Below are 288358 nucleotides of genomic sequence, written 5' to 3' on the forward strand. Positions count from 1 at the left end.
TGCCACATTGCACACTTCTAAGCGCTATCACATGCGTTTACACAACCATACATTATTTACCACCAACTATTAGTTGGTGGTAAATACCGACTCAAAACATCACCCACACACTCCCCCTACATCTCATTTTTGTATTCGGAATTTACCGAATCGGTAAAATTACCGATTCGGTAATTTTACCGATTCGGTAAATTACCGAATACAAAAATGATCCCCCTACATACCAAAAGCCAAAATACCGGTCGGTAACGGTATAATTACCGAAAATCGGCCATTACCGACCGGTATTTGGCGACCTACATGAGGCCCTTAGTCCATAGACACAGAGCAGCTACAAGTGGACAGAACAATAAAGAAATGTTCCCTTAGGCAATAAAATTGCCTGCCTTCTTTCAGTCACACCCACATGCATACACTACAGCAAAACGTTTTGCATAGGAACACTGTGAAATGAACACATGAATATTACAAAACATATATTATGTGTTTATTAAAAAACCATTTGTTCAGTTAAGTTATACAAATCACATTCATCAGGGAAAAAACCCAACATCAACATAAGTCACATCAAACAGGCAAAGATCCACCAAAAATGGTTACTGAACAATCATGAATCTATTTTTCCTATAAAATCTTTCAGTGCTGGTGAACTATGTAATTTATTTTTTGCTGACGTGTTTCGGGCGAAAGGGTGTTATTTAATCCACCTTCTTCAAGACTTTCATACATATATTCTTTCCATGCATTTTGAATCGTAAAATGTATGAGTAAAAAACAAGCAATGTATTTCCTCTCCATCAAATCCTGAGGAAGAAAATTCTCAGCCCTCTTAATCGTCAGTGTGTAAAGTGCTCCCCTCGTTGTACTCACTTTGACCAATTAAATGTGCCACACAGGAAATTTTAACCTTCTAATTTTTTCATTCATTTGACCAATTTTTGACTTAGTATTCTCCTGAAACGTCATTGAGTGGGATTTTACAGTCTTCCACTGGATTTTACTGAGAGGCAATATATTGAATGATTTTTATTGTTAAATTTTATGACTCAAAAATCCTCAGAAAAATATTTGTCTGAAAATATTTGTTATTCTTAAAATAACCAATAATCTAAAAACAAAAAAAATATTCAAGTATTGTATAATGTCCGTAGTTCGTACATTAACGAGTGTGGGTGTTTCTGTTCAGGTGCTGGAAAGTGAACCTCTGAGAAAATGTTGGCCTATACCGGCTGTGTACATGGCCAGAGATATATCTTTCTTCGCTGTAGAAAACAAAGGCACAGATTTGCTAAAAATCAAGCTGTATTGTGCAACGTGAAAATGCACAGTGCTGCAGGTGTACAAACAGTAAAGGCTTGTGCAGCACAGTATTTACTAAAAGCTAAGGGGGCAGATTTATGTTCCCTGGCGCATCCTTGCAAATCAGCATGGATGCGCCAGGGAAGATGCGTCACGCAAGTTTGCCCTTGCGCCACCGCAGATGCGCCGCATTTACAATGCGGTGCATCGTGGCGCAAGGACAAGCAGATACGTGACGCATCTGCCGGCGTAAGGTTGGCGCAGGGCTGAAGTTGCAAGCGCGACGCAACTCCAGCACTGTTCCAACCTACCCTATCCCTAACATGGTGCGTCAAGCCTTACGCCTGCTTCAAGCAGGCGCAGGGTTTTGACGCATCAGCTTTGGGAAAGTGACTCAGTGAAATCTTATAGATTTCACTGAGTCACTTTTCAGGGGCGTTCCTGCGACGGAACGCCCCCCCTGTGTAGAAACGCCCACATGAAAACTGACGCAGGTTTCATGTGGCGCAGGGCTTTACACCGTGACGCATCTCCATAGATGCGTCAAGATGTAAATGGGGCGCAACATGGCGCAGGGTTTACGCCGCCGCTGCGTCACAAAAGTGACGCAACGGCGGCGTAAAAGGGGCGCAAGTCCCTCATAAATCTGCCCCTAAGTGCTGAAGATGTCATCTTCCAAGCTTGCAAAAACTGCCATCATGTAGGGCAGTAAAGTGTCTTCCAGATGAGCCAATGGTAACTTGCACGAGAATTACACTTGATTTGCACCCTCTAGTATAAATTTCTAAGCTTAGTCATGCATGCAATATGTAATTTTGCATAATGTACACTTGCTACACGTGTACATGTTATGCAATGTTCAGCCTGCCCATTGTTTGTGGCAGTTAGGCCAGTTCACACCACTTTAGTTGATCCTGCTTTGCATGGAATCCTGGTGCTATTTACATTGTTCATGTCAGTTTAGGCCCACTTTGCTTCGATTATCACTGGCTGCGCTCACGTGATCTGTCGGCGCACAAGTCCCTTTTTCACACAGATGTTGGTTGATGCTGCTGTTTGTGTTGCCCTGGGTTGTAAAGGTCAAGGGTTGGACTGGGAGAAAATAAAGACCCGGGCAACAAAATAAACGTGGCCCCCTAAGTAAACCAGATAGGTAAAAAAGTGGCCCTTATTTGCAAATAATACCGAATTTTACTGTGTAAAGACACCCTGCATGTTTTTTTTGCAAGGTATCGGAGACTGCTGCAGGCACAGCCGATACAAGTAATACCGGTGTGGCAGGGGCAGGGCAGTGAAGGGGAAAGTCGACAGACGACGGTATAGGTAAAATTAAATACAAAAATTAATACAACCTCGCTTAGGCAATGCGTCGAGCGAAAGGTAAGTGGTCTTATTAATTTTTTTATTTAATTGTACCTATCCTGTCTTCTATCGACTCCCCCCACCGATCTTACCTGTGCCAGCCTTGCCTGAAATCAACAGAAAACCTGGCCCACCAGACCATAAAACAACACAACTGCTAAAAAAAAAAAAAAAACATGCCCACACACTGATCTGTCAGACCAACTCCTCGGGCACTGCCAGATTGATGTGTAGTCTAGTCCGATCGTGCGAAAGCCCACATTTTAGTACATGACCACCTAATTTAAAGTTCCATATGATGAAGTCTCATGAACAGCATTTTCGTTCACCACTGCCAATAACATTTGCTTTGTAATAGAAATAATATTTCCAAAATGTTGGGGACTTAGCCCTATTTTGGCTTTCTATTCAGTTTAATTAATTCGGTGGTTTGCAGAAATTCTTCACTTCCAAATTCATTTCTTTTGCTTTTCGAAAGACTAATGTGTTTATAAGTGTATCCTGTTAATTTTTTAGATGTTAAATTATTCTAGTTAATTTGAAGAAAAAAAGATTAATTTTGCAGCTCTTCCTTTCTGCCTTAGCTATTCTCTAGTTGAACTTTCTGCATCCTTCTCTGCTCACCCAAAAACTGAAAGCAGAAGCTATGCGAACCAAAGCCAAGAACAGATTCCCGTGACAAGATGATAAACTTACATTGTAATCCGAGTAAAGAGGTCAGTTACAGACATGGGAAACAAAGTCTAAAGTCCCCTGCTTCTTGGATTGCCAAGTTTAGAGTTGTTTATTTCTGAGCGTGGGCCAGTCTGTATATCAACAGAACTCTGCACATCTGCAGTCCCTGACATTCGCACAGAGCTGGTTGGACTGAAGGCAGCGTGCTGAAAATGTTGTCCTTTTAAAGATCAGTGTGAGGCAGGAGCTCATAAGTACAGCTCCAGCTGAGGGATTGGTCTTCAGTGTGGCTGGCAGCTGTTCAGGATGTTTGCACTGTGGTGAATGGGCATCAGATGGCTGGCTCACATTAAATGGTAAGTGTAAGTCGCAATGTTATTTACTCTTTTTTGGGGGAATGTTTTACATAGTGTGAACTAGACCCGAAGGTATCAGAGTGCTTTACATGAGCATCAGTTGCGTTACAGACAGACACATTCATTTTTTTGTTAGGCACAGGGAGATTTACTGATTTGCCCAGAATCACAGGATGTTGAGCGTCCCTGCCGAGACTCGAAACCGATGACCCAGCTCTGAGGTCCACTCCTCTAGAAGTTAGACCACATCCTCTCCCCTAAAAGTTATCAAGTATGAATATAAGAAATCGTAGAAACTCTAATAAGCTTTCATGCTTAAATTATTTGCTCAGTCCTGAACTGATATTTGTTGGCAGTGATAGAAGTATGCTGATCATTGACTAGAGTAATACTCATCTAAGTGTAAGTGACAATCGCTGATAAGAAGGAGTATGCCTTTGTGAAAACTCGCTTCAATATTTCCATGTACTATATATACTATGAGGATAGTTCAGCAAATTTGAGCAAATTGTATGTCATTTGTTAAGTAACATTGATAGTCAGTAAGACAGGTTGGTGGATCATGCATCTTTGCACACACGAGAAGCTGATTCACAAATGAGTACTTTCAATTTTTAAATAAATTTACTACTTTTGGCTTTTTACAAAATCCGAGTGTAAGCCATCTTTTCTGGTAAATATGCACTCAGAGGACCTGAGTCACAAAGGGAAACTCGCACTTTTGTGAACATTTACTATTTTTTTGGTATTCACAAACTACCAGTTTAATTTTACTAGTAGTAATTTCTCTGGTAGCAGTTTTATAACTGTGGAGAACCCTCACATACAAAGATAGGCCTGTCCTATTTTTTTATGAGTGGAGTTCTCCGCCCAGGATGCTGAGTCACCGCATCATAAAATGACTATTGGTAATTTTAAACAAGTTGTTTGACTAAAGTAGCCAAAAAGTAGTAAACTTGCACAAAAAGTGTATATTGCTCAAAAGTGTAAGTTACCTTTGCGAATCAGGTCCAAGTGTGCGCAACCTGCGATCACAAGTTTGTATCTTTGTAGCTCTGCTCAGCTGTTCAGGCTTCCAAATTCGATAAAATGAGTGCTATTCACTTGGGTGATAATTAACACCAGGCGCCAGCATTTAGAAAAAAAATCGACTTGCAAAGTGAGCTAAGTGGATGTTTAATAAATGTGTAGATCTTATGGTGGAACATCATTTTATATTAAAATGAATAGCACAAACTCATCAGTAAAGGGTTGACACCATAACATTGTATATTCCTAGTCATCAGTGCAGTTTAACAGTGTGTACTATAAACTACCATTTAAAAATTGGGCAATTTAGCAGCCATAAGGTTTTCTGCATAGTTATGGATTTGCCTAAGGTGCCACATAATCCACCAAATGCTGCATAAACTGCATATTTAAAAAAAAAAAAAATGTTTTTAACTCAGAACAATAAAATGTTTCTAAAGAAACAGTGGCACGTCTGACTGCTCAGTGAAGTCCCTTCACAAAGGTTGACTGGTCACCTTTACATCGCTTATTGCTATATTTGTGTGAGCGCTTCGACACCTCGTCAGGGGTAGTAAGCGCTATACAAATGCAATTACAATACAATACAATAAAATGGTACTAATGAGGTGAAAGCTATGCCGAGACAGTATTAACAAGTGCATAAAATGATAAAATGACAAAATAATTGTTTAAAAAAATGTGTTGCATTACTCCACATAATTTGCCTTTTCTTGCTGCATAATCTGGTCAACCCTTGCATCATAATTTGGTCCTCCCCTGTCGCATAATTCCAGAGGCCCTGCAAGAAAGTTTCATATTGGTGTGCAGTTAGTCAGGGGGTTAAGATCTCACACTTCTTCATGGATGGAATGTAAGAGTTCCCAGTATTTTAAGACTGAATCTCCATTTCCTGTGCTTTCCTTAGCCTTAAAGTCAACATTGGCAGGGTCTGAAAATGTCCAGAAGTGCATTAAACATTATCGCAGCACCTTATTAGGTATGGAATCTTTCTTGGATGTTGTACCCTCCATAACATGCTATTCACAACTATTCATGAAAAGCAAAAATTGCTATGTTGTCTCCTTTTTTAATCCAAATAACAAACTCACATGTCCACTGCTCAAATTAATTTCATATTTCCCTATACTAATTCACTACTAATCCTTTTTGGGTTCCATATTAGAGTGCTTCTTGACAAAAAGTGCTTTAATGCCTGGTCTGGGGTAGTAAGAGCTATATGAATGCAAATACAATTACAATTTTTACATGTGCACCAAAAGCTGGTGCTGCGCAGAACTGGCTTATTTCACAGACCAGCAACTTCGCAGCAGTTGTTCTGTGGTCAAAGTCTGGCAGAATTTGTTTTTGGTAGAGATTGCAAAATAGTCATCAGTTATCCACACACTTTCTTTGTTTTCAAGTTATTGCATAAAGTTTTTATGAATTTAATAGTGATAAACTTGCCTCCAAGTGTATGTTTTTCGGTATTAAGGGCAGATTTACCACTTACTCATGCAGCACAGTGCACCAGTCGCAAATGCTCTGCTACGTGCCAGCGCTGAAATCAGCTGCTGTGCACCACGGAGACACCTTTGGGCCATAGTACAAGGGTGTGTCTGTGAGTCTAGCATAGGTTTTGTACTGGAAGGGTACCCTCCCAGTACAAAATACTGTGAATAGACTGACTTTAACCCTTTTCCATCTTTGTATGTTTGCTGTACAGTGCAGCACACGTACAAAGTCGGAAAAGGAAGGAGAAATGAACTCATTTCTCCTTAGTTGTGCCTACTTCAAAAGTGCACAGTTTTCTTCTGATGCTGATCCCTGTCTACTTTATTTAGTAAATGTGATTTAGCATCAGAAACCTTGGCTGGTTGCATGGGAATGCCCAGGCTCCACCCACTGTACGCCCCTTGCCGCTAAGTAATGTAAAGCAGCGGTATGCGCTGCTTTGCATTACTTCCACGTTATTTCCAGCACTAAACAAGTTTAGCGCTGGTAAGTAAATTGGAAAAAAAGTTTTTGCGCCAATTTACGCCACTGCTGTGACTCAAATGTGGTGTAAAGTCTTAGTAATCCTCCCCCCTAAATTCGGCAAAAAGTTTACACTTCAGCTAGAATGAAGGAAATGTTAAAATGCAACCATTTAATTAACTGCAAATGGAGGCGCTTGGACGTTGGCTAAAAGGCAAGTTCTACAGTGCTTAGTATCTAAACATATAGTTGTGTGACAGATATCAATATTACTGTGTGCAAGTAATATCACTCATCGTTGTATAAGCCACTGGAGTGTGTTTATCTCGCTGTAAAGTTCTGTGAAAAATCCTCCAGAAGAAATGCTACCTCTAGGTTCGTTGGTTTGCAGTAAGGATTCTTGGGATTTACACTTGTACCTTACAGGCGTGAGGATTAGCGCATAATCATTGTTGTGCCAGTGTGAAAATATACTAATCAAGGTAATGCTACTTCATGCTGGACAACTTGCTTTTAAAAAAGAAAAAAATCTCTTTTAAATGCATTTGATACATTAATTTACTTATTTATCTTATACCTGAACAGTGTTTAACTATTTCAAATATCTTAGTCGTAATTATACATCTATTATATAAATCAGTTTCACCCTTATAGTACATACAGGTTCTCTCTTGCCAAACTTTAAATTCACACAGTACAAAGAACACCCTTCGTCTATGCTCCAAGACGATTGAATGAACTTCACCCAAAACTTCCCTCTTCCATAAAGCAATTCAATCTCAGGTCTCACCTCTGTTAGTTCTACCTGCCACCCATGAAGTGATTCACATTACCTCCTTTCTATAGCTCCCTCCTTCATAATTTAACAAGCTCTCTCCATGGTTTGTAATCACCAGGTCAGGTCCACGCTATCTACATGCCTCTAATAAAATGCTAAATAAATAATTGGAGATATGGTTTCCTCAAATAATCTTTTTTCCTGCTCCTGATGCTATTGTTGTTCTCCATTCTTGAATTTGTCCCTCCCCTGAAGCAGCAGGTGTCAGGATGCTTCACGGTTGGCTGAGTACCTCTTTCAACTGCTGACATCAGGGAATTATTTTTGTTTGCCACTTGAACTTAAGCACTCAAGGGAAGTTCATGTTCCGCTCCTCTCTCTCTCACTCTCTCTCTCTCTCTCTCTCTCTCTCTCTCTCTCTCTCGCTCGCTCTCTGTCTCTCTCTCTTTCTCTTTCTCTCTCTCTCTCTCTCTCTCTTTCTCTCTCTCTCTATCTCTTGAGGTTCTTCTCTTTCCCTGAAATGTCTCTCTCTTCCTCACCTCCATAATTACATTCAGTTCTCCCAGCCTCTACTGCCTCCTTATTGTTCTCTCCCTCTTCTTGTGCTACCGACACCAAGCATGCCTTAATCTATTGGTCCCTCTTGGACCTGGCCCTTTTTGCAGGGTCATCCCAGAACTTTTTGCCTTCCTTCTGTATTTGTATTGACCTGTTGTTGGTGGTTTTAGGACTCTGTGTACTTTATCACTGCCGGTCAGTACTAAAGTGCACGTGCTCTCTATGGTAAACTTGGTAAGATTGGTCTACACCTGTTTGGCACATTTAATTTACCTATTAGACCCTTGTAAAGTGGTATCTCATATATCCAGGACTAGTAAAATGAACGCTAGTGGTAGGCTTGCAGCACTGCTTGCGCCACCCACCAAAGTAGCCTTTCAAACCTGTCTCAGGCCTCTGCCACTGCAGGGCCTGTGCGGGCAGTTTACTAATGCTGTACCGTGGCACATAAAGTGGTTGCCACGTCTGTGACTCCCCTTTCACTACATATCAATCACCTCTAAGGTAAGCCCTAGCTAGCCCTATGGGCAGGGTGTGGTGTAGGTAAAAGGTGGACATGTGCCTTAACTGTGTGGCATGTCCTGGTAGTGACAAACAGCCTATTTGGTTTCTCACTGCTGTGAGGCTGCCCTCTCATAGGAATGCATTAGGGATTCCCCTATATGTGCTTCAGTGATAATTTATGACATGACAGGGGTTGTGTGATCAAGTTTGGTATGTTTGGAATAGTGGTGATAAATGATGCGCACTGATGTTTGCGGATTTATTATCACTATTTTAGAAAAGCCACTATTAGAAGTAGGCATTTCTGTGTACAATGTGTCTGTGTGCCTGTCTGTTGTGTATTGACTGTCTGGCCTTGGAAGTGACAGGGCCTGGGGAGGTGCAGTGGCTCTAGAGAGTCTGGATGAGTCAGCACTAGGCTGAATAGGCTGCATTTGGAGTGGTGGGAGGAGTAGCACCTGCACCTGAATAGGGCTGTGCCTGCCTTCCACAATGATGGCTCTGCCCCCCACAGGTGTGTCTAGGGCCAGGGCTTACACTAACAATGGAGCTGGTTGTATACTTGAAAAGGTATTTTTAAGTACCCCCCAGAACTGGTTTGGACTAGGCTCAGAGCCCTGTGCCAGGGGGGAAGAACATAGACTTTTTGTATTATAAGTACTGAGGCTGTGACCCCATGTCTGTTGAACGTACTGAACTTCTGGAACTTGGGAGAGCACACTGTGTGGACTGCAGCCTGCCAGGAGGAATCACCATGAGACCCAGCTGCTGCCTGAGGGGAGTTGGAGGGGCTGGCCTCTGCTGGGAGACCCTGTGTGCTGGCCTGCCTGTGCCCAGCTCTGCCCTTGTGGATCTCTAGGAAAGAGCACTGCTTGCTCCCTGGTTGTGCCTGGAAGGAGGAGACAGGTTTAGTGCTTCATTTTCTCCTCCTTATCCTGTAGCCCTGGGCTTGCTGTGCTCAGGATTCCTGTGTCCTGTATGATTGGGCCCTGGTGGTGGCTCGTAGATCAGTGCAGTGTGTGGAGCACTTCTGCTGCACTGCGCCCTTCCATGCTGTGTCTGCCCACCAGGAGGGTATGTGGGCACCTTTGATTTCATTAACCGGAGCTTGAGAAGGGGGCTCCTGCTTTAAACCCGGCAAGAGCAGCTGTGCCGAGAACCGGAAGTTAGGCAAAGAAAGCCTGACTGTGGACGGAGCGCCCTGGGAAGGAGGAAGCTGACAGGCGCTTAACAGGAGGGAGCAGTGTCTCCCGGCCCCCGAGACAGCGAGGAGGGCCCCGTGTGTTTTCCTGATTGGTTAGCCCAGGAGAGTGGGGACGTTCCTCTGTGTCTGCCAGGCCTGGCAAGGCCCAACCAACGTCCTCCCGTGGCATGCCTGTCATTCTGCTGCACCAAGGTGAGGCCGCCTACGGACACATTCACTACAGCCGTCGCAGGGCCTAGGAGGGCTCCGGATGGGCTGCCACACCTGCAGTTGGGCCCGTGTCTGTGGGCCGAGGTCCCGTTGTGGACCTACCAGGGGCCATTATTAGTCTTTCATTTTGCACTCTGTGCAGCCAGGAGGTGCCGGGTTTCCACCCCATCACGTTTCGGGAGGGCTGGCCCAGAGTCTGCGGCACTCCCGGTTGCATTTACGGGCTAGTTGGAAGCCTTGTGTTGGTGGAGGGGTGGTCAAAGGGATCCCCACCACCCCTAAGGGGGGAGTACCTGCGCAGCTAGGAGGATTCTTGGTACTTTGGGAAACTACAGGATTGTGGCATCCATTTGCCCTTACACATTGCAGATCAAGCTCCGTGAACCTGCCAATGCCTAAGGGTTCTCTGATGTTTGATAACAGCTGCTACAATTGTATTTACTGCTTTGCCCTACCCAGGATGTTCTAACCATTGCCTATGGGTAAAGGGGCTGATATGATTTGTGGCACATTGTGGTTTATATGTATACTATGACCAGTGTTTACTGTGGTGCACTTTGGAAGACGTTTATGCCTAATTTGGTGTGTTCGGCACAACCTTACCAGTAGTTACTGGTTGTCTTCACTAGCAGTGAGTTGTGATGTTATGACTGTGGCCCAAATGGCCTAATGATTTATGCAAATACCTGTAAATACATGACAAGTGCCTGGAGGCACAGTGTATATATGTGATATGTTATAATGTGTTTTATGGATAATACAAAGGCTATTTTTTTATAACCTTGTGTGGAGTTTCTTTTGTGGTGTGCTTAAGGTGTCGCTGCTGAGTGAGTGTGTTACGCAATCGCTTTACACATTGCCTCTGGGATAAGCCTGACTGCTATGCCAAGCTACCAAGGGGGTGAGCAGGAGTTATCTTCAGTGTGTAACTCCCTTACCCTGACTAGAGTGGTGGTTTCTGCCTGGCTTAGGCGCATGCCCCAGCCAACCAGAAATCCCATTTCTAACAGTCTCTCTCTCCCAGCCCATGAAACTCTTCCCCATGCCCTGGGTCTACTGCCCTCAGCCCAATGGCATTGGCTTTACAAGCAACTATAGAACTGTGCTTGCTTTCTAGGAATGTTTTTGTCTTTACTTACAAGATGGCCATCACATTTCTGCTAGATGAATTGTGGTGAACACAACAAGATGATGGACGGATGAAACTTTTTAACCACTCACCCCCAGTCAAGAGTTCTGGGTTTAATCCATCCTTCTTTTGTTCACTATGCCACCACAGTTTGGACCCAGTCATATGCAAATCAGTCTTGACCCTGCTCCTCTAGGGAACAGTCCAGCCCAAACTGCCAGACCAGGTCCTCCCTGAACCATAAACAAGCATCCTGCGACCGGTTTCTGGGTATCACCCCTCATCAGCCAGGCTAGATTGAAACCAGTGGCACAGCGAGCGAGGGACCGATGTCTGGGTATACCCTTGGACACTTAGAGAAGATGAATTGTGGTGGTCAACGTGAGAGGATACAAAATTACATTCTACAATTCCGAAATGTTTTTTTCTATTCTTCAAATATGTCAGCCATGTTTTCTCCACACAGAAACTAGCAGCCACCTTGGAAGTGTAGAGTACCACAGTACAATGGGCACCTTCCACTATCGACTTTGGTTGCCTATGTACTGCTGTGGGAAAGCTAATGCTGGCAACCAACAAGCAGTGGCAAAATAAGACTGATAGGCTTTGCTAATGCTTGGAATCAGCTGACATGGATAAATGTGTAAACAGTAATCCTGAAGCATCAACATAATTTATTTTAAAATTGGGCTGTGCAATTCTCTCTGTTAGAGTCATTTGAGGAGGGTTTGATGGTTCACAGTGCTAAAAAGCATTCACAAGTCCACTTTGAATGGCAGGATTCACTGAGTAAGTATCCATTAAGAATATGCCCCAGTTATTGCCTCCCAATGAGAGGTAATGAACAGGGATTCGATTATTTTCACAATCTGATCTCAAATTGGGTGTTCTAGATCACTGGTTCTTAACCTGTGTTCCAGAGACCCCTAGGGTCTGTGACACCCACAGAGGGGGGTCCACGACTGCTTGGAAAATTAAATATTATTAACAGGTTAATAAAGTGTATATAAATAAAGAATCAAAATTAAGATTGAAAACTTTAAAAGGTTCTGTAGATGTGAAGCAAATGGAAGCTAAAAAATTGAGTTGGTATCCTCAGATTGATTTATGGGAGCATTGCAAGTGCATCAAACAGAATATAGAATGGGCAATGGGTGGCCTAAACTGGGCTTAGGAAAGCTTCAACTTTCCCATTAAAATGTAAATTTGGTTTTACATTTAATTGCAAATGAAATAAAATATTTCATCATGTGTGCATTTGTTTAATGAATGCTTGTTTCTGTAACTTTGTGTATTGTTTTGCAATTCAAATCATTGAAATTCCTTAGGCCGGTGTCCAAGGCTTCCATTAATGATTCAGTGAGGGTCCATAGAAGTCAAAAGGTTAAGAACCACTGCTCTAGATATTTCTAAAACAGCAGGGGATTGGCAACTGGCAGTTCCGAATTACCAAATAACCAAAGTAGGCACCAGCCTACGGGCCCCACTCCTTTTCGGGAACCTGTGACAACGGATCAAAATACAACTTCAAGTACATAAACCAGAGGCATCTATTCACATAATAGTTTGTCTATTAAAAGCTCATGTTCTGGCAGCTGTCAGTTTGAAAAAAAATTCTGATGCATTGGGTATTAGGAGATAATTTGTGAGGGGGGCCTTGAAATTTCAACTGCCTAGGGGCCTCCACAGGGTTTAATCCGGCACTAGCAACTGGACCTAACAGTTCAACATATATGTTTCTATTAGATTTTTGCCAATATGATCTAATCCCATTTTAAACAATCCCACTCGAATCTTCAGAGCCCAATACAATGGAATTTCAGACAGAGGATTTCCCAAAATCTATGGCACTTCCTGCCCTAAGATACTGATAAGTGAAATTAGATAGGGGGAAAAGTGGGCTGACACTGCAGGTGCAGTCAAATGATGAGCATGCTTTAGAAAAGGAATACTGAGCTTCTGCCTCAAGATCAGCCCCCTAAGGTCAGACATGAGCTGTTAATAGTCATAGACAGACTTAAAGGAGATATTGTTCTCTGGTGAACAAGCAGTGCAACACTATCACCAAAAGGTGGCTCTTTTCTCTGATTGGCACCTGTAACCTTTTTTCTAAGGGCCTGATTCACAAAGATAACCTACACTTTTGAGTAATTTGCCCTTTTGGGGAAATGTATTACTTTTTGATTATTCATAAAATCTGAGAATAAATTTACTCCAAAAGTGTAACTCACATGTATCCACCGAATTGAAGGGCCTAGCGACTATGCACTTTTGAGTAATATACAGTTTTGAGTAAGTCTACTGCTTGTCGGCAATTCACAAAATAAGAGAGTAAATTTGCTCCAAAAGTGTAATTTACACTCATAATGTGTTAATAGCCAAAAAAGTAGTAAAGTTACTCAAAAGTGTAAATTACTTTAAAGTGTATAGCCCTCAGGCTCTTCAATTTAATGGAGATGTATATTTCACTTTTGGAGTGAATTTGCACAAGTATTTTGGGAATCGGCAAAAAGTAGTAAACTTACTCATAAGTAAAAATTACCCAAAATTCTAAGGGGCTGATTATAAGTTTGGCGGTCTGTGGGCCACCATGGTAGCGGTGGCGGTACTGCATGTGCAACTCAAAATACGTCGGACGGTCGCCCGCCGGCACAGCAGTGTCTCAGCGGTGGTGCAGTCGGCTCTGTGCCAGTCAAACCGGCAAACGCGTAATCAGCCCCTTAGTTACCTTTGGAAATTAGACCCGGAACCCTTATGTTATTATTAGGCGGAGTCACATTTACAGAAGAGTTTGGAAGTGTCGGACCGGCCCGCACGATCAAAAACGCTTAGAGGTCTGCTGGACTGTAAAAACTTGCATATACCTATGAGTGTTTCGAACTGGTTACACAATCCTACATTGTACAACTTCAATAAGTCCTTTGACATTTTGTAAAGCACAACACAAATAATTAAATAGAATAGATGGAGAAACACATGCACTATTGATGCCAGTCACCTACATGCCACACAAACTATATTTCTCTCTCAGATACTTGGGGACATGATAAGGAGAGCACGGGGCACAGCAGCAATTACACCAAGTAGACCAATAGATATTTAGGAACTCATGACTGTGTAAATTATGTGGCCCTAATAAGTTACTATGAATCACTGTTCTCAAATTAGATCTGACTAAATTATGAATTGACAATAGGGACAATTATGGCCTGACATCTGGGCCAGTTATTTGATAGCCTACAAATAGACCACTGGGTTGATTATTAGATAACATTGCGGCCATGTATTAGCATACCTGGAGGTCAGCTGTTGGACAACATCTGGGTCACATCTCTGGGGAACAGTTCCATGTAATATCAGGAAACTATATTTTGAAAGGTGTGCTGGGTATGTGCTAAATGTATATGTCATTGTGATGTTGTTCTAAGGAGAACATATGCTGTGGTGCTAGGAAATAGGTGTATGCACAGGACACCTATAGAGATGTACCAGTGTGGATGAAGGTGTGTATTTTCTATGTGTGACACTCCGTGTTCACTAAAAAGGTTTGTGTGAGCTGATAAGAAAGAACGCTTTGTAGCTTTAAGATCTGCTCTCTTGAACTAAAAACGTGTAATATTTAATTATCTAATCTGGTTTTAAATCACAAGTATAGCTGTATCAATGTTGTTAATATCTAAACAAGGCTTGTCCAAAACACAAGTCGGAAACTTGACACAACTCTCAATTCTATTGAACGATAACATGCACATGTTGTAGATTAGTAGATGGTCCTATGGACAACATATATCCATCAGAAATTGTACAATTTCTATGCAGATAACTGTTTTTGATGAGTACCATATGTTAAACAAGAAAGTGGACAAACATTCTCTGTCAGGAAATGTCTTCAGTCTTGGAAACCGGACAAATCTTTCCCACGGATGTGCAGCCGTATATGAGCTGTACATCAATTGAAAGTGACCAATGACGGCCATGTTTATGCTGCGAGGTCGAGTGAACGATGTACAGAGAGTGAGATTGTGCATGTGGGCAATGCACTACTTCTAGAATATGTCCATGCAGGACTAACATATGTGGGAGCGTTGACTACATTAAGCAAAAAAAAAGACAATTTATGCAGCGTTGTGCTAAATGTTCTGTTAAGTATTATTTTACTATTTGGTCATTACAACCCACATTAAACCGGTCAGGGGAAAACTTTCATCTCACTGGCACCACTTTAAACATTCAAGATGCAACAATCAGCAAGTGCTGCTCGGCCCCACATGCAGCAATTTGTTGAATATTTTGTGATCCTTTGAGCTAGAAGCAGGGCTGGCTTTAGCGCTGGTGGCGCCCTGTGCGACAGTGTCTGTTGGCGCCCCCCCCATGACCACCTCTCCACGGATTCCCTCAGTAGCACCCTCTAACAGTGCCTCTCAAGTCTCCATAAACAGTCTCTCGGGTTCATTTAGGGGCATATCAACAACAACCGGCGATAATTACCGCAAAGCGCACTTAGCGCTTGGATAATTATCGCCGCCTAGCGTGAATTTTTATCGCTGAGATAGCGTGCTATTAGCAACGCTTATCTCAATAGCGATAAAAATCTACACGCTAACAGGCTAACGTGAGATTATCGCTGGAAACCCAGCGATAATCACACGTTACCATGTTGATAGGGACAGGCAAACTTAGCCATGATATCCTCCTTCCATAGGATATCATGGCTAAGTCTGAAAATTAGCAGACGTAAAAAAGCAGCGTTAACCGCGGTTAGCGCTGCTTTTTTTGTCTCTAACAGGGTTAGCGACATTCTTGATAATAGGAGAAATGTCGCTTAGCGACATTTCTCCTATTATTTTACTAAGGAACGCCCCCTTTGCATCTCATTAGAGATGCAAGGGGAAGCATAGAGTAAAAGGGTGCTAACATGCAAATTTGCGTGTTAGCACCCTGTTGTTGATAGGGCGCTAGTTTTATCTCTGCTTTTTTGGCTTTTAAAGCCAAAAAAGCAGAGATAAAGCCCTTGTTGATATGCCCTTTAGTTTTATAGCACCGCTCATACCAGTGTAAGGTGTCAGAGCGCTTTACATCACACACATTGCACAGGGACAATACATCATGTGTGTGTAAATCAGTGTATAGGAAATGTTACATCAGACAGGACTACAAGGTGTATTGTAGGAGTGACATGTCATCGATACTGGTAGGCAATATAGTTTGAGTCCTTAGTCTGGAAAAGCACATTCAGAACTTAAAAAGTAACACCATTGTTAGAGGTAGAGAATTGTTTTCTACCCAAATGAACCCTTTTCACAAGATTAGGATGATGAAAGACTGGGAAAAAAAACCAGGGGGCATATTTACAAGGGCCATATCTCTGCTTTTTTGTCTTTTAAAGCCAAAAAAGCGGAGATATAAATATCGCCCTATTTACAAGAGGGTGATAATATGCATTAGCGCATGTTAGCACCCTTTTACCCTACGCCTCCTTTTGCATCTCTAAAGAGATGCAAAGTGGGCGTCACTGGGCAGTACAACCTTGTAAATATCGCTGTTGTACACATCGCGATATTTCCAAGGCTGCCCACGCATTTTAGCAGACGTTAGTTTTTGGAGAAAACAGCAATTTTCTCCAAAAACTGACGTCTGCTAAAATGCAGACTTAGCTATACTCACCATTGGGGGTGGATTATGCTGATACGACCACAGAGTCGTATCAGCAAGGTTATCGCCATTTTCCATGGAACATCGTTGGAAAACCAGCGATGTTCCATGGAAAACATCGCTATCGCTGGGAAATTATCGCCATTGCGCTATGCGTTGTTAATACAATGATAGCATGGCGATAATTTCCTGCGATAGCCAGCGATAACATTTTTCTCGCTAAGAGCGCCCAGCGATAATTATCTCTGCCACTTGTTAATATGCCCCCAGATCGCTCTGACATATTCCTTGCAGTTTGCATGCAGCTTTGGGATGGCAGTTAATAGCTCAATGTTCTATAGTAGGATTTTGACTTATAAACGAAAAGTAACAAAAGGAGCTGTTTTACAGAAGCAGTAACCCACTGACCAATTTACATTATATGCATTTCGTTATCGCAAGGTACACATTCTTAGCTGCAGGCATTTTAACCCTCTGCGCTACCTTAGGGTGAGTCAAAACTTCCACTAGACAAAGATCTGGTCTCTTTCCAGGAAAATGATTAATCACCAGAGTTATCTTGACATTTTAATTGTTGTCTGAAAATTACTGGAGGCCAGGAAGGCGGCAGCAGGTGCTTTTAAAATGATTAGATACTTGCAAAAAAGACGCCCCCACCCCAAGTCAACGGCAGTTGCGGTCGCACCGATCGCACCGCCCTAGAGCCGGCCCAGGCTAGAAGCGAACACTTTTGCTGAAATCTGCAAATTAAGCAGGACGGATAGTGTGGCTAGTGTGGTAAATCCATAATTATGCACAATGCACCACAGCAACCGAATCGTACATTCCACTCTATGGGCTTATGGCAGATGCAAAATGTAAATGGGGAACTGAAGAGGGGTGGGATGAGGGGACAACCATGTGATGTCATCAGTGGTCAAAGGATGCACTACGTCACTTCCTCTCTTCCTGGCATTTTGCTGAATCGACGTCCATCTTCTCACGAAATGAAACTACTAAGGCTTCAATTATGAGTGGGCTGGATGGGGATGAGGTATGTACCGAAATAAAGCAGTAGTGACACTCTGGGATGAAGCTTTTACCAGGTGTGGTTAATACTCCTATCCTGAGATTTCATTTTGAAAACAGGGACTAAGATGCAGAATTCAGGGTTTACCATAAGGAATTTCACATGTATTGAAATTTACCAGACAAAATTGTGAGTAAGCGCGTGCAGTAATGCCCAGGATAGTTTGAATGCTTAAATGTGCTGTAGCAAGAGTTACTGCACATATTGGCATTCGAAGCCCTGGCCGTTATCAGACTTTACAATAGAATAGCCACTTATTATCTTAAGTGCTTTTTGGTAAAAATAGACCAGGATTTTATTATGGCCAATATCAGAGGTCAAACATAGTCTCTGAGCTTTCTGATTTCCACAGTATTTTTCTTTGCAGTTTTTTAATGGATATAGCTAAAAAAAAAAAAAGACGTCTCAATGTCTAATTTAAACATCTGCCACCTATATGAAGCCATATTTTGAGCTAATTGCACTTTAATCCCTTTGTGATTTGTTTTTTATATTGATTTCTAATGCACATACCACAGAACCAATGACTTCTAGATTTGACTGGGACAAAAGGCCCTTATTACAAGCTGATTACTTCTTAATGTTTTATGAAGTATGTTTCTTCACTTTGAATCCCTTCCATTTAGTGACATTAAAGTTAATTATCTGGAATGTCTGTGGGAGAAATAATCCCCTGAAGGCACATTTTCACTGCTTGTACTGTGCCAGGCATGAGACTCACTTTGCACACTCCTCGATGAGCAGTTTCAGTGGCATATGGAGCTTGTACAGGTATTTTTCATAATACTCAAACTATGCTAGAGGGCTTGTGATATTGACTAAAACAGGCACCCGGTTCAGCACCTGCAGTCGAATGCAGGAAATCAAGGTAGCTATTTTAGGATACAGGGTAGGTAGAAGATACAGACATTACCTTACTAAACACTTATGGACCAAATGTAGACGACCCTGAATTCTTTTTAGACATAGATGCCGACCTAACTCGGGTGCTCCCCACACAGTTGTATGAGGTGGAGACTTCAACATACCTCTACACCTGGGATCGGACCACATTGGCACCATGCCGGTCAGACATAATCAGGCACCTGCTACATTACTCGACAAAATGGCACAGTTTGAACTTCCGGATCAATGCTACTCACAAAGTCCCACCATCACAGACATTTCTCACTACTCATCGGTCCAAGGATCCCACTCCAGATGTGGTGACTGGCTGGGCTCAAGGGGTGTAATGGGATAGGTGACTTCAATTGCATACATACCCAGAGCACTATCAAACCACTCACCAGTCATGCTGACATCACAAATACCTTTGGTCCCCAACAGCTCATAGACTGTGGTGATTGCAACCGATGGAGGTAGTAGATCTGGTCTTTAACCCGTTCCCCGCTCATGACGGAACCACTCCGTCATGAGCCACGCGGCGCTAATTCCCCGCCTGTGCGGGCGATTAGCGCAGTGGGTGGAGTCATGACGGAACCACGCCGTCATGAGCACAGCTCACCCGTGACTCATGACGGCGTGGTTCCGTCATGAGCACAGCGGCGCCGTCAACCCCCCCAAACCCCCCCAGCGCTGCGGCAGAATTCGCGCCGCAGCGAAGGGGTTAAGACAGACATACAGCAGACTATCCCAATATATCTTGAGCATAACAATAAATCTGTTGCAACAACTGTATTTCTGTGGGAAGCATGTAAGGCGATCTACAGATATCCTTGCTCAGAGTAAGCATTAACATACTGAGCTATGCACATCTAAATGCAATCAGCCTGCACAAAATATTTGCAATTATTTTTTTTAATAAGGCAACTGTGGCATGGCTAGATCTACAGCAGCGAGAAACCCTTTTGTCAACCAATCACTGTACAGGAACTCAGCAGCTGAATGCCCAAAAAATGAAAAACTATCTTGTGTTTTTATTAACATATGTGTCGCTTTGGTAAGTCAACTGCAAATGTGTGCAAAGGTTTGATGAGGTTGTCAAAGATCAAGGGGCATATTATCGAGAACGGCGATAATGGGCTTGATGATATGCCCTTGAGAATTCCAATAGACGCCCATGTTCTGACGGCGATAATTTTAACGCTGTTCTTGATAATATGCCCCCAAACCTCTTATTGCTATTTATCTAATAGTAGATTGTTTTGCTTTTGTGAGAGCTCTTCCACAATAACAATGCATGCTCTCTAACCCATTGCCTAGTAATACACTTTTTCGTAAGCCACTGTTGGAGCCAAAATAAGCATCTTGATGAATCACAGTATGTGAGTTCATACTCGAGATCTCTCCTCAGATTATTCCGGCATTATTTTTACTTCCTTACAAAGTTTATTTTGTGACTCAAAAGCACTTGAAAATAGGATTCAGACTAAGAGAGCGAAGGGCATGAAAGCACTATTCTTAGTTTCTTGTCCTGTAGCTATGATTCAGGCAAGTACTTCACCAGCTTTAGAAAATATCCACAAATCCTCTAAAGTTAACCATTTTGTTTAATTCAATTCAATCTTAGCATTGCTTTGAGCTTTATTTCATGTTTATGGTTTTGAATGAGTGGCAGGTGTGGTTCAACAGATCATAAAGTGTTTGTTTTAACAAATATACAGGTAAAATAGATATTGCTGGACATAGATTTATCAAGTTCTACCTGTATATAATGTTTCAGTGCTACCTTAGGTGCACTGAGTGAATTATACCAGTGCCTCAAATTGTTCTTATACATTTGTTTGTGGGGCAATTGCTGTGAAGCACAGTGGCAATCCTAAATCTTCAATTGATAACGCTGTTCTCATTGATATTATTTGGTTGCCAAAATGTTGCTCAATAATATTTGCCCTATTCACTAAGCATTAATTGCACATCCCACGGTACATAATAAAATGGACCGAAATTTCACCTCATACATTTCTTGATGATGTCCAGCCTCAGCTTGCCCTTACTGACGACTAGACAAAAAATGCCCTTGGCAACACAAGCACGTGGGACGGTAACTAGGGGAAGCTGGGTGGAGTAGAGATGACTGTTGGGTACGTGGAATGTGAGGCAGTGATTTAGGTATGCAGGTCCGGCATTGTAAAGGGCCTTGTATGCGTGGGTGAGGAGTTTGATTGTTATTCTTCTATTGAGTGGGAGCCAGTGGAGGCCGTGGAGGTGTTGAGTGATGTGGCTGCGCCGGGGAATGTTGAGGATTAGTCTTGCTGCTGCGTTCTGGAGTCTTCAGAAAAGTTTCTGGGTAACGCTGTCGAAGAGTGCGTTGCCTTGTCTGAGTCTGCTGCTGATGAGGGCATGTGTGACTGTCTTTCTGGATAACATACCATAACATGTGTATTTTTAAAGCGCTCGTTCACCCATAGGTATCTAGGAGCTGAATAACAGATGTTTATTGTTACCCAACTCAATGGTACTCATTTTATCGACCTCAAATGGATGAAAGTCTGAGTGGACCCGCCGGGATTTGAACCTGTGACCGTGAGGTCAAACACAGGTCCCTACAGTGGATGCATAAGTCCACTGAGACACCAGACCCGGCTGGATTCAGTGGTGATCCATCTGAAGGCCTTTTGAAGCAGGTGGAGTGTGTTGAAGCAGGCTGAGGAGATTGTTTTTACCTAGTGGTCCATTGTGTATGAGGAGTCATGTACGATGCTGAGGTTTTGTGCGTGGTTTGTGGGGGTAAGGGGACGTCCTAGAGCAGAGGGACACCAGGAGTCGTTACAAACGGAGGGGGAGGCTACCAGGATGAGACTGCTGTCTTGTCTGAGATGAGCTTCAGGCAGTTGTCCTTCATCCAAGCGGGGACGGCTTTCATTCCTTTATGGAAGTTGTTACTGGTGACAGTGGATTCTTTTGTGAGGGAGCTTATCAGCTGGGAGTTTTAAAAAGATCAGGCCCAAGATCAATAATACATATCTATACAGATCTAGAAAATTTCTTTAACATTTACCCTTCAAAGATATGAGGCAAGGAATTGTAGGAATAGCCAGAAGTTGGTGGTACTTTTCACAGAAATCAATGATTTCACACTCATTTCTAGGCTTTTATTTACAAACATATGACTTAGGTTTTATCTGGCAAAATATGTTCTGGGAAATCCCAGAAAGTGCAGAATTACTGTACATCTCAGAATCCTAATTCAGATGTTTAGTGTGAATGTCCTCTAAATTAAAAAATAATAAATATCTATGAGAGTGGCCAAAGTCCATCAAATGATACAGAGCAGAAGTTTAAGAAGATAGGAAGGAGGCATTTCAATTGTAGACTTTTTAATATGCAGTAATTAAATTACATGCATATGTATTCTGAGCAACAATGGTTAATGTACAATCATTAGTTAATGGCTTTTGGTTGACTAGATTGAAAGATGGTGCCAGGAGCAACTTCTCTTTTTTGTGTTCACATCTAACACTGCTGTCAAACTCCTAGTGGAGATACATAAAAAGTGAGAGTGATGTGGCCCAATTTCTTCAGTCCTTAATTAGGATTACTGCAACATCTCCAATAACTTTAATGGGTGCAATTGTGGGATATAGGAGGCCATGGAGCAGAACGTTGCCACCAACATTGTGTTGGTAAATCTATCCACTCTCTTTGACATGATTAATCATGGCAGCCTTCCTGCAATGCTGGAAGATTTCTTGGAGTTTCTTTGAAAGTTGTTGAGATAGTTTCTATCACTGTTTGAAAAAAAGCACACATTTTGGTAAAAATGGGCATTCACATTTTGTCAATAGACCAAAAGAGGTGTGTGGTCCCTCATGGTGTAATTTTATCTCCCACACTATTTAATATGTGTATAGAACCCACCAGTTTGATTCTGGAAAATCAGGCTTCATCATGCATTATTATGCTGAGGCCGCTGAACTGTACTAAAACATTTATTTCTTTAATAAAATACATTTCCGCTCTAAGAAATTGCCTCAAACCACCAACCACAAGTCTGGTTGATGGTGAATATGTTTCTGCTCAGCCCAGAGAAAACTGGATTCCTCTTCATTTCAATGTAACTTCAGAAAAAAATTGACTCCTCAATTCTTGACTCACTGAATCTGGAAGCTTTCTATTTATCACTCATCCCGTCCCACAGGCTATGTGTTTGTGTTAATAGCATATGCTGGATATGCACAATCTTTCACACTTATGGTGAGGAGATACCCACCAACTGAACAGTAACTTTTTGTGATCGAAATTCACAAGGAATGCCAGGATACTTCAGAATTCTAATGAGTAAAGGGGAATAAGTCTATGATGTGGAAATGTGAATTTACACGTGTCTGGTCATTTGTTTTCCTCCAAGAGAAAATATTTTCTTTACTTGCTAAGAGTGAATTTGTTTGAAATGTGTTTGTTTGTTGTAAAACTTTTGCTAGACCATATCCATGGAACATCTTCTTTTCTGTTAGTAACCCTAAAACCACAAGGGTGGAAAATATGCCATATTGTTGGATAGTCCACCCTCTCAAAATGCCGTTAATTTTGAGACTCTTTATTACTGTGTGTTATTTGTTATTGCAAAAGGTTTCTTGTGCACTTCAGTAAAAGTGTGCAAACCCATGTGAAAACTGGACCACCATGTGACAGCGAAACAGAATGTAGTTGTACACAGTGATGTTTCAATTATAAATCAGCGGATTGTAAACATTTACATTTATTTCAACTGCAAACTAGATATGTATACGTAATCAACAAAGAATGCGCACTCTCGATTCCTTCCTGGAATATTGTAAACATACTTGAATAGATATAGTGAAAAGAAAAGAAATGAAACTCCCAGTCCAGACCCCTGGCAAAGTATATCACCACCCCTCTCATTGCCAACCCTCCAGGGGCAAAGAACACTTTATAGAAAGCTTTTGGAACTAACAATTTCGGTGAATTCACTTTTAGATGCGTCTCCAGGAGAAAAAGGACCTGTGGTGCAGATGAGGCCAGCCATCTTATTAACCCTATGATTTTACCCAACAAATCATAATACTTAATTCAAAACCCTGTTTTACATCAACCTCGACATTGTGCTTCTGCTTTTTTTTTATGCAATAACCCCCCCTACAACCTCCCTGAGACCCAACCTCCCCCTTCCTCAGAGATGTGGCAGAGCCCTCGTACTACACCATAGGTGACCTGCCCACCCCCCGTATTAGTTAACCTGCGTGGTAATCTAACCTTATAGTCTATTCTATCTTCCTGAGGAGATTTCAGTCAGCAAATCCTGTGCTTCCTCTGTGCTAGTAAACAAATGAAATTTGCCTTTGACTAGTACTCGTAGCTTCAATTGCTGAGCTATTGAGGCCTACGCACACTGAGCCTTAAAAATATCAATCATTTTAACAAACTCTTTGCGCCTGCGTGTGACTGCTACCGACATATCAGCAAAAAAACGGCAGCTAGAGAGTTTGTTAATTACAAATTGCCTCTGCTGAATTGCCTTGGGTAGGATCCTTTCTTTGATCCGGTAATCTGCTAAAGTTAATAAAAATAGTGCGTGCAAACATTGAATTTGGTAGCGGGTGAGTGGGTTATCGGTGAGCCCTTGTAATGGTGAGGTCTCCGGTAAATTCAGGTAAAACATTTTACTTAATGAAAGTCTCGACCCACTGAAGTGTTTGGGACCCTTCATTCCTCTCTGGCACCCCAACTATATGTAGATTTGCACGCCGGGAATGATTTTTGAGTTCCTTCAGCCTATTCTCTAGAGTAACTTTTTCCTTTTTCGCTTCACTCACTCTCTGATGCATCGTGGTCATTTGATCCTCCAACTGTGCAATCCTAGACTCCGCTTCTTGCATTCTAGCTGGAAACCTGGCCACTGCTTCCTCTATTTTTTCAAGGCGCTGGTGAAGGGAGGCTATTTAATTTAATTTTTTCGAGATATCTTCATCTCCCTTATTTCGTCTAAGATAAGGTTCAACATGTCTTTTACATCTATTTGACTTGTACTCTCTTTTTCTGACGCTTGAACCTGTGAGTTAAGTTGAGTTCTCTCATTTTTCTCTCGTTTGTCGATTTGGGGTCCTAGGATTTCTAATCCTTTCCTGACTGGTGACTGAGGCTAGACCTGTAGCTGACTCAGACACTGTGTTGCTAGTTGTGGCCAACTTGGGTCTTGAAATACAAACTGGAGCTGGGCCTGGGGCTGAGACTGGGACAGAGAATCCATCAGGGTGGTCTTAACCTTCAGAAGGGGATCCTTTGATGCCTTTTCTTTCATAATAATTGGATGGCATGGAGGAAATTGCGCATCTGGGATAACTAATACCTCCTCCGTGGACGGCTCCAGTATTTCTTGCGGCTTGACTGATGCTTTTCCCATTGTAAACAGCGATGTTTTTCCTTTTAAGAATAATGGGAAGTCTTTATAATGTTTTTTTACCCTTCCTCAATTCCCTCGGGGGTTGTATTCAAAGCCTGCTCAGCCTCTGAACTTAATTACTCTTCCCGGCCTCCCTCCTTTGCCTTCTCTACACCTAGATCATTCACTCTCAAATCATGCTGGAGTTCTGGCAGATCTTCATCCGAGCTTTCAAGAGTTGAGTTTATGCCGGATCGTTTTAGATTATACTCAGATTTAGCTGCGGATGGTTGACCCATTGATCTGGCCAATCGTGTTTTGGTCTTAAGTCCTGCCGCAGTGTCCACTTTGGCTGTTAGATTTAAATGTTTCAAGTGTTTTCCCATTTTTAGTTTTTCTTTTTCCTCCTCTGTATCTGAGAGTCTCTCTCCAGTTGTCATGCTTCTCGCAGCCTTTCACGCCCTTCCTTATATTCAAATTGCTTACACAGGCTTAATTTCCTCTCTTCTTTCTCCCTTTTGGCCTCTCTCAGCCTGGTCCATTTCTGTATAAGCAAAAAAATCCCACAAACAGAGAGAAAAAAACAGTCCTCAGGACACCAACACAGTCTAGCCGCAGAGTCATAGTCAACCAGTTATCGGTCTTTATCAGCTGCGCCTTCCCTGCCTTTGTAATAACAGGAATTAGGTTGGCTCACCTCTACAGTGAAACAAACTTGACTGACAAATGCAGGCGTAAGAGTTACCATAAACTGCTAGTCCGTAACCTCCGCTCCTTGCCTCTCCGGCTCATTAGTCCCTCAGGCTCAGAAAAGGCTCCTTTGGCCTCAACCTTCATCAGGCTGCAATCACACGCGTCAGCATAGACGGCAGAGACGAACTCCAGCAAACCGGCAAGAAGCAATTACCGCTGGATGAACTCCATTACAGGGTGGGAGGGGCAGGCGTACACCTGAGGCTACGCGTCAGCAGGAGTCGCCGTAGCCCATCCCTTGATGCAAATCAATTCTTCAAGTCCAGAAGGATCCTCATGGACGATGGTTATGGGTCATGGTTAATTTGAATGGGGTCACTTTAAACTTTGTTATTATGGCCAAATAATGGAGGATCCCTTATCCGTGATAAAGATCAATGAATTACTGAGAGGGTCGTCAGGGCAGATTATCTTTGGAGGGGATTTTAACCATATTCAAGATTTGATAAAGGATAATTCCAACAAAAATAAGAAACAATTAAAACCAATGACAAATTTCTTTTTAGATACAATAATTCAAAGTTGTCAGTTAATTGATTCGTGGCAAAAAGTTAATCAGGAAGTTCTTGAATATACTTTTTATTCCCGTCAATTTTGAACAGCCTCACAAATTGATTTCTTTCTAATTTCTCGTTCCCTAAAACTCATTAGCTCAGATGGATTGACTCCTTCTTTCAAATCAACAATGGGTTGCAGATACAAGGGAATGGATACAGGAAATTTTTATAGTCAATGAGGGGACTGCAGGGGTTTTTGTAGTCTGGGGAGGCTTTAAGGCTGCAGTCCGGGGGCAAATGATTGCGTATATGGCCAATCAATCTAGGAAATTAAGAAATCATATAGCCGATCTCCAACGGGCAGTCGACACTGCCCTTATACAGAAGAATGCCTCTTTGCAGGGTGAGGGCCCAGAGGTAAGTCTGCTTGAAAAAGCTAAAAAAGATTTGGGAGACTTCTTTTTGCTGGAAGAAATTAATAGTTACAGGACTTTTTTCCAACTAACGTACGAAGAAAGTCAAATGGTTGGCAACAGCAAGAAGAGCGATGCATCAATTTCTGTAGTTCTTTGAGTTTCTTCTCTCTTCCAGCTCCCAAACAGCAGCAACAACCTCCAGAGGCCCAAACCTGGCACAGGCACCTCAAGGCAGGTCAGAACGCACAACAGCAGAGTTAAGGGGAGCTGGGGGTGAAGTATTTGTGTCCCTGAGACTTTTGAACAGAAGACCAGCTCACTTCAGCCCCTTGGAGATCTCATTCTAATTTCCCCCAACCACAATGTGTGGCCAAGTTCTTTTTTTCAAGTTTCCACCCCCCTGATTGCAAGCGCAAAACTCATGCACAGGAGTGGGTGCACCACAATTGTGTGCTCAACAGTATGCAAACTCCCAGTAAAGCAACAGGTTAAGTGGCCATCGAAACAGCTAGGGAGAGGGACACGTAAATAATGGGTATGCATTATTTGCCTGTTGAACTGCAACAAATGCCTTCCTTTATTTTATAATCAGGCAGAAGGGACTTCTTTTATGCACTGCTTGTGAGAAGTTGGTCTGGTATATGATGTCCACTAATTAAAGTGGGCACCTTGCACCAGTCCAAACAACCCTTATGGTGATTTAAGCAGTCAAAGATAACCTTATGAAAGCAATCCAAGTGGTAGCGTGGAGAGCAGCCTTCAGGCTTAGTCTTGAAGGAATGTTAAGCAGCTTGTTTTACCAGAATGCAATCTTATTGTATAGGCTAAATGAAAGGAGACCCACGCAGTAGTTATAAGAATATACATTTATTATTATAACACCTTAAATACCTCACAGTATCTGCTACACACAGATAAACACTAAGCACATTAAACTGTAGCACAGAAACAATCGTAAGTAGCACTAATACACAGTGGGCTCCCGGGGGAGACCAAACCATATACTAAAATAGTGGTATAAGAACCACAACTCGAGTAAAGACAATGTCTAGAATGTGTTGAATCGCTGGAACCCCAAGGAATCACCCAAGGTGGGTAAATAGGGACCCCACGGAGGACGGGTGCAGTGTTGGAACACGACCATGTGCTATGTACAATTCAATTGGAGAGTCGCTGTTGCAATTTTAAAGGTAAAGGACCCTTCCCAGTGGATTACGAGGAAACCTTTTGAAACATAGAAGGTTGGAGAGCCACCTCACCTGTGGATACCAAAGTACCAGAGTTATCTATCCCAGGGAAGCAGGGTGCATAGGTCTGAAGTGGCGTCGGAAACCAATGTCGTTCTCAATGGGAGTCTTCAAGGAAATGCCACTGCTGGAAAGAAGAAAAGTGTCCAGTGGAATCCGCTAATGGATTCTTGATAGAAGGAACCTGAAAGCAGAGGGGACAGAGTCTGGGTCACTCAGGAGTGACCAGGGGCCCGGTAGACAAATGCCCACCGATGTCAGGTGCTTCAGGTGCGAAGAAGGAGACCTTGACTCTACAGCTGCAGGGAACAGGAGATGTTGACCAGGAGCCGTATACGAGCTGTCCCACAAAGGAAGTCGAGCACTGAGGGGTTGGTGTCTGGCGAGAGCCCCAACAAACCTTCGCCATAGCAACCCACGAAGAAGGTCCGGAAAGGTTACGGTCTGGCCCAGCAAGGACCAGAGGACTCACCACAGCAAGGGGTGTCAGGGCAGGCCGGGAGCACCCAGGGAAGCCCAAAAAAATGAGGATTGTCCCTCAAGTGGACCCACAGGCCGAAGGCACGGGAGTCGTGAGGGAACCTCTAGCAGTTTCACCAAACAACAGCTTGCAGGGCACAGAGTGGAAGGAGGCAAAATTCCTTGGTACGAAATGTGTGCACAGGTTGGGGCTATCGACAGCCCAATGTACAAAGTTGGGGGACACCAACAAGCATACGCAATTGCAAAAGTAGGCGGTGCACAGGTGTTCAGGTTATGCGTTCCCCAAGAGGGATACTGGCCTCAAACTCAGAGAGAGGGCAGCTCAACCTCAAGGAACATAGGAACCCACCTCCTGTGTTGCTGGAGCCTTCGGAGTCCGCAGGAGCTTAGGATCATCAGACTGGTCAGTTGTGTTACGGTGCCTGCAAATGCAGAGGAGTAACTCCTTCACCACAAGGGAGATACTTCAGTTGTCCTTGATGCTCCACAGGTCCTACATGGAGTCTGTAGGGTGCATGGGCACAGACCATGCTTTGGACATAGAAGGAGACGAAGTCGGGCCTAGTCGAAGTGCAGCAAAGTCCAGAGTTTCCAGACGGTTGAAGGTCAGTGGCTTCTTGTTTAGAATCTTGTACACATCGAATCTAAGGTCCTACAGCCAGGTAAGCCCTTTTGTACCCACAGGAGAGGGTTGGATAGATTAAGGGGACCCTTCCAGGGTCAGGACAGGGGGGTGGTTACACCCATGTCCTATGTTCAGTTTCGCGCCAGAGCAGGAGCAACGGCTCCCAGGACTAGTTTGAGCTGGACTATGCACAGGGACACCAAATGTGCCCCTCGTGCAGACTTCCAAGCACTTTGGAAGTGCACCCACCCAGCTCCAATACACTAAATACTGTCTGGGAGGTGGTCACACTTCTCTGTGACAGGATGCCTATTGTGCTACCTTCCTCTGCTCGAGCTTGGCTCAGCAGCAGGAGAGCAGAAATGTGTCTCTGGTCAGCAGCATCCATTTTGTGCTGTCCGGGTCGAGAAGGCTGGTACCGGGAAGAGCAGGTACCCACAAAGCTTGCTTCTGAGGGATGAAATCATACCTCCACACCGGTTACGGGTGTGGAGGCATGATTCCAAGGTGTTTGATACCAAACAAGACATGTTTTGTTTCAGCCGTTTTCGAGATAGCATTTACCGCGAGGTTATAATGCATCTCTACCTATATGTCTGGCTGTGTAACAGACAACCCAGAAAAATGGTCTCCGAAGGCTGCAGAGGGGCTCTGCTCATGCAGGGGCACCCTCTCACATAAAACCCAGCACCCGGCCTTCAGGATTGTTAAGGCCTGCTAAAGGAATGACTTATAGGTTTTAAGTGTAGTGACTTATAGATAAAGTAAACCTATATTTATTGTAAGTGGTGCATGCACCAGCTTACACAGGCTGCAATGGCAGACCTATAGTTCCATTTTGCATGGCCTCTCATGGGTGGCATAATACATGCTTCAGTCCATGGGAGGCCTCTGGAGTACCTATGTCTGGGTACATGTGTACCATATACTAGGGACTGTCAAGCGTACCGCAGTATCCAATCTGTAGTTTACCAAAGTACATGCATAACATTTTAAGGGAGAAAGCAGATAGACTGGGGTCCTGATTAGCAGGATCCCAGTCAGACTAGTCAAAAACAGTGTAACATCAAGCAAAAAGTTGCGGTAACCATAAGAAGCAGAACCTACTTTCCGACAGTGCTGCTTCTATTTTACACTACTGTATGCATTAGGCACTGCCAATTTCTTAAAAATGGTTCTTTATTCACCTCACACCCAGGTGGCCATAAGAGAACAAAGTCACTTTAATGCTAGCAGCAGTACACTAAGGCAGTCCATGCCACAACCATGCCCATTCAGTTTGTTGCATGTGGAAGTACAATAGCTTTGAGGGACCAACAGGCAGCACTGCTTGAAAACAGATGTATTTCTACATTATTCCCCATTGCCACAACAATCCTGTGAGGCACAGCGGGGGAAGAGCAACAACATCAGAAAATGCTGTGGCAAAATCCCTGCAGTTCAGATGAAGCACTGTGGTACTCTCCCACCCTCCTCATTGTAGTTCAAATTGTAGCATAGACTGTAAAACAACTTGAAACTGAGGTGTAGCCAGTAGTAGAAGAGCAATGTATGGGTGAGTGATTTGGGCTTTTTTGTCTTTAAGCGCACTTTCTTTGGATTTGAAATTATTTAAAAAATATTACAGACGGTGGAAGCAAAGAAACCATAAGTCACAGGGAGACATAATATTACTATATAAGTAACTTTTACACTACTGTATGCATTAGGCACTGCCAATTTCTTAAAAATGGTTCTTTATTCACCTCACACCCAGGTGGCCATAAGAGAACAAAGTCACTTTAATGCTAGCAGCAGTACACTAAGGCAGTCCATGCCACAACCATGCCCATTCAGTTTGTTGCATGTGGAAGTACAATAGCTTTGAGGGACCAACAGGCAGCACTGCTTGAAAACAGATGTATTTCTACATTATTCCCCATTGCCACAACAATCCTGTGAGGCACAGCGGGGGAAGAGCAACAACATCAGAAAATGCTGTGGCAAAATCCCTGCAGTTCAGATGAAGCACTGTGGTACTCTCCCACCCTCCTCATTGTAGTTCAAATTGTAGCATAGACTGTAAAACAACTTGAAACTGAGGTGTAGCCAGTAGTAGAAGAGCAATGTATGGGTGAGTGATTTGGGCTTTTTTGTCTTTAAGCGCACTTTCTTTGGATTTGAAATTATTTAAAAAATATTACAGACGGTGGAAGCAAAGAAACCATAAGTCACAGGGAGACATAATATTACTATATAAGTAACTTTTGGCAATTAAACAGTTTGTACAGTTAGTTTTCTCAAATTTAGTAAAGGCAAAGTGCTTTTAGAATGAGAATAAGGTAAGATTTAAGTGAACAAACAGCATACCATACAATACCAGTGTCTTGTTGTCGAGGAAGGAATGTTTAGTCTCCAACCTTGTGTTCATGATACCCAGAGTCAAGGTAACTCCAGAGGTGCAGAATTAGCTTGGATTATGGGTTAAACTCTTGCTGTCCTATTCACAACTGTACTCTGTCGTACTTGAACAGTACTACTAACATACTGCAAAATGTTATTGATATACTTGTGTGCAGAGGTTCCACCTCCGCCTCATATCTTTTTCTGTGCAGAAATATCTGTTCAGCAGTGGCTCCTCTGCTATGGCAGAGGAGCGTCGCCTCCCATGTCAGCAGCCTCATAAAGGTGGAAAACAAAAAGATAATAAAACATGTTTATTATTGTTTTATTCTTGCTCTCAAAGCCGAGGCTTGTGGGCAAAGCCATTGGGGGGACAGTCACAGGGGGGGTAGTGGGCACTGTTATCAGTGTGCATGACAGTTTGGCCGGTCGCCTCAGGCCAGCCAAACCGCTATGTGCACTAAAGCTGCCTCCAAGCTGAGCTGCGTTGCTGGGTTGGAGGCAGCAGTCATACGCTCTCTGTCTACCCGGGAGTGCAAATCGAGGGGACTCGCGCCTATCCTAATGCTGCTCTCATGACATGAGAGCAGCGTCAGGATTGGCCGCAGGGGAGTCTGGGAGCCTGTGCTGCCTGCAGTGGAGCCTGAAGATCACAAGAGTGGCAATGCAGCAGGTAAGGTCTTATTTGCATTTTTTTTATCCTCTGTTGTCTGTCCTCATCCCGCGCCGTCTCTCTACCATGGCACCAGCCTGCCACTGTATCTGTTCCAACTATGAAGTCTCTGCACATGTAAGTTTATGTTTTGTTAGTAAATGTGGGCGGGGACAGATGGGAGTGGCTGAAAAATGGCTAATACTCAAGTCTACTTGTGTGGGGATTGGGGAGTACTAAGACGGGGTTTAGGGAGGGGTTTTAGAGGGGGACATGCACCCACCCACAAAAGAGTAAGTTGCACCCACTCTGCTACTATACATAGATGGCCTGATTTAGGTTTTGGCAGACAGGGTGAAGGCAGGCAGGGTGGTAGAGGATTTGACCACCGCATTCAGTCCTCCCACCAAATTTAAAGCTATCCACCTGCCAGACTGACATCTCTACACATTGGCATAAACAGCCTGCCAATGTTTCTGCCAATGCAGGAAAACTTTGAAGGAAAACTCTGTCAAACATAATGGTATCCTGCCAACCTTATCCAAAGTTTTTTATTTTCCAATAAGAAACTCCCAAAGCAGGAGTTTGTTTTGGAAAAATAGAAACACAAATTACCCTCCTCCCATTAGGATATACCTGTAGGGGATGGGCAGTAAAAAAAAAAAACACCTGACCAACCACTGTAAATAGGATGGATGGTTGGATCGCTTAGTTCTGACGGCACTTACTCCTTTGGGCTGCAGGGGAAGTTTTCCATTCCATTCATTAGTCTTTATTATCGATGTATTACATCATAAAAGACAGTTACAATACATAAAAAAATACATAATTATAAAAATACATAATTAAAAAGAGAAACATGAACAGAATACTTAAAAATAATCCAATACCCTAATGCCTCTTGTTTCTAATAAACCAAACCCAAGCCAAAAATGTAGCAACAGCAATAACAACATATTCACTAGGCTCAAATCTCAACATTTCAAGTGCTTCTGACCCTTGTCTAGTGCCCAGAGTTCGGCATAATGGTTTGAGCCATTTAGCTCGGGGTGCAGCATAGACAGGACAAACAAAAAAGATATGGCCAACAGAATCTATACAGTCAAGACAACTTTTACAAGAGTCGCTAGACGTACCCTTCCATTTTTTGGTGAAAGAGTTAGTCGGAAGTGTGCCTACCCTAAATTGATGATAAAGTTTCCTGTCACAAGGTCTGGTGATGGTGTCCCAGTAAGCTTCGAGGAGTGGAATTCTTTTTTGGGCTAGGAACCTTCCTGTCAAGGACTCTGCAGTGGCTGAGTTAATATGTTTCTGCTGCACCATTGACCAATAAAGGCTCTTAAAGTCTTTCTTAGAGGGAAAGGGGTTGTTGGCTGGATCGGTCCATAGATTGCCCAACCCCATAGATTCCAGGAGTTGTTTAGTCTGTTTGAACCAGGGAATATTGCCAGCCCCCAGGATAGATCGCACATCAAGAAAGGCCTTTGCATAGAGGTCCAGCTCAGGGACTGTCCATAAACGCCTCCAAAAGGCCAATGGCTTGAACCTTGCAATGTCTTCAAACGAGTGACAGCCGAGGTCCAACAGGAGGGGTTTGACAGGGGTAGAGCATGGAAGGCCCGTGAGCAATCTGAGAAATTTGTATTGTGCCTTAACCAGAAGAGAAAGATCAGCGAAGCCCCATAGTTCAGCGCCATAAAGGATCGCCGAGTTGATCCTCACATTAAAGATTTTGATAGGGGGGCCTATCATTCTCGACTGGGATTGCTTATGTTCTTTAACTAGGCAACCAGAAAGCTGAGCAAATTTTAAAGATAGAACATCAATTTGCGGCCTCCAATCCAACTTGTTTTCAAAAACTACCCCTAGATAGGTCATAACATTTGTACGTTCAAGCAAGGCTTTGTCCATGAAGACATGGCCCTTTATACCTCTCCCTTTGTTAAAAACCATATATTTGGTTTTGGACACATTGACAGACAAGTCAAAATCAGAGCAGAAATTAGTGAAGACATTGAGTGCCGCCTGTAGTCCAGATAGGGTCTGGGAGAGAAGTAGGGTGTCATCGGCGAACATAAGGAGTGGAATTTTAGTACCTCCCAACGTTGGGGCGTCCGTCGATGTGTTGGAGTAATACATAACAACACTGTTAATAAACAATAAAAACAAGGTGGGAGCAAGGACGCACCCCTGCCTGACACCCCGATTGACCCTGAACCGATCAGTGACCTGGCCCTGTTTCCCCCAGCGAACTTGTGCATAGTTATTGTCATGGATCCTAATGATGATGTTCAGGAGATCGGGAGGAAGCCCTAGCTCAGCCAATACGCTCCAAAGTTTCGTCCTATTGACTAGGTCAAATGCTGACCGAAGATCTACAAAGGCAGCGTATAAAGTACCGCCGCACAAATAGACCGTTTTCCAGACAATCAGTTGAAATTTGAATGCCTGGTCGATGGTACTGGTACACGGTCTGAAACCGGCTTGGAGAGGAGAGATGATATCCTCCTGCTCAATCCAAGCCTGAATTCGTGCCAAGATCATTCTAGCGATAATTTTCTGGACCGAGTCAATAAGACTAATTGGGCGGTAGTTCCCCGGGCATGAGCGATCACCTTTTTTAAAAATGGGGAGAATCTCGGCCCCCCCCCAAGAATCGGGAATATCGGCCCCTCTGGCTACGGCGTTGGCAAGGTGTGCGATGTAAGGCACCCAATTCACTGGGTCAGATTTAAGGAGATCCGTAGGAACACAGTCCATGCCTGGCGCCTTGCCACTTGGAACCTTACTTAAGGCCTTTTCAACCTCAGCACAGTCAAAAGTTAGAGTCGAGGAGAGGGAAAGGTCCCTGGTTATAGCTGGGGCAGGCCCCTCAGCCTGTGGGGAAACCGAGAACTGGGATTCAAAGTGAATCACCCAGGCGTCCGGAGGGACATGATTGGTAGGGACCTGGCTGTTCTGGGAGTTACCCCACTTGACAATGTGCCAGAAGAGGGTTAGATTCCGGTGCTTGCTGGCAGCCAAAAGGTTGTTCCAGTGGTCGTTGTCCCACTCTTGTTTGGCCTTGGCTTTAGCCTTGTTATAGATTTTCCTAGCCAGTCTAACATTATCTGTATCTTTGTTAGCAATAGCAGATTTTAACTTGCTAAATGATTCTCGGCAAGCTTTGTTGTACCAAGTAGATGGTTTTAGAGTGACAGATTTCTTAGCCTTACAAGGTTTTGAGAAAAGAGATTTAAGGCCAGTGAAAAGATGATCATGTATGCGTGTAGCTTTACCAACAACATCCTCAGTGTTCTGAAGAGACTGTAAGTCAACCAGAGCACCGGATACCTTGGAGCTAATCACGGACAATAATTCAACATCAATTGCAACCTTGTCCCAGCGTACACGCCGTTGATCATTGGTTAAAACGGCTTCCGCGGTCACTATTTCAGAGGGTTTGGATCTATGAGCTGGGCAAAGTAAAAGGCTTAAAACCAACGGGTTGTGGTCACTCTCCGGGCGGTCTAATACCGCCATATCACTTAATGTGGACCAGAACTCGATTTTAACAAGGGCATAATCAATTCTGCTGTTACAACGTCGGCCATCTGAGAAAGTCATCTTTCCACCCTTATCAGAGGCGGTCCTCCCATTGGCGGCCCTGAATCCCCGCTCCATACATAATCCCATCCACTGTGTCGCAAACTCTGTCCACCTCTTAATAGGAGGGGGATCAAGAGGGGGAATATTTAAAATCGCATCTACTTCCCAGGTTAATGAGTCAAGAGTAGAGAGCAGAGGTTCAAAACAGCAATTTAGATCGCCCACAATATAGACATTGGTGTATATGTCAATAGTGTCCAGAAACCCATCTAATAATAAAAAGGTATTAGTACCACGTCCACCAGGGAGGCCTCTGTTGTAAACATTTATAATTAAAACTACGGGATCGTTGTTGTGTTGCAAGGAGATAATTAGTAAGTCAGGGCTGTCAATAGCTAATTCCTTGAGTGAATACCCAAGGGATTGCTTAACCCATATGCAGAGCCCGCCAGACGGGCGGCCCCTGGTGCCACGGGTGGCCCCCTTGAAAAAGTTTACAAACCCGGAAAGATAGATCGGGTCCACAGCCCAGGTTTCCTGGAAAACCAGGATATCATGGGTGTTAACCCAGCCTACCCATTCTTCAGAGGATACCCTGCTACTAAGTCCCGCAACATTCCACGAAACCAGGGTCAGGGGCGTAGAGCTGGATGGGATGGCGCATGGTGCTGCAGGGGCGGGACCCTTAGTAGTTGGGGTAATTGCAATATTAATGGGGCCCCTAGTCACACTTTCGGTTGAGCAAGGATCAATGAGGGGGGGAGATGGACTAATTAGTTGAAGAAACGGGGTACTAGGAGACATAGTAACCAAGCCAACTTGGGCCCCCCGTAAACCACCACTCCCTGTTTGCACTGAGTTAACTAAACCAAGACAGACTTCCCACAAATTACTCGAGTTTTCCCGATAAGGTAGCTGTCAGTCAACCCCATCTAATGAGTTCAAGGGTGTATAAAAATTTGACAGTGGAAGATAAAAATCCGGCCTTGTCTGACGGTGGGAAGTCCTATTAACCCTTTCCCAAGCAAAGGACATGTCACGTATTGTGGCAGGGGGTTTTTGTGGATAAAAGTATGACAAATCCACTGTAGATATGCCGGTCCCTCTCAAGGTATTGGAAAAAGAACAGATATGCCTAACAGCCCTGGGGTCACGGAAATTTTTGATCACACAATCTCCCTCCACCTGTTTGACTCTATTGCCCAACCAACATACCCTACGAACGGTCATTATTTCAGCCCGTAGTCCAGCAGGTAAAGGCCTGTTGGTATTTAACCAGTGTGAGACTTTGTTCCTCAGCTCATTATGACACTCGGGCTTTGTCTGAAGGAGCCGAGGAACACCCACCATTATAATAGTATAAGGCTGGGACTCGGGTGGAAGATTGATGGATGGGAAATTTTGAAGAGAGTCAACATCCTCTAAGCTGGACTTGCTGGTAGAGATGTTGTTAGTATTAATGGCAGTGTTGATATTGCAATCTGTTTCTCTCGGGACCTCAATATTGACCTGGAGGCGAGGAACATCCACCGCCTGGACATTGTGAGCCGGGATATTGGGTAATGCTCCATCCAAGGGTGTGAGAGCCGTGGAAGCAAGCCTGGATTTATCGGCAATGTCTATGTTAGAGGAAGTTGCATGATCAGTGGAAGACACTGCAATCTTTTCCAGCAGGGACGTATTGGCAGATACCATACCCTCTAACTTCTCAAGTGAGGTGGCGAGACGAGTAACTCGCTCTAATAGTGGGAGGAGTAATGATTTAAATAACTTCTCTATAGGCTTGAGAAAATCGGAGGTAGAAGGGTCTGCGTTAGATTGAACGGAGGGAGGGAGCGGGGACTTCAAACTACCAGATGCCAAATGGGAACTAGCAGACGTAATAGAGTTGGGAGCTTCACAGGTAGGTGCAGATTTATGAGGGTTAGACACTTTAGAGGTTTTTGCTCTTTTCCCCTTTGGAGGGGCTCCCGTACGTTTCCTTTTACTCGGGATGTGCCTAGGCTTAAGGGCCTGGGTCGTTGCTCCAGTGGATTGCTGGTCGAAGGTGGACGGTGGGATATAAGTGCTATCAATGGTTTGATCACCGCTAGTATCAGGGGTACTAATTATCTCGTGAATATCCACCAACGGGCAATGATCAAAAGTGTCCGGCGGTGCATTTAAGGTATTACCAGACATATTGGAAGGAGGTTGTGGCTGGCTGTTTTCAGGAGAAACAGCTGACATAATATTGCCAAGGGAAGATCTTTTAGCGGATAGTTCTAGGGACAATCTTTTTTCCGTTAATAAAATCTCGTGTTCAAGAACACGAGCAGCTCTAGTAATAAAATTATCAAGGGTCCCTGTGATTTGACCCCCTAGGCTGCCCCTAGCCACCTTCCTGCCAGACCTTAAAGAGGTCATGGTTTAGGGAGAGAGCAGACAAACAAACAAACTCAAAAAGGTGGTAAACAGATAAACCTCCGATAATAACAAGAAGATAAAATTCACTAGATATGTCCAGAACACACTACAATGTTTAAGCGCAAGATGTGGGCAACCAATGCTGTATAAACAGTTCACCAGTCGGCAATGGCGCGTGTACTCACAGTACCAGCAAATTATGTGACTCGTTTAAGGCGGCCCGTTTTGGGGAAGTGGCCCGCCCCGACCACAAACGGCCACAAACGGCCCGCTCTTTGCCCGGTCTTCGCCCCGGTCCGCGCGCGTTCCGCTGGCGCGTAACAAGTTAGTGACGTTATTGGCAGTGGGCGTCAAGAAGGGGGCGGTACCGGGAAGAGCAACCAGGTGAGGCTGATGTAGTTGGCGCTGGGCCCCTTGGTCCTCGCAGTCCCAGAGTGAAAGAAGCAGCAGCCTTCCCCCGTGAATCACCTTAGCGTCTGTAGAGGTCTGTAAGCTCCGAGGCACACAGCACGAATGGGGGCTTAGCCAAGCTTTTATCCTGAATGGAACAACGAGCGGCTCCCGCGAAGCGGGGGCCGCGAGGCGTAGACTAGTGCAGGGAGGCGGCTCCGGGAAGAGCAACCAGGTGAGGCTGATGTAGTTGGCGCTGGGCCCCTTGGTCCTCGCAGTCCCAGAGTGAAAGAAGCAGCAGCCTTCCCCCGTGAATCACCTTAGCGTCTGTAGAGGTCTGTAAGCTCCGAGGCACACAGCACGAATGGGGGCTTAGCCAAGTTTTATCCTGAATGGAACAACGAGCGGCTCCCGTGAAGCGGGGGCCGCGAGGCGTAGACTAGTGCAGGGAGGCGGCTCCGGGAAGAGCAACCAGGTGAGGCTGATGTAGTTGGCGCTGGGCCCCTTGGTCCTCGCAGTCCCAGAGTGAAAGAAGCAGCAGCCTTCCCCCGTGAATCACCTTAGCGTCTGTAGAGGTCTGTAAGCTCCGAGGCACACAGTTTTCAATCAATCAATCAATCAGGGTGATTGTAAGCGTGCTACTCACCCGTGAGGGTCTCAAGGTGCTGAGGGGAGTCCGCAGGTGTGTTCAGCCAAAGAGCCAGGTCTTGAGCACCTTCCTGAAGGTGTTCAGGGAGGGGGCACATCTGATGTCGATGGAGCTTGTTCCAGGTCTTGGCTGCCATGTAGGAGAAGGCTCTTGCCCCTGCTTTGGCTCTCCAGGTGTGTGGGGTCTAGGCAAAGACGAGGTTGGCGGATCTGAGGTCTCTTTTGGGTACGTGGAAGGTGATTTTATTATTGATGTATTGGGGTCCAGTGTTGTGGAGGCATTTTTAGGCGTGGGTGAGTATCTTGAAGGTAACTTTCTTCTTGATGGGAAGCCAGTGGAGATCCCAAAGTTGTTGGCTAACGTGTTCGTGTCGAGGGATGTCGAGGACAAGTCTGGCGGTGGTGTTCTGTATCGTTTGAAGCTTTCAGAGTAGAGAGTTGTTTATGCCAGCATAGAGGGCATTTCCATAGTCTAGTCTGCTGGTTATGAATGTGTGAGTGACTGTTTTCCTTGATTCGGGGGGGATCCATTTGAACGACTTATGGAGCATGTGGAGGGTGTTGAAGCATCTGGAGGCGATGCCGTTGACCTATCGGTTCATGGAGTGGGAAAAGTCGGGTACGATGCCGAGGTTTCTGCATGGTCTGTGGGTGTCGGGGGGCTGCTGAGGGCGGTGGACCACCAGGTGTCTCTCCTTGCGGATGGGGTGGTTCCAGGAACGAGGACTTCTGTCTTCTCTGAGTTGAGATTCAGGCAGCTGTTGCTCATCCAGGGTGTGATGTTCTGCATTCCTTCCTGGAAGTTGAGTCTGGTGGTGGGGGGGTCTTTGGTAAGGGAGAGGATGAGCTGGGTGTCGTTGGCGAAGGATACTATGCTGAGGTCGTGCTGTCTGACGATGGCGGTGAGGTGGTACATGTATACATTAAAGAGGGTTGGGCTGCGAGATGATCCCTGTGTCACTCTGCAGTTGATTTCTCTGGGTTCGGAGAGAAAAGGTGGCAGTCTGATCCTTTGGCTTCTGCCGTTGAGGAACCAGCAGATCCAGTTGAGGGTGGTTCCTTGTATGCCGGCGTTGTGTATTCTGGAGATGAGTGTACGGTGAGAGACGGTGTCAAACGCTGTTGACAGGTCGAGTAGGCTCATGGCCTCGTTGTGGCCTTGGTCAAGGAGGGTGCAGATATCCTCTGTGGCGACGAGTAGGGCGCTCTTGCTGCTGTGGTTGCTGCAGAATCTTGATTGAGAAGTGTCGAGGATGGCGCTGTCTTGGATGAACCTTGTTAATTCTGCATTGATGGTCTTCTCTGTGACTTTTGCCCTGAAGGTGAGGAGCGAGATGGGCCAGTAGTTCTTGAGGTCCATGGCGTCTGCTGCGGGCTTCTTGAGCAGGGGTCTGACTTCTGCGCATTTCCAATCATGGGGACAGTGTCAGTCTCAAAGGTGGTGTTGATGGTGCATTGTACTTCTGGCGCGATGGAGGTGGTGGCTCTGTGGTGGATATGCATTGGGCAGGGGTCTGTGGGGGCCCCCGAGTGGATGCCTTTCATGGTTGCGGCGGTCTCTTCGGTCTTGATTGGTGTGGCAGGAAGAGATGTTGGGCTGGCCGGCGTTGCCGGAGGTCGGGTTAGTTGCGGAGTCAGGTGTTTGGTCGTTGAAGTTGTCGTAGATGTTTTTGATCTTCAGGTGGAAGTAGGATCCGAGCTTGTCGCAGAGGTCCTGGGAAGGGATGATGTCCATGGCTTCACCAGGGGTCTGGTGAATTCCTGGATGACGATGAAGAGTCCCTTGGAGTTGCTGGGGTTGGCGAGGATTTTGCTGTGGATGAAGGTCCTTTTGGTGGTTCTGATGCGTTGGTGGTATTCTGTCATGGCATTCTTGTAGATGGTGTGGTTTTCAGGTGTCTTGTTGTTTCTCCAGTTCTTCTCGAGGCATCTGCAGATGCGTCTGGCTTCTTGTAGTTCGGTAAGGAACCAGGAGGCTGTCCTGGGGCGCTGTCTGTCAGAGTTCTGTAGCGGGCGAGCCTGTCTGTGCAGTTTGAGATCCATGAGTGAAGTTCCCTGGCTGCGAGGTTGGTGTCAGTTGCCTCAGTCGGGGTGTCGTGGGTTAGGGTGGAGTTAAGCTGCTCCTCAGTGACTCTGCTCCATTTCCTTTGTGGGGGGCACGGGCGGGTTTGGGCAGTTTGGGTTTCAATGAGGAAGTGTACGCAGTGGTGGTCGGTCCATGGGGGTTGCGTGGTGTGGCTGAAGTGGACGCTGTTTCATCCTGAAAAGATGGGGTCAAGGGTGTGTCCTGCCTTGTGGGTTGGCGCTTCGATGAGTTGTTTCAGTCCGATGTTGGTGAAGTTGTCTTGGAGTGTGGTGGAGTTGGGGTCGCTGGGGTTGTCGAGCTGGAAGTCTAGGTCTCCGATGAGTATGTAGTCCATGGAAGCAATGGCGTGGGGTGTGATGAGATTGGTGATGGTGTTGACAAAGAGGGGCTGGGGGGCCTGTAGAGGAGGGTGCCCCGAAGTGTGGCTTTGGGGCTGGTGTGGATCTGCAAGTGCAGGTGGTCGGCAGCGTGGAAGGTGTCGCTTGAGGTGGAGAGGCAGAGGGAGCTTTTGTGCGCGATGGCGAGTCCTCCTCCTGGGCGTTTGGGGCAGTTCTTTCTCTGGATCTTGTATCCGTCCGGGATGGCGATGGCGATGTCAGGAGCAGAGGAGGCATTGGTCTAGGTTTCTGTAAAGAACGTCAGGGTGTCCAGAAGGGTCCAGATCTCTACGGCCTGTCTGTGCATGGAATGCACGTTGAGGAGCATGCCTCCTAGGGCATTGGCAGAGTTGGCAGCGGGGGCGTTGGTGAAGGTCTGGCGGCAGTGGCGGCAGGAGAACTGGCCGTGGGTTGTGTTTGGGGTGGACTGCTGGCAGTTGTTTTGTCTTCCGGGGTTGAGTGCGAGGAGGGCAGCTGCCTCGTAGTTATGGATGGTATGAGATCCAGGGTCCCTGGCGCTGGTTGCGGTTGAGTCACAGATGGGCGCGGATGGGCTTGCCTTTGGCGCACCAGCAGCACGCCCACTGCATGCGTCCGTTGCACGGCCGCCATTAAACAGGGAAGAGGGAGGGACGTGCAGCTGGGAGGCGGGAGCGGGTACTGTCAGGGAGGAGGGGCCGCAGGGGCAGCAGCGGCAGGAAGGGGACCAAAAGCATAACAGAGACATGGCACAACAATCGGTAGAAAAGTAAACAGAATTAAAATAAAACAGAACAAATTAACCGAAAGGCAAAAGTACAAGTTTTATACTAATGATGTAAATTAGACTCCTTAGTGTAAAACATGTGTTCCTTCTGACTCAAAATCGGGCGCGTGGACCTACAGTTGGGAGGACTTAGTACTCTGTCACTGTTGCAATGGATTCCCTGTCTACCAAACTCTAAATCAGCCACCGAGGACCACTTAATGCAGATCAGCACTGACACTGCTCCTCATGGGAACCCTGGTCATCTCACATATTCACCTTGCCGCCCACTGCTTTTTAAGTTAGAAAATCTGAGATTCACACCCCACAAATCTCAATGACTAAATTATTCCCCTGCCCCCTTTCTATTCACAAACTGCACTTCTAAAGTTACTACAGCTAAAAAGGACTCAAAACAGTAATACATTTAATCCAGGTCAGAGCTGAATTAAGTCCAGCACCACACTTGGCAAACCACTGGTAGGTACTTCAACACCCATCTTTTGAAAATTTAGGCGGCAGAGACTTAAACAAATGCCATAGGAAATTATGTTAAATTATTTAGACTATTTGAAAATATAAATAAACATAATTGAATGTTAAAAAATATCTAAAAAGAAATATATTTACTATTTTATTTTAAAATATTGTAATCATCTTTGTGGGACACCCCCGCGCCGCACGGCCACCAGCTGCTGCGTGTGCCCCTTGCCTGCCCCTTGCCTGCCCTCTGCCTCGCTGCTGCCTCGTTTTGCCGATCGCCGGCGGGCGCCGCTGCGGTTGTTTTTGCCCTTGTTTTGTCCAACATTTGTGCCTGTTTGATATAACTTTGGGTTTTTTTCCTTGTTTTTCCTTGTTTTGCTGAGAATTTGTGCCCGTTCTGTATAATTTTTATTTCCCCCGTGTTGTGGTTTCCTTCCTTGTTGTCCGCCCTCCGCCCTCCCTTCCCGCCACCGCCGCTTTTCCCCGCCCCTTTTCTATTCTGTACCCTCCCCGCTCCCGCCTCCCAGCTGCTCCGCCCACCCGCGCACTTGGCCTTAAATGGCGACCGTGCGACGCAGGTGAGTGTGACCCACTTGTGGGACACCCCCGCGCCGCACGGCCACCAGCTGCTGCGTGTGCCCCTTGCCTGCCCCTTGCCTGCCCTCTGCCTCGCTGCTGCCTCGTTTTGCCGATCGCCGGCGGGCGCCGCTGCGGTTGTTTTTGCCCTTGTTTTGTCCAACATTTGTGCCTGTTTGATATAACTTTGGTTTTTTTTCCTTGTTTTTCCTTGTTTTGCTGAGAATTTGTGCCCGTTCTGTATAATTTTTATTTCCCCCGTGTTGTGGTTTCCTTCCTTGTTGTCCGCCCTCCGCCCTCCCTTCCCGCCACCGCCGCTTTTCCCCGCCCCTTTTCTATTCTGTACCCTCCCCGCTCCCGCCTCCCAGCTGCTCCGCCCACCCGCGCACTTGGCCTTAAATGGCGACCGTGCGACGCAGGTGAGTGTGACCCACTTGTGGGACACCCCCGCGCCGCACGGCCACCAGCTGCTGCGTGTGCCCCTTGCCTGCCCCTTGCCTGCCCTCTGCCTCGCTGCTGCCTCGTTTTGCCGATCGCCGGCGGGCGCCGCTGCGGTTGTTTTTGCCCTTGTTTTGTCCAACATTTGTGCCTGTTTGATATAACTTTGGTTTTTTTTCCTTGTTTTTCCTTGTTTTGCTGAGAATTTGTGCCCGTTCTGTATAATTTTTATTTCCCCCGTGTTGTGGTTTCCTTCCTTGTTGTCCGCCCTCCGCCCTCCCTTCCCGCCACCGCCGCTTTTCCCCGCCCCTTTTCTATTCTGTACCCTCCCCGCTCCCGCCTCCCAGCTGCTCCGCCCACCCGCGCACTTGGCCTTAAATGGCGACCGTGCGACGCAGGTGAGTGTGACCCACTTGTGGGACACCCCCGCGCCGCACGGCCACCAGCTGCTGCGTGTGCCCCTTGCCTGCCCCTTGCCTGCCCTCTGCCTCGCTGCTGCCTCGTTTTGCCGATCGCCGGCGGGCGCCGCTGCGGTTGTTTTTGCCCTTGTTTTGTCCAACATTTGTGCCTGTTTGATATAACTTTGGTTTTTTTTCCTTGTTTTTCCTTGTTTTGCTGAGAATTTGTGCCCGTTCTGTATAATTTTTATTTCCCCCGTGTTGTGGTTTCCTTCCTTGTTGTCCGCCCTCCGCCCTCCCTTCCCGCCACCGCCGCTTTTCCCCGCCCCTTTTCTATTCTGTACCCTCCCCGCTCCCGCCTCCCAGCTGCTCCGCCCACCCGCGCACTTGGCCTTAAATGGCGACCGTGCGAACGCGCAGCGGTCACGCGCAGCGGTCACGCGCAGCGGGCGCGCCGATTGTGCGCCGAAGGCGCGCCAAAGGTAAGCCCGTCTACGCCCGTCCGCGCCTGGACCGCGCCCAGTGCCAGGACCCCTGGACCTCGAAGACCCCGACCGACCCGCCTGACGTACTCCGCCGCCACCCTCACCGCTCTCAACACCGGCCGACTCCCAGAATGCCATCAAGCCTCTCCACGACGTACCCACGGACCCTTCAGCTGCCACGCCTGCAAGTTCACCTGCATCCGGACCTGCCTCGCACCAGCACCCACCAAGCCGAACACCAGCAGCACCCACCTCAAGTGCATCCTGATCAACACACGCTCCGTCCACAGACATGCCATCGAACTCTGGAACCTCCTCGACACCACAGCTCCAGACGTTGCCTTCCTCACGGAGACCTGGATGAACGCCTCCTCAGCTCCCGACATCGCCATCGCCATCCCAGAGGGCTACAAGATCGTCCGGAGGGACCGAAACGCCAACCAGATGGGAGGAGGCATCGCCATCATCCACAGGAGCACCATCCGTCTCACGACCAGCACCGACAACTCCCTGACCACCGCCGAACACCTGCATTTCCAGATCCACACCAACCCGAACACCACCCTCAGAGGCACCCTGATCTACCGACCCCCTGGACCACGCACACAATTCAGCGAGGACATCGCCGACTTCGTCAGCCCGCATGCCCTCCCCTCCGCTGACTACATCCTCCTGGGAGACCTCAACTTCCATCTGGAGAACAACAACGACCGCAACACCAGCACCCTGCTCGACAACCTCGCCAACCTGGGACTCAAGCAACTGGTGTCCACCCCCACCCACCTCGCCGGACACACACTCGACGCTGTCTTCTCATCCAGCAAGGACATCGACTTCAGCCACGCCACAGAGCTTCAATGGACGGACCACAGCTGCGTCCACTTCACCTTCAAGAAAACAACGACCCACCACCACCAGCAACAGGCCGCCCGCAGAAGCTGGAACAAGATCACAGCAGACCAGCTCGCCACCTCCCTGAGCCAGCACCCTCCTGCCAGCTCAGCGAACCCCAGCCAGGCCGCCGACAACCTCACGAAGTGGATCAGCAACTGCGCGGACGAACTCGCCCCACTGAGGACCCCGCCCAGCAGACCCGGCAGCAAGAAAGCCCCATGGTTCACCAACGAACTCAAGAGCTCCAAGAAGAACTGCCGAGCCCTCGAGAAAGTCTGGAGAAGGGAACCGACACCGGACAACAGGACCTCCTTCAAACTTGCCACCCGGAAACACCACCAGCTGATCCGCACCGCCAAGAAAACAGCATTCAAGGACCGGTTGGACAACAACGCACACAACTGCAAGGAACTCTTCAACATCGTCAAAGAGCTTTCCAACCCCAGCGCAGGGAACAACGACATCACCCCATCGCAAGACCTCTGCAACTCCCTGGCTTCATACTTCCACAACAAGATCACGGACATACACAACAGCTTCAACAACCAACCAACGCACACCATGACCGAACAACCACCCCCCACCACCACCCTCCACGCCTGGACCCCGATCAGCACCGAAGACACCATCCGCACGATGAACTCCATCCACTCCGGATCACCGACCGACCCCTGCCCTCACCACGTCTTCAACAAGGCCGACGCTGTCATCGCACCCCACCTGCGTGACATCATCAACACATCCTTCGACACCACCATCTTCCCCGAGAGCTGGAAACACGCCGAACTCAGCGCTCTACTCAAGAAACCAACAGCGGACCCCACCGACCTCAAGAATTACCGCCCCATCTCGCTCCTCCCGTTTCCAGCCAAAGTCATCGAGAAGACCGTCAACAAGCAGATGGCCGCTTTCCTCGAGACGAACGGATCCCTCGACCCCTCACAGTCCGGCTTCCGAGCCAACCACAGCACCGAGACCGCCCTCATCGCCGCCACCGATGACATCCGAGCCCTGATGGACAACGGAGAAACAGCGGCCCTCATCCTCCTGGACCTCTCCGCGGCATTCGACACGGTCTGCCACCGCACCCTAGTACGGCGCCTCAGCAACGTCGGAATCCAGGACAAGGCGCTGGAATGGATCATCTCCTTCCTCGACGGGAGAACACAGAGAGTCCGCCTACCACCGTACAAGTCAGAGGCCACCGAAGTCATCTGCGGCGTCCCCCAAGGATCATCTCTGAGCCCCACCCTCTTCAACGTCTACATGAGCCCCCTCGCGGCCATCGTACGCAAACACAACCTCAGCATAATCTCCTACGCCGACGACACCCAGCTGATCCTCTCCCTGACCAACGACCCCGCCGCCGCCAGAGCCAACCTGCACGAAGGGATGAAAGAGGTAGCCGAGTGGATGACGACCAGCCGCCTGAAACTGAACTCGGACAAGACGGAGGTCCTCATCCTGGGCTCCTCTCCCTCCGCCTGGGACGACTCCTGGTGGCCTCCCGCCCTGGGCACCGCACCCAAACCGACAGACCATGCACGCAACCTGGGCTTCATCCTGGACTCCTCCCTCTCCATGACCAGGCAAGTCAACAACGTCTCCTCGGCATGCTTCAACATCCTACGCATGCTACGGAAGATCTTCTGGTGGATCCCCACCGAGACTAGGAAGACCGTCACCCAGGCCCTCGTCACCAGCCGACTGGACTACGGCAACGCCCTCTACGCCGGTACCACCGCCAAACTCCAGAAGAGACTCCAGCGGATCCAGAACGCCTCAGCCAGACTCATCCTCGACATCCCACGAACCAGCCACATCTCCGGACATCTGAGAGACCTTCACTGGCTCCCCGTCAACAAAAGAATCACCTTCTGCCTCCTCACCCACGCACACAAAGCCCTACACGACCAAGGCCCGAGCTACCTCAACAGCCGGATCAACTTCTACGCTCCCAAACGCCACCTCCGATCAGCCAACCACGCCCTCGCCGCCGTCCCCCGCATCCGAAGAGCGACTACAGGAGGAAGGTCCTTCTCCTACCTGGCCGCCAAGACCTGGAACTCCCTCCCGACCGACCTGCGCCTGACCCAAGACCACCTCTCCTTCAGGAAGAAGCTGAAGACCTGGCTGTTCGAGCAGTAGCGGCTCCCCCCCCCCAGCGCCTTGAGACCCTACGGGTATGTAGCGCGCTTTATAAGTGTCACTGATTGATTGATTGATTGATCTTTTTGTATGTGAAAATTAATGTAACACTCATCTGTAATAAAATATAATGACATTATTTTAATTAATTCCATAAAATTACTTTTAATAATTGTTAATACTTACTTAAACTATAATTTGTACTTTATGTGGGATTTTTGAAAATGTAAACTTAAGAAAAATCATCTAAATTTTATTTGTAATTATAATTACATCTTAAATATAAATTAATTTATTAATGCTCCAAGTTTTTTGTAATTTTGTTGTACATCTAAAATAAATATATTAAATTAGTTATCATTAATCCTTAATGTAGAAATTTTGGGCTACATGCATCAAAACATCATTTTGCGATTACCAAACAGTGATTTTTACTGAATTGGTATTTGGTAATCGCAAAATGCAATGTTTGTAAGAAATCACTAAAGATTTAGCGGTTCCTTAAGATTACCAAATACCGATTTGGTAAATAGGTAATCATTATTAGGTAATACTACTCAATGCATTCCTGTGGGCCTGGGCCGGCCCATATGTGCGAATGGTTTCCCATTACCTAATTTTGGTTTACCTAATTGTTAATTGCAAATTAGGTAATGCAAAACCAAGGGTGCCCGGGAACCTAAGGACCCCTGAATTCCCCCCCAAAATAATGTGCACATGTAAAGTGCACACATGCACTAGGGGCATGTGTGCGCTACATGGCACTTTGAAAAATGCATTTTTGTGCATTTTCAAAAATTTCACTTGGAGACGATGGTTATTACATTTCTGAAATGCAAAGTTGGCTGTTAGAAAATGCTTGGTACATGTGCCTAGAGAATCCCAAATTCTGATTCCCTACTTGTAGTTGCAATTTTAGGTAATTGCAAAAATTTGCAATTAACAAAAATGTACTGCCAAAGCATTTCATACATCTTGAAAAGCTATTTTGCATGTGAAAACAGCCACATTTAGCAATTCACAAACGCAAAGTAGAATGATCCATGTAGTTCAAAATTCCTTTTTTTTTTTTTTAAGTTTAATAAACATTTTTACTTTTTCCTATACTTCACCAAAGAGAGCTCTTACTCGCTCCTTTGCCACCATTATTTTTTATGTGAGACTGTTCTAGGACCAATGGTTGGCTATGTGAGGCACTGGACTCATTACTGGTCCATCTTGAGTGTAGTAACTTGCACATGTAAATTAGGCTCTACACCTCAGGTGAGAAGGTGGAGACACAAAAGTCCACACTTTTGAGGAACATTACACCTGTAAATGGTGAATAGCTAAAAGTATTACAGCTACCCAAGAATAAAGTTATGAGTGTAACTTACTCACAGGTGTAACTTACCGTTGTACATAGCCCCGTGAGAATACCATGAAAAATAAGGAAGTGAAGAGAACACATAAACAGAGCCCAGAGCCCATCAGCTCGCGTTAATACTGTAGGGATCACGCTGTTTAAAAAAACAGAAATCCCTTTTTGCAAACTCCCTGCCCACAAAGATGAGGTTTAGTTTCATTCCTGGACAGCTGACTCTGTGTCATTCCTAAGCCCGCTGGTACAACTCCCACTGTCCGCGGGTACATGTCGTAATGCCATCATGTGCAGAGCCGACACTTCCCTTTGCACCAGTTGTTTCCTGTCTAGTTAACACTTTCATCCAGCAGACGACAAGGTAAGGACGGGAACATTCTTTTCTAATATTTGTATATTAAATGTGACTTGTGCTCAATATTATTTATTTTAATTTGCGCCGCACAGAGAAACGCCAAAAATACAATTGCAAATGAACTATAAAAACAGATTATGTTTGCAAAACGTTTCCTTAAGCACGAGACAGCAGAGTGTTGGCGTAAACGTCCTTTACACCAAGGGCGATCGGCTAGTACTAAAAAGTGTGTGCTTTCTTACAGGTTACTTGCCAGAGATCCTAAAATCATAAATTTGCACGCTTATTTATATAGGCTTATGGTCAAGGAGAAAGTTGCCCTGACAATTGCACTTAATTATTCACTATTGTTGCACCTTTTCGTTGCCTGTGAGAAACATACACGTGTTCGACGAACTAACACGTCAGTGATTTCAAACCTTAAGCCTCACTATCTTCTTAAACGATTGTTTCACTCCAAATATGCACATTATATAAGTTTGCATTTACACCGAGAATAGACGCCAATAACAGTGCTTTCATTGGGACAGTGGAGCTTTGTATTTCTGACATATCCTGCTTAGGGCAGAGTGTGAAAGTAAACAACATCTTTGTGATTGTATTAATTTTTCCAATACCACACAGTAAATATTAAGGGGTAGATTTACAAGCCCCTTGCGCCATTCTTGCGTCACTTTTAACCTTGAAAAAGTCACGCAAAAGTGGCGCAAGTGGATTGTAAATCTACCCCGAAATGTTTATTATTTTTTAAGTTATAGGGGGGGGGGGGTTTCTAAGCCCCACTTCCGTATGAACTTTACATCACTTAATGTCAAGGGGATGAGTGCGCCTATTTAGAGACACGTCATCTGGTTATATTAAAGCACCTTAAAGCCAGATGCAGGAAACGCTCATAAAAAGAAGGGACTGGAGCAGAATGAGAAATATACGGTACCCTACGGCATACTGTGATTCGGAGCATTCTAAATGCAATGGTGAGGCACTTCTGATGAAGAAGGGGCTGCCCTTTATCTGTGAAGATAAGAAACTAGACAAGGATGGCAGCTATTTGTTATTTAGGGGTTATTTAAATACTATTAATCTCAGGGAATATTCTTGGACAGTAGTAATTTTTGCAAGAGGAGAAATGATTCTCATGGGAGATTTTAAGGCTGAGTGGGATCCGGAAAAGGTCTGAACACATAAGGGCAGGGGGCGGCTAGTGCTGGGTGATTTGTGGAGGGAACTCCATGTGACAGACAACGTATACACGTTTCAATCACACGAACATCAATGACAATGTGTATTGGCTACGTCTTGCCCAATAATGCCCTAGCGTTTGAGATGACTCTAGCAGAGATAGGCGCTATGTCTGTCTCAGGCAAGGCTGCCATTCATATTGACTTACAAATCTATAGAGAGACCCCTTGTCCTATTTGGAGGTTACCCCCCCCCCCTCCATGCTCTGAGATGGACCATTTAGAGAAAAACTCACACAATGCATTGAGGACAATTTTCCAGATAATCATTTAGATAAGGTCACATATTCTACGATTTGGGTTGCCTTTAAGGCAGGCATAATAGGGAAATGCATCTCCTCTACAGTTTACCAAAAGAGAACTTGCGACAACCTAGGATTCCCACCTCCCATAGGAGATCACTGTTCCACTGCAGATTTTCCCTTGTCAGCATTTCCATCCCAATTTAACCAACTCAGTGTCCAGTCCCAGACAACTGTCAGGGTATAAGGTGGAGGTGAATATCCAACTCCTGCGCTTATATAATGCGGCCTGAAATACCCTGGAGCCCATCGCATGTATGTCCACTCTTACTGAGGACTCATCTAAGAGAGTGAAGGCTCATTCATTGATTGTTATTAGCTGAGAGGCCCAGTAATATGGTCATAATTCTTGCAATTCCTCCTCATAAGTCCCCTGACCAATTTCCCAAGGGCGGTCCTAGCCAGGTTTTCAAGAAGACTGGAAAAAAACAAGAATATAAAAAAGAAGAAGTGTATGGAATATGGAACTTTATTTGGATATTGTTTCTATTACTACCTGTGGTGCACCTTTACTGTGTTTCAATCTAAAATGTCCTTGTGCTAGGACTGCATCTAGGCAGCAGGTGCTGATATTGTGTTCACACATAGAATATAATTCTTTCACTAGCTGTTTAGGGACACTGGATAGGTGCAGGGATGTGGGGTCCGCTGTCGCTGAAGCGTTTTGTGATATCATTACAGAATTTTTCGAGAAATGTATAGAAGTTCAGTGAAAGAACTCTATTGATGTATTATCTAGATATTTATTTCCCTATTTGTCAATAGTAATGGGATGCTGTAGAGTTCTCAGCGAAAGTCGACCTGACAATAGATACAGTACTGATTTCTCCCAATTAGAAGCCAGCGTAGTCTCCAAATATATACACCATTTGCAACAAGCGATCTATAAACAACTCAATGTCCACTAAATAGAGTAAGACATCATCCGCATACAGAGAGGTGTGCTCTTCCCATGTGTTCTCCCAACCAAGCCCACGAGATAGGGTGTCTCCTTGTACCCACCAGGCAAAGTGTTCAAGCAGTAGCACAAATGGCAACCCCTTTCTTGTTGCTCTTTCCAGGTCAAAAAGCTTCAAACTCTGCTGGACTGGCCGTAGAGGGCACCGGGAGTTTACCCGGTGGGCTGCCAGGGTGAGGCCAGTTTTAGGCCCTGGGGGGCGTTTTTGTTACCGGGGGCCAGCAAAATTGGCACCCTGTAACAAAACCGGCTGAAACCGGCTGTAGCAAACAGCTTGGCCACCTAACCCTCCTCCCCTCCCAGTGGGGCTGGCTAAGCAGTTTGCCAGGGCCAGTTTCGGTTCCCAGTTCGGCCCTGGCTTCAAATATGTACCATTCACCCTTACTCTCACCAGTGGTCCATTACAGAGCAGACCCACCCAGGCCATAAAGTGAAGGCCAAAGCCCATACATCTCAGAACCTCAAACATAAATGCCCATTCCATTGTATCAAAGGCCTTATCCCCATTTAGGGATAAAACCAGTGGCATAACGAAACTTGAGGGGGCCCCCGGCAAAGTACATAGATGGGGCCCTCAACGCTCTGGACCCAGTCAGGAGCTCAAACTCCTGTGCACAGTACCAGAGGGGACTCCCTGGTGTTTACCCCAGGGGCTGCGGGGGATGGTGTTACGCCAGTGGATAGAACCACTGCAATGTTGGGGTGACTTTAGTATATTACATACAGCCAAAGAGCTGTCTAAGACAGAGACGGGTGCTCCGGTCCGGCATAAAGACAGATTGATCTGGGTGTGTTAACATTGAGATGACTCATCTGAAGTGTAAGGCTTATAGTTTTGCTAAGGTTTTTGTTTCGTTATTAAGAAGCCAGATTGGTCTGTATGTGTTACACTCATCCCTATTACAGACTTTTGTGGGTATGAGCACTTCTGTAGCCATGCGGAGGTAATGGACAGCATCCCCGACCCTCAGCATAATGAATGATACTTGAACTGACTTCACCTCTTTAGATGGATAGTTTAAAAAGACCAATGTAAATTGGCTATAGAGTTCTATGCCAGAAAATGGAATGCAAAAATATTAAAATATAAAAATATTGTGACCAGAACATTGACTACCAAAATAATGTGAAGCAAGTATGTGTAGGTAAGTAAAGATTTACTATTCTTAACCTCACATCTACTTACATTGGAGATGTGTACACACACACACACGCGCACACACACACACACACACACACACACGCATACACACACACACACACACACACACACACACACACACACACACACACACACACACACACACACACACACACACACAATATGATACACATGTGGAGCTATAGTAAACCTGTACTTACCTTTATATGCTTTATCATGACATTATTTTGGAAGTTGATATTCTGGTCGCAATAATTTTGTAATTTGCTATTTAAAACTCAACATTCTGGTAGAAAACACAAAACTGTTTTTTTTTTTTAAATGAAGACATTATTGGAAAGTATAGTAACCTAAAACTGTTGTATCATTGTGGCATTTTTAATAAATGTTTGTTTTGCACTAATCAGCCCATTGTCCCAGTGTGGTGATGCACATGTATGCTAAGTTTCTCTAACACCTTAAAAATACAACTAAGCAAATACAACCACCAGGCACTGCTTTCCCCTCTCCTCAACCAAGTAAACTCAATAAAGGGTGAAACTGGGTTGTTGGTTGAGTGGGGTGTTAACGCTGCTCAGGCAACAGCAACAATACCTTTTCTTTAACCTTCTAGCAGCCTGGCACAAAATAAGTCAGGATTAACTCAGGCAATGTGTGAAGTATTTATACAACACATAAACAGTAATAAAGTGAAAACTCAACACCAGAAAAATCAAACATCAATTTCGAAAAATAGAGTAAATTATAAATAGAGTTTAAGGTAAAAACTAGCACCTAAACGATCAAAGCACCAACCACGGACATCTAGTCTTGCAAGACAAGGACAAAGTTGAAAAATGTGGTTGACCGCGAAAGAGTGTGACTCAGATACAATGAGTGAATTGGGACCCGTCCCTGCTTACCATCAGACTTAAAAATACATTTCAGTAAAAATGCTCTGAGAAGGTAATGTTCAGCAGTGCTGGACTGCAGCCAGTGTCTGAGGAAGAGGCATTGTCGTCGGGGTGTCACAAGACGAAGTCGTGCTGAAGATTTCTACATTCGGAACAAAAGCTTGATTTAGATCTTGGCGCGACTACTGCCGCCCCACCGTAATGGTGGTCCCAAGTACTCCGTCAAGTTGACAGTGGTCTGCCCCCCATATTTAGATGTTGCAGCAATAGACAGGAGACAGCCGCATGAGTGGTATTCTCTGCTGGAAAACAGTACTTTCTTTGTTATCATGCTGGCAGGTATATGCAGAGCCGATTTAGATGTTCCCATTGAGCTGGCAGTGGAGATCTGGCGGAGTGAGGCCTTGGTGGAGTGGAAACAGGTAAGTGCTCCTTATTTTCATCTCATTTCAAGTATATGTTGTGTATCTATCAAAATGTACATGTAGGTAATGTGTACTTCCCATTTATGTGACATATAGCATTGCACACCAACAACTTATACACACTATTGAATGTACACCCACACCCAACACAAGAGCCTACCTTAGAGTCCGGCTAGAATGGGGTGGCGGAGCGTTGTGGTCAAGTAGCAGCACCACAGGAAAGACCTGCACAATGGCTTTCAAGACAGATTCGGTGAAGGGACCCCAAAAATGGTGAGTTTTCACATCTTTGTCATCGATTCCGCCAAGTTATGCTCTTAGATGTCCCTGCCACAATTGCCTCAAAGGAAAGGTACATCGTAATCTGGACCTAAGGAGTCTTGGCAGACTCCATCTAACAGTAGCTTCTGCCTCTGACGCTGTCAAAGCTGGAGAAAGATTCTGGCAGAGATGGTGAGACTGCGGCAGTCTTTCGTCCACTGAGCAGCCAACATCTAAATCAAGTGGGCTGCCCGCCAAGCGGGCTAGCTGAAAGACCGCTGAAAAAGTGACTGCGGGACCAATACTGTCAAGATCTAAATCAGAGCCGTAGTCGCATTTTTGGAAGTCGAAAATCTCCAGGCGGAGGAAGCTGGAGGCTATAGCTGATGTGAGTTCCCTAAGGCCGAAACCCCTCTGGCGAAGGACAGCTGTTCTGCAAAGTAAGGCGGACCAGTGATGTACCTTGGGCTATAGATGAGCAAATTGTCTCCAGCCTCCTTTAGTTTCTCTGAGCAGTTTTATGCCAAAATTATTTTAAGTACCAAGTTTTGGATTTGGCAATCTGGGCACCTTTAACTGCACCATCAAGGGTCCAGGACTGAAGGTCCACCACTTGGGGGGGGGGGGTGTAGGACTCACTTAGGCTGGGTCCAGGTGCAGGTTCAGAATGGTTGAAGCCTTTTCTGTTCTTGAGGCTCTAATCAGAAGGCCGGACAACTACCCCTTATAGTCACTCTAATAATCCTGGGTTCAAGAGGTAGAAAAGAGCTCAAGCTGCAGGGCAGACCTATGAGGGTGTAGAAGTGGACCTCAGCTTGGCCTACCAGTGCAAGGGGTTCACCCTTCTCTGCACAGAGTCCTCAGACCAATAGGAAGAAGTTGGCATAGAAACTGGAATAGAAAATACAAAATGTAATAAACCTCATGAGGTGGAACTACATTCACACAGCACCCTTCGGTATTGAGTGAAGTAGCACACTGAACAGAAAGAGCATGGTCCTTTTATACCCACACAGGGGCTGAAAAAAGAAGTACAAGTACACATGAGAAGAGTTATGCACATAGATGGTCATACAGAAACTGCACAGTCGACAAGTAGGAGGAGTTAACAGTTTGCGAATGCTAGTAAACACATCCTGACAGTTACATACTTCTAACAGCTGCAAACTCAACTGGGCATGTGCGAAGGTAGAAGATACTAAATATAGTTTGTTTCTAGGCAGATTACAAGATCAGTTAACACTAAGGGAGGACAAAGCACATGGTGAGCACATGGCAATCAAAATGGCTGCCAGAAATACAAAATGGATTCCAGAAAATGGACAAGATAGCCTCTAAATACCAGATGGATTCCGCTAATGCTAATCCAATCGCAGCCAATGTACAACAGATGACCCTTTTAGCATTAGCTGAAGACATCTGTTCCTCTGGGGTAATCTAAATATGCATCCCGTACATCTATTAGCATTATTTCGGCCACTTCTTTTTTCAACATTTGTTGGGCCTTTGTCTCTGCAATATTCTTTTTGACAGGTATACAGACAGAAATGCAAATGGAGCAAAGCATTGGACCACATTGGATACATACACAGCATGTAAAAAGTATCGTAATAATTATACACAGGATAGTTAGTAACTTCCAGCCCCAAGCAGAAACGAGAGTCCAAAACCATCCAGCCAAAGTCCCAGTCTCTGGATGAATTTCTGCAGCAATCTTATGCAGCTTTGATATTGCGTCATATACTGAAGGTGAGTGATCCGGTATGAATACGCAAAAGCTGCTACCGATGATGCGACATGCACCACCTCGATCAGCCAGAACCACATCTAGGACCGTTCGGTTCTGGAGAGCTACAATTCTTGCAATTTGCAGCTCCTCCGTAATGTTCCCAAGTGCCATAGCTGTCTGATTGGTAACAGCTTCCACAACTCTAGTTAATCGTCTTACTTTCCTACTGTTTAATGCAGCACCCACAAAGGAGAACAAACCTAAATTAAAATCGACATATTGTTGCAGAGTGGTATCAGGTTGGTCTACTTCGTCAGTACTTATTGTCCTCTTGTATCTATTTCTAGAGATATCGTTAAATAATGTAAGGTCCTGGTGATATGATGCAGGTGCCAGAAACACAGGGGGCAATAGAAAGGACACATAGCACACGCCTGACCACCCAGCAGGTAGTTGACAATATCCGTGGCTACCACAGATAAAATAAGTATTGTGTGAGGCTATGAAAGTGCTATTGTTTATACCTTCAATAGACAGAATTACAGTACATTCGCTTTTCCCCATTGGAATTCTTCCAATACTGCTTACACAAAAATCTGCTTTAGCTCTGGTAACAGAAATCACAAATTGTTTATTACTGGTAAAAGTTCTCATATTCGTGAAGATATATGGCGTTGAAATATTGTCCGGTTGATACTCTTCCCATTCCCATTTGGTCCCTTTGGCTTGAGGATAACCATCTTTATCTTGGTAGCATACTTTATTAAGGCGAAAAAGAAGCCCGCCTACTGTGTGTCTTCCAGATGCAAACAAAAGCGCATACCAAGCTTGACAAGAACCATTATGAGAAAAGGGAAGAGGAATAAAAGGTGTTCCTCCTTTCTTTTGATGTGCAGGTATCATCCCACACACCCAACAGTTGGTAGTATTTGTGGCATTATGAGTATGATGCAACATCTGGTTAAAGGTATTATTTAAGTAGGATTGTCGATGCTTCTGCTCATGGTATGGAAGCGTAAAGTAGTGGTGTTCAACTGATACTGGAGTAGTGGCGATCAAAAGTTCTCGAGCAGGAGCCACTTTCTCAACGAACCAGGTAATTACTGCTACAGCCACCATAGCAACAACAAACCCTATATCACAAATGATCTATCTCTTAGCAACAGTTGATCTCATTGTGGACATGATCAGCTTATTGTTGAAAACAATCGTTGGAGCTCTTATCCCTGGGCAGCCGTTGATTTCTTCACCGAGGGTCAAGACGGGTGTCGCTACACTATACAAGACTGATCCTCCCCCCTTGCCACATCGGCATTCCGTTTCACTAACCAAGGGAGGTTGCTCAACCATTCTATTTCAGCAATGCAGGCTCTTTCTGTTGTCTCAGTTGGTATCGGGATGCTCCAGGAATTGTGTGGTCCGGGAAGACTTCCTCAGGTTCGTCAGTTGATATGGCTTGGCCTTTCTCTGTATCCAGGATGTCTCGATGGTCGATTAAAGCAACAGGACCCACCAAGGTAGACAGCACTTTCTTGCAGTGGGTGGAGTGCACCCAGTTCCTTCTGTTCATCACTCGGACCGCAGTTCTCGTTGAAAGGAGCACCTGCTCCGGGCCGCGCCACCTTGGTTCCAAGCTGCTTGACCTCTGGAATGATCGGATCATCACCTGGTCTCCAGGTCGAAGTCCATGGCCTTCACCTGCAGACCTATCAGGAAGAGCTTCTCGAACCTGTTGATGAATAGAAACCAAACTGTCAGTCAATTGTGATAGGTAGTCACTCAACACACATGGTACATCATGTATGGGGCGTGGTTTAGGAATTCCCCAAATGTTCATAGGCCTTCCAAACACCACCTCATATGGTGTAAGACCAGATCGCGAATGTGGTACTGATCTAATGGACAACAGTGCCAAAGGTAATGCGTCTGGCCAATTCAAGGATGTGGAAGCCAGTATTTTCGCCAGTTTTAATTTAAGTGTGGCGTTATACCTTTCCACTAACCCTGCTGATTGTGGATGGAAAGCAGCGTGGAACTTCTGCTTTATCCCCAACCCCTTCAGGACATATTCGACAACTTGCCCAATAAAATGGGGTCCGTTATCACTCCATAAAAGTTTACAAACACCAAATCTAGGGAAAAATTCCTTCAAAAGCACCTCTGCTGTAGTGAGAGCTGTATTGTCCTTCGTAGGGTATGCCTCTATCCATTTACTAAAGGCACATACCACTACCAAAACATACTTTAAGTTATTACAGCGCTCAAGCTGGATGTAATCCATTTGCAAAACTTCAAAAGGTGCGGTTGGCATAGCAAACCCTCCTGTAGGAGTTCGTGTCCCTTTACCAGGATTATGCTGAAGACAAATCAGACAAGACTGCACCATCTTTTTAGCTGTGCCGGCAATTTCTGGATGCTCCCAAACTTGCGTGAGCAATTTCGTTATCGAGGAGGCTCCAACATGTGCCGGCCCATGTGCCATATGAATCAAAGGTTGTAAATAGGCTGTCGGCAATCTCCACTTGCCCATCTCTTTATTCCTCCAACAGCCCTCATCATCCAATGTTCCCTCCTTAGACCATTGCTCAATTTCTTCTGCAGAAGCAGATCTCTGCATATCTAGCACTTCCTGTCTGGTATCATGCCAACGTTCAGCCTGTGACTTCACTACGTACATAGACGTGGTGCTTTGCTGCATGGCAGTTTCACGGGCTGTTTGGTCTGCAAAAGCATTGCCTTGTCATATCTTATCAATTACTTTCTTATTTGCGCTACATTTAACAATTGCTATTCTCATCGGGTATGTTAAAGCAGTCAAGAGATTATGTACTAATTCTCCATGCATTATTTGCACCCAGTGGGATGTAAGAAAGCCCCTCTCCTTCCAGAGTAGCCCAAAATCATGAGCGACTCCGAACGCATAGCGGCTATCTGTATAAATGTTCACAGATAAGTCAATACTAAGTTCACACGCTCGTGTCAAAGCTATTAGATCAGCTGCTTGAGCTGACTTCTGTGGAATACGAGCTGTCTCAACTACCGTCTGAAGTGTTGTAATTGCATATGCAGCTGACGTTGTACCATCTGGTAACTTCAAACAGGACCCATCAACCCATAGTTCCCCATCAACACTTGAAAGGGGCGTGTCTTGCAAATCGACACGACCCTTTGTCTGTTCCTCAGTAATGAATATACAATCATGAGACTCCTGTGACTGAGACTAAGTCACCGGGTATGGCAACAAAGTGGCTGGGTTTAGTATCGCACATCTCTTTAGTGTAATGTGAGGGGCCAACAATGTCAATTTGTATCCTGTCAGACGAGCACTAGTTAAATGCTGCGTCTTCATCTGATTTAAAAGGGCATCAACCGCATGGGGTACTAGCACCAACAGCTTATGTGACAAAACTATCCCTTCACTCTGACGTATTGACACAGCTGTTGCTGCAACTGAACGGAAGCCTCCAGGTAACGCACGAGCAACAGGATCAAGTACTGCTGAAAAATATGCACAGGGACGCTGTTTGTCACCGTGTGTCTGCCCTAAGACTGACAATGCGCATCCATCTTTCTCATGTACATATAGTGTAAAAGGCTTCGTATAATCTGGAGTACCTAACACTGGTGCTGAACAAAGGGCTTGTCGTAACTGTCGGAAAGCAGTCTCACATTCATCTGTCCATGGGAGGGGCATTGGAGTATCTTTAGTCAAAAGTACTAGCAAGGGTTTAACAATATGCGAAAATCGTAATATCCATTGCCTACAAAAAGAAGTAAGAACAATGAATGCACGGACATCTTTCTGAGTACGGGGCACTGGTGTGTCTAAAATAGCTTGAATGCGATCTGGTGTGAGTGCACGGCCCTCCTTAGACAGAAGGTGACCTAAGTAGGTTACCTTCGGTCTACAATATTGCAATTTCTTTCGTGACACTTTGTGATGATGGGAAGCAAGAAAAGATAGCAAGGACAAAGTACATTTTTCACACTGTTCAGGGGTATTGGCTGCCAACAAGATGTCATCGACATATTGTATGAGAGCCACACCTTCAGGCAAAACAAAAGAATCAAGTTGTCTTTTTAATGCTTGACTGTAAATACTAGGACTCTCAGTGTAGCCTTGAGGAACTCTACAAAATCTATACGATCGATTATTCAAAGTGAAACCAAACAAATATCGGCTATCAGGATGAATAGGGATCGAAAAGAAAGCATTCTTCAAGTCTATCACAGAGAATGTAGTTGCTGTCGGAGGAACCAAAGTAAGAAGTGTCGTTATGTCAGAAACCATGGGGTATTGTGGTACTACAATCTTATTAACTTCTGGCAAATCAATAATGAATCGGTAAATCCTAGTGTCAATATCCTTTTTCAGAATAGGAAGAATCGGACTGTTACAAACATTGTAAGGAACTTCCTCAACAACCCCCACTTCAATGAGATCATGGACAATACGTATGAGTGCTTCTTCACCTTCCTGTGAAATTTTGTATTGAGGCAAACGTGGCAGCACAGCGCCCTCCTTGACAATAATGTGTACCGGTGGAATAACCATTTGCCCTACATCGGTGTCTGAAGTAGCCCACAAAGTACTAGGGAGTGAAGCTAATGCAATATCCTCTTTAACAAGACAAGCTCTCTCCATCACAGGATGGTTGTCATTCAAGATAACACGTACACCTTCTGGAGAACATCGTATCGTAGCCCTGAAATACTTGAGCATATCAAGACCTACAATATTGTCTGGTGTATTTGGGGAAAGCAAAAATGGACACGGAGCAGTAAATTTATCCACATGGAATGCAAGTGGTTGTGACAATGGGCTAAGGGAAGGGGTTCCATCGAAACCTATCGATGTAATGGTTAAGCCAGACAGGGGACCCCTTGGAACCAATTGTTTAGACAAGGCGCTACGAGTAGCTCCTGTATCAACAAGAAACTGATCAGTAGAACCCAAAACATTCGCTGTGACATAGGGACCCCTCTGATCTACTGGAACTTCAACTGATTCCTTACCCCATCCTAGGCAATCCTATGCATAAGCAGAATCTTGAGAATCAGACGGCACATAGTCGGACATTTGATATTGGTTCCTTCTATCAAAAGTGTTAAACCCATTCTGCCCACGTATATTAGCATCAAACCTAGCACGATCACCTGTGCTTCCTCTAGGCCCTGAATATCCTGAACGATTTCTCATTTGTCCCCGACCACGTGGACACTGCTGAGCACACAGTGCTAGACAATCGGAAGCTCAATGCTCAAATTTCTTACAGTACGCGCACTGGTCAGCAGACAAATTCGAACGAGTGGAAGAAGGGAAAGATGAACCATAAGATCCAGGTCCACCTCTATCACTACCTCTAAAAGGAGGACCATAAGCCTGAGCCAACATAACCTTCGTTTTTAATTCTTTAGTCTTCTTATCCTCATTACCCTTTGCTTCTAATTCCTGGCGTTCATAATACTGAGCCATAGTCAAAAGAGAAACCGGGGAAGAGGTAGTCCATGAACTCTCACTGGCTTTTAGGCGACTAGCTATTCCTGGCAACAGGTTTGCGACATATTTATCGACAAACAGATGTCTGCCTGTGTCATCTGTCAATGACTGACCACTAAAATCGTGGAATGCTTCTTCAAAGCGTGTAAAGAAATCAGAGACCGATTCATCTGCCTTTTGCTTACAAGATGCTAAAACAGTCCAATCTATCTTTTTAGGGGGAATAATCGTTTTTAACTTAACTAATATAGCTGCGGGAAGATCTAGAATTAACTGACATGGATTCTGTGCGGGTTCCCTTTCTACATCCATTTGTTCTAAGTCTTTCCATAACGCCCCAAAAGCTGCACGATCATCAATTTTACGAACAGTTCTCCACATATCAGGCGGTAATATCAATCCGAAAAATAAATCAATATCAGGCAAAGTCATAGTACAAGAGCTAATAGCACCCTCAACTTCCTCATAAAAAGCGGCTGGATTTTTCCGCGGATCAGGCAATGCAGTTTTAAGTACCATGACATCCGTCCTATTCTAAGGAGTGTAAACCCAATTATAAATAAAATAACCCTTTGCATCGATAGAGGCCTTATCATCACTTGTACCCTGTCCTTTAGGAGGAACATACAAAGACACGGCCTCCCGCATAGGTTTCGCATGAACTATCATAGTCTTATCTGTTCCGGAGATAGAAGCTTGTGCCATGCCGGTCTGAGATGTCTGTGCAGCTGCGTCTGCATTTTTTCTTATCCTCTCGTAAACGGACTGCATCAACACGCAGTTTAACCAAACGCCTGATTGTATCATTCACCTGGGGGAAAACAAAAAGACCATCACGCATTTGTTTACAATTAACTGCTACATTGTCGGGCTCTAACTCCTCAGAATATTTCCTAAACAGCTCAAGGACCTCTGCGGCAAACACCTCAGTAAAATACAGCTGCTCCCTTTCCTGCCACCCTTTCATACTATCTAGAAGTTCAGAGGCGGGGGCAATGCTACGAACTGCTTTACGAGCAGCAGATCTAAGCTGGGTCAAACGCGCAGCGGTCAACATAGAACGAGTTTCGCGTGTCTTGTGTTCCTCCAAACTAGAGTCCTCATCTGACTCATGAGGGGCAGAAGGAACAGTATACGGAGGTGGAGGACGATCTAATAATAAGGAATCATCTTGTGGTTTATTAAGTATAGGATAAAGGGGCCGCCGAACAGCATATTGGCCAGTTACCTGTAAATTGAGCTCCCTATCTTCTCTCTCTTTTAACTCTTTTATTTCTTTGTTCTTCAGCTCTAATGCTTTCACATAAATGTTCTTTCGCTGTTCTTTTTCAATCAAGGCTTGCTCACGCTTCATTCGTTCACGCACTTCTTTCTCCCACATTCGTACACAATCAAACATATCTTGCCTAGTCTTTCGCTTACACAGACATTGTTCCACATACTCAATCTTTCGTAAATCAAATGACCCATAAATAGGCCAACGCAACTCAGGATCCTTACGAGTGTATTTATTCCATAATGTGCTGTACATTATAGAAGAAAGACCATGCTTAATATACATATCCCTATTAGGCGTCCCCTCCGGGGGGGCCGGTTGTGCTTCATCGAGTCTCAAATTGGTACCACTTCAAAAGCAACAGATCCTACGAAGTGTGCTAAAAACAGGCATGCCAAAAATAGTGCAGAATATGCAGTATTATAATCAAAGTAGCACTTAAGGTACCTTTAGTACGATGTGCCGTTCAAATCAATTCAAATAGAGAAAATTCTACTCATTACCTGCCTATATAGATTGCAATCCATATGTAAATCTCATAACAAACCAAGTTGGCCAACACAAATTCTGAAATCCAAAAGCCACAGTAAGTGTTACTAAACTACCTTACCAATCCCAGGCATCAAAACCAACAGCAAGCGCCGCAGAAGGACACTTACCAATCACTTGGTGTCCAGGTTCCAACTGCCAAGTTCTAAAATCGACCAAATGGTCACTGCACGGCGAAGCAACAGAAGAGATCTCAGTCGAGGACCGGCACCACCTGCATGGTCAAATCAGAAAGAAAGGAAAAACGCCGTGGTTGCCAAGACTCGGGTCTCATCATACTACATATAGTTTGTTTCTAGGCAGATTACAAGAGCAGTTAACACTAAGGGAGGACAAAGCACATGGTGAGCACATGGCAAACAAAATGGCTGCCAGAAATACAAAATAGATTCCAGAAAATGGACAAGATAGCCTCTAAATACCAGATGGATTCCGCTAATGCTAATCCAATCGCAGCCAATTTACAGCAAGGGTTCAAGACAGGCCTCAGTCAGCATATCAGTCCTTCCAGGTGCAGAAAAGCAGTCTTCTGAGGTACTCGGCAGGCCACAGTAGCAAGCAACCCTCTGAGAGCCATTCCACATGATCCAGAAAGTGAACTGAGTAGAGTTGAGAGTCCACATTTTATACCTGGTGCCTTCTTTGAAGTAGGAGAGGTTTCCAGAGAATTAACTTTGAAGTGTTTCAGGTTTGCCACCTCCCTTGCCCTGTTTCCAAGTTGGCCGCATGAACAATGCAGTGGTGATAAGTCCTTTGTGCGAAGGCAGGGCACAGCCTATTCAGTTGTAAGTGGGGCAAGATGGGAGGGTGGAAGTGGGACCTGCCATTCCAGCCAGTGATTGCCCATCAAGGCACACCCAATCCCTCTATTGTGTGGAGGAATAAACAAAGTCCAACTGCCAACTACATCCAGGAATAGGCTGTAGGTGCCAGAAAACTAGGGCAGGTTATGCCAACTTTCTAAAAATTGTAACTTCAAATCCAACTTTACCATTAAAGAGGGTTCGAAATTACAATTCGCAGACACCAAACATGAAAAGTTTAACTGTTCCCAATCAAAAGTTAGTACTTATTAAATATAATAAGGCAACCCGATGTTATCCTTTAGGGGAAGTAGTTGCCACATTAGTAAAAAACTAGTTTACTTGTGACCAGGAAATGGCAATGGCAAGCCACTCAAAGTTAGATGCAAACAAAAATGAACATGAGGGTGATTGTTCTTTCCAACAGGCACCTCTCAGCTCACCTCCAGTTGGTAGCTATTTGGCAGCCCTCTTCCAGTCTCTTGAGATGGAATGGCAGGGCTGTTTGGTGCCGTGTGTTCACATCTCTGAACTCCTTGGGCTTCCAGGGGCTTCTCTGCCAGCAAGATCAGATATCAGACAGTCCAACAGACATAAAGCAGGGTACCCTAAAAGAAAAAGAAATGGGCACCATGAAGATCCATGTTCAAAAAGCACTACAATAGTGTATGTGAACTTATGTGCCAATGTTGACATTCTCAGAGTTAAAATGTGGATCCAGCCTACAGTGTTTCTCCTTTCAACCCATTAGGAGATAGTCTTGGTTTGCTGGGAAGAAGCCTGTTACAGTCAGTTTAATTGGATTTGAATAATTCAAATTTGTTCACTGGGCTGATTCAGATGTAGTCTTTGAGTTTGTTCTTCTCATCTACAGCACTTCCATTAACTCCAGAAACCTCTACGTTAGGACAGATCAGAAACACGGAGAGGCAATTACTGCCCTTTGTTTTCAAGCTGTGTTGTCTGCTGTCCATGCACTGACTTTTAAACTTATGGGCTAATGTAAGCCCTGTAGACAGGAAAATGAAATGCACAGATTACGACTCTGCTGGCACAGGTCAGCACCACTTGTTTCTCTGTGGGCATCAACCATCGTCCATTTTGCAATCAGCTTTCATCAGTGCTGAAATTGAGCCGATGATTTCCGGTGCTCGGCATGCCACATAATTGTCAACTTAAGCGTTTGTGATAGTCTGCCACATGGTGCTGTCTGTCTAATTTAGTGATGAGCACAGCAACAATTATTTATTAATTTAATATACATTGAAAATGTCTATTACCTTTCGCCCCAGCCATTCTTATAGATTTGGGGGCCTTCAATACTCAAAATTGTCACACTTGTAAGAGTGTGATGGTTAGTAGTTGTGCTGGTACTATCATTGACAGCGCTGGCAGGGGCAATGTGTGGTGGAAATTGCCATGACGTTCATACAGTAAGATGTGTGTGACCATCCAAGAGTGCAGAGAAAGTGATTAGATCTCTCTTTCTTTCTTAATTGATTTAGTGTTTGAGATAATTCCTGCAAAGGCAATCCAGATAATGTTTTGAAACATTGACTTTCATTGACAAATTAAATGCAAACAGGTCCCTGTCACAAGAGGTCCCTGTACTTAATATACATGCTGTCCAATATGCATCACCCCTGGTTGCAATAACACCACCTCAAAATTATAGATAGGCTGACACTGAACAGGATCTTTCCTGGCCGGTGTCATGACTGTGAAGTAATGGCTATGGAGGTTATGTTCTCAAGACAAAGGGGTGGCAAGACCTGTTTAGTGCCATTTGTGCCTTAGGGTAAAACTATTGAGGTCACTGAGAACTAGATCTGTAGCTAGCATACCCTCCATCCCTCACGCACCCCCACCCCCCACCGGTACAGGAACCCCTTCAACCTGAGCTAAAAAGGGAAAAACCTAAAGTCATATTTAGGAAATAGGAGATGAAGGACAGCTGATGAAGTCAGTTGGGAACTTTCATCCTACAACTACCTGAAAAAATTATTGGCGTTTCTGATAACTCATAATCTTACAATGTGTCCAGGTGTAAATACTGAACTACTGCAACATCATACTTTGCTTAGAAGATTCTGAAAACAAACAGCTGAATAGTCACCTGCATTATTTAATGCCTTTCATTTTCCAGGGAATATTGGGTTACATGTACCTGTAGTCTTACACCACTAAGACCCTTATTATGAGTACCCCGGTTTAGAATGTGATATTTTCTGCTATAAAACGTTAAACTCTTTAACCAGTGCTTAATTTGTGCCGGTGCTTTCCGGTGCTCAGCACCGGCACCTATTTGACAGGGCCAGGTCTACATAACACCACCACGCAACTCTGAGACTGCACGTCATATACTTAGTCATATGGTAGGTAATGTGTGTCGGTATATAAAACTAGACGATCTCCGGCTCAGACGCGGCGCGCATCACATATCATTTATATATGACTCCACAGACCTCGTATTCCAATGATGCCGCGTGATGACGCATTTCAAATTTGCTTTGAGCGGCGCGAAGCCGCAGCGGATAGCCAGCGGCCCTTCAGTGTAGCTGCCAATGGGCAGGCTGTGGCCCCAGGACACTGATTGGGCAGGGGGATGAGTTTTGTGTTCTGCAGGGGTTGGGTTGGGCTGTGCTCTGTGGCAGGCAGCGTGTGCGTGTACTTTTTTTTCTTCTTTTTAGTAAGCCACGCCTCAGCACACCTACGCGCACGCCTGTCCTCGCCATTACCAGGGTTCACAGGCAGAGGGTTAGCCTGACGTCGAGTGTAGGCTGCAGCAGGCCTAGGCCGCCTATTAAATAAAGGCAGGCAGGTCAGTGCCCGGCCGCCCACCACCACCAGCAACGCTACTTTTTAAAAATATTTTGTAGCGTGGTGGTTGGAGTGACACTGTCTGCGACCGACGGTCACGGGCCTGTTAGGCGTAGGGTAGCTCCTGCTCCCGGTCGGTGATGAAATCTTTAGAGGCCTTGCAGGCTGCACCAGCCCTGCTGCCCTTCATCACCCTGCGTGTTTCCCTCACCTCTAAGTGTTCAATCTGTAGTGACCCAGGCTCTTCTCTCCTTGCCTTCTCTTTCAGGGGACAGGATTGAAGATCAAGAACCTCAGAGAGCGTGCCTACTTGGTCTTTACTATGAGTGGCCTAGTCATTGTTATGCTATTTGTCGCACCTGATATCTGTCTCTGCTAAGTTGGAATTCATCGTGTCTTTTAAATACAACCCAAGTATGAGTTTTTGGAGAATATCATGCAGAGGTTGGTGCTAACTGCATGTTCCGTTAAGCACCGTGCATTTTCCACGTTACACAGTGGCAGGTTTGACCTGCAAGCATTTATTGCAAAACTCCTAATTGTGTTATGTGCCGTAACAGTGGTTATTGCACATCTCCCAATTAACCGGGCTGCTGGTAACGAAGTTCTTCGAGATCGGGACAGGAGGAAAGTATGTATGCTGCAGTTCCACACATTTATTTATAGCTATTTTGTTAAGCACTGACATGTCACCTTATTAACTCTTCATTGCTCTAATTTTTTTTTCAAAATCCTTCATGTATTTGCTCTACTCTAGAGCTTTAAGTTTAAGTCAAGAAAGCCGAGCAGCAACCAGTTGCTTAGCTGGCTCATCACGCGCTTAAGTTGACACTTTAAAAGCACCGGACAAAGGAGGGAATGAGCAATACCTGCTCTCATCAATAAAAACAAACATGGTGCAGAACCAAAACCCAATAGAAACATTGCTCGTGCAAAATAAAAATAGTGTTAGCTGACCATTCAAAAAACAGAAAACAAAAAAATGTAAGGGCTGTGAATAAGTAATGTTTGATTCTTACGTTCCCTCCTCCCCCATCAGACAAGATATTAAAGGCAGGGCATGAGTTAATATTTTACAATTTATTTCATGAAAGGCTGGTGATAGATGGGAAAGGGCAGCAGAAACCCAAGTATTGTTTTATATTTTTTTGGGCATTGCGGAGGCAGGCATGAGTCGGGTGGGGGGGTTGCCTAAAACAATAGCAGCTGAACATCCCCATGCAATATGAAGCATTTTCACTAAGCCTTGGCTGTTAGCCTAAAAGCATATTGAGACCTATTGGTCAATAACTTCAAAGATAAGGGGAAACAAACTGAATGCAAAGTGGTATTGGCTAAATAGGCCGGCTGAATAGCCAGGATTGGCAGAAGGTGGCTTATGTGGCTTTGGCCTACTTGACTTTTTCCCAGGAAATACTATAACTATCCCTAGATGAGTGTAAGTCAGTTCAGTAGTTTTTGAGATATGTAGTCTAAACAATTGCTGTGTAGATTTTAGAGGGTTAATTTTATGTATAGCTTGGCTGCCAATTCTAAACTTACTAACAGGTAGAAAAAAAAATGGGACAAATATTAAAACTCGATTGGTCTAAGAAGCTTTGTTTCTTGTAGTCCATGTCGGTATCAGACGTCGGTCCTTTCTCCTGAACTCAGCTGAAGGAAATCTGGGCCAGTGGGCTCCCAGGCACCTTTGGGTCATGGCTGCGAGGCTGGGGCCCCTCCTCCTAGGCTTGCAGCGGTACCGTAAATCATGGCTGCGTGGCCTACTCAGGACCCCTACCATGGCATTGTACTTGTACACGGACAGTGCAGACTGCGGAGGCATGATTGCTCAGGGCAGACCTTGGACAGTGGACTTAACAGTTCACTTCATGTGAGTCCAAGCCGGCATGCCCTGAGCAATCATGCCTCCGGCACCGGCCCTGTGCAAGTACAATGCCAAGGTCTACTGTTGCGGGACCCGTGCTAGTAGGGGCCAGGGCCCCCAATAGGCCTTGCAGTCACAACCATATTTTATCTCAGCTGCTCAGTGTATACTATCGAACCATTATGCAAACTGCAATAGTGCACCTTTCAGTGTCATTCTGAAAAATATGCAACGCGTGTATTAATTATGCGTTGCCAAAACGTGCAGTCAGTATTTTACGGGTACTGTACATCACTGACAAACTTTTAAAACTTGCAGTGCGTTTTTGTTACAGAATTTTGATAACCCTAGACAATGTGTGTTCACTAGGGCACCGTGAAAACTGGGGAAAGTAGATTATATTTAGAGGTGAAACCGGTATGTTATTATGAAAACCTGCATAGTGCTTAGAGGCTCTATGCAACCTAGAACTCATATGAGAGGAGAGGAATTACAATTCCAACCATGCCTGTAAAATATTGCCCACACGAGCACAACAACTGTGTTTAATAAGTCAAAATACATTAAAACAAAGTCTGAATTGTATCACTTTTAGGACTGAGGTGGTATGTAGTTGTGTTGGTACTGTCACTGGCAGGGGCAATGGGTGGTGCAGGCTGTCGTGATATCCCGAAAAGGTCCCTGGCACATTTTATTTTACAAATTAAGCACGGGTAGAACAAATAGTCAGTGGGTGGGGCCACTGGTGAAAGTGGGTGTGGCCTCCTAAAAAAATGAGAGCACCTGCACTTCATATTTTACAAATTAAGCACTGTCTTTAACATGGGGCATAACGTGGATTTTGGTGATTTTCACATGAAAATCCAACATAACATTTTTTGCTGAAAACATTTTCTTCCTGTAAAATTTGACAGGCGTGATCTACTGAAATGTACTGGTGGAAAATCGTGAGGAATGTGGGAATTACCCAAAAACGTGTGATTCTCGTCCCTGGTCAAACAGTTGTTGGTGCAGGGATTGAAAAAAAACAGGTGATTTATAATGAGGGCGTAAGGGTTGGGTCTAAAGTGGCAAACGTTATTAGAGTTTTGCGAAGTTAGCAAAACATGTTTTGCACCATTCATGAAGGTGTAAAGAAAATGTTGCAACTTCGAAACTTATGTTACATTAATCTTTCTGGAGTACTACACTAAGGGTTCTTTGTTAGACAGGCTTCTCAAAAAACAGTGTGGCCCTTATTCCAAAGGGCATGCAAATCCTTATGTGTGCAAACTGCAGTTCATGCTCAAAGAAGGATTCCAGCTAGGGTGCAAATTGTCCACCTGATATTTGCAGGGTAAAACCTTACATAAATCATGACGTCAAATAACGCACATTCCATGTTTATGCACCTTGTGTTTGGGAACAAATGCACAATTGTAACTTTATCACTCATTCAACTGTACAAACCTTGGAACGGTGCAGTAACAACGTAGCTGCCAACTGCCTCACCCCGGGGTATCGTAAATCACACCAGAAGCTTTTCCTCTTTTAAATTAGCGCAAGAAGTACAATGAGGGCCTACTTGTTATTCAATTATACAATACACAATTGTGCATTAAAAACTCTGCAAAAGATAAAGCTGCAGATAGAAAATCTCCATATATTTTCCCGCTTGACTGGATTCCATTACAAACAAAAGTCAAGCAATACTGGAAAAATTATCTTACAAAATGTACAAAAAAATTCTGCTTGGGCACAGTCGATATTGTCAACATCAGCACTAGAGAGGGGCTCAGTGTCAGTATGCCATGTTGTGATATGTTGTGTTCTGCGGTGTTATGTTGGTATGTTCTTTTAAGTTATTTTTTTGGTTGTGTTATGTTATGATGCTATGATCACAAAACAATGTCTAGCACTGCTGTATGTCCTTGGTGTTTTAAAAAAAAATATATTTATAGAGCACACTCTCACCATACGGTTTCATGGCGCTTTGTCAAGAGAGGTAGCCAGCTGCTCGTTAGATCATTCATATGCCTGAGAAAACAACTGAGGGGCAGATTTACAAGAAAGTGACTCATTGCATTCCACAAGCTATTTGGCTGCGCCGCACTGAGTCACTTTCAGAGCACAGGAATGCGACAAATCAACAATGATATGTCGCATTCCTGTGCCCACCTCTGCGCTGGCGCACAAACAGCTGCCGTGCACCAGCGCAGACACCCTTGCACCATGGTGCAAGGATACCTGCGTCATAGGGAGATTGTTTTCGTGCAGGAAGGTGCCCCTTCCTGCACGAAAACAATCACTACAGGCATTTTCCTCTTTCAATGTGTGCTGTAGAATGCAGCACGCATTGAAAGAGGAATAAACGAGGAGAAATGAATACATTTCTTCTCGTTGCGCCTCCGAGGGGTAGCATTCACACGCATTTCCAGATTTACGATTCCTCGTAAATCTGTAAATGTGTCTGGTTCCATAGGTGTTGCGTGTGAACACCCACAGCAACACCCATGGAACACCCCTTTCACGCAAAGTGCTGCGTGTAAAGGGGCCGTATTCACAAGGACAGGAAAAGCCACACAATTTAGCTTTTCCTGTCCTTGTAAATATGGAGCAGGAAAATACGCCACCAGTACGTCACAAAAAGTGACGTACTGGTGGCGCAGGGGGCTTGTAAATCTGCCCCCAAGTTTTTAATTGTCTCCTGAAATGAGAGTAGCATGTAGACGATCTGATTTAAAGAGGAGTGAATTCCAGAAATGACGGGCCAATACCGCAAGACGGGATCCGCCAAGTCATGTAAACAAACACCTTTTACCACCATTTCATGACAGCAAATTTTCTGTAGGTGATATGTGACAAAGAAGATATTTGTGCATCTTTGTTCTGTTTCATTTTAATGTGGCAGTGATGCTTTGTGTTTTTTATGGTTTTATGTTTATGCACATTAGTATTGTATTGTGTTGTGCTGCGCTTGTTCTGTTAACCCCTTCGCCGCGGCACGAATTTTGCCGCAGCGCTGGGGGGGTTTGGGGGCAGTGCGGCGCCGCCATGCTCGTGACGGAACCACTCCGTCATGAGCCACGGGCGCGCTGTGCTCATGACGGAGTGGTTCCGTCACGACTCCGCCCACTCACGCTATTCGCCCGCACAGGCGGGGAATCAGCACCGCGTGGGCGGAGCGGCCGCCAACGGCCGCAGCATGACGGAACCACTCCGTCATGAGCACACGGCGCCCGTGGCTCATGACGGAGTGGTTCCGTCATGAGCAGCGATGCGGTTAAGTTCAGTTTTGAATGTTTTGGTATGTTATGCCCCATTATGTTATGTTTTCTGGTATAGTGCTGTGTTCTACAATTTTCTTTCAAGATGTCAACAAATGGTGCTTCTTCTCCAATCAAAAGCAGCAGGTTCTTTTGAGTCCCTGTGAAAATCGTCTAAAACGGTAATATAAAGCTGCTGCAGCTGTTCAAATTTTTAAAACACCTTAGAGCCCAAAACTGTGTCAGAGTCTCTGCCTTAAACCTTTCACTGCCAGCGTTTTTACGCACCTCTATATATTAGCTTTTTATAAAACAAAAGTCCCTTTAGGCTGCAGATTTACTCATTTGTAAAATTTCACTTGCACTTTGGTGTAATTATGCACTTTTTTTTTATTATTTACCATCTGTGGACCTGAATCACAAAGGTAAACTTGCGCTTTTGCGTGAGTTTACAATTTGCTATTCATAATCGAGGTGTTCACTTTTACTAATAGAAATTTTACGACTGTGGAGACTCTGCAGTCGGAGCGGAGAATGCCGCCATGAGTGTGGAATCTCTGAAGTCGTTAAATTACTATTAGTAAAATTAAACTTGTGGTATGTGAATACCAAAGAAATAGTAAATAGTTAATTTACACAAAAGTGTAAGTTTGCCTTTGTGAGTCAGGCCCCATGAGCCTAGATTTTCATGTTTTACCCTGAAATTTGGAGACATCGAAGAGTAAATTTACAAATATAAAGTTGCCACTAGTAACTTTGCACACATAGATTGAGGTCCAGTGGCGGCTTCTCCACTATGACAGAGGGCAAAGCCCCACTGCTTTAAAGCAGTGTGGGAAGACGAAACATAACATGATAATAACTTTTAGTTATTATCATGTTATGTTTCTTTTGCAAGCGGGAGGGTGGGCGGGCCTGCTCTGGTCATGGGGCAGGCAGGGGCAGAGTGGTTTGCCCACTCAAGTGCACAATGACTGTTTGGTCGGCCCTCTCATGCCCACCCCTACAGCCCCTGCGTGAGCGCCATATCACGGCGTTCAGACCAATCACAACGCTGCACTGCACAGCTCCCCCTTTTAACTTATATGTATGGCCCTGGGGAATGGGGTCCGCACAAACTAATGAGGCTCGAGCGGGGGGTGGTCGTATGGCCAACCATCCCTTTAAAAACAAGCTTTTGCAAGCAACCGGTCTCAAAATTTTAAAAGTTAGAACTAATGGCGTTGTAAATGACAATGCTTTTTACTTATGTTATTTTGTTTGAAGTGGAGTAATCATTTAGAAAATGAGAGTTAGAGCTATTGGTTTTTGTAAATGTAAGTATTTCTCACTTATGTGTTATGGAGTGGAGTGGATGTATGCGTTGTGCAGTGGAATTATGTGGTTCCCATCCAGATAATGTGAGCATTTAAGAAGCAGAGGTGTAGTTTAGGATGGATGAGTTGGTGGAATGATAGATGTTTGTATAAATGCTTGAATGGATGGATTTGTGTATGAGTACATGTATGGATGTCTGGATGATTAGATGAATGAAAAGATTAGAGGTGATGTGTGGGTAGGATAGTTATAGATGGAAACATAACGTCAGCACTGATGAGTATTTTTAAAGAGATTTTTCATGATGATTCAGAAAAACATCCGAAAACTTGGGTGTGAAACAAGGGATTGAGCAATGAAGAGAATGGAAACCATTAGATGTGATTAAAAATAAAATCACAAGTCGAGCCGTATTTTGTATACTGAGAAAATCTTTGTCAGTCACTTAAGGAGTAGTGTGCCTATGTGCAAGGCCTTATAGTTGTTGGTTCTCTGGGTTATGTATAAAGCATTGTGGCCAGCTGAACGCCTTTATTGGAATATTTCATCTAGTGTAAGAGGCTTCCATTTGAGGACTGAATTCAGTTCTAGAAGCCTCACATAATTTTTTTTCCAGTTCTATAAGACTTACTTGGAGCATTAAATGCTGTTCCTGAGTCAACATTTGGAGTAGTGTGCTTACTTCTGGAGGTAGTGTGAAGTACTGTTACTAGTTCCCGAGGCATTGGGTGTGTTCTTCCCAGTTCTAGAATATATATTTTGTATAGCACAGATCCAGCAGTAGACTGGTCTGGAATATATTGTGCACTTGTAAAGGCCTCCTTTGAAGTTTTTTTTCGTGTCCTCATTTGAGCAAAAGTTGAGATATAGAAAGACAACTATATCTCTTATCGGGTCCTTGCCAGCTAGGGATTTTTTCTCGCCTCGTCTGGTAGAAGGGAACATCTTCTCATCTTAAGGTAAGATTGTGTCTTGAGATCTCCAAAGTCACCAGTAGAGCCACTTATGGTTCCAACGTGGTGACAGTCCCAAAATGTGTTTTGTTGCATTATGTAAAATCATTGGACATCCCTTCCTACCCTATGACTACTCTCCGTCTTCGGGTTTATTACTGTCCCACAGATCCCCGAATTTTGGCAGGTTACTTTTCTCTCTAGATTGGTCTAGGCTTTTAACTTTACACACAGAATTCAGCCAGTCTTTTAATGTTGGTGGGCATGCAAGTATCCACTTATACATATCTCTCATCTAGCAAGAAAAATTAGTACTAACAGTATGTGTTTTTGTTTATTGTTTAGATAAGAAGGAGAACCATTACTGTCCACCGTGCCAACAATAGGTATGTCTATGCTTACCTCAATGTCTTGTCCTAAAGCTGAACTTATAGTCTTACCCACATTGGCCCAAACAAGCGTAGTTGGGGGCACTGCCGAAACATGTGGATGTTGTTCGTTTTTGTTTCAGCACATTTTGGACAATTTCTCACCACTTGCTTGTTCATCTTTGTTAATCTTTCTGGAGACCAGTATGCCCTGTGTAGAGTAAAGAGATGGTTCTTCCTGAGAGGTGCAGATTTTATTACACGCCATAATATAGAAAAGGATACTTGCCATACATGTTGCAAATCCTGTGTTGGCAGGTATTTTTTCCATAACTCTAATGGTAGTGCAAGGTCTTTTTCGCCAGCTTTGATCATGAGCCACTACCATTTAGATATTTGTTTTCTCGCTGGGTCACTCTGTAACTCTTCCTCTACCTCCATGTTGTCATCTTGAACCTTCGCTAGGCCTCTTGCCCAGCTTATGAGTTGGTAGTATTTAAATCTAGACAGTTGCCCATCTGGTTTTATTAGTAGGGAGACGCAGCTTATCAAAGTTCCTGCTTGTATCAACTGTCCCCACTTTGTAATACCTACATTCTTTATAAGGGCTGCCAGTACATCTTTCAAGCATTCTGGAGTCCCTGGTAATTCCCAAATGGGTGCTAGGTTGCTGTAGTATGGAATATTTGGTGTTTTCCTAATCTGATGCCAGAGTTTGCAAGTTGAACATGGAAGCCTCCTTTGAAGTATTGAATCAAATTCAAGCAGATACATTAGAAGCACTGCAGGTCCTATGGGAGGCCACATAGACTAAATAGTCTTATTTTCTCATGTGGACTATAGTGGTCAGATCTGTAAAACCTATCTTGAATACTGAGTATTGTGTGCAGTGTGGGAGGCCACATATGAAGCATGAATCACCGAGTGCAGTTTTGAAAGTCTTTTGTGCACTTTTGTTAGCAGTTCTGGAAATCTCACGGTAAGTATTGCATCAGTTCTGGATCTCACAAATCCAGAAAGTGAAGAAAAAACGTGAAACAATCCAGAGACTCTTGTTTGGACTATATAACAGACAAGGGATAAATATAGCCCAGAAGTCAGAATTTTTTGTGAGATACATTGTGGTCTTCATCTAGACCTATAACAAGTGCAATCCAGACTGTCTCAGAAGCGACATTAGAAAATATCAAACAACAGTAAGGGTAGGAAATTCACAAAAAGCTCCCAAGCAAAAGTAATGAAATACAAAACTGCAAATAAATTCAGAAGTGTCAAAAACAGGAACAGGGGAATTACATTACTGAGACAGCAAACTTAAATATGGAGATCATGTTGGACAGTATAGACTGTGGCAAGACATCTGATGCCACTAAATTGCAATTTTTCATTTAGGGCATTCAATATCAGTTGTTTGAGAACAGTCAAATATATTGTGTTTGCCTATTTCATAGTGACATTTTTTCAATTAAAATTGACTCTTTTAGGTGTTTTTTATGCTCGCTTTGGAGACAATAAAAACAATCTGTTTGGGTACTTGAAGTGGGTATCAAAAGGATTTTCAAAATATGTTTCATGGGGCATCGATGTTTGGAGATATTATATATATGACAAGTACAAATTGAAACTTGTATTGAGATAACCTCATGCATGACCATGTTGTTAGTAAATTACTGGGTCATACGTATTTACGGAATGCACCCTTATAGTTTTATAGATTATTATTTCCTTCTGTGAGGGGCAAGAGAGAAAGGGACATTGCAATTCTTTGAGTGTGTATAAGCATGGAGGAAGAAGGATCTTGCATTCTAGAAAAAAGACCTTCGTATCATGGAACAAATGAGGTTGATGTCAAGAGCAGAATTTCTAAAAAAATGGTTGCTACAAAAGCAACAGAACTAGTCAGTCTGATTTCCCCATCGGCTTCCCAGAGAGGAGCGCTGCACATAGAATACAGTCTTAATAACTTACAATATGTTTGCCTTTATGCAGATGTTTGGTTTCATTTGATGTAACGATAGCATGTGTTCCCACAAAAGATCCTTTGATGGCACTCTTGCATTTCCGTCGGTTGAAAAAAAAAAACACACCTTGCTGTTTTCGGGCATAATAAGACGCGTTTAACAAGGGGAAAATATTTTTACGGTGCTTTTATATCAGACGTTCAGAAAGAAACATTCTAATATATATGTTTAACTCAAGCTGGTTTCAGACTAGCAAGTGTTGTATTCATCTAAGTACACAGGGTTCAAGTCCTAAACAAGGCAGGCCAACAAAACAACAACGAAGAGTACTTAGAAGCCCAATGCAGCTGGAAGCAGCGAGGTGGGAAGGAACCAAGCTGTGTAAAGGCTGCAATGCCCATACAGGAGTAGGATGGAGGGGCCATCACATGCTGTCCAGTGTGATGGCCAAACAGAATGTTCTGTGAGTAAAATCGCTGGAAAGAGAACTAAACACGTAAAGGAGGCGCATTTACAGAAATGCACCAATAACAAGCCACCATTTCTAAATGCCACATGACACAACCAATGGCAATTGGTGGGTGTGCCAGAGCCCATAGAAGAAGATGCAACAGGTAGAGGCTCAACTTAAAAAGGCCCCGGGGATGGGGTCGGCAGGGCTACACCAAGTCGCCAACTGCCCACTGTGCATGGCCCAAGGCCATGTGCAGTGTGGGGTTGGCTGCCTTTGGGGTGTTGGCCACAGAGCATGACCCTAGGCCAGGCCCTGTTGCCAACCCCCAACCAGGCACGGCCGATGGCCGTGTGCAGCGTGGGCTTGGTTGTATGCTGGAGGTTAGCGGCAGGGCCCGGTTGCAAGTCAGGACCTGAGGTCAATCCACTGCCAGGCATGACCCAAGGTAATGAACAGTGTAGGATTGGCTGCCTTTATGGGGGTTGGCCAAAAGTCCCCCCACTGAGCACGGCCAAAGGTCATGAACAGCGTGGGTTTGGCTGCATGTCAGGGTTGGCTGCAGGCGAATCACCTACTGCGATGAAGGGGGTGCATTTATGTATAGTAATTAAATATTACTTTACGTTAAAAAAACACTAGAAATTCACTGAAAAAAGGAAAAGGTTAAAATAACGTTATAGTTAAGTGTGATAAAAAGATAATTTTTCTTTAAAAACAAAATAGAAATTCACTGAAAAAAACAAAGGTTAAAGTAACATTATAATTAGGTGACTTTGTCAGTGACAACATTAATGTTTTGAACTAAAAAAACACAGAAATTCCCCATTTGTAGGTAACAAAACGAACTATACCTTACCACCCTATGCACTGCTTATGACCTTACATATGACATCACTCATAACATGTTCTATGATATAATTTATGACATCGCTGACGACATCTCAAATCACATCACTGATGACATCACAGATGACATCATCCAAGACTCTAATGTACGCATTGCTTTTTAAATGGGTATTCCATTAGAGCTATGAAAGTAAGTACATAAAAGCTCAGAATAATATGAATCATCTTTACTGCTTTCATACATACAACCCCCGTAGGTAAAGCAAGCTTGTGTTATTTGCAACATTGACCCTATACCATACACTTCATTGGTAGCTGAGTTCATGTTGACTATGACCCACAGACGAAAGAGTAACCTATCCTGCACACAATGTTCAGTCTGCATACATCTGTTCAGGGAAAATCAAGTTCCTCGAGATACTCAAGTCCTGTAATATAACTAATGCCCTAATGCAGACACACTTTATCTATAACAAACTCCTGACAGTCACTGAACCTAGATTCAGAAATGAAGTAGATATTGTAGCGTCTTCCTCAGCATGGAAGCATGCAAATGAACATACATGGAAGTCTGTAGCAGACATCTTTGTTCTTCAACATACGATCGTGCTCTGCACGCATTGCATCATAATTTCCTAACCACACCTTAACACCTCCCAACAGATTACGCAATTCCTGTTTAGAGTCCTCATAGAACAGCAAGGGCTCAAACTCACATAATATCAAACACACTACATAATTAAAACATACAAACAACATTAGCATCATATTACCTCAATGAGTGGCAAGGGCACTCGCAATGGTCTGCCAGATTGGGCAGTATGAGGTAGTGTAGAAGCACCTTGATTATGCACCGATGACACAGGCTCGGATGTGTGATCTGGACATTCCGGTGGGGTCAGCTTGCTCGTTATCTCTGGAGCTGACGAACATTGAGGTAGATGTTAAAAGTATGAAGAGTCCTGTGTGATAAACTTTCCGGGATGATGCGCCCATGTGTCCTTTGAACGTTACAACCCTCAAATGGTCGACAGCAAATGGAGTGTCTGTTTTCCAGTTCCATTTCTGTTTGACCTATGCCTAGTCTCCTTTATCGAAGGCTGTTTCCTTGGCACGTCGCTTCTGATCAGCATAAGTTTTATTTTCCACTTTTGAGAAGTGTTTGTGGCAAAAATCTTATCTACATTAATTGATCGGTCCAATGTCCATTGTGGTAGTTTGGTTCCGATGGCTCTCCCAAATAGCAAAGTGGCAGGGCTCTCAGTTGTGGTTTGAGGATTTGATCGAAGGGCTTGACACATGGCTTGATTTAGATTGATTCCCTTCATCAATGCTTACTGAATTACCCTCTTGATTGTGCCCATAATTGTTCAACAACACCATTGGCTTGGGGCCAGAGATTTGTACTCTTTTGATGCTTGACATTGAGTCTTAAGATGAACTCCTTGAATTCTTTGCTATTGAAAGGCAGGCCAATATCAGATTTGAGAATAGCGAGATTGCCCCATGTTGCACAGATGTCATCGAGCCACTAGATTACTTTGACATGGGTTGCCGACGAAAAGTCTTCCACCAAAGGAAAATGTGAGTATTCATCGATCACTACCATGAGAGAATATCCATTTCCTAGAGGCCCAAAGAAATCAACCACAACTCTCTCCGAGGCATGCACAAAGAGGTCAGAGAATGCAAATGAATGCTGTGTCACCTTGGGGGATAAACATTTACAAAGATGGCCCGCCTTCAGTTCTTTCTCAACTCATTCATTTAGGCAAGGGAACCACACTCGGTCTCTTAGGGCTCTTTACGTGGCTACAATGCCACATTGACTTTCATGGGCTAGCTCAATGAGCTCATGCTCTTAGTTATGACAATTGTCGAGCCTCTCAATATGAGACAGATAGCTCATCCTGAACGTTTTAGAATTTTTGGAATTCAACATCATCAGCAAAGGTTTGAATACTTTTCTTCCAAGATTGCATTGTAATGAGGTCTTTGAGGGTGAACATGTATTTATCTGCATTGGTAGCAGCAATAATCTGTTCGATGGACCGAGTTGCTGGCATGCTGGACCTCATAAGGAAGTTGAGAACCTCTTCAGCCAATTTGGATGTCACACTGTGGCAATGTAGCAGCAATCTTGAAAAGTAATCTGCTGGCTTTTTAATCTTTCCCTGGCTTGTGTACAATCACCTAGTCAGACTCTTGCAGTCACACCCCCCACCTCTCGATGCAAGGGAGCATCTTAGCTTTCGGGTTACCAAAGATAGTGAGAAACGCATGGTGGTCTGTGATGATAGTGAAACGTTTCCCATATAAAACCCGATGAAAATGTTTACAGGCCCATACTACAGCCAGACTTTCCTTTTCAGGCTGAGAATAGCCATGTTCTGTTACATACAGTCTTCTACTGGCATAAGCCACAATGTGTCTCTGGGCATTCGAATGGTCTCAGTATGTAACTAGGGGTCAAATTAGACCATTTCAGTTGCATTCTAAATCATGTATTTATTTTTTTTGACACTTTGGTCGCATTCAGGACAGAACTAGAATGGGACATTCTGCTTTGCTAAGTCTCTCAATGGGGCACTCACTGAAGCAAAGTCATGGAAGTACCTTGAGCAATAATTGGCCATGCCGAAGAAGGATCGCAGCGTTGTTACATCTTGTGGGGGGCAAGTAGATGACAGTGCTTGCAACATACCTGGGTCAGGAGTCATTCCCTCATCAGAGAATATGTGCCCAAAGAATTTAAGTTTGGTTTTGTGAAACTCACAATTTGCTGCATGCAGAGTGAGACCTACATTAGCAAGTAATTGGCCCACTTGTGTAAGAGCCTTTTCATGCTCCTTTTGTATTGTCCCAAATACCAGTATGTCATCACTGTAATTGAAAGCATGTGTAAAAGGTTGAATTACTCGGCAAATAACATCTTGAAATATCTCCACAGTCAAAGATTCTCCAAAACTCAGTCTTTTGTATCCGAACAAACCATCATAAGTCCAAAAAGTAGTAATGTACCTACAGTTCTCTTTCAGCTCGAGTTGATGGTATCTTTTGTTTAGGTCAAGATGAGAGAAGACTTTGGCTCCGTTCAGCTGCATGATCATGTCTGCTATGGATAGACCAGGATGTCTTTCTCTCTCAATACTCAATGTGTTGGACTGGCGCATATCAGCAAAATGCCCATTTCTGCTCCACTATCCTTTTTTGGCATAACAACTATGGTCGAAACCCACGGTGTATGACCGGTGGAGCATTCAGTTATGTCATGCTTCTCAAAGGATTCTTGTAAATGAAAAGTGACGCTGTGGTGCCGTTAGCCAAAAGGGCGAATGTCCTCATTAATATGAAGGTGCATTTTCATTTTCTTGAGTCTTCCTAAGCCATGAAACTGCAACAGGAACTGACTCACAATTTCAGAATGAGCACAGATGTTGCAGTTGAGCGATATCAGTCCTAAGGAGCTAAGGCATCATTTGGGGGCTGACAAATAAGGACTTATCTAAGGGAGGGGATGTGGCAGAGCAATAAGCAAAGAGTGGAAGGGTAAACAACCAGCTTGCAGAGCCTTGCTCTTCCACCAGAAGCTAGCCCACTTGGGCTTATCTTGGCAAATGTGCTGGAATTAAGGAAGACCCAATATGAAACCACAGAGCAACTAATGGGGAAAGTTTTGCATTGACTGACAAAACTTGGTAGTATGGGCTAATTCATACACAGGCATATGAGCATGGCCAGGAGAATCTCTTGGGTGGGACCATCGCTGAAGTCTATTCCGGGGGACTGTATTGTGATCGATTTTAATGCATAAGAACTGGTAAGGGCCTGGTTAGCATGTCTATCTATGGCACCCTCTATGAGTGCACAGATATATGCCTTACCACTAGGTATCATCTATAAACTGCATGAGGTCCACAAGTTTGGGGTTGACACAAGAGATACCTTAACATCTGCCCAGAGCTAGACTTTACTAGAGAGAGACCTAACTGGAATAAGCACAGATTTACCCCATTAGAAAGCCTAGAAGAAAGTGACTGACTCCAGGAGTCAATCAATGCTAGAGGCAATGGGAGTAAACATAGTGAGCACGAGAATGGGAACGAAGGCACAAAGGAAATAAAGTTAATGTCTTGGAATATAGCAGGCTCTAGTCGAAAGAGGGCCTTAACAGAGTGGCAAAATGAAATAAATAAACAGGATATTGTCTGTCTGCAAGAAACGTGGGCAATAGTTGTAATATTGATGAATCGTTTAAGTACCTAGCAGTTACAGCTAGAGCAGGCATGGCGAAGGGTGGGTTAGTGACGTTTGAGGCAAATACCCTCAGCATTAGAATATTACATTTCTTTTGATTCGTTTGTATATTTCCATTACTTAATAAGTGGAGGACTGGAAGATTGGGATCTGTTGCTACTTAACTTCTATAAAAATACATTTGTGGGGATGATGGATACTGTGGTAGAAGAACTGGAAAAAGTAGTTGAGGAAGCTACAGCTAAGTATCCCAAAATATTAAGAATCCTCTGGGTGAGTGGTTTAAAATGTAGAGTTTGCTATTTAATGGATAATACAGTCTGTGGGATCACAGACTGTTTCAAGGATCCAATTGTACATTTTAACACCACCACTTATGGGAGGCACGGAATAGAATTTTTAATTATATGAGATATGGGGTTGAAAATAGTGTTAATGCAATCACAGGAGAGATGGATAAGACTTATGGTTTCCAAAACTCAGGCCTCACAATTGATTTTATAATCACCTCTGATCCCTTAAGTTGTAGGCTTAGTAACAAAAGGGGGGCGGTTCCAGTTTTTAGCAACCATTCTTTCCTGGCCTGTAGTATACAGAGGGAGTTTAAGTCTCTCTCTCAGCTAGTCCTGGTACCAAAACCAATATTAGCAAGAAATAATGGGTACATCTTAAAATGGGACAAGGTGGAGGGGCAAGATTTCTCCATACTTTGCTTGTTGCTAAGTACTTGGTGATCCTGACCTGCCTTGATATGGGAGCTCCCCCAGATTTAGTCACATTAGCTTTTGAAGAACTTATGAGAGGTATCAAAACCCAATTAATACACAATTGAAAGAACAAAGATAGGACCTAAGACTTGTGGTTCAATCACAATTGTTCTAAAACTGCCTCCAAATTGCATATTGTCTTACCAGTCAAATCAAGGGATCAGGGCTGTATCCGAGCTCTACGAGCAAGCTATACAAAAGCAAGAGGAGCAAGACTAAGGGAGCTAAATCTTAAAGCATGGGAAAACTTGAGATTGGCACTCAAAAGCATTACCGGGAATTTTGGAGGGTGCTAAAGGCACTACTTCTAAAGGACGTGGAGGCTCCATCCTTAGACACACAAATAGAGGAAGAAGGGTTGGTATCATACTTTCAAAATATATTTTAAAATCCCACTGCATGTTTAAATAATAACTCCAGCTTAAAGGATCACCGACCTCTCTATTTAACATTTGAGCCAGAAGAAATTGATCGTACACTGGCCCAGACCAATTTCCTGAAGGAACCTGATCCGGATGGGGTCCTGGCAGATATATTTTTGGAAATTAAAGCGCTATGGGCACCAGTATTGACTAATGTCTTTAATACATACATCTAAGGTTGGCCAATAAGTTGGTCGGTAAATGTCCCAATTTACAAAAAGGGAGATAGGGCAGAACCAACATTTATAGACCCATCTCATTAATTGACAGTACGGCAAAAGTAATGACCAGAGTGCGTTTAAATAGATAAGAGGATTGGGTTCAGGAAAAAAGTATTTTAGCAGAGGCCCAGTACGGCACCAGAAAAGGGAGCAGCACAACTGATCAATGCCTGAACCTGACCATGATTATTTCAAAATACACGCTAGCCAAAGAAGGCCATTTATGTATGGCATTTATGGACAAAACAGCTGCATTTTTCTACGTGGCTCATAGCAAGCTGTGCGTAAAAATGGAACAAATAGCAGTGGATCCATCTAATATTGATTTTATCAGGCAGCTGTATACAGGGGCAATAGCATGTGTTCGGTAAGGAAGGAACGGGGAATGTTCAAGGGTATTTAACATTGAGAGGGGGGTAAGACAGAGTTGTGTACTTGTTCCTTTTGTAGTCGAATGGGCTAGAGACAATCCTGGGGCAAACAACGAAAGATTTTCCCTATGTGAAGTCAATCCCCTTACCTATACTCCTCTATGCGGATGGTGCAGGGCTTCTGGCAAGAACTCCAATGGCCCTGCAGAAGCACATATAGGAGTATACAAGCTATATGGCTAGGCTAGACTTATGTGTAAGTGTTTCAAAATCCTTTGTTTTTATTGCAGGAACTTGTTCTAGGAATTCCTTTAATTTCCATATAGAGGAGAAGAAATTAGAAGTAGTTGATACATTTTCCTGTTTGGGTGTATTATTTGATAAGATACTTTCTTGGAAAAAGATGGTGCTAAGTAGAAAGGTGCTTTTGGAAAATAGGATCAGGGCACTGCAAAGCTCACCACAAAATTGGGTTCAAAACCTATTCCAGAAATGTTAAATATATACCAACTAAATATGCTGACTAGTGCCACATATGGGGCAGCAATTTGGGGTATGGTAGATCCGTCTCTTCTGCAGCGTGTGGAGGATGACTTCTGTAAGAAAATGCTTTTGCTCCCCTGCTCATGTGCAAATTATTTACCGCATTTGGAATTGGATTTATCATGCCAGGAGTACACTGTTATTATGGCTTTCTATATGGAAAAGACAATGTGTACTACTAAACCAGGTGATCCGGAGGGATTGTTTAAAATTGGATTATGCCCAAAAGATTCCCTGGTTAAAACATGTATAGTACACACTGTCTGAGATAGGATTGCAAGTCCTATTTGAGTCGCCATTGATGTGTGTTTCTTTTTCAAAGGCGAAACTAAAAAATATTTTCCTGGCAAAAGCTGAAAATGCGAGGTGGGAAAGGAATAAAGCAAAAACCACAAGAATTGCATACAATTTCCTCCTCCCTCCTTAAAGCAATATTATGCCCCATCTTGTTCCCTCAGCATGAACGCCACCCACCCAATCAACGCAGTAACATGGAATGTTCACGAACTAACGCACTATATTAAAGGAAACAAGTGCTCTCTTACCTCCAAACAGAACTGGTGGACAGAGCACTACTGCAGGAAATGCACCTAGATGCCCTAGAGTCTGATAAACTGTGCAGAGACTGGGTGGGAAAGGTGATTCATTGTAGTGTACAAGAGGGTGATGCCCCGGACCCAGGACCCACCCGCAAATGCGGGGTAGCAATCCTCATATGCAAATCTCTCCCGGCCACGGTGACATGGACGGGACGGCTTTGGGTGGACGATACGCATTTGCCAGACTGCTATTAGGGGATGCCCATGTCTACGTAGGATCGGTCTATGCCCCGACTGGAGCAAACAAACCTTTCCTTCTCCAACTGAATCACCTACTGGTAGAGATAGGCGCCTCACAGTTTCTTATCAGCAGGGATTGGAACCTAGTGAGAGACCCAGTTCTGGATAGAACGGGCATCATTGACAGGGGCAGGGGGACAAGACAGAGCTCTGATGGACAACATACTGGCGGACAATGGTCTGGTGGACCATTGGCGCCTTTGCCACCCGGCAAATACAGAATTTACCTTTACCTCCCCGACCCATTGCATGCCCTCCCGCTTGGATTAAGTCCTGGTTTCTCAAAGGACGGTGCAACTTGTCCGGGAACCCCGCATTCTAGAGGCAGCACTCTCTGACCACTCTCCAGTCCTCTTATCACTAGAGGTAGGGTTGGCTTGACCGGGCCATAAGGCCTGGCACATGAATATACAGCGCCACCGGCAAATCTCAACTGCAAGCACACCTCCAACTGTACGTCTCCAACAACCGGGGGTCCGTGGACTCGGGCAGGATCCTCTGGGCCGCATTAAAAGCCACTAACAGGTGCCAGCTGATGCAAGACGTAGTGCAGGCCAACAGACAAACAGCTGCCCGGCAGAAGGACCTAAAAAAATACATTTTGTCCTATTCTCGCCTGTACACTGCACAATCTACCGTACAGCACCATAGAGCATTGCAACAGCCCGCATGGCACTGAACGGCCTTTTTTTACTTCCAAGGCAGAATACACGCTACAGAGGATTAAAGGGAGACATTATGAGCAGGAGGAAAAGGCAGGGAGACTACTGGTGGAGCAGCTTTGTTAACGGGAGGTGGCCATGGCCATACTGGCAATTTCAGCAGCCGAAGGGGAGACCCTTATACGTTCACAGGATATCGTGAATTAATTTACTCTGTTCTACAGGTCCTTCTAAACCCAAGGGGCACCGGCTGAAGGGGACAGACTGGCCATCTTTCTTACAGAAGCTACCATCCTCTCTAACAAGGGCAGAGAGCTCCTTGACAGAAAGATAAGCAAGGAGGAGATTGCACACACAATAGCTAACCTATCCTGCCACAAAGCCCTGGGTGAAGACGGCTTTTTGGCGGAGTTCTATCGCTGGGCAGGGGAAGGGATAGCTGACACACTGCATGTGGCATTTCAAAAGGCGGAGGGCAAATCCTCGCTAGGCCTACTCTCTAATAGAGCAGTGATTGCCATTCTACCCAAGCCTGGGAAAGATCCCTCACTGTGCTGCTGCTACCGCCCTATCTCACTGCTGAACTATGATATCAAAATCCTGGTCACCCGCCTCCATAAAGTTATCCCCTACCTGGTCCACAACATGCAAGGAGGATTAGTACCCAGATGATCCTCCAGAAACCACCTGTGCACCCTAGCCCACATGCTCTGGTTCACCAAAAAAAGGTCTGCGGACCGATGCACTGGCACTCTCACTCATCGCAGAAAAAGCATTCAATCACGTCGAGTGGGACTACCTTTTTAAGGTAATGAAGCGCTTTGGTCTTGGCGATCAATTCTTAGCCAAAGTGCGACTGCTATACGATAACCCCATAGCACAGATAAACGGTGGGGGCTTTGTATCGAATCTGTTTCTGATTTGTAGGGGGACACGCCAAGGATGCCCCCTCTCCCTGCTCCTCTTCCTCCTGGCCATGGGACACCTAGCAGCTGCCTAACGCAAATTGGCTGACGTTACAGGCATAAGCCTCCGGATGGGAGACTCGAAAATCTATCCTTACGCAGAGAATATTCTGCTCACTCTCACATACCTACACTGCTCCATGCCATCTCTGCTTCACAATATAAACAATTTCTCATTCTTTTCTGGCTACAAAATCAATTGCCACAAAAGTGAAGCACTGCCCATTTCAGATGACACCACAAAAGCGGCCATACATGGGTTCCCCATCCATGGCCAAACCTCGCACCCCAAATACCTGGGTGTCTTTGTGAGAAAAGGGAAGGAGGGGATGGTAGCAGACAACCTAAAACCCTCTGCTCACTCAGATGAAATGTGACCTTGAAAAGTGGAAGGTGCTGAGGCTCTCTATGTGAGGTAGGGTAGGGTACAAGTCGTGTGTATGGCAACCCTTCCGCACTTTATCTAACCCTTGGAATGCTTTCCTTCCAGGCACCTCTTGCCACGCTATGCTTAATAGACTCCAGGATAATATCCATCATGTGCGGTTCTTCGAAGCCCTGCTTGGCAGCGTTGAAACTGAAAGCCCACCGCTCCTGCAGAAGACTGAGCCTCCCGTCGGTAGACACTTTGCCCTTGCCCTGCAGCCCAACTGGTAAGCATGTTACCAGGGACCTCTGACGCGCCACAATGGGTACACTAAGAAGGGTACCTGTTGTCTACAGAAACGGGCCTCTACACACTCTATGGGACAGGGACAAGTCACCAGGACCCCGCTAGCCCGGTCATGTCTGCCATGCACAAGACCTGGCAACAAGCACATCATGTGTTGGGTTTGAACTCACGATTTCATGAAAAAGTCTGATATGGGAAAATGCTGGCATATGTATCGACGGGCAGACACTGTCCTGGCCCATATGGAAGACAGCGGACATCCACATCCTAGACCAGCTCATCCATGACGGCGACCTCAAGACATTCACACTGTTAAGAGAGGAATTTGGTCTTCCCGTGCCACAGTTGAGGAAATTTTTCCAATTACAGCACTGCCTGAGGAAAGGTCTTGGTCCGTGCTCCTGGTCACTGCCGGCCCCACCGGTGGTCTTGTACCTACACACATCTGGGAAACACAAAGGGGTTACATCTGGACTGTATGGGGTATTCGCATCCTATCTCTACTCGCAATCCCTGTCGTGAACCCTCCGTACCAAATGGTAAGCCCGACTATCGGTCTCCTATGAGGAAGACGACTGGGCAGAGCTCCTAGAAGACCTGGACCGAGGCACCAGGGAGGCAAGATTGAAATTCTGCTTATTTAAGATCCTCCATGACTGGCACTGGTCACCAACGAAACTACACAGAGCAGGCCTACTCCCGCATGCTAAATGCTGGAGATGCACTAATACAAACTGCAACACGACCCATATTATATGTGAATACCCATTTGTGCAACCCTTCTGGTCCCATGTGGGCCAGGTCCTGAGTGCTACTATGCTCCTGCACTTACCACTTGCCCCCGCCGTCATTCTTCTGCATGACCTATGGCACTCCCCCAGGCTTTCAAAACCACAACACCTCCTCTTCTACACTGCACTGGATGCAGCAAAAATATGTATCCTGCGACAATGGAGGTCACCGACCCCACCATCGCAGGAGGCCTGGCGAACGGCCATGACCCAAATGGCCTCACACGAGCATGTTATTTGCAACTTCCAGGACCAATCTTACCTGTTCCTTTAAGTCTGGGCACCCTTCCTACGTGCAGAGGGAGGCAACAAGGAGACCCTTACAAGAGAGAACCCGATCTCAACTACAGCAAGGATGCCAGACGACGACATGTAAACTATAGCATGAGTGACCATCCCATGCACTAGCACCACTTCTCACCCCCGTGCCCCCTCTTCCGCCCCCTTCCTGCCACCAGCACCCTTGTCAACAGGTATGGCGCCATCCGCTGCATGAACCTCATACAGCTCAGACATGTACATTCTGCCCTGTGCCACTCACTCTCCATCTTTGATCACCCTGCATCTCCTGACTTTTATCCATCTATCCTGACATCGCGACAATCTTCTCCCCCCACACTAACACCCACCGGCACTGCAGCCCCGTAGGTGACCAGCCCCACAGACCGTTAGCTCATGGCCCTAAGACCCACCCAGGCACTGATGAGCATTCCTGTATACAACTCCATACGTCCAGGGGTCACCATGGTCCCAGCGTAATGACCATAACCACTGACCTCCGGACTTCCTATTACTTCGCCACTACTGCAGGACTACACCCCCTCCACACCCCGATAGAATATGGAGATCAACAGAGATACTCTCGTCTGCAGGGTCCCCACGATACTGGCACCCAGCCCTCACCCACTCCATCCCCCTACCCTACACCCTCCAGACACACCTTAATGTTCGTAAGAAGCACATTCTCATTAAGCCACTCTCCCCGGCCATTGTATCTGTGTGGCCGATGCTGTTGCTCACACGATGTAACTTCTTAAAACTGTTAATAAAAAAAACAACATAAAAAAAGAAATATTACAATCATACCTCTCATTTGTAGGGAACCTGCAGCATAGATATATCTTGATCAGATTTAGGCTGAACTACATTCCTGTAATGTTTTGTTTCCTGGCTAACACTCATTCGGTAAATGATTTACCACTGTGTCCTTGCAATCGGAGGGCAGCTCAAACATCACAACATATTTTATTCTTTTGCACCTTCTATGGGCCCCAAAGGAAAGCTTTTTTTAGTCCCAATTCTACCGTAATATAACCTTGTAAATTGTATGCCTGCATTGCACTTTATCCTACAGTTGCCAGACCCCTATATATGTTCCCTTGCCTCCTACCTATGGGCGTTGGGTATGTATAGACGTTTATCCCTACAGATGTTTTAATGTTTTAATGGACAGCAATGAGTTGGCAATTAAGAAATTGTGAAGTTATGATACGGATTTTATTAGATGTGTGGTTTTAGATGTTTTATTGGATGTAAAGTATTTTTAAACATGTATTTGTACTTTTTATGCATTGAAAAAATATGACTTAAAGCAGTATTGACTAGACTCATAACTCACACAATAGTACTAATACATATGAAGGAGAATTGTATTTTGGAGATCTTTTTGAAGATATCATCCCTAATAGGGCAAATGAGGTCTAAGACACTGATGATCCACAAAGACAAAATATCATACATTACTTTTTTTTCCAGAAGTAGTACATAGAACTTTGGTTAAAGAAATAAAACATGACCATTTTATAGTTTTAAAAACAGTTTTGTTTCAATTTATGGTTGCTGTGATTGCATTGTGACCTTCCAGTTTCACTCTTTAATTAGAGTGTGTAGTATTCAGATGTTATATTTGCTCCTTTGTGCAAGATAAAATGACTTTTGAACTTTGGAGAACTTTTTAAAGACATCACCCCTGATAGGCCGGAGGATGTCTAAAATACTGAAGATCCACATAGAAGAAACACTGTACATCACTTTTTTTTCCAGAAATACTGTTTGAAGAAACAAAAGGTAAGAATTTCAAAGTTTGAAAGGCAGTTTTAGTTTGAATGTAAGGTTGCTTTCGTTGCATTCCGTCCATCCAGTTTCACTCTTTAAATAGACAGTGTAGTGTCCAGATGTTAAGTTAACTCATTCGTGAAAGACAATAGCTATAGTACTATAAGTTCTTCCAGAAATGTATATTTGTCCAGCTTTTAAATCTGTTTTTTCGTTTTCCAATTTAGATCCATCTGCTCTGTATCATTGTAACATTAACATAAGGTATTTTCCACTTCTTCGTATGTGCAATGTAGACATAACATCTGATCTACAATTTGGGCATGTCATATTTTGGTTCCCATTTTTAAACTATGTGTCAAAAATGCACAGTTTTGGAAACCAGAAGTCTTAAGTACAGATATCGTTCAAAATGTATTTGAGCAGTAGACGTGAAAGAGCAATCTTCACACTCATGGTTCTATGTGTAACTCTGTCCAAATAAGCAATCAATACTGATTTCTTTTTCTTCTAAATCTCTAAGCATGACGATTAGAAATTCCAGTGCATCGTGTAGAGTGTTCTGAGTAAATAGTACTTATCCACTACATATATCTACAACAGCTCAAGTGCCTAAAGAACAATGTATTACAGTCATATCACTATGTAAATGTTGTAGCAATCCACACAATGCAGAACATAATCTCTTCTATGGTTTCTGTTCAATTGCATTTATAAGATGTACATTGGGAACAAATGTTTCATAGCAATTGACACCAGAAGGATTTGACAACTGGTAACCTACAATGTCTCCCTCATTCTCCACTTCATTCTTCTGTACACCTCCTTGTTCTCCTTCTTTCCCTTCTTTTCAGCAACATTCATAGATTCTTTTGTGAGATTCCACTTTGGACAGATTATCAATTTTTCACAAATAGTATACTATCCTAAATGAGGAGTGTCTGCACAACTTGCATCAGCACTAACTTTCCTGTCATTAAATTCAACCAAAAACAAACCAGACAATGTTCTTACTCGAGACAATGCAACATATGACATATCTTCTTTAAATTGGGTACCCACCAATATTAATAATATCTGTGTCTACACTTAAACCTTGAGATTTATGGACAGTTACAGCATATGCTAGAGACAGTGGGAGCTGCTTCGGCCAGACATATAAGTCTGTTAGAAGCAAAACACGTGCAATACATCGGCCAATTTACTTCATGCCATCAATCTGATCAAATGTTATGGCTAAGTATTCAAGCTTATCCCTATTTGGAAAGTGAATGAAATTAATAACTTTTACCCATAGCACCATTTACCAACCCTTCCTCAACATTTCAATTACGCCACAAAATTACTCAACAGTTTTTGCACTTGCCTAAAATCTTTTCTTGTCCTTCAGTTCTTGATTCGGACTTCTCCAAAGAATCCAATTTTGCTTGTAGTTTTTCAATCAGCACTAATACTACACCCTGGTGATTCATTTTATTGATAGCTGTAATTTTCTAAACATCTTCTTTACCCAGTTTCAGTAATTGTTTGTTAAAATTGGAGCACTCTTGAAGTGAAGGCATTAAACAGACTATGGCTTTGGCTTCTTCAATGAAATTGTACATAGCTGTGCTGCTGTGTTGTTAAATGGGAATAGTTTTTGATACGCTGACTTTCCAAAGCATGTTTACCCTCTTTTATAAGAACTCCTGCTCTAATATAAGCAAAGTCCATATTCCACATCGGGTGCTTGATGCATATTCTTTATTAGTTCCTTGCATTCGAAGTTTAACAAAATGTATATGTTGCTAATACTTTCCAAATAATTTCTTGTTTCATTATGGAGAAGTTTTTTGAAAACAGGCTGTGGTTTGACAGAGCTAAGTTGCAGTAGGTCACTGAAGACAATTGAATGCATTCCTCTAAACAGCATGTCATACTCTGTTTTTATAATCTGCTGCATTCTTACGTGTACGAAGGCAAGCATTGAAATGGAAACCATGCTTGCCTCATCAATGCTTAAAGACTTCAGTTCCTTCAATACTCTTGACAACTCATGACAATCCTCACTAGATAACTTCTGGTATTCCGGTTCATAGTCATGTTCAACAGGTAGCATAAGTAGTCGATGTAAAGTATTTCCTTTAATGTTGTGTTACTACACTTGATAAATGTGATTCTGTAGTCCTCTGTAGATAAGCAGTGAGAACTTTAATTAGAAAGTTTTTCCCTGTGCCAGCTTGACCACAGATGTATAGTGATATTGGCTTAAACGAGGAGCACTCACATTATATCTTGCTGTGTAAAAAATTCATGATCTATTTTATCTTTTACTTCGACCTAAAAAAAATTCTGTTAGTCGTTTAGTATCCAACTACCGCATATTTTCCTTCTTCTATTTTTTCCTCTACATTACTTCTATATCTGTAGTTTTGAAGTACTTCTTAAAGGGACATGTTTTCTAGGTGTAGACTCCTTCTTGGATAGTATTTGTCCAACATATTTGATTCCACAATATCTGGACTTTCCTGATCAAACTCTGCTAGATACTGAATTTTCAGAAAACACTTCAACATTCCACGTCGCATGCTGGCAAGGCCTAGACTTCTGCAAATAATTCCCCATGACTTTAAGAACAAACTAGCCGAACTGCTGGAAAGCATTTTCAAGCTGAAGTTATACAAGTTCTTGGTAAGACTCTTTTCTGTGGAAATCTCCTCCCATATGCCCTTCATCTCTGTCTTCTCTGATTTTGCAATATATAAAGTGACATAACAAGCACCAGAAATGGAGTTGTCTGCAACAAATTGTATATCAATGTTGGCATTCCACATTTTCAGAATGACTTAATTATGGTCATTAATATACTTTGAGGCCTCTGTTCGTCTCACGTTGTATGTGTTTTTGGGTGATTTTTGTGTCAGTGTATGTCTGACTGCAGCTCAAAGGCTGTTTACTCCTCCTTGTGAAATGACTGGTCGTGGAAATCCAAAACAACATCTTGTATAAAATTTACTTTTGCATTTGTATTTTCGACAATAGTACTTCCCACATCTATGAGTTTGAAAGCACAGAACTTGTTGTCTTAGGCTTTTTTCATCACCGTCTTTTGGGATTGCGCATGTCAATTACTGTTCTATAAAAGACAGGACAGACTCATCACTGTCTGTTCCAAATTTCGGTGCATCTTTTATCCATTGTAGCATGTGAATATGAGGAGCACCTCTTGCTTGGTACTCTTTACGACAAAAAAAAATCAGTTACTTTGCCAAGAGGAGGATTGTCTTCATTTTGATGTCCTTAATGTTAGAGTTCGCTTCTCTCAAAAATTCAAGCAGGTCATCCCATGCATACTCACCACAACTGGGTGTCAGAAACCAAGTGGGTGCACTTAGGTTTCTCAACATACATTTCAGCTCACTATGATGATGATACCAACACTTGGTGTCACGTTGGCACACCTTCAAATTAATCAAGCTGTATTCCAACTTTTATCCTTTCCATGAACGTTGTTAATTAACTCCTTCGTAGAAAGGTGTTGGGGATTTACTCCTGTCTTTAAGATATGGTTTACAGCATATGAAAGTCCAGACAAGTCACTCTCAAACAGAAGATGTATTATGTATGGAATACATTGGCAAAATTTAGGATTCTCTGAATATAATCTGCTTCAACAGTATTCATCTGCTGGTATCTGTATGGGGCGGTTATCATAGCGTCCACCTTCTCCAGTGGGTGCTTCATAATTTGTACGAGATTCTGAATTACTCTGCTACGAAACATTCTGACTCTAATTTATTTTAACTGCCTCTGCCTTCTTGCTAAACTATCTGCTTTCTTATACTATTTCTTACTCTTAATGTCACTCTCATTTTGTCCTTTCAGAGCTGATTGAAACGTTGCTTTTAATTTACTTCCTTTTGCTCTCTTGGCAGTTTTCCACATACTATTTTAAAAAATTGTTTTGTTTTGTTACCAGCAGCTCTTTTCTCTTTCACGACATTCCCTGCATTTTGACCCTTTTGCTTTTCAATTGTGAGGAGATAGTATCCTTTCCTCTGTTTCATTTTTCTTTCAGTTTTTGATGGCATTGTAATTATCTTCTTTTAAGTGGAAGTAAATATCTGCAAAGAGAGAAAAACATATACGTAAATTAATGCTTTCTTTAATTACTACTAAATTACATTTAACTGACAACATAAACAGTTATATTACAATAGTATAGCCACTCTTACTCTAGTATTTTTCATGTTTATAGCTGTGTCTCTGCCTGTGTTAGCATATCCATCAGTGTGTGGGAGGGTATACTACCATAAGTATCACTGTAATCCTGGGTGTCTGAGCATATGTGTCAGTGTGTGTTAGAGAGTCTCACTGTATGTACAAATTACTGTTTGGGTGTGATATTGTATGGAGAAGTGTGTTAGTGAGTCTCTCAGTGTGTATAGAAGTGTTAGTGTCTCCATAAGTGTGTGTCTGGGTGTCTCAGGGTATGCATAATTGTATGTGTGGTTGTGTCACTATATGCTTCAGAGTGTAGGTGTGTTAGTGTAGACATAATTTGGTGGCAGGTTGTAACAGTCTATGCTTAAGTCTGTACCTGAGTGTATTAATGTATGCATTAGAATGCCCCTGTGTCTCTCACTGTATGCATCAGTGTGTACCTGGGTGTGCCGATGTATACATGTCTTACTGTATACATCAGTTTGTGCTGGGTGTCTTAGTTTATGCATTATTGTGTACTTCAGTGTGTTGATGTGTACATCAATGTGTAACTGGGTGTGCCACTATATACTTTAGAGTGTGTCTGAATGTGTCGGTGTATGCACCAGTGTATGTCTACCCACGACCTATCTTAGAGATGACTTATATGTAGAAAACAGAGTTTATGGATTTGGAAGGTATTTCAAAGCCTATTCGGCCTAGCAGTAAATTTGCCCACACAGAGTTTGCAGTAGCAGGCCTGAAACTTCTTTAAAGGGCTAGTTGTCTACATGGGTGAATAGCACTATCAATACTTCAGTACATTTCTAAACAAATATATCAGTACTTCTCTGGCTGTTACTGCATGTTTAAATGGCTATGTTGTTAGATGACAATCTGTTTTAGTATCTCGATGTGCCTCTATATCTGTATTTACCTGCGTATATGAATTACGTAGCAGCTCTATTACTGGGTTTTGGGGGCTTTAACTGTGTGTGTAACTGACTCACTCCCTGCTTGGTAGATAAGTGCTATATTGGGATGTCTATGTCTGTGTCTGACTGGGTCAGTGTGTGAGAGCCTCTATGGTTTTCTAAATATGTATGTGAGTTGCAGTATGGTTGGGACACTGGATATTTAGCTGGGCATATGGGTCTATAAGCATGTATGTGACTCACTTAAACTGCAATGTACATGTCTTATCTTCTATAGTCACACCATCCTACCATATGTCCTACCTACAGCCTACCTTAGACATGGCATCTATGTAGTAAAAGGAAAGTTTAAGGCTTGCCAAAGTATTTTTAAATTCCAAGTCATCTTGTCTATGAAACTGCACACAAACAGGCTCTGTAGTACTAGGACGAAGCTATGTTTAAATGACTACTTGCCTGAATTGGTGTCTAAGTCTCTCACTCATTGACTACACACCTACAGCCTAGCTAAGATGTGTGTTTTGTGTAATAAATGGGAGGCTTAAGGCTTGACAAAGACGTTCCTAATACCAAGTCTAACTGGCAGTGCAACTGGGCGCACAGGGTCTACAGTAGTAGGTCCAACCCATGTTTGAAGCAGTACTTTGCTGAATGGGTAACTAGGTTGTGTTAGTACTTGACTAATTATCTGAGTGAATGAATCAGTACCTCTATAGTTGTGCCACAAGATGTTTAAGTAAGTATACCACTTTAAAACGTGTTCTTTTGGTAACTCTATGTTTGTATAAATATGTATGTAAGTAGCCCTATGAATTGCTTACTGGCTGTATTAGTGAGTGTATGGGTTATACAATTCTGTGTGCCTCTGATACTGCTGCACAGATAACTGCTGTGTGGATGTGTGAGTTAATGTATAAGTGCCTCTCTTGCTGTCTGATTGGGTGCATGAGTGAATCTATGCCTCTGTACATTGGTATGTCAGTTGCAGTATGGGTGGAAGACTGCATGTATAACTGGTCATAGGGGTCTGCAAGTGCACGTGTAACTCAGTGAAACTCAAAAAGGACATGTCTAACCTTTTAAAGAGAAAGACCCTGCCCTCTGGCCTACTTGCAGCCTCACTGATGGGTGTGTTACCTGTAGTAAAAGAAAGTTTAAGGCTTGGAAAATATGTTCTTCGTGCCAAGTCATGCTGGCAGCAAAACTGCACATGGAGGATCTGCAATAGTAGGCCCAAACCATGTTTGAAGGAGTACTTCTCTGGAAAGGTAACTAGGTTGTTTCAGTACTTGAATACATATCTAATTGAGTGTCCCAGTCCCTCTATGGCTGTGGCACCAGATATTGAAGTAAGTATGCTAGTATATCAATTGCCCTTTTAGTAACTCTATAGGTGTTTATATATGTTTATATGTAGCTCTATGAATTGTTTACTGGCTGCATTAGTGAATGTACGGGTATGTAACTGTGTGTTCACTGTCTCTGATACTGCTGCATACAAAACTGCTGTGTGGGTGTGTGTGTGAATGTATAAGTGCTTCTCTCGCTGTCCTACTAGCTGTGTGAGTGGCTCTTTACTTCTGTAAATAGGTATTTCATTTGCAGTATGGGTGGAAGACTGTATAAATAATGGGGCATAAAGATCTGCAAGTGAACATGTAACTCAGAGAACCATATAAAGGACATGTCTAAACTTTTAAAGAGAAAGCACCCTACCCTATGGCCACCCTACATCCTATCTAAGGGGTATGTTATATGTATTAAACGAAAGGTTTATGGCTTGGTAATGCCAAGTCAAACAGCCAGTAAACCTTCACACACAGGGTCTGCAGTAGTAGGTACAACCCATGTTTGAAGGACTGCATCTCTTGATGGGTAACTAGCTTGTTTCAGAAGTTGAATACATCTCTGTGTGAGAGTACCAATCCCTATATGGGTGTGCCACCAGATATGGAAGTAAGTATGCCAGTATATCATTTGCTCTTTTAGTAACTCTATGCATGTCTAAATATGTATGTACGTCGCTCTATGAATTGCTTGCTAGGTGTATTAGTGAGTGTACGGGTATGTAACTGTGTGCCCAACTGCCTCTGATACTGCTGAATACATAACTGCTGTGTTGGTGTGTGAGTGAATGTATAAGTGCCTCTCTCACTGTCTTACTTGGTGTATCTCTATGCATCTGTCAATATGTATGTCAGTTGCAGTATAGTAGAAAACTGCATGTTAACTGGGCATAGGGATCTGCTAGTGCATGTGTAACTCAGTGAAACTCAAAAAGAACTTGTTTGTCCATTTAAAGAGAAAGGACCCTGCCCTCTTGCCTATCTACAGCCTAGCTAAGGGGTGTTTTATGTGTAGTAAAAGGAAACTTTAAGGCTTGGCAAAGATGTCCTAATGCTAAGTCGACCTGGCAGTAAAATTGCACACACCGGGTCTGCAGTAGTAGGTGCAACCCATGTTTGAAGGAGTATTTCTGTGAATGGAACTGGGTTGAGTCAGTACTTGACTACATATCTGAGTGAGTGAATCAGTACCTCCATGGGTGTGCCACAAGATGTTGAAGTAAGTATACCTGTATATCGCTGTCTCTTTTAGTAACTCTATAGGTCTCTACATGAGTATGTAAGTGACTGCACGAATGGCTTACTGGGTGTATTGGTGAGTACAGGGGTATGTTAATGTGTGTGCAACGGACTCTGATACTGCTGCATACATAACTGCTGTGTAGTTTTAAGAGTGAATGTATAAGTACTTCTGAACCTTTCTGGTTGTGTAAGTGGTCTATGTTTTTGTTAACGGGTAAGTGAGTAGCACCATGGGTGGGAGTCTGGATGTATAGCTGGGCATAATGGCCTGTAAACACACATGTAACTCAGTGAAACTTGAATCCATATTTAAGAACAAAGCACCCTGCCCTACAACCTATGGTAGGGATGACATATGTAGTTACTGCTGGGCACATAATTGCTGCATGGGCATGTCACAGAATATCTACATGCCTCTGTCTCTCATTCACATGCTAGGTGAGTAACAATGCTTTTCTACATATGAATATAACTTGTAGTATAGGTAAAATACTGTATATTTACTATGCCTAGGGGTCTCAATGTACACGTGACTGAGAATGACTTAAAAGGGCATGTCTTACCATCTAAGTACACACAAGACTGCCCTATGACTTATCAACACCCTACCTAAAGGCTGTCTAGTATATAGCTGCCAAGTTTCAAAGGTGATTCTTGATGTAGTGCTCCAGTCCAGGTTTTTTCCTTTTAATTCTGGGACTTGTAGTCTTCTTTTATAATGTAATAAAGAAGACTACAAGTCCCACAATCCAATGAGAAACCTTTGTCTGGAGAAACACATCACATATCGACCTGAGTAACTTTACAGGGCTGTTAGTACATTTTTAATTAGTAGTTTAAAGCTTATCAAGCAGTTTAGTATGCCAACTAGACTATGCAGTAAAACAACAAATGTAAAGTCTGCAGTACCAGGTCTACACACTGGAAGGCAACTTGTCACACATCTCCTCTGCCCATCAGACACACAGTCACTTACTCACACACCCAGAAAGAGAGATACTCAGCCATTAATAAATACATAGAAACACTCACACAACCACTAACAGATCCCATCATACAGTTACAATACTTTGTATATATCATACCTACTTTTATCAACCTCACATACACATACCTTTTGAATCACATTTTTTTTTAATTCACATACCTGAAAAATTGAGTTTGTTGTCCAATATTTTTTGTTGCTTTTATTAGATATATTCAATTCTCTCAGAAAATGTGAACACTAAGTATAAGGATGACAAACCACTCTCATTCAAAGCAACCGTTAAAGGCAACATTTTTAACTTTGCACTCTCTAATACTGGTGAAGGCAGAAAATCAAAACATAACTTTCATACCTTAATATCGTTACTCCACTTCTATATGGTTAGTGTGTGTTAGCTATTTCTTGTCCCTCAATAAAGAAGCGCAACATGGTGGACTTATTCACAAATTCTTCATGACCCTCATCACGGCGCCCCATGTAAATTTGCAACAAATTTGTGAATTGCTATGGGAGTCCAAAAACACATGTATCTTTGTACTCTTCATACTTTGCAACTGCTCTATTGTTTGTCACATACATGCCACTAAGGAAATAGACCCTCCTCAATAAATAATGAGTGTAAACCACTATATTTTTAAGAACAGACTACAATCTTTTTAATTCCCTTCCCCCACACTCTCTTAGAATAGTTACCATAGCAACCCCCTTTAGAACACCCTCATGAACCACATGTTCACAACACATTCTAGAAGCTGCACATTACTTTCTAACTCAACTGCAGCAGGTGTGGCTGACTGTTTACGATTAAAAGCAATCCAACTGCATTACATTTTTTTATTTTTACCAGTGCCAATCACAGATCTTCTTACTTTTCCTTACAAATCACTACTTAATTTTAGCTACCGGCACATTTTTACCATCCAATCAAATATGTCCTTTTTTTTAAACAAAGATATGACATCCATTTTAACTGCCTTTCTTTTTGAAAACTGTCTCATTAAACTCTAGCCTTCTCCTGTATGCTACTCCTCCTTGCCTTCAAAATGTTAGAGTTTTCACACACCTTAAGCGAAGGCACACTGTTTTCAAGAGTTGATATGTTACAGGTTGTTTTATTGTATGGTTGAACGACAATGCTTCGCTGGACCAGGTATTAGGAAAATTTATTTAAATGTTTGACTGTGTCATCTACTGTCTCCGACAGCAGTAATGTGGGATGTATTGGGGGCACTGTAATTCCTGCGGAGGGACTAGCCTAACTAATACAATGCCTACAGAGTTAAATGCTTATAACATTCTCACTTGGAATGGGCTCTGTGTACAAGAGGCATAGGGTACTAGCCCAATTGTGTAGGTGCCGCATTTTTGCAAAAGACCCATCTCGCAGCCACTGAGGCCCAGAAACTAGGTAAAACATGGAGATTACAGCTATTTTACACATCCTATTCTGCATTTGTGAGGGGTGGCGCAATATGGTCCAGTTTACAGTTTTGGATATTAGAATTGATACACAGGAGTGTTATGTACTGCTGAGGGCCAAATTTGATGGGGCTGTGATTGTACTCAGTGCATATGTGCGCCCAACATGTAACAGGACAAGATCTTGGCCCACCTGTCGAAAGTGTTAGTGAACTGGATATCATACCCGTGGGTATTGGGTGGGAACTTTAATGCAGTTTTGGACACGACCCTCGACCGCTCACATCCCTCTTGCCTGGCACAGCACCCATATGACAGACAACAGCATAGCAACAGTGTCTGGAGGGTTGGAATCCTGAAGACATATGGCGAAACCTCAACTGAAGAATGAGGTAGCACTCGTTTTATTCTTATCCCCATACACTGCATTCTCACCTTGATAGGTTTCTCTGCACCTCACACCTCCAATCTAGCATTACACATGCCATGTATTTGGGAAGACAATCTCTGACCATAAGCCCCTTAAAATACCGCTATCGTTGGGATGAGTTACGGCCCGGTCCATACCTGGTGCTTACAACCTGCATTGCTTGAAGATGCAGTATTTCAGGAAACACTTTCCACATGCATTGACACATATTTCTCCAAAAACCCCGGTACAACCTCCTCTCCTCTAATGGAGTGGGAGGCCTTCAAGGTGGTAGTTAGAAACACATCCATTGGGGCTGTAGTAGGGGCCAGAAGAGAGGTCATGCAGGAGCTCAGACAACTGGAGGGCAGGCTGGGACAGTTGAAACAGGCTGCGGTTGAGAACACTGAGGCTGCAGATAGATTACAAGAAGCTAGGACCACCTATGCAGAACTCCTTGAATGCCTCCACACCATAGATGACAGGGCATAAATTCAGAGAACAAATGCCGATGCTAATAAGTCAGCTGCACTTTTGGCCCTTTTGATCCTGCCGGACCCCTCACCCATACATATTCTATCCATTAACACAGGTATACCTAGAACAAAGGTGGACATTAACATGACCTTCCATGACTTTTAAGCATTACAGTTCACGGCCAAACACCCCCTGACCCCACAGATATGACCTTCATCCTATACAAGGCGACATTACCCAGGGTGCCTGCCGAAGATGGGGAGAGCCTTGGCGCCCTATCTCATAGGTGATCAGATTGCTGCGTGTGCTTCCGGTTCCAGTTCTTCGGCAGAGCAGAGTGGCGTGGAGGGAGGTCGCTGTGCTGGGCCGACTGTGCAGCTGCAGAGCCACTGGAGACAGAGGGAGACAGAGGGATGCAGTGTGCGACCTTCCACTCCAACTATCCCGACCGGCCCAAGCACAACAGAGGGCGGCAGCGGTAAGCGGAGGGGAGGGGAGAGGAGAAGCGGATTCTGTGTGTCACACCTGCTACTGCTACCCCTGCCGTTTTTACTGGTGGGAGGTGGCGCTTGCGGACCAAGGCTCACTCCGTGTGCTAGACCCAGGTGCCCCCTGCTTTCCCCCTGTCTTGCCCCTACAGAGAACCCACAGAGACTGGGGTGATTGGGTGGCTCTGTGGGCACAGACACGAGCTTGAGATGATTTAACCATGCCCTCAGAGGCCGGCAGCAGGAAGAGGCGAGCGGCAGCATCTGTAGAGTAGCTGTAAGTGTGAGCACCTGGTTCTCCTCGGAAGCAGCCTGGCTAGCGATGGGTGCAGTTTGTGGGGGTAGCTGGAAAGCCCCGCTTATCACCTCTGGGAACTCTGCAACTGCAATGTGTCAATAGAAAAATAAATAAAGAGAAAGAAAGACCTAGCAGCTCACCTCATCAACGTACTGGCTGAGCCTTTGTCTTGGAGGAGCTGCCATTGAGCCCACCCTCCTGGCACGTCATACTGGGCCCACTGTTGCCACTGCCCAGTGCCTATGGGTCGCATGTATGACACAGTAACAATAGCAGTGTAAGACAACCCCCTACCCTGCAACATACCCACAGGCTGGTACAGCAGCATCCAACAAACAACAACCTAGCCACAAAAAATAGTAACAAAATAACCTGCTGGTTCAACTATTTTTCCGGATGAGCGTTCAAGCAGCTAGGAGACCAAGACGGAGAGGGGAATTGATACTGGAGCCTAGCCACACGATAGAAGAGGAGGGCATCATCCAATGCACTAAGTCACGCAATAAGATCCCTAAACTATGATCCCGGGGCATTTGCCAGAGGGCAATAGCCAACAGATTGCTACAATAGCTAAGCTCCTTAGCTTTGAGGTCTGGAAACCTCCCAACAGTCTCCGCACAAGCAGACTTCTGCTGAGATGCCAAAGAAAAGAATGCAATAGACAGCGGCTAGGCTGAAGCATAGCTCAATATGTGGACAACAGATGCCCCGACAAACTAACCACAGTGCATGATTTGCAGAGCTGGACATGGATTTTGAGGCCCACTTCCACAGAGAGCAGAACAAAGCCTGGCCAGACAGGCTGCACGCAAAACTGGGACATCCAAGGTGCTGGGATCAAGGCCTATTTAAAAAAGAGAGATCAAAGCATGCATCTATGCTCAGATCCTGGAGAATCGACAACAGAGCCATACCATCCATTACTCAAACATTCAGCACCTAACCGTCCAAGGGAAGCTAGTCAATCCTGGAAGAAATGATGGAACCAATCCTGCGTTAACCTGGGGGATTCCAGCAATTCAATCATCCAGCACTCCTCAACTTCATTAGACCCTACAAATACTTCTCAAATCATACTGGATAGTTGTAAGAGTCCACCTGACAATTCAACAATTCCCCCCGGAAGTTCTGGCTACACAAAGAAAAATAGGTAGGGCCCAACGGCATCAGGACTTAAATGCACGCAAGGGTAGTGAGAAAACAAGCATCGCCCCAGACTCCCCCTAAGAGCCTGAATTAAACTATTTGTTGCAGAGATCGCCCTCACTCCTGCCACTAGAACTTTCTTACGCAAAGGACAACCTGCTAAGGTCGGTCAATTCATCCCTGGTGGCAGCCATAAATGCCTTAAAATGGCAATCAGAAAAAACTCGAAATGCAGATGGAAATTCTCCAAGTAAGGGCCATTACCATGGCTGACATAGCTAAAACATTTGACAAGATCACCGAAGTCAGCAACAGCGTGACCTCCACACTGGACTGCCTGTGCACAGAGATAGTGGACAAACTGGCCTCACTTCTGAATGTACTTACTTCATTGGTGGTGGAACTGAAACTCATAAATTAAAACTATCCAGACTATCAGCTTCCTGACCTGGCCACGATTAACAGATTAAGGACAACCACTGAATTAGGCCTCCTAAACGGCCAAACCTGCCCACAAATGAGATTAAAAGAAGATCTGTCAGCACTACCCACCCCACTGTAGCACCCAGCAACCAAATTGTTGTGCCCCAGGACAACAACAGTGGGAGCATTGGGATGGAGGACACCTCTCACACTGCAACAGCATTGACTCGGAGAGAAAAGAAATATCTGAAAAAACAAAGGAAGCACTCAAAATGACAGACTAAAAAAACATCACCCACCATATCACATAATATGCCAGGGAAACAGGATTCAATAAAATAAACATGTATTTTGAAGAGGACTAGCTGAGCCTGGACCCCAATTGAACATGGGAACTTGAATATTAGGTGTAGGCTGGATGGGCAGAATGTGGATAGGCAAGTATCAACCATTACCACAAGCAGCGTACTCTTGCACCCACCACCCTCCCCCAACTCAGCCTTCTGGGACTGGGTCTCCTCCAACCTGGCCGAAAAAATACACTCTCACCCCTAGTATAGGGCTTCTCTGCCCCAACAGTATGGAAGGTAGAAAACAACCCTTTATCATCATGACATGGAATGTCACAGGCATCTACAAGACCCTCCAAAGTGCAGATGCAACTACATTTTTTGATGGGGCAGACCACATCTGTGTGCAAGAAACATTGACACTAACACTTACTCTACTACCAGGATACACGGAATTCCATGAACCCGGCAGAAAAAAACAACTTATTTGGGAGGCCTTCGGGAGGCATTTCCCTACACATTAAACACTCACTAAAGTTGAGCTTTGCCGAACTAAAAAACACCTCCGACATGTTCCTAGCAAGCATCCTAAAAGGTTTAAAAAGCCTGACTGGTACCCTACCCATATTACTAATTAATTTATACCATAACCCCTAGGGCCCACTGAGAAGTTGGCTCGACTAGTCAAACAAATCAAACATTAATAGCACAGCACGCATAGCTGGAACACATGATTTTCGGAGACTTCAACATGCAACAGCTCAGAGAAAGCAATACTCATGGCAGGGCCGCCGGCGACACTGTGAGGTTTAACATCTTCCTCCAGGCTCACAACTTAGAATCAGCACAGTTTATACCAGCACAAGTCGGGTCTGGGTCAGCCTACCCACTCACATTCAACAATCAAAAAATTATTGATTGCAACTTCTTGAGCCAGTGCATAGGCAGAGTCAAGCTAAGCTACGATGTGCTCCTATAGGACAAAAGCGATCATGCAGCATTGCTGCTCCGACTGGACGCAACAGCTAGAACACGCCACATCCTTTCCCCTCTCTGGAGGGCTAACCGTGAGGAATGGCATAGACGTCTGCAGAGAATCAAATGGACACAAATGACCACCAACAAATTTGACAGATGGAAATCGACCTGGGTAGGCTGGTCACCATTTAGGCATGGGATAAACTTGTACTAGAATTGGGCTGCGAACAAAAACTAATATGGTAACTCATACCCTCTGTATAGCCCAGAGATCAAGCAAGTGCATATAGGACAATAAATAGTGAAACCTCAAAAAAGCAGCTAAATTTAGCAGTCGAGCAACATAAACAATTTATTTGGAAACTCAAATGGAAAGCACATGAAGAAAAATGAATACATATTTTTGAGGTGCAGGCCCCTAGTAAAACCCATCAAATCTGGCAATATCTCTTCTGGGGCAACAAATAGATGAAACTTGGCTTCAGCCAAGACATGGTTTGCTCATGTAAAGTCTGTCTACACGCCAGACCAAGAAAACATCTGCCCAAACTAATATGCCCCATGGAGAACATCAGAAGAAGTGTGAGCTAGGCGCCCATGCCTCCTACAGTACGTCATCCCAAGCGAATCAGCAATACGTATTGTCCTATAAAAAAAAACGGTGCCCCAGATCCAAACAGCCTGCCAAGCTCCCTATTCGAAGAGGACTCAAACTCCTGGGGGCGAAACCCTTACACCGCTGTACACAGAATATAGGCTCCTGGTGAAAGTGTCAGATTGATTGAAGAGCTCCCTTCTGCAGCCTATTTTTGAGAAAGGAGCAAACAGTGATCTAAAAAACTACCACATGATTTCCTTATTGGATATCAAGGGAAAGGATTCTGCTAGCAAGCTCTTGATGGAACAAGCAAATTTGACATACAACGAAGGTCTCCTACCATTCTATCTGACAGTTTCGATCTGGGGGCTTGACAGTTGATAACATCAGAGCTCTCTCGTACTTAGCCCAACAAGCAGTATTTTGCATTTCCCCCCATTTTTTACCTGTTTCAATGACTACTCAGCAGCCTTTGATTGGGTAGTTTGTAACACCCTCTGGCGGAAACTGGAGGGGTGGAACATCTGCCCCAAATTATTGCCAGTTGTTAGGTCATTGTACTCTAGTAATTGGGTAAGGATCGCTACAGACCAATGGTTAGAGCAGGGGTGCATGCTGGCACCATTATTATTTAACCTTTACACAGCAGATCTGGGCCCAGCGCTACGTGGATCCTCTCTCGCTACACCAAGAATTGAAAAAAAAAGCCATCTGATGCAATATGCAGATGACTTCGTCCTTCTGGATCACACCAAAGTGGGCCTTCAAAAGTTCTCAATGCACTGGTTAAATACATCCTCCAGAATGAGCTGGTTACCATCGCAAGTAAATCTAAAATACTGATCTTTGGCAGTCACCCAAAAAACAGGCTCACCAAATGGCAGCTGCGAACACTCAGCCTGGACTGTGTACAAGGCTATAATAACCTGGGTGCTTGGTTAGGTGAAACAGGATGTTCCTTGCTCCATCTACTAAAAATTAAGCTGAAAGGGAAGAGGGTCACACGCGCTCTTTGCAAGTTAAATGCCGCCCTCGACAGTTCAACAGTGACAGCTATTAAATAGGAAATACAGGCCAAACTACTCCCGTCGGTCAACTATGCACAGCAGGCATTCACCGGCATGCTAGCTGAGGATCTGGAAAAAGTACAATGCTCAGCTTATAAGAAACCATTCCATCTTTCCTCCTGCACCAGAAATACCTTAATCTGCCTAGAATTCGATCTTACCCAACAAAAACTAGAAGGGCTAGACGCTCTGGCAAAATATTTCTTCCTTGTAACAACAGCACCAGAAAATTCCAGGAAGGCACTCATAAAAACCACTTTCACCAGACCGAACAATCCCTGGTCTGCAAAACTCTCTGCAGCAAAGGAATCCTTACAACTGGCCATGGAGAACTGGGATCCAAATATTATCGATTATGCAACCATGAAAACAACAATAAAAAAACACCTGCGCCTTCGGTCTCCAGCTATAGACTTGGAATCTCTCCTGGCAAGGGATTTTCACAAAACCATGAAACTGCAACAAGCATTCCCAACAACAAATCCCTACCTTAATCAGGCCATAGTTAGACGGGCCCTAAATCAAATCCTAGCATCAAGGCTGTTCGCGCTTTCCCCAAGAGAACTGTATCCAACCTAGAAGCCACTCATATACATCATAGAGTGCAAGCTGTGCAAATACAAGAGGGAATGACTGGACATATACTTCTATCCTGCCGGCACTGTGACAGGACTGCCAAATCCATATCTGGCCAATCTTCCTCTGTGAGGGCACTCGTACAGCATTTGAAGCTGTCCGCCAGCTTTACACCTTGGACACTGCGAAACACATGGCCAATTTTGGTCAATTTGGCCAGCACACCCACTCCCTTCTTAAAGACAAAATGGCCATAGCAGGAAGTGATCAACAGCCAAATGAATCTCACACCACTAAGGGCCCTGTTTCCACATGATTTCCGATAGCCGACAGCATCCAAAACCATCATGGATATATGACCCCACAAATTTCATGTTTGGCTGCACTGACACATTGACAGCAAAATATTGGTTTTGTCCACTGCAGCACATTGGGCTAAAAAGCATTGGTACTTTATTGAACCCCATCAAATATGAGTAAACCCTCCTTTTCATAGTAGCCCCGGTTCAAATTTGCCACCAAAAAAATATTCAGCTATAAGACACTGGGATAAGAACTAAATTAAAACATATCAAATTGTTAACATGATTTTACTGAGCATTTTTGTACTTAAAATTTGTTTTTAAATGTAATTGTTCTTATGCTTTTTAATATGCTATGATGTTAAGGAATCACACAAATAAATGTATTTATTCATTATTCATTAATTCAGTAGAAAATACACAGGCCTATCAAACAACTCGCCTACAACAAAACTTCAGGGTCAGTTGGGATCCCCATTGATTTCTACTCCATGTACAGAACATGATTGATACTTCAGCTAGAAAAAATTTACCATTCCTCCCAGGAGATTGGCTCACTCCCTCCCTGTACTAAGGAGGCATTAATGACCTCATTTTTGAAACCCGGCAAACCATCAATGGAGCACACCTCATATAAACCATTGCCATTGCTAGATACTGAATACAAAATCTTAAGTAAAATCCTTGTGCGGAGGCTGTTCCCATTGCTCCCGTGGTTATTGCACACCGATCAATGTAGGTTTGTTCCCTACTGTAGCACTTCCCTAAATATCTGCAGTCTGTTTCAGAGTATGGACACTGTGGGTTACCTGTACCCATCTGCTAGCTGTGTATCCTTGGATATCCACCAGGCCTTCAACACCCTGGGATGGGATTTCATGACTGCGTCATTCGCCAGATATGGACTACCCCCAGCATATATTAAGTGGATGAAACTGTTATATGCAGCACCCATGGCCAGGCCCCAAACTGGGCCCTACATCTCTGACTCTAACCAAATATTGTGCAGGAGTCAGAAAGGGTGCCCCCTTTCGCTGCTCCTGTTCATGCTGACCATTCAGTGTCTCACCCAATGGATCAGTCAGAAAGTGGAGGAGTGGGGGGATTCACATAGGCCTCATGTTACACTCAGTATCCTTACATGCCAACGATATGGTCTCGATGGGGCAGTCCAGTTGTTAACAGAGGTTCGAGAAGTTGTTGGACTCCATGTAAATGCTGGAAAATCATATGTGTCCTCCTTTACTGCCACATATACAGAGCCTACGCTGCCGCTTGAGACAAGAGTTATACAGATAGAACCACGCATGTTCCGATACACAGGCATCCAAATCTATTGCAAAACACAGATCCTTAGGGAATCGCAAAATGTGATTTCTACCAAGTTGAAATCGCATTTTGCGATTCTTGAAATAGGAAATCGCAAATAGGGTTTTCCTATTTGAGATTTCTTAGCACATGTACAAAGCCTTTCCTAAATGCAAAATGAGCATTTAGGAAATGCAATTACCATTGACCCAAAGTCAATGGTAACCATGTGAAATTTTTAAAAAGCACCCCAAGATGCTTTTTTAACCCGTTCCGTGCGCACGTCGGCCAACTGCCATCGTGAGCACTACCTCGCTAGTGCTGCGCACATCCGTTGGCTGACGTGGCCCCACCCACTCAATAGAACTCCCCCACCGCTGAGGAATTTGCGCCGCGGTTAAGGAGTTAAAGTGCAATAGAGTGCACACATGCCCTAGAGCATAGGTGTGCTCTACATGTGCACCTCGATTTTTGGGGGGCATTGACAGGAGCCTTATGCCCATAGCCATCCTTGGTTTAGCATTTCCAAAATATATTCCAGAAATGCAAAACCGGCCCATTGGTATGAATGGCATGGGATTACCTGAATTGTGATTTCCTAATAGCGATTCCCAAGCAAGACCCCTGAACTCTTGGTCAAAGACCTGCTCTCCCTCCACAGCTCCGCTGTCAAGTGCCACCGCTCCGACTTGCTGCTTTCTGTCTCTTTTGTGCCTGTGTCTGCCCTTGAGCCTCTTTGCTGCTTTCTGTCTCTATTGTGCCTGTGTCTGCCCTTGAGCCTCTTTGCTGCTTCCTGTCTTTTTTTTGCCCGTGTCTACCCTTGTGCCTCTTTGCTGCTGTCTGTCTCTTTTGTGCTCGTGTCTACCCTTGTGCCTCGTTACTGCTTTCTGTCTCTTTTGTGCTCATGCCTGCCCTTGTGCCTCTTTGCTGCTTTCTGTCTCTTTTGTGCCGTTTTGCAGTTTTTTGGCTTTTTTTTAGCACGTCTGCCCTCGTGCCACTCTTCTGCTTTTCTTTCTTTTTTGTGCCCATTCGGTCTCTGTGCCTTTTCCCTGTTATTCTGTCCCGCTCGTGCCCGTTTTCTGCCTCCTCTCTGTCCTTCCCACTGCTGCTGCCCCGTGACCCGTCTCCCTACCGGTTCCCGCTTCCCGCCTCCCAGCTGTGCTTCCCTCCCCCTCCCCTACTGCGCACCAAAGGCAAGCCCGTCTGCGCTTGTCCGCGATCCGACCACGGCCAGCGCCAGGGACACTGGATCTACGACCTTCCATCGCTACAACTCCTCTGCCCTCCTCGCACTCAACCCCAAAAGAAACAACAACTGCCAGAGATGGACTCCTAACACCACCCACGGCCAGGTCTGCAGACACTACCGACAATCCTTCACCATCAACAGCCCCCCCTCAACCGCTGAACCCACAACGGACGCCCGCACCACCGAAGCCCGGACCTGCATACTCCTCAATGTGCGCTCCCTCCACAGGCACGTCATGGAGATCTGGAACCTGCTTGACACCCTCTCACCAGACGTAGACCTTCTTTACGGAGACATGGACCAACGCCACCTCTGCCTTCGACATCGCCACCACCATCCCAGACGGATACAAGATCCAAAGAAAGGACCGCCCCCACCACCCAGGAGGAGGACTGGCCATCGCACACAAGAGCTCCCTCTGACTCTCCACCTCCAGCAAGAGCAACCCCCTCTACAACACAGAGCACCTCCACTTCCAGATCCAAACCAGCCCCAGAACCATGGTGTGCGGGACCCTCGTCTACAGGCCTCCCGGGCCTCGTGCCTCTTCCGCCACCACCAGTGCCGACCTCGTCACACCCAACGCCATCGCCTCCATGGACTACATTCTCATCGGAGACCTGAACTTCCACCTCGACAACCACAGCGACCCCGACTCCACCACCCTCCTTGACCAGCTAGCCAACCTCGGACTGAAGCAGCTTGTCACCACCCCCACCCACGGAGCCAGACACACCCTCCACCCCATTTTCGATGAAGAGACAAACATACACTTTAGCCACACCATGTAGCCCCTTATGGGCTGATCACCACTGCATACACTTCACCTTCAACACCACCACTGCACCCAAACACCACCCTCCTCCATGACCCCCCCTCCGCCACGACCAACGCCAACTCCACAGCCCAAGAAGTACACTGCTGGATCTCCAGCTGCACTGACAAACTCATACCCCTCCGCCACCCTGTCAAACAATGCCCCCGGAAGGCCGCCTGGTTCACCACCGACCTCCAAGAAGACAGGCACTCCTGTAGACTCCTCGAGAAACTCTGGCGGAACAGGAAAACTACTTTAGGCCAGAACAACTACAGGAATGCCATGAATGAATACCACCAGAGCATAAGAGCCACCAAGCAGACCTTCATCAAGAACAAAATCCACACCTACTCAAGTAACGCTAAAGAACTCTTAAACGTCATACAGCAGTTCACCAAACCCCGCAGCGAAGGCACAGATGTCACACCTTCCCAGGACCTCTGCAACAAGCTCAGCTCCTACATCCACCTGAAAATCAAGGCCCTCTATGACAACTTCAGAGAACAGACTCCGGACACCACTCCCTCCCCACCACTGACAACCAGCCAGCCATCACCACCTGGAAACCTGCTACTACTGAAGACACCACCACGGCCATGAAGAACACCCACTTGGAAGCCCCCACGGATCCCTGCCCACCATACATCTACCACAGAGCAGCCGCCGCCATAGCATCCGAACTAGGCCAGACCATCATCGCCTCCCTCGTATCCGAAATCTCCCAGACGACTGGAAGCGGGCAGAGGTCAAGCCCCTCCTCAAGAAATCCTCTGTTGACCCGACGAACCTGTAAAACTACCGGCCCATCTCTCTCCTTCCCTTCACAGCCAAAGTCACTGAGAGATTCATCAACGCCCAGTTGACCACCTTCATCGAAGAGAACGCCATCCTCGACTCCTTCCAGTCCGGATTTTGCAGCAACTACAGCACCGAGACTGCCCTCCTTGCCACCACCGATGACATCCGCATGCTACTCGACAAGGGCCATACTGCGGCCCTCATCTTACTAGATCTCTCTGCAGCCTTCGACACCGTCTCACACTGCACTCTCGCAGCCAGACTCCATGACGCTGGTATACGAGGAACCACCCTCAACTGGATCCACTCCTTTCTCTCTGGCAGAACCCAAAGGATCAGATCCCCCCTTCCTCTCCGAACATACAGTGAGCAACCGTGGAGTACCCCAAGGATCCTTGCTCAGCCCCACGCTCTTCAACATCTACATGGCCCCCCTCGCCGCCATCGTCAGACAGCATGGGATCAGCATAGTATCTTACGCCGATGACACCCAGCTCATCCTCTCGCTCACGAAGGACCCCGAAGACACCAGACTCAGCTTCAGAGAAGGAATGAAAGATGTCGCAGTCTGGATTACAGCTGCCTAAAACTGAACTCGGAAAAGACAGAGGTTCTCACCCTTGGATCCTCCCCCACTGTGTGGGACAGCTCCTGGTGACCCCCTCCCCTCAGAAACCCACGCACCTCAACGGACCACAGCCAGAACCTCGGTATCATTCTAGACTCCTCTCTCACCATGACCCGCCAGACCAACGACGTCGCCTCCACCTTCTTCAACTCCCTCCGCATCCACCGCAAAACCTTCAAGTAGATCCCCCCGAATGCAGAAAGACCATCACCCACGCTCTCATAATCAGCATACTGGACTACAGTAAGGCCCTCTATGCTGGAATCTCCAAAACCCTTCTACACAAGCTCCAAACCATTCAGAACACTGCAGCCAGACTCATCCTCGGAACCCCACAACACGAGCACATGACCCAGCACCTTTGAGACCTCCAATGGCTCCACATCGAGAAGAGAGTAACATTCCAGCTACTCACCCACGCCTACAAATCCCTCCACAACATCGGACCTAAATACCTCAACAAAAGAGTCTCCTTTCACGTACACAAAAGGAACCTCCACTCCGCTGACCTCGCCCTGGCAGAGAACCCACACATCTGCAGAACCAGAGCAGGCAGAAGAGCCTTCTCCTACGTTGCACCAAAGACCTGGAACGAGCTCCCAGTCAACATCAGACGTTCCCCCACTCTGCCCACCTTCAGGAAGAGCCTCAAGACCTGGCTCTTCGACTGATCCGGAGCTGCACCCCCCACCCCAGCGAATTGAGGCCCTCATGTGTGAGTAGTGCACTTTATAATCCCCTGATTGATTGATTGATCTGTAGGTATCACTATTAGGAAATCGAAAATATCATACATATCGTTTTGCATTTTCTAAATAGCGATTCCTATGAAGTTGCTATTTAGGAAATACAATATTGCATTTTCGTACATCTGGCCCCTAGCGCGCTGGCTCTACTGCGGGCTCTGAGCTCATCTCATAATACCCCTTTTTTCCTAAACCTAAGTGGGGGCTGACGTTTCCATGGGGTTATCATGCAAAGAGTGGGATTCTTTGCTGGAATATCCCTATAAGGTCCCATGGAACTCGAGATTTAAATTCATCCAATTCTCTATTTTACATTGAGCATATTTAACCCTGCACAGGCTTAGCTGTATGTTCCCGATGGCCTCTTCGGCGCTCCTTTGTTGTCATGCAGCTGATGCTGACCTTATGCATATGTTACGGACAAGTCCATCATTAACTGCCCATTCGGCAGAGATTCTGGCATGGACCAGTGAGATACATCAGCAATCTGTCTCTTTAGGCCACATCCTTGGCCGAAGAGCTCAAAAGTGACACTAGACTTTAAATATTTGGTGATATTACTGGTGACACAGCTGATAACTAGATGCTGGAGGTTGCACACTGGGGACTAGCAGAAACCAGGGAGCTACCACAAAAGAAATATAGAGAGCTACGCAAGAAGCCCAACTCGCTTGACTGGGATGCCCTTTTAGAAAGATTCAAGGCACAGGATGGAGTACAGGGGGGCGGACTGATGACCTCCGATGTCCTATCTCTGCTTACAGCTGACATCTGCCCACGCTGCAGGCCTTCCCACTATCTCCCACACTGTTAACGTAGGCACACCTATCGCAACTATTTACACTCTGTTCTGACATGGCCCCCATCCTCTTAGTACAACAGTTTAATGCCATACTGTCCTACCATACTGCAGGTGCCTGCAGGAATTCACATACACTCCCATACAAGAAGCTTTACATGTGCAAGCTTATGGATAAGTGACACCGTTTTTGTTCAGGGGGAGGTTATGGGGGAGTAACAATTGCATTATTCTGTGGAATAGTTCTCAAATGTTGGAACTGTTAATGTCCCATAATGTGTCTCACATTTAATGTTTACCTCTATGCAATGCAATGCCTTAATGTTCCGACACACTATGATAAATGTATTCTGAATGTTAAAAAACACAATAAAGTTTGTGTTAGATAAACATACACACAATAGACACAAAGGTTCTTCTCAGAGCCAACCGACCTCTTACACTGTATCATTTTCTTTTTAAATCCCTTTTTATAAGGTTTTTTTCAAATTTGTGAATATGTCACAACTGTCTGAGCGGGTCTGTGACTTGGTGCGTGAGTGTCTGATTGGGTCTGTGACTGGGTGCATGAGTCTCTGAGTGGGACCATGAGTGTGTGCATGATGGTCCGAGTGGATCTGTGAGTAGGTGGGTCAGTCTTTGAGAGGATCTGTGAGTGGGTGCATGAGTCTCTGGGTGGGTCTGTGACTGGGTATATGAGTGTCTGAGTGGGTCTGTGAGTGGGTATGCGATTCACTGTTTGGGTCTGTGAGTGGGTGCATGAGGGTCTGAGTGGATCTGCGAAAAGGTGCATGTGTGTCTGTGATTCTGTAAGTGGGTGTGTGAGTCTCTGAGTGGGTCTTGAGTGGGTGCATGAGTGTCTCAGTGGGTTTGTGAGTGGCTGCATGAGTCTCTGAGTGGGTCCATGAATGGCTACATGAGTGTTAGAGTGGGTCTGTGAGTTGGTGCATGAGTGTCTGAATGGGTCTGTGAGGGGATGCATGACTCTCTGAGTAGGTCTGTGAGTGGGTGCATGAGTGTCTGGGTGGGTCTGTGAGTGGGTGTGTGAGTGTCTGAGTAGGTCTGCAAGTGGGTGCATGAGTCTCTGAGTGGGTCTAGGAGTGGGTGAGTGAGTGTCTGAGGGAGTGTGTGAATAGGTATGTGAGTCTCTAACTCAGTCTATGAGTGGGTGCGTGAATGTCTGAGTGGGTCTATGAGTGGGTATGTCAGTGTGTATGAGTGGATCTATGGGTGGGTGTATGAGTGTCTCAGTGGATCTGTGAGTGGGTGCATGATTCTCTGGGTCAGTCTGTGTGTGAATGTGTGAGTGTCTGTGAGCATCTGTGAGTGGGTATGAAAGTATTTTCTTTCAACGATATTTGCGAATTCTTTGTGACTTTACATGGGGGTTGCACAGCACAGTACCTCTACCTTGACCCCTTATACCACTTTTGTTCTTTATTTTCAGCCCCATGGACCTTGTCCCATTACTTAAAATGGTGGCTGAAACTTTCTGCTCAGGTTGTGACCAGCCAATCTTGCATTCCTGTTGACGTGAGCATTCCCAGTTGGTCGCAAATCTTTTTTGACCATAAATATACAAATTTGAATTTCCTTTAATAACTCCACAACTAGTGACCGGATTTACACCAACTTACATAAAGCGTGCTTTCTGGACCATGAGCTACCTTTCTGTGAAATTTGGTGTAATCCCGACCAGCGGTTTGGGATTTAGTCGTGTTCAAAATCCTTATGGGAATTAACATTGGAAACACACTTTTTTTAACCCCCCCCTTTTTCTCTGCCCCCTCTTGATGGATCACCCTGAAACTTCCAATGCACAACCAGAATCACACGCACATTTCTTTGGGAAAAGTTCATGAACATTTGTCAAATGGCACCAAAGAGATAACCAAGTCAAAAAAACTATTTGCCTATAGAAACTAGGTCCTACCTATAACTACTTACTCGCGACCACCAGTAGGTTTTATATAAATATAAATACATAAATATATATTTTCGTGTAGTTCTGAATGATTGACGTCTCACATGGGAAAAAGCAAACAAATGCAAGCAATTTATGGTTCCTGTACGAGATAGCATTATGCATCACATAGGTAACTTTTCAAAATGTACGTGATGGGAATTCAAGGTTTAATACGGAAATTTCAAGGCTTGTACCGAAATGTCATGCCTTTTAATTGCATGTCTTATGGTAGTAATTTCATGTTCACTAGATTGCAGCTTCATTAGTCTATTGAGCTATGTATTAAAAGAAACATTCAATGGTGATATGAAGGCCAGCTCATTTAATGATGAAAATGTCATACTTAACTGAGTCTTATTGTGTAAATAGATGAAAATAACATGCTTACATGAGTATAAATGTATATAAATCTCATCTGTGGAATTAGTGTGTTTCATAATGACATAAGCGATACCACAGGGGATGATGGACAGAGCGTTAGAGCAAATCAAACACTCACCCCCAGTCAACTGATCTGGGTTTAATTCATCATCTTTCTTTAGCTCACTCCACCACCCCAGTTCAGACATGGCCATATGCAAATCAGTCTGACCCTGTGCCTCATGGGAACAGTCCAGCCCGAACTGCCAAGCCATGTCTTCCCTGGACCGGAAACAAGCATCCGGGACCGGTTTCGGGTTCATAACCCTCGTCAGCCAGGCTATCTTGAATCCAGTGGCAAAGTGAGCAAGGGTCCCACGTCTGGGCATACCCTGCCAACTTAGGGCGAACAAAGCGATACCAAAGGGGATGATGGACGGAGCGTTAGAGCAAATCAAACACTCACCCCCAGTCAACTGATCTGGGTTTAATCCATCATCATTCTTTAGCTCACTCCACCACCCCAGTTCAGACATGGCCATATGCAAATCAGCCTGACCCTGTGCCTCATGGGAACAGTCCAGCCCGAATTGCCAAGCCATGTCTTCCCTGGACCGGAAACAAGCATCTTGGGACCAGTTTCGGGTTCATAATGACATAAGGTGTTATGTTCCTGGCGCCATGCTGCTAGAGGCAAGTTTACCACTGGCTAGGAGAAATTTCACTGAGTGTGTGCCAGTGTTGCATGCTCTTTTCATGACATTTCACAAACTGATTTCTCTGAAATGTATACCTTTTCACAACAACGATTGGCTCGTATGAAGTTACACGTTCAGAAATACACCATCCTCTAAAACATGTTTTCTTTGCGGTGCCATTGAAATATTATTCCTTTATGAATTTTTGCTTTGGAGTTAGGATTCCCTAATAATGTCATGGGCATTTCATACGACTGCCATACTGGTTGGTGGCCAAGTTGTACCATGGAGAATGAGATTATTTCATGCTTACACAAGGGCAGTGTCATGTTATTATGTGGCTGACTCCATAGTTGTAACCGTTCAGTTTTGAGGACAAAGATTTTCTCATGAATTCTCTAATGAGTTTATCCTATTTCCGGTCTGCTGTATTTGTTCAGCTTCCTTTGGAATGGCATCAAAACACTAATAGTCTTTGCTAAAGATGCAAGCAAAATAATCATATTTGTCATGGGAAGGGCTTAGCAAACCTCCAAGGATTCACTGTGGATCTTAAGAATCTTCTTTCTGGTCATTTTCTGGACAGTCCCAGGAGCCCCTTAAATGGTTTTTGTGAGGTCCCTGAAAAGATCAGATTGTAACTGCATATAAAGAACAGAAGTTTGGCCATGAGCTTCCTTTGACTTAAATGCTCTCAAGTTCTCGCATTGTGCTATATGGCAAAGGAATAAAGAGTCCAAAAAGGATTGCGTTTAGAATGCTGCAGGGATTGTTAAAATGGCATTTGGAATCTTTGGGTCAAATTTATGAACCACAGAATGACATTGACTGTGAGCATTTTGCTTAATAGCCTGTCTATGGGTAAAATATATGAATCGTGGCCCTTGTTTTATTGGGAAAATATGGCAGACATTTTGTTTAGTATCATCTAGTACTTTTCCAGTGCAGATCTTATTGGCAAGACATTGGTTGAGCCTGTGTGACAATCATTACAGCAGTCACCAATATCTGTATTTTCATTCACTTATCTGCTATAAATAACCCCAATGGGGCTTAATTCTGTCATACGCAAATTTCTTGTAGGATTAGGTCTGACTTGGCAAAGCAGATGTTATTAAGATGCATTACAAAGTCTTTATACATAGAGTGGGCTTTGGCTCCACCCAGTGGAGCATGAATCTCTAAACTCATGGCATTGGCTACTTGGTGTATCATTTTTCCTCCCAGGAAGTGCTTCATTTGAAAGGCACGAGGGACTATTTTATATCTGAAAAGTACATTAAATCATCATGCTGTTTTCCGCATTCAGTTCGTTTCTTCTGCATGCAATCATTTTTTCCAGTACTGTCAAACAACATTTGTGCATGCAACAAATGTAAATAGCATTTGTGTATTCCATGGTGTTAAATTCATTGATATATTAAAGCTCTGCCTATTGGCCTTGCCAGGGCTTATTTGCAGAACGATAGTTAGACGCATGGGGCAAACTAATCCAACTTTCTATTTTTACTTAATTTGAGCTTTTATGTAGCACTGATGCTGATTCACAGCAGCTTCAGAGCACGAGAAATAATCGTGTCCAAACAGTACAGTACATTTTTATTACCATCAGCTCCTCCTTTGCCAAGCCATTAACTGTACAGGAAGATAAGTTAGCTTGTAAAAGGGTGGGAATAAAATGGTCGGGATGGGTTTAATGACCCTTGCTTATCTTCTGTGATTTAGTAAATTTTCACAAGAGAACTTTATTGAATTATTTAGCTGATCTCTGCATTCTGCTTGTTTCCTGAAAATGTATCTCTTGTTGCAATGTATTCAGTCATTAATATTTCTAGATCCCACACATCGAGCAAAATTGCAATGCGACAGACATATTGTAAAATGCCTCAATGTATGTTAGGAAGGAATAGTGAGTCTACAGGGCAAACAGAAGCTCTTGGTGTTTTAAATGAAATGCTGTTAAGGGGAAAATATAGAACCAAAATGGTTTCAAAGTCTGCTAATGTCACTTTGCGTCTGGATAAAGCAAGCACTGGAAAAATAAATAGGCCTGTGTGTTTTTTAATCATTGCAAGTGCTCTGCACTGAGTGTTAAGATTGTGTGTGTTTGTGTGTGTGGTTGCTTCAATATGGAAATGGGTGAACGGGAGAATGAGTGAATGGGTGGGTATCAATTTAAATGAGTGAGGACATGATTGAAAACATGGGAGAATTAGTGTGTGGATGGATGAACCTGTGTGTAAGTGGGTGGGTGAGTGAATGGATGGCTGAACAGGTGCTTGAATTATGAATCCATGCACTCTACCACTCATTCAGTCGTTCAAATACGTTTTCATCCATCCATCTGTGCGCCGATTCTTTTCACATTCATTTTAAGCATTCACTCACAGAAACACACAAAGACTTACTAAGCAATGAAAAACCCTGACACTTATAAATATAGTAAGTCCTCTTGGATTGTTCTATGCTTGTTTTCTTTGCATTCAGATGTTTGTAGCCCTGAAGCATCAATGAAAGAACAAGTCCGCAGGTTCCAGGATCTTGACACACATTGAGATGGAACAACAGGAGGTTTATATTCATGCAGCCAAAACTATGCTCACTGCGAATACTTTTCTCATGATTGTGGACCTTGTAGTAGTGGTGATATTTGGCGCAATAGCCTCATTAGAAACAGACACAGACACACACAACCCACCCCCAAAGTCCTCCTATGAAGAATAGATGGCTACGTGTCACAAGGACTACACTTATCCGGCCCTGAGCTTTGCTTTTACAAACCATTATCAATTGCGGAGGGGCCTTTGTTCGACCAGATGATCACAGGTAAGCCCGGGCGGGTAACTACGCTCCGCCAGCGTAGTTTACGTAGTTTTGCCTACTCTGCGTTCCGATGCAAACGTGGAGGAGCGTAGTTCCACGGAGTTGTTTTCCAACTCCGTGGAACTTCACGTAGAGGCGCTACGCCTGCTCCACCCAGGCTTACACAGGTTCAAATCCCAGTGGGTCCATTCTGCCTTTAATCCTTCTGAGGTCGATAAAGTGAGTTTCTTTGTGTAACAGTAAACAACGGTTGTTCAGCGCTAAGATATTATTCTAGATGAACGTGCAATTTGCACATCCTTATGTTACATGTGAAGAAAATAACGTTTCTGCCCAATATAGGTTTAGGCGCCCACTTATAATGAGGCCTTGCTTAACAATGCACAGCGTGTAGGTCGGCCACTTATCCACTCAAAACATTCTCAAACTAAGTGAAGATATATTGGCAAAATATTGTTGGTTCACGAGGCATGGCATGCTAATTTTGCAAGTGATGCAAGATACTGTTTGAAGGAAAATGTAAATAATCTGTGAAAAGCATACCTTTTTACTAATAACTGGCTACTACATATATATAATTAATTGGCAAATCGTACAGCAATCTACTTTTCTCCCTGCATCTAGCTGGGTATTCATGTGCACTGAAAGTGATCTCTGAGCAAAGACTCTAATTCATTAGGAAGGCAAAGGACTTTTTTTCCAAAATGGCAGGTATCTCACTGATGCTATAGAAATAAGTTTTGACAGTTGGTCTGTTTCATAATTGTTCAATTTGTCACATTACTCACATTCCTGAGTGATTCGCTATTATTTCATTTTTTTTTTTCAGGTAATGGTTCAGCTTCAGAAATGTTTTCTTCCCTAACCTCTGTGTTTCTCTCTCCTTCCTCTCACACTTTAGACACAAACGCACACAACCTTTTTGCATTCTGATAAGAGTAGATTTTATTCTGGAAGGGAACACTTTTCGCACTTTGTATGTGTGCTGTGAAAAGTGCAGCACACATGTTAAGTTGCAAAAATGTGGAGACTTTTGAAGGTTACACCTTTGTTATTTCTGCCTCAAGGAGTTGTAATTTTTTTTGGCACAGATCCCTGTCTACAAATGTTAGTAGATAAGGATTTGCATCAGACCTCATGTGTGATTGAATGGGAATGCATATGCCCCATCCATGGACTGTCCCCTGATGTAATGTAGCATTAAGTAGCATACAGTGCTACTTTGCATAACTTTTGGACACTTTTCAAACCAATTACGATTTGCCTTGGAAAGTAAATTCCACCCCAACACTTTGCGCTTGGTTTGCATCACTTTTGGGAAGCAAACCCAGAGTAGTTTGATAGTAAATCTGAGTCTCAGTTGTAGATGTTGAGTGTATGTGTTAGATCTGGGGGTTTCTAGTTGACAGAGGTAAGTACCTTTGTCCAAATAGGGACCCTTGCTTCTAGTCAGGGTAAGGGGGATACACACTGTTGATAACCCCTGGTCACCCCCTTGGTAGCTTGGCATGAGCAGACAGGCTTATCCCCAAGGCAATGAGTAAAGTATTTGTACCAACACTCACAGTAATATAATGACACACCACAAAAGGACATTGCACAAGTTATTTATAAAAATATACATCACTTTATATAGATTAGGCAGATCTAAAACAACATAAACATCACATATGCTATTAATCTGGTCTTAGTAATGTTCTCTTATGAAAAAAAATAAAGTTATCCCAAAGGAGAAAGGTTCCCCTGCAGTGTTCTTGGTAAACCTTGTTGAAACAGTTCACTTTATCAGGGTTCTCTGCGCAAAAGAAACGTTCTTGTAGGAATAAGGAAATTGACTGAGCCCTTCTGCTTGGGGAGGGGGCTCCTGCTCCTAGTGTGTGGAAAGTTATTTCAAAACTAGAAGTACGGTTCTCCTCAATACTGCCCCCACCGCAGTCGTAGCACAAGTTACTGTCTGGGTATCCCAGGGCGCTTTCCTCCACTGTTGCCTCTCGTGATACTGCCCCCAATTGAGGTTCAAGGTTAGGTTGCTATGGGCACGGGGATCGCAAGTATAAGGGCAAGGGCGGGATGTAGCGGTCTTCAGAGGCTGTTTGACACAATTCCTCCACACACGCGCTCACTCTCAACCTGCTCCAGGAAGTGCAGCAGAGCGGGTTGGAGTGTTACTGTCATTGGATCTTGGGCTGGCGTGGCGGCTTTCACTCGAGGGCGGATCTCCCTCGGCTTGACCTGACGTCCTGCTGGGCGGGGTGCACTGGGCGTTGACTTCCTTCAGTGTGGAGTCTTCCGTTGCCAAGCAACGGCCCGCGGCTCTTTCTTCCGACTCAGGCCACGTGGTGAAATTGACACAAAACTTCTGGGAAGTACACGGAATGCTTTCACTCTCCCGGGCAGGCGGCGGTGAAGTTACCACGCAGCACTCTGGAGCAAAGCAAACGCCTCACATAGCGGTGCGCTGGTTCGCACACAACGTGGATGGCAGGATCCGGGTGCAGATCACACTTGAGGCAAAGCAGACCTCTCTCCCGGACTGGCGGCGGTGAAGTTACCACGAAGCACTCATTGGCAAAGCAGACGCCTCACAGAGTGGCGCGCTGGTTCGCACTCAATGTGGAAGGCAGGATCCCGGGGCAGATCACACTTGAGGCAAAGCAGACCACATGACAGGCACGAGCTGTGCGCAGGGACACACACACAGCAGCTTGATGGATGTGTTTCTGGAAACTTTTATACCCTGTGTTTCTAACAGGAGGCCAGCTCTTCTCAGGCCCTTGGAGATAGAGGGTCTTCAGAGGGGGCAAAGCACACAGCACAGCCCCTCTTCAAGCAAGGGGGACACAGCACACAGCAGAGAGTCCCTCAGTCCTTCTCTTCAGTAGTAACAGCAACTGTAGGTCAGCTTCCAGACGCTCAGCAATGGCAGCACTTTTCCTCAGTCTTCCTGGCTGTTCTTCTTTGGCAAGGATTCCTTCCTGATCACGAAATTCCTAATCTAATTTTACAGGGGTCTCAGTTCTACTTTTATACCCCAAAAGTATTTGTTCTTTCTGTGTGAGGGGTCCTGGACCCAGTCCAAACCAGTTCTGGGTGCACTCTGCCAGGGCACATCTTCTTCCTTTGTGAGTGTGGGCCAGGGCCATCAGACGCACCGCAGGAGGTGGAGTCAGCATTGTGGCAGGCAGGCACAACACTATTCAGACCAAGGGACTGCTCCTCCCCACCACTCTACATGCAGATGGGCCTATTCAGCCTAGTGCTGACTCACCCAGTCTCCTGGAGCCACCCCCATCCCCTGTCACTCACAAACCAGACAGTCAATCCACAAACAGGCAGAGGCACACAGAAAGACTGAACAAGAAAATAGGCAATTTCTAAAAGTGCTATTTCCAAACTTAGAATTTAAAAACCATCTTCACTAAAAGATGTGTTATTCAATTCTGAGTTCAGGGATACCAGATTCCATATGTCTATCTTGCCATTATGGGAAGATATGCAGGTAAACATGTTACACAGAATTCCCCATGTTATCCTATTGGCAAGCTAGCCTTTCAATAGTGAAAAACGAAATTGGCTTTACACTTTCAATATCGCAGCCTATCGTGGGAAAATAACCCTGTGACAACGTGGAATTCACAACAAAGTGTTAGCAAGCGATATTCTGCCGAAACTGCGGACAAAGTCCGCGATACACCCACCACGATGGAGATAAAATCACAAACCACAACACCAAAAGTCACGCGATGAGCCAAAGCGCAACGAGGAAATCAGCGCCAGGCCTGCAATACACACCTGGCAGGCTGAAAAAATCACCATAAAAGTAGAAAAAACACCCACACACAAACTGACCTACACCCAAGCACCATGGAGGCAGCCGGAGCAGGCGCAGAGGACAAGTGCAACCCCACAAGCACTCCGGACGACCAGCCTGGGACATCGGGGACAGGGAAGGGCAAGGACAAGAAGACAAGGAAGACGAAGTTGAGTCCGCAGGCGAACAGGATCATAGTCACGGAGGTCAACAACTCTTCGTCACCTCCAACGTGTCAGTGGGCACCAAAACTGGAATATGGCGGGACATCGTCGACAAGGTGAATGCCATCGGAGAGCACAAGCGGACAATGGACGAGGTCAAGAGGCGATGGAATGACATCAAGCGGAAGACCAAGGAGAAACTCTCCGCCAACCAGAAGGCAGCAACGCAGACCGGAGGTGGAGGCCCAGAGCCACAGCTTGTGCTGGATAACATGGAGGAGCTGGTGTCGACAGTCATCAGTGTGGATACTGTGGCCGGAGTCCGGGGACTGGACACTGCTCGACAGGACACAACACAGCTGCAACAGGAACTGGGGGGATGGGTGGAGTTGGCCAAGATGGCACACATGCACAATCAAGCAGGGCACAGTAAACACCCACAATGACCCTGGCTCCTCACCCAGACCCACAGACTCTCACAATGTACAATGCCATGCTGTCTGAATGTCAACCTGTACCATGCGGCTACATACATGTGGACACATTGTAATACACCATCTCCCCTTCACATCGCAGGGGCATCTTCAACACCTCCTGCAGAGCTGTCCCTGCCACTCTTCAGTGATGACGAGGAGGACAACACCAGCATCGACACCCAAACCATCCAAGACATCATTGACCTCATCCGCCACTCACCTCCAGGATCAGGGCAGCCCAGCTACGTCGATGAGACCCCACCCACCACCCAATACACCCAGCAGGAGGCCCTCACAGCCCCGGCATCCTCACACATCCCCCAGGAACAACAAATGGCCTTCCAACGGTGTGTGCTGGAGGGCCAGAGGGAGACTGTTGGAGCCGGCCTCGTGGCGTGGTCCTGTTCCCTCTCGCCAAGCCGCACGAGGTCCCCTGCACCTCGGGGCTCCTCCATTTTGGATTGTACGTGCCTCTGCGCGTCAGCCTACGTGACCCCGCTCAACCCGGCCTCGGCCCCAGCAAGCCCCGACATCCAGGCACCACCAACTGGCCAGGGGGTACCACGTGAACACTTCCCCACTCCCGGCGGAGGGCAGTATCGATGGGACCCCCAACCGTCCTCCCACACCTAGGTGCGATCGCCCCACAGCTCTCCTGGGCCTGGCGCCTCTCCCGCTGGGCGTCTGGCCTCTCCCAGCCTGGCCTCTCCACCCCCCGGGCGCAAGGGTCCGGACATCAAAGGGCTCCAGACCTATATCTGGAGCGACCCTGCAACAGGACAGCAGTTGTATCCCGGAGTCGAGAGCCCTGCTGATTGAATCGCGGCCGACCCAACGGAGAAGAACTCTTGCTTGAGACTCTACCACGAGCCCTGCTGACTGCGTCGCGGCTCCACCTTATTGAGGTCGAAGCCTCACGGAACATCGGAGCCCTGCTGACGCTGTCGCGGCCCAACGTCGCTGAAACCTCCCTCGGAGCCCTGCTGACGTCGTCGCGGCTCGAGCTGAACCAAGACACCGTAAGAGCCCTGCTGACCTGGTCGCGGCTCGAACTCCACGGACTGAACACCAGAGCCCTGCTGACGCCGTCGCGGCTCGATCCCACCGAGATCCAGAGACCCTCCAGCGTGGGGATAAGAACTGGGCCCCAGGTACCCTCGTACCAAGCTGCTGCTAAAGACTATCCTGCTACCCCATCCCTACCAAAGACTTTGAGACTCTGGTGGATCCCTCGATCCCCCCTTGTAAATATTGATAATCGTAACTTCATAAGTGCTGATAAAGAACTGCTCGTCTTGCTGAATCCCCTTGAGTCCTGTGTGGTGGTGTTACTGTGCTAGTACGTTATAGGAGAAGGACCTCCCCCCGGAGGCTTCTCAGCAGCGCTCGGCTACTTCGTGCCGTGTGGGGGCCCCTCTGGGTGGTCTCTCCGACCCCCCGAGGCCCGCCTTCCAACAGAGACGCTGAGCAGGTGCGGGTAGGGTTCGAACTCATGGCTGAAAAACTGAACATTATCCTTGGGTGTCTATGTCTGCCCCATGATCTCCAACGAGCCGTGACTGACATCGCTGGAGTCATGATGCGGAGAGAAGAACAGCTGTCTGCTCAAAGTGGCTCCAGCGATACCAGCCGTGAGCTGGCACACATGCGAAAGCTCATGTAGGACATGGTGCAGATGGAGGCGGAAAGGATGGCAGGCACCGCTGCACATCATCGAAATGTAGCTGGGATCTATCATGCCCTGCAGACCTCCATCATGGCATTGCCGCAACAGGGAGTGGTGCTGATGAATGCTGCTGCCCCCACACCATCCACATCCCTGCCCCCTGGTGTGTCAGTGCCTCCCAGTGCGGCAGGCATATCCACTCAGGCACCAGATGTGTCAGTGGCACACAGTGCCGCAGCCGGTACTGCAATACCCACAGGTGGGGACGAAGACGTGGATGGGTTTGTGATCAGGAGGCACTAGCATTCATTTCCGCCACCTGGCCTGTTTCTGCTAGGTGCTGCACATGGCCTCATGACCTTCTACTAACCCCCAATACACTCCGATGCACTCACCTTGGACAGCAACATGGACTGCCACATCCTGTTCAACGACCAAAGAAATGGGGGACAGACTGCGGACTGTACACTTCCTCTTCCGCTGTACATGTCATCCCCGGATGGACTCTGGCTGGCCCTCCACGGGCCCATATTGTGTAGTGTGCTTGGCATTGCCATGTACCGCTCCAGCTGCATGACTGCACTGGATGTGCAAATAAACATCCAGTGACGCACTGCTGTGTCATGTCTTACATCATACAGGTATGGATGTGTGGATGAATGTGGGGACAGTGCCTTCCCTTGTGTCAAAGATGTTCATCCTGTGGGATGTGACTCAGAGGGTGCGACATTGCACTTTGTGTACCTGGTCCCGTGAACACTACAACAGGGACACACGCATCAGTCACTTCCTTGTCCAGACATGGACTTGACCATGCCCCGAGCCCACCAGTCATTGTGGCAAGCCATGAGCTGGTCCGGCGTACAGCAGGCCAGACCACTCCGATGATACACCGAGTGGGGGCCATCATTGCTACCCATCGCAGGCATACTCACTGGCGGTGTGCAGGTCACTGGTCTAGTCATCAGCATGTCACAGCCACTCCCTGAGGGCAGGTATGCACACACACCACACCCATCTGGCACTGGTGTTACTGGCCATGTGACTCTGCCAACATAAGGGGCCGCCTACGTCACATTCCCCTCTTCCGGTGGTGACTGGATGATGGCCGCTCCACGCTTCTCATTCATTAAGGGCCCATGAGTTGTTGCGCACAGGGTTGGTGGCATCCGAGGCCTGGCGGACGGCATGGGCCTACTGCCACGTGGTGCAGACTGGCGTTGCACAGGGTTAGTGGCTTCCGAGGCCTGGCAGACGGCATGGGCCTACTGCCACGTGGCGCAGACCGGGGTTGCACAGGGTTAGTGGCATCCGAGGCCTGGTGGACGGCACGGGCCTACCGCCAAGTGGTGCAGACTGGGGTTGCACAGGGTTAGTGGCATCCGAGGCCTAGTGGACGGCACGGGCCTACCACCACGGGACGGTGCCTTTGGGTGCACTGAGTCAGTGGCACCTTAAGCTGAGCAGGTGTGCAGCCCGCGATGATGCCCTGTCCCGGCGGTCCGGACAGCTCAGGTTTAGTGTGCCCTGCTGGACTGCAGTGTAGGCCAGAACCAGCGGGCAGCGTGGGCCTACTGCCACGTGGCTTCGATTCTGGGATCCCAGAGTTAGTGGCACCCATTGGGCTGAGTGGATGTGCAGCCTGCGATGGTGCTGGGTACACTGGTGTGTCCTCTGCCATGGAGTAATCAAGACCCAGCACCAAATGTGAGACCTGGTGGCCTGCGGAGCATGGCTGCATGGTGTGTAGGGTGCCATGTCCACGGGTCCCAGACTTGTGGCTTGCAGTGGCATGTGGTGGAACCTTCTGTCTATGCGCCGGTGGTGGAAGGTGAGCAGTGAGGCCTGGGTGTGCATGGGCAGGCATGCTCCAATGGGCAGCGGGAGGAGTTGGGGTGCCCCTGCCTGGGTGTGCATGAGAGGGCATGTGATGTTGTCTTGTGCAAGTATGTGTACTGTGCCAGTCATGTATCTGGATTCTGTTTCAGCTGATGGCTCTGTCTCAGATGTGTGACCTGGTGTCCTGCTATACATACCGGCATGTGGTTGAAGACACACCGGTGGCAGCAGGTGAGCAGAGTGGCCTGGGTGCACTGGGGCGGCACTCTCTCTCTCTCTCCCTCTCTTCTTCTCTCTCTCTCTCTCTCTCTCTCGCCCTCTCTTCTTCTGTCTCTCTCTCTCCCTCTCTTCTTCTCTCTCTCTCTCTCTCTCTCCCTCTCTTCTTCTCTCTCTCTCTCTCCCTCTCTTCTTCTCTCTCTCTTTCTCTCTCCCTCTCTTCTTCTCTCATTCTCCCTCTCTTTTTCTCTCTCTCCTTCGCTCTCTCTGTCCTTTGATGTGCACACCTTCTCATCATGTTTTTTGTCTCGCAGGCTGGGACCTACGGATTGTCCTGAGGGGAGCGGTCATGTGTCCTCATTTCATTTCAGTGTTAATTTTAATAAAGTTTCATTTGTTGCTTCGAAAGTGAATGTGTGCTTCTCATTTCTGTGTTGACACATGCATGTCACCAGTTGTGATTGTGCGATGTCAGGCGGATTATTTTGTACATGTTTAGGTGTAGCTGATGTGGCATGTCTATGGTTGGGGGGGTGCCAGGGAGGGGTGGTTCTGGGGGTGGTGTGGGTGGGTGTTGTGGCCCTCTTGGGTGTCCGGGCCGATTGATGGGTGGCTCCATGGCATCTGTTGCTCTTTCGAAGTGGCCCTGGGCTGTGCTCCCTTTTGTGGTGCAGGCTGCCGTCCGACTTTACACCAGGTCAGAGCTGGTGTAGATTTCCTGGTGCTAACGCGCCTTATCACCTGTTTTGCAGACCTGGCTGGTTGTTGAGAATGTTGAGGTGTGATGTTGTCGCATCTTTTGGTACGGAAACGCCCACTCTGCATCTCATTAGCGATAGTTGCAGGGGGCTTCTGTGACGATGTTTTTTGCGGCTGCTGTCACGGGTAAACTGGTGCTGTAGGCTGTTAGCACCAGCTCGTGAATGGGGAGGTAAATTTATCACAACTTTGGCTGCGATGAAGTACCGTCAATTTGGCGATAGCTCCTTTTGAATATGCCCCTTAGTCTTGCACATCCACTTGAAGATCGCCACAGAGAAAGTCGTGTTGCTTTCTTGTTTTCTCTGCCACACAAGGATGCTTTCGGGAAATTGCAATTGTGGCATAATCTCATTCACCCCACTAACTGACAACATTATTTTGATACCACCCTTCACTATGTTCCCGCCATCCATTGTTATGAGACAATGTATCGGTTCAACAGTTGTTTTCTTTGTAGTTAAATTTGCCCTTTCTAAATCCAATTGTTAAAAATCGGGCTATTGGTTGAGGGGGTTGAAACCCTGCTCAAGCAACAACCACAATCCTTGTCAGGGTGAGCCACAGAAGTCACTAAAGTAACCTGTGCTTAACCCTCTGGTAGCTTGGCACATGAAAAGTCAGGCTTAATTTAACGACAATGTGTTAAGTATTTATGCAGCACACCAACAGCAATACAATGAAAACAACACAAGAACAATGTCACTGCAATTTATTAAAAAAAAGGAAATAACATGTTAATATGTAAAATGACATAAAACAAATTAAATCCAATCAGTAGAACATTACATATATTTATTTTAAAGTTTTAAGTGGAAAATAGCGCCTAAAAGATCAAAGTACCAACCACGGGCAACTAGTTGGGCAAAGTCAAAATTAAGGCCGACTGCAACAGACTGGCCACTGCCTCGGCTTACCTTCAAGATTAGAAGAAATATTGAAGAAAAATGTCTCAGGCAAGGCAAGGGAGCTAGCAGCATGCAAGGAGGGGTCATCGATGGGAAGCCGCTGGATTAAATTGGGTGGGAGAATTCTATGTTACGACTTTGCCACTTTTATGAAAGTCAAAAATCTCCTGCAGGACAAAGCTGCAGTCTGTAGCTGAAGAGGGCTCAAAGAGGCCGGCTACCCCTTCTGAGTTGAGCCACTAAACAGGATTTCTTGTTGCAAAGAAGAACCTAGGGGATCGAACGCAAAGTCAGACCAACCACCAATGCACCTTGGGTGGATCGGTGATCAGGTAGGTAGTCTCCTGTTTGTTCTGAGACCACTTTTTAGCAGAACATTTTCCCAAGTTTTTGTTTTTGGTTGTGTTGGCACCATTTTCAAGGGTCCAGGACTTGGCTGGCACCACTCACAGGGCACGACTCACTTCAGGTAGGGTCCAGGTGCAGATTTAAGGTTTTTGAAGCTTGTTGGAGGCCTGCCAACTAGTCCTTGGAGTCACTCTGGTAGTCCTAAGTTCAAGCAGCAGGGCAGACCTCTGAGGGTACAAGGAAGGCATGAGGTAGCAGGGTTGTTTTCTGAAATACAAACCAGTCCTGAGTGTCCTTTGCAAGACCAGGAGTGAACTGAAGAATGGGTCTGAGGGTGCAGTTCTTATACCTGCTGCCAGCTTTGAAATGAAAGAAGCTTCTACACTTTCCCCACATCTGGTTCTGGAAATGTCCTTCCTTATCCTGCTCAGGTCCCAAGCTGTTTGGGATGACAAATGTCTGGTGTCAAGTTCTTTGTGAGTGTGCTGTAGGCAGTACCTTTGAACTTTAAGTGATGCAGGGAACAAAAGCGCTCCTCCTATCCTGACAGGCTGGCCCATTTTGCTAATACCTGGAACAACTTTGTTACACTGTCTGGGAGGAATACAAAAAGACTGACGGTCAACTACACCTAGTCATGTGACCCAGGACACAAACTGCAGACACCAAATGTTTAGGACAAGAAAATGCAAACTTTTTAAAAGTGAAAAGAACAATTTATGGACAGATTGCTGAACAAATTCGAACATTCGCCCCAGTACAGTGACGTGGGCATAAATCTATCATTTTGTTGGTCACCATGCCATTCCAGTTTAAATCCAGCCATATGCACATCAGTTTTTACCCTGCTCCCCATGGTAACCATTCAGCCTGACCTGCCAGGCCATGTGTTTCCTGTACTGGAAACAAGGATCATGAGCTCAGTTTGGGGGTATCACCCTTCATCAGCCAGACTAGCTTGACTCCAGTGGCATGGAGAGCAAGGGATCCATGTCTGGACATGCCTGACCCTCTCAGGATGACAAACACAAAAAGGACAATTGATGGACGGAATGCTGAGCAATGTCAACATTCACACCCAGTACAGAGATGTGGTCCTAAATCAATCATTTTTATGCTCACTATGCCATTTCAATTAAAACCCAGACAAATGCAAATCAGTCTTGACCCTGTTCCCCATGAGAACAGTCCAGCCCAAACTGCCAGGCCAGGTCCTTCCCGGACCGGAAACAAGCATACTGTGACTAACTTCAGGGTATCACCCTTCATCAGGCAGGCTAGCTTGACTCCAGTGACATGGAGATCATGGGACCAACACCTGGGCATACCCGTTCCACTCGGGGTGACATATGCAAAAAGATCAATTGATGGATGGAATTCTAAACAATGTCAAAAATTCACCCCCAGTACAAGAATCTGTGCCTTGATCCATAGTATTTGTGCTGGACATGCCATTCCAGTTTAAACCCAGTCATATGCCAATCAGTCTTGACCACGGGAACAGTCCAGCCTGAACTGCCAGCCCAGGCCAGGCATTTTCACAATCATCACTTAAATTCCAACTTTACCATTAAAGCGGATTTCAAATTACAAATCTTTAGCCAATGAACATGGTCTTTTTAACTGTTTCCCGAACAAAAGTTATAATTTATTAAATATAATAAGGTAACCCAACGTTATCCTAGGGGAGAGACAGGCTTCACAGTAATGAAAAACAAATGTGGTGAATTGGAGAGTGTTTCTGCAAGAAATCTGAGAGGAAATATATATATATATATATATATATATATATATATATATATATATATATTATCTACTGGCGGTCGCCAGTAGATAGTTATAGTTAGGACCGAGTTCCCATAGGAAATCTGAAAATTCTATTTTGAATAACTTTGGCGCCAGTTGACTTATCCTCGTGAAATTTTGAAAACTAATGGGGCGCTCCGCTCAGCTCCTACCCTGAAAGTCTCGGGGTGATTCGTCAAGCGGGGGCTGAGAAAAAAGGGGGGTCCCAAAACACGTTTTCCCCATGCATTTTCCCATAGGACATTTAGTCGAAGGTACAGCCCGAACGGCTGAACAGAATTACTTGAAATTTGGCAAAGAGGTAGTCCTCAGGTCAGGCATGTGCCTTTTGCATATATGGTGTCAATCTGTTCAGTAGTTCCTGAGAAAATCAAAAGTAAAATCACATATATATCTGGGCGGAGCCTAACCACATATCTCATCGTGAGATCTGATTGGCTGTCAGCACTTCATCCAAGAAGTGTTGGCAGCCATCTTGGGACCAATATACATGATAGCACCTCATTAAAAATCATTGCAGTTAATAGAAGGTTTTAAAACTTTAGTTACATTATAAATCATTTGTTGATGGTACCATACTCATTTTAGGAATTGTGGTGTGTTCTAAGGTGATTTTACCATGTGAAAAAGCCTTCTGCTGTGATATCATGAATCATGTTTGAGAGAAAACTATTTTCTCATGCTTTTCCCACAGAGGTTTGGAAGGTGATCTATAAGCTAAACTGAGAGCATATTTTCTGTAAATTCACATTATCTTTCTCAGTCATGTGAGAATGAAGTCTGACATTCTCAGTAAAACATGTACATCCAACAAGGGCAGAGACTGTCAGTTGATTCCTTTGTGTTCTACTGCAGCTTCCCAGAGTGTTCTAAAGAACAACTAGAGCGCTAACAGTCCTACTTATGACAAACATATGGCACACCTGAAGCCATCTTGGTTGGAATAAAGTGGTAACTCTTAATACATTTAATTTAAAAAGGAACAACATGAGGGGGTTCATTTTGCCATAGAAAGTATGATTAGTGCTGCAGAAAGAAAAATTAGGGCACATTTTGAGTGACTTCTCAAATCCTCTTCTATTTCATTAAACAATTCTGACATGCAGACTGAAACATGCACTTTCAATACCAGCAGCAGACTTCCCTGGTGAGCAGTAGCTTTACTACAGTGATCTAATAAGCAACTAGAGTGCTAACATTCTGAATTTATGGCAAATGTGTGACACATCTGAATACCTTCTTGATGGAATCAAAGTAAAAAACTGAAAGTAATTCCCACTGAGGAGACTGTTGTAAATGAGGAAATTAGGAAACTTCATAACAAATAAGTCTCCCAAAATGGCCACCAGAGACAAAAGAGCCCAAATGTAGCCCAAATATCACCCAGATGTAGCCCAAGTATAGCCCAATGACATAATGTCCCAGAGTGTTCTAACGAACAACTAGAGCGCTAACAGTCTTACTTATGACAAATGTATGGCACACCTGAAGCCATCTTGATTGGAATAAAGTGGTAACACTTAAAACATTTAATTTACAAAGGAACAAAAAGAGGGGTTCATTTTGCCATAGAAATTATGATTAGTGCTGCAGAAAGAAAAATTAGGGCACATTTTGACTTTTCAAATCCTCTTCTATTTCATAAAAAAATTCTGACATGCAGACTGAAACATGCACTTTGAATACCAGCAGCAGACTTCCTCGGTGAGCATTAGCTTTACTACAGTGATCTAATGAGCACCTAAAGTGCTAACATTCAGAATTTATGGCAAATATGTGACACATCTGAAGGCCTTCTTGATGGAACCAAAGTAAAAAACTGAAAGTATTTCCTACTGAGGAGACTGCAGTAAATGAGGAAATTAGGAAACTTCATAACAAATAAATCTCCCAAGATGGCCACCAGAGACAAAAGAGCCCAAATGTAGCCCAAATATCACCCAGATGTAGCCCAAGTATAGCCCAATGACAGAATGTCCCAGAGTGTTCTAACGAACAACTAGAGCACTAACAGTCTTACTTATGGCAAAAGTATGGCACACCTGAAGCCATCTTGATTGGAATAAAGTGGTAACACTTAAAACATTTAATTTACAAACGAACAAAATGAGGGGGTTCATTTTGCCATAAAAACTATGATTAGTTCTGCAGAAAGAAAAATTAGGGCACATTTTGACTTCTCAAATCCTCCTCTATTTCATAAACGAATTCTGACATGCAGACTGAAACATGCACTTTGAATACCAGCAGCAGACTGCCCTGGTGAGCAGCAGTTTTACTACAGTGATCTAATGAGCAACTAGAGTGCTAACATTCAGAATTTATGGCAAATGTGTGACACATCTGAATGTCTTCTTGATGGAACCAAAATAAAAAACTGAAAGTATTCCCACTGAGGAGACTGCAGTAAATGAGGAAATTAGGAAACCTTTTTGGGCAATAAACGGGGCGGTTCAGTAGGGTATAAAACTAATGACTTTCTGGAGACTTTAACCACTGGTGGCGCACACACGATTAGATCAGCGTATGCGTTATTAGTTAAAACTAAAGGGGATGACTTGGACAAGCACAGGCATAAGTGGGCTGAGAAACTTCAAGGAGAACTTGATGATTTCCAGGATTCGTTGGATTTGGGCTGTACTATACTGTGTTCGGCTCCTCTGCAATCCCAACACTATAAAACCCTATTCTCACTTTACCATACGCCAGCCAGAATTGCTATATGGGGGGTACGAATGGGATAAGCTGCCCTCGCTGTAGCTCAACTGATGCAGATATAATTCATATGTTTGCTACCTGCCCTCAACTACATACGCTAATTAGGGACATAGAGAGTTTCCTGGCTAGGGCACTGGGGTTACAGATATCTCTAACCCCCTTGTGGATATTGTTGGGAATAGGACATGATGAAAATAATAGTAATTCAGACAAGGAGTTTTTGTTCATGATTATGGCGGTGTACAGACTAACCTTAGCCAGGGCATGGCTCGATAAGACCCCCCCGCCCATGCAAACATGGTTGGCAAATCTAATTGCTACATTTAACTTGGAGAAACCCATATACGCTAGAAAGGGAAGAGCAGGGAGAGCTCGGGGTCTAAGAATTTGGGAGCCACTAGCACGGTGGAGGGACGGGATAGGGTAGAGGGATTTTGTGTTGGAGATGGGATTATGGATTGCTAATTATGATATGACTTGTTGAAGATGTTTTAATTATGTGTATGACATTTTTGTTTAAAAAAGTACTGTGGAATCAACAACTAACTGACTATTATGAAATGTGCGTTATGGAAAGTATAATAAAAAAAATATATTAAAAAAAAAAAAAAAAAGGAAACTTCATAACAAATAAATCTCCCAAGATGGCCACCAGAGACAAAAGAGCCCAAATGTAGCCCAAGTATAGCCCAATGACAGAATGTCCCAGAGTTTTCTTAAGAACAACTAGAGCGCTTACTGTCTTACTTATGACAAAAGTATGGCACACCTGAAGCCATCTTGATTGGAATAAACTGGTAACACTTAAAACATTTGATTTAAAAAGGAACACAATGAGGGGGTTCATTTTGCCATAGAAATTATGATTAGTGCTGAAGAAAGAAAAAATAGGGCACATTTTGAGTGACTTCTCAAATTCTCTTTTATTTCATTAAAAAATTCTGATATGCAGACTGAAACATGCACTTTTAATACCAGCAGCAGACTTCCGTGGTGAGCAGTTGCTTTACTACAGTGATCTAATGAGCAACTAGAGTGCTAACATTCAGAATTTATGGCAAATGTGTGACATATCTGAATACCTTCTTGATGGAATCAAAGTTAAAAACTGAAAGCATTTCCTACTGAGGAGACGGCAGTAAATGAGGAAATTAGGAAATTTCATAACAAATAAATCTCCCAAGATGGCCACCAGAGACAAAAGAGCCCAAATGCAGCACAAATATCACCCAGATGTAGCCCGCATGTAGCCCAATGACAGAAGTGTGCAAAACACTTATTTTTTGTGTATTTGCAGTTTTATATAGTGCAGACTTGTCAGGTATTTGAGTGCTTTACATGAGCATTGGTTACATCACACAAGATCAAATTCATTTTGGTTGTAGACATGGGGAGATTAAGTGATTTGACCAGAATCACAGAATGTTGAGCTGAAGCAGAAACTCCAACCTGGTTCCTCAGTTGCAAAGTCTGCAGCTCTGGAAGTAACACCACATCCTCTCCCCTAGGTGCAACATTTAATCAAGTGGTCAACTGGATAAAAAAACATAAAGATTACAAATAATTTAAAAGTTCTTTGTCGCTATTTGAAAACTCAGAAAATGTGTCCTCATTTTAGTTTTTTAGAGCACTAACCATAATTTTGATGCAAAAAAGACCCTCTCATATATGTAATTTCTAAAGGAAATACTCTAGGTATTACAGTTTTGATTACATCAAGATGACGTCAGGCGTTCCACACTTTTGTAATAAATATATAATGTTAGCAATCTAGTTGTTCATTGGGATACTGTTGAAAGGCAGAGGCCAGGGGCACGGACTCTGAAAATTGAAGGCAGGTAGGAGAGTGCAGAGGCAACAATTTGACCACACTGGGCAGGCAGGAAGGGCAGTGGCAGCACAACAGACTATGGAGGGCAGTGGAAAAGGGGGCAGGGGCAACAAACCAACAATACAGGTCTGGCAAGAGAGGCTGTGGCAATATAATAGACCATTGTGGGCAGAAGGAAGAGGCAGTGGTAGTACAATCATACATGCCAACAGACCCGTTTCAGCCAGGAAACGTCCAATGTTTTTAAGCTCAAATGGGCTTTATTTGATCTGTCTCCTGTCTACAATCTCCTCTTTTTCAATGTAACTCAAAGGGGAAAATCAATACCACCGTTTTTTTCAAAATCTCCCTCTTACCAAGTTCAAAATGTTTGCAAGTATGGTACATTGGATCACGGTAGGCAGGAGGAATTGGGGTAGGGACATGGACTCGGATAACAGAGGACAGGAGGGACATGGAGAGGTGCACCAAACTGACCCTACAGGGCAGGCATTAGGGTTTGCAGCAGCACAATACACCAGACAGCGCATGCGGGACGGGAGTGCAGCACAACAATCCATAGAAAGCAATAGGGAGGGGACAGGACCAGGCACATGGACAACAGAGAACAGAGGGGAAAGATGCAATGGTAGCTAGCTGACCATAATGGACAGACAGGAGAGAAAGCTGCAGCATAACAGACCATAAAGGGCAGGAGGGACGGATCAGGGGCATTACAATGGAACAGACAAGCCAGGAGGGAGGGAATAGGGGTCTGCACATGGAAACAGAGGGCTGGGGGCAAGGGGGCAGGGCAGGAGCAGCAGGATGACCATGGAGGTCAGGCAGGATAGGCACTAGAAACAAGACACACCATGGAGAGCAACAATGAGACTATGATGGCATACACATAGACCATGGAGGGAAGGTGGGAGGGGGTCAGGGGCAGCTAGCTGACCACACAGGGAAGGTGGGAGGGGCCATGGCAGCACAGAAGACCATGCATGGCAAGCTGGAGGGTTAGTGGCAGCACAATGGCTATGATGGGCAAGAAGGAGGGTGCAGGGGCATGCACAAAGGACCATGGAGGATAGAAGGGAGGGTCAGAACCTGGGCACAGACAAGAGAGTTCAGGGGAAGGGGCCTCACAACAGACCGCGTGGGGCAGGCAGGAGGAGCAGTTGCAACACAACAGACCAGGGAGGGCAGAAGGGTGTGGCAGTAAAATGGACCATGGAGGACAGGATGAATGGGATAGGGGCATGGCATATGGACAGGCAGGGTGGAGGGGGCAGGGACAGGTTACAGTCATCTGACAATGCTAGGCAGGTGGGAGGGGAGTGGCAGCTCAACAGAACACTCAGAGTAGATAGGAGTGGCAGGTCCATGGAACATGGTGGGCAAAAAGGATGGAGCAGGGGGAAGGAGAATAGGGGCAGCAAGCTAAGCACAGAGGCTAAGCAGGAGGTCAATGATGGGCCATAGAATTGGGCAATGGAGAGCAGGAGGAGTGGACTGGTACATCATGCTAAATGGAGAGCAGTGGCAGCACATAAGACCATGCATGGCAGGAGGGAGGAGGCTAGTCCATGGATTCAGACAACAGATGATAGGGAGGAGGTGGATGGGGCAGCATGCTAACTGTTCAGAGAAGGTGGGTATTAGGAACTTTGTTGTTTTTAAAATGTGCAAACTACTTAAAATATGAACAAGTATGCAGCATAATCTCACTTTTATTCAGGAAGAAGAGGACGTTTGTGACTGTGACTCCGGGCTCACTTGGCAGAAACACCCCCTGACCTTCCACCCCCATCGCAAAATGTAATGCTCGTGAAAAGGGTAGGTGGACGCAGTGTTATATAGAACATAGCCCTGAGAGCACGATTAAAAATGAAAACTAGATATAGTATATGGTATAAACTATGCACCAAAAAGTGTGATATAAGATGAACCAGGGCGTGAAATATAATATGCAATACATTGTGACTCTAAAGTGAGGTTCGTCTCCTTTCCAGAGAGTAAAATAAAAAGTATTACACATCCAGCGGTGGATGTGGGTTTTATTAACCGTGAGGGGGGTTTCTTGCATAGTTTGGTCGAATTTTTGTCGAATCTCCTTTGAATGGCTTGGTGTGCGTGTATATGAAATGTGCCCGTCAATAGCTACCCATGTTTGTAAAAATAAACAATTAGGGTGTCTACTTGGAGTGTACCCACCGGCGGGGGCGCAGAGATTAGGCACGGTAGGGCGTCAGACACGTCAGAGCTTCACTAGCAGTGTAAATACATTCCATATGGATTCATTCTATGCAAAGTCGCCTTTTAATGAATATCACGCAAATCGTCATGGTGATAGGTACATACGGTTTGTCCAGCATGTCCTAGGTGTTTCTATAAATATATATTTTTAAAAAATAATAAAAAACAAAGGCCGGCCCCGGGGGATGGTGTCCCCGGGGCCATAAGTGGCCTGAGGAGGGGGGCAACGCAGCCCCCTCCTAAATAATTTTAAAGAAAAGGCCATGACCCGGGGGTTGGGGTCCCCGGCGCCGGTTAAGGCCTTGGGAGGGCCAAATGTATTTTATTCAACAAAAAAAATTAGGGTGCAGTGCAGGCCCTGGGGATGGGGTCCTCAGGGCCAGTAAATTAGAAAAAGAAGGGGGGCCATACAGCCCTCCATCTTAAAAAAATAAAATAAATAAAAGACCGGCGTCACGCCGTAGGCCACACCCCCTCCTTGCAGCACTCTGCAAACGCGCCCCCTGGCCAGTTGTAAGTTGGGGAATTACTTCCTCTTCAATACTGAGGGTCCCTGAGGGCCAACTAGCCCAACAGGTATCTCCAGTATGCGCCAGGGAGCTGCGTTGCAGACAGGTGTTCTGAGGCCACGCCCCTTTTTACACCTTTATGCAACGCAGCTCTGTGGCACTTACTGGAGGGACCTAGTGGGCTAGTTTGACCCTAGGGACCCTTAGGATTCAAGGGGACTTAATCTCTCAATTTAGAACGGCCAAAGGGCGCGTTTAGACAGTGGTGAAGTGAAGGGACGGGGCCTGAGGTGACATGGGCAAACACGCCCTGTGGCGCATTTTATGTTGGGGAAATAATTCCCTTTCAGTACTGAGGGACCCTGGGGGCCAACTAGCCTACTAGGTGCTTCCAGTAAGCGCCACTCTGCTGCGTTGCAGAGAGGTCGTCTAGGCCGTGCCCCTTTTTACATCACTCTGTGGCACTTACTGGAGGTACCTAGTGGTCTAGTTGGACCCTATGGACCCTCAGGATTCAAGGGGACTTAATCTCCGAACGTAAAATGGCCACAGGGCGTGTTTACACAGTGGGGAAGTGAGGGGACGGGGTCTAAGGTGACGTGTGCAAACACACCCTGTGGAGCGATTTAAGAGGTAGTTTTAATACCCTGCCCTATTATATACTAGGGGCTTACAGAGGAGGTCATGCTGATCACAGGGGGACCCCAACGCATAGTGTTCCCTAGTGTATGTATGTGTTTTCACTGTATTCTGAGTGTCTTTTAACATAGCACTGGCTCTAGGACTGGTTAGTCAGACTCAGTTACCACCAGTATCCATCTGAAAAAGTTGAGGGTACAGGATGATTTTGCAACAAGGCTTCTTTCTGCTCTTCTGTTTGTTCTTTCTGCACGTTATCCTTCTTCCTGCACTTTTCTTTGTCTTTGAGGACTTCTGTTGCTTCTTTCTGCATTTCTTTTTTTTCTTTCTGTGCGTTTTTTCTTCTTTCTTCACATGTCCTATCTCTGTAGGCATAGTTAGAAATTAGCATTTAAAAAAACCTTTGAAATTCACTGAAAAAAACATAGGTTTCAGGCACATTATATTTAGGAATTAGCATTTAAAAAACCTTGGAAATTCACTGAAAAAAACACAGGTTTCAGGGGCGTTATAGTTAGCTGGACTTTTCACTCATACAAAGCCATTGAAATTCACCCGTTATAGTTAGTTCAGCTAACTATAACTCGCGCGCTCGCAATGCACTGCTGATGACGTCACATATTACATCACTCATGACATGGTCAGTGACATCACTCATGACATCACTGATGACATCTCAAATGACATCACTGATGACATCATCCTTGTGATAGAGTGGCAGACCTCCTCTCCCCCTAATATAACCTTTGATACACACATTCAAAAATTGAAACTAAAATGTTCAAAACAATGGACATACCAATATCAGTTACAACAACCTATTCAGTAATTCTAAGACCCACATACACATCCACTCATTCACCAACAGTCCTATACAGTCACTCATACATGTACTCACTCATCATATGTACTCATACACCTATACATCCTGTTACACAATGCCACTGATCCATAGAGTTACTCACACACATAGTCACTCATTCTAATAAAGAATCAAACATCCATTTACTTGCATATACAGTTATACACCCACCACCACACTTACTTCTACAGAAACTTACACATACTTAGTCTTTTAAACAATCACTTATAGAAACACATACTTATTCATACAGGAACTCTTTCAATCTCTCACTCTCACATATACTCACTTATATACACCAATAGTCACATATACTAGTTTAAAACATATGTAGTTACTCTTAAAGACACTATTGAGACAGACATTCACTCACTAACACAGCCATGTACACACTCATCCACCCATACAGTCCTGCACACATGCTGTCTTCAACACATACAGTGAGTCACTCATTCATGCACCTATGCACTACGTAGTACCCCCCACCAAACCACACAGACACTCAGACACTCATACTGATTCTCAGAAAAACAACTAATAACCTATATAGACACTCATGTAGCTACTCACCAACCCATGCAGCCACTTATACACAAAGTGAGAGACTGATACAGATATTTACATATTTAAACATTACTCACTAAGCCATGTATTCACTAAGATACACTTAATCAGTCAGTTATACAATCATTTTTTTTTAAAAAATCATCCATTTAGACACTTATATACCCATTTATTCTTCCATCGACCTTGAGATATACATATATAAAACATATGTAATTTTCAGAAAAACACACATTCACTGGATGATGTCATCAGTGATGTCATTTGAGATGTCATCAGTGATGTCATGAGTGATGTCACTGACCATGTCATGAGTGATGTAATATGTGACGTCATCAGCAGTGCATTGCGGGCGCGCGAGTTATAGTTAAGCTGAACTAACTATAACGGGGGAATTTCAATGGTTTTGTACGAGTGAAAAGTCCAGCTAACTATAACGCCCCTGAAACCTGTGTTTTTTTCAGTGAATTTCTAAGGTTTTTTAAATGCTAATTCCTAACTATAACGTGCCTGAAACCTATTGTTTTTTCCGTGAATATATATATATATTATAAAGATTACATACCATATGCTAACAGGGGATATGTGTATCCTGCTCACATCATTAGTCGACTTCAATTAAGAAACATGAGATATGAATCAAGTGGCACTAGCCAAATACGCAAATCATGTTGGAAACTTTTCAGCATGAAAACATAATGACAGTTTAGATATTGTTGTTATCAGTAAATTATGTATAGCAACTAAAAACTTATCAGAAATTGTCAATGACCAATTTGCAATAATTTAGAGCAATGATGCAACAACCTCACAATATGAATTAACAAATTGTGAATACGTTTTTCCTCTTTTCATAGACCTTTGGTAGTAAATTATTTGCATTAGCAATTTCTTTTTTGTAAATGTACGTTAGTCTTTTTACTCTGTTTAGGACTATCATGTGAAAGCAATTGATTGAATGAATCCCATTGGTTATAATTTATTTAAAAATGAAGTCCGGTCACCGGCGCGTCAGGTGAACAAGATCGTTTTCACGATCGAAACGCGTCCAGGGCGGGCACTTGTCTGCTTACTTTGACATGCCAATAAATTCATAAAGAAGCTGCAACCTGTTTCCGTGGATGCTATTTAAATGAATTTCTAAAGACTATGGTGGTCCGTACCTGTTAATTTCTGGATCAACACCCAGCAACTCAGGTCTTCTTTGCATATATACATATATATATATATATATATATATATATATATATATATATATATATATATATATATATATATATATATATATATATATATATATATTTGAACCAGTCCTGTGCTGCAGGCATACGAAGACAGGCGCTGACATATATATATATATATATATCAATAACAGTCGGGTCCTTCCGGGATCCAAGCCCTCGTCAGGTGGTGCGCTGTCCGGCGAACCCACTGCCGGATAATCCAAATACCAGTATAAAGAAGCGAAAACGCACTCTCAAAGGTCAGTCGTTTTTTAATTACAAATCGCTACGCGTTTCGACACAACTCGTGTCTTGGTCACACGGTTTTTGCTAGGTTCACAAGCGTACATATAGGTATATGTAAACATAAAAGAGGTGCTAACATATTGCTCACATTAAGCTGTATATGCGGCCGCCATTTCTAAACAGGTTTAAAGCCTCATGCATTTGAATAAATATGTACATGTTCCCTTGCTAAAGCAGTTTAGACTGTACATAAACTTGATAAGCAACATTACTAAACTGTAAATTCTAGTAATGCACAAACATGTTCACAAGAGGTTATTCACAAGAAATTGAGTTGGTGCAAAGTCATGTTAGCAGATTCATGTTCCGAGTTTGCTATACACCAAGCTGTTGGTGCAGGCTAGAGGGTATTTCAACCAACTTTATCGATTGCGTGTTGCCACTCACGGACAATTCCTCGTAACCAGGGTTACTGAAGCCATGTGAACTATACTATATATGCGTCAAGCGGACTAGTGCCGCATTCGTTATTGTTAACGTGTTGGCATGCATATATATTGTTCTCAGACTACGAACTCAATTTTTGAATTGTCAGAGGACTAGTGCCCCATATTCAAAATACACCCGTAAAAACTGAATGCATAGCTCGAATACCAAATGGCAAATAAAAGCTAGGAGCAGTTAGCACATCCAAATTACAACCACTTGGTAGTTAGCGAAAAACAAAGTCACAAAAGTGCATGCTACATAACAGAGGAAAAAATGAATATATGAAAAATATGAAAAAATGTGCAGTTCTTATCTCAAGGAGAGTGGGGTGTCATCCTCGTGAAGAAAAGGGTAGGGAACCTGTGCCGTGTCGTGGAGAAGTGAATGGTCCCTTCCTTTCCTCCTGGATGGTGAGAAGAACATAGGTTAAGATTACAAACAGCTCTGAATTATTGAACAATCACATAAATGTACTAGCACATTACTTGATCTGGCATACATTACGAGGATATTCAAGACAGATAAAAGACAGATAAAACCACTGGACATGATTCAAGGTTCAGTCATCGTGCAAATGTGTTGCCAGTTCCTCGTCCATGTTGTGCCCCCCTGGAAACTTAGTTTCTAGCTCCATTATCCATTTAGATTCTCTCTTCCTCAGGGCTAACTCTCTGTTACCTCCCCTTTTGGAAACATGCACCTGTTCTATGGCGAAGTACTTCAAAAGAGAGTTATTGGACTGGTGTACATCCTGGAAATGTTGTGCAATGGGATAGTTCTGGTCCTTGTTGGTTATGGCGCTAAGGTGTTCCTGTATCCGCTTTTTAACCATACAAGTTGTACTTCCAACATACCAGAGTCTGCACGGACATTCCAGAATATACACTACATAGTTTGTACTACATGTAAGGAACTGTGGGATAGTTTTATTCTGTCTTGATCCCGTAATCATGAATTTCTTCACCATGTGGCTAAATTTGCAGGCTTTGCAATGGCCACATGGATAGAAACCTTTGAGATTGAAACGGTTCCTATTGGGTATTTCTGTGATATCCCCTCTGACCAAAATGTCTTTCAAACTTCTCCCTCTTCTGTATGTTATCAGGGGTCTATCACTGATGGTCCCACCAATGATAGAATCTGATTTCAAGATTCTCCAATTGTCAGCCAGCATTTTCTGGACCTGTTTGGATTCGTGATTAAATGTAGTTATCACCCTTGTTGGTATTTCATCTTGGTCCTTCCTGGTAGAGTAATCTAAGGCTTGGGGTCTGCTGATTTTACTGATCTTATTTTTGGCTTTATTCAATACCCATTCCGGGTACCCTCTCTCCCTGAATCTGCCTAGTACGGTACCCAGTTCCTTCTGGAAATCTTCCTCCGTGCTGCAATTTCTCCGTGCCCTTAATACCTCCCCAAAGGGGATGCTCCATTTAAGTGGCTCTGGATGAGCACTGTGGGCATGGAGCAAGCTATTCCCGGAAGTTTCCTTCCGGTGTAGGCTTGAAACCATTCTACCTTCCTGTATTGTGATGACGGTATCTAGAAATTCAATTTTATTACTACTTATGTTTGAAGTGAGATGTATGTTGCAGCTGTTGTTGTTGAGTTTACTAATGAATTTCCTAGCTTCCTCTTCATTGCCCTTCCAAATGACGAAGAGATCGTCAATGTATCTCAACCACACCAGGACTTTCCCAAAGTCTGAGTCCATGTCACTGTTGGCGCGGAGCTCCTCCTCCCACTTACCCAGGAAGAGGTTCGCAAAACTCGGTGCGAAGCACGTTCCCATGGCCGTGCCGCGGACCTGTTTGTATAGTTCACCATTGAATAGGAAGATGTTATTGGTCAGACATAGACACATCATGTCAGCTAACATGTTGGTGTGTTCAAGATAGCAGATGTGTCTTGCCTTGAGAAAGTAAAGACATGCTTCAATGCCCTGGGTGTGATCAATGATGGTATATAATGAGCTCACATCCAGGGCAATGAGTAGATATTCTTCTGCCCATACGATGTCTGAGATTTTATTCAGAAAGTCTTTGGTGTCCCTAATATGTGAGGGTAACTGGGTGACATACTCTCTAAGAAAGAAGTCAACGTATTTAGATACGTTCTCGTTGACATTACCTAATGACGATACTATAGGTCTCCCTGGTGGTACCTGTGGGTCTTTATGTATCTTAGGGAGTAAATACAAAATAGGTAGTTTGGGGAAATCTTTTTTAAGAAAACAGTATTCCTGCCATGTGATGAGTCCCTCTTTTTGCCAGTTAACTAGTTTTTCCCATGTGTCGCTTATGCTGCAATTATACGCATCAGTGGTACATTTACAATAAAAGTTCACATCAGATAGTTGTTTCAGTGCTTCATCGATGTACATACGTTTGTCCCACAAGACAATATTACCTCCTTTATCTGAGGGTCTAATTACCATACTACTGTCTTGTGCTAGAGATAGGATAAAGGTCCTTTGTTGATTGGAAAGATTAGAGTCTAAGTTCTGGCGTGTACCCATTCTATGTTTATGTTTTATCATTTCCTTCGTCACCACTTCATGAAAAGTGTCTATTGAGTCATGTGGTAGAGTCGGAAAGAAAATAGATCTGGGCTTGAAAGTAGTGCAAGCTGCCTTATGTGTACTAACACCCTCTAGATCTCCTACATTCTGAGTACCACCAGTGCCCAATACATTTCAAGGACATCCGCATCACCAACATTGAGGTTCGGTTGAGACCAGATATCGGATTGTTGATCATCACTTTCAGGTGGTCTGGCGTTTCTTAAACTATGCCATTTTTTTAATTTAAGTTTCCTTATAAACTTAAAAATATCCACTCTAGGGTTTGCATAGTTATACAATTCAGTGGGACAGTAAGTCAAACCTAGGCATAGCGTGGTTTTTTCCATGGGTGTGAGAAGTCTTGAGGATAAATTAATGATTGTTCTATTTACCATTTCCTCATCCATGATTAGTACATTTTCCTTTGGCCTCCTCTTTTGGTTCCCATGAGTGCCTTGCTTGTTTCTCCTTTGTCGGAGCCTGAGTCTCCTCTGCTTGGACCGCCCCTGCCTCTTCCTCTTCCTCGTCCTTGCCCCCGGCCGCGACCCCGTCCTCTCCCCGGAGTGGTTGGTTGGGTATCTTCCTTTTGTCGCCTTGTCCTCATGACACGGAATTCGTCTAAAAAAGACGCAGGTTTGCTTGATATTTCCACCTCAGAGGAAGTGCTTGCTGTGGTATCTGAGAGTTCTGTGTCTGAATCTTCTGTTGGTGGTGTTTCAGTTACTGCTTCCACAGTTTCGGATATGTTTCCTTGGTTGTCTTTTTGCTTGTAGAGATGGTCGTATTTTTGGCTATACGTTAAGATGCGACCACTCTCGTAGTCGGCACAATCTCTATGCAGCTTTCTCTGTTTACGTGATTTAATGTCCTCTTCATATCTCTTGAGCCTATTCACAAGATCTTCTTTGAATTTTTTAATCTCATCCTTGTCGGTACTTTTTTTGAAGTCCTCATTGATCACTTCCAATTCCTTAATTATTTCCTCTCTGTCCTCCCATGCGTATTTAATGAGGATCAGAAGCATGTTCTTAGAACTTAGGGCCGAATTATTTGCCCAGTCTTGGAGGAATTGTCTGTGAGTGGCAACACGCAATCGATAAAGTTGGTTGAAATACCCTCTAGTCTGCACCAACAGCTTGGTGTATAGCAAACTCGGAACATGACTCTGCTAACATGACTTTGCACCAACTCAATTTCTTGTGAATAACCTCTTGTGAACATGTTTGTGCATTACTAGAATTTACAGTTTAGTAATGTTGCTTATCAAGTTTATGTACAGTCTAAACTGCTTTAGCAAGGGAACATGTACATATTTATTCAAATGCATGAGGCTTTAAACCTGTTTAGAAATGGCGGCCGCATATACAGCTTAATGTGAGCAATATGTTAGCACCTCTTTTATGTTTACATATACCTATATGTACGCTTGTGAACCTAGCAAAAACCGTGTGACCAAGACACGAGTTGTGTCGAAACGCGTAGCGATTTGTAATTAAAAAACGACTGACCTTTGAGAGTGCGTTTTCGCTTCTTTATACTGACATCATCATCAAACAGTCTGATAAAGGCGGCAATGTGGGGGTGATGTCCAGAGAGTCTTACAAAGAGGAAGCATTAAGATTACTGGGTGACGCAACCAGCTACGAAACAATTAACAGAGAAAGGTATAATACCAGCGTGACATTATTCTATGATCTGCTTGAAAAATGGAGAAATTGTGGTATTTTGGAGGAGGACGAATTCCAGTTCATTAAAGTTGACAGTCCTGTATTACCAACCTTCTACCACTTACCAAAAATCCACAAGGACCCCCTAAAACCACCAGGGCGCCCTATAGTTTCAAGCAAAGAGAGTCTGTTGGAGAAGGCATCTATCTATGTAGATCATTTTCTTTTTCCCCTTGTAGCTGATCTAAGCTCTTTTATCCAGGACACAACTGATTTCATTAAGCGCATACAAGAGATACAGTGGGAGCCAGACTTTGTACTAATAACTATGGACATAACCAGTCTCTATACCTGTATTGCACACAATGATGGACTGAGAGCACTCCATTATTTTCTAAAAGCCAGACCGTTGAAGTTCCAGATGCATAATAACATGCTACTGGAATTTGCTGAATTCTGTTTATGTAACAATATTTTCCTATTTGGTGGTCAACTATACCTGCAAACTCAGGGTACTGCGATGGGCACGTGCTTCGCCCCCAGCTACGCGAACTTGTTCGTGGGCTGGTGGGAGAAGCACGTGGCCTGGGCAGACCACAATGAGATATGGGTCGAGAAAATTGCCCTATGGGCACGTTACATCGATGACCTGTTCATCGTTTGGAAAGGTACACTTGAAGAGGCAAGAGAGTATGTAGATATCTTGAATGACAACACCCTCAATCTACGATTCACAAGCTATATGAGTAAAACCGAGGTACCATTTCTAGACCTTTCAGTTTTTGTGGCAGATGGCAGAATTTGTACCAAGCTTTATCGTAAGCCCACTGCAGGGAACACAGTTCTGCATTACAAAAGTCAACATCCTCAGTCATTAATTCGGAGCATTCCCTATGGGGAGCTGTTGCGGCTGAAAAGGAACTGCACGCTCCCCGATGACTATACTCAGGCAGCTAGTGAGTCGTTGAGCAGATTCAGATCAAGAGGATACACCAGTGATCTCCTCAATGATACTGCCCTAAAAGTGCAGGCGATTGAGAGACAGTCCTTATTGGGCTCAAAAGAGCCTAAGAAGGCTGCCACACCGGAAGATATTGTAAGTCCCCGACTCATTTTGGGCTTCTCTACACAAGCCAGAACCATCAGGGGACTTGTAGAAAAGAATTGGAAAATTCTGCAAACTGATACTGTCATCGGGAAAACCATCCCCGAGCAACCTGAGGTAACCTATCGGAAAAGTAAATCATTGAAAGATCTACTAGTGCGCAGTCATTTTTCTGACAATATTCCGAAAAAGACTGTGTCTGGCTTTTACCCATGCCTTGCATGTAAAGCTTGTAAAAATAGCAAAAAGGTTAAAGAGTACATGGTCCCCGGTAGGAAAGGAATGTGCACTATCAACAGGTTCATGAATTGCAACACAAACTTTGTGGTTTATTGTCTGATTTGCCCGTGTGGTCTCCAATACGTTGGAAGCACTATTCATCCAGCGAAGAAACGTGTGTTGGAGCACACACGGGCAATCACCAACCGGGATACCAACTACCCGGTGGCCAGGCATTTTGCCGAAAAACATGAATCTCGCAGTGATAAACTGAGTTATTTCTGCCTTGACCACGTCCCCGTCACTGAAAGGGGTGGAGACAGGGTCAAAGAATTGCGTCAACTGGAGGCACGCTTTATTGTTGAACTCCAGACACGCACTCCGGGGGGTCTGAATATGGAAGAAGAACTGTGGTCCTTTATTGGTTAATTCAAAGTCTAATCCCAGGGGACACCATGCTTGTAATTGGCTTTAAAATGCTAAAACATCGGTAGATTGGCTGAACGAGCAAAGTGTGGGATATCTGTACATATTTTCTGTATTCTACATTTATCATGAGACATCAGCCCATTGGAGGGCTTTATTTTGAATTTACAAAATATTATTGACCCTAGACAGAGTTTTTGTTAAATTTTAATATGTGAGATGAGGGAGCAATATTTTCAATGAATTTGTTGTGCTTAATTATGAAAATTGATGCAAGTGAATGAACTGATTTTCCTCTCTCCTCTAAGGCAATTTGCAATTCGTGCATATCCGTTTTTGCATGCTCGATATGTCTTAAGGGTTTCAGACTGTTTCATTTACCCACACGACTGCTATGGTTTGATGAATTACCCTTCTAATTTTGTTGTTATTTTTTGATAATTGACTAGGCTAAAATGGCCGACACATAACGATTGATTCATTGTAATCTATTTGATTAGTCCTTTGTTGGTTTTGCTCACTTTCCTTTCTGTCCAATGAAGACAATGATTATTTATATGTGGCATTTGTAATGTACTAACTGACACTGACGAAGGCCAGGGTGCCGGAACGCGTGTGTCAGCTTTCCACGAGAGTAAAATAAAGATTTAATTTTGGATTACGAGCTCGGAGTGCGCTTCACGTTATCTTGGGAGACGTGTGTTTTTGGAGATATATATATATATATATATATATATTACCTACTGGCGGTCGCCAGTAGGTAGTTATAGTTAGGACCACGTTTCCATAGGAAAACCTCAACATTCTATTTTGAATAACTTTGGCGCCGGTCGACGAATCCTCGCGAATTTCTCAAAATAGGTGGGGCGCTACGCTCCGCTCCTACCCTGAAAGTCTCGGGGGGATCCGTCAAGCGGGGGCTGAGATAAAAGGGGGGTCCCAAAACGCGTTTTTCCCATGCATTTTTCCATAGGACCTTTAGAACGAGCTACAGCCCGAACGGCTGAACAGAATTACTCAAAATTTGGCAGAGAGGTAGTCCCTAGGTCAAGGAAGTGCCTTTTGTAGGTTTGGTGTAAATCTGTTCAGTAGATTCTGAGAAAATAGCCTTTAAATCAATATATATATCTGAGCCCGCTTACGGTACGCTTACCGTACGCTTACGGTAAGCGTACGGTGGCGTGCGCGAGCGCGATTCTGATTGGCTCTTAGATCTTAGTAAACATTCGAATCGGCCGAAACCAGGAAGCGGCGGCCGCCATTTTCTGTGTTTCACTCTGAAAAAAAAGAGTGAAAACAAGAAAAGGGGGCAATGAGGAGAGTTACAGACCCCCTTACATTTGTGAGGGGGTCAAAGAAGGACTGTAAAGTACAAAACAAACATTTATTGATTTTTTAAAAAAATCACGGGGTACGCGTACGGTAAGCTTACGGTAAGCGTACGGAAGAAACATGGCGTGCGCGAAGGAGATTCTGATTGGCCCATAGATCTTAGTAAACATTCGAATCGGCCGAAACCAGGAAGCGGCGGCCGCCATTTTGTGTGTTTCACTCAGAAAAAAAACAGAGAAAACAAGGAAAGGGAGCAATGAGGAGAGTTACAGACCCCCTAACATTTGTAAGGGGGTCAAAGAAGGACAGAAAAGTACAAAAAAACCATTTATTGATTTTTAAAAAAATCACGGGGTACGCGTACGGTAAGCTTACGGTAAGCGTACGGTAAAAAAAATAAAAATAAATAAATGAAAAGCAGATTTAAGAGTTTAGAAATTAGGGAGCTCTAAAAAGAGCTGTTGTGTTTATGAAGTCATTTTTTTAGTGGTACCTACAAGTAAGTACCGATGCAGAGTCTAAGGTTCAAGAGGAAGACTCTGTTCCCTTCATCATTGAAGTGCACACCATCTCCTCTATAAATGTCTTGCATGTCATAACGCAAGTTGTTGTGGTAAATGGCACCCATACCATAGTCACGGAGGAAAGCAGAAACAGATTTGTTGACGTGCTTTCTTGCTTTGTCAATCTGCGGACAGAAATGATTGGACCAGTTCCATTTTTGCCTTTGGCATATGTTGGAAAACACAAAGGCAGTTTTAGGGAAAAGTGTAAACAGTTGTGCAAAGGTGTCCTTCATAAGCATTTCCAGACCTACCCCAGTCAAAGTGCCTAGGTCATTGCCACCACAGTGCACTATTATGAGGTCAGGGTGTTGGATTTGAATGAAGGATTTCACCAATGGCATCAATTGGTGCCACTTTAACCCTCTCTGACCAATCCATTTAATGTCTACATTTGGCAAAGCAAGGTCTCTCACCATACCTGTTTTCTCTGCAAACTTTTCACTCCAGAAGACATAGCTGTGCCCTACAATCCACACTGTGAACATCTTCAAAGGAGAACTGGATGCACTCAGGAGGTGTCTTTCAGTAGAATGGCAATATGAAAAGAAAGACAGTTTGGAAATGGAGGCATACATATTTTTTTCAAAACAAAAAGAACTGATTGGCTGTTTCATACCATTCTAGAAAAAAAACTAGGCTGTATGTGTAAATTAATAGAAGCATGTTTTGTATTGGTACAAAAAAATGTGTAACCAAAGAACAGTACTATGGATTTGCTGTAAGGTTTGAAAAGTCAAGCACTCTTGCTCTGTGGAATTGAAACATTGTGTGTCGAACTTCTGACCTAACTCTACACAGCAGTGTTCCATGAGCTGTTGCTATGGTAGCAGGCAGAAGTCAAGTTGGGGGAAGGGTACTAGGCAGAAGTCAAGTTGGGGGAAGGGTACTTTTGGAAAAGGGTTGGTTTTCAACCAATAGAAATGTGTGATTACATTTGAAAAAAAGGGGGAAGCACTGAGATTTGAAACTTACATGTATATGTGTGGAAAAATAGAGGGAAAGTTTGCCATTATCTGGTTCTGCTGAGAGGAGAGAGGTGAACACAACAGAGATCCTGGCTCTGATAATCTGCTGTTTGAGTGTCACATTTCTTTCACAACTAACTAATTTTAAAGGTGAGTTTACAGTTTGAGAGGGGATGTATGTGGTAACTTAAGAAATGAATAATAGAAATGGGAATTGTTTTTGTTGTAGTTACACATGGTGGTTTCATAATGTGTCAGTCTGTAAAAGTGATTTACACTTGCCCCGAAAAAAAAAAGAGCAGTAAGTGTGCTTTCAAATTGGCAAAGAAATTTCGTTTTGGGACTAATGTGAAAACATGACTCTGTGTGCATAGAAGAATTATAGGCAGAGATTTATTGCGTCTTGTTCTGGTGATTTCACAGTTGCATTAGATGGAAAGGGGGAGCGAATTTTTGGGGGAAGAAGCAGAGTCTTAGCACACACCCATGTGCTTGCCATGTATAGTCATGCACAGTATTTAGAAGCGAGTGGGGTTTTCAGGTTTAAGTCTGTAATGCAAATACATTCAGCATCACTAAGGCTGGTTGCCCTTGCTGGAGTGTAGGCAGTCACAGAGAATACACATGGTGGTGGTCTGAAAAAACAGCTTGGACATGTGCATTTAAATAAATCAAAAAAAGTGGTTTCATAATGTGTCAGTCTGTAAAAGTGATTTCCAATTGTAAAAAGTGATTTTCACTTGGCCCGAAAAAAAAAGAGCAGTAAGTGTGCTTTCAAAATGGCAAAGAAATTTCGTTTTGGGACTAATGTGAAAACATGACTCTGTGTGCATAGAGGAATTATAGGCAGAGATTTATTGCGTCTTGCTCTGGTGATTTCACAGTTGCATTAGATGGAAAGGGGGGCGAATTTTTGGGGGAAGAAGCAGAGTCTTAGCACACACCCATGTGCTTGCCATGTATAGTCATGCACAGTATTTAGAAGCGAGTGGGGTTTTCAGGTTTAAGTCTGTAATGCAAATACATTCAGCATCACTAAGGCTGGTTGCCCTTGCTGGAGTGTAGGCAGTCACAGAGAATACACATGGTGGTGGTCTGAAAAAACAGCTTGGACATGTGCAATTAAATAAATTAAAAAAAAAGGTTTCATAATGTGTCAGTCTGTAAAAGTGATTTTCACTTGCCCCGAAAAAAAAAGAGCAGTAAGTGTGCTTTAAAAATGGCAAAGAAATTTCGTTTTGGGACTAATGTGAAAACATGACTCTGTGTGCATAGAGGAATTATAGGCAGAGATTTATTGCGTCTTGCTCTGGTGATTTCACAGTTGCATTAGATGGAAAGGGGGAGCGAATTTTTGGGGGAAGAAGCAGAGTCTTAGGACACACCCATGTGCTTGCCATGTATAGTCATGCACAGTATTTAGAAGCGAGTGGGGTTTTCAGGTTTAAGTCTGTAATGCAAATACATTCAGCATCACTAAGGCTGGTTGCCCTTGCTGGAGTGTAGGCAGTCACAGAGAATACACATGGTGGTGGTCTGAAAAAACAGCTTGGACATGTGCAATTAAATAAATTAAAAAAAAAGGTTTCATAATGTGTCAGTCTGTAAAAGTGATTTTCACTTGCCCCGAAAAAAAAAAGAGCAGTAAGTGTGCTTTAAAAATGGCAAAGAAATTTCGTTTTGGGACTAATGTGAAAACATGACTCTGTGTGCATAGAGGAATTATAGGCAGAGATTTATTGCGTCTTGCTCTGGTGATTTCACAGTTGCATTAGATGGAAAGGGGGAGTGAATTTTTGGGGGAAGAAGCAGAGTCTTAGCACACACCCAGCTGCTTGCCATGTATAATCATGCACAGTATTTACAAGCGAGTGGGGTTTTCAGGTTTAAGTCTGTAATGCAAATACATTCAGCATCACTAAGGCTGGTTGCCCTTGCTGGAGTGTAGGCAGTCACCGCGAATACACATGGTGGTGGTCTGAAAAAAACAGCTTGGACAAGTGCAATTAAATAAATTAAAAAAAAAGGTTTCATAATGGGTCAGTCTGTAAAAGTGATTTTCACTTGCCCCGAAAAAAAAAAGAGCAGTAAGTGTGCTTTAAAAATGGCAAAGAAATTTCGTTTTGGGACTAATGTGAAAACATGACTCTGTGTGCATAGAGGAATTATAGGCAGAGATTTATTGCGTCTTGCTCTGGTGATTTCACAGTTGCATTAGATGGAAAGGGGGAGTGAATTTTTGGGGGAAGAAGCAGAGTCTTAGCACACACCCATGTGCTTGCCGTGTATAGTCATGCACAGTATTTAGAAGCGAGTGGGGTTTTCAGGTTTCAGTCTGTAATGCAAATACATTGAGCTTCACTAAGGCTGGTTGCCCTTGCTGGAGTGTAGCACTCTGGACATGGGCTTTTTAAAAAATCTGAAAAGTGGTTTCATAATGTGACAGTTTGTAAAAGAGATTTTCACTTGCCCAAAAAAAAGAGCAGTTTGTGTGCATTCAAATTGGCAAAGAAATTTTGTTTTGTGACTATTGTGAAAAGAAATGTAGTAATATATTTAAATACAATAAAGGATTTTTTTTTAGTTTTTTTCAGGTATTGCTGAAGAACAGTGAACAAAATTTAAGATGCCTACAAAATCTCGAGTTCAAAAAACGCTAAAAAAAAAACTATATTTGAAGACAACTGGAGGACCAAAGTTAGTAGAAGATGCTCATGTTGGGAAAAAGAAAAAATCTTCTGGTAAGCAGAAAATACAATTTGTTAAAAAAATATTCAAAACAAAGAAAAATGTACAAAATGTCTGTCCTGGGAAGAATGTAACAAAACGAAGAGAACAGCAAAAAATTGAGAATTTAGTTATGCAAATATACCTTCTGCAACTGAAAAGTTTTACATAAACAGAAAAACAGCGTTTAAAGAGATACGTAGAAAAATGTTTCAGAGAAGAGTTATGTCCAATTTGATAAAGGATGTGAAGAAATATAAGCAAAAGGCAAAATATTACAAGAGAAAAAAAGAAATTGAAGCCATTGCAGCAAAAGCATTAGAATTAAAAAGGAAACTATTCATATTAATTTTGAATAGGATGCGTACATTAGATAAAATGGTTAATGTACTGAAATCACAAAGCAAAAGCAAAAGAGTAGTGAACAGAACAAACTTTTGTAAAGTGTTTTTAGGAAAGTGGATGCATAGTTCAAGTAGTGAACCTTTTTTTAATGAAGAGAGCTATTTTCAAAGTAATAGTTTGCTGCATGCAGTTGACACCAGAGGTCGTTCATACGAAGTAAAAAATGGTTGCATAATGGAGAAGGAGATAATGGTTCCAAGAGATGAGGTACAAGTGATGGCAGATGAGGCAATGGGGAGACGTCCTAAAGCCCCAGTGTACACTTGGAATTGTAGTAGTATTTGCACTGTGCGTCAGGAATCTATTGACAGATTTCGAGAGTTTCTAAGAGAATATAGTAAAAAAAGTGTAAAACAGAAGATTAAGGTGCTTCAAAGTCTGGATCCATGCAGAGTGAGAGAGAATACTGGTTTGCAGGGTCATTCTCTGGCTTGTCTATCTAGAAAAGTGTGCAATAGTGTTTTCCATCATTTTAGGATGCTGGCTGTTCATCATACTGAAATGAGAAAGTTTGTGAGACGGTTGTATTTTGCCAAAAGTCCAGCAATAAAGTTAAATGAATTGAATAGGGCTCTGTTCCGAGGAACGGTATCAGATGTAGAGAAGGTTGTTGATGAAATTCAGTTTTGTTACTTTGGTCCTGAACAAAACAGTGCAGAGAAGGACACAGTAAATGAGGAAGAAGTGGAAGAGAATGTAGAACCTTCTGTAACTAAGACATTTAATGATCACATAACAAAATTTGCAATAGTCTCTAATGAAAGACCAAATGTTACTTGTATTTGTTGCCGCAGAACTCATTATAGAAAACAAACTAGGAATGTTGATCTCTACAGAAAGAGTGAAAATGAAGATAATTATAAGTGGATGGATTTTGCCACATATATATTTCTTGAAAATTGTTTTGAATTGGGTGAAGATCAGCGTATTTGTAAATACTGTTACAACAAGTTAGAGGAAAATAGAATGCCGACCAGAGCTGTACATAATAATTTAGAATTGGATGCTATTCCTGCTGAACTTTCTGAATTAAATACATATGAGTCTATACTCATTCAATGTGTTCATCCGTTCCAGACCATAGTACGTATGGAGCCCAAAACTGGTAAATTACCTTCTTCAGATTTACTGAGAGGTTTAAAAGGTAGAGTGGTGTATTTGCCCTTGGATTTGAAAAAAAATATGGAAACTATTGATGCGGATACTTTGGAAACTGAACCATTAATTATTCTGGTTAATGGTGTACCTACAAAGAATAAGAAGATTTGGCAGGAGCTGGTAGATGTGCGGAAAGTACAAAGAGCAAATTTGTATTTGAAAAAAAATAACAAATGGTATGAATCAATTTATATAGAAGAAGAAGAAGAAGACGAAGATTTTCAAGAAGACACAGAAACACCAACTGGACAAATTGAAAAAGTGGACAAGACAAAGGAAGAAGAAATTTATGAACATTTTAGCATACATCCTCTTCATTCGAAAGAAGTTATGGGAGACAATATTGATCTCTTTCAGATGAAGAAAGCAAAAGGAACTCCCGTGAGTGTATGGGAGGAGAGCTTGGAAGCTCGATGTTTTCCCCAGCTGTTTCCTACGGGAAAAGGAGGACGATACGATGAACGTCCAGAACAGATTCCAGCTTCAGAGTATCGGACTACAAGACTATATGCTGAAGATCCCAGATTTCGACAAAGTATTCCTTATTTGTTCCATCTTTTATTTGAAAGCGACTTGTCTGCACTGTCTTATGCAGTAAATCACATTTTAAAAAGTGGAGTACATTTACAAAATGTGTCTGCTAAGGATTTTATGGAGAAAGTGCAGCACCGAGATGATCATTTGGAAACACAACTGATCAATCTGATGGCTTGTCAGCGTGGGACAAATGAATATTGGTACCGACGCCATGGTGAACTAAAATGCATGTTACGCAATTTAGGAACACCAACATGGTTCCTTACCCTAAGCTGTGCCGAGTACGCTTGGGATGATTTACTGGATTTTCTACGAGAGGCCAATTCAAACATTAAAAACATCGAATACAAGACAGCAGGAGAACTGTGCTCATTGGATCCGGTTAATGTTTGCAGATATTTCAATCATAGATTTGAGGCTATGATGTCCTTCATCTGCAATAAAAAAAATCCACCCCTTGGAGAAGTAGTGGATTTCTTTTGGAGAAAAGAGTACCAGGCAAGAGGTGCTCCTCATATTCATATGCTGTTGTGGATCAAGGATGCCCCAAAGTTTGGAACAGATACTGATGAAGCAGTGTTATCTTACATTGAAGAATATGCAACATGTGGTATACCAAAAAGCACAGAAGAGAACAAGTTAAAGGAGCAAGTTTTACGTTTCCAAAGTCATCGGTGTGGAAAATACTGTCGACGGAAATACAAGAGCAAAGAAAAATACTACACTAAATGTCGATTTGGATTTCCTAGACCTGTTCTTTCAAATGGAAGAGTAAACAGTTTTATGTCAGCTGTGAGACATACTATCACAAGAAAATCACCTAAGAATACCTACAACCTTAAAAGAAAAGAAGAATCAAAAAATATAAATGACTACAACCCAGTCATTTTATCCATGTGGAACGCTAACATGGATATACAGTATGTAGCTGACAATTCCATTGCTGTTGCACGATATGTAACGTCTTACATTACAAAATCAGAAAAATCAGAATTGAAGGAAATGTGGGAAGAGATTTCTCACGAGAAGACTGTCAGTAAGAAGCTGTACAGTTTCAGTTTGAAGATGTTATCGCATCGAGAAATTGGATCCTACGAATGTTCAGATAGGTTATCTTCTGCAAGTCTCTACTCGAAGTCAAGAAGAATAATTTGGGCAAGTTTAGGCCTTGCAGCAATGAGAAATCGGGTACTGAAATCTGTTGGAGAAATTGAATATTTGGCCGAGAATGACCCAGAAAGTACAGATATATTGAAAACAAACATGTTGGACACATATTATCCCAAGAGAAGTCATCATCTGGAGAACATGTGTCTCTATGAAGTGTTGCAGAACTACATTTATTCACGGAAAGCTGCAGAAGACATTAATAATGGAAAATATAAAGTTGTTGGTGAAGAAGGATGTTTGGTGAAGCAAACCAAAGGAAGTTTGATAAATCACCGGAAGCTGAGTTGCGACACTACCGACAAGAAAGAATTTTACTACTTGGCTCTTTTACAGTTGTTTAAACCATGGCGTACAGAGGATGAACTACTGGGAGAATTTCAAAGCTATGAGGATTCATTTAATGCTTGCAAAGACAGCATACAATGCAATACATTCACAACTTATCTGCAAATGTTAAATGAAGAAATTGAACAGGAAACTACAATTGCAGCAGAAATAGCTAGAGACAGTTCTCAGGACAGCCAAAGTTCAGGAACACACAGTCAAGATCCCCTAGGACAACCAATCGTTGAAAATGAAGCATCAATAGCCATGAATGAAGTGGAAACAGCTATGAATCAAGCTCAAGAAGAATTTATAGACTTAGAAAATTTGGAAAGACAACTGAATCAAGAGCAGCAACAAATTTATGAAGAGATCAAAAACAAAATTGATCACGGATTTCTACATGTAAAAAAAGAGTGCTCATGCACATCATTTCATCCAATCAGGATGTATGTAAGCGGACAAGCTGGCACTGGAAAAAGTTTCCTAATTAAAGTCATCAGAAGCTACCTAAAGCAAAAAACGGATTCTACTTTGTCTTGTGTGGTTACTGCTCCAACTGGGTTAGCAGCATATAACATAAAAGGAATCACCTTACATCGTTTGCTAATGTTACCAGTGGAGCATGAGAACAAAATACAATTCAACAAGCTAACTGGAGAAGCATCCTTGGAAGTTTCACGAGTATTGAAGAAGATGCAAGTTCTCATTATTGATGAGGTGAGCATGGTATCAAACTTAATGCTTGCCTTTGTGCATTTAAGAATGCAGCAAATTTTGAAGACAGACTATGACGTGTTATTTGGTGGAAAACACGTCATAGTTTTTGGAGATCTTTTGCAACTTACTCCAGTTAAAGGACAACCAGTGTTTAATACTGTGACACATGAAGACACGAAGAAGTCATTGGGAAGCATCGGTAATACAAATATTTGGTCCTTCTTTGAGTACAAGGAACTTACAACTAATATGAGGCAAGCAAACGATGAAGAATATGGAAGTATTCTGAAAGATATCAGGATTGGACTACTCACAGAAGCTGGCAAAAAAGCATTACAGACTCGGCTGCTACATAATTTATTTCCAAAGGAAGAAATAGTTGCAGAGAAGATATACAAGAACATTGCAGAAAACAAAAGTGTCATCTGCTTAATGCCTACTCTACGTGAATGCTCAATATTCAATGAGGAGCTTTTGAAATTGGAAAAGGAAGAGATCAGGAAATTGGAAGCAGTGGACAAAATTGAGGATGGAAGAATTACTGTCACAGTAACAGGCAAACTGAAAAATAAATTGGACTCACTAGAGAAGAACATCTCCAAAACAGCTGGATTAGAAAAAAATCTATATGTTTGCATGAACTGTAGAGTGTTTTTAAGGAGAAATTTGGATGTTGAGAAAGGTTTAGTTAATGGAGCGATGGGAAGAGTTGTGGGTTTTATTAATTATCAGAAAAAAGAAGGAATTGAATGTTTAAAAATAAAATTTGATCAGATAGATGAAGTTAAAGATATTTGTCGTTGTACAGTTCGTTTTATGCTTGTGAAAGACTTATATGTACGTAGGAAGCAGTTTCCGTTTTCTCTAGCATATGCTGTAACTATTCACAAGTCTCAAGGATTGACTGTAGATTGTGCATTTGTGAACATTGGTTCAACTGTGTTCAAAGAAGGTATGGCATATGTTGCTTTGTCACGAGTGAAAACATTATCAGGTTTATTCATGATAGACTTTGATGACTCAAAAGTTAGTGCTGATACAAATTGTGTAAAGGAGTATAATAGATTAAGAAGAAGCTATGCTCCTCATTTAGGTCAGTATCCTGTGTTGGAGAAATGTGTAGTTTCTCGTAAAAGGAAAAATGAGAATATCTGTAGTGAAGATGTAGAGAAGAGGAAAAAAAAGAGGAGTGATGTAATTGCAAGCAAAAAGAAAAAGGAAAATGAAGAACAGGTTATAGGATGTCATTTTGAAAATAGCTCTGGTGTCAACTGCTACGCAAATGTAGTGCTGAATGTTGCATTTTATCTGGAAAGTTTGCAAGAGCAGATAATAGTAAATCAGGGAAAAAGATTCTGTTCAGAGCTGAGTCTCCTTTTTCAAAAGCTGAGTAAAGATAAAACTCAAATAGAAAGTGCTACTGACATTAGAAAACTTTTAGATGTATGTTCAGGACGAACACAGTTTTCTCAAAATGAACAGCAAGATGCACATTAATTTTTGATGTATTTTCTTCAGGTAGTGGAAGAAGAAGGAGTTCCCATTGACATTTTTTTTGGTCTCTCTTATAAATGGGAACATAGTTGTGATAATTGTTATAATATAAGTGGCTCTATTGTTGATAATGAAAGGTTTATTTATTTGACATTGCCAGAGAGTAAAACAGTCACTTTTGCAAAATTAGTTAAAGATGCTAATCATAGCATGAAATGTGGTGAGCGTAATTCTGACATGTTTTCAACATTAATTTTAAAGGAATACGGACAGTATGTAATTTTAATGATGCAACGATGTAGAGCTGATGGTTCAAAATTGGATACTTTAATAAAGAAGTTTACAGGACAGCAATTATCAATTTCAGGAAAAACTTTTGTAACTGTTGCAATAATTTTCCATGATGGACCTACTGTTACTTCTGGACATTACACAGTTTATCTAAAATGTGAAAAAGGCTGGACACTGTGTAATGATTCCCAATTGATTTTCAAACAACGTTTGCCTTTTGATTTAGCAAATTCCTATCTAATCTTCCTGAAACCTAAATTTTAGAGAGACTTGGCAAGATCTGGACAAAATAATTTTACCATTTTACTGGATTACCATTGCAATTTTGTAAAAAAAAGATTTTTAAAATTATCATTTGGCCTAATGGAAAGATAACCAATTGTAATGTGGACTTTTTTAATTTTTAATGCAATTTTGAAAAACCAATAATTTAGAGATTATCGGTAACTTCTGCACATTTTAAATTTTGGAATGTTATTGGACTGCCATTGGAAATTTTTTCAAAAATGATTTAAAAAATTACTATTTGGCCATGTGGAAAAGTAACCAATTCTATTGTGGACTAAATAAATTATTCAAAAAATTTTCGTGAACCAAAATGTTACAGAGAATCGGTGAGATCTGGACAAATTAAACTTTAGAATTTTATTGGATTTCCGTTGGAAATTTATTCCAAAAAAAAAAATAAAATTACTATTTGGCCTAAAGGAAATGAAATCAGATGTATTTTGGAGTAATTTGAGATATAATATTGTGATTATAGTTCTGAAACAAACATATCAGACGGTATTTTAAAGAAATAAGTATTGGTATTAGATGATATTTTTTTACAATATTATGCATTTCTATAATGTTAAGTTTAAGTAAAAAAAGAATCAGGGCTTTTTTAATACAATCTTTGTGATTGGTATTTTTTTTTGCCCGCTGTAAAATGATGAATGCAATTGCTTTCACAATTTATAATGAAATGCAATATATTCTGAAAACAGCAAAAATAAGGCAAAAAGATTTTTTGGTAAAAAATGTAAATATGTGTACTGTATTATAAAATGTTTAAAAAATATTAATACTTTTTTCTTTTTTTCCAGATAGATATAGAACATTTTCGAAAACTACAAACATTTTTAAAACTATTTTTTAAAAAAAGAAATGAATAAATATTTTTTCAGTGAGTATGGTAAGTCAATAATAATAATTGTAGTCTCTCAAGGACAATGTAATGTGATAAATGATTTTTAGTGTTTTTTTTAAAAAATAAAAAAAAAGTACGCACACCGTACGCGTACGGTAAAAAAAAATAAAAAAAAGTTTTTAAAAACATATGTAAAAAAAAGATGAAAGATAAGGTTGGCTCTTAAAAGAACCGTTGTGTTCATGCAGGGACAGAGGAAAGGAAGCATGGGAAAATTATTCAAAGCGACAAATGTGCTGATCTATTTTGTTGTTCACTAGGGAAACACTGGTCTCCCTATGGCAAATTAGATCTTTACAAAATGTGCAATGAATATCAACCTTCCGAAATCGAGGGTTCATTTCCAGAGGGCCAGCAAAAGGAGATTCTCCCCCCACAGATGAAGGGCTCACCTGACCTGCAGAAGAAGGAGTAAGCCCTGCAGATGATGGTCCAGGCTGAGCTGCTGTGGATGTACTGGCTCGTCTTTCTGAAGAGTTACCTCCAAAAAGATGACCATGTGTCCTTCTGTGTACATCCTGGAGGTGTCTCTTCATGGTGTGATTCCCAAAGGAATACTTCCTGTTAGGATTACCTCTAGAAAGTACACGCTTACACAGCTTACAAGTCACTAAGGGAGCATTTACCTTTTGCTGGCCTTCAGGAAAAGTAAAATAATCCCATACATAAGAGGGCTTTTGTTTCCTCGATCTCTGCCTCAAGACAGTGCTGCTAGTGCTAGCCTCACTCTCAGAAGAGCTCTGCTGTTCTGCCATCGTATCCCAAAGACAAACCAGCTCCTTCTCCCAAGGGATCACAAGCAGAAATGAGGGGAATGGGTGTGGTGTAGGAGAGTTCTAGAACTGAAAGTAGTTTCAACCAATCAAAAGTTGTGTTTCAAGATCACATGACCTACCGTACGCTTACGGTACGCTTACGGTACGCTTACGGCAAAAAGTACGTGTGCGCGTAAAAAAGACACGCGCTTGCGCGCATGCGCATAACAGTCACCCCCCGGCACTTCCGCGTAACGTGCGCGTGTGGCGTAAGCGCGCACGCGTCCCACGCGCAGTACGCGCGGCTACGCAAAGTGAGTAACTGTACGCAAGCAGCGTAGATAGATTACGGACGTTGCGTAAACCGTACGCTTACCGTGAGCTTACGGTACGCGTACTAAAAAAAAATAAAAAAAAACTGGAAATAAATTTTACATGTTTATTTTAAAAAATATATTAAAAAAAAAAATTTAAGGATTTTAAAAATTTAAGCATAGTCTTTATAAAAGGTAAGAAAATTAAATTAAAAATATGTTTGAAAAAATTGAAGAATAAAAAAAAAATTAGCATTTAAAAAACCTTGCAAATTCACTGAAAAAACCATGGGTTTCACACACGTTATAGTTAGGAATTAGCATTTAAAAAACCTTTGAAATTCAGTGAAAAAACCATAGGTTTCACACACGTTATAGTTAGGAATTAGCATTTAAAAAACCTTAGAAATTCAGTGAAAAAACCATAGGTTTCACACATGTTATAGTTAGCTGGACATTTTACTCGTAAAAAACCAATGAAATTGCCCCGTTATAGTTAGTTCAGCTAACTATAACTCGCGCGCCCGCAATGCACTGCTGATGACGTCACATATTACATCACTCATGACATGGTCAGTGACATCACTGATGACATCACTGATGACATCTCAAATGACATCACTGATGACATCATCCTTGTGATAGAGTGGCAGACCTCCTCTCACCCTAATATAACCTTTGATACACACATTCAAAAATAGAGACTAAAATTTTCAAAACAATGGACATACCAATACCAGTTACAACAACCTCTTCAGTAATTCTAAGATCCACATACACATCCACTCATTCACCAACAGTCCTATACAGTCACTCATACATGTACTCACTCATTATATGTACTCATACACCTATACATCCTGTTACACAATGCCACTCATCCATAGAGTTACTCACACACATAGTCACTCGTGCAAATAAAGAATCAAACATACATTTACTTGCATATACAGTTATACACACACCACCACACTTACTTCTACGGAAACTTACACATACTTAGTCTTTTAAACAATCACTTATAGAAACACATACTTATTCATACAGGAACTCTTTCAATCTCTCACTCTCACATATACTCACATATATACACCAATAGTCACATATACTAGTTTAAAACATATGTAGTTACTCATAAAGACACTATTGAGACAGTCATTCACTCACTAACACACCCATACACACACTCATCCACCCATACAGTCCTGCACACATGCTGTGTTCAACACATACAAACAGTGAGTCACTCATTCATGCACCTATGCACTACGTAATACCCCCCACCGAACCATGCAGACACTCAGACTGATACTCAAAAAACCAACTAATAACCTATATAGACACCCATGTAGCTACTCACCAACCCATGCAGCCACTTATACACAAAGTGAGAGACTGATACAGATATATACATATTTAAACATTACTCACTAAAACATGTATTCACTATGATACACTTAATCAGTCACTTAAACAATCAATTTTTCAAAAACAAATCATCCATTTAGACACTTATATACCCATTTATTCTTCCATCGACCTTGAGATATACATATATAAAACATATTTAATTTTCAGAAAAACACACATTCACTGGATGATGTCATCAGTGATGTCATCAGTGATGTCATTTGAGATGTCATCAGTGATGTCATGAGTGATGTCACTGACCATGTCATGAGTGATGTAATATGTGACGTCATCAGCAGTGCATTGCGGGCGCGCGAGTTATAGTTAGCTGAACTAACTATAACGGGGCAATTTCATTGGTTTTTTACGAGTAAAATGTCCAGCTAACTATAACATGTGTGAAACCTATGGTTTTTTCACTGAATATATATATATATATATATATATTATCTACTGGCGGTCGCCAGTAGATAGTTATAGTTAGGACCGTGTATCCATAGGAAATCCGCAACATTCTATTTGGAATAACTTTGGCGCCGGTTGACGAATCCTCGCAAAATTTTCAAAATAGGTGAGGCGCTCCGCTCCGCTCCTACCCTGAAAGTTTCGGAGTGATTCGTCAAGCAGGGGCCGAGTAAAAAGGGGGTCCCAAACGCATTTTCCCCATGCATTTTTCCATAGGACCTTTAGTCGAAGGTACAGCCCGAACGGCTGAACAGAATTACTTGAAATTTGGCAGAGAGGTAGTCCTCAGGTCAGGGAAGTGCCTTTGGCAGGTCTGGTGTCAATCTGTTCAGTAGTTCCTGAGAAAATCAAAAAAGTAAAATCATATATATATGTGGGCGGAGCCTAACCACACATCTCATCCGGAGATCTGATTGGCTGTCAGCACTTCATCCAAGAAGCCATCTTGGGACCAATATACATGATAGCACCTCATTAAAAAGCATTGCAGTTAATAGAAGGTTTTAAGACTTTAGTTACATTATAAATCATTTGTTGATGGTACCATACTCATTTTAGGAATTGTGGTATGTTCTAAGGTGATTTCACCATGTGAAAAAGACTTCTGCTGGAATATCATGATTGAGAGAAAAATGTTTTCTCATGCTTTTCCCACAGAGGTTTGGAAGGTGATCTATAAGCGAAACTGAGAGCTTATTTTCTGTAAATTCACATTATCTTTCTCAGTCATGTGAGAATGAAGTCTGACATTCTCAGTAAAACATGTACATCTAACAAGGGCAGAGACTGTCAGTTGATTCCTTTGTGTTCTACTGCAGCTTCCCAGAGTGTTCCCAAGAACAATTAGAGCGCTAACAGTCCTACTTATGATAAACGTATGGCACACCTGAAGCCATCTTGCTTGGATTAAAGTGGTAACTCTTAAAACATTTAATTTAAAAAGGAACAAAATGAGGGGGTTCATTTTTCCATAAAAAGTATGATTAGTGCTGCAGAAAGAAAAATTAGGGCACATTTTGAGTGACTTCTCAAATCCTCTTCTATTTCATTAAAAAATTCTGACATGCAGACTGAAACATGCACTTTCAATACCAGCAGCAGTTTTCCCTGGTGAGCAGTAGCTTTACTACAGTGATCTAATGAACAAAAAGAGTGCTAACATTCTGAATTTATGGCAAATGTGTGACACATGTGAACGCCTTCTTGATGGAATCAAAGTAAAAAACTGAAAGTATTTCCTACTGAGGAGACTGCAGTAAATGAGGAAATTAGGAAACTTCATAACAAATAAGTCTCCCAAGATGGCCACCAGAGACAAAAGAGCCCAAATGTAGCCCAAATATCAACAAGATGTAGCCCAAGTATAGCCCAATGACAGAATGTCCCAGAGTGTTCTTAAAAACAACTAGAGCGCTTACTGTCTTCATTATGACAAAAGTGTGGCACACCTGAAGCCATCTTGATTGGAATAAACTGGTAACACTTAAAACATTTAATTTAAAAAGGAACACAATGAGGGGGTTCATTTTGCCATAGAAATTATGATTAATGCTGAAGAAAGAAAATGAGGGCACATTTTGATTGACTTCTCAAATCCTCTTCTATTTCATTAAAACATTCTGACATGCAGACTGAAACATGCACTTTTAATACCAGGAGAAGACTTCCATGGTGAACAGTAGTTTTACTACAGTAATCTAATGAGCAACTAGAGTGCTAACATTCAGAATTTATGGCAAATGTGTGACATATCTGAATACCTTCATGATGGAATCAAAGTAAAAAACTGAAAGCATTTCCTACTGAGGAGACTGCAGTACATGAGGAAATTTGGAAACTTCATAACAAATAAATCTCCCAAGATGGCCACCGGAGACAAAAGAGCCCAAATGTAGCCCAAAATCACCCAGATGTAGCCCAAATATAGCCCAATGACAGAAGTGTGCAAAACACTTATTATTTTGTGTTTTTGCAGTGTTATATAGTGCAGACTTGTCAGGTATTGGAGTGCTTTACATGAGCATTGGTTACATCACACAAGAACAAATTCATTTTGGTTGTAGACATGGGGAGACTAAGTGATTTGACCAGAATCACAGAATGTCGAGCTGAAGCAGAAACTCCAACCTGTTTCCCCAGTTGCAAAGTCTGCAGTTCTGGAAGTAACACCACATCCTCTCCCCTAAGTGCAACATTTAATCAAGTGTTCAACTGGATAAAAAAACATAAAGATAACAAATAATTTAAAAGTGCTTTGTCGCTATTTGAAAACTCAGAAAATATGTCCTTATTTTAGTCTTTTAGAGCACTAACCATAATTTTGATGCCAATAAGACGTTCTCATATATGTAATTTCTAAATGAAATGCTCTAGGTATTACAGTTTTGATCACATCAAGATGACGTCAGGCGTTCCACACTTTTGTAATAAATATAGAATGTTAGCAATCTAGTTGTTCATTAGGATACTGTTGAGAGGCAGAGGCCAGGGGCACGGACTCTGAAAATTGAAGGCAGGTAGGAGGGTGCAAAGGCAACAATTTAACCACACTGAGCAGGCAGGAAGGGCCGTGGCAGCACAACAGACTATGGAGGCAGTGGAAAGAGGGGAAGGGGCAACAAACCAACAATACAGGACTTGCAAGAGAGGCTGTGGCAATGTAATAGACCATTGTGGGCAGAAGGAAGAGGCAATGGTAGTACAACCATACATGTCAACAGAGCCGATTCAGCCAGGAAACGCCCAATGTTTTTAAGCTCAAATGGGCTTTATTTGATCTGTCTCCTGTCTACAATCTCCTCTTTTTCAATGTAACTGAAAGGGGAAAATCAATACCCCAGTTTTTTTTCAAAATCTCCCTCTTACCAAGTTCAAAATGTTCGCAAGTATGGTACATTGGATCATGGAAGGAAATGGGGTAGGGACATGGACTTGGATAACAGAGGACAAGAGGGACAATGAGAGGTGCACCAAACTGACCCTGCAGGTCAGTCATCAGGGTTTGCAGCAGCACAATACACCACACAGGGCATGCAGGACGGGAGTGCAGCACAACAATCCATAGAAAGCAAGAGGGAGGGGACAGGACCATGCACATGGACAACAGAGAACAGAGGGGCAAGAGGCAATGGTAGCTAGCTGACCATAATGGACAGACAGGAGAGAAAGCTGCAGCATAACAGACCATAAAGGGCAGGAGGGACGGATCAGGGGCATTACAATGGAACAGACAAGCCAGGAGGGAGGGAGTAGGGGTCTGCACATGTAAACAGAGGGCTGGGGGCAAGGGGGCAGGGCAGGAGCAGCAAGATAGCCATGGAGGTCAGGCAGGATGGGCACTAGAAGCAAGACACACCATGAAGATCAACAGTGAGACTGTGATGGAATACACACAGACCATGGAGGGAAGGTGGGAGGGGTTCAGGGGCAGCTAACTGACCACACAGGGAAGGTGGGAGGGGCCATGGCAGCACAGAAGACCATGCATGGCAAGTGGGAGGGTTAGTGGCAGCACAATGGCTATGATGGGCAAGAAGGAGGGTGCAGGGGCATGCACAAAGGACGATGGAGGATAGAAGGGAGGGTCAGGACCTGTGCACAGACAAGAAAGTTCAGGGAAAGGGGCCTCACAACAGACCGCATGGGGCAGGCAGGAGGAGCAGTTGCAGCACAACAGACCAGGGAGGGCAGAAGGGTGTGGCAGTACAATGGACCATGTAGGACAGGAGGAAGAGGTTAGGGGCATGGCATGTGGACAGGCAGGGTGGAGGTGGCAGGGACAGGTTACAGTCATCTGACAATGCAAGGCAGGTGGGAGGGGAGTGGCAGCTCAACAGAACACTCAGAGTAGATAGGAGTGGCAGGTCCATGGAACATGGTGGGCAAAAAGGATGGAGCAGGGGCATGCACAAAGACATCGGAGGGCAGGGGGAAGGAGAATAGGGGCAGCAAGCTAAGCACAGAGTTTAAGCAGGAGGTCAATGATGGGGCATAGAATTGGGCAATGGAGGGCAGGAGGAGTGGACTGGTACATCATACTAAATTGAGGGCAGTGGCAGCACATCAGACCATGCATGGCAGGAGGGAGGAGGCTAGTCCATGGATTCACACAACAGAGGATAGGGAGGAGGGGGATGGGGCAGCAAGCTAACTGTTCAGAGAAGGCGGGTATTAGGAACTTTATTGTTTTTAAAACGTGTGTCTGTGCGAACTACTTAAAATATGAACAAGTATGCAGCATAATCTCACTTTTATTCAGGAAGAAGAGGACGTTTGTGACTGTGACTTCGGGCTCACTTGGCAGAAACACCCCCTGACCCTCCACCCCCTATCGCAAAATGTAATGCCCGTGAAAAGGGTAGGTGAACACAGTGTTATATAGAACATAGTCCTGAGAGCACGATTGAAAATGAAAACTAGATATAGTGTATGGTATAAACTATGCACCAAAAAGTGTGATATAAGATGAACCGGGCGTGAAATATAATATGCAATACATTGTGCGCAATGACAGATTCATTGGAGAGCGCGAGATAGCACAGGCACTAGCGCGTGCTATGCGATATGCGCCTTGGAGTGTAATATGCACAGGGCAGTGTTGTGTAACCTAACTAGTCTCTAAAGTTGTAATATAAAATATGTGCTGGGGAGTGTAACGTTGCATATGCACTGTGACAAAGATATGGATCCCAGATTGTAATATGTATGGCATAGCACTGTGCGTTATAACATAGGCATCGAGGAAGGCACGTTACATGGGGCAATATAACCCGTACGAAGACAAGTGTGGCATGACATATTCACGGGGTGGTGTTAAAGTGCACATGGGCTAGAGAGTGTCATAGCATATGCACTAGCTGGTGGAATACAACACAGAGGTGTGTGGCACTCAGCAGGCAATGGTGGGTGTAACACAGCATTGGGCTCTGCCAGGAGCGCGCTGTGACTCTCAAGTGATGTTCGTCCCCTTTCCAGAGAGTAAAATAAAAAGTATTACACATCCGGCAGTGGATGTGTGTTTTTATTAACCGTGAGGGGGGTTTCTTGCATAGTTTTGGTCGAATTTTTGTCGAATCCCCTTTGAATGGCTTGGTGTGCATGTGTATTAAATGTGCCCGTCAATAGCTACCCATGTTTGTATAAATAAACGACAAGGGTGTCTACCGGGATTAGGCATGGTAGGGCATCAGACATGTCAGAGCTTCACTAGTGGTGTAAATACATTCCACGTGGATTCATTGTATGCATAGTCGCCTTTTAATGAATATCACGCAAATCGTCATGGTGATAGGTACGTACGGTTTGTCCAGCATGTCCTAGGTGTGTCTATAAAAATATATTTTTTAAAAATAATAAAAAACAGTGGCCGGCCCTGGGGATTGGGGTCAAAAAAATATAATTAGGAGACAGGCCCTGGGGGATGGGGTCATCAGGGCAAATAAATTAGAATAAGAAGGGGAACCACACAGCCCCCCTTCTTAAAAAATTAAAATAAATAAAAGACTGGCATCGTGCCGGAGGCCATGCCCCCTCCTTGCAGCACCCTGCAAACGCGCCCCCTGGTGAGTTGTAAGTTGGGGAATTAATTCCTCTCCAATACTGAGGGTCCCTGAGGGCCAACTAGCCCAACAGGCATCTCCAGTATGCACCAGGGTGCTGCGCTGCAGACAGGTGTTCTGAGGCCAAGCCCCTATTTTACACCTCTCTGCAACGCAGCTCTGTGGCGCTTACTGGGGGTACCTAGTGGTCTAGTTTGACCCTAGGGACCCTTAGGATTCAAGGGGACTTAATCTCTCAACTTAGAACAGCCACAGGGCGCGTTTACACAGTGGTGAAGGGAGGGGACGGGGCCTGAGGTGACGTGTGCAAACACGCACTATGGCACGTTTTAAATTGGGGATATAATTTCCCTTCAATACTGAGGGCCCCTGGGGCCAACTAGCCCACCAAGTGCTTCCAGTAAGCGCCACTGAGCAGCATTGCAGAGAGGTGGTCCAGGCCTTGCCACTTTTTACACCTCTCTGCAACGCAGCTCTGTGGCACTTACTGGAGGTACCTAGTGGGCTAGTTGGACCCTAGGGACCCTCAGGATTCAAATTAACTTAATCTCCCAACTAAAAACGGACACAGGGCGTGTTTACACAGTGGTGAAGGGAGGGGATGGGGCCTGAGTTAACGTGTGCAAAAACGCCCTGTGGCCTGTTTTAAGAGAAAATTTTAATCCCCCTGCCCTATTATATACTAGGGTCTTACAGAGGAGGTCATGCTAATCACAGGGGGACCCCAACGCATAATGTTCCCTAGTGTATGTAGGTGTTTTCACTGTATTCTAAGTGTCTTTTAACATAGCACTGGCTCTAGGACTGGTTAGTCAGACTCAGTTACCACCAGTATCCGTCTGAAAAAGTTGAGGGTACAGGATGATTTTGCAACAAGGCTTATTTCTGCTCTTCTTTTTGTTCTTTCTGCACGTTATCCTTCTTCCTGCACTTTTCTTCGTCTTTGAGGACTTCTGTTGCTTCTTTCTGCACTTCTTTTTTATCTTTTGTGCATTTTTTCTTCTTTCTTCACATGTCCTATCTCTGTAGGCATAGTTAGAAATTAGCATTTAAAAAACCTTTGAAATTCACAGAAAAAACCATAGGTTTCAGGCACGTTATAGTTAGGAATTAGCATTTGAAAAACCTCAGAAATTCACTGAAAAAACCATAGGTTTCAGGGGTTTTATAGTTAGCTGGACTTTTCACTTGTACAAAACCATTGAAATTCCCCCGTTATAGTTAGTTCAGCTAACTATAACTCGCATGCCCGCAATGCACTGCTGATGACGTCACATATTACATCACTCATGACATGGTCAGTGACATCACTCATGACATCACTGATGACATCTCAAATGACATCACTGATGACATCACGGATGACATCATCCTTGTGATAGAGTGGCAGACCTCCTCTCACCCTAATATAAACTTTGATACACACATTCAAAAATAGAGACTAACATTTTCAAAACAATGGACATACCAATACCAGTTACAACAACCCTTCAGTAATTCTAAGATCCACATACACATCCACTCATTCACCAACAGTCCTATACAGTCACTCATACATGTACTCACTCATCATATGTACTCATACACCTATACATCCTGTTACACAATGCCACTGATCCATAGAGTTACTCACACACATAGTCACTCATGCTAAATAAAGAATCAAACATACATTTACTTGCATATACAGTTATACACACACCACCACACTTACTTCTACGGAAACTTACACATACTTAGTCTTTTAAACAATCACTTATAGAAACACATACTTATTCATACAGGAACTCTTTCAATCTCTCACTCTCACATATACTCACTTATATACACCAATAGTCACATATACTAGTTTAAAACATATGTAGTTACTCATAAAGACACTATTGAGACATTCATTCACTCACTAACACACCCATACACACACTCATCCACCCATACAGTCCTGCACACATGCTGTCTTCAACACATACAAACAGTGAGTCACTCATTCATGCACCTATGCACTACGTAATACCCCCCACCGAACCATGCAGACACTCAGACTGATACTCAAAAAACCAACTAATAACCTATATAGACACCCATGTAGCTACTCACCAACCCATGCAGCCACTTATACACAAAGTGAGAGACTGATACAGATATTTACATATGTAACATTACTCACTAAGCCATGTATTCACTATGATACACTTAATCAGTCAGTTACACAATCAATTTTTCAAAAACAAATCATCCATTTAGACACTTATATACCCATTTATTCTTCCATCGACCTTGAGATATACATATATAAAACATATTTAATTTTCAGAAAAACACACATTCACTGGATGATGTCATCAGTGATGTCATCAGTGATGTCATTTGAGATGTCATCAGTGATGTCATGAGTGATGTAATATGTGACGTCATCAGCAGTGCATTGCGGGCGCGCGAGTTATAGTTAGCTGAACTAACTATAACGGGGGAATTTCAATGGTTTTGTACAGGTGAAAAGTCCAGCTAACTATAACACCCCTGAAACCTATGGTTTTTTCAGTGGATTTCTGAGGTTTTTTAAATGCTAATTCCTAACTATAACGTGCCTGAAACCTAAAGTTTTTTCTCTGAATTTCAAAGGTTTTTTAAATGCTAATTTCTAACTATGCCTACAGAGATAGGACATGTGAAGTAAGAAGAAAAAATGCACAGAAAGAAAAAAAAGAAGTGCAGAAAGAAGCAACAGAAGTCCTCAAAGACGAAGAAAATTGCAGAAAGAAGGATAACGTGCAGAAAGAACAAAAAGAAGAGAAGAAAGAAGACTTGTTGCAAAATCATCCTGTACCCTCAACTTTTTCAGACGGATACTGGTGGTAACTGAGTCTGACTAACCAGTCCTAGAGCCAGTGCTATGTTAAAAGACACTTAGAATACAGTGAAAACACCTACATACACTAGGGAACATTATGCGTTGGGGTCCCCCTGTGATTAGCATGACCTCCTCTGTAAGCCCCTAGTATATAATAGGGCAGGGGGATTAAAACTACCTCTTAAAACAGGCCACAGGGCGTTTTTGCACATGTTAACTCAGGCCCGTCCCCTCCCTTCACCACTGTGTAAACACGGCCTGTGTCCGTTTTTAGTTGGGAGATTAAGTTCATTTGAATCCTGAGGGTCCCTAGGGTCCAACTAGCCCACTAGGTACCTCCAGTAAGTGCCACAGAGCTGCGTTGCAGAGAGGTGTAAAAAGTGGCACGGCCTGGACCACCTCTCTGCAATGCAGCTCAGTGGCGCTTACTGGAAGCACTTGGTGGGCTAGTTAGCCCCCAGGGGCCCTCAGTATTGAAGGGAAATTATATCCCCAATTTAAAACGTGCCATAGTGCGTGTTTGCACACGTCACCTCAGGCCCCGTCCCCTCCCTTCACCACTGTGTAAACGCGCCCTGTGGCTGTTCTAAGTTGAGAGATTAAGTCCCCTTGAATCCTAAGGGTCCCTAGGGTCAAACTAGACCACTAGGTACCTCCAATAAGTGCCACAGAGCTGCGTTGCAGAGAGGTGTAAAAAGGGGCTTGGCCTCAGAACACCTGTCTGCAGCACAGCTCCCTGGCGCATACTGGAGATGCCTGTTGGGCTAGTTGGCCCTCAGGGACCCTCAGTATTGAAGAGGAATTAATTCCCCAACTTACAACTTGCCAGGGGGCGCGTTTGCAGAGTGCTGCATGGAGGGGGCGTCGCCTCCGGCACGATGCCAGTCTTTTATTTATTTTAATTTTTTAAGAAGGGGGGCTGTGTGGTTCCCCTTCTTATTCTAATTTATTGGCCCTGATGACCCCATTCCCCAGGGCCTGTCTCCTAATTATATTTTTTTGACCCCAATCCCCAGGGCCGGCCACTGTTTTTTAATATTTTAAAAAAATATATATTTATAGACACACCTAGGACATGCTGGACAAACCGTACATACCTATCACCATGACGATTTGCGTGATATTCATTAAAAGGCGACTATGCATACAATGAATCCACGTGGAATGTATTTACACCACTAGTGAAGCTCTGACATGTCTGATGCCCTACCGTGCCTAATCCCGGTAGACACCCTTGTCGTTTATTTATACAAACATGGGTAGCTATTGACGGGCACATTTAATACACATGCACACCAAGCCATTCAAAGGGGATTCAACAAAAATTCGACCAAAACTATGCAAGAAACCCCCCTCACGATTAATAAAACACACATCCACTGCCGGATGTGTAATACTTTATATTTTACTCTCTGGAAAGGGGACGAACATCACTTGAGAGTCACAGCGCGCTCCTGGCAGAGCCCAATGCTGTGTTACACCCACCATTGCCTGCTGAGTGCCACACACCTCTGTGTTGTATTCCATTAGCTAGTGCATATGCTATGACACTCTCTAGCCCATGTGCACTGTAACACCACCCCGTGAATATGTCATGCCACAATTGTCTTCTCACGGGTTATATTGCCCCATCTAACGTGCCTTCCTCGAAGCCTATGTTATAACGCACAGTGCTATGCCATACATATTACAATCTGGGATCCATATCTTTGTCACAGTGCATATGCAACGTTACACTCCCCAGCACATATTTTATATTACAACTTTAGAGACTAGTTAGGTTACACAACACTGCCCTCTGCATATTACACTCCAAGTCGCATATCGCATAGCACGCGCTAGTGCCTGTGCTATCTCGCGCTCTCCAATGAATCTGTCATTGCGCACAATGTATTACATATTATATTTCACGCCCGGTTCATCTTATATCACACTTTTTGGTGCATAGTTTATACCATACACTATATCTAGTTTTCATTTTCAATCGTGCTCTCAGGACTATGTTCTATATAACACTGTGTTCACCTACCCTTTTCACGGGCATTACATTTTGCGATAGGGGGTGGAGGGTCAGGGGGTGTTTCTGCCAAGTGAGCCCGGAGTCACAGTCACAAACGTCCTCTTCTTCCTGAATAAAAGTGAGATTATGCTGCATACTTGTTCATATTTTAAGTAGTTCGCACAGACACACGTTCTAAAAACAATAAAGTTCCTAATACCCACCTTCTCTGAACAGTTAGCTTGCTGCCCCATCCCCCTCCTCCCTATCCTCTGTTGTGTGAATCCATGGACTAGCCTCCTCTCTCCTGCCATGCATGGTCTGATGTGCTGCCATTGCCCTCAATTTAGTATGATGTACCAGTCCACTCCTCCTGCCCTCCATTGCCCAATTCTTTGTCCCATCATTGACCTCCTGCTTAAACTCTGTGCTTAGCTTGCTGCCCCTATTCTCCTTCCCCCTGCCCTCCGATGTCTTTGTGCATGCCCCTGCTCCATCCTTTTTGCCCACCATGTTCCATGGACCTGCCACTCCTATCTACTCTGAGTGTTCTGTTGAGCTGCCACTCCCCTCCCACCTGCCTAGCATTGTCAGATGACTAACCTGTCCCTGCCACCTCCACCCTGCCTGTCCACATGCCATGCCCCTATCCTCTTCCTCCTGTCCACATGGTCCATTGTACTGCCACACCCTTCTGCCCTCCCTGGTCTGTAGTGCTGCAACTGCTCCTCCTGCCTGCCCCGCACGGTCTGTTGTGAGGCCCCTTCCCCTGAACTTTCTTGTCTGTGCACGGGTCCTGACCCTCCTTTCTATCCTCCATCGTCCTTTGTGCATGCCCCTGCACCCTCCTTCTTGCCCATCATAGCCATTGTGCTCCCACTAACCCTCCCACTTGCCATGCATGGTCTTCTGTGCTGCCATGGCCCCTCCCACCTTCCCTGTGTGGTCAGTTAGCTGCCCCTGACCCCCTCCCACCTTCCCTCCATGGTCTGTGTGTATGCCATCACAGTCTCACTGTTGCTCTTCATGGTGTGTCTTGCTTCTAATGCCCATCCTGCCTGACCTCCATGGCTATCTTGCTGCTCCTGCCCTGCCCCCTTGCCCCCAGCCCTCTGTTTACATGTGCAGACCCCTACTCCCTTCCTCCTGGCTTGTCTGTTCCATTGTAATGCCCCTGATCCGTCCCTCCTGCCCTTTGGTATGTTATGCTGCAGCTTTCTCTCCTGTCTGTCCATTATGGTCAGCTAGCTACCATTGCCTCTTGCCCCTCTGTTCTCTGTTGTCCATGTGCATGGTCCTGTTCCCTCCCTCTTGCTTTCTATGGATTGTTGTGCTGCACTCCCGTCCCGCATGCCCTGTGTGGTGTATTGTGCTGCTGCAAACCCTGATGCCTGCCCTGCAGGGTCAGTTTGGTGCACCCCTCCATGTCCCTCCTGTCCTCTGTTATCCAAGTCCATATCTCTACCCCATTTCCTTCCATGATCCAATGTACCATACTTGCGAACATTTTGAACTTGGTAAGAGGGAGATTTTGAAAAAAAACTGGGGTATTGATTTTCCCCTTTGAGTTACATTGAAAAAGAGGAGATTGTAGACAGGAGACAGATCAAATAAAGCCCATTTGAGCTTAAAAACATTGGACGTTTCCTGGCTGAATCGGGTCTGTTGGCATGTATGGTTGTACTACCATTGCCTCTTCCTGCTGCCCACAATGGTCTATTACATTGCCACAGCCTCTCTTGCAAGTCCTGCATTGTTGGTTTGTTGCCCATGCCCCCCTTTCCACTGCCCTCCATAGTCTGTTGTGCTGCCACGGCCCTTCCTGCCTGCTCAGTGTGGTTAAATTGTTGCCTTTGCACCCTCCTACCTGCCTTCATTTTTCAGAGTCCGTGCCCCTGGCCTCTGCCTTTCAACAGTATCTTAATGAACAACTAGATTGCTAACATTATATATTTATTACAAAAGTGTGGAACGCCTAACGTCATCTTGATGTAATCAAAACTGTAATACCTAGAGCATTTCCTTTAGAAATTACATATATGAGAGGGTCTTATTGGCATCAAAATTATGGTTAGTGCTCTAAAAGACTAAAATAAGGACATATTTTCTGAGTTTTCAAATAGCGACAAAGCACTTTTAAATTATTTGTTATCTTTATGTTTTTTTATCCAGTTGACCACTTGATTAAATGTTGCACTTAGGGGAGAGGATGTGGTGTTACTTCCAGAACTGCAGACTTTGCAACTGGGGTCCAGGTTGGAGTTTCTGCTTCAGCTCGACATTCTGTGATTCTGGTCATATCACTTAGTCTCCCCATGTCTACAACCAAAATGAATTTGTTCTTGTGTGATGTAACCAATGCTCATGTAAAGCACTCCAATACCTGACAAGTCTGCACTATATAACACTGCAAAAACACAAAATAATAAGTGTTTTGCACACTTCTGTCATTGGGCTATATTTGGGCTACATCTGGGTGATTTTGGGCTACATTTGGGCTCTTTTGTCTCCGGTGGCCATTTTGGGATATTTATTTGTTATGAAGTTTCCTAATTTCCTCATGTACTGCAGTCTCCTCAGTAGGAAATGCTTTCAGTTTTTTACTTTGATTCCATCATGTAGGTATTCAGATATGTCACACATTTGCCATAAATTCTGAATGTTAGCACTCTAGTTGCTCATTAGATCACTGTAGTAAAACTACTGTTCACCATGGAAGTCTGCTCCTGGTATTAAAAGTGCATGTTTCAGTCTGCATGTCAGACTTTTTTAATGAAATAGAAGAGGTTTTGAGAAGTCACTCAAAATGTGCCCTCATTTTCTTTCTTCAGCATTAATCATAATTTCTATGGCAAAATGAACCCCCTCATTGTGTTCCTTTTTAAATTAAATGTTTTAAGTGTTACCAGTTTATTCCAATCAAGATGGCTTCAGGTGTGCCATACTTTTGTCATAATGAAGACAGTAAGCGCTCTAGTTGTTTTTAAGAACACTCTGGGACATTCTGTCATTGGGCTATACTTGGGCTACATCTGGGTGATATTTGGGCTACATTTGGGCTCTTTTATCTCTGGTGGCCATCTTGGGAGACTTATTTGTTATGAAGTTTCCTAATTTCCTCATTTACTGCAGTCTCCTCAGTAGGAAATACTTTCAGTTTTTTACTTTGATTCCATCAAGAAGGCATTCAGATGTGTCACACATTTGCCATACATTCAGAATGTTAGCACTCTTTTTGCTCATTAGATCACTGTAGTAAAGCTACTGCTCACCAGGGAAAACTGCTGCTGGTATTGAAAGTGCATGTTTCAGTCTGCATGTCAGAATTGTTTAATGAAATAGAAGAGGATTTGAGAAGTCACTCAAAATGTGCCCTAATTTTTCTTTCTGCAGCACTAATCATACTTTTTATGGAAAAATGAACCCCCTCATTTTGTTCCTTTTTAAATTAAATGTTTTAAGAGTTACCACTTTAATCCAAGCAAGATGGCTTCAGGTGTGCCATACGTTTATCATAAGTAGGACTGTTAGCGCTCTAGTTGTTCTTTGGAACACTCTGGGAAACTGCAGTAGAACACAAAGGAATCAACTGACAGTCTCTGCCCTTGTTGGATGTACATGTTTTACTGAGAATGTCAGACTTCATTCTCACATGACTGAGAAAGATAATGTGAATTTACAGAAAATATGCTCTCAGTTTAGCTTATAGATCACCTCCAAACCTCTGTGGGAAAAGCATGAGAACATATTTTTCTCTCAATCATGATATCCCAGCAGAAGGCTTTTTCACATGGTGAAATCACCTTAGAACATACCACAATTCCTAAAATGAGTATGGTACCATCAACAAATGATTTATAATGTAACTAAAGTCTTAAAACCTTCTATTAACTGCAATGCTTTTTAATGAGGTGCTATCATGTATATTGAGCCCAAGATGGCTGCCAACACTTCTTGGATGAAGTGCTGACAGCCAATCAGATCTCAGGATGAGATGTGTGGTTAGGCTCCGCCCACATATATATATGATTTTACTTTTGATTTTCTCAGGAACTACTGAACAGATTGACACCAGACCTGTAAAAGGCACTTCCCTGACCTGAGGACTACCTCTCTCCCAAATTTCAAGTAATTCTGTTCAGCAGTTTGGGCTGTACCTTGGACTAAAGGTCCCTATGGAAAAATGCATGGGGAAAACGTGTTTTGGGACCCCCCTTTTTTCTCGGCCCCCGCTTGACGAATCACCCCGAGACTTTCAGGGTAGAAGCGGAGCAGAGCGCCCCACCTATTTTGAAAATTTTGCGAGGATTCGTCAACCGGCGCCAAAGTTATTCCAAATAGAATGTTGCGGATTTCCTATGGAAACACGGTCCTAACTATAACTATCTACTGGCGACCGCCAGTAGATAATATATATATATATATATATATATATATATATATATATATATATATATATATATATATATATATATATATATATATTCACTGAAAAAACCAAAGGTTTCAGGCCTGATATAGTTAGGAATTAGCATTTATAAAACCTTTGAAATTCACTGAAAAAACCATAGGTTTCAGGCCTGATATAGTTAGGAATTATCATTTAAAAAACCTTAGAATTTCACTGAAAAAACAATAGGTTTTAGGGGTGTTATAGCTAGCTGGACATTTCACTCGAACAAAACCATTGAAATTCCTAACTATATCTCGCGCGCCCGCAATCCACTGCTGATGATGTCACATATTACATAATTCATGACATGGTCAGTGACATCACTGATGACATCTCAAATGACATCACTGATGACATCATCCATTGAATGTGGTTTGGTTCGTTATTTAAATATGTATTATATATTTAGCAATTTGCATTGAAGAATGAGTGGATATACCCTGAGTTCCCCTGGTGGCCAACTATGCCACCAGGTACCTCCAGTAAGCGCCACGGAGCTGCGTTGCAGAGTGGTGTTCAGAGGCCATGCCCCTTTTTACAACACTCTGCAAAGCAGCTCGGTGGCACTTACTGGAGGTACCTGGTGGGCCAGTTGGCCCCTAGGGGACCTCTGGATTGAAGAGGGATGAATTCCCCAACTTAAAACGTGCCACAGGGTGTGTTTGCACAGTATCACCTCAGGCCCCACCCCCTACCTTCACCACTGTGCAAACGCGCCCCGTGGCACGTTTTAAGTTGGAGGATTAAGTCCCCTTGAATCCTGAGGTCCCCTGACGGCCAACTAGGCCACCAGGTACCTCCAGTAAGCACAACGGAGCTGCGTTGCAGAGAGGTGTAAAAAGGGGTGTGGCCTCATTACACCTCTCTGCAACGCAGCCCCCTGGTGCATACTGGAGGTTCCTGGTGGGCTAGTAGGCCCCCAGGGATCCCCAGTATTCAAGGGGAATTAGTTCCCCCTCTGCAAAAGCGCCAGTGGATGCGTTTGCAGAGTGGTGTAAGGAGGGGGCGTGGCAACCGGCCCTTATCCCGTTTTTTTTTTCTTCTTTTTTTTTAGAAGGGGGGCGATGTAGCCCCCCTTCTTTTTCAATATTTTTGGCCCTGGGGACTCCATCCCCCAGGGCCTGCCCCCAGTTTTTGTTTATAAAAAAAAAATCGGGACGGGGCCACGTGGCCCCCCCTCCTGAGGCCATAATTTGCCCCGGGGACCCCATCCCCCAGGGCATGGCCCTTTTTAAAAAATGTTTTATTTTTTATGGAGGGGGCTGCATAGCCCCCCTCCTCTGGCCACTTTAAGGCCCCAGGGACCCCATCCCCGGGACTGGCCATTGGTCCTGCGGGAGCTGGCATTGCTTTTCCACATGGGGAGCAGCTAACATGCTGCTCCCCATGTGGAAAAGCAATCAGCTTTGCTTCATTGAAGCGAGAGCAGGTTTCCCTGCTCTCGCTTCAATGAAGCAAAGCAGTTTGCACTGACAGGGCGGGAGCCGCGAGGCTCCCGCCCTGTCATTGCAAACTACAGTGTCCCGGGGGTGGGCACCCCGGGACACTGCAGGAGCCGACCCTGGGGGGTGGCGGTCCCCGGGGCCTATTCAAGGCTCCAGGAGGGGGGCCGTGTGGCCCCCCTCCCACATTGGCAAGTTGCCCCAGGGGGTGACGGTCCCTGGGGCTGGGGGGGCCTGAGAGCCCCCCCATCCCAAATTACTTCCCTCGTACAAAACCCTAGAAATTTCCCCGTTACAGTTAGTTCAGCTAACTATAACTCGCGCCCCCACAATGCACTGCTGCTGACGTCACATATTACATCACTCATGACATGGTCAGTGACATCACTGATGACATCTCAAATGACATCACTGATGACGTCATGGACCTGGGCACAGACAAGAGAGTTCAGGGTAAGGGGCCCTCACAACAGACTGCGCGGGGCAGGAAGGAGGAGCAGTTGCAGCACAACAGACCAGGGAGGGCAGAAGGATGTGGCAGTAAAATGGACCATGGAGGACAGGAGTAAGGGGATAGGGTCATGGCATGTGGACAGGTAGGGTGGAGGTGGCAGGGACAGGTTACAGTCATCTGACAATGCTAGGCAGGTGGAAGGGGAATGGCAGATCAACAGAACACTCAGAGTAGATAGGAGTGGCAGGTCCATGGAACATGGTGGCAAAAAGAATGGAGCAGGGGCATGCACAAAGACATCGGAGGGCAGGGGGAAGGAGAATAGGGGCAGCAAGCTAAGCACAGAGGCTAAGCAGGAGGTCAATGATGGGCAATAGAATTGGGCATTGGAGGGCAGGAGGAGTGGACTGGTACATCATGCTAAATGGAGGGCAGTGGCAACACATCAGACCATGCATGGCAGGAGGGAGGAGGCTAGTCCATGGATTCAGACAACAGAGGATAGGGAGGAGGTGGCTGGGGCAGCAAGCTAACTGTTCAGAGAAGGTGGATATTAGGAACTTTATTGTTTTTAAAATGTGTGTCTGTGCGAACTACTTAAAATATGAACAAGTATGCAGCATAATCTCACTTTTATTCACAAAGAAGAGGACGTTTGTGACTGTGACTCTGGGCTCACTTGGCAGAAACACCGCCTGACCCTCCACCCCCCATTGCAAAATGTAATGCCCGTGAAAAGGGTAGGTGGATGCAGTGTTATATAGAACATAGTCCTGATAGCACGATTGAAAATGAACACTAGATATAGTATATGGTATAAACTATGCACCAAAAAGTGTGATATAAGATGAACCGGGGCGTGAAATATAATATGCAATACATTGTGTGCAATGACAGATTCATTGGAGAGCGTGAGATAGCACAGGCACTAGCGCGTGCTGTGCGATATGCGCCTTGGAGTGTAATATGCACAGGGCAGTGTTGTGTAACCTAACTAGTCTGTAAAGTTGTAATATAGAATATGTGCTGGGGAGTGTAACGTTGCATATGCACTGTGACAAAGATATGGATCCCAGATTGTAATATGTATGGCATAGAGCTGTGCGTTATAACATAGGCATCGAGGAAGGCACGTTAGATGGGGCAATATAACCCGTGCGAAGGCAAGTGTGGCAAGACATATTCACGGGGTGGTGTTACAGTGCACATGGGTTAGAGAGTGTCATAGCATATGCACTAGCTGGTGGAATACAACATAGAGGTGTGTGGCACTCGGCGGGCACTGGTGTGTGTAACAAAGCATTGGGCTCAGCCAGGAGCACGCTGTGACTCTCAAGTGAGGTTTGTCTCCTTTTCAGAGAGTAAAATAAAAAGTATTACACATCTGGTGGTGGATGTGTGTTTTATTAACCGTGAGTGGGGTTTCTTGCATAGTTTGGTCGAATTTTTGTCGAATCCCCTTTGAATGGCTTGGTGTGCGTGTGTATTAAATGTGCCCGTCAATAGCTATCCATGTTTGTATAAATAAACGACAAGGGTGTCTACTTAGAGAGTACCCATCGGCGGGAAAGCCGGGATTAGGCACGGTAGGGCGTCAGACACGTCAGAGCTTCACTAGCGGTGTAAATACATTCCACGTGGATTCATTGGATGCATAGTCGCCTTTTAAAGAATATCACGCAAATCGTCATGGTGATAGGTACATACGGTTTGTCCAGCATGTCCTAGGTGTTTCTATAAATATATATTTTTTTAAAATAATAAAAAACAAAGCCCGGCCCCGGGGGATGGGGTACCCGGGGACAATAAATTAGAAAAAGAAGGGGGGCCACACAGTCCTCCTTCTTAAAGAATAAAATAAATAAAAGACCGGCATCGTGCTGGAGGCCACGCCCCCTCCTTGCAGCACTCTGCAAACGTGCCCCCTGGCCAGTTGTAAGTTGGGGAATTAATTCCCCTTCAATACTGAGGGTCCCTGAGGGCCAACTAGCCCAACAGGTATCTCCAGTATGCGCCAGGGAGCTGCATTACAGACAGGTGTTCTGAGAACACGCCCCTTTTTACACCTCTATGCAACGCAGCTCTGTGGCACTTACTGGAGGTACCTAGTGGGCTATTTTGGCCCTAGGGACCCTCAGGATTCAAGGGGACTTAATATCCCAACTTAAAAAACGGCCACAGGGCGTGTTTACACAGTGGGGAAGGGAGGGGACGGGGCCTGAGGTGACGTGTGCAAACACGCCCTATGGCGCGTTTTAAGATGGGGAAATAATTCCGCTTCAATCCTGAGGGCCCCTGGGGGCTAACTAGCTCACCAGGTGCTTCCAGTAATCGCTACTGAGCTGCGTTGCAGAGAGGTGGTCCAGGCCGTGGCACTTTTTACACCTCTCTGCAACGCAGCTCTGTGGCGCTTATTGGAGGTACCTAGTGGGCTAGTCAGACCCTAGGGACCCTCAGGATTCAAATGACCTTAATCTCCCAACTAAAAACGGCCTCAGGGCGTGTTTACACAGTGGTGAAGGGAGGGGACGGGGCCTGAGTTAACGTGTGCAAACACGCCCTGTGGCGCGTTTAAAGTTGGGGAAATAATTCCCCTTCAATCCTGAGAGACCCTGGGGGCCAACTAGCCCACCAGGTGCTTCCAGTAAGCGCCACTGTGCTGCGTTGCAGAGAGATGGTCTAGGCCGTGCCCCTTTTTACATCTCTCTGCAACGCAGCTCTGTGGCGCTTACTGGATGTACCTAGTGGTCTAGTTGGACCCTAGGGACACTCAGGATTCAAGGGGACTTAATCTTCCAACTTAAAACGGCCACAGGGTGTGTTTACACAGTGGGGAAGGGAGGGGACAGGCTTGAGGTGACATTTGCAAACACGCGCTGTGGAGCGTTATAAGAGGTAGTTTTAATCCCATGCCCTATTATATACTAGGGGCTTACAGAGAAGGTCTTGCTCATCACAGGGGGACCCCAACGCATAGTGTTCCCTAGTGTATGTAGGTGTTTTCACTGTATTCTGAGTGTCTTTTAACAGAGCACTGGCTCTAGGACTGGTTAGTCAGACTCAGTTACCACCAGTATCCATCTGAAAAGGTTGAGGGTACAGGATGATTTTGCAACAAGGCTTCTTTCTGCTCTTCTGTTTGTTCGTTCTGCATGTTATCCTTCTTCCTGCACTTTTCTTTCTTCTTTGAGGACTTCTGTTGCTTCTTTCTGCATTTCTTTTTTTTCTTTCTATGCGTTTTTTCTTCTTTCTTCACACGTCCTATCTCTGTAGGCATAGTGAGGAATTAGCATTTAAAAAACCTTAGAAATTCACAGAAAAAAACATAGGTTTCATGGGCGTTATAGTTAGCTGGACTTTTCACTCGTACAAAACCATTGAAATTCCCCCGTTATAGTTAGTTCCGCTGACTATAACTTGTGCGCCTGCAATGCACTGCTGATGACGTCACATATTACATCACTCATGACATGGTCAGTGACATCACTGTTATACACACACACCACCACACTTACTTCTACAGAAACTTACACATACTTAGTCTTTTAAACAATCACGTATAGAAAACACATACTTATTCATACAGGAACTCTTTTAATCTCTCACTCTCGCATATACTCACTTATATACACCAATAGTCACATATACTAGTTTAAAACATATGTAGTTACTCATAAAGACACTATTGAGACAGTCATTCACTCACTAACACACTCATGCACACACTCATCCACCCATACAGTCCTGCACACATGCTGTCTTCAACACATACAAACAGTGAGTCACTCATTCATGCACCTATGCACTACGTAATACCCCCGCTGAACTATACAGACACTCAGACACTCATACTGATACTCAAAAAACCAACTAATAACCTATATAGACACTCATGTAGCTACTCACCAACCCATGCAGCCACTTATACACAAAGTGAGAGACTGATACAGGTATTTACATATTTAAACATTACTCACTAAGCCACGTATTCACTAAGATACACTTAATCAGTCAGTTAAACAATCAATTTTTCAAAAACAAATCATCCATTTAGACACTTATATACCCATTTATTCTTCCATCGACCTTGAGATATACATATATAAAACATATGTAATTTTCAGAAAAACACTCATTCACTGGATGATGTCATCAGTGATGTCATTTGAGATGTCATCAGTGATGTCATGAGTGATGTCACTGACCATGTCATGAGTGATGTAATATGTGACATCATCAGCAGTGCATTGCGGGTGCGTGAGTTATAGTTAGCTGAACTAACTATAACGGGGGAATTTCAATGGTTTTGTGCGAAGTCCAGCTAACTATAACGCCCCTGAAACCTATAGTTTTTTCAGTGAATTTCTAAGGTTTTTTAAATGCTAATTCCTAACTATAACGTGCCTGAAACCTATGTTTTTTTTCAATGAATATATATATATATATATATATATATATATATATATATATATATATATATATATATATATATATATATATATATATATATTATCTACTGGCAGTCGCCTGTAGATAGTTATAGTTAGGACCTATTTCCCATAGGAAATCTGCAACATTCTATTCCCAATAAGTCTGGCGCCGATTGATGAATCTTCACGAAAATTTCTAAATGTTTGGCCAGCTCCGCTCCGCTCTTACCCTGAAAGTTTCGTGGTGATTCAACAAGCGGGGGCCAAGAAAAAACACGTTTTCCCCATGCAATTTCCCATAGGATATGTTGTTGCAGCTACAGCCCGAACTGCTGAACGGAATTACACCAAATTTGGCAAAGAGGTAGTCCTCAGTTCAGACTCGTGCCTTTTGCATAAATGGTGTGAATCTGTTCAGGAGTTCCTGAGAAAATTAGGGTAAAAAAGTTAGTGATATGTTTGGCAGGGGAGGATCCGCGCACCCTACCCGCACCGTAAGCGCACCCTCTCCGAACCGAGCGCGCACCCTGATGATCACGCGCTGAATGCTAATTGGCTGTCGAGTGTCTGTCTACATTCGAAACCAGGAACTGTTGGTGGCCATTTTCTGCCTCGGTAGAAGCGAGGCTGAAGAAGCAAGGGGATTATGTGTGTAAAACATATAAAGGGGGCAGAGTGGAAATACTCTGACCCTCTAGATCTGCTTAGGGGGTCCCAGAAGGACCCCCTGGGGCCCCCTTTTAAAAATAAAAAAAGGCAAAATGCGCGCAGGGTGCGCACATCCTATGGCATTGGGTGCACGGATTTTCTCGTGTTGGGTGAGCGGTTCCTAACGCGTTGGGTGCGCGGATCCAAAAAACATGGTGAAAAAAAATATAAAATAAAGTTTTGAACATATAGTTAAAAAAATATTTTTAAAAATATAAAAAAATATGTTTGAAAAACCCAATAAAAACAAATAATTTTTTTTAATTTTGAAAAGATTTAAATGAAAAAATAGGTTAAAAAATAGTGTTAAAAAGAATTTCAAAAAAACATAATTAATGAAATTGACACACTGAAATTGAAAAATATAGAAATCCAATGAAAATCATTAAACATGATATCTTTAGAGATAAGTTATAGAGAGGAATTAGCATTTAAATAACCTTTGAAATTCACTGAAAAAACCATAGGTTTCATGCACGTTATAGTTAGGAATTGGTATTTAAAAAACCTTTGAAATTCACTGAAAAAAACAAAGGTTTCAGGGGCGTTATAGTTAGGAATTGGCGTTTAAAAAAACTTAGAAATTCACTTAAAAAAACATAGGTTTCAGGGGTGTTATAGTTAGCTGAACTTTTTACTCGTACAAAACCTTAGAAATTCCCCTGCTATAGTTAGTTCAGCTAACTATAACTCGCGCCCCTGCAATGCACTGCTGATGACGTCATATATTACATCACTCATGACATGGTCAGTGACATCACTGATGGCATCACTGATGACATCACTGATGACATCACTGATGACGTCATCCAGCGAGTGTGTGTTTCTGTAAATATTAAATATGTTTTATATATATACTGAAAAACCTATGGAAGAATGAGTGGGTGTATAAGTGTGTGAATGGATGATCTAGTAGGTGCGTGACTGACTCTATAAGTGAGTCATTAAACGTATCTTACTGCAGACTAGTGACTAAACTGTGTGAATGTCTGTATCTGTCTGTCTGTTGGTGTATAAGCAGCTGTATGGTTTTATGAATTGGTATATGAGTGTCTCTATGGGTTATTGATTGGTTGTCTGAGTATCTGTATGGGTGCCTGAGTATTTGTGTGGGTGGGATGTGTGTGACTCTGTTCATACATGTGTGAGTGGGTGATTCTATGGGTGCATGGTTTTAAGAGTGCATCTGTGATGGACTGTATGGTTGGGTGAGTGTATGTATGGGTGTGTTAGTGATTGAATGTATATCTCAGTGGTACATGTGTGAGTAACTACATATGTGAAAGGCAGTATATATGTGTGTAAGAGTATATAAGTGGGGATATGTGAGAGTATGATTGTGAGAGTGGCTATATGGATGAGTGTGTGCTTGTATCAGTGATTGTATAAGAGCGTAAGAATGTGGTACAATTTGTGTGAGTAAGTGAACTTGTGTGTGTATAACTGCATAGGTGAGTAAATGGGAGTGTGATTAATTATTTGCATGACTGACTAGGTGTGAGAGTACCTCTATGGATGATTGGTGGTGTGTGAGTGTCTATGTAGGTGTATAAATGCATATGATAGCCCTGTACTGAGTGACTGTAAGTATGAGTGACTGTACAGGTGAGTGAGTGGATATGTGTGTAGATCTAAGAGTCAATGAGTGGGTATGTTGTTATTGGTATTGGAGTATCTATGGTTTTGAGAATGGACGTCTGAAATTTTGATTGAGTATATCAAAGGGTGTGAGAAGATGCACTAATTTATCACATGGATGATGTCATCAGTGATGTAATCAGTAATGTAATTTCAGATGTCATCATTGATGTCATCAGTGATGTCACTGACCATGTCATGAGTGATGTAATATGTGACGTCATCAGCAGTGCATTGCGGGGGCGCGAGTTATAGTTAGCTGAACTAAATATAACGGAGGAATTTCTAAGGTTTTGTACGAGGGAAATGTCCAGCTAACTATAACGCCCCTGAAGCCTATGGCTTTTTCAGTGAATATATATATATATATATATATATATATATATATATATATATATATACACTTAAAAAACCATAGGTTTCACACATGTTATAGTTAGGTGGATATTTCACTCGTAAAAAACCAATGAAATTCCCCCGTTATAGTTAGTTCAGATAACTATAACTCGCGCGCCCGCAATCCACTGCTCATGACGTCACATATTACATCACTCATGACATGGTCAGTGGCATCACTCATGACATCACTGATGACATCATCCTTGTGATAGAGTGGCAGTCGCGCGAGTTATAGTTATCTGAACTAACTATAACGGGGGAATTTCATTGGTTTTTTACGAGTGAAATATCCACCTAACTATAACATGTGTGAAACCTATGGTTTTTTAAGTGAATTCGCAAGGTTTTTTAAATGCTAATTCCTAAATATAACGTGTGTGAAACCTATGGTTTTTTCAGTGAATTTGTACGGTTTTTTAAATGCTAATTTATTTATGTATTATTATTTTTTTATATATTTATTTTACAATCAACTACGCATTAAAAATGTATTTTTAATTTTTTTTTTGTTTTTCACTGTACGTGCACGGTGCGCGCACCCCTGCGATTTAAAAAATAAATACAAATTCTGCCTTCGGGGTCCTTCAGGGACCCCCTGACAAAGGCTAGGGGGTCAGGAACTCTCTACCCTGCCCCCTTTTCACGTTCGCCACCTTCCTTTTTCACTCTCGCACTGAAAAGAAACCAAATGGCGGCCGACACTTCCTGATTTCGACTGATTCGAACGTTGACTAACATGTAACCACCAATCAGAATTACGCTCGCGCACGTTAGGGTGCTCGCACATTGCACGCACGGTGTGCGCTTATAGATATTTATATGCTTTTAAATGCTATTTTCTCAGGAACTACTGAACAGATTGACACCAGACCTGCAAAAGGCACTTCCCTGACCTGAGGACTACCTCTCTGCCAAATTTCAAGTAATTCTGTTCAGCCGTTCGGGCTGTACCTTCGACTACAGGTCCTATGGAAAAATGCATGGGGAAAACGCGTTTTGGGACCCCCTTTTTTCTCGGCCCCCGCTTGACGAATCACCCCGAGACTTTCAGGGTAGGAGCTGAACGGAGCGCCCCATTAGTTTTGAAAATTTCGCGAGGATTCGTCAACCGGCGCCAAAGTTATTCAAAATTGAATTTTCAGATTTCCTATGGAAACTCGGTCCTAACTATAACTATCTACTGGCGACCGCCAGTAGATAATATATATATATATAGATAGATATAGATATAGTTATGTAGATATGCCATGACGTTTCCCAAAACAAATCCACTTGCGACGGATAAATGGGTACGGACTCCGATACTTGTGCATCAATCTCCATTATTTTACGTGCTCCAGCTCGCCATTATCCATTTCAGTCACTGCACGTGACCATGATCACATGAGGAAACGCCGCAATTGATGGTCTTTTAAATTCATTGTGTAATCATGTCACCTGACAGGAGTTCTAATAATCACCATAGAAGACAGACTGTGCAATTGTGAAGCATTTTTTGCGATCGTTCAATTTACAAAGTTATATACATCATGTTTTACTTTAACATGGTTATTCCGCTTTACATAATGCATTATTGCAGGCCAAAATGTGTGCCCATATGTCATTATACACATAAATAAATAAATATTATATTCAACCATCAGTCAATTCACTAATTATATAAATAAATAAATAAAATTAGTTACTCCTTTCATTTGAAATTCACATATTTTCTCTGTTCATGTATGGGAAGACTTTTTTCTTACTGCATAATGCATTTAATGTCATTGTCATACCCATACAGAGACATGACTGACCGCCTCTTACATAGTATTGCTTTAGGTTGATTAAAATCTTTTCTATTTTTGCCCCGCGGTTCAACTTATATCTGCCTTAATGTTTAACCACCCATTTTTCTGTAGTACCTGTTGTATTTTATATCGCTCAGTGCTATCATTTTTTGACAAAACGTGTCACAACCTTCTTAAAGTGCTTAGTGTTACCCAAAGTGCTTAGTGCCTCCAATTTTTAAGTGCTTTGTTTCTCTCCTATGAATGTGTTAAAACAGTTAAACAACTGTTTAAAAGACAAATAAAAAAGCATTGTGTTACAGCTAGATTTTAAGTGCAGAGGTTAAACAGTTATATTAATGGAAAGTGCTTTGTGCTATACCATCAGAATTCTTTGTTATTGACCGTTGGGGAAATAAATGGTAGAGGCCTATACCAAATTAATTTGTCAAGTGCATTTGATCAAGTTATGTCATAGTGTATTGCTAGAATGTATGTGCTTGAAATATTCACAAACTTTCAAAAAACCTCCATAAAACTCCCATAAAAACTTCATAAGAATTTCATAAAAATTTCACACATTATTCATAATTCTTTAAAAAAACAATTATATATAATGTAAATATTCAGAGTACCATGGAGAAATTGTAAAATTTTACTTTTTTATGGAGAAATCTATGTGATAAAGCCCATATAGAAAATAATATTTCTAAAGTCACTTCCCAGGCTAAATGTCTGGGATCCCTTCATAGGACCACCAGAAGAAGACATTTTGCACTTTTATTGGAGGTCTACTGTGCTAAGATTACTGCCTCCTTCTTATATGGTGCAGAATTGATTGATATATCAAAATGGGGCTTTTTAAACATAATTGAAGGTGGAATTCTTAGAAGCCTGGCCTCAGTTAACCCAGCTTTTACTGTGGCTGCTTTAAGGCTAGAATTTGTGTAGAGAAGTGCTTTGGTGCAGGGTTTTGCAGGGGTAGTGGCCTAGTCAACCTGCCTAGCAAAGAGCGGCTACGGTACACTTAGGTACTGGTTATGAAAATACATTTTAGATGAACCAAAATAAAATTCATTAATCTGTAGAAATTGTATGACTGCGGCAGATCTGCTGCAATTAGACCCTTCTCTGATTTTTACCTTGATGCTGCAGCAACCAAAAGTTACCTGGTCCTTGTTTTCGAATGGACAGGGAGGCCTGTATTTTAAAGAGGGGTCACCATCCAGCTATAGATTCCTGTTTGATAAACAAAGTACAGTCTTATATTTTTATAGAAATTGCCTCATGGAGTGCGCCGTTTCTGGATACTGCTGAAGAGGGCATGCTCCCTTCAAATCCCCTCCTGGCTAAATAGTATGGTTCATCACCAATCTGTAACTTGTTTAAAATTGGCTCCCAAGATAATTGCCATGTTTTATTTATTTGCCCTGCTTTGCTCTTATGTCGGCTTAAATGGCTGAGGCCAAAATGCTTGTAGTTGTCTATTCTCTCAGCTTCAGCAGTACTACAATCACTTTATGTTCCTCCAAATGGAATATTTTGTAATAGAATGTTTAACTTTTGTAAGTGTTTTTTAAAGTTATATTAAGATGTCCATTTCTTACCTCTTATATATCAGCTACTTAATGAAATGAATGAAAAGTATTTTATTGTTTCAGTTAGTAAAAACCATAACAGTTTCGAAAATAACAGAATAATCTGCATCTTAAAATTATTAAAGGATGATTTCATAAGAAAATTATTCAAGGAAGATTTCATAAGGAAATGTACAGTGTTGCCAACTTTCTAAATAAAAAACACAATACATTGAATCTGTTTAAAAACAATCTGCATGGTCCAAATCCTATTTGCCATAATAAACAATTGAGCTTCCACTATCACCTATTCCAATCCCGATATAAAATTCATCAATGCAACTCCTGCTACATCTTCTTACTTGTGCATAAAGGAGGAACTTAGCATTTTGGTACTTCCAATCACTACTCAATCATGGCACGGTAATTTGTTTGTCCATTTTCATTGTTAACTGTTCCTACTGTATCAAAAATGTAATCATTGTACAGTTTAGATAGGGATCTGTTAAGTCCAAACCTTTGATTATTGTAGCTCTACAAGACCAAATTCCTCTATCATTGAATGCCTTTTGGAATAGCCACGCCCAAGTTGATTTTAAACAAGGACATATGCAGATAAGATGAATGAAGTCTTGCTTCACTGCACCACATAGAATGCATATCGTGGGACCATTATATCTCTATTTGGGCTGATCCGCTAAGCTTGGTAAGAGTCCGAACCTGGTGGCCATGGGTTTCCGTTTTAGGTAGTATGGATATGTTGTATTGAGATATTCAGCTAGTAGTAATTTTGGATAGGACTGCAGGACCATCCAGGCATGAGACCGTGTTGCAAATTTATTTTTGTCCTATAATAGTGAATGTAGTTTTGCCATTTTATTTGCCACCCTACGGAAAACAGGAAAGGAGGGAGACTGTGCCTAGAGATCTTTAGACTTTGTTTCTACCAGGGCCGTTGTCAAAAACTTTCCATAACTAGAATACTGATCTTCTTACTGGGCCCGCCACAAGGCATCATGTAGGTCATTTGTTCTGCTTAACCAGATTTTGTACCAGCTTTTAATAATCGCATAGGTTCTGTGATATACACATTTGTTTTTTCTTTATATATAATTCTTGCACTGATGGCTGGTAAGAGACTTAATATCCTGCTTTGTATAACATGTTGCTGCTACCTGGAATTTTGTTAAATGAAATATTTTAGAACACTGGATAGCCTCTATGATTGTTGGATCTCTTTGTGGGATGGTGTATTTTACTATGTATTTAGGCCTTGCAGAACACGACTTACAGCCAGTTCTCCTGCCTCAACTGCCGCCAGACCCTCACGGCCACCCCGGCCTCCAACACTGCCGACGCCAGCACCGGCGACACCCTAACATGCATCCTCCTCAATGTACGCTCCGTACACAAACACGCCATGGAAATCTGGAACCTACTCGACTCTCTCTCGCCCGTCATCGTCTTCCTCACAGAGACCTGGACCAACGTATCCTCTGCCCCCGACATCAGCACCGCCATCCCAGACAGATACAAGATCCAGAGGAAAGACTGCCCCAACCACCCAGGAGGGGGCCTCGCCATCGCCCACAAGAGCACCCTCCGCCTCAACACCTCCAGTGAAACCTTCCCCTCTGCCGAACACCTGCACTTCCAGATCCAGACCACCCCCAAAGGCACACTCCGAGGAACCCTCATCTACAGGCCCCCCAGCCCCCAAACACCCTTTGTCACCACCATCACCGACTTCATCGCACCCCACGCCATCGCCTCAACAAACTACATTCTCATTGGAGACCTGAACTTCCACCTCGACAACCTCAGCGACCCCAACTCCACTATCCTTCGTGACAACCTCGCCAGCATCAGACTTAAACAACTCGTCAACACACCGACCCACAGAGCAGGACACACCCTCGACCCCATCTTCGCGGCAGGAAACAGCGTCCAATTCAGCCACACAACGCAGCCACCAAGGACCGACCATCACTGCGTACACTTCGCCATCAACAAACCGAAGGCACCCAAACCAGCCCCACGCCCACCACGAAGGAACTGGAGCAGGGTTAGCAGCGAGCAACTTAACTCCACCCTCACCTGAGACAACCACACCTGGGCACCCGACACAAACGGCGCAAACGACGCAGCCAGAGAACTCCACACCTGGATCTCCAACTGCGCAGACGAGCTCGCCCGCTACGCAACCCCGACAGACAACACCCCAGGAGAGCCGCCTGGTTCACCACTGCTCTCCAAGAAGCCAGATGCACCTGCAGATGCCTGGAGAAGAACTAGAGAAACACCAAGACAACCGAAAACCACACCACTTACAAGGACACCATGACATACTACCACAGCCAGATCAGAGCCACCAGGAGAAACTTCATCCACAACAAAATCCTGGCCAACTCCACCTACTCCAAGGAACTTTTCAGTGTCATTCAAGAATTCGCCAACCCACGCAGCGAGGCCACAGACATCACCCCATCCCAAGACCTCTGCAACAAGCTTGGAACCTATTTCCACCTCAAGATCAAAAACCTCTACGACAACTTCATCGACCATCCACCAGGCGCCTAAGACGGCCCCCCAGAAACACCAGCCAGCCCACCATCTTCAGCTGGACACCGATCACGGCCGAAGACACCACCTCGACCATGAAAAGCAACCACTTGGGGGCCCCCACCAACCCCTGCCCCCCTCACATCTACCACAGAGCCGAGACCGCCATCGCACACGCACTACAACGCACCATCAACACCACCTTCAAAGCAGGCACCTTCCCAGACGACTGGAAGCGTGCAGATGTCAGACCCCTGCTCAAGAAGCCCACAGCTGACCCCACTGATCTCAAGGACTATTGTCCCATTTCGCTCATCCCCTTTGCAGCCAAAGTTGCAGAGAAAACAGTCAACAGGAAACGGACATGATTAATTGAAGAGAACGCCGTCCACGACCCATCCCAATCTGTATTCCGAAGCAACCACAGCACAGAGACTGCCCTACTTGCCGCCACAGATGACATCCCCACCCTCCTGGACCAAGGCCACTCCACAGCCCTCATCACACTCGACCTATCAGCAGCCTTCGACACCGTCTCCCACCGCATACTAGTCACCAGACTACAAGACGCAGGCATACAAGGAACAGCCCTGGACCTGATCATTCCTCACCGGAAGAAGCCAAAGGATCAGACTCCCACCCTTCCTCTCCGACCCCACGAAAATCACCTGCGGAGTCCCACAGGGTTCATCACTGAGCCCCACCCTCTTCAACATCTACATGGTCCTCCTCGCAGCCATCGCCGGACAACATGGCCTCAACATCGTATCCTATGCCGATGACACCCAGCTTATCCTCTCCCTCACCAAAGACCCCACCACTGCCAAACTCAACTTCCAGAAAGGAATGCAAGACGTCGCAGTCTGGATGACCAACAGCTGCCTGAAGCACAACGCCCAGAAGACAGAAGACAGAAGTCCTCGTCCTCAGTACCACCCCTTCTGCACGGGACAGCACCTGGTGACTGACCGCCCTTGGAAGCCCACCTTCCCCCTCAGATCACACCAAGAACCTTGGCATCGTACTCGACTCATCACTCACTATGAACCGACAGGTCAACGCCGTCACCTCCAACTGCTTCAACACCCTCCGCAAGACCTTCAAGTTGATCCCCCCTGAGTCAAGGAAGACAGTCACCCATGCACTCATCACCAGCAGACTGGACTAAGGAAATGCACTCTACGCCGGCATCAATAAGTCCCTACTCCGCAAGCTCCAGACAATACAGAACACTGGCGCCAGACTCGTCTTCCGCACAGCAGCCAACACCTGCGAAGTCTCCACTGGCTCCCCATGGAGAAAAGAGTCACGTTCAAAATGCTCACTCATGCCTACAAATGCCTACACAACAACAGACCCAAATACCTCAACGACAAAATCAACTTCCACGTACCCAAGTTCCGCAATATAAACTAAAAAAAATTAGAAACTTGCAGAAAGTACAGGAATAGTCACTCATGCTCTTGTATTTGTATGAGACTCCTATAAAAGCAGACTATACATCTAAAATTATGAGTATAGAAGAAAACTGATTATAAGGAACACTGGTAATAAAGTTGTAATAAAGTGGTAATAAGTTGGTTACCTGTGAGAGTGCAGTTTCCATGGAGTCAAGTACGGACATTTTATTTGTGGGGGGGTTCTCAAGTTGATTGATGGCACCCTTAAGACTACTGAAAAACAGTTGTTTCAGCAGTACATCACTGTAATGTTTTCACTGACCAACCTCCCCTTACTTTCCAGCTCTGAGTGATGGCCTTGGAGAGTAGACACACAAATTCACAACTTGTGACTGCATTTATTGATCCTAGATCCGTCTCCCTCAGTTTCAAACTCTGATGTAAGTTAAGATGGTATGGCTCTCTCCCTGCTTTACACACTTTAAAGAGTTCTGTATGATGTGAAGAAGGTTGAATGAACATTTATGAACCCTAAGACATTTTTTATGGTATTTGCTCACTCAATGCTCTTGAACTATAATGTTTCATGTATGCCAATTTTGAGTTCAATACTTCGTATTTTGTACTTTTTTCATATGTTTCTAATATGTAACTGGCACTTTATTGAAAACCTTTACAAGAATATACTTTTTAAAGTTTTTATAAAGCATTCTTGCAAACATTTAAAATGCATCCAGTGTGAAACAAATACAAATATTTTTTGCAATCAATTTACAAGTGGAGGCTCCAAAGGGTAGATATTAATGACATGTTCCTCTGATGGATTTCTGGTCACAATAGTCTGGTCTGGGTCCAGTGTATCTTAGCATATCAATCAATGGTTCAAAGATTGACTTTAGGTTAACTATTTCCCCCTTCTTTTTGATCATGATATGATCAAAACAAAGCGGGATAATAAATAGAGAGGAAGAAATGAAAGCTAACAAGGGGCTATAAGAAGATCTGCAACAAAGTTAGCACAGTGGCAGATAAGAGTTTGTGTGAATATATGCAAGACCATGAATACAGAATCAATAATGCAATGTGTAGCTATATGTCAATGTGGAGACGGAGACGGATTTGCAGGTGAAGCAAAGTTAAATCAACCTCACAAGTGGCTGGTACATATGTGCAGCTGAATGGAGCAATAATGGATTGTCCCACACTGGCCCAAAACTGCACCCCCGGGATGGGGAGCTAAAGATGTAGCCCCACTCTTCCTTTTTTATGTCCTCTCCTTACCCTAGTAACAATACTTTAACCTTGGTGTAAATTTTGATGATGATCACAGCTTCCTTGACATGCTAACCTGGTGTTCAAGTGAAGTATTTTTATTGTACGACTCTGAAGGAACATGATATCAGTCCAGTACCAGGAGAAGAGTGGCTCTCTGCATGTAAACCTAATCAGGTACCATGAAGTGGTTGTTTTATGTCTTCATCCGTGTCGACATATTGCAACAGCCATAAGGTGCTTTCCCAGGCTCCCACTGAAACAAAGAGTGAGAGTTAAAATATTATGCATGATGCACAAGGCCCAGTCTCAATTCTGACTCTTATTTGCAGAATACAATTGAGGCTACAAAACTGGACAAAGAACTAGATCAGCTGACAAAAAAAACAATATACTATCTCAAAGTTAGGTAAACAAACACCAAATAAATGATCTTGCTCTTTGACATCAATCAAAAAGAATATATAGACTGCTTCCAGAACTACAACTTCTGTGGAATTCCCATAGTGACTGAAAACATCCATTCTATAAAGGAATAAAAATGTTATTCTAAAAGTTCAGACCAGAATTTCAGAGTTACTAGAACCCATGAAGAGTTCAATTATAAAGATAAACAGTGAGACTAAAGCTCAAAGCTAATTTTATAGCAACAGAACTTCCCAAGAAGAGTAGTTCATAAAACTCAGAGTCTAAGTAATTCGAGCAAGAAATTATACAGTTGCAGTAGCAATCTGCAAAAAAAATAAAGCATCAAAATGAAGTAAGGATGAACAGAAGTAGCAGTAGCCACAACCGTCAGTCTAGGACAAGACGGTAGGTAAGAAGTGGAGAAAGGCATTGGGGATTTTTTTTTAAACTAACTAGGAACCCACACTAATATAAAAGACATGAATACCTGTTACGAAATTGTAGGAGTCTTCTTCCTCTCTGGACCATTCAAATTGCAGCTCTCCTCTGTGAGCAGGTTCAGCTCTTTTTTCCCATCAAAATACATGCAGATTGCAAAGCTTTATAACAAGTTAGCTACAGACATCCTCACGTAGTTAAGTTCAGGAAACAGAAGCCTCAGTTCACACATGCATCTATTACAGATTGGCTTTCTAAATATTGAATATTAAACTGCGTACACAATGAACTATGCTAAAGAAATGAAACAATAGGTTTGCAAAATACTGTTAAGCAATGCATTTCATTAATAAGAACAAGAAACAATGTTTTGAATATGCAACTATTCTATTCAGACATTCTGTGCAATAGGGTGAGAATTGGAATTTAGTCATTACAAACAATATGTTGCTTAGTAAAATAATGCATTTGATTAAAACTGAAACATTCTGCAGTTTTGACAAACATTTCTAAGCATGTCACATTAAGGTCAGAATTCTAAATTATATTTGTGCACAGTTCAGCAATATTAGGTTCACTTCTAGTTAAAGGAAGCTTGCTTCTTAGTATTTCAATTGCCTATACACATAGCTATGACTGCCTATTGCTTTTAGGACATTTTAAAAGTGGCGCATTAAAGCTTTGAATTTTACGTTAATCGTTGCACATTTTTAACTGTTCATCTAAATCAGTGGTTCCCAAACGTTTCACTCCTGAGGACCCCCATTGAGTCACTACTGGAAGCCAGGGACCCGAAAGCAGTTTGTATGATTTAAATGCCAAACATTAAAACTGTAATTCCCAAAAAATAACACACGTGTGCACACAAAACAAAGACTAGACTTGAATTACTAAATATTTAAGCATTTTCATATTAACAATATTTGCAAAATCTAAAAATTTTAATGGGAATCTTGGTACTGCATCTCGCAACTAACTTTTCATTGTTTGGTTTCATTTGCTGCCTGAGGCTCCTGCTCCTGCCAAAGCGGGACTGGAAACCTAAAGCTGCTTTGGCAAATGTTGTAACACGAGTCCCTGTATAGTGCACAGCATGTGAGCCTGACCACTACAAAGGGGACTTTGGGGGGGGGGAAGCTCTACCCCAAGAAAATTTAGGGGGGAAATGGTGCATTTTACAACACATTTGTCATTATATATTAAATTGTATTAGCTTTTAAAGCATAGTATATAACGACTTTACTATGCACCAGCATACAACAATCTTTTGGCAATCTTCAATGAATGACAATCTTCAATAATTCCCTCACTACTACCCTCCAACAGTGCCTCTCATCTCTCCATAGCTCCACTGTCACATATATTTAATTTATTTTATAGCACCTTTCATACCACTGTAGGGTTTCAGAGCACTTTACATCACACACATACAGTGACAATGAATCATACGTGTGTGAATCAGTGAATAGAAAATGTGACATAATTCAAAGAGGACTATAAGGTGTAGGATTCACATGTCATCCATACTGGTAGGCATTTTTTAAGAGTGTTTGGTCTAGAGAAGCACAAAGTCAGGTTTCAGAACATAACAGGGGTTAGCATCGACTATAATAACAATGATTTATTTCTACCCAAACAAACCTTTTTAGCAGCATCGGAATAATGAAAGACTGGGATAAAGCATAACTTGTACCATGCAGTTTGCATGCAGCTCTTTAATGGCAGTTCTTAGCTCATTGTGCTAGATTATGATTGAATCTTGTGAACTGCACAATAACAAAAGAATCTCTATGGCAAACGCAGGAACCCACTGAGCTATGCACAAAACAAAATACTGCTTTAAAAAAATGCAAGGTAGACATTCTTTGCAGCAGGCATATTAACCATCTGCACTTCCTTAGATGAGTCAAAGCTGCCACTGGACAAAACCCCCATCTCTCTCCAGCAGGTACATTAATCACCTGAGTTATCTTGACACTTTTATTGCTGCCCAAAAACTGATAATTTTACAAGGAACTATGCAGTGCTTTTAAAACTGCTGCCTGCGGACCCCCTGGGAATGTGTCACGGACCCCTGGGGGTCCGCGGACCCCAGTTTGGGAACCACTGATCTAAATAATTTGCATTTTAATTAGTCGACCTTACAATAAGCATATCTCTTATTACAGTTTGATCAAGTAATTTGATGTAATTGCCATAGCATCAATATTCTTTTCCATAGACGTCACAGCATCAAACATGGCTGGATTGGGAAAGGCCAGTTTTAAATACTGTTCAAGGACATGATTTCCATTACTGCATCATTTATTAGTTCACCACTATTTCTGTGCCATAAAATTTGATAAGAAATAACCATTGGGAGAGAGAAGAAGTAAGCCCCTTAGTACATCCTTGCCACAGTTAATTATATGAGCAAGTACCAAGGCCTATCAAGAGAACCGTGGATTGTCTACTCCACCTTCATATGTTGTGAACAGTTTTCATCAGAAACCTACTTGAAACAGTGGTTTTCCTTAAAAAGGGGACACACCTATGATGTATAATAGGTAGCCTGTTTCAACATTAGGGTTCCAATGATCCTAGATGGACTATCCAAAAGCCCTTTTTGAAATGAGGTATATTTATACCCAACAGGGGTTTTGATTGCTGTTAAATATGTGGAGCGAAAGGGTGTCTTATTAGTGACCTATGTATTAGTTATTTTGATGTATACCATTGCTGCTATCCAGTACTCTATCTCCTGCTAACGCAAAGGTTTGGGATGCTTATGTTGCCTTGAAACTCTATGACTTTCTTGAATTTAATTACATTTTTGACACTATCAAATGGGATTCTGACCACATCAGAGCACTGAGCTTGCCTTAGAAGCCCTGCTTGATGATCTATGTTGGGCAATAAATGATGAAAACTGTAAATGCTCTGATTTACATGATCTGTCAGGAGTATTTGACCATGCCAACCTTTCCAATCAATTGAAGGCTGTAGATATGCATGGCCCCATACTGCTCTGCTTCATTTGCTCCCTTATACAGTTTTAAAGAATGATACAGAAACCGGTCCCAGGATGCTTGTTTCCGGTTCAGCGAAGACCTGGCTTGGCAGTTCGGGCTGGACTGTTCCCATGAGGCACAGGGTCAAGACAGATTTGCATATACCTGGGTCTGAACTGAGGTGGCTAAGTGAGCTAAAGAATGATGATGGATTCAACTCAGATCTGTGACTGGGGGTGAGTGTCTGAAAAGTTTCAGCACTCTGTTCATCATCTCCTTGTGGTTCCCTTATACAGATAAGCATCCATGTGATGATGGGTCATTCCTTTGCTTTTTCTTCCAGAAATGTAAACTGCAATATCAACTGCAGGGACCCTCAACATTCTGCACTTTCCTCTTCTATATTCATTATTTATATGAGACCTCTTGGAGCAATCACTAAATCTTTTAGGTGGAATATTTACATATACACTGATGACACTCGGCTATTATTCAAAACACATTATCATTCTAAAGATGTCCATGCTCTATTGGGGCCTCTTATAGAGGTACACAATTGGATGGGCCTACTTTAACTCAAACTGAAAATAGATAAGACTGAAGTCCATATACTTGGCAACTTTCCTATTGGCTGCCCAAATTGAGTTCCTGCACACTTCCAGAAAAAGTAGTTGAAAGTCTTGTGTAAAAAATCAATTCTTCCCTCCAAATTGACTCCCAAGTAGCTCCAGTCTTCTCCTCTTGTATTTGTCTCATGAAATACCTTAGACCCATGCTCCCACTGATATCGTCTGGTAGTAAATATCTTGCAATTATGAATTTTATTGGGTCTAGATTGAACTACTGAGATAGCCCGTAACTGTATATGAAATCTTCCTCAGTTCAATGCATGCAATTCACAAAATCAAGAAGCTTGCTTGGTATTGGATGCCCTTGTTCTAGCCAGACACTGCAATATTGCAATATTTACCCTGATTCCCTATTCAATGAGTCATCTTCAAAACATTATGTACACTCCCTCGCACTATCTATCAATTTATTTTAATTTGTCTGCAACGATATTCCCTTAAGAGGACATTAAGAGCCTCCAACATACTTTGTCTCGGTTATTATCCAAGGATCCATTAGGCTTTGTTGGTGGCAGAGCTTTGTCAGTATGAGCCACTGCCCTTTGATATCACCCCACCCCTAAGGTGTTACAACTAATTTCTAATCACCCGGCGTTGACGAGAGTCCTAAAATCTCTGTTCTTCTGTTAATAACCTTTGACCTTTCCATTTTCCTTGTGCCAAAGAGACCTTTAGGTGAGCGTGCACTTTATTAAATCCTAAACTAAAATAAGATAAATTAACTAGATTAAAATGTACACGGTCAAGGTATTAAATTAGTTCTTGCCTATAGTATGTTGGTGTTCATGTTTCCACACATCTCTTTCGCCCATAGAGTCAGGGGCATTCTTCTGGACCTAAAGTACCTCCGTTTCTCTCTTCCACCTCTCTGGATCCCTAACATGTACTCTACAAATGATAAGAAGGATTAACATGCCCATAATTTCCAATCATGTATAGGCACAATCTCTGTCAACAAACACAAATAGTGTTTGTTCTTCAGCATTTTTCACAACATCTCATCGTCTCGTAATTAGCACATTCTAAAAATGGAATCCTGCAGGAGTTTCCAGAGTATAGGTCACCATCAAAATCACCCCAACAAAATTGTTATTTCAGGCTACATGTGGTGTGCCTGAAACTCTATTCATTGCAGTCTGATTTAGAGCCTGTATTATTCTACAGGGTCTGGGGTGAAATATCAAACAAGCTTAACTGTGGGTATTGCCATCAATGGCAATACAGGATGAAGAGGATACATGCGAACCATTTCTTGTTCTTACTGGGTCCACATCCTCAATATATAGTGTTACCTTTATCTAGCAATCTCCTGATCTCTGGATATTGTGTGCTCTTATACCGGTTCTCCAGACTGTGCGTGAACAGTCATAGTCCATGATGCTTATAAAAAGAAGGTATAAGAGCACATTGGTCAACATGGCCAGCTCGTCCATGAGTTGCTGTGCAACGTGCAACAGCAAGTAACATCATCACATTAATGTGTAATGTTAGAATAGTTTGACTATGTTGGCTTTCAGGATCATCAGCCCTGGGCCTTTATGGGGAATGGATTTGCTACTGTTTTATACTTCCTTTGGATCATAGTATGAATTTGAATGCACTCGGAATACTGAGTAGCTAGAGCATCTGTTGTTCTCCAATGTTATGTTGGAAATGTCTGACACTCTGATAGAAACCAATCCTTTCGAAAATACTTTAAATAAATGTCTGTAGTTTCTGTTGCTTGTTAGTTAACTTTTTCTTTTGCTAAATGAATGAACTTTAAGTTATTTAATTTCTTGATGATTGTTTGCCATGGCATGACAAACAAACATGTGTCCTAAACAAGCCAAGTCATTGTCTCTAAAAATCTGTGGGTAATTTCTCTCTTTCATTTTGCCTATGTAAATATGACCTGTATGGTCTGGTGTGTTCTACATGTATAAACATTGTCAATTGGTGCCAAAAAGATGTATAAGCTATGTAGCTATCAGCTACTATACCATCACATTTGAATAGACAGTTTAGGTTATAGGTGGAACTATGGGACCAAATAATTGTCCCAGTACAGTTGAATCTGCAGTTGAAAAGAGGACTTACTATGAGATTGTTTAATATTATTCAGTTCAAAATGGACTGGAGAATGGTCCATCCAGCTGATACATTGAAACATCATCATCTTAATAATGTAATTTTGATCTCCAGGATCATAAAAGTACAAACATACATAGAAACATAAAGACACCCTTCTGATATCGAAATGGATGTCACCAGATTTCAAAGACATATATACCTCAACATGTAATTCATTATAAAAAAAGCCACATTTTAGAGATACATGATACTATGAAATTGAAAGAATAATAATGACATCCTATTTAATACAAGTTTAAGGTTCTATTATGGGCCACAAAAATTGTACATGCCATAAAGCCCATGATCAAAATGCAAGAGCAGGGGCTCGGTGCCAAGCAATAAATCATCATAGAATTACTCAACATCCAGTGAATTTAAAGTTAGGATTACAGATGCTAAAACTGACAATCCTAGTACTGCTTTAATGACATTCTGGAACAAGAACTAGCTTATAAATATTGGTTGCTTCCCTTATTGCAAGTTGTGCAAATTGTCAACAAAGTGCTATATCAAACTTTCCAGATAGAACTTTGAATCTCACAGTTCATTAATCGCAGAATGCGCAGCAGATAAAAGAAACATTAAAACCATGAGCAGATTTAGTTCCATCAACAATGCACTTGCTTTTTTGTGGAGCCAGCACTTAACCATTTCCTAGACGGCTACTACTTTCATACATTTACTACACCGGGTTCAGGCTGACATTAGGAATCTGGCAATTGAAAAGACCATCAATCTGCTTGTGTCAGACCAGAGAATTCTGTATGCCCCTATATATCGGCTAGTATCCAGCTTACTATATAGGGGCTACTCATTTTCTTCTCTGATACTGATATGCTCAGCAAAAAAACTGAATATGTGTTATTATTTCCATAGCCTCTCCACAGACAGGCCATAACTCATCTCTTGCTAGAACCCCTGGCCAATTCCTACAGAACTTGTTTGTCAGAAGGGCCCTATACCTAAACTAAAGAGGAGTTTACGTGCCAATGGGGGGGGAGGGGGGTGGTTTGATTCCATCTATGGAAGGCTTGTAACGTGGAAATATCTTTACATCAAACAACTGTCTTGTCAAACATATCTGCAGAGTGCAATTGTTTGGGTGGTAGCAAAATCCCAATACATTTCTTTTAGTCTGGATTTCGTAATAAAACACTTTTCTTCAGGAAAAAACGCAAAGATTTCCCCAGCAGCAATCTTAAAAAGTTCAGCCATAGAATTTTACATACACTTGTACGCGACATGCGGTCTTTAAGGCCTACACAGTATAGGCTAAATGCTGCTGTTGACCACAATAGATTCCAATATAGAAGCATTCTACAGTCAGCCTTTTGGGCAATACGACATTGTGCCAGATCTTGAAGTAACAGAATCATCGTGGTACTGCAGCTAGACCTAAAAGTGATCTCATGAACTTAGTATTATTATCATTATTACGTAACTTGCAGGAAGAGGTGTGGCGCCGCGGCCAGGGTGACTGACTCTGGAATCTGGGGATCACGGTTCAATCCCCAGCGGCAGATTAGCCCAGCACCATGTGATTCTGGGCAATAGCTTGCTTAATCTTCCAGACGGCGCCTAGAGACCCTTACGGGTGATTGTTCGCGCTTTACAAATGAGGATTATTATTAGTGTGCACAGCTACCCCAAAGGGTTTCCAGGCGCAGGGCAAGAGTAGGGAAAAGACAATGAGAAACAGTAGTAAAGTTAAAAAAGCAAAGTTTTTACGCCCTTACGAAAAGCTAGGAGAGATGCTGAATTCTTCAGGGCAGCTGGCAGGGCGTTCCATAGTGTTGGCCCTAAAAAGGAAAAGGAACAACATTTTATGCGCGCAAGAACCTATTTTCTGCTATTGATAAAATTTGAATACTCGCAAATCCCCAAATTTCACAACCATGCCAATGCTGTACCTAGAGCCTTTACATTGCAGATTTCTAAGGCCGGTGTATCACTCCTAGAAGCTATTTATCTGTGGATTTTGGCTATACAAGCATTATACTGTATTAAAAGTGACTGCGATTACTGGAGTTTAAGGCCACAGTTCAGTTTTGGCTTAAGCCTCACATCAAGAAAATCAAAGTGAGAAACTTGGTCAATTAATTTGCTACCCACTGGAATATGTCTCTTAAAACACTTTTGTGTGCTCAAAACCATGAATTTGGTTGTTGAGCTATTCAGTTCCAAGCCCCTCTCTATACAAAATGCCTTAAAATGATTTAAAAGCTGTTGGAGGCCTAGAGGAGATTTTGAGAGCACCCTTCCTTATTCAGTTATATCACCATCCCATTGTTGTACAGTGAAAATAGTTTTGGGGCCAAGACACAGCCCTGCCTGACTCCACATTTTATTCTGAAGTGCTCTGTCAATTAGCCATGTTCGCCTCACTTGCGCCTAATTTTCTGTGTGGAGCAGTACCAATATATTCAGTATGTTTGCGGGAATATCCATTTCATCAAGAATCTTTATAAGCTTGGCTCGAGGGACCAGATCAAAAGCAGCGCATAATTCATAAAGGCAACATAAAGTTTGCTTCTGTTGATTACCGATGTCTTCCAATAAGTACACGTAACACGAAATAACTGATCTACAGTGCTAACTTTGCTTCTGAAGCCTGCCTGAAATTCAGATAGCTGTTCATGATCCTATATCCACTCTTGAAGGTGGGCAAGCACTTGCTTGCAAAAAAAGTATTTGTACAGCATCTCTCAAGCTGAAAGGCCTGTAGATACCCAGGTCACTGTGTTGCCCTTTGATGAAGATTGGGATTGTTTCTGCCCTTTTCCAAGAGGGTTGAATATCCATACCTAATATAATGGCATTGGAGAAGAGGTTGCTATATGGTCCCCAAATATCCCCATTGGCCATATGGAGGCCGTTGGTGAACTTGTCGGGCCCTGGAGCTCTTGCTACTAGACAGGAGTTGGTAGTTGTTATAGTTTCTTTCAGTTCAAATTCCAAATGATAGGATCACTACCTTTGGTAAAGTCATATTCTAAAAGCGGATCTAAACCGTCCTGAGCATGGGCGCTGCTACCCATATAGGGCCCGATTCACAAAAGTAATCTGAGACAAAATCCTAACTTTACGACTTTTGGTATTCACAAAAGGCATTTAGTAGTAGTAAAGTTAGGATTCCTAACTTTCCTACTACTAAACTGAGACAAAATCCTAACTTTACGACTTTCCGTATTCACAAAATGCATTTAGTAGTAGTAAAGTTAGGAATCCTAACTTTACTACTACTAAATGTCTTTTGTGAATACCGAAAGTCTTAAAGTTAGGATTTTGTCTCAGATTTCTTTTGTGAATCAGGCCCATGGAGATTACTAAAGTGAGTGACCCAATGTTGGGGTGAGACCTAAAATTCTACATTTCTTTTGTTCCCCTATTGCATTCTGCAGCAGTTATCCAAAACGCTTTATTGTCCTTAGCTGACAGTGGTTCTTGTAGATTTACCCACATGGAATTGTCCCATTCTCTTTTTGCCCTTGCTAATTCTCTCCTGTAAAGCAATCTCACTTCACCTGGGTAGCTCTACAATTAGCCTTGGCCACTTTTAAAAGCTTAGCTTTGACTTCCCTACATGATTTGTTGTACCATGTCACCTCCTTAGAATCATTTTTCTCCGATCTCCTCTTTGTAGCTAGAGATCCTCTGTTCTGATTGTAAAAAAGTTTGGGCTCTTCTGTGAGACGTTTATCCTGGTTTAAGTGGCACGATCAACCAGATGGTCTACTACCTCATTGGCCTTTAACAAATCTCCCTCAAGGACATCAGGATTCCTAGCAGTCTCTCCTGATAGCTTTGCCACTGTTAGAATGAAAGAAATCTCCCAAATCCGAACGGGTTGTAAATTGGGACCAACATCCATAGAAAAACCAGGAGCGTTAATGCCACACTGCCCTCCAATGTTAAAGATAGTCATTGAGTCTGCTCGAGTGACCTACCCTTTTGTAAGTAATCTTACCCTCTCTGTCCGATGGAGTTCTTGGCCTTAATGCCGCTCGAAGATCGAAGTTTAGCATCAATACCATTGCTTGTGCTGCTCTAGCTTTCCTTTTCACAGGTCGAAGTTCTGTCTGCAGGATCTGCCATTGGGAAGCTTGTTCTAGGGTCAACTCGGGTATGTATGCTAACAAAGGCTCACTGGTGGTATTAAAGTCCCCAGCTACTATCACATCAGAGTCACCGGGAAGTTCTGCCTGTATGTACTGTAGCTCTGTTAATATCCTGAAGTCAGCTGTGTGCCCTTCCAACCGGTTATATGTGTTAAAGCTATTAAGGGTCAAACCTGACGGGAGATTCATGCTGACAGCTAAAAGAGCTGGCAATCTATACTAATTGGGATAATCATACATTGGAGCGAGACCTTGACCCAGATTGCTAGGCCCCCGATGACCTTCCCCTATCCAGCTGTGCTGCATTAATACAAAAATTTGTATACCCATTCCTATAAATAGGCTTGAAATAGGCAAATATCGTGGGCTTTGATAAGCTGGCCCCATTCAGATTTTGGCAGCAAACTTTTTATTCCTGCCACATTCCATCCATGACAGTGTTTTGATCCTATTAAGTTGGTCTTCTCTATAATTCCCAGCCCCTATCCCAACATCCCTACTACTCTGGGGATCTTTTCCATTGTAGCAGTCGCATCGAGGGAGTGCTGCGGGCGGCGGGGTGGGGGAGGGGCAGGGTGGGGGGTTGTAAACTCCGGCATACGGCCGACCGGAGTTAAGTACATAAATAAGTAAATAAAACAAATTACATTGTGCGCACTGCAATGGCATTTGCGTTGCAGCGCGAGCAATGTAATTCGTTATATTTATTTATTTATGTACTTAACTCCGGTCGGCCGTATGCCAGAGTTTACTACCCCCCCACCCTGACCCTCCCCCGCCCCACCGCCTCACCGCCCGCAGCACTCCCTTGAGGAGCCCCAACTACGTTGTAGGCTATTTCTATTGGTACAACCGGTGCCTTCCACAACTCCCTTGCTGCTCTTCCGTGGTTCTAGATGTACTCGACCCTCCTTGTCATTTCGATCTGGAAGGAACTAATGTTACGGAATTGTTTATATTTCCTCTATTTGGCTGGCCTTGCATGTTGGTGCACATACTATAGCTAATTGAGATTTGTGTGTTCGCATCAGAGATTGATCCTACAACCACATCTTTACTGATAAGGGATAACTTAACCACATCAAAGTGGTCCCCTATGGGATTGATCCTCTCAGCATTACTGATGTTGCTTCTGATGATAGAATAACAATGCTTTGCTTCCCTAAGCCAGTAGGTTACTTTGTTAATTAGAGAATCCCGGTCTTCCTTGGTACCAACAGGCAATTTGGGGACAAGTTTAGGAAGATTGAGGTCTGTCTATCATGCCCCTGGTGTCTAGAGTAAACTCCATCACACACCCTGCCCCTAGAACCTAATGGATTTGAAGTCCCTGGATATGGGTTCCACAAAGGGAAATGGATTACAAGGGGATAGATTTCCAGATTGAAGCCCCCTGGCACCCTCTCCACCCACCTGGAGCAATTGCTTCTTGTATACCCCCTCTGATGGACCTCAGAATAGCCTCCCCCGTGATGCGCCACTTCATTTAGCTTGTTTGCTGGGGGTGGAAGTCTTGGTAAAGCACAATCTGGTTGTGCAATAAGGCCGCAAGCTCTAGATGCAGGCTTTAGGGGCATATTTCCCATACAATTGGTTGCCCCCAATCTACTCAACTCTATCTCTCCCCTGCCACCTTTCCTACTTCATTGCTTCCCTGACCCTTCTTTCCAAACCTTCCCCTACTTTATTGAGCAACGTTCCCCTTGCAAGCAACTAATTAGGTCAAGGAGATTTTCAATAATCTTCTGACCTACCAGAGGGAAGCCCTCTCTTCTCAGTCATGATCCCCACCTCCTGTTTTGCTTCATCACTACAAAGGGCTGAGAAGTAATTATGGCACTCCACTTCTAGGCTATCATGCTCCATAGGAGCCCCTGAATCTACAACCTGCACATTGGATTTCTTGGGGATTCTGGCCTGGTTGACTCATACAGCCCAAGTGGCTACTTTCTCAAACATTTGTAGAATACGATTGTTAATAGTACTTGGGGGAGGGGCGAAAGAAGAGTTAGTTACCCCTGGGGAGAGGCTTTAATAATGTAATTACATTCATCAAGCAAGGTATCAATTCTATCCAGTACACCGTTATCTTCTGCTCAGCTCAAAGATTTTTTGGGTCAGCTCAGACCTTTTGCCCCCTCTAGCATCTTCCTTTTGCCCAAGGGTAAATTATCCAATATGCAATTAAGTCTGCCTAAGCAATTTCTGCAAATAACATGGGCAGGTAGCAAAAAGGATAAGACAATCCCACCTCCCAAGGTGTTATAGGGCCAATTGACCTTCACTTAAAATCTCCAGCAGGCAAAATATTGTGTGAGAATCAATAAATAGTGCAGTCTGAACAAAAATAGAATTTTAAACCAATTAGTAAGTGCCACCATAAATCATTATAAAAATACCAGTCCAGTTCATCAAATTGATGTTAGAGAGATGGCCCAGCCCTGCCTCCTCCGGGCTCTGAGGGGCCCCGAGCATCCTGTGCTGCGGGTAAAACCACTGCGCTATAAAGCGCCCTCAAGCAGGAACAGGTGCCAGTGGTAACGGGCCTCCTCAACTGACCCTGCGATGTCATGAAATTTGTAATCCCTTACTGCGACAAGAATAAAGCATCCCCCTTGAAACATTGATAGTGATATTTGGGGATTGAAGATTGTACGACCAAACTCAGTCTAAAACACACCCTCTAAGTGTGTGTCTGAAAGTCACTTACCCAAATTCTGCCTCTTAAACAACCACCTAACATTTAACTTCTTTAGCTGTAGGCTTATTAAAGAGGGAGAAGAAGTGATCTGAAGATGTCAGCCCCTAGAGCTGACCAGAAGATGGCTGTGTCTGGCATGTAAGTGAATATATAAAAAAATGCAGATGTACACCTTCTGATATAAGGTGTAAATTCTAGACAGAATTATCCATTCTGTCCTCTAGTGCAAATAATTTCACTATCTCCCTAATTTGGCTCTGCAATTTGTAGAACTTTTACACATGCAGCAGGAAGGGAAATCTACCCAGTCCTTATTTCAAACCACACCTTCTATTGGCCTATGGGCATATTCACAACGTTTACTGAGTCGGTGGTGCAGGCTTTTTTTGTGGTTCTTGGTCCCAAGTTACAGACTGTGATGCAGATTTATTAAGGTATTCTGTTGCCCTTTAGTCACCCATGGTGTCGCAAGAGCAACACAATGCCTAACTCAGACTTACCAATCGAACACAAGGTCACCTTGCGTGGGCCTGCGTTGCTTGGTAAATCTGGAGTAACGCATAACAAAACAAGTCCCTGCTCTGTGTTACTCTGCCTGAGGAATGCATTCCATGAGTAGAGCGTGAGTGTTCCCATGCATCCATCCATGGATTTTGGTGCATTCACAGGTTTACCAACACTGCTAAACATGGGAATGCGTAAAAATGCTACGCCTCCTCAGAGGAGGTGAAACGAGAAGAAATAGCTTCAATTTCCTCTTTCTAAATGTACTGCATTCTTCAGCACACTATGAAAAAGGAAAAAGCCTTAGGGGACTATTTTATGCAGGAAGGTATGCTTTCCTACACATAAATAATCCTGCTTGCAACACAGGCACTCTTTAACCATGGCACAAGAAAGCCTATGTTTCTGCTATGCAACAGATTGTGCGCCAGCGCAGGCAGAGAGCAGGAAGGCGTTCCTGTCCTCACCCTTTCATACAACACAGCAAGTTATCTTGCTGTGTTGCGAGAATGAATAATGAATCTGCCCCTGTTTGTTTAATCTTTGTTTTTTTATTTCTCCTTCTTGGATAAGTTCTGGGGGTGATAGAACGCACGGGTGGGGCTGGTTTCCTTTTCACAGGTCGAAGTTCTGTCTGCAGGATCTGCCATTGGGAAGCTTGTTCTAGGGTCAACTCGGGTATGTATGCTAACAAAGGCTCCCTGGTGGTATTAAAGTCCCCAGCTACTATCACATCAGAGTCACCGGGAAGTTCTGCCTGTATGTACTGTAGCTCTGTTAAGATCCTGAAGTCAGCTGTGTGCCCTTCCAACCGGTTATATGTGTTAAAGCTATTAAGGGTCAAACCTGATGGGAGATTCATGCTGACAGCTAAAAGAGCTGGCAATCTATACTAATTGGGATAATCATACATTGGAGCGAGACCTTGACCCAGATTGCTAGGCCCCCGATGACCTTCCCCTATCCAGCTGTGCTGCATTAATACAAAAATTTGTATACCCATTCCTATAAATAGGCTTGAAATAGGCAAATATCGTGGGCTTTGATAAGCTGGCCCCATTCAGATTTTGGCAGCAAACTTTTTATTCCTGCCACATTCCATCCATGACAGTGTTTTGATCCTATTAAGTTGGTCTTCTCTATAATTCCCAGCCCCTATCCCAACATCCCTACTACTCTGGGGATCTTTTCCATTGTAGCAGTCGCATCGAGGGAGTGCTGCGGGCGGCGGGGTGGGGGAGGGGCAGGGTGGGGGGTTGTAAACTCCGGCATACGGCCGACCGGAGTTAAGTACATAAATAAGTAAATAAAACAAATTACATTGTGCGCACTGCAATGGCATTTGCGTTGCAGCGCGAGCAATGTAATTCGTTATATTTATTTATTTATGTACTTAACTCCGGTCGGCCGTATGCCAGAGTTTACTACCCCCCCACCCTGCCCCTCCCCCGCCCCACCGCCTCACCGCCCGCAGCACTCCCTTGAGGAGCCCCAACTACGTTGTAGGCTATTTCTATTGGTACAACCGGTGCCTTCCACAACTCCCTTGCTGCTGATCATGTCTTCCGTGGTTCTAGATGTACTCGACCCTCCTTGTCATTTCGATCTGGTAGGAACTAATGTTACGGAATTGTTTATATTTCCTCTATTTGGCTGGCCTTGCATGTTGGTGCACATACTATAGCTAATTGAGATTTGTGTGTTCGCATCAGAGATTGATCCTACAACCACATCTTTACTGATAAGGGATAACTTAACCACATCAAAGTGGTCCCCTATGGGATTGATCCTCTCAGCATTACTGATGTTGCTTCTGATGATAGAATAACAATGCTTTGCTTCACTAAGCCAGTAGGTTACTTTGTTAATTAGAGAATCCTGGTCTTCCTTGGTACCAACAGGCAATTTGGGGACAAGTTTAGGAAGATTGAGGTCTGTCTATCATGCCCCTGGTGTCTAGAGTAAACTCCATCACACACCCTGCCCCTAGAACCTAATGGATTTGAAGTCCCTGGATATGGGTTCCACAAAGGGAAATGGATTACAAGGGGATCGATTTCCAGATTGAAGCCCCCTGGCACCCTCTCCACCCACCTGGAACAATTGCTTCTTGTATACCCCCTCTGATGGACCTCAGAATAGCCTCCCCCGTGATGCGCCACTTCATTTAGCTTGTTTGCTTGGGGGGGGAGGTCTTGGTAAAGCACAATCTGGTTGTGCAATAAGGCCGCAAGCTCTAGATGCAGGCTTTAGGGGCATATTTCCCATACAATTGGTTGCCCCCAATCTACTCAACTCTATCTCTCCCCTGCCACCTTTCCTACTTCATTGCTTCCCTGACCCTTCTTTCCAAACCTTCCCCTACTTTATTGAGCAACGTTCCCCTTGCAAGCAACTAATTAGGTCAAGGAGATTTTCAATAATCTTCTGACCTACCAGAGGGAAGCCCTCTCTTCTCAGTCATGATCCCCACCTCCTGTTTTGCTTCATCACTACAAAGGGCTGAGAAGTAATTATGGCACTCCACTTCTAGGCTATCATGCTCCATAGGAGCCCCTGAATCTACAACCTGCACATTGGATTTCTTGGGGATTCTGGCCTGGTTGACTCATACAGCCCAAGTGGCTACTTTCTCAAACATTTGTGGAATACGATTGTTAATAGTACTTGGGGGAGGGGCGAAAGAAGAGTTAGTTACCCCTGGGGAGAGGCTTTAATAATGTAATTACATTCATCAAGCAAGGTATCAATTCTATCCAGTACACCGTTATCTTCTGCTCAGCTCAAAGATTTTTTGGGTCAGCTCAGACCTTTTGCCCCCTCTAGCATCTTCCTTTTGCCCAAGGGTAAATTATCCAATATGCAATTAAGTCTGCCTAAGCAATTTCTGCAAATAACATGGGCAGGTAGCAAAAAGGATAAGACAATCCCACCTCCCAAGGTGTTATAGGGCCAGTTGACCTTCACTTAAAATCTCCAGCAGGCAAAATATTGTGTGAGAATCAATAAATAGTGCAGTCTGAACAAAAATAGAATTTTAAACCAATTAGTAAGTGCCACCATAAATCATTATAAAAATACCAGTCCAGTTCATCAAATTGATGTTAGAGAGATGGCCCAGCCCTGCCTCCTCCGGGCTCTGAGGGACCCAGAGCATCCTGTGCTGCGGGTAAAACCACTGCGCTATAAAGCGCCCTCAAGCAGGAACAGGTGCCAGTGGTAACGGGCCTCCTCAACTGACCCTGCGATGTCATGAAATTTGTAATCCCTTACTGCGACAAGAATAAAGCATCCCCCTTGAAACATTGATAGTGATATTTGGGGATTAAAGATTGTACGACCAAACTCAGTCTAAAACACACCCTCTAAGTGTGTGTCTGAAAGTCACTTACCCAAATTCTGCCTCTTAAACAACCACCTAACATTTAACTTCTTTAGCTGTAGGCTTATTAAAGAGGGAGAAGAATTGATCTGAAGATGTCAGCCCCTAGAGCTGACCAGAAGATGGCTGTGTCTGGCATGTAAGTGAATATATAAAAAAATGCAGATGTACACCTTCTGATATAAGGTGTAAATTATAGACAGAATTATCCATTCTGTCCTCTAGTGCAAATAATTTCACTATCTCCCTAATTTGGCTCTGCAATTTGTAGAACTTTTACACATGCAGCAGGAAGGGAAATCTACCCAGTCCTTATTTCAAACCACGCCTTCTATTGGCCTATGGGCATATTCACAACGTTTACTGAGTCGGTGGTGCAGGCTTTTTTTGTGGTTCTTGGTCCCAAGTTACAGACTGTGATGCAGATTTATCAAGGTATTCTGTTGCCCTTGAGTCACCCATGGTGTCGCAAGAGATACACAATGCCTAACTCAGAATTACCAATCGAACACAAGGTCACCTTGCGTGGGCCTGCGTTGCTTGGTAAATCTGGAGTAACGCATAACAAGACAAGTCCCTGCTCTGTGTTACTCTGCCTGAGGAATGCATTCCATGAGTAGAGCGTGAGTGTTCCCATGCTTCCATCCATGGATTTTGGTGCATTCACAGGTTTACCAACACTGCTAAACATGGGAATGCGTAAAAATGCTACGCCTCCTCAGAGGAGGTGAAACGAGAAGAAATAGCTTCAATTTCCTCTTTCTAAATGTACTGCATTCTTCAGCACACTATGAAAAAGGAAAAAGCCTTAGGGGACTATTTTATGCAGGAAGGTATGCTTTCCTACACATAAATAATCCTGCTTGCAACACAGGCACTCTTTAACCATGGCACAAGAAAGCCTATGTTTCTGCTATGCAACAGATTGTGCGCCAGCGCAGGCAGAGAGCAGGAAGGCGTTCCTGTCCTCACCCTTTCATACAACACAGCAAGTTATCTTGCTGTGTTGCGAGAATGAATAATGAATCTGCCCCTGTTTGTTTAATCTTTGTTTTTTTATTTCTCCTTCTTGGATAAGTTCTGGGGGTGATAGAACGCACGGGTGGGGCTGGTTTTGGGCCCCTGGGGGCCGTTTTTGTTACAGGGCCATTTTTGCAGCATAGCCCTGGCAAGGAGCTCGGCGGCACATCCCCCCCCTCCCCCCCTGCGGCCGAGCCCTTTGCCAGGGCCGGTTGTGGCTCCCAATCCGGCCCTGAGCATATGTTTACTACTAAAGTGAAGGGGAATGCTTTTATGATGGTAAGGACTTCCCAGAGTGCTTGTTCTTGCACTGTGGATTTGCTAGTTTAAAACTGTCAAGTGAACTTGGGTCAAAGTCTCATGTAACTGTAGCTGTGGTGGAAAATGCCAGTCGATAGCAGGTTGGTGCTGCCCACAGGAGCCTGAAAGGAATACAAATTAATTCAAACTGTTCCACAGTGACTATTTCTGTAAATATACTGATATAAGTGCACACATGTGCGCACACACACAAAAAATCAATATAAGGTGAGGGCACTGCTGAGCTGTGAGGGTATGCCTACCGTAACTTCGGTCAGCCTCTAAGGGACTGAGGGGCATATTATCAAGCACGGCGTTAAAATTATCGCAGCTTTAGCTGCAGAAAACTGCCGCTAAAGCGGCGATAATGGGCTTGATAATATGCCCTAGTTAATTCCCATAGAAGCCCATGTTCTGGTGTCAACATGGGCTTCTATTGCAATTCTCTGCGGCATATTATCAATCCCATTGTCGACGCTTTAGCAGCAGTTTCTGCCACTAAAGCAGCGATAATTTTAACGCCATTTCTTGATAATATGCCCCTTAGTACGAGGACCCCATTGTATCCCTACCTGTAAGGTAGCTCCTATTTATGCACATACTCGAGATCCAAGTCATGAGGTCTTTCCTGCAAGATTACTTTACTGACATTTTTTTAATTTACACTGCCGCAATTTCCTCGATTTCAGCAGGTCAGCCATAACAACATGTACTGGGAAGAAATGCCTCGTCATTACTAGTATATGCAGATTTCGGTGCGCTATAATATGTGCATTATTCAACATTTGAGGGCAAACTTGTAGTATGTGGCATTTGGCCAATCTCTGGGGAATCGGAACTTTACCCAGTGCCCCCGTTCCAGGGCACTCATAATGGGGGCATAAGTGCCACAGAGATAGCCATTAAACAGTCAGCGAAATGTGACCTGATCTGTGTCGTAATTCTATCGAAAATTAAAAGGTTTTGTCAGTGTTTTTGGCGGACCGGGGGGCAGGGGGGTCAGTCTCAGAAAAAGAGGAAGTCTGAAGTCTATTTCTTTCTTTCCTCAAGGTGCCGATATAGATGTTGAGCCAGCTTCACCGTCATCAACATACCGGAAGCACATCCGACAACGTGCATCCCTCTTCTATCAATGAGACCTCTTTCAGTTCGAATGGGACCGTCTCCTGTCAATGTATGTGATTTTCCTGCATCTGACATATGCTCACTATTTGATGGTGTGGATATTATTTTCCTTTTCCTTTTTCTCATTTTGTACATTATTAACAATGTTGACTAGGCCTAACTTTAAAATTGTTACACAAAAAGGAGCCAAATATTGCTTGGCAAAAGCTTCTAAATGTACATTGCACAAGCACTTTATGTCCTGTCTTTCAAGATGGCTGATGCTTGGAAATGCTGCTCCAGAGCGTGGAATGTAGATCCTTTTATTCTCCTTTTTAACCATTTGTATTTTTTTTAGTTTAAGAGAGTTTTATTAAACAATGAACAGGAAAATGCAATACAAAATATCAATTAGGGAGGAGAGGGAGAGGGAGAGGTAGAAGGGGTAGAAAAAGGGGAGGGGAAGGGGACTGCAAATGAAATATAGAAGAGAAAGTGCACAAAAAAGCAATGAACATGGGCATTGAAAAGAAATAAAGAAATTATATCAATCCTGACTAAACAATTAATTACAAAGAGCATAAAAATAAAACAGCAGGGTGAAATATGCAGAACGTGAAAAGGGTATCATGGGGGCTTGGGAACTTCTTGTTGAGCAGGCGATGGAAAGGAAGAGCGAGCAGCACAATTATCTAAGTATAGCGTAATGGGGAGCCACAAGTCTGCACGTTTAGCTGCTAATTGAACAGGAAAGACAAAGACATTATCAAGTCTATGGTTATAACAGACATTATACCACCACGCTTTGAAAGAAATGTTGGATGCATTTTTCCAATTAACAGTAATCTGCTGAAAAGCAACAGCCAATAACAAATCAACAATGTGAGCAGACATATCTACGTTATTCCAGCTAGTGGACAAACTGCCCAGGAAGAGGTGAGTAAGAGAAAAAGGAATACAAGTATGAAAAATAACATTGATTTGGGCCCACACCTGTAACCAAAAATCATGTACATGTTTGCAAAGAAATATCATGTGTGGTAAGGTAGCATTGGGAGCATCACATGACCAACACTTGTCTGGGGTAGTAGGAAATCGCTTATGTAGTGTAGAAGGAGTATGAAGTAGCCTGTTGTAAATAAAAAATAGGGATTGTGTCAACGAAGCCGCTCTGGAAGTTTTGCGCAATTTTGTCCAAATTTTGTCCCATAAGAATATCGGCCAATCTATCCCGAGGTCACTTTCCCATTGAAGTTCAACCTTGGATTTAGGTCTAAGTGACTCAGGTGCGTGAAGGTATTTATAAAGAAGAGATGCTTTGGGGGCAGTGCGAAGGAGAGAATGAAGTCGAACAATAGGGGTGATAGAAATAGGGGGAGGAGGAGAAACCGAAAGTCGTACATAAATCTCCAGGACAGCGGCCTTGAGGAGAAGATACTTGGAGAAAAAGGATTGGGGTAAACCAAAGGAGGAACAGAGGTCAGGAAAAGAAACAAAGGTGGAACCAGAAAAGAGCTGCGAAATCCAAATCAAACCTCGGGTTCTCCAAGATTTCCAGTAAAAGGGCTTATGACCAATTAGGAGATATTTATTATGCCAGATAGTGGAAGAAATGAAATCAGCAACGGTCATAGGAGGGCCAGGAGCAGCTGACAGTAAAAGCTTAAGAGTATACTTGTGAATGGGAGTGGGAATCAACGAGGGCTTACGGGAAAAAGCAAGATATTCTGCGAAAGAGAACGGGGAGAGTAAAGTACGCTCAACCTTAAGCCATAAAGGGCAGGGGGAAGTGGAGTCTTGTAACCAGAGGGAAGCTTGACGTAATAAAAAGGCCTTCTGGTATGCAGGGAAGTCAGGAAAGTTGACACCACCTTCAGAAGCCGGACGAATGAGCCTAGCCAGAGACATTCTGGATTTTTTGGAGTTCCATAGAAACGAGGATAACGTTGAGTTAATCTTGGTAAAGAATTTCGCTGGAATGGGGACTGGAATATTAGAGAGTGTGTATAGAACAATAGGAGATATCATCATTTTAATAGTGTCAAGACGTCCCCACCAGGAGAGGTATAAAGGATGCCACCTTGCCGTGAGATCTGCAATCTTTTGTGAGCATTTGGACATACACAAAGAAATAGTGTCTGAAATTGAGGGGGTAATGTATAGACCTAGATATTTAATGTGGGAAGGACTCCAAGTAAACCGAGAGTCAATAAATTCTTGCTTGAAAGTAAATTTGGTCAGGGGAAGGATCTCACACTTATCATGATTAAGTTTATATCCAGAGATAGAGGAAAAATTTTTGACTTCAGTTATGAAAGCAGGGATGGATTCTGTAGGTTTCGAAAGAAAGAGTAATATATCATCTGCATAAGCAGCGAGTTTAATATGCGAGTCCGCAATCTGGAAACCATGGATGGCAGGGTTTTGACGCAGCCTGGAAAGAAAGGGCTCCAAAGCAAGGTTAAAAAGAAAAGGGGATAAAGGGCAGCCCTGGCGAACGCCTCTACCTAGGTCAAAATAGGAGGAAATTTGACCATTAGCAAATACTGCCGCTCTAGGATGGGAATATAACAGGGAAACTAAAGAGATAAATCTAGGACCAAAACCAAACCAAGTGAGAGTGTGGAAGAGATAGCGCCATTCAACACGATCAAAAGCCTTTTCGGCGTCAAGGGCAATCGCTGCAAGTGAGTGCTGGCAGCGGGAGGATTTTGACAGGATGTTGAATAAGAGTCTAGTGTTGTCCGTAATATATCGGCCCTTAACAAACCCAGATTGCTCCTCGCCTAGAAGATCGGGGAGAAGGTGATCCAATCGAATCGCTAATGTTTTAGCGAAGAGTTTGTAGTCAATATTGACTAGAGATATGGGCCTGTAATTTTTGCAGTACTGTGCTTCCTTCCCGGGTTTAGGTATGAGGCAGATATGGGCATCCGAGAACGTCCCTGAGGAGGCACCGCAAGAAATAAAAGTATGAAGTAGAGAGTGAAGTCGTGGGATCAACAGTTTAGAAAAGTGAAGGTAGAATTCGACGGTAAAGCCGTCAGGACCAGGGGCTTTGTTGGGTTTGAGATGTTGCAGTGCATTAAGTAGTTCCTGTTGTGTGACGTCCGATTCTAAGGAGGAGAGATCTGGAGGGAAGTCAGCTGGTGTATGAATGGTGGAGAAGAAACGAGCAAGGGAACTGGGGGTAGACTGGGTTTCAGAGGTATACAGGGTTTCATAGAAACGTGAAAATTCAGCGAGAATATCAACATCCATATGTTTTAAATTATCATCAGAGTCATAAACAGATTCAATATTTAACTTATTGTGCTTAATCTTCAAATAATTAGCTAGGAGCTTTCCTGCCTTGTTCCTACCCCCGTAGAATTTAGCAGTAGACTTCAGCAGGTACAAGGAGGCATCCTCCGTAGACTTCTCATGAAACTTCATTTTTGCTGCAATGAGGGCTGTCAGGCTGTCAGCAGAGTGTGAGGTGAAATACGCATGTTCCAGTGTTTTAATGTCAGAAAGGAAATTTTTAGTAAACCTTCGGGCGCTCTTACGTTTGTTCGCGACGTAACTAATAATAAAGTCACGTACTGCTGCCTTAAAAGCATCCCAAATAGTGTGGTCAGGGAGAGTATCGTCATCATTAAGGAGGAAAAATTCATCAAAAAAGGAAGTAAAGGTGGCTGTAAATTTGGGGTCTGCAAGGAGGGAATTATTAAAACGCCATCTCCTGGGGCCAACATTTTTAGGGAGTACATCAACACTTGTAAGAACGGGAGCATGGTCAGAGAGCAATATCGGGCCTATCTCAGAGTGTAGGAGTGACTGAGTGAGGTTGTGGGAAACAAAGATGTAGTCAAGTCGTGACTGGGAACGGTGACAGGGAGAATAAAAAGTGTACTCCCGCAACTTTGGATTGCAAAGGCGCCAGGAATCTACTAGTTTATGCTGTAAAATAGCATGGCTAAACAGCTTGTGGGGCTTGTTGGGAATATAAGGGGCTTTGGACACCCTATCGATAAAGGGATCAAGAGGTTGATTACAATCCCCCGCCAGAATAAAGTTGTGGTCCATAAATTTAGTTAAAAGTGGAGAAAAATCAGCCCAAAAAGAAGGTTCGCCTGTGGTAGGACCATATACATTGAGAAGAGAGACTGGAACACCTCTAAGTGATAACTTAGCATAAACCCAAAGACCAGAAGTATCCGACTCATGGGTAATGACCTGGAGGGGAAGAGACTTGCGACAAAGAACTGCCACACCATTGCGTTTGCCATCACCTTGAGAGTAAAACAATTCACCCACCCAACCACGTTTAAGCTTAACAGATTCAACCTCAGTTAAATGCATTTCTTGGAGGAATGCAATATCAACATTCAATTTGGCAAGATGTGACAGAATCCGTTGACGCTTAATCGGAGAATTAATACCCTTCACATTCCATGACAATATATTCAACGACATGACAGCAACTTATTTACAAAAAATGTGAGTAACAAAGTCAATGAGAGAAAAGCCCATGAAAAGTAGAGAGGACAGAAAGAAAAAAGAAGGACTAGTGGAAACATGTTGAAGTAAAAGAAAGAACACAAGTGGTCATAAGTGTGAGCCATATCAAGAAAGGGTGAATAAAATGCAACAGTGTCAGAAGTGACCCAGAAAACCAGAAATAAGGAAGAAGTAGAGAGAAACATGGAGTCAGGAGGACAGGGAATGCAATTCTTACAAAAGACAGGAGCAGAAGCAATAACAGAAGGCAGAGAGTATAAGAGAATAATAAAGACACTGGAGTAGGGAGCCAGAAGGGGGAAAGAGGTTGAGAAGCGAGTGTAGCAGGAAAAAAGAAGAATGCAATCCTCATAGGAGCAAAGAGGTCCGATCAGTAATAATAAATCAACATAAAAATATGTGGACAATAACACAAACATGAAAAGAGGTAAAAGGGAAGGGAAAGGAGAAAAACCAACTGATGTGCCAGGAAGATAAATAAGGAAATAGGGAAAAACATACCTACAAAGGGAAGATACGAGAAAGGGTGGAGGGAGGAAGGAACCACAAGGGTGAGGCAGCACACCGAGGAGCAGTGAGGCTGGGGTCGGGAGACATCATCAAAACACGAGGACAAACTCCTGTAGGACGAAAAAAGGAGAACAAAGGATTAAAATGTGCCGGGAAGTCAAGATGGAACCATGACTAAACACGGAAAACAAGGAACAACCATCATGCTTAAACAATAAATGAGACATTAACGATGCCATCCGAAGGAACAGAGAAATTCAGGTGAGCTATAACCATGAAAAAGTTCTAAAGAAACATAGCATAACATGCATAGCCATAGAAGAATTATAAAAACAGTATTCATCCAAAAGCAGAGGATGATGGTCTGGAGGCATCCATAGCAGAAGGTTTGTGCGCATTAATGAAACTTTGTAAGCGCACTGGGTCCTCATAAGTTGTAGTCTCGTTATTGTGGGTGACTTTAAATAAACACGGGTGATAAAGGCCGTATCGCGCCCCCATCGCCCGCAAATCCGCTCTTAGATTCAGAAAAGCCTTTCGCCGGGTAGCCGTAGCCTTGGCATAGTCTTGCGCAAAGAACAGGGGAGAGCCAGACCAGGTGAGATTCGGAGAGGCTTTGGCCGCCGCCAAAACCATCAAAAGGTCAGTGTACTCCAAAAAGTAGATGATGACCCCTCTAGGTCTCTGAGATGGAGAAGTAGAGGAAGGTGGTCGACCCAGCCTGTGAGCTCGTTGAATGTTGAGGGACCTGTCCTGTGCCAGATGCAAGAGCTTAGGAAGGAACGACTTGAAGAAAGTGATTGGGTCAGATCCCTCAAGTCCTTCAACCAGGCCATAAATACGAAGGTTGTTGCGCCTGTTTCTGTTTTCCAACTGCTCCACTTGTTGTTGAAGATCAGAGACCTGAGATTTCAAGTTGGAGACCACAGAGGATGTTTCTTGGAACGACTGAACAGATTTTTTAATTGAAGTTACCCTCGTTTCCATTTGCGACCAGTTATCCGTAAGGACCTGGAGCTTAACATTAGTCTCTTCCATAAAAGGACGCAGGGACCTTATCTCTTCTAACAACAATTCCATGGATACAGGCCCCGAATGTTTTGGAGGCGAAAGAGAGTTTGACTTGAGTCTTTTCGTGTTAGATTTAGAAGTATCCTGCGGGTTCTTAGATGGATCCATTGGCGTATCTGAGCCAGATGAGTTAAGAGAGTCTTCTAATTGCGACAAAGCAGAGAAAACCTTAGAATTCTTCACAAACTGGGGCGTGGTAGAACGAGGCAGGCGCGACATTGACTTAAGTTTACCCATGTGGCGAATCCGTGGAATGGCTAACTCATTGGAGGTCACAGGAAGCAAAAATGAAGACAGCACAAGAAAGAGCACAGCAGGAGTGCGCCGACGTCTGGATACCGCAAGAAAGGAATGCAGCTAGCTTCACAGCACCGCAATGAAAACATTCATCTGAGCGCACACAAAAAAGTGAATGAAGCCATCCGGAAAAGGATCAAAATATCATCCATGCGGCAATGTAGTGCAGAGAGGTGGCACCAACTCACTACGTAATACAAAGTGAGCTCAGTCAGAGGAACAAAAAGATGAAAAGAAAAGTCCCATCACATACCTCACAAAAGTCCGCAACGCTTAAGAGCGTCAACAGCAGAGGGCCTCCAGGCGCGGTGTAGTAAAACAAATTGCTGCTTACGAATGAAAGCAGATGAGAGGGACAATGATGAATTCATGACTGAGAAAAGGGCAAAAAAAACCAGGCATATGAGACCAGACCACTCCATGAAGGAACGTCGTCCTTGTGCTTTAAAAGGAATAGGCAGTCCAGTAATGCTGACGCTTCATAGAAGGGTGAGGAAACAGGAAAACAGGCATATTAAGAGCCATTAAGGGCTTGGAATTACAAGCATGGAGAACGCTGAGCTGGCATCACAACAGCAGCCTCACAGTGCGCGTCGCTCGACGAGCTCAAAATGGCGGCCGCAACCTGACAGGACTTACAAATGCAGTTTGCAGCGTCACGGAGCCTCCAAAATACATTCGGAGACAACGAGTAGGGTCAGGGCATATTCCGACACTTCACCAGTCGGTCGTCGTCAGGAAACCAGGGCAGGAACTGGCATGTCTTCCAACACCGCCACGGAGTCTCACTGATGCGCCACCATCTCCCGCAGGCGCCAAGCCACACCCCCCAACCATTTGTATTTTATTCAATTTTAAATTACTATTTTAAACTGTGCTTTTATGGCCAAATGTGCCGAAATAAAGTTCTTATGAATGAATGAACAGGCCTAGTACATGCATCCTACCAAGTTTCGTTAAATCGTCAAGTCCATGGTTCTTGTAAGTTTTGGTCAAAATACTTAGGGGCTTATTTACAAGCCCCTTGCATCACTGGTACATCACTTTTTCCCATGTTAAAAGTGACGCACCGGCAGGGCAAGAAGGCTTGTAAATAAGCCCCTTAGGGTCTGATTTAGGAGAGCCCAGCGTCACTTTTGCACCACGTAAAGTGGCACATGCATGGCTCTCATTTCGATTTATAAAGCCTCGCAAAGCCACCCTGCATGGCTTTGAATGGCCTTATAAATCATGAGTAAGGCGACGCAATGCAAATTGCTGCGTCACCTTACTCTGAGCCTGGGAAGCGAGCATTCCGTGGGCGCTGCGGTGGGTTTTCCCATGCAACACCCATGGAATTTGACGCTGCCCCAGATTAATGATGTAAACCTGGGGAAGCGCCAAATCCGTATGCCTCCTGAATTGAGGCGTAATAAGGAGAATATATTTATTTCTCCTCATTTTTTGGTCTTTCCATGTGTCCTGCATTCTGCAACACACATGGAAAGAGGAAAATATCTCTTATGATTGTTTCTGTGCCGGACGGTGCCACTTTCTGCGCAAAAATAATCCTGCATGTAATGGAGACATCTTTTCACCATGTAACAAGAGTGCCTACGTTGACGCTAGTCTGGCGAAACGGCGCTGGAGCAGTTGGAATGGACAGGGATGCACCGTATTGGATAAATATGGTGCATCTTTCAATTTCACTTTGACGATAGGGCAGGGCAGCAAGATGCCTTGATGCCCTGCACCAAAATCACATAAATAAGCCCCTTATAAATAAGCCCCTTTGTTTTTACAAAGAAAAGTAAGATTAAGTTTGCTCAATCTCAATGGGAAGCGAAATATGCAGCAAAAGGTGGTACATCCTTGCTGAGTCTGGAGCAGGCTTTAGTGCATCAACGGTGAGTCTGTAGCACATGGTGGCGCACTAGCATTGAGTGTGGTGCACGTGGTGGTGCACCAGCGTTGAGTCTCGAGCACGTGATGGTGCATCAGCATTGAGTCTGGAGCACAAGGTGTTGTGTCAGTGTTGACTTTGGAGCACCTGATAAAAATGTTTTAAGTGTTCAAAGGCAAATACCACGTTCTCATGGGGCAGTTTCTGATATGTCCTCAACAGTTAAAGATTGATTCTTGTGTAAAGTCCAACAAGTAGGCTATCACCCTTATTCAGTGCTCCATTGCTCTCTAGTTCATGCTCTACAAATATCCTATTTATTGGTAGATACATTGAAGTATATCATGGTGAGTAGACATTTGGGAAATGAACTGCAGTGTGCACAGACCATTAGAAAATGATCTAATGTGCTCATAATATGCATATCAACCCTAATGGAGTCATTTATAAGACAATTTACTCCAGAATCTAGGCACAACCAAAAGGTGAGATCTTGTCTTAAGATATCAGAAAAGAACATCTGAATTGAGGGTGAACAAAGATATTCATCCAAAAGAGAATGAAGGAACAGAAAAGGATTTTGGGACAATTAAATTATTAGATGTTGTGGGATTGTGGTATTGGTTTGTGGATTTCTTTATGCTTTTACAGGTGAACTGTTTTACACCAAAAACCCACTACCTGTACATTAGGCACCCATTCAGATTTGGTTGGTAACATAGGATGGTAAAACCTTTGGCATAGTTACCAATTTTTAGGCCGTAACACTATTACATTCTCTGACCATTACAAGTTTGCAGTCTGAAATGGAGAATATTATGCAGAAACCAGGATTTCTAAATCTTTTACCAAATGTTGTACCAGATTCCTCACTCTTTTCCACTTATATTTTTCACCTGGTTTCGGCAGGTGTAAAATGTGAGTAGAATCTCAAGTGGATTAACTGGGTGCGGTTTAGAACCCAGTAGAACCTGTATTTTGGTAAGGGCAGTTATTCTGTGGAAACCTGCAGAATTACCTCTTGGCACAGTTCAGAATTATGGTGAAAATGTCTTGAATCCACCAAATTCCACCTAACTTTCTTTCACAAATATTCATCTTGCATTCTACAAAACTGCTAATAAAACAGCAGAACATATTTTTTCAAAATGTGCACATACCCACTCTGAAACGTCTACAGTGCCATTATCTTATTAAATCTTGTCCCACTACATCAAATCATGTATGTATGCAAGTTACCAACACCATTAGGAATCTTGGCTGTTAGGGTTGGTGGTATTTCTGTTCACATGAGCCATTGTCTATCACTTCCTGCAAGCCTGTCTTGACATGCTGAATGCTGCAGTGTTGCATTTTATTCACAAATATGGTTCATGGGTACATGCTGTCTCCTTGGTCTAACGCTAAAAAAAAAGTCTAAGTGGCCCGAGTTAGAAATATGTCAGGGGGGGTGTGCCTGTACTGGGTTCCTTCACATATCATTAATAAAGTTTATCTGCTGAAGCGCAAGCATGTTTGTATTTTAGTTGGTTTCCTGTATTCCAGGCTCTGGCTTATTTAGGTCACCATCTTTGTTTGGGAGTATGCAGTCTGCAAGTCTATGTCACCATTGAGTGTGAAGTAAGTGATCGTTTGCAGCTGCTATACTAATGGACAGATGGTGCATGAACTTAGATGTTTTAACGGTGCTGACTGCTTAACTTAAGACTGTCCATTGTGTCCTCTCCTTTTTTCTTTGAAAGATCCTCTCCTTACCTTTCATGCTCTGCATGCCTCCTCTCGCTGGGTACAGCCCATTCAAAGTCACATGCATGTTTGCCTCAACCTATATTTGTGTATTTCTGCAAATTGCCCACACCTCATCTCAAAGATCACAACCCGTCAAACTAGCAATACGTTATCTACTCCAGCTCATCTATTAATCCCGCCTTCTATTTGCATGAACTCAACCCCCCTACTAAAGATCAGGCCTAACTCCTACTAATTTAATCCACCACAAAGACACTGTAGTAAATGCATGGAATGGTATCCTTGAGAGCACAAGACTAATTCCAATAATCAACGATCAATGAATTAACCACATACCATGGGTCTGGAGTAGCGTGCTGCCTAGGGTCATGTGAGTCAACGCCTCGTCAGTGGTTGTAAGGGCTCTATATATGCAATTACAATGACAACTTTTGTAATAAATATTTGTGAAATTTGTTTAGGAAATATAGCTAAAGTGTAAATGGGAGATCAGTGTGTATGCGTGTACTGGGGTCCAAATATTAGCTTGTAGCTACACAGCAACAGACCACTGTACATTAAAGAGGGGTGTGTGAAAAGCAAGGGAGAGAAGCCAGAGTACATGTTTGAGAGAAGCAAGAGTGGAGAAAATCAGGAAGCTTCTGTTCGAAGAATTGAAGGGAAGGGGAGACATACCCAAAATGAGGAGTAATCGATAAGTGCAGGGTAGCTGCAGGTTGACTAAAGTTACACTTTGATGACATGTTCTTTCAAGAAGAGAGCCTCAAATTATCTTCTGAAGCACAAAGTTATGTTTAGGTGTTACACATATGTTGATTAGTTACCTTATATGTTTCTGTTTCAGAACAAACATGAACTCTTCTGAACCAAGCAACAGCAAAGCATTTAGAAGCAACTGCAGCTACAGCACTGCACTGACCACACAAGTATTGCCCCTGGCTTATGCGTTGCTGTTCATTGGATCAATGCTGTTGAATGGCCTTAATGCATGGATTTTTTTGCATGTTTCAAGCAACCGAAGTTTCGTCATATTTCTAAAGAACATTGTTTTTGCGGATCTCATCATGAGCCTGACTTTTCCGCTGAAAATCCTTGCTGATTCAGAAACCGGACCTTGGCAGACCCGCGTCATCGTATGTCGGTTTTCAGCTGTGGTGTTTTACCTAAATATGTATATCGGAATAATATTTTTAGCACTAATAAGCTTTGATAGATATTATAAGATTGTCAAGCCATTTCATACTTCCTTCTTTCAAAATGTAACCTACAGCAAGATACTCTGTGCAGGGATCTGGGGAGTAATGCTGTTTCTTACAGTCCCCAATATGATTTTAACCAACATACCTGCCACCGAGGAGACCTCCAAAAGTTGCTCCTCTCTCAAGAGTAAGCTTGGACTCCACTGGCACACGGTTTCAAGCTACATTTGTCTGGCCATTTTTGGCCTCGCCTTCCTTTTACTCATATATTTTTACAGCTCCATATCGCGGAAACTTTTTAGCACTTATGCAAAATTCCGAAAGAATGCAAACGCTGTTAAGAGGAGATCCCACCGCAATATATTCAGCATCATGTTTGTGTTTTTTGTTTGCTTTGTGCCGTATCATATCTCGCGAATTCCCTACACATTAAGTCAGGCTGGATTTAAGTTTAGCTGTGAATCTAAAACTATACTATTTTACGCCAAAGAAATTACGCTGCTGCTGTCTGCGACCAATGTGTGCCTTGACCCTATCATTTATTTTTTCTTATGCGAGCCATTTAGAAAAATGCTACTGCAGAAAATGCACATTAGACTCAAATCCTCAAATGCTGTAGAAACATCTAAATCAAGAAAATCTCAATCGGCCCCTGACGAAAATTTTGTTTTGAGAGATCGAACATCTTCAAATTGAATCTAGGTTTGTGAGATATTTTTGTTATGCTATGTTATGTTATTTTTGTTATTATTGCTTAGTTCACAAACTTTATGTTAAGCAAAATATGACATATTTTGCATGTGGACACCTTGTACAAAGACATTTGCTTCTTGACTGAGACTGTTTCTGCTCAAACCAATCTTCTGCCAGTATCTTGCATCCCTTTTTTTTTGAAGATGTACTGTTAAGGAGGAAATTTCCTCGAGATATCAGCAAAAATGACCTCTTTCATACTATAAAGTGTGCTTGGTTTGGCCACACATGATGTCAAATATGGTGTGTGTCATATCCTAGTGTAGGATATCCGGAAAGGATATTTTCATTGCTAAGTACCTCACAATCCAAGCATGCTGTGCTCACATTAAAACAGCCGGCAAATACTTATAAGGATGTAATCAGCAAGACCAAAATAGCACTTTCTTCACAGTGAGCAAACATGTTCCTCTATCTATTTGCCAATGTATTGGAAGGAGAGTACCTACAGTGGTGATTTATAAATACAGCTGCAGTGTGGTTGGAAACAGGCTTATGGAAGCTGTCCTGAAATCTAGAGAACATAAACGAATGATTCAACAGAGGGATATAAATATTCACTGTAGAGAGGAGTAGATGTCAGAGTTTACAAAAGGCAGGATATTTAAGGTTTTGTGTGTTTTTTTGCTCAAGTTATTATAGTTATGGCAATTTACACTTTTCAAGGAGGTAAATTGAATTTTGAAAATAGTCACACTACTTGTCAGTAAGGCGTGCTAGTAAATAAAGGGCAAATCGCATATTTTGTGATGTATTACCATAAATTGTAATTGTTCGATGCAACGCTGGAAAAATAAACAAGAGGCAGTTCGCAGGCACTAATAGGTTGAAAGCAAAGGTTTCATATCATTAGAAGTCCCTTCTAACAATATAAGTCCATTCATCCATAAAAGGTTTGCAACATAAATATTTGATTTAGGGCATTCCCTAAATCCACTTAGGTCAATCCCACAGTGCAAATTCCAAATAGATCAATGAAACAGACAAGGAACATTCTACTGATTGGCTAAGAAAACGATTTAAATCAATCTTTATTATTAAACACTGGACAGTTTTTGAGGGCCGGAGAGGCCAGGTTTTAAAGACATTAACTATAACAAAATGACTTCCCTAGCTTTATTGAATGTCAAAAAATAACTTCTTTCTAACTTTAAAAACTCTAATGTTCCCTTCTTTTGAACATATTGAGCCCTAGTAGCCATCTCCGAGATGAAAATAGAATCAAAAGAAATTTTCTTCATGGCAAAATGTAAAAAAGCAATATGATTGTGGCTGAATACATTATAAACCTATTGCAACTAGTCAACTGGACTGGTTGCCAAGACCAACACAATTTGAAGTGGTTACTTCAGTATCAACAGAAAATTAGCTTGTAAATCTTGCTTCTGTGCCTCTAGTTAGAAGGAAATGTATGTAAGTTTCCCCAATCGTCATAGCGCTTACAATTATGTGATCAAAACTATCAGCACCTCATTATGAGTTATTTGAAATTCAGTGGGGAATACTAGGGCAAAATAAACAATTTGGACTAGTATCTCCACTCCTGAATCCAAGCATTATAACTAAAAGGACCTAGAATGGAGAATAACACGAGGATCCACAAACACTGTCTCTTTTACTGCACCCCAGTTCCCAATTCTAGCATCTTTGCCCATGATAGTTTTCACCTGGTCTGAAAAGATCACAATAGTCAGAAGACCAATGTGTGAATTTACTGGTTGTGAAGATGCACCTGGTTAAAGTAGTTGTGGTAGTGCCATACCCATTAGATACAAGAACACCAGGCTCCTCAGAATCAGCCACTGTTGTGTCACACTTGGGAATGCCACTTTACATGACTCTTAGGGAGGGCCTAGGAGGAGGATCATATCATTAGCTGCTGTAGGTGAGTACTGTGACTCAACTGACTGGTGAACATTTTCCATCAGCTGATAAAAAAAATCTCTCCTTCCGCTGGTTACTCATGAGGTTACATGTCCATATTTTGGAATGATGACCATGCATGAGGACAACATTCTGATATTTGCTAAAGAAAGTCTGTGTTGGAGGCAGTATCTTCACTCAGTCCCTAAGTAGATCACTCCATTGACTACAACTAAAGCATACATTGGTTCCATTTTATGAAACAACAATCTCCCCAAGCCTCTGCTGTCAGATTGGAATTGGCAGCATCATGGATCAGATTAAATTCAGCCTCAAGCAGCTTTGTCGACTGCCCATACAACTGCTGCATAGTAAAAGTCCTGGTTTTTACCCATAATGCACCTAAATACTTCCCAGATCCAATTAATTTTCACAAGACTACAAGATCTGTGATTGTCAATGAACCTCATCAACTCTGGATTTTGGATCTTTGGAGGCCAAGAATTTGCAGTCAGAAGTGACTGAGCTCTTAAAAATCCCCAAATACAAAAGTCGACTTGTCCTTCTTTCATTTTTATATTAAGACTTTGGTTGGCCTACCTCATGAATCTGAAGATAATTTATGCTATAGCTCGCCACTTGTCTGATGACTGGAGCCAAATCATTTTGATGGAATACAAAGATAGAATATATGATAAAAACGGATTAACAAATTCATTTGGTAACGTCACATTGTTTATAACAATACTTGTGTGAATAAAAGCAACTACATCCAACAGGTACAAATTGAAGTAGCTTAATCTGTGTTGCACTGACTCCATTTACTCAGGAACTGGACTAGTGCCAGCCTGCACAACTAGTCCAAATTCGGTAATTTTTCTGTGTCAAAGTTTCAGGCACAGTGCATGTTGTAGAAATGTTTTGATTCTCTTATAAAGTGCATTTTCAACATGCATGTAAACATGCAAGAAAAAACAAGTGCCTTTCAATATTGCACTGTGTTATCCTGCTTCCACCTCCTGTTTTAAAATTCATGTTCTCTTTTTAGCAAAGAAGTCAAAGCAGAGAAACAGAAGCTACAATATATGATGGAGTGTGTCAGTTCCACGTAATGCCTATATTACCTCTATATAACTTAATGCAATACTCACCCGTGGTACACTAAATGGACAGCACAGGTGTCAATCTGATATTTTACCAACATTTCAAAAAATTCCCTCCCACTCTTGTAGATTAAATAGACTACAATGGTGCCAATGTAATTGTCAGCAATGTTTTTGAATAACCTTGAATGGTGCGGAACCAGAACCGGTACAATTGTGCACTGACATTGGCAGTAATTGAGCAGGGGAAAAGTTAATGTTTGCAGTGGTCAGTTGGTGCTAATGTCCGTGTAAAAATTGCCGGCTTTCAAACTATGGAGACCATCCTATTTGTGCCTAAATCAGTATTACAAGTGACATGCCAATTTAGACCTGATGCAAATCACATAATCACATTTTGAGTTTGCACACCTCGAATGGAACAAAGCACATGCATTATTTTTTTTTCTAAGATTCGAATCTCAGAACAGTGGGCGATTTTTCACCACGTACTATCACAAACTGGGTGGGGGGGAGCTTCTGTATTTTAAAGCGTAAATTGTGTTAACAATTAAGTATAAGCTCAAGTTACATTTAAAAAGTAGTCTAGCATGTTAGACTCATGTTGTCTTCCCTACCTCATATGCGAGTGTTTTGCAACACAAATTATCTGCAATTCACACATAATGTTGGAGACAAACACATTTTGTTGTGTGTCAGTTTGTATAAACAGAAAAAACAAGGCATTCAAACATGGTACAAAAAACGTGTCATTATTTTAAAACCTGGTATGTACCTGGTATGTACCTAAACAGTCTTATGAGACAGTTACATATTTCAATTAATAGCTAAATGGTTCTGCTACTATGGTGTTCAAGATATTTATTTCTGTGAGAAATGCAAAAATGCAAATAAAATGTTCTAAAGTATACGCAACAATGCATAAATGACAGGTTGTCACTGAAAAAGTAATGTAACGTACTATACAGCTAATTTGTTTTCTTTTATTGTGTCCTACGTTAAGATACCTGAGATGTATATACACATGGATAAATTATTACCAAAAAAATAATCTTTATGTAAGGTTTTATTGCCTTTACATTATCCGTGAAAAATAAAATATTTATTTTGTTACACAGGGATTCATAGTGGCGGTTGGTGTTATTCGAAGAAAACAAAAAATGAGTTGTAATTACTTTTACAAAAATTGTATTTTCAAATGTAGTTTGAAATATGTTGCGCCACAAAGTGCCACAACGCAAAATAATGGGCCTACCTGCAGAACATGAAGGGGGCCCCTGATTCTCACATATCTCACAGACATTCATTGGACATGGGCGGAATGGGTCCCAGCTTAAGAGTTGCGCCCCCCCGTAAGGCTAGGACCCCCTGCATCTCAGGGGCTGCCGCAGGCTATGATACATTCTGGTACCACACTGAGAGCCCCATTCAGAAAGCTAGTTTTGTTTTAAACGTACATTTACAGCCGAAAACTTGTTTACGTCATTTACCTATGTCAGGAATTCCCAAATAGGATTTAAATGCTCCATATTTTTTATGGGGGGAGTGCTAGAGAACCCACTACAAGATGGCCGCACTCTTGTGTAGCTCTGACGGTTGGGAAGGCCTACCCATTAAATATCCACAAATATGACTGCCATCCATCCCCATTGGTTGGGGCATGCAGCACAGAAGGCTATTGGCATTCGATATATGCAAACAGCAGCCGCCATGACAAATGTATGACCCAAGAATATTGTGAGCTCGGCATAGACACAAGGGCCCAAAGAGCATGGCGGTGATTGCTGTGGTGTAATACATGGGCTCTCGGACCAGGGGACTGAGTGCCTTGGGTTAGAGCGGCATCTTGGGAAGATCCGCTGCCTGCTGCAGATGGGAATGCTGGGTGTCGGTGTGAGCGGAGGTGCCGACTGTGTGAAGACGGGGCCCACAAAGACGGAGTGCACTGATGGCAATGAGTTAAAGAAAGCGCTGCAGGCCTCTGGGTCCACTTTGACTCATAGTGAACTGAGTCAGCGAGCCGGGTGGGACAACTGGCCCCCCACAGCAGCTACACATGCCTTATGTGCAAGGTGCGGGGACACCCAGACATGCCCATGCGGTGCTCAGAAGCGTGCGGTGATACGGACTGCCTGCCTCTGCTTGGACCCTCCTGTGAGGCTGCTTGTGTGTGGTGCCTGGCACGCAAGCAGAGTGTACAAAGTGCCTGAAATTGCAGGAACATGTGGCTTAGTGACTGGGATTTTGAGCAGTCACATATGTAGAGATCATGTAATTGCCCAGGTCCACTTCAATAATGTTAAATACTAGCTGAGAGAGATTGCTGATGGTGACTGCCCATTTTGGGAGTGGAGTGTGTAAACTGTCCAACTCAGTGAGCTGAAAAGCGATGCACTGATCCAGACAGTGGAGTGACATGAGAGGTGAACGCTGAGCGCCAGCTGGGGACTGGGTGGGTTGCGGCCCGCATGGAAAACAGGCTACATAGCAGCAGAAAACAGGCACCATGCTGGCACCGACATTTGGATACATAGCATGAGACGCAGCACTAGATTGAGCTTACTAAGGGGGAGCCACGTGGCCGAAGTCAGTTGCTTCGACTGGGGGACCCTGAAGACAGGGCCTCTGATGCTTAGATGTGCTTGCCCCTTGCATTACACCAATTCGGAGACAGAGGGGCGATTCCTCCACCACGTGCTTGCTTGGCGCTCTGGGTGTCGGGCGGCAGCGTCTCGGGCATGGGTTTTATTCCTCATTGGTTGGATGCTGTGAGTACTGGTGACTGGTTGGCACTCATATGGATTTTGCTGCACTGTCACAGGGTAAGGGTGTTAAGCTGAGCACAATGGGAAAGACGGACAAACAGCATTCCCGGCTCTCCTTTGAAACCAAGTTCACCTCCAGGCCACAGCAACATGGACTATCAGACTCTGAAGAAGAACCACAACTCCAGGACGCAACATCTTTGGAGACCACACTTCTGGCCAATAAGCAAAGCCTGCAGTCAATTGACAGAAAGATTGACACAATGAACCTGAGAATAGACCATGTGACTGCAAAACTGGACATGAAAGCGACACAAATCACAATGGCTCATCAGCGTATATTGACTGCTGAAGATGACATACAAACAGTCACAGCTAAATGCGTGAACATGTAAAAAGTATTGGAGGTGATAAAAGCCAAAAATGAAGACTTATGGGTACCGTAGAATAATCTGCGCTTTATTGGGGTACCTGTGTCTACCAACACTGGGTGTCTAGAGGACTATGTGGAGACTATCCTGCAAAAAATATTTTGGGTGGAGCACTTGTCAGAAGTCTTAATCGTAGAAAGAGCACATCAGTCGCTGATGGCTCCTCAAGATCCAGGACCTTCACCACTACCCCTCATAGCCAAATAGTTGAATTATCAGGACAGCGGCATGATCCTACGCCTTTCCAGGGAAAATCAAGCCATTCAGTATCAAGGGTTTGAAGTAGCCTTCTTCCCGCATTTAACTGTAGGATTTCAGGCATCAGGGGTGAGTTTTTACAATTGAAGAACAGGCTGCAGGAAGCTAACATACCCAATATCATGTTTTATCTGGCCCACCTATGCATCGAGCACAGGGGCACACAGAAAATATTCACCACACCGAAGGCTGCAATGGACCCATCAAGTCAAATATTGTTTATTTGGTTTTTTTGCAACCATAAAAGAGAACATTAAGGTTTAAAACAAGAAACAGACAATATGTAATACAATTAATTACAATAAAATTCATACTCAGCAATGTAGATCTAAAAAATAAGATGATATTTCATCAGATAATGGCATATCACGAATTACCAAGTGGAGGCAAAGATAAAGATTTTGGAACAACAACCATAAATTAGCACACAGACAATACAAATATAAACCTTAAAAACAACACTATATCCCCAAGAACCATGAAATTCAAAATACAAATCATTAAGAGTCAGAAAAACCAAAGAACCATGAGGCATGTGACCAGAGCGTGGTATAGTGATGACAGTAAGTTCAGTAAAAAATACCAGTTATAAGTAAAAAAATCATTTCCCAACCAGATTCCATAAGCGGTCTGCTGTGGAGATATATCTAGAAACCATTAGACATGTATATTCGTCATTTAAAAGCTGGAATTGATATAAGGCTGGCCTACATTTCCTGATATTTAAAAATCTTAATAGGGGGCATAATAAATCCCTCCTCGGTTTAGTATAAAGTCGACAAAAAAAGAGGAAGTGCAGCATGTTCTGGATTGATTTAGAGTCACACTGGCATGGTTTAAGTTTGGCATCAAAATGATCTTTATGAGAATAAGAAACCAGGAAATGTGCGATGCCAAACCTAAATCTGATAAGATAAAACATTTTTGCAAGATAAAAGTAAAAAGAGAGATAGGGCTCAACACTTGGGGAGCATACTAAAGGCAAATATTCCAAGACTCTCTTTTTCCCAGTCTCCAGGTGCTCACTGGTCGACTTTAAAAAAGATAAAAGGTCCCTTATCAAATGAATTTTTGGGATCTTGGCAATTCATTCAGGGTTATAAAAACAGTCTGCCAAGCCCATCGTCTCCAGCTGCTTCTTTATATAATTAAGGCATGGCATCTTCTCCATTTGGTCAAGTTTGAAACAGTCCAATAGAATTGCAAGGTTGAGGGCTGGCTCATCTTTTGCCCATACTGAGTGCCATAGTAAAGTTGGAGCAATTTGTATACAATGGGTTAAAGGAGTCAAGCCAAGTTCCTTTTGACAGAAAATAATGGGGAGACTACTTGGGACTGTCAGTAGTCGTCTAAGGAAATTGTTCTCCTGTACCTGATGGTGAGCCGGATTGCAAAAGCCCCACACTTCAGCCCCATACAAAATTACAGAACACAAACAAGCCTTATAGATATTAATTGTTGAGTCAATGGGTCTGGATCCTAGTTTCTTTCTAAACCTGAACAATGCCTCCAGGTTTTGGTTGAAGCTGCTGACCCTTGTTTCGACAGAATAATGACAGGTGCCTTTCTGGTCGAAGGGGATACCCAAATACTTTGTCAAATCAATGGCACAGAAGCATCAAAGCCCATCACGATCCACTTGAACATCATCCGACACTTAACAGCTATCAGAAGTAGGGCCTGTTGGATGTAAGTAGGTCATCACTCCTGTAAACATATCAAGAAAATGTTGTCAAACTGCCACTGATGCTGAGAGAGTGAGCCTGCCTTGCTGCCTTAATGTAAAAGGGTGATATGATGAACCAGGCCCAGTGGCTCTCGTTTGAAATATTGCCAAGTGTCTTACACGGCAGACTCATGTGTCTACCAGATGGTATGTACCATGTGAACTCCCCTCCCTTTATTGCTGGACATTCTATTTCTGCCCCCAGAGGAGCTTGTTACTTATACAGGTTGCAAAATGGTCCCAGCCACCTCTATTCATCTGGAGGGAATTTTGGCCTCTAGAAGACCCACGAGGGTATACCCCACATTGCGACAATGTGTTGGAAGTGCATTGTGATGTCTGGTTCGTCTGGATATTCTTACTTTGTTTCAAACACTGGGTTGTCTTTCCATGATTGGGATGCTGAAGTAGGTGGGGGGGTTGGTTTGTATGTTGTTTACAGCTACATAAATAATGTCATTGTCTTCCAATTACAGATGTCATCTTATGTTCCACTGTTGCTGCCACGTAACATGCTACAGGACTACATCCACCATATATGACCCATGAAGCAGGCCACATCAGATTTCTTACATAGAACTTGCGTGGACTCAATAACCCAAAAAAACAAGGCTGGTGCGATCTGGACCGCCATCATGTGGAAGTATCTCTAGTACAGGAAGCCTACCTCACATGCTCCAGAGAGCAAACTATAGAGGCGAGATGGGCTGGAGTACAGGTAGCTGCCTTGTTCTCATCATACTCAAGGGGGTTTCTCCTACTGATCAAAAAGGTAGTCCAATTCACCATCACACACTCTGAAACAACAGATTTGGGACTCAGCACATTGGTACAGGGCAGCCTGTGTGGCTCTGCAGTAACTATAATTAATTCCTGTAGCCCCAATAAAGATGACCCTAAGTTCTATACTCATCTCCTGTGCCAGCTGCACTCTCTGAAACCCTCTGCAGTTATTTGGCGTGGGGACCTCAACACATATATTGACTCTGTGATGGTCCTGCCTCAGCAGACTTGCAAGGAAAACAATCAGCACAGGTCACACAAGAGGGTATGGAAGACTCTGGACTTCTAGACATTTCGAGGGCGTGGCATCCAGGAGTATGGGAGCAGACCTTTATTTCTTCAGTACATGAGACATGGTCTTAATTAGATTACTGGCTAGAGTCAAAGGAAGTCAGCACTTGGACAACAAATTTATAACATATGCCTGAAACAGTATTGGATCATGCCCAAGTGCTCTTAGAGTTGGCAGTTCGCACTCACAGGCCATCTCAGTATCAGTGGCATCTGCAGGCCTCAACCCTCCTAGATGCAGTATTTTGTGACAGAATATGCAAAGTGATCATTCAATGCTTTGTTGACAACAAGGGTACCATGGAGGGACCTGATACATTGTGGGAATCATTCAAAGTCAGTATTAGGGAAGGTTGTATTGGGCTGGAGGCAGGGGTGTTAAAATCCATTTGCTCTCATTTACAGGGTATAGAGGAAATTCTACGAACTCTGGAAAGATGATATAAAGCTCACCCGAATCCTAAGATGCTGAGCTCAGATTACTGAATATGATGATACTGCTACACAGGAGGTGAAACATAAGTCTAGGTTATGGGTTGCGAGAGCTTGTTGTGAGGGAGGTTGGACTGGCCATTTCTTAGCCATGCGCACACACGCATGCCGTAGAAATTACATCCAAAGAAGGTGAAATCTGTCATGATACACCTGCTATCCTAATGCAGTTTGTGGATTTTTATTTTCAGCTCTATGGGGCCATAAAGGCTGTGGCAGCAGCAGAGATGGCAGTCTATTAAGTTGATGTGGATCTAGCATGGCTCTCACCAACTCAGAGGGAATTTCTGGTTCAACCAATCACTGAAGAAGAGGTGAGAGACGCTATAAGGACACTTCCAAATGGGAATGCCATGGGGAGGGATGGCCTCCCCAGTGTGCCTAACAAAGAATATGCAGATTTACTGCTGCCATATTTGCATGGAATGTATTTGAAGCCTATGAGAGGCAAATTTTACCACCAGCATTACGGGAAGTTCTCCTAATAGCATTGCTGAAACCAGACAAAGCCCCAGACTGTTGCAGATGGTATAGGCCGCTGTACCTCATTAACATAGATACTAAGATTTAGGCCAAAATACTAGCAGCCCGGTTCTATCCACTACTAACTGAGCTTGTACTACCTGATCATTCAGGATTTGGCCCCACTCGCCCGACCTCGCAAAATTTACATACACTGTTTGTGGTTTTACATCAGCTGACATCACTGGTCCGGGCTGCGGCGGTTCTATTAGATGCCGCAAAAGCATTAGTTTCTATAGAGTGGGACTACATGTTCATGCCTCTCCACAGTATGGGAATGCCACAAGCCTTTTTGAGATGGATACATCTATTATATACGGATCAGTTAGAAAGGGTGCATATGAATGGGAACACATGGGACACACTGAAGATATATAGGGAAACGCAAAAATGGTGTCCATTGTTGCTAATGTTATTTGCCCTTGCACTGGAGCCCTTGGTGTGCGTAATAAAGTAAAGCCATGTAGAGGCTGCTCTGAGATACCAATAACGTCCACTAGCCATCTCTGTATATTCATATGACATGGTACTGTACGTTTGTGTCCTCAAGCACAATTACAGCGTGAGGAGGATTCCCTTATCCGGAGATCGAGCAGCATTATCAAAAATCATTTAATCTGAGAAACACAATGTATCGTGATCAATCCTCCATTATCGGTTTAACCTTGTCTCAAAGCATCTTTATGCCAACATTATATTACGTTTGACGTATCTGCAACCTACATATCTGCATTTGGTGCATACTCTATTAAGTTTACAAAGATTACAGTTTTAAGCAGAGATTGCGCTATACAACTGACAAATACACCTTGGTGACCACTATCGTAAAAATAGGATATCACCGTTGTCTGATTGTGGCCTTTTCTGACGAAGGCACCTCTCCAGTGCAGAAACGCGGGTAGAACATAACAGTCAAATACTATTGTGCCACATTGCTTGCCTATGAAAATTAACACTAAATAGCAATATATGAATAATCTTTTGTCATTAGAATGTTGTTTTTAAATTGAGTGTAGACTGTATGAGATGTGTGATTGTAGATACGATTGGAACAGTATGATTGGGTTTCCTTATTATTGAAATGATTACTAATAAAATATATTTTGTACTTTTTTGAAGACAAATAGTTTTGTTGGTTCTTTCTTCTAGCCAATCCTTCTGTTGTTTTTTTATTGATCATTCAAATGTTTATTGTTCTGTATTATTATTCTTACCTTAAATATTTACACTGACTTATGAAGCCCTGCCTTAAGGAACTTTTACCTCCTTAGCAGGGGGCCTCTCTCTTTATATTAACTGTACGTTTGTGATCCAGCGGCACAGCTGGAACCCTTTATTTGTGAATACATTAAAAGTGAGTGGTGAGTATTAACCAGACTTAGGGCCAGATGTAGGTAAATCTGAAATATCAATTTCTTAATAGCGAATATTAACGATTCGCTATTAAGAAATCGGTATTTCCTATGTAGGTAAAGATTCAGTAAAAAATACTGAATCCTTAATATTCCTTATTACCGAATTGGTAATTGAGATTCGGTAATAAGGAATACCTACCCATTCATTTCTATGGGCTTGGAAGCCCATAGGAATGAATGTGAAGACATTTACTATTAGCGATTCAGTATTACCGAATCGCTAATAGCGGGAGCACTTTCAAGGGTGCCAGGGTGTCAAAAGGACACCCTGTTGCACCCCTGAAATGTGCATGTGTGCACTTGTGGCACACATACATGTCCTAAGGGTATGAATGTGTGCCACATGGCACTTAACAAAAAACAAAAAAGTGATTTTTTAAAGGAAATCGGTAATTACCACCAACTTAAAGTTGGTGGTAATTACCGACTTCTTAAGGCCCAAAAGCAGTCTTTAATGTGCTTCCTACATTGCATTTAAGGATTCGGTATTACCGATTCCTTAAATGCAAGAGCAACAAGGAATCGGTATTTACCGATTCCTTACCTACATTAGGAATGGCTAACTACCGGTCGGTAACGCTGAAATTTACCGAATTTCAGCGTTACCGACCGGTATTTAGCCACCTACTTCTGTCCCTAAGTCGACTATTTTTCCCCTGACTGTGGCCACAGAACCTCATTCACTGGATCTCCCTTTAGAGTGGAACACAAAGCCTATCAAATATCTTGTAGTGTGTGTACATAGAGACCCGGCAATTGTCATGAGACAAAATTATGGCAGGGCAGTCTCCAAACTGAAGGATGAGGAGGCCTGGTGGGTGAGATTTACCATTATCCCTTGCTGACAGGGTAGCGATCATGAAAATGGTTGTTCTGTCCAGGTTATTATATATGTTTGTTAATGTCCCCATTACCCTAACAAAGGGATTCTTCAGTACTCTAAGACCCTGTATAATAACACCAGCCTGGTGGGTAAACAGCTCAGAAATAGTTGGAGTATTCTCACCTGTCCAGATGAGCAGGGTGGGTTTGGTGCCCCGGATTTGTATCTCTATTACTTTTGCTCACAGGCACAATTTGCACATCAGTGATTCTTCTCCTCGAGATATCTGCCGCATCCAGTGCTAGTAAGTGATAATGACCACCCAATACCCCTCAGAGCTGTTCTCACATATGAGAGTATGAATGTTGATCATCTGGAAATCAAAACTATACACGGCACCATGAGGTCCTGGCATGCTCATGGTGCGTGGGTGGATCAGACTCTTTTATACGCACCAGCATTGTCGCTTCTGCACCACCGAGCCATTTCAGTCATTCAAGAACCTAAGGTGCTATCTCTACTTGCAGAGGAAGGTCTGGGAACAACGGGAGACATTTCTCCGGAAGGGGAATTTATAACACTAGACACCATGGTACAAACAAAGTGCCAGGCCCCATTGCTACTTTTTCTATACCATCGCCTCAGAGTAGCTATGAAAGCACTATAAACACAATTCCCAATGAACCAACAACTTTGGGGGTGCTGCAGACGTTACTAATCTGCATCTCCCATAGACATCTTATCGCCAGGCTATACTTTGCTTCCCAAAAAGACAATGATATGTCCTAAACATCACAATAGATAGATGGAATAGCCAATGAGAGAATTCACTCACATTAGTGGACTGGGAATTTTGCTGCGCACGTACCAGTAAACTTATGGCAAACTGCACTCTAAGAATGATACATTTTAAATACATGCAGCAAATGTATTATACTCCTTTGCAATTTCATAAATATGGTCTCCGAACAGACGCTATGGGGGAGATTTAGCAAATTTCCATGCAACGCAGCACAGACCCAGCGAGGCTGCGTGGCATTGTGCGACAGGGAGGGAGCAGGAGAGCGCCATATTTTCAAAGATATGGCTCTCTCCTCCCCTTATTTTTTTTTTCGGGTATCAGAGCGCTTCACATAGCACCAGTTACGTTACATGAGGACACACATTCATTTTTTGTAAGGTACGGGGCGATTAAGTGATGTGCCCAGAATCACAGGATGTTCAGTGTCATTACCAAGACTCAAACCCAGTTCCCCAGGTCCGCGGTCGAACACCCTAGCCGTTAGGGTAACTCCTTTCCCTTGCGCTGATGCTGATTACAGCTGCCGTGCACCACCCACACACCTTAGTGCTAGGGTGTGTGTGTGTGTGTGTGTGTGAGTCCAGCATGGGTTTTGTACAGGAAGGATACCGTTCCTGTACAAAATACTATGCCTAGACAGCACTTTGTATGTATGCTGCACAGTGCAGCACGCATGCAAAGTTGGAAAAGGAAGGAGAAATGAAAGCATTTCTCCTTCCTTGCGCCTAGTTCAAAAGGGCACAGTTTTCTCGTGCTAAACCCAATCTACTGTATTTGGTAAATTGGGTTTAGCGTGAGAAGCCTTGAGTGGTTGCATGGGAACACCCATGCACCACCCTTGGCATGACCCCATGGTGCAAAATAATGCGAAGCAGCGCTGTGTGCTGCTTGGCATTACTTTTACGTTATTTCCAGCCCTAAACAAGTTTACCACTAGAAAGTAAATTTGGAAAAAGAATTTGCGCCCATTTTGCATCACTTTTGTGATACAAACACGGCGCAAAATCTTAGTAAATCTCCCCCTAAGTGTCTCCAATGCGGTACCGAGCCTGCGGACGTTATGTAGTTAGTCTGGACACATGTCCCAGTTCACAATTACTAGACCCAAGTAACGCAGGCCCTGTCTGAGATCGAGCTGGAGCCAGTGACGTTCAGTCAGCACATGTGTCTTCTTAGCCTTGATAGGCCGCTGCAGCCAGCCAACCGTAGGCTAGTGGTGGTGGCTCTATTGGTGGTGGAAGAGGTGTGGCGCAGCAGCCAGGGCGACTGCCTCCGGATACTGGGGTTCACGGTTCAATCCCAGCAGCTCAGCCCAGCACCATGTGACTCTGGGCAATAGCTCGCTTAATCTTCCCGATGGCTCCCAGCACCGGGACACCTCTCAGGAGGTAGCTGTGCGCTTTACAAATACTGGACATTGCTAGCCAAAAGGAGGGTGGCCATAAACTGGGGTAAGAGAGCGATCCCTAGGCTTGACCATTGGTTAACTGACATGGCTTACTGCAGAGATCAATTGGACCTATATGTTGAAGAGCTCCTGAAGGCATCGACACCGAAAGACATATGGAGCCCGTTCACAGCATCCCTTGTGTCGATTACAGCTTCATCTTCTGAGCCTATAGACAATACCCCTGCCGGAATGATAACACAGCGGCACCATGAACAACTCTTCTGTATGTGATAATATGTGACAATGATAATGTATAAACTGTATTGATGACAAGATGAAAGGGTTGGGAGCGGGTATATCAAGCGTAATTTGCCTGAAAGTTTTCGAAAGCCCACAAAATGTGGGAGATTAATATAGTCAGAATCTCCATTCCAGCCATCTCTCATCTTGGAAATGATCGGTATTTTACTCCAGCAAAGGTTTAGAGTAACAACCCTTCCAATGGGGAAAAAATGAAAAGAAGTGAGAATGTGCTTTCTGCATTGGGCTGTTTTCCCCTAGCGAGTCCACTATGTACCATTACGCCCATGGGGGCATGTCACATGGCATTCCCAATATCACGGCTGGGAATCTGAACATGGCACAACTTTCCGTGTATACTACTGGAAATGTTTGGGATTTCATAAAAGTAGCAATTTGGAACGCCTTCATGAAAGTGTTACTAAGGGTGCAGTTGTACTGCTTTTCTTTATGAGTGAACCTGGCCGTATGTCTTATGTTATGTTATAACATTTATAATGTGTGACAGCTGCCCCAGCAGAGAGGCTTCCCAGGGCTGACAGCAGAGAAACGGATGAGACAGCCGTTTCTAGGTGTTTTGCCACCCTAGGCGAGAATTGAAAAATGCTGCCCCCTCCCTTTTACAACCATCACTCTCTCCCCTGGCATCCAGGCTAGAAGAATTAATGCATTAGATCACAAAATGTGCCTCGTTATGTCACATAATTTGCCTTTTTTTGACCCATAATTTAGCCAAATCTCTGCATAATTTGGTTCCCCCCGTGGCTTAATTTCAAATGGCCCTGAGTATAAATAAACCAACAATCAAAGAGCACATGGCAAAACAGCTGAGTAGGTTAACCGCTTGCAGCAGTGTTATCTGGTCACAAAGTGAAATATTTGCACAGTCTATTCAGCCTTTTATCTTTCCAAGTTAAAAAGGAGTGCCTTTGTGTTGAGTAATATTGACCTATTATCTAAGCTCGAGGCACAATTTAATTAGCGATGTATGTTTTGTAAGTGGGCGTATCGAGCGCAAATGTAGCCGCAGAATATCACAGCGCAGTACAATAGTTGCCTGGGTACATTTGAGTGGTAAATCATAAACAGCTGCCAAACAGACTCTAGAACCAGGTGGATTGGAAAATCCTGCTATCTGATTTTATTCACGCAGGTCAAGCATCACACGCTTCATATCTAGCCGTAGCTATGTCTCGCCACATAAATCGTGACAAAGAACCCTAAAAGCTAAAGTGCAAGAGGCAGAGCACAATGTGAACTTGTTTTTATTGCAGGTTAGAAAATAAATAATGGCTATTCATCTTTTTTTCACTATTTCCAGACCATAATAAGACCGGAACCTGAATTTTGGGGTGAAACAACAAAAAAAGAATTTCAGATTGACGTGATGATAAAAATAAGCCTCTTGGCACCATAAAATATTTTATGTGTGGTGTGCTATTAGCCACCCGTTTGCAGTGCTTAAAAACAAATGAAATTCATGAATTATTAATCAATTACCTGACACGGTTATTTTATTTCCTAGGCACCAGAGCAGCAGACACAAACAGTCCATCCCCGCGCGCCAAGAGAGAGGGTGGTGCGACATGTGAGACTTAGTCAGTGTCACTGGCTGCTGCATAAAGCACTGCTTGGGGACTGGCCAAAAATTATGCCCAGGGCCGTCATTGGTAGCGCTTTCCCGCGTTACAAGATTGACAGCCCTGGGGACCCACACACTGGGACCACCGGCCCGCTCCACACACCACTATGCTAGGGTGCGCTGCGTAGCATGTACAAGCAGGTGCCCTTGCACTCACATACAGGTGCTGCTGCCTGACCATGAGGAAAATAGTAGCATAGTGCAGTACAACTTTTTATGATGCAGCCCATCTCTGAATGACTTTTTGTGAATCTAGGCCCTGATTCCTTACTGCTCATACAGATTGAGTCACCCAATAAGTTGCAGTGATCTACAGCATGGATTCTGGGAAGAAATTCTGTTTGACACTTTAAGAAAGAGCTTATTGTGATGTATGTTGTGCTCCTTTCCGGTTTGTTATCTCTGAAGACCCCCTTTATCTCCACTTCTCCACGTTTTTCCTTCTATTTTACTTTCACATTTGTCACTTGGAGCACTGCAAAGTGTTCCTTGCAAACTTAGTGATGTTATTTAAAACATAATATATTTGTAGCTTACTTTTTTAATATTCACTTACATGTGTACTCTTTTCCATGTGTCTGTACGAGAATGGTGACATTATTTAAACTGCTGTTAAAGGGTATGAAATGGGATCCCTATGGTTTCTTTACAATACTGAAATTATAAAAATGAAAAGAACTTCACCTGCTACTTCTGTGACATGAATGCAGACTGTTTCAGTGGGCATTTTATGCATTCACAAATTTAAAAAAAAATCCCCCTTTTGCCGTCCTAGCCCTTTTGCCGCCCTAGGCGGCCGACTTGTCTTGCCTAATGGTAGAAACGGCCCTGGACAGGGAGAAAACAAGCCTACGGTAGTGGAAAGAGGTGCGTTTTAATTGCCTTCCTGAATCTAGATAGTTGTTCAGGCTACAGATCTGTACAGGCAACGAGTTCCAGAGTATTGCCGCCATGGTACAAAAAGAGCGTTCCCCAGCACGCACCCTCCTTACCCAGGGGACCACAGCCAGGATGTCTTACATAGGCCCAGGCAAGGGTGAACTTTTGGAAGCATTTTTTACTGGCTTCAGGAACCTTAAAATGGTCATTCAGGTAGAATGACATCAGCACAAACAATTTTCTCTTGAAATGGATCTGGAAGGCATGATCAGGTAAATTTGGGATGCAGTAGTAAAACATTGAAAAGATAACATCAATGTCAGGATAGGATGTACAAAGGAATGGGAAGGTGGTGGGGCTAGGGAGAGGTGATGCTTGGTAGCAGGCTAGCTCAAGGAACAAGCATTGGCAAAGCCAATAGGTTCACCTTAAATGAGGTAGTTCATACAAAAAAAAATATTCAGCCCAGTATTTGCATGGTGTTAGAAACTGGGTTTTTGGTTAACTGAAGTGAAAACACTGATCAAGCAACAGCCACAATCTCAGTCAGGGTGAACCACTAAAGTCACTAAATTAACCTGTTCTTAATCCTCTGGTAATTTGCTACAAAAGTAGTCAGGTTTAACTTAAAGGCAATGTGTAAATTACTTTTGCACCATACAAACAGCAATAATGTGAAAAACCTACACACAAAAAAACCGACAACAATTTTGAAAAATAGAGTACGTTTTATTAAATTATTTGATACCAAAACTACAAAAATGTATTTAGTAGAGTGAGACATGATTTTTTTAAGGTTTAAACTGAAATCTAGCACTTGAAAGATCAAAGAGCCAACCTCGGACAGCTAATCGTGGACGATCCGAAAAAAGTCGAAAGTTATGGCAAACCGTGATGGCACGCAGGTTGGATCCAAAACTTTTATTGGGTCAAGTTTCCACTTACCTTCGTACTTAGAAGAAATTTTGTTGAAAAATGTCTGAAAAGGTAAAGTTCAGAGGCTCAACACTGCAGGTGGTGTCAGAGGAGTAGACGGCGTCATTGGGGGATCACTGTACGAAGTGGCAGTGCAGATTTCTACGTACTGACTCAGTCTTTTTTTTAAAGTCAAAAACCTTCAGCAGGACGAAGCGGCAAAGTGTAGCAGATGAAGGCTCCACAAGGCCGGATACGGCTTCAACAAAGAACAACTGAACAGGACTTTCTGCTGCAGATAAAAATATAACAGTAGCTGCCATAAAGTAAGGCTGACTGGCGATGCACCTTGGCCAGATTGACGAGAAGATAGATCCTAGTTTCCTCTCGGTTCTCAGAGCACTTTGTGGTATTCTGTATCTATGTTCTATATCTATGTTATGATGTAGAGTTTGTAATGTAGGGTGGTTGCTATTGTGGAATATGTTGGTGGGGCATTTCAAGTCAGTTGCATTGTTATTTTGATGTGTTTGGGATCTCTGCAGATACTGTCTTAATAAAGTGGATTACCTTCACCTGAACCGCAGTGCCCTCTTATTTGGACTTCAAATTTGGAGCAGCGCGACATACTTTACTACCTGTCACCTCAATGTGGTTGATTGGACCTTGGGTGAAATTTTAATTTGTTTTCAGCAGAGACCTCAACACTACTATTCTGGCGCTGACCTCTAATTGAACTGTACAAGCTGGATTGGACATGCCATGTGCTGTCTTCCACGTCAAGTGCTGAAAACTGGTGTGTGATTGCATTTCTGGTTGCCGAGCAACTCGACTTCAGGCTCACGTAGTGGCATGCTGCATGTCAGTAGCTGGTGTGTGTTGGTGTGCTGCTGAGTCTCCCATTGCCAGACAGCTATAGCCTCCTTTGTTGGGAGGTACATCCTGGAGTGCGTCTATGGCTTGGAGTGCATCACTGCGTCACTGTTACCTGGCAACCGGTTGTGCTGGATGCCGGCTGGTTGGTCTGTGCATTTCTTTAGTGGGAGCCTTGCATGATGGCGTATTGGCAGTGATACACTTACCATTAGCTTCTGCGAGTCTGCGGATGACACAACCAGTTTCCACACACAGGTGTGTCAGCGGTGATGTCCTCTAGGGCCTGGAAGTCTTCTGTGACTCTAGCAGGGGTGGCTCCTCATCTAAGGTGGAGGAGCGTTGCCCTACTGCTTTAAGAGCAGCAAAGAGGAAAAATCAAATGATAATAACAGAAGGTTATCATTTTATGTTTCCTGTTTCTAGGTGCGGGGAGGGGTGGGGCTGCACAGAGCAATGGCCAGGGGAGGAGTGTTAAGAACATTCTATGTGCGCATGACTGTTTCGCCTGCTGTCTAGGCCCAGCCAAACAGTCATGTGCACTTTGCATGTTCTCCTCCCAGGCTACATTACAGCCTTGGTGGGGAATATGCACAGGTTCTCTGTACCCGTCTGAGCGGCAAACCACGGCGCTCAGACCAATCACAATGCTGCATTTCAGAGTTGTGTTCGGCTTAGGGGAGCCAATCACAATGCTGCATTGCAGTGCTGTGATTGGCTTAGGGGAGCCCGGTGATTCCTGAAACAGAGAGGTAGTGACTGTCAACGCGACGAGCAGGTAGGTTTTCTTTATTTTCTTTCATTAATTTTTCTTTTCTCCACCCACCTCCTCCCGGCTCCCCCCCAACCCCCTGCCACCATTTCCCACCGGCCGCCACTGGATTCGAGTGCATCTACGGTGATACAATCACCATTCGGGCCTTACAAGTTATCCGGGGACATGCTCACCTGTTTATTTGCAAAGCGTGTTGGAGGCTCCTGAGGTTGTATGGTGACACGCTCACCATTATATTTTTGTGTTACTTGCAAGCCTTTAGCCTGTATTCTTGTGCAGTCATTGGATGTCAGTTTGATTACTGTGTTTGAGTATTAGCACATGGTGATGTTCACACCCCATGACTATCTTCACTTTGGGAGTAAGAGTTACTGGGTTTTTGGCACTGGCTTGCTTGTGAGGCACAAGTTGGGGTGTTTTGCTATTTGCACAGTGCCTCTCATCATATGACAGTGCACTTTCTTTGACTATTTCTGTTAGTATTTTGATTGTGGTAACTTTTATTCCATTTCCAATTTTTTCTTTCTTTCCCAGTTGAACCTCTTATACTTAGGCAAAAATGGAATACGGTGTGACATTGGTGGGTAATAAACTTGGTCAGCAGGGAGATGTTCTGTGCTCCTGTGGCAGATGACTGTTGCCCTATTTAGAGATCAACATCAAGCAGGTGGGAATTGCTGTGCCTTCAGTGGAGCAGTGGTGGCAGCGGGCCATTAAGGCATTGAAGCTTGGCATAGTGAACATCACTTTGAATGCACTTGTGTAGCATAGATTTTTGTGTTTCAAAAACAAATTCATAAAGCAGGAATTTATCATTGAAAAACAAAAATCAGATGGCGCTGACATACTGGAAGTTTTCTCCCAGCACGTGGGAGTTGTTTCTTTGGTTTCCTGTCCAGGACCACCAGGCTTCCTCCGCCTGTCCCGATTAGAAAACATGTACATCTGAACGTGTGCCCTAAATAGGGTGGATGGCCAATAAAACATTGATTGATGGTTGAAATGAGGAATTGGCCATCGGACAAGGGTTTCAGTTGAAAGAGTAAGCAAAGGCTCTACCATCCTTTCCACAAATATGAGAAGAGCAGGAGAACTATAGGTTTGGCAGATGGGATAAACACAATTTTTAAGCAGGGATCTTCCATCCACTAAACTCTGACTCAGCCCTTTAGTACCCAGTTAAAAATAAATCTTTACCAAAAACTGCCTTGTACAACCCATTGATCACCTAAGTTGAAGAAATAAAGAAATAATGCTACTTTATTTTGACAATGAAATACATCTTACATTTCGTGGTCATATCATTTGGAACACTAGGGCATCAAGGCACAGCTGTAATAAGCAAATAATAACCATATTCCTAAAAACAGAAAAGAGGAAAACAATGCCTCTGTCCAGTTTGTGCAGAATCTATGGTTCCTTGTGTATGGCAACACTATTATATATTTGCATTTGGTGGACTTTCTTCCCCCCCGGGGGGCAGATTGGGGCATTAGCCCCCATCTGCCCCGCCGGGGGGGCAAAAAGCCCACTAGCCGGCAGGGATTATTTTTTGGAATATTTTAATTAGGGTGGGGGCTGCCCAAAACAGGCATGCCCATGCCCCCACCCCCTCCCCCACAAAAATTACAGCCTTCCTAACCCTCAGGGGGCAGTAGCCCCGAATCTGCTACCAAAAAGCCCACTAAACGCCAGGGATTGTTTTGAGCAAATTTTAATTATTGGCATGCCCGTTTTGGGCAGCCCCCACCCTAATAAAAATTTGCTAAAAAAATACCTGGCTTCTAGTAGGCTTTCTGCTCCTCCTGGGGGACAGATGGGGGCATTAGCTCCCAATCTGCACCCCCAGGGGGGCAAAAAGCCCACTAGTTGCCAGGTATTTTGGGTAAATTTGAATTAGGGTGGGTCTGCCTAAAACGGGCATGCCCATGCCCCCACCCCCTCCCCTGCAAAAATTACAGCCTTCCTGCCCCCCCTGGGGGGCAGTTGGGGGCATTATCCCCCAATCTGCCCCCGGCAGGGGCAAAAAGCCCAGTAGACGCCAGGGATTTTTTGGGCAAATTTTAATTAGGGTGGGGGCATTGGCATGCCCGTTTTGGGCAGCCCCCACCCTAATTAAAATTTGCCTGAAAAACTCCCTGGTGTCTAGTGGACTTTCTGCCCTCCAGGGGGCAAAAAGCCCACTAAACACCAAGGATTTTATTGGGCAAATTTTAATTAGGGTGGTGGCATTGGCATGCCCGTTTGGGGCAGCCCCCCCTAATTAAAATTTGCCAAAAAAAATCCATCACATCTAGTAGGCTTTCTGGCCCCCCTGGGGGCCAGATGGAGCAGTAGCCCCCAACCTGCCCCCCCAGGAAGCAAAAAGCCCACTAGACGCCAACGATTACGCTGGCTTTTTTTATGCGTGTGCGTGGGAGCTGCCGAGAATGAGCATACCAATGCCCCCACCCCTAAAAAATATAGCCACAGTGTTTTTGCCCCCCTTAGGGGCATATCGGGGCAACCCCACCCCCGATATTCCCCCCAGGGCTGCAGAAAGCCAACTAGGTACGGATTTGTTTTTAGCAATATGCCTACCAGTGGATTTTGGGCCCTAGCGCAGCCGGCACATAGGGAAACCTAGCAAAACCTGTACGTTTTTTAAAACTAGACACCAAGGGGAATCCAGGATGGGGTGACTTGAATGGCGCTCACGAGGTTCTGTTACCCAAAATCCCTTGCAAACCTAAAAAGGAAAAAAAAAAACATTTTCCTCAGATTTCTGTGGTGGAAAGTTCTGGAATCTGCGTGGATCCACAAAATTCCACCCACCCCGCATTCTTCAAAGTCTTCTGAGAAAAATGGTACCTCACTTGCATGGGTACGCCTAGTGGCCGCGACAGGAAATGGCGCAAAACCCAACGTGGACACACCACATTTTCACAGTGAAAACTGACCCTTTTTTTCAAAGTGCCTAGCTGTAGATTTTGAACCCTAGCTCTCCCGGCACCTAGGGAAACCTAGCAAACCTATACATTTTTTTAAAGTAGACACCCAGGGGAATCCATGATGGGGAGACTTGACTGGCTCTTGCCAGGTTCTGTTACCCAGAATCCCTTGCAAACCTAAAAATGTGTCTAAAGAAACACATTTTTCTCACATTTCTGTGGTGGAAAGTTGTGGAATCTGCGTAGATACACAAAATTCCACCCACCCCACGTCCCCCAAAGTCTTCCAAGAAAAATGGTACCTCACTTGTGTGGGTAGGCCTAGTGCCCGCGACAGGCAAGGGCCCAAAACCTATTGAGGTGACATCAAAATTACCTATCACAAAACAACCTGGTTTTGCAAGGGGGTCCCATGAGTTTTTGGCCCCAGGCTTGGCGGCCATCTAGGGTAACCTACCAAACCCACACATTTCTGAAAACTAGACACCTGGGGGAGTTCAGCGAGGTATGGCTTTCATGGGTCCCCCAACGTTTTCCTACCCAGAATCCCCTGCAAACCTCAAATTTAGCTAAACAAATCGCTTTCTTCTCAAATTTCTGTGTCGGAAAGTTCTGGAATCTACGTGGATCCACAAATTTCCTCCCACCCAGCGTTCCCCCAGGTCTCACGATAAAAATGATACCTCACTCACATAGGTGGGTCAAGTACCCGCAACAGGCAAGGGCCCAAAACCTATTGAGGCGACATCAAAATTTCCTATCACAAAACAGCCTGGTTTTGCAAGGGGGGTCCCATGAGTTTTTTATCCTCGGGCTTGACGGCCATCTAGGGAAACCTACCAAACCCACACATTTCTTAAAACTAGACACCTGGGGGAGTTCAGCGAGGTAAGGCTTGCGGGGGTCCCCTAATGTTTTCCTACCCAGAATCCCCTGCAAACCTCAAATTTAGCTGAAAAAAAATCTATTTTTTCCTCAAATTTCTGTGAGGGAAAGTTCTAGAATCTGCGTGGATCCACAAATTTCCTCCCACCCAGCGTTTCCCCAGGTCTCCCGATAAAAATGGTACCTCACTTGTGTGGGTAGGCAAAGTGGCTGAAACAGGAAATGGCCCAAATAGTATTGTGGATACTTCAAGATTACCTATAACAAAACTACCTAGTTTTGGAGGGGGGGGCACCTGGTTTTTTGGCCCCGTGCTTGCCGCCATCTAGGGAAACCTAGCAAACCCACATGTTTCTAAAAACTAGACACCCTGGGGAGTCCAATGAGGTATGGCTTGCGTGGATCCCCCAACATTTCCCTACCCAGAATCCCCTGAAAACCTCAAATTTGGCTGAAAAAAACATATTTTCCACATATTTTTGCGTGGAATCACCGTGCTGGCACAAATGCCCTACCACCCAGCGTTCCCCTTGTTCTCCTGTGTAAAATGATACCTCACTTGTGTGGTGTCCAAAGCAGAACTGTCTAAAAACGTATTTTTTTAAAAATGTAGCGCTTAGAATTCTCTGTGTTATACTCTAAATCCCTATGTTTTGGGCTCTTCCTAGTCACAGGCCTTCGGCCCACCCACACAAGTGAGGTATAATTTTACTCGGGAGGAAAAGGGGAATGCTGGGTGGCAGAACATTTGTGCCAGCACGGTGATCCCACGCAAAGATGTATGGAAAAAGTGATTTTTTCAGATAAAATTGAGGTTTGCAGGGGATTCTGGGTAGGAAAACGTTGGGGGACCCACGCAAGCCATACATTGCTAGACTCCCCGGGGTGTCTAGTTTTCAGAAATGTTTGGGTTTGGTAGTTTCCCAAGATGGTTGCCGAGCCCTTGCAAAACCAGGTTGTTTTGTGATAGGTCATTTTGATGTTGCCTCAATATGTTTTGGACCCTTGCGTGTTGCGGGTACTTGACCAACCCACGCAAGTCTGGTATACTTTTTATCAGGAGAACTGGGGTAACGCTGGGTGGGAACAAAATTTTTGGATCCATGTAGATTCCAGACTTTCCCACACAGAAATTTGAGAAAAAAAGTGATTTTTTCAGCTAAATTTGAGGTTTGAAGGGGATTCTGGGTAGGAACACTTTAGGGGACACACACAAGCCATACCTCGCTGGACTCCCCTGGGTATCTAGTTTTCAGAAATGTGTGGGTTTGGTACGTTTACCTAGATGGCCTGCCGAGTCCTGGGCCAAAAACGCATGGGACACCCCTTGCAAAACCAGGTTGTTTTGAGATAAGTAATTTTGATGTCGCCTCAATAGGTTTTGGGCCCTCGCCTGTCGCGGGTACTTGACCAATCCACGCGAGTGAGGTATCATTTTTATTGGGAGACCTGGGGGAACACTGGGTGGGAAGAAATTTGTGGATCCACGTAGATTCCAGAACTTTCCCACACAGAAATTTGAGAAAAAGGTGAGTTTTTTCAGCTAAATTTGAGGTTTGCAGGGGATTCTGGGTAGGAAAACGTTAGGGGACCCACGCAAGCCATACCTCCCTGGACTCCCTCGGGTGTCTAGTTTTCAGAAATGTGTGGGTTTGGTCGGTTTCCCTAGATAGTCGCCAAGCCCCGGGCCAAAACCTAATGGGACACGCCTTGCAAAACCAGGTTGTTTTGTGATAGGTCATTTTGATGTCGCCTGATTAGGTTTTGGGCCCCTGCCCGTCGCGGGTACTTGACCCACCCACACGTCTATCATTTTTATTTATTTTATTTTATTTATTTTATTTTATTTATTTTTATCGGGAGACCTGGGGGAATGCTGAGTGGGAGGAAATTTGTGTATCCACTAAGTTTCCAGAACTTTCACACACAGAAATGTGAGAAAAAAGTGATTTTTTCAGCTAAATTAGAGGTTTGCAGGGAATTCTGGGTGAGAAAACTTTAGAGGACCTAAGCAAGCCATACCTCTCTGGACGCCCCAAGGTGTCTTTTTTTCAGAAATGTGTAGGTTTGCTAGGTTTCCCTAGATGGCCGCCGAGCCCGGGGGCAAAAACCCATGGGCCCTCCCTTGCAAAACCAGGTTGGTTTGTGATAGGTAATTTTGATGTTGCCTTAATAGGTTTTGGGCCCTTGCCTGTCACGGGTCCTTGACCCACCCACGCAAGTGAGGTACCATTTTTCTCAGAAGACTTTGGGGAATGCGGGTTGAGTGGAAATTTGTGGATCCAAACAGATTCCAGAACTTTCTACCACAGAAATGAGAGGAAAATTTATTTTTTTTGACAATGTTTTAGGTTTGCAAGGGATTCTGGGTAACAGCACCTGGTGAGAGGCAGGCAAGTCACCCCATCCTGTGTTCCCATGGGTATCTAGTTTTCAAAAATGTATAGATTTGCTAGGTTAACCTAGGTGCCGGCAGAGCTAGGGTTAAAAAACTACAGCTAGGCACTTTGCCAAAAAAAGGTCATTTTTCACTGTGAAATTGTGGTGTGTCCACGTTGCATTTTGTGCCATTTCCTGTCACAGACACTAGGCCTACCCACACAAGTGAGGTACCATTTTTCTCAGAAGACTTTGGGGAACGCTGGGTGGGTGGAAATTTGTGGATCCACGCAGATTCCAGAACGTTACACCACAGAAATGTGAGGAAAATGTGTTTTGTTTGACACATTTTTAGGTTTGCAAGGGATTCTGCGTAACAGAACCTGGTGAGAGGCAGTCAAGTTACCCCATCCTGGATTCCCCTGGGTGTCTAGTTTTCAAAAATATATAGGTTTTCTAGGTTTCCCTAGGTGCCGGCAGAGCTAGGGTTAAAAAACTACAGCTAGGCACTTTGCCAAAAAGGGGTCATTTTTCACTGTGAAATTGTGGTGTGTCCACGTTGCGTTTTGCGCCATTTCCTTTCACAGACACTAGGCCTACCCACATAAGTGAGGTACCGTTTTTCTCAGAAGACTTTGGGGAATGCTGGGTGGGTGGAAATGTGTGGATCCACGCAGATTCCAGAACTTTCCACCACAGAAATGTGAGGAAAATGTGTTTTTTTTACAAGTTTTTAGATTTGCAAGGAATTCTGGGTAACAGAACCTGGTGAGAGGCAGTCAAGTCACCCCATCCTGGATTCCCCTGCTTGTCTAATTTAAAAAAATGTATAGGTTTGCTAGGTTTCCCTAGTTGCCGGCAGGGCTAGGCTTCAAAAACTACAGCTAGGTTCTTTGCCAAAAAAGGGTCTTTTTTCGCAGTGAAATTGTGGTGTGTCCCCGTTGCGTTTTGCGCTGTTTCCTTTCGCGGACACTAGGCCTACCCACACAAGTGAGGGACCATTTTTCTGAGAAGACTTTGGGGAACGCGGGGTAGGTGGAAATTTGTGGATCCACACAGATTCCAGAACTTTCCACCACAGAAATGTGAGGAAAATGTGTTTTTTTTACAATTGTTTAGGTTTGCCAGGGATTCTGGGTAACAGAACCTGTTGGGAGGCAGTCAAGTCACCCCATACTGGATTCCCTGTGTGTCTAGTTTTCAAAAATGTATAGGTTTGCTAGGTTTCCCTAGTTGCTGGCAGAGCTAAGGTTAAAAAACTACAGCTAGGCACTTTGTAAAAAAAGGGTAATTTTTCATTGTGAAAATGTGGTGTGTTCACGTTGCGTTGTGAGCCGTTTCCTGTCGTAGCACTATGCCTACCCACACACGTGAGGTATTGTTTTTATTGGGAGACTTAGGGTAATTCAGATTTGTAAAGGAACTGTTATTATCTATTGACTTTTGATGCATTTCTGCCTTCCAAATGAAAGACAATGTGTAAAAAATAAGTAATTTTGAAAAATGATCGATAATTCTCATGCTAGTAAGAGTATTCCCAATTTCAGAAATGTGCAAATATCTACTGTTTCTAAACTCTATATTTTGTTCCCAGTTCAGAAATACATAGGTGTCGTTCATACCGATTTTTCCATGTATACATTTTCCCAGAATAATTGCTATGTACCCGGTACATTATAAAAAACCATTGCAAGTCGCTGCTCAGTTTTTGGCTCTGGGTTCGTGGGGTTCTTGGTGAACCTACAAGTCCCATATATCCCCACAACCAGTAAGGTCCAGCAGATGTAACGGTATATTGCTTTCAAAGAGCTGTCATAATTAGAAGAAGTTACAGGTGAAAACGTTAACACAAAAGGCTGTTTTTTTCAACTAATTTTCAATGTTTCCTATATTTAACTGTTAGTTTCTATAAAGTAACCTTGACAAACCTACACAAATGACCCCTTGCTGAATTCTGAATTTTGTCTACTATTCCAAAAATGTATAACTTTCTAGGATCCATTATTGCTTTCATACCCATTTCTACCATTAATTGGAAGGAGGTTGAAAGCACAAAAAATAGCAAGAATAGGCAATGTCCTAGAAAAATGCCAAAACTGTGTGAAAAGTTTGATTATCAAACAAAAGTCTGCTTGTCCATGAAAGCTGGGAAGATGGTGATTTCAGCAGGACAACCCTTTTTTTATACAGTTTGCAGGGAAAAACAGACACTTTCATCTGTAGCCCTTTTTCCGCATTTTTCCTCAAAAAACTAAATTTAGCTGTATTTTGGCTAATTTCTGGGTCCCCTCCAGGGGAACCCACAAACCTTGGGTACCTTTAGAATCCCCATGATGTTGGAAAAAAAGGATGCAAATTTGGCGTGGATTCCTTATGTGGTCAAAAAGTTACAGGGGCCGAAGCTCTAACTACCCCAAATAGCCAAAAAAAGGCTTAGCACAGGGGGGCGGAAGGCCTAGCAGCGAAGGGGTTAAAATTATTAAACTTGATCTCTCTATGAAAAAATGAGGGCTTTTGAAAAATACTTATCTTCTAAAGGGAGTCTAAGTGTTCCTCCTCCTTAGCATGCATTGTCCATTCTTCTTCATATGCTGCTAATAAAATTGTAATCATCTTGCACATATATCTGTCATCTCTCATGCTGCGCTGTATCTCTTCCTCCAAAACATAGCCTCTTCATGCCAGCCCATGTTAACCAAATTCTGCTTCATCTTTTACCATGATAGCCATCCCAACCAGAACACTACTTGAACAGTTTGATTATTCAAGAACATCATTGAAAAACTATTCGGGGGACTCACCTTTTGATCTTGAACCAACGCGGAACTGCACCAGGACTCTCCTTGCCCCACCGACGCTAGTACCTCGCCGGACCCGCTGCGCGGGTCCCGCAGCGTCCATCAGGATTTGCGGAAACTGTTTGGAGCAGGACTGAATAGAGCCGGGTGTGCGTCAGCTGACAGGGCTGCGAGCAGCAGGGGACTCCATTGCCCAGGAGCCCCTGCGCGCCCAATTGCTTACACCTGGGCAGCTCTCCCTGGAAGACACGCCCCCCACGTATCCTATTTTAGTTCTTGTTATCCCGCAGCGCGGGAGTGCCCGGGGCTAAGCCCGGGCAAAGGGCGGGCCGTCTGAGGCCGTCAGAGGCAGGAGGAGGCTGGGCTGGGCCCACTCTCTAAGATCTGTTTGCCATTACTCCATTCCCTGAGGTACTACCTGTTTACAAGCGCATGTTAAAGGGGCACACACATATCATCTAACGTAGTTGTTGTTTGCATGCCACCTGATATAAAAGCCACGTATGTCATTTATATTGGTGGTATAATTTTCCCGTATGTAATCACTGGTTTGGGCCATTGTGTGTCTCCCACTATGGCTACCTGTACCCCATCACGTAAATTATCCACGTTGGGAGGCTCAGTCAGAGGCACACTAGAGATCTTCTCTTGGCCCTATCCAGTTGGTTGTTTCACCGTCGCCGGCCCCACCTATCTCTTGTTTACCGGTCAGCCCCCTTGCTTCTACATCTTCTCTGACCATTCATGTTGACAATCCAACGTCACCTTCTCCCTCACACCCAACTTTGTCTGATCCTACCCTCCCTATTAGTCATCCTAGGGGCTTTACACCTCCGACCACATCTGTTCCTGGAGCCATATCCAATTCTAATGCTGTCAGCCCGCAAAAGTTGAGAGGGAGAAGCAACATCATAGCCCCCCCCTTCCAAAAAAAGAAAAAAAGGAGGGAAAAATCTTAACAAAACGAACCATTTGGGTATTGCTAAACAGACTGCGTTGGGAAACATCGCAAAAACTTTTATCCCAGTAGCTAAGCAGCCAGCAGAGCAAGCTACGGAGTCAGATCACTGTAAATTTGATCTTCTATCAAACAATATGATGTCCCAAATTGAGAAAGTTCTTAAATCACTCCTTCTTCCACTAACAGAAAAGATAAAGAATGTGTCCAATCAACTAGGGCTATTAGAGCAAATGATCCAGAAAAACACTGACAAATTAAACGAGCAATTCCCAAAGGCCTTGGTATCATCAAATAACACTTCTGCTGTTAACCTATCTCCAACGCCAGATGATAGGCTAAGTAGATCAGAAATAACTAATATCAAAATTGTCCCACCCCCATCAAATGTACTTAACCTATCATCCTCTCGTAAGACAACTGTTATTTCCCCTTCCTCTAGAGGCATCCTCCCTTCCACAATCAACGCCCTTCCCTCCTCTGTTTTAAATAAAAAACACGATGGTAGTCCTGACCACATAGACCTCCCACCAGAGGCAACCCCCTACGTTGTACTTATGACAGGAGTTCCTGCACTAGAGGCAGGCAAGAAGGAAGGTTATTATGACCTAAAAAACAAAGTTTTACACTGGTTGGGAAAGAATAGGCCGTTACCTCTTAATATAAATGGCGAACTTTTGAATGTCCGTAGGCTTGGTTGGGTGGGCCCACGGCCCAAGGACATTGAGGGCGACGTAATCGTTGTCAATTTTAGAGATGTTAGAGCTACTAGACACATTGTGAATTGGTCCCAAGCTCCATACCAGAGCCCCATTAGAACCCTCGATCTAACCTATTTTTATCCGCAGTCACTAATTAGGAATCCTACTTACCCCATCATCCCAACTCGGCCACAGGCAGGACCATCTCTTTTTAATGTACCTACTTTTAATCGCTTCTCCCCACTTAGAGGATTAGAGGATATCGATTGACGCCCCCTAGTACATTATACTCAGCATCCCCCATATGGCTCAACGAAGGGACACTTACCCAAAAATTATTCCCCCGTACCCCTCACTAATGCTATACCAGATAGTGGGAAGGCCAATTCGGGAACAATCCAAATACTTTCGTGGAATATCGCAGGCCTTAAGAAACATCTGGCCAACCCGGATTGGCTTGACTTCGTCAACCAATACGATATTTGCATGTTCCAGGAGACCTGGAGTTTAGACCCTCTTTATAAGCCTGGTTATTCTACTTTTCATATCCCGGCAGTCCACCAGGGTGTGGGCCGACCTTCGGGAGGCCTACATATGTGGATTAAGGTCGCTCTGAATTTGGACATTAAAATCCACAATGCCAAGTCAGTAGATCTTCTTCATATATCTTTCAAACGGCCCCGAAATGGCTCTAGAGTCGACCTCCTCAATGTATACGCTAGAGGAGGCCCTCCCACTCAAAACTCTGCCACCATCTCTATTCTGGAAAACGTTTTGTCAGGTATCCCACCACTCTCTAACATCATTATAGGTGGTGATCTGAATTGTACGTACGAACCATTAAGAGATGCTGACCTTTTAGGGTTCACTGAGGAAGACAGTAAAAACTGTATCCCCCCTTTAAATTTGAGTTCTACTATGAGATGGTCAGCAAGGGCACTTCAGATGACTGGTCTCACTCTGGAATTTAACCTCCGTGCCCTAAATGGAAGAACTCTCTCTGATCCACATGGGGCTATGACCTTTAATAGATTACATTGCCCATCGCGTATCGATTACATTATCATAGATGCAAATTCTTGGGACCAGGTGGTTGATATGAAGGTAGAACAGATGCCAGATAGTGACCATAATCCCCTCTGTGCAGTTTTTAAATGGAATTCAAGGCCAAACTCCCTAAATTTGAATTTGGCCTCAAAAGCAGTAACTCCTACAAACTGCAATAGAAGGTTGAAATGGCACAAAGTATCAGGTCACGAGGACACCCTAACCTCCATAAACCTCCTAGTGGCCTCTAAGGCTGCTGAATTTGCTCACCTCAATGCAGGGTCGCTTGTGACAAACCATGCTAACTTTATCAACACTTATAAAACCCTCATTGAGGACATAGGCTCTCATTTTATAATAAAAGGTCCAAAAGCTGGCATAAATCATCAACCCAAGAGAGGCAACCCATGGTTTACCAACGAATGTAGAACCCTGAGACAGGAGATCATACTTGCACTTCGGAATAAAGATCCGATAGCTGTCAGGCTGGCTAGGCAAGCTTATAAAAAATCCATAGCAGCTGCTAAACGGGCTTGGGAGGAGGAACATTGGCAAGCACTTAAGTACGCAGCCTTTTCAAAAGACTCTAAAATCTTCTGGACCTTAATAACTCAATCCAGAAGAGACTCTGAACCAATCCCCAACAATATAACCAAACAGCAGTGGTCTGTGCATTTTTCAAAATTATACTGTAACGAGGTAGAGCCCGACCACCTCACGTCTGATAGTCCAGACCTTAACCCAACCTTTTTACAGCCTGATCCAATGGGCCTTTTACCTCTGGGGAGGTCCAGATCGCCATCAAAAGTATAGCTTCCGGGAAGGCGGCAGGCCCTGATGGCCTTCCAGGCGATTTGATTCTCCATGACCCCCTAATATGGGCAGAACTTATCACTAATGTGATGAACTTACTGCTAAGAGGCCATGCTATCCCTGATTCATGGAAGGGTGCCGAGGTAGTCACAATCTATAAGAAGGGGGCGAGAGAGGACCCTGCCAACTACAGGCCAATAAGTTTAATCGATGTCATCCAAAAGGTGGTTGGCAGGGTTCTCAACTCGCGAATGTGGACCTGGCTTGAAGAGGGAAACGTCTTATCACATTTACAAGCAGGATTTAGGAAGAAAGTGGGCACTATGGACCAGGTGTTCAGATTCCTCGCCACATATTGGAAGACTGTCCTGATTGGCGGGGGTTCTTTATACCTGGCCTTTATTGATCTTAAAACTGCATTTGATCTCGTTCCCCGGGCCAAACTCTGGCAGGTTCTACATGGAATGGGGTTGCCACGATACCTTTTGGAGTTTATCAAAAGACTGCACGAGGACACATATGCAAGAATTAGATGGGGGAGTGAAGGCCAATTGACTGACCGTATCCCTGTCCAGAGGGGGGTTCGCCAGGGATGTGTGATGGCTCCAACACTGTTCTCCCTCTTTATTAATGGGGTGGTAGACCATTTGAGGGAGGACCCAGCGGATGCCCCCGCCCTGGCGGGGGAAAAAACACCCACCCTCCTCTTTGCAGACGATACACTCCTCATGTCTAAGACCCCTATGGGTCTTCAGAAACTGCTTGACAAGTTCTGTATCTTTTGCGACAATCGTGGACTTACCATCAATACTACTAAGACCAAATTGATGGTATTATCTAGAAACAAAAAACTTAAAAAAACCACCGTCGCATTAAATGGCACCCCCTTAGAAGAAGTGGATGCCTTTGATTATTTGGGGGTCAGGATAAACTCTAGAATGAAATGGGATTCGCACATTGCCAAAATGACTTTAAATCTAAAGAGAGTGACAGGAGCGATCCGTAGAGACCACCGTTTATCATCAACTAAGCCTATTAGCCTTGCCTTATTAGTATACGAGGGCAAGGCATTGTCTGCTGCTACTTACGGATCTGAACTGTGGGGATTCGAAAGAGTTGCTGATTTAGTCTCTGTAGAACATAAATTTATGAGAGAATTAGTGGGTCTCCCAGTTTCCACTCCTATTAAGCCGTTACTTTATGATTTGGGACGCCGTTCCATTAAAGACATTGTTGGCCTCCGGCCCGTTTTATTTTGGGCCCGGCTCAGGAGAACCCCGGAACTGAGCAACTATGCAGCCGCCCTTGACGAACTTATTGCTTTAAATGGTTTCAGACTAATCCCATGGTTGAAAAATCTGAGGGACATGGTAATTAAGCTAGGGCTAAAAGGAGAATGGCTCTTGCAGCAGCCCCCGCAAAAAGATATTATTAAGAAACTATATTGGTCAAGCGTCGAGGGAATGGCTTTGACAGACGCAAAGTTGGGTGCTCTAACTGATGCATTCATGACCTGCAAGCCAGCTCCGAAGCTGGAACCTTTTTTAGATTTCATCTCCTCACCAAGGGACAGAGCTTTGCTCCTCAAAATGAGGTTTGGCACACTACCTCTTAATAAGTTTACAAATAATTGGAAAAATTCTAAATCCAATCACACAGCTTGCCCGGGATGTTCTAATCCTACTGAGTCACTGGGGCATTTCCTGTTTGCCTGCAAGGCGTACAGGGCACCTAGAAAGCGCTGGTTAACTCCAGTTTGTAGTAATCTGGGTACCAGGCAGTCATCAGTGGCCCTCCGTATTTTAACGACGGACACAACATCCTTGCTGGTAGTTTGTGGGGTAGCCAAATATCTTGGAAAAGCTTGGATATTACGATCTAAGCCGGTTGAAGCAAGCTCTCCTTAGATTGCCATCTTGTCTCTCTTTACCATCTACATCAAACAATTTTTATAACTGGATATGTATCTCTTGCCTTCATTCTCTTATTCCTCTGTTTTATTTAATCTCCCTTTTTTTTTTTTTTTGTTTTTCTGGATGAAATTTTTAAATGTATATTTTTATATGTTATCATTCCTGTGGTCGTACCTATGTTGATTCGAAATGTAATTACTTTTATGATACCTTGTTATCGAATAAAGTATAAACAAACAAAAAACTATTCTTTTCTTGTAAAAAGTCTTGAATAAATGTAAGTCTCCTTGCCTGAAGTCGACCCTCGTACTATCGTTACTATGCATTCTGGTGACAAAACCTATGTGAAAACCCTTCTTCTAACATGGAACCATCACAGCTTTATTTATTTTTGAAAAAAGGATTTGCTTCTTGTGCTACAACTGAAAAATGTTTCTACATTTTCCAATGTGCATTCTATAATATAGTTGAAAATCAGAGAGGGCCAAACAACACTTAGCTAGTGATCTATGGATCTGCATTTAAGCAACTCTTGTTGGTTTAGATGCCAACATAAGTATGGAAATTTTAGTCTGTAATTTTCTAAAACAAAAAGGCTGTTTTAACGGAGATGGGCAGGGCATGATAAAGAAAGGTATATTTGAGTAATATCACCATAATCACAGCATCAATCAACCCTTTAAAAGACAGATGTAGTCTATCCCATTTTTTATTGAGGGTTTAACCTCTATGAAGAATATTTCATTGTTGGTTGATGTTGGACCTGGTCATCTCTGCACGGTCACTCTGGATTTTTACTTTCCTGTGCTGAACTCGCTTTGATTGGCTTTTAGGACTCTGTGCACTTTTTACCTTACCTAGTAAATGAAACTACATGTACCCAGGGCATGTGCATTAAATCTACAAGTGGGCTGCAGCACTCACTGGGACACCCACTAAAGCAGGAATGTAAAACATATCTCAGACCTGCCACTGCAGCCTGTAGTGCAGTTCTAAACTGTCATTTTGAAACCTAAATCTGCTTTTTGAACACTTATAAGTCACCCCTAACCATTCATAGGGCAGGTTGTGAGGTATTTAAAAAGTAGGATATAAATAAATAGGATTATTCTGCCAAACCAAATGTGCCTTTTTCCAACGTTCTTGGTCACATGATATTTAGCATCTCTCCTGTGGTGTTTTGTGTATTGCTTCCAGTCATGGGGACTAAGGGGTGTACTGGGGTTTGTACTCAGTCATTCTGCACTTCAAATGATAGCCTCAGGACTTGCATACCCCTTTACTGACTTCTAAAGGCTGCCTGCCCTTCCACTGATTAATGTAGCTCACACCTAGGCCTGTCTACCCTTTGTTAGCCTAGACAGTTTGGAGCCAAGCTCAGGAAAGGGGGAGGGTCAGCCATAATCTGGCACTGGGGATAAATGTTACACCTTCAGAACCTCTCATCAGAAAACACCTGCACCTGTGGGAGATTCAGAAGAAGGACCTCCCTGATGTCTGAAGAATGAAGACTAGACCTCCTTGCCTTAGACCCAAGATCCCCAGAAGTGACTTCATGGGTCATTTGGCTGCCATCCTGTTTGAACAACAGGGATACAACAACCTTCCAGAGGCCTCCCTTCACCTGCTCAGCTGAGAAGAACCAACTGGACCTGCCTGGATCTGCATGAGCCCTGCTGCTGGCCTCTGCTGGAGGGAGTCCTGATCCCCAAAAAGTGCAGCTAGAACCAGGACCCTTGGCTGGCATCAGTGTATACTCCTCCTGAATTGAGTGTGAAAATAAAGACGTTTTGGGAACTTCACGACTGCGAAACAGCCTCTTGATGCGAAGAAATGACCACTTGCAATGAACACCAAACCACTGCTCCAGTGGGACTTGCACTTCACAGCAACAGTGACCATCAATGACAACCGCCACAGCGAAGCTCCAGCAAGACCTGCACTTCACACCGACAGCAACAGTTCACGTTGACAGCCTATGCAAAACTCCAGCAATGATCAGCTCTTCATATCAAAACAGTGACCGTCTGTGACACCTGACCTGCCCCTCGCACCAACAATGTCCTCCTCGCTGCCCCCGCCAACGTGAGTGCTAGTTTCTCGTGCGGACTTAAGAAGGTAATTCTTCAGCAGGACAAACCTGGTCCCTATATCCTACCTGCACTCCATTGCAGTTGGCCTGAACTTGTCACTTTACCCTGGACCAGCAAGACCAGATAACCATAGTTGCGCTTTGTGGTGCTATTTTCACCTAAAACTTTTAAGATCCATAACTCCGGTTCTACTTATTTGATATTTGTTGTTTTGGTGTCATTTTATTCAGTTAATATTCCTTATTTTTCTAGGCTGATGTGCTGTTTTTTTATTTTATTAAGCTTTAGTGCTTCATAAATGCTTTACACATTGTATATAAGTTAAGCCTGACTGCTTTTGTACCAAGCTACCAGTGGCTTAAGCACAAATTTGTTTAGTGACTTTTGTGGTTCACTCTGACAAGGATTGTGTTTAGTACTTGAGTGGGGCCTCCACCCCTCTCAGCTAATAAACCAATGTCTTACAGTTGTTTTCAGTCTCACCCATTTTTGAGATATTCAAATTCCTAGAAAATGCATCTTAGATTAAACCAGGGTAGAGAAAATTGTGTTACTCAACTGCATTAGTTCACATTTATTAAGAGTTACTTTCTAAGCTGACAATGAACCAAATTAATTTAGATTTAAAGAGGTATTTTGTAAATGCATATTAGATCACTTGAATATATTTATAATTAAGTCATTAGTATATGGCTTTGACTTTAGCTCTAAACTAGTACATGTAAAGGACACTATGGTGAAGTCCAACTCAATTTCTGGGTCAAGGGTTCAATGGTTATGGCAAACAGAATGGCAGAAAGACGGCAACCCTGTCCCTACGTCCTTCTGATATTGAGGCAGTTCAAGACATGACCCTCAAACACTACCCAGGCTTTCGGAACACCATCGAGAGCTCATATGCCTTGCACAAATGATAAAAGTAAACCAAAATGGAGTAGGGTTACCCTTAAAGTCCAAAATACAAAACGCTTCACTATCAAATACGTACATACTTATAGTTGTTTTCTCTGTTAAAGCCAAGATGACCACGTAGACAAGCATATGAGAAAGCATGGTCAATTGTCAAATAGAGATGAGCTGCTTACTGGTCCGGATGTATCACGTCTCCCACGACTGGAGATAGGAAGGTAGAAGTTGGATTTTTTTATCCTTATCAAGGTTATTAAACACCGTTATTAAAGTTTATTGCCAAAAAGTCAGTTTATTGCAGTGGAAAATACAATATGAATTTTTTTTTCCAAATATGGAGGCAATTTTGGGAGTAGCCAATTACACAAATTCAGCCAGTATTCCTTCCAGCCCAGGGGTCTTCTCCCAAGATTGTATCAGCTAACATGCTCTGATTTCTGCACTAGTTCTAGGGGATATTAATGTTGCTCCATCTTCATTCTCAAGTCTTAGAAGACTTTAGGTCATAAGACAGTTTTTGATAGAAATCTCGAAGAGAATATTATTTTACAAAGGTACTTAAAACATTCCTCAAGTCAGAAAATAACAAGCCTCTTTCCCCTATTTCCTTCACTTTATCAATAGGCTATTGGATCTTTTACTGGTAAGCTAGGTGACAGCCCTTCGCTCACCCCACCCAAATCTCTTCATTACACTTGTCAGATGAATTTTCCTTGTGGGCTAGTCAAGTATTATTGAAAGTTGATCTCTCCTTTCAGTGACCTGGGTAACAAACCCTTGCGCCTAGTTGTCATTAACCTATCCCCTAAATCCTTAAGTTACTTTTTAATAGCTAGTTTTCATTTGTTTAACAAATTCTTTCTATTTAATACTATATATATATATATATTACCTACTGGCGGTCGCCAGTAGGTAGTTATAGTTAGGACCCCTTTTCCATAGGAAATCCGCAACATTCTATTTTGAATAACTTTGGCGCCGGTCGATGAATCCTCGCGAATTTCTCAAAATAGGTGGGGCGCTACGCTCCGCTCCTACCCTGAAAGTCTCGGGGGGATACGTCAAGCGGGGGCTGAGATAAAAGGGGGGTCCCAAAACGCGTTTTTCCCATGCATTTTTCCATAGGACCTTTAGAACGAGCTACAGCCCGAACGGCTGAACAGAATTACTAGAAATTTGGCAGAGAGGTAGTCCCTATGTCAAGGAAGTGCCTTTTGTAGGTTTGGTGTAAATCTGTTCAGTAGATTCTGAGAAAATAGCCTTTAAATCAATATATATATCTGAGCCCGCTTACGGTACGCTTACCGTACGCTTACGGTAAGCTTACGGTACGCGTACGGTGGCGTGCGCGAGCGCGATTCTGATTGGCTGTTAGATCTTAGTAAACATTCGAATCAGCCGAAACCAGGAAGCGGCGGCCGCCATTTTGTGTGTTTCACTCAGAAAAAAAAGAGTGAAAACAAGAAAAGGGGGCAATGAGGAGAGTTACAGACCCCCTTACATTTGTGAGGGGGTCAAAGAAGGACTGAAAAGTACAAAGAAAACATTTATTGATTTTTAAAAAAATCACGGGGTACGCGTACGGTAAGCTTACGGTAAGCGTACGGTAGAAAAAAAAATAAAAAAATAAATGAAATTCAGATTTAAGTGTTTAGATATTAGGGGGCTCTAAAAAGAGCCGTTGTGTTTATGAAATGATTTTTTAGTGGTACCTACAAGTAAGTACCGATGCAGAGTCTAAGGTTCAAGAGGAAGACTCTGTTCCCTTCATCATTGAAGTGCACACCATCTCCTCTATAAATGTCTTGCATGTCATAACGCAAGTTGTTGTGGTAAATGGCACCCATACCATAGTCACGGAGGAAAGCAGAAACAGATTTGTTGACGTGCTTTCTTGCTTTGTCAATCTGCGGACAGAAATGATTGGACCAGTTCCATTTTTGCCTTTGGCATATGTTGGAAAACACAAAGGCAGTTTTAGGGAAAAGTGAAAACAGTTGTGCAAAGGTGTCCTTCATAAGCATTTCCAGACCTACCCCAGTCAAAGTGCCTAGGTCATTGCCACCACAGTGCACTATTATGAGGTCAGGGTGTTGGATTTGCATGAAGGATTTCACCAATGGCATCAATTGGTGCCACTTTAACCCTCTCTGACCAATCCATTTAATGTCTACATTTGGCAAAGCAAGGTCTCTCACCATATCTGTTTTCTCTGCAAACTTTTCACTCCAGAAGACATAGCTGTGCCCTACAATCCACACTGTGAACATCTTCAAAGGAGAACTGGATGCACTCAGGAGGTGTCTTTCAGTAGAATGGCAATATGAAAAGAAAGACAGCTTGGAAATGGAGGCATACATATTTTTTTCAAAACAAAAAGAACTGATTGGCTGTTTCATACCATTCTAGAATAAAAACTAGGCTGTATGTGTAAACTAATAGAAGCATGTTTTGTATTGGTACAAAAAAATGTGTTACCAAAGAACAGTACTATGGATTTGCTGTTAGGTTTGAAAAGTCAAGCACTCTTGCTCTGTGGAATTGAAACATTGTGTGGCGAACTTCTGACCTAACTCCACACAGCAGTGTTCCATGAGCTGTTGCTATGGTAGCAGGCAGAAGTCAAGTTGGGGGAAGGGTACTAGGCAGAAGTCAAGTTGGGGGCAGGGTACTTTTGGAAAAGGGTTGGTTTTCAACCAATAGAAATGTGTGATTACATTTGAAAAAAAGGGGGAAGCACTGAGATTTGAAACTTACATGTATATGTGTGGAAAAATAGAGGGAACGTTTGCCATTATCTGGTTCTGCTGAGAGGAGAGAGGTGAACAGAACAGAGATCCTGGCTCTGATAATCTGCTGTTTGAGTGCCACATTTCTTTCACAACTAACTAATTTTAAAGGTGAGGTTAGAGTTTGAGAGGAGATGTATATGGTAAATTAAGAAATGAATAATAGAAATGGAAATTCTTTTTGTTGAAGTTGCGTTTATCATTTTCTGTTTTGGGAGAAATTTAAATGTGAGGAACATGTAAAATAATATGGACTATGTTTTCATGATAAATTAAGGTGTACTGGAAAAAAAAAGAATAGTTTAAGGGTTTGAGGTTGGACTCAGTAATGCAAATACATTCAGCATCACTAAGGCTGGTTGCCCTTGCTGGAATGTAGGCAGCCACCCAGGTTACACATGGTGGTGGTCTGAAAAAGCAGTTTGGACATGTGCATTTAAAAAAAAAAAAAAAGTGGTTTCATAATGTGTCAGTCTGTAAAAGTGATTTTCACTTGCCAAAAAAAAAGAGCAGTAAGTGTGCTTTCAAATTGGCAAAGAAATTTCGTTTTGGGACTAATGTGAAAACATGACTCTGTGTGGAAATAGGAATTACAGGCAGAGATTTATTGCGTTTTTTTTCTGGTGATTTCACAGTTGCATTAGTAGGAAAAAGGGGGAGCGATTTTTTGGGGGAAGAAGCAGACTCTTAGCACACACCCATCTGCTTGCCATGTATAATCATGCACAGTATTTACAAGCGAGTGGGGTTTTCAGGTTTCAGTCTGTAATGCAAATACATTCAGCATCACTAAGGCTGGTTGCCCTTGCTGGAATGTAGGCAGCCACCCAGGTTACACATGGTGGTGGTCTGAAAAAGCAGTTTGGACATGTGCATTTAAAAAAATCAAAAAAGTGGTTTCATAATGTGTCAGTCTGTAAAAGTGATTTTCACTTGCCAAAAAAAAAGAGCAGTAAGTGTGCTTTCAAATTGGCAAAGAAATTTCGTTTTGGGACTAATGTGAAAACATGACTCTGTGTGGAAATAGGAATTACAGGCAGAGATTTATTGCGTTTTTTTCTGGTGATTTCACAGTTGCATTAGTAGGAAAAAGGGGGAGCGATTTTTTGGGGGAAGAAGCAGACTCTTAGCACACACCCATCTGCTTGCCATGTATAATCATGCACAGTATTTACAAGCGAGTGGGGTTTTCAGGTTTCAGTCTGTTAATGCAAATACATTCAGCATCACTAAGGCTGGTTGCCCTTGCTGGAATGTAGGCAGCCACCCAGGTAACACATGGTGGTGGTCTGAAAAAGCAGTTTGGACATGTGCATTTAAAAAAATCAAAAAAGTGGTTTCATAATGTGTCAGTCTGTAAAAGTGATTTTCACTTGCCAAAAAAAAAGAGCAGTAAGTGTGCTTTCAAATTGGCAAAGAAATTTCGTTTTGGGACTAATGTGAAAACATGACTCTGTGTGGAAATAGGAATTACAGGCAGAGATTTATTGCGTTTTTTTCTGGTGATTTCACAGTTGCATTAGTAGGAAAAAGGGGGAGCGATTTTTTGGGGGAAGAAGCAGACTCTTAGCACACACCCATCTGCTTGCCATGTATAATCATGCACAGTATTTACAAGCGAGTGGGGTTTTCAGGTTTCAGTCTGTAATGCAAATACATTCAGCATCACTAAGGCTGGTTGCCCTTGCTGGAATGTAGGCAGCCACCCAGGTTACACATGGTGGTGGTCTGAAAAAGCAGTTTGGACATGTGCATTTAAAAAAATCAAAAAAGTGGTTTCATAATGTGTCAGTCTGTAAAAGTGATTTTCACTTGCCAAAAAAAAAGAGCAGTAAGTGTGCATTCAAATTGGCAAAGAAATTTCGTTTTGGGACTAATGTGAAAACATGACTCTGTGTGGAAATAGGAATTACAGGCAGAGATTTATTGCGTTTTTTTCTGGTGATTTCACAGTTGCATTAGTAGGAAAAAGGGGGAGCGATTTTTTGGGGGAAGAAGCAGACTCTTAGCACACACCCATCTGCTTGCCATGTATAATCATGCACAGTATTTACAAGCGAGTGGGGTTTTCATGTTTCAGTCTGTAATGCAAATACATTCAGCATCACTAAGGCTGGTTGCCCTTGCTGGAATGTAGGCAGCCACCCAGGTTACACATGGTGGTGGTCTGAAAAAGCAGTTTGGACATGTGCATTTAAAAAAATCAAAAAAGTGGTTTCATAATGTGTCAGTCTGTAAAAGTGATTTTCACTTGCCAAAAAAAAAGAGCAGTAAGTGTGCTTTCAAATTGGCAAAGAAATTTCGTTTTGGGACTAATGTGAAAACATGACTCTGTGTGGAAATAGGAATTACAGGCAGAGATTTATTGCGTTTTTTTCTGGTGATTTCACAGTTGCATTAGTAGGAAAAAGGGGGAGCGATTTTTTGGGGGAAGAAGCAGACTCTTAGCACACACCCATCTGCTTGCCATGTATAATCATGCACAGTATTTACAAGCGAGTGGGGTTTTCAGGTTTCAGTCTGTTAATGCAAATACATTCAGCATCACTAAGGCTGGTTGCCCTTGCTGGAATGTAGGCAGCCACCCAGGTAACACATGGTGGTGGTCTGAAAAAGCAGTTTGGACATGTGCATTTAAAAAAATCAAAAAAGTGGTTTCATAATGTGTCAGTCTGTAAAAGTGATTTTCACTTGCCAAAAAAAAGAGCAGTAAGTGTGCTTTCAAATTGGCAAAGAAATTTCGTTTTGGGACTAATGTGAAAACATGACTCTGTGTGGAAATAGGAATTACAGGCAGAGATTTATTGCGTTTTTTTCTGGTGATTTCACAGTTGCATTAGTAGGAAAAAGGGGGAGCGATTTTTTGGGGGAAGAAGCAGACTCTTAGCACACACCCATCTGCTTGCCATGTATAATCATGCACAGTATTTACAAGCGAGTGGGGTTTTCAGGTTTCAGTCTGTAATGCAAATACATTCAGCATCACTAAGGCTGGTTGCCCTTGCTGGAATGTAGGCAGCCACCCAGGTTACACATGGTGGTGGTCTGAAAAAGCAGTTTGGACATGTGCATTTAAAAAAATCAAAAAAGTGGTTTCATAATGTGTCAGTCTGTAAAAGTGATTTTCACTTGCCAAAAAAAAAGAGCAGTAAGTGTGCATTCAAATTGGCAAAGAAATTTCGTTTTGGGACTAATGTGAAAACATGACTCTGTGTGGAAATAGGAATTACAGGCAGAGATTTATTGCGTTTTTTTCTGGTGATTTCACAGTTGCATTAGTAGGAAAAAGGGGGAGCGATTTTTTGGGGGAAGAAGCAGACTCTTAGCACACACCCATCTGCTTGCCATGTATAATCATGCACAGTATTTACAAGCGAGTGGGGTTTTCAGGTTTCAGTCTGTAATGCAAATACATTCAGCATCACTAAGGCTGGTTGCCCTTGCTGGAATGTAGGCAGCCACCCAGGTTACACATGGTGGTGGTCTGAAAAAGCAGTTTGGACATGTGCATTTAAAAAAATCAAAAAAGTGGTTTCATAATGTGTCAGTCTGTAAAAGTGATTTTCACTTGCCAAAAAAAAAGAGCAGTAAGTGTGCTTTCAAATTGGCAAAGAAATTTCGTTTTGGGACTAATGTGAAAACATGACTCTGTGTGGAAATAGGAATTACAGGCAGAGATTTATTGCGTTTTTTTCTGGTGATTTCACAGTTGCATTAGTAGGAAAAAGGGGGAGCGATTTTTTGGGGGAAGAAGCAGACTCTTAGCACACACCCATCTGCTTGCCATAAACATATTAATACTTTTTTCTTTTTTTTCAGATTGATATAGAAAAATTTCGAAAACTAGAACCATTTTTAAAGCTATTTTTTTAAAAAACAAATGAATAAATATTTTTATTCATAGGTCCAGATCGCCATCAAAAGCATAGCTTCCGGGAAGGCGGCAGGCCCTGATGGCCTTCCAGGCGATTTGATTCTCCATGACCCCCTAATATGGGCAGAACTTATCACTAATGTGATGAACTTACTGCTAAGAGGCCATGCTATCCCTGATTCATGGAAGGGTGCCGAGGTAGTCACAATCTATAAGAAGGGGTGAGAGAGGACCCTGCCAACTACAGGCCAATAAGTTTAATCGATGTCATCCAAAAGGTGGTTGGCAGGGTTCTCAACTCGCGAATGTGGACCTGGCTTGAAGAGGGAAACGTCTTATCACATTTAAAAGCAGGATTTAGGAAGAAAGTGGGCACTATGGACCAGGTGTTCAGATTCCTCGCCACATATTGGAAGACTGTCCTGATTGGCGGGGGTTCTTTATACCTGGCCTTTATTGATCTTAAAACTGCATTTGATCTCGTTCCCCGGGCCAAACTCTGGCAGGTTCTACATGGAATGGGGTTGCCACGATACCTTTTGGAGTTTATCAAAAGACTGCACGAGGACACATATGCAAGAATTAGATGGGGGAGTGAAGGCCAATTGACTGACCGTATCCCTGTCCAGAGGGGGGTTCGCCAGGGATGTGTGATGGCTCCAACACTGTTCTCCCTCTTTATTAATGGGGTGGTAGACCATTTGAGGGAGGACCCAGCGGATGCCCCCGCCCTGGCGGGGGAAAAAACACCCACCCTCCTCTTTGCAGACGATACACTCCTCATGTCTAAGACCCCTATGGGTCTTCAGAAACTGCTTGACAAGTTCTGTATCTTTTGCGACAATCGTGGACTTACCATCAATACTACTAAGACCAAATTGATGGTATTATCTAGAAACAAAAAACTTTAAAAAACCACCGTCGCATTAAATGGCACCCCCTTAGAAGAAGTGGATGCCTTTGATTATTTGGGGGTCAGGATAAACTCTAGAATGAAATGGGATTCGCACATTGCCAAAATGACTTTAAATCTAAAGAGAGTGACAGGAGCGATCCTTAGAGACCACCGTTTATCATCAACTAAGCCTATTAGCCTTGCCTTATTAGTATACGAGGGCAAGGCATTGTCTGCTGCTACTTACGGATCTGAACTGTGGGGATTCGAAAGAGTTGCTGATTTAGTCTCTGTAGAACATAAATTTATGAGAGAATTAGTGGGTCTCCCAGTTTCCACTCCTATTAAGCCGTTACTTTATGATTTGGGACGCCGTTCCATTAAAGACATTGTTGGCCTCCGGCCCGTTTTATTTTGGGCCCGGCTCAGGAGAACCCCGGAACTGAGCAACTATGCAGCCGCCCTTGACGAACTTATTGCTTTAAATGGTTTCAGACTAATCCCATGGTTGAAAAATCTGAGGGACATGGTAATTAAGCTAGGGCTAAAAGGAGAATGGCTCTTGCAGCAGCCCCCGCAAAAAGATATTATTAAGAAACTATATTGGTCAAGCGTCGAGGGAATGGCTTTGACAGACGCAAAGTTGGGTGCTCTAACTGATGCATTCATGACCTGCAAGCCAGCTCCGAAGCTGGAACCTTTTTTAGATTTCATCTCCTCACCAAGGGACAGAGCTTTGCTCCTCAAAATGAGGTTTGGCACACTACCTCTTAATAAGTTTACAAATAATTGGAAAAATTCTAAATCCAATCACACAGCTTGCCCGGGATGTTCTAATCCTACTGAGTCACTGGGGCATTTCCTGTTTGCCTGCAAGGCGTACAGGGCACCTAGAAAGCGCTGGTTAACTCCAGTTTGTAGTAATCTGGGTACCAGGCAGTCATCAGTGGCCCTCCGTATTTTAACGACGGACACAACATCCTTGCTGGTAGTTTGTGGGGTATCCAAATATCTTGGAAAAGCTTGGATATTACGATCTAAGCCGGTTGAAGCAAGCTCTCCTTAGATTGCCATCTTGTCTCTCTTTACCATCTACATCAAACAATTTTTATAACTGGATATGTATCTCTTGCCTTCATTCTCTTATTCCTCTGTTTTATTTAATCTCCCTTTTTTTTGTTTTTTTGTTTTTCTGGATGAAATTTTTAAATGTATATTTTTATATGTTATCATTCCTGTGGTCGTACCTATGTTGATTCGAAATGTAATTACTTTTATGATACCTTGTTATCGAATAAAGTATAAACAAACAAAAAACTATTCTTTTCTTGTAAAAAGTCTTGAATAAATGTAAGTCTCCTTGCCTGAAGTCGACCCTCGTACTATCGTTACTATGCATTCTGGTGACAAAACCTATGTGAAACCCTTCTTCTAACATGGAACCATCACAGCTTTATTTATTTTTGAAAAAAGGATTTGCTTCTTGTGCTACAACTGAAAAATGTTTCTACATTTTCCAATGTGCATTCTATAATATAGTTGAAAATCAGAGAGGGCCAAACAACACTTAGCTAGTGATCTATGGATCTGCATTTAAGCAACTCTTGTTGGTTTAGATGCCAACATAAGTATGGAAATTTTAGTCTGTAATTTTCTAAAACAAAAAGGCTGTTTTAACGGAGATGGGCAGGGCATGATAAAGAAAGGTATATTTGAGTAATATCACCATAATCACAGCATCCATCAACCCTTTAAAAGACAGATGTAGTCTATCCCATTTTTTATTGAGGGTTTAACCTCTATTAAGAATATTTCATTGTTGGTTGATGTTGGACCTGGTCATCTCTGCACGGTCACTCTGGATTTTTACTTTCCTGTGCTGAACTCGCTTTGATTGGCTTTTAGGACTCTGTGCACTTTTTACCTTACCTAGTAAATGAAACTACATGTACCCAGGGCATGTGCATTAAATCTACAAGTGGGCTGCAGCACTCACTGGGACACCCACTAAAGCAGGAATGTAAAACATATCTCAGACCTGCCACTGCAGCCTGTAGTGCAGTTCTAAACTGTCATTTTGAAACCTAAATCTGCTTTTTGAACACTTATAAGTCACCCCTAACCATTCATAGGGCAGGTTGTGAGGTATTTAAAAAGTAGGATATAAATAAATAGGATTATTCTGCCAAACCAAATGTGCCTTTTTCCAACGTTCTTGGTCACATGATATTTAGCATCTCTCCTGTGGTGTTTTGTGTATTGCTTCCAGTCATGGGGACTAAGGGGTGTACTGGGGTTTGTACTCAGTCATTCTGCACTTCAAATGATAGCCTCAGGACTTGCATACCCCTTTACTGACTTCTAAAGGCTGCCTGCCCTTCCACTGATTAATGTAGCTCACACCTAGGCCTGTCTACCCTTTGTTAGCCTAGACAGTTTGGAGCCAAGCTCAGGAAAGGGGAGGGTCAGCCATAGTCTGGCACTGGGGATAAATGTTACACCTTCAGAACCTCTCATCAGAAAACACCTGCACCTGTGGGAGATTCAGAAGAAGGACCTCCCTGATGTCTGAAGAATGAAGACTAGACCTCCTTGCCTTAGACCCAAGATCCCCAGAAGTGACTTCATGGGTCATTTGGCTGCCATCCTGTTTGAACAACAGGGATACAACAACCTTCCAGAGGCCTCCCTTCACCTGCTCAGCTGAGAAGAACCAACTGGACCTGCCTGGATCTGCATGAGCCCTGCTGCTGGCCTCTGCTGGAGGGAGTCCTGATCCCCAAAAAGTGCAGCTAGAACCAGGACCCTTGGCTGGCATCAGTGTATACTCCTCCTGAATTGAGTGTGAAAATAAAGACGTTTTGGGAACTTCACGACTGCGAAACAGCCTCTTGATGCGAAGAAATGACCACTTGCAATGAACACCAAACCACTGCTCCAGTGGGACTTGCACTTCACAGCAACAGTAACCATCAATGACAACCGCCACAGCGAAGCTCCAGCAAGACCTGCACTTCACACCGACAGCAACAGTTCACGTTGACAGCCTATGCAAAACTCCAGCAATGATCAGCTCTTCATATCAAAACAGTGACCGTCTGTGACACCTGACCTGCCCCTCGCACCAACAATGTCCTCCTCGCTGCCCCCGCCAACGTGAGTGCTAGTTTCTCGTGCGGACTTAAGAAGGTAATTCTTCAGCAGGACAAACCTGGTCCCTATATCCTACCTGCACTCCATTGCAGTTGGCCTGAACTTGTCACTTTACCCTGGACCAGCAAGACCAGATAACCATAGTTGCGCTTTGTGGTGCTATTTTCACCTAAAACTTTTAAGATCCATAACTCCGGTTCTACTTATTTGATATTTGTTGTTTTGGTGTCATTTTATTCAGTTAATATTCCTTATTTTTCTAGGCTGATGTGCTGTTTTTTTATTTTATTAAGCTTTAGTGCTTCATAAATGCTTTACACATTGTATATAAGTTAAGCCTGACTGCTTTTGTACCAAGCTACCAGTGGCTTAAGCACAAATTTGTTTAGTGACTTTTGTGGTTCACTCTGACAAGGATTGTGTTTAGTACTTGAGTGGGGCCTCCACCCCTCTCAGCTAATAAACCAATGTCTTACAGTTGTTTTCAGTCTCACCCATTTTTGAGATATTCAAATTCCTAGAAAATGCATCTTAGATTAAACCAGGGTAGAGAAAATTGTGTTACTCAACTGCATTAGTTCACATTTATTAAGAGTTACTTTCTAAGCTGACAATGAACCAAATTAATTTAGATTTAAAGAGGTATTTTGTAAATGCATATTAGATCACTTGAATATATTTATAATTAAGTCATTAGTATATGGCTTTGACTTTAGCTCTAAACTAGTACATGTAAAGGACACTATGGTGAAGTCCAACTCAATTTCTGGGTCAAGGGTTCAATGGTTATGGCAAACAGAATGGCAGAAAGACGGCAACCCTGTCCCTACGTCCTTCTGATATTGAGGCAGTTCAAGACATGACCCTCAAACACTACCCAGGCTTTCGGAACACCATCGAGAGCTCATATGCCTTGCACAAATGATAAAAGTAAACCAAAATGGAGTAGGGTTACCCTTAAAGTCCAAAATACAAAACGCTTCACTATCAAATACGTACATACTTATAGTTGTTTTCTCTGTTAAAGCCAAGATGACCACGTAGACAAGCATATGAGAAAGCATGGTCAATTGTCAAATAGAGATGAGCTGCTTACTGGTCCGGATGTATCACGTCTCCCACGACTGGAGATAGGAAGGTAGAAGTTGGATTTTTTTATCCTTATCAAGGTTATTAAACACCGTTATTAAAGTTTATTGCCAAAAAGTCAGTTTATTGCAGTGGAAAATACAATATGAATTTTTTTTTCCAAATATGGAGGCAATTTTGGGAGTAGCCAATTACACAAATTCAGCCAGTATTCCTTCCAGCCCAGGGGTCTTCTCCCAAGATTGTATCAGCTAACATGCTCTGATTTCTGCACTAGTTCTAGGGGCTATTAATGTTGCTCCATCTTCATTCTCAAGTCTTAGAAGACTTTAGGTCATAAGACAGTTTTTGATAGAAATCTCGAAGAGAATATTATTTTACAAAGGTACTTAAAACATTCCTCAAGTCAGAAAATAACAAGCCTCTTTCCCCTATTTCCTTCACTTTATCAATAGGCTATTGGATCTTTTACTGGTAAGCTAGGTGACAGCCCTTCGCTCACCCCACCCAAATCTCTTCATTACACTTGTCAGATGAATTTTCCTTGTGGGCTAGTCAAGTATTTTAGAAAGTTGATCTCTCCTTTCAGTGACCTGGGTACCAAACCCTTGCGCCTAGTTGTCATTAACCTATCCCCTAAATCCTTAAGTTACTTTTTAATAGCTAGTTTTCATTTGTTTAACAAATTCTTTCTATTTAATACTATATATATATATATATTACCTACTGGCGGTCGCCAGTAGGTAGTTATAGTTAGGACCCCTTTTCCATAGGAAATCCGCAACATTCTATTTTGAATAACTTTGGCGCCGGTCGATGAATCCTCGCGAATTTCTCAAAATAGGTGGGGCGCTACGCTCCGCTCCTACCCTGAAAGTCTCGGGGCGATACGTCAAGCGGGGGCTGAGATAAAAGGGGGGTCCCAAAACGCGTTTTTCCCATGCATTTTTCCATAGGACCTTTAGAACGAGCTACAGCCCGAACGGCTGAACAGAATTACTAGAAATTTGGCAGAGAGGTAGTCCCTATGTCAAGGAAGTGCCTTTTGTAGGTTTGGTGTAAATCTGTTCAGTAGATTCTGAGAAAATAGCCTTTAAATCAATATATATATATCTGAGCCCGCTTACGGTACGCTTACCGTACGCTTACGGTAAGCTTACGGTACGCGTACGGTGGCGTGCGCGAGCGCGATTCTGATTGGCTGTTAGATCTTAGTAAACATTCGAATCGGCCGAAACCAGGAAGCGGCGGGCGCCATTTTGTGTGTTTCACTCAGAAAAAAAAGAGTGAAAACAAGAAAAGGGGGCAATGAGGAGAGTTACAGACCCCCTTACATTTGTGAGGGGGTCAAAGAAGGACTGAAAAGTACAAAGAAAACATTTATTGATTTTTAAAAAAATCACGGGGTACGCGTACGGTAAGCTTACGGTAAGCGTACGGTAGAAAAAAATAAAATAAAATAAATGAAATTCAGATTTAAGTGTTTAGATATTAGGGGGCTCTAAAAAGAGCCGTTGTGTTTATGAAATGATTTTTTAGTGGTACCTACAAGTAAGTACCGATGCAGAGTCTAAGGTTCAAGAGGAAGACTCTGTTCCCTTCATCATTGAAGTGCACACCATCTCCTCTATAAATGTCTTGCATGTCATAACGCAAGTTGTTGTGGTAAATGGCACCCATACCATAGTCACGGAGGAAAGCAGAAACAGATTTGTTGACGTGCTTTCTTGCTTTGTCAATCTGCGGACAGAAATGATTGGACCAGTTCCATTTTTGCCTTTGGCATATGTTGGAAAACACAAAGGCAGTTTTAGGGAAAAGTGAAAACAGTTGTGCAAAGGTGTCCTTCATAAGCATTTCCAGACCTACCCCAGTCAAAGTGCCTAGGTCATTGCCACCACAGTGCACTATTATGAGGTCAGGGTGTTGGATTTGCATGAAGGATTTCACCAATGGCATCAATTGGTGCCACTTTAACCCTCTCTGACCAATCCATTTAATGTCTACATTTGGCAAAGCAAGGTCTCTCACCATATCTGTTTTCTCTGCAAACTTTTCACTCCAGAAGACATAGCTGTGCCCTACAATCCACACTGTGAACATCTTCAAAGGAGAACTGGATGCACTCAGGAGGTGTCTTTCAGTAGAATGGCAATATGAAAAGAAAGACAGCTTGGAAATGGAGGCATACATATTTTTTTCAAAACAAAAAGAACTGATTGGCTGTTTCATACCATTCTAGAATAAAAACTAGGCTGTATGTGTAAACTAATAGAAGCATGTTTTGTATTGGTACAAAAAAATGTGTTACCAAAGAACAGTACTATGGATTTGCTGTTAGGTTTGAAAAGTCAAGCACTCTTGCTCTGTGGAATTGAAACATTGTGTGGCGAACTTCTGACCTAACTCCACACAGCAGTGTTCCATGAGCTGTTGCTATGGTAGCAGGCAGAAGTCAAGTTGGGGGAAGGGTACTAGGCAGAAGTCAAGTTGGGGGCAGGGTACTTTTGGAAAAGGGTTGGTTTTCAACCAATAGAAATGTGTGATTACATTTGAAAAAAAGGGGGAAGCACTGAGATTTGAAACTTACATGTATATGTGTGGAAAAATAGAGGGAAAGTTTGCCATTATCTGGTTCTGCTGAGAGGAGAGAGGTGAACAGAACAGAGATCCTGGCTCTGATAATCTGCTGTTTGAGTGCCACATTTCTTTCACAACTAACTAATTTTAAAGGTGAGGTTAGAGTTTGAGAGGAGATGTATATGGTAAATTAAGAAATGAATAATAGAAATGGAAATTCTTTTTGTTGAAGTTGCGTTTATCATTTTCTGTTTTGGGAGAAATTTAAATGTGAGGAACATGTAAAATAATATGGACTATGTTTTCACGATAAATTAAGGTGTACTGGAAAAAAAAAGAATAGTTTAAGGGTTTGAGGTTGGACTCAGTAATGCAAATACATTCAGCATCACTAAGGCTGGTTGCCCTTGCTGGAATGTAGGCAGCCACCCAGGTTACACATGGTGGTGGTCTGAAAAAGCAGTTTGGACATGTGCATTTAAAAAAAAAAAAAAAGTGGTTTCATAATGTGTCAGTCTGTAAAAGTGATTTTCACTTGCCAAAAAAAAGAGCAGTAAGTGTGCTTTCAAATTGGCAAAGAAATTTCGTTTTGGGACTAATGTGAAAACATGACTCTGTGTGGAAATAGGAATTACAGGCAGAGATTTATTGCGTTTTTTTCTGGTGATTTCACAGTTGCATTAGTAGGAAAAAGGGGGAGCGATTTTTGGGGGGAAGAAGCAGACTCTTAGCACACACCCATCTGCTTGCCATGTATAATCATGCACAGTATTTACAAGCGAGTGGGGTTTTCAGGTTTCAGTCTGTAATGCAAATACATTCAGCATCACTAAGGCTGGTTGCCCTTGCTGGAATGTAGGCAGCCACCCAGGTTACACATGGTGGTGGTCTGAAAAAGCAGTTTGGACATGTGCATTTAAAAAAATCAAAAAAGTGGTTTCATAATGTGTCAGTCTGTAAAAGTGATTTTCACTTGCCAAAAAAAAAGAGCAGTAAGTGTGCTTTCAAATTGGCAAAGAAATTTCGTTTTGGGACTAATGTGAAAACATGACTCTGTGTGGAAATAGGAATTACAGGCAGAGATTTATTGCCTTTTTTTCTGGTGATTTCACAGTTGCATTAGTAGGAAAAAGGGGGAGCGATTTTTTGGGGGAAGAAGCAGACTCTTAGCACACACCCATCTGCTTGCCATGTATAATCATGCACAGTATTTACAAGCGAGTGGGGTTTTCAGGTTTCAGTCTGTTAATGCAAATACATTCAGCATCACTAAGGCTGGTTGCCCTTGCTGGAATGTAGGCAGCCACCCAGGTAACACATGGTGGTGGTCTGAAAAAGCAGTTTGGACATGTGCATTTAAAAAAATCAAAAAAGTGGTTTCATAATGTGTCAGTCTGTAAAAGTGATTTTCACTTGCCAAAAAAAAAGAGCAGTAAGTGTGCTTTCAAATTGGCAAAGAAATTTCGTTTTGGGACTAATGTGAAAACATGACTCTGTGTGGAAATAGGAATTACAGGCAGAGATTTATTGCGTTTTTTTCTGGTGATTTCACAGTTGCATTAGTAGGAAAAAGGGGGAGCGATTTTTTGGGGGAAGAAGCAGACTCTTAGCACACACCCATCTGCTTGCCATGTATAATCATGCACAGTATTTACAAGCGAGTGGGGTTTTCAGGTTTCAGTCTGTAATGCAAATACATTCAGCATCACTAAGGCTGGTTGCCCTTGCTGGAATGTAGGCAGCCACCCAGGTTACACATGGTGGTGGTCTGAAAAAGCAGTTTGGACATGTGCATTTAAAAAAATCAAAAAAGTGGTTTCATAATGTGTCAGTCTGTAAAAGTGATTTTCACTTGCCAAAAAAAAAGAGCAGTAAGTGTGCATTCAAATTGGCAAAGAAATTTCGTTTTGGAACTAATGTGAAAACATGACTCTGTGTGGAAATAGGAATTACAGGCAGAGATTTATTGCGTTTTTTTCTGGTGATTTCACAGTTGCATTAGTAGGAAAAAGGGGGAGCGATTTTTTGGGGGAAGAAGCAGACTCTTAGCACACACCCATCTGCTTGCCATGTATAATCATGCACAGTATTTACAAGCGAGTGGGGTTTTCAGGTTTCAGTCTGTAATGCAAATACATTCAGCATCACTAAGGCTGGTTGCCCTTGCTGGAATGTAGGCAGCCACCCAGGTTACACATGGTGGTGGTCTGAAAAAGCAGTTTGGACATGTGCATTTAAAAAAATCAAAAAAGTGGTTTCATAATGTGTCAGTCTGTAAAAGTGATTTTCACTTGCCAAAAAAAAAGAGCAGTAAGTGTGCTTTCAAATTGGCAAAGAAATTTCGTTTTGGGACTAATGTGAAAACATGACTGTGTGGAAATAGGAATTACAGGCAGAGATTTATTGCGTTTTTTTCTGGTGATTTCACAGTTGCATTAGTAGGAAAAAGGGGGAGCGATTTTTTGGGGGAAGAAGCAGACTCTTAGCACACACCCATCTGCTTGCCATAAACATATTAATACTTTTTTCTTTTTTTTCAGATTGATATAAAAAAATTTCGAAAACTAGAACCATTTTTAAAGCTATTTTTTTAAAAAACAAATGAATAAATATTTTTTTGAGTGGGTATGGTAAGTCAATAATAATAATTGTAGTCTCTCAAGGACCTTGTAATGTGAATATTGATTTTTAGTGTTTTTTAAAAAAAAAAAAAAAAAAGTACGCGCACCGTACGCGTACGGTAAAAAAAAAAAAAAAAAGTTTTTAAAAACATATGTAAAAAAAAGATGAAAGATAAGGTTGGCTCTTAAAAGAACCGTTGTGTTCATGCAGGGACAGAGGAAAGAAAGAATGGGAAAATTATTCAAAGCGACAAGTGTGCTGATCTATTTTGTTGTTCACTAGGGAAACACTGGTCTCCCTATGGCAAATTAGATCTTGACAAAAGGCGCATCGAATATCAACCCTCCGAAATCGAGGGTTCATTTCCAGAGGGCCAGCAAAAGGAGATGCTCCCCCCACAGATGAAGGGCTCACCTGACCTGCAGAAGAAGGAGTCAGCTCTGCAGATGATGGTCCAGGCTGAGCTGCTGTGGATGTACTTGCTTGTCTTTCTGAAGAGTTACCTCCAAAAAGATGACCATGTGTCCTTCTGTGTACATCCTTGAGGTGTCTCTTCATGGTATGATTCCCAAAGGAATACTTCCTGTCAGGATTACCTCTTGAAAGTACACGCTGACACAGCTTGCAAGTTACTAAGGGTGCATTCACCTTTTGCTGGCCTTCAGGAAAAGTAAAATAATCCCATACATAAGAGGGCTTTTGTTTCCTCGCTCTCTGCCTCAAAACAGTGCTGCTAGTGCTAGCCTCACTCTCAGAAGAGCTCTGCTGTTCTGCCATCGTATCACAAAGACAACCCAGCTCCTTCTCCTAAGGGATCACAAGCAGAAATGAGGGGAATGGGTGTGGTGTAGGAGAGTTCTAGAACTGAAAGTAGTTTCAACCAATCAAAAGTTGTGTTTCATGATCACATGACCTACCGTACGCTTACGGTGCGCTTACGGTACGCTTACGTCAAAAGTGCGCATGCGCGTAAAAAAGACACGCGCTTGCGCGCATGCGCATAACAGACACTACCCGACACTTCCGCGTAACGTGCGCGTGTAGCGTACGCGCGCACGCGTCCCACGCGGAGTACGCGCGGCTACGCAAATTGCGTAACTATACGCAAGCAGCGTAGAAAAATTACGGGCGTTGCGTAAACCGTACGCTTACCGTAAGCTTACGGTACGCGTACTAAAAGAATAATAAAAAAAAATAAAAAAAGTACTGCAAATAAATTTTACATGTTTATTTTAAAAAATATATTAAAAAAAAAAACATATTAAAGAATTTTAAAAATTTAACCATAGTCTTTATAAAAGGTAAGAAAAATAAAAAAAAAATATGTTAAAAAAAATAGAAGAAAAAAAAAAATTAGCATTTAAAAAACCTTGCAAATTCACTGAAAAAACCATGGGTTTCACACACGTTATAGTTAGGAATTAGCATTTAAAAAACCTTAGAAATTCAGTGAAAAAACCATAGGTTTCACACACGTTATAGTTAGGAATTAGCATTTAAAAAACCTTAGAAATTCAGTGAAAAAACCATAGGTTTCACACATGTTATAGTTAGCTGGACATTTTACTCGTAAAAAACCAATGAAATTCCCCCGTTATAGTTAGTTCAGCTAACTATAACTCGCGCGCCCGCAATGCACTGCTGATGACGTCACATATTACATCACTCATGACATGGTCAGTGACATCACTCATGACATCACTGATGACATCTCAAATGACATCACTGATGACATCACTGATGACATCATCCTTGTGATAGAGTGGCAGACCTCCTCTTCCCCTAATATAACCTTTGATACACGCATTCAAAAATAGAGACTAAACTTTTCAAAACAATGGACATACCAATACCAGTTACAACAACCTCTTCAGTAATTATAAGATCCACATACACATCCACTCATTCACCAACAGTCCTATACAGTCACTCATACATGTACTCACTTATCATATGTACTCATACACCTATACATCCTGTTACACAATGCCACTCATCCATAGAGCTACTCACACACATAGTCACTCATGCTAATAAAGAATCAAACATACATTTACTTGCATATACAGTTATACACACACCACCACACTTACTTCTACAGAAACTTACACATACTTAGTCTTTTAAACAATCACTTATAGAAATACATACTTATTCATACAGGAACTCTTTCAATCTCTCACTCTCACATATACTCACATATATAAACCAATAGTCACATATACTAGTTTTAAACATATGTAGTTACTCATAAAGACACTATTGAGACAGTCATTCACTCACTAACACACCCATACACACACTCATCCACCCATGCAGTCCTGCACACATGCTCTGTTCAACACATACAAACAGTGAGTCACTCATTCATGCACCTATGCACTACATTCATACCCCCCACCGAACCATGCAGACACTCAGACTAATACTCAAAAAACCAACTAATAACCTATATAGACACCCATGTAGCTACTCACCAACCCATGCAGCCACTTATACACAAAGTGAAAAAATGATACAGATATTTTCATATTTAAATATTACTCACTAAGCCATGTATTCACTATGATACACTTAATCAGTCAGTTACACAATCAATTTTTCAAAAAGAAATCATCCATTTAGACAGTAATATACCCATTTATTCTTCTATCAACCTTGAGATATACATATATAAAACATTTTTAATTTTCAGAAAAACACACATTCACTGGATGATGTCATCAGTGATGTCATCAGTGATGTCATTTGAGATGTCATCAGTGATGTCATGAGTGATGTCACTGACCATGTCATGAGTGATGTAATATGTGACGTCATCAGCAGTGCATTGCGGGCGCGCGAGTTATAGTTAGCTGAACTAACTATAACGGGGGAATTTCATTGGTTTTTTACGAGTAAAATGTCCAGCTAACTATAACATGTGTGAAACCTATGGTTTTTTCACTGAATTTCTAAGGTTTTTTAAATGCTAATTCCTAACTATAACGTGTGTGAAACCTATGGTTTTTTCACTGAATTTCTAAGGTTTTTTAAATGCTAATTCCTAACTATAACGTGTGTGAAACCCATGGTTTTTTCAGTGAATATATATATATATATATATATATATATATATATATATATATTTATATATATTTATGTTACTCAGTGGGGGCCACCAGTAGACAGTTATAGTGAGGTCAGAGTTTCCATATTAAATGCATTTATGTTGCTAATAACTTTGGCACTGTTAGACAAATCTTCATGAAACTTCCCAAAAAAGTGCTCTTTGTTGCCTAGATTGTGCATGGAAAGTTTCGGGAGATCCATCAAACAGGGATTGAGAAAGCAGGGGAGTCCCAAAACAAAAAATCATAATGCATTTTCCATAGAATTCTTTAAGAAGCCCTACCGCAAAGACTGCCAAATGGAATTACACCAAACTTGTCAGGAAGCTAGACCTTGGTCCGCAGATTGTGCTATTTGTGATTCGGTGTAAATCTGTTCAGTAGTTTTTGAGAAATTAAGATACAAAAATATTTGTATATCTTGACCATTGGGCCTGAGAGACTCATGCAAGAGTCTCATAGGACTGCCAGTTTAAAAACACAGAGTTATGATTGGCCTTGGGAGATTTCTTCCCTTGGGCCATCCTGCTACCGCTGGAGACAGAATTCCGTGGGAGCGAGTGCTCTGATTGGCTATGAGCAACATGAGAAAAATGTTGCTGGCAGTCATTACAGGACTCGGGGACTTAGTCCTCTGTCCTGAATTTAAAAAGATATAAAGGGGCAGGGTAAGGATACCCTGCCCATTAAGGCCCCATGGAGATGTCATCAGTGATGTCATAAATGATATTATACAGCATGTCACGAGTGATGTAGTATGTGAGGTCATAAGCAATGAATGGCGGAGGCATAAGTTATAGTTAGCTCTGCAAACAATCACTGGTAAATTTGTGGGGTTTTTTAAAATTCAAAACGTTAATTTTGTCCCTGAAATACTTACCTAACTATAACGTTACTTCAACCTTTGGTCAAGTTGTTAGATGTATATAACTCACCAGGGGGCGCGTTTGCACAATGGTGAAGCAAGGGGGCGTGGCCTGAGGTGACATGTCTGCAAACACGCCCTGTGGCGCGTTTTAAGTTGGAGAATTAATACCTCCTCAATTCGAGGGTCCCTGGGGGCCAACTAGCCCACATGTCACCTCAGGCCCCACCCCCTCCCTTCATCACTGTGCAAATGCACCCC

The 288358-nt window shown here is 43.3% G+C and overlaps 1 protein-coding gene across 5 annotated transcripts; it reads left to right on the forward strand.

The window, feature by feature from the left end:
* Positions 1 to 3501: 3501 nt before the first annotated feature.
* Positions 3502 to 233733, forward strand: P2RY14 (purinergic receptor P2Y14). Of its 5 annotated transcripts, none has more exons than XM_085634892.1 (5): positions 3521 to 3692; positions 54388 to 54470; positions 75139 to 75179; positions 217629 to 217752; positions 228539 to 233733. In XM_085634892.1, the coding sequence occupies exon 5, from the start codon at positions 228546 to 228548 to the stop codon at positions 229587 to 229589; it is 1044 nt and encodes a 347-aa protein (XP_085491018.1). In that variant the 5' UTR covers positions 3521 to 3692; positions 54388 to 54470; positions 75139 to 75179; positions 217629 to 217752; positions 228539 to 228545; the 3' UTR covers positions 229590 to 233733. The 5 variants fall into 5 exon arrangements, with proteins under 5 accessions (XP_085491016.1, XP_085491018.1, XP_085491019.1 ...); XM_085634891.1 differs by lacking the exon at positions 3521 to 3692 and adding an exon at positions 49478 to 49501; XM_085634893.1 differs by lacking the exon at positions 75139 to 75179.
* Positions 233734 to 288358: the final 54625 nt, after the last annotated feature.

This window comes from Triturus cristatus, chromosome 11, assembly GCF_964204655.1.
Source record: "Triturus cristatus chromosome 11, aTriCri1.1, whole genome shotgun sequence".
Taxonomy (NCBI): domain Eukaryota; kingdom Metazoa; phylum Chordata; class Amphibia; order Caudata; family Salamandridae; genus Triturus; species Triturus cristatus.

Coding starts and splice junctions, on each gene's coding strand:
- P2RY14 (XM_085634890.1), top strand. CDS start 228,546: ATGAACTCTTCTGAACCAAGCAACAGCAAAGCATTTAGAAGCAACTGC.